This window comes from Clarias gariepinus, chromosome 21 (assembly GCF_024256425.1).
Source record: "Clarias gariepinus isolate MV-2021 ecotype Netherlands chromosome 21, CGAR_prim_01v2, whole genome shotgun sequence".
In the NCBI taxonomy this organism is placed as follows: Eukaryota; Metazoa; Chordata; class Actinopteri; order Siluriformes; family Clariidae; genus Clarias; species Clarias gariepinus.
In genome coordinates this window covers 14,540,419-14,775,116 of record NC_071120.1, presented here as the reverse complement: position 1 = coordinate 14,775,116, position 234,698 = coordinate 14,540,419, and the positions used below count along the sequence as shown (strand labels likewise).

The window sequence follows — 234,698 nt, the reverse complement described above, 5'->3', positions numbered from 1 at the left end:
GGGTTTTTTACAGCCTATGTAATAGCACGTATTTATTAATTAAAATATACTTTTTAAAAATGATAATATTAATATGACTGAGCATTTTTAATTCATGTAATATTTAATATTTTAAATTAAAGTAAAATATTCCATTAAATAAAAATGCTTATATTGCATTTTGTTATTATATTAATATTATATCTCCTCGATAAATGATAAAAATATATACTAATATATTTTAAATGTTTTACAGTTATGTGAAAAAATTAGGAAACCTTATTAAATATTGAATTCTTTATTAGGCAATGTCAACTTATTGATTTCTGATCTGGTTTTTAGTTTTACCATTAGATAAAGGGTATTGAAATACATGTGAACACCAATAAAAAAAATCACCTAGTTTTCACCTATTAAACAATAATAATAATAATAATAAATCTGTATATTTCGACTAAGGAAGCACCCTATGCCCTAATAGCTAGTGTTTCCCAATGTGGCTGAAATAACCTCAAAGACACGTCTTGTAGCCATCTAGCAGTCTCTGACACAGTGTGAAAGAAAGCTGCTTCCACTCCTCAATGCAGAATTCTTTCAGCTGTATGCTGTTCCATGGGTTTCTTGCGTGCCCTTTCCATTTTAAAATCACCCCACAGGATCTCAGTAGGATTCAGATCTGAGCTTTGACTTGGCCTCTTCACAGTTTTCCATTTTTTTTTTCTTTTCAGCAAGTCCTTGGTGGATTTACTTGTATGTTTTGGGTCATTGACATGTTAAAGGTCTAGTTCCGATTCAACTAAGTATTTTTTTTTTGACAGGTGGTTTCACATGTTCTTTAAACACGGTCTGATACAATGTACAATAGCAGATTTTATGATGGTAAGTTGGCTAGATCCTGATGCAGCAAATCATCTCCAAACCATGACACTATCTCCATGTATGATTTCTCATGTTTAATGCATGAACTCAAAATGATTTTTTCCCCCCAAAATCAGTAATTAATATTTAATGGGTTGTCCCATTTTTTCACGACTAAACATATAAAATAATAAATAAATTACTTTTTAAGGTCAATTTTTTCCCCCGCTCCAGTGAGGCACAATGGCTGATGGGAAATTTTGCTTGTCGACTCCAGCAAAGTTTCATTTGAACTGAGCAGGTTCACTCCTTGCGGTTTGGAATCATACTTAATATGGCTGAATTCTCTGTGCAGTCAATGAATCCTTGGAACATAGGTAGATGAACCCATGTTTCCTCTGGGTAGTCTGGTTCCCTCCCACAGTCTAAAGACATGCAGATTAGGGTAACTGGCATTCCCAAATTGCCCATTGTGTGTGTGCAAGTGTCTGTGTACGCACGCCATGTGATAAACTGACACCATGAACCTGACGTTACATACCCACAGTTAATCAACCATCTGAATTCAGATTTGTTAACATACTTCGCTTACCCAGATTACCAGTGTTGACTAGTGTAGTGTGTTTTTTTTAAACTTGTGTGAAGTATGCTTTTTCTCCTAATAATTGGGGGGAAATGTTTAATTGCTTCAGAACGCTTAAATTTTGTTTTATTCCTATTAATACATTTTGCCTTAGTGGTATAGTAACAGAGGCCCCATATGGGATTTACCAGTCTTATGAAAAAATGAAGTAAATCAAACGCACACAAAGATCACGTAATTATAATTATTATTATTATTAATAACTAACCATCTTTTCATAAAAAAAAAAAAAAAAGAATCCACATTCACTTAATCTCTTCATTTCAGCTCAAAAAAGAACTTTGAAATATACATAAAATGTAATGGCCTTTAAAAAGAAAAAAATCCATAGCACACATGATCTTGATCTTGAGGAACGAAGAATCTTCAGTCAGACAACCCATTTTTCAGTCCTTAGTTCTACCTTTTCGACCAGGTCCTCACCCATGATATGGAAATCCTGCACAATGGCCTCTATGTTAGGAACAGTAGTGACCTTGTCTTCAGTCATGTCCACTCGTCTGGCGTTCATCAGAGAAGTCTAACGAGAGAACAGAAAAAGGTCTAATGTAACAGAAAGAACTCATTACACATCCCTTTCAGAATGACATGCATTTCTGACTAACCTTAAACAGTCGAGGCTGAAAAGCTTTGGGCTTCCACAGGACTGCAATCACAGTTCCTCCATACGGGTCACAGAAAAATAGCGCCAGGTCCCCAAATGCATCCTAATAGAACATTGCAAAACTTTGTGGTCAGTAATAAAGGGCAGTTTCTTGATTCAGAAACAGAACCGATACTAATTTACTTTCTGAACTTGAATATACATTTTGTGCATCATTACATGGAAATAAATTAATAAATAGTAGTAGTAATAGAATAAAGTAAGGAATTTATGAATTAAGTGTTGCATTCATCTATCAACCTGTTACTTTATGCTTTATAAGGAGTAGACAAGAGCAAACTTAATACACACTTGTAAAAATAAATCCAATTGTTTTGGTTTAGCAGAACTTTAGCTATAACACTGATGCCTGATTGTCGACCAAAACTGTCATGTCACATGAAGAACTATAAAAAAAAAAAACCAACCCTGAGCTCCGACAGATATAGTTTCACAGGATCAAAGTCCACGACAGGGAAAGCCCCCCCTGAGCTTAACACGTCCTCATTCAGGATGCCACGACGAGAAATTGACTTAGGAGGATCCACAGCTCTGGAGAGCAGAGGCACCTGTTGAGGTCTGAGGTGGATCAGAACATCATAGGCCTCCAGTGGGGGTCGAAATGCCACCTAAAATACAAAAACATATTGCATTACATTTCTCAATATACTGATCCCTGATCAATCAAATAAACTCTAAATAAAGGTTATAAATAATATCACTAACCCGGATGTCTTGTTTTTGGCTGGGGTTGATAAGCTGAGCCTCCAGTACACGCAGGCTTTCTGCTGCAATCAGGACAACACGCTGGAGCATCTGCAGAGAAATGACGCACTATAGGGGGTAAATTATGTTTCATCGGAAGTAGAGAGAGAGGCTTTTATGGAGAGTCAATGCTAAAACTAATCACCCTTTAAATCTGTTTGTAGGGTTTGTACTAATTTCTGGGCCGGAAAAATCTAAATCAAAGCCCTGAATAAAGAAATAATCTGATCTAAAGGACGTAATTGGCCATTTCTACCATGATATGATAATAATGAGTTAATTAATATTAGTCTACACAGAACATATCACATATAACATACACTTCATCTTCACAGACCTGAACCGAAGGCCCCTCTTTGGTCCAAATGGAGACTTTATCATTGGGCGTAGCAATAAACATCACAGGTAAGGATTCCCTCGATGCCTGGAAGTGGTTTTTGATTTCGGTATAGTCAGCAGCTACAGCCGAAAGGAAGAAAATGAAATGAATGAACACTAAAAGGCAGAAATGAAACAAGTGAGCCTAGATTTTTATGCTTCTGACCTGTGAGTTTGCCGTTGAGATTGACCAACAGTGGATTATTCTTCCAGTCGAAAGTGGAGAGCAAGTGAAGGAAACGGAGTAGACCAACCTGAGGAGAACTGAGCGGGAAAAACAAACAAACAATCACCTTCAACCAAAACCAGAATATGAAAAAAAGAGACTGGGAGAGCGTATGAAACAAATACCTCGGAGGAGTGAAGGGAGCCGGCTGTAGGAAGAGCGAGGCTACCAGCAGATCAGCTGCCTCCTCTATTATGTCTCCACTAAAGAGCTGCGCACCCAGCCAGCGTTTGGCCAGACGACACACTGCGCCGAAACACGGATGCTGCTGCTGCAGACTGACACACAAAAGTACAAACAAGGGAGTTCTCAATCACTAGGGCATGGGAATCACGTGTAAGATTCAGGTGTGAATGACTAGAGTGTATGTCTGTGTATATACCCATGTAGGGTGCTGGTGAGGAAAGGTTTGTGCTGGGTCTCGAGCTCCAGTGCCTGTGCTTCTGCATTGTCTCTCTGAATCAGCATGCCCTCCGCGGTCACACTCTCTCTTAGCACCTGTGGCTCTCGATGGTATGCTACCTGGATGCGGAACGCCAGTCCATCCTGCATTCAAGCCAAACATTTAGGTGCAATGTTGATATCAACATCTGTGCACAGTTACTGCAATACTAGAAATAATTAATACAGGTTGTCCCTGACTTATGAACAATTTCTGTTTGTAAGTCTGATTTGTTCCTAAGTCCGACAAAGTAAATCTTAAATGCCTTTGACATAAATATATAGTACAATGTAAAGCATACCAATCCACTTGACTAAATCTGTCCCCTTTCCCCACACTGCCATCATGTGGCCAAAAACCGCAAGTCTCACTCACTCACTCATCTTCATGCACACAGAGATGGGAATCTACCCCTTTAAATCGCAGAATTTTGTTTCAGAGCCGTTTTCCGCTGTATTGAACTGTTTTGTTGAGAATTTTCCGAAATTATGATCATTCACCATCGGGACAGCTTGACAGGACAGCCATTTTCTATCATCGTGCTTTTGGATCAGTTCATTGAAACCAGTGAGGCCGACTCATTTCTCCCGCATCCCCACACGCACATACATACAATATACCCAAATCTGGACATTTGTACATTCACTTACACACTGAAAATATCGTATATAATTGTAAATATTGGTATCTGGTGCACTGCAGTGTCTATTTTTTTGTACAATACACGTGAGCTACTTCTGTGGTTGAACTAGAAGTATAAAAGCATCCGTTCGTATCTGTGGAAATTTGTAACTCAGATATTTGTAAGTCAGGGACTACCTGCGGTAGAACTTTAATATTACCTTCCACACATCCAGGTGTGTAGGAGAAACCCGGAACGTGTAGTCATGTGCTTTTTTGAGCAGCTCTCCGAGGCGGATGTGGAACGCTGCTTTGATATGGCGAATGGCCACACTGTCACTAGGCCACTTTCCACTTCCTTCCATGTGACAGATCACTAATACAATGGAAAAGAATTAGATACAAAGAGTATAAAAGCTGTAGCTCTGTAGGCACTCAGGATATTGTCTTAAGATATAAAGTATATTTACTTTTTTCTATTTGATTTGCTGGTCAAATACAGTGCTTTAGTAATGACTGGTTAGATCAAATCTGCTCGAGAAAGACCCAGTGTGTGTGTGTGTGTGTGTATATGTGTGTGTGTGTGTGTGTGTGTGTGTGTGTGTGTGTGTGTGTGTGTGTGTGTGAGTGAACATCTTTTTAATCAAGTATGGCTTCTACTTGGTTCGAACAAAAACCCACACACAAAATCTGACACCTATGGATTACATTAACACAGATTTTTTTTTTTTTTATACCACAAGTTTTTGTTATCCTGTGCTACTTTCCAGACATCTAGGTTAAACCCGTTTTGCTGTACCTATTCTGCAACAGCAACTAGAAATATCCATTAAATATAAAAAAGAACCTAAAACTGAGCCTGGATTCTTTAGTGGAAACATGTTTAACATGCCTGGAAATGTTTGTGTCTCATACCTCTAATAAGCAGCGAGGCTTAAATATTAGCATTAACTTTAACATGTGAAACAACTACCTTACCTTTTATAGGAGTTATATAATAAGAGCAAGGCTTGGAACCGTCTGGAATCAAAGCAGCCATCGTCTTCTCCCTCTGAAAAAATGAGTAGGCCAGCTTTACCGGTACAGGAGGAAACACCTACAGAGGGAAAAGATTTATTAATAACACAGAAAAAGAAAGTGAATGCATTTTGAAAACATTAGTATAAGATGCCATGCAGAGGTGTAAACATGCGGTAACCTGTGTGTATCTGAGAGCTGGGTGGGCACCCTGCACTGATGTGATGGACAGAGGCAGACCCTCCAGCTGCCACATCTTTCTGCTTAGATCATCGAAGCACTGCACCACCTTCAGACTCTCCTCTTCTCCGGTAGTGCACTCCTGATAAAGAGAAATAATAAAACATTAATCTGACACAATACGCACAAAAAAGTTTCAAATAACAGTACAATATTGTCAATATCATTACTAGTACAGTATAATTATATTACACCTTATACGATTTTCTGTTACTGTACTTAATCTTTTTATTCCCTACAGTTTGTTATTAACGTTATTTCTGCTGAACCTGCTGAATACTTTTTCCCTTCCCTTATCCTTCCATCCATAACTGACTCCTTTTCACTATAACTATGGCCAATTCCATCCATATATGCAACCACCTTCCATTCATTCCAACCCCAACCCTTTAAATGAAGCCCTCCATTCATCTATCGACTTTATAGCCAAAAGTATGAAGTTCTACAAATCCATTTATTCTACAACAAATCTATCCATTGGTCCAACGATCAACAAAAGTACCCATCCATCAGAGAATCCATCTATCCAGCAATTACTGTATGAATCAATCTATCCATGAGTGACTCCATCTATAAACCCACAGAGACATCTGTACAGGGCCATGAAAAAGCATTTTCCTTTCTTTAAATGCAGTTCTGCATAGAAGAGTGGGACAAAATTCCTCCACAGTGATGTGAAAGACTCACTTGCCGATTATTGCAAACGCTTGATTGCAAATGTTCCCACCAAGGTTGGCACAACCAGTTATTAGGTTTAGGGGGCAATTACTTTTTTTCAACACAACTTTTTTCTCCTAATAAATGAAATCGTCTTTTAAAAACTGCATTTTGTATTTACTCAGGTTATCTTTTGTTATATTAAAATTAGTTTATTAATCCGTATTATTTAAGTGTGACAGACATGCAAAAACAGAAAGGGGGCAAATACTTTATTTACAGGCTTATACATCCATCAGTGAAACATTCCATCTACTCATCCACCAGTTAATCGATCTAGTGTTCAATAAATCCACTATCACAAGTGATGCACATTTATAAAACATACCTCTTTTCCAACTTTAATGACATCATCCACTTGTCCTCCCACAAACCGGACACATGACTCGGGTATATCTGCGTGACTAAAAAAAAAGGAAACCAATTAGAACAAAAAGCACACTTCATGGGGGAAAAAAAAAAAAAAAACATCTCCTTCTCTTGTTATAGTGCCATGGTCTTACAGTTCTAGCAGATGGGTGATGATCTCAAAGAGGACATGTCTCCTCTGGCAGGTGGAGGATCCGGACCACAGCACTGCCTCTGTGATGGCTCCATCTTGAAAGCGCCTCAGCTCTGAACGAGAACCCCAGAGCTGCTGGAACTCAGCCGCCTGCACAAGAGCTAAGGGTTATCTTCTGTGAAAAACATTATAATTATTTAAGGTCAAACTGCAGGAACAGTTTGCTTGGCTTTACCTCAGGGCTGTCTGCGGCAGGTCCTCTCTCCAGAACAGAGAGAGCACGCTCATAGTTCAGTAGCAGGCCGATGGACACAGGCGGCTGGTCTTTGTGCATGGGGGGTTCACTATACACTGACCACTAGACGAAACGAACATGATACCAGTGTTTATTGATGGAAAAAAAGAAAAAAATGTTCAAAGTTCTTGGTTACGTCCTTACCTCAGGGTCGGGAGGAAGCGAGTGAGCCAGAAGACGGATCCTGTCTTCGAGTCCTCGCTGCAGAAGGGACAAGATGAAGGGAAGTGCAGTGAGAATGTAGTTTCCACTGTGGTCCATGAGACTGCTGAGGAGACAGAGCTTCTTACAGGAAGCTTGCATTTTCACCAAATCATTCAATCTGGGGGAAACACACAGATCCTTAAGCTTAAACAGAACAATGGCAACCTGAGCAAATGAGCCACCAGAAGCAAAGGTTTCACAAACAAGACTGGAAATTATGGGGCACTCACTGATAGACATTGTCGTAAGTCCTGATCATGGGTTTAGGGGTCATAAGTAGAGCCTGGAAGCCATCAAGAGTGGGATCATCCCAGAACTGGAGGGACACAGCAGCCTCATGCTGGATCTGTGGACAAATCAGAAAGGTTGAAACGGCCCAGCAAAATCAAGGTCATTTTTTTTTTGATACCGAGCATAATGAAGAATCGGACTGCGGCTGTCCAAATGCTGACCTGTTTGTAGGTGCAAGCGGTCATGTCTGCACACATGTTAAGGTGGCCAGAGGGATCCACAAACACCACTGGGAAAGCAGTGTGGAACTCAGGCAGAGAAGGCTAATGAGAGAGAGAGCGAGAGAGAGAGGCAGTTATTACAGAATGCAACGAAAAGGGAAATTAAGTGTTGTTCAATAGATTAGAGGGATAATTGCTTACTGCTTTTGAATCTGGGTTTTTAGCCAAGGTAATACCGTTCTCAGTCAGGTCTGTGGAAGCTGAAAGGAAAAAAAAAAACAGATTATACAGTATCTTACAGCAACATTTTTCAGAATATTAATATAAGGTTCCATTTTTTTGGCACCTGCATCACATTATTTGCTCTTAAGATACCTAAAGGTGGATCCTTTTAGGCTTTTGATTAAAACATCACCACAGAGGTTTACAGAGTGGTATGGAAACGTAAGGCGGAGGGCTGAATTCTTTTTATCCCAGACTGTAGATTGTCATATCAGGTAATTACACAAAGTAAACTGCCTTATTGATTTGATCTTCAACATCAGTAGCACTTTATCAGCAGTTATTAACTAGATGCATGGAAAATCCGATCTGAGGTGTAATAAATGTGAACAAAGTGGACTATTTACTCGATCAAATTTGTCCCCACCTCCAAAATGTCCCTGGAAGAGGACACATACTGTGCATTGCTCATTGAAAGACTTACATGCAGCTGCCTATCTGTCTTTAAGTGTGTATAACAGTTTGCCTCACATACAGTATTTCTTATTACACCATAAGCGAAACCTTGTGACGACCAGTACCAAGCAAAAGTTTGGACTTATTTACTACATTCATTTTTCCCCCTCAAAACACTAAAATAAAACATGGTAGACATGAGACACGAAGGTCAGCTGTTCTGGAACAGTTCTTGTAAGAACAGTACTATCAAGTGCATTTGCAAAACCCATCATGCACCATGATAAAACTGGCTCTCATAAACACCATCCCAGGAAAGCAAGAGCAAAAGCTTCCGCTGCTGCAGAGAAGTTGTTCATTTAGAGTTACCAGCCTTCATCAATTAACAAACAGCACCTCAGATTAGATTACAGCCGCTATTAAGGCCTTATAAAGCATAAATAGTAGATGCAGTGAGGTCAATAAGTATTTGATCACCCTGTGATTTTGCAAGTTCTCTTACTTAGATATGATGGAGGGTCTACAATTTTCAGTATAGGTGCATTTCCACTGTGGGAGACAGAATCTCGAAACATCTGGAAATCACATTGTATGATTTTTTAACAATTTATTTGTGGATTACTGTGTCAAATAAGTATTTGATCACCTACTTATCAGCCAAAATTATGACTCTCAAAGACCTGTTATTTTTCTTTTAAATAGTCCAGCTACACTCTGCTCATCAGCACCTGTTTAAGGTTGTTAGCTGTCATAAAGACACCTGTGCACCCCACAATCAGCCAAAGTCTAAGTAGATACATGGGGAATCAATGATGCTAAGAATGGTGAAGAATCAGCCCAGAACTACACGGGAGGAGCTGTTCAATGACGTTAAGAGAGAGCTGCCACCATCGTTTCCAAGGCTACTATCAGTAATACACTAAGACGTCATGGTCTTGCATCGCACGGAAGGTTCCCCTGCTTAAGTCAGCCCATGTCCAGGCCCGTCTGAAGTTTGCCAGAGACCATCTGGATGATCCAGACAAGTCATGGGAGAAAGACCTGTGGTCAGATGAGACCAAAGTCGAACTTTTTGTTTTAAACTCCACTGGCCGTGTTTGGAGGAAGAAGAATGATGAGTACCATCTCAATAATACCATACCTACAGTGAAGCATGGGGCTGGAAGCATCATGCTCTGGGGGTGTTTTTCTGCACAGGGGACAGGACAACTGCACTGTATTAAGGAGAGGATGAACGGGGCCATGTATTGTGACATACTGGGCAATATTGGGCATATTTAGATTCTGTCTCCCAGTGGAAATGCACCTATGCTGAAAATTGGAGACCCCACCATGATTTCTAAGTAAGAGAACTTGCAAAATCACAGGGTGATCAAATACTTATTGAAGGTCTGTCCGAACTTGTGACTAGCAGTGCATTTGTTGGACCATTAAGAGATATTAAATTTGAGTCCCTCCTATACAATATCCTGACCAGCCATAACTGAGTCTGTAAATGTTGAGTAAAAACCTGAAGAAAAACAATACATTTCTAATTTCATCTAATAATAATAATAACATCTCATTTACCTAAGAAGTGGAGTGCATTTCTGAGCAGCTGGTAGGCGTTCATGGTTTTACCCACTTTATGTGTAGAGAGCAGATAAGCCAGCAGCATGGAGGCCAAGAATCCTCCAAAACATCCAGCACCCTAAAGAAACACGCAGAACATATTTCAGAACAAAGCACTTTCAACACTCTCATCTTAAGCTGAGGTTAAAACACAGGCCTGAACACACTGGAGAGACTTTACCAACCTGATCTAGATCTCTTTGTCTGAGCCACACTTTGAGCAGAGCCACACCATCACGAAAGGCAGGACATTGATCACAGTGTGCGCTGAGGAACTGCAGGTGTGGGCGAGGGAGGTGATCCCCTACTACTGTACTGTTATACTGAGGAGTAGGAGGCTCACTGCTGTCTAAAAAACAAAAACAAATTTTTAATTGTTAAAAAAAGAAACAAAAAAAAAACAATGCGCATCCAATCTCAATTTCAAAAGTTACCTTGTTTTGCATCTTGGCCAGTAAACCAGGCAGTCCGGATGTTGTTCTTCTGAGGATGGAAGCGGCTCGGTTTGAGGAAGTCTGGTGGCGGGAGGGCGTGAATTCTCACCACGATGCTGTTGCTGTCCTTACCTACAGACACACACCGTCAGCTCGGTATGACACAGCTTAACGCTTTTACTTCAAATTCTGTGGTGCATTTAAAATCAGTAGTCCAACTTCTTGTAGTTATCAGTGCCAAGTCATCCATTCCATAAAGAAGCCTCCATGCTCCCTCACCACTTTTGGGTAGGGACCCAATGAACTCACTCTTTCATCGTCTATACTGCTTTATTCTGTTTTTAGGGTCGCAGGTAACTGAAGACTATCTCAGGAGACCTAGGGCACAAGGCAGGGTACACCCTGGATGGGGTGCCAATCCACCGCAGGGAACACACACAGACACTCACACACTATGGGCAATTTGCTAACCAGAGTACCTGGAGGAAACCCACCAACACTGGAAGAACATGCAAACTCCATACACACAAAGATGAGAATCATGCCAGGAATCAAACCCGGACCCTGGAGGTGCAAAGCGCCAGTGCTAACCACTACACCACTGTGCCGCCTTAGTACAACTTGCTATTAGACGTAAATTTGAGTGAACTCTGATTAAATGCAGCAGCATACTGTAAATATACAAAAATGTTCGCACTCCGCACTACCCCACAATTTCATTACTTTAGTGTGCTTTCGGACATTACTGCAAGTCAGCAAATTTCCAAAGAACCCTCTTTACTATGAGGAGATGAGGAATAAAGGTTCTACCTGAAGGTGTAACCAGCAGGAGTGGGCGAAGCCGGTTGCCGTGGAGGCATGAATAATGCAGTGGGCCTACTAACGGCGAGGTGGAAAGGTGCTGTGCCAGTCCTGCCAGATACAGAGCTCGCTTTCGAGAGTACCTCTGGTTTATGGCGTCCATCGGGTGCAGGATGCCCTGAAACGGGGTGGAAAAAACAACAATCAAACGCTTGATCCTGGCAGAAGTTCATCATCAGGTCTTTTTTTGTGAGCAATAAAGCAAACTAGCCTCATGATTTAAAAAATTAGATTAGATGATGTTCATATTCACTGTGTAAACTGCATGTGGTATAACTGCAGTACATATTTAGAGTTGAAATGATAATGCTAAAACCTATAAACAAAGGAAGCAATGAAGATCCTAGGAACTGTTTAACCCTTACCAAAAACAATTAATTTAATAATCTTAACAGGGGACACAACTTACAGCAGGAATTGTGACAGCCAGATCAACAGAAACTCTTGGTTTGATGCAAGTTCCCAAAGGATAGCTCCCAATCAGATCCACGGATTCAGGCGGCTTCATGTGGAACTTGCCCTTAGTCTCCTCAGGAACCAGGATAAACGGGACATCAATTCCTGACTCTGATAACCAAGACAAGTCTGACATCTGAAGGAAAAAACAAAAAGCAGCTTTAGTGAATACAAGGACAAGCTGATGACTCAAGAATACAGGACTGTAAGTCACCTCCACTACTGGAGTCTCAGGCACAGATTCCAAAAGATCAGTGATTTCCTGTATGAAGGAATCCATCTGTTTCTTCCTGCGCTCACTCAGCGCCACCTCTTTGAGCAGTTCCTCCATCTGCAGGTCGGATCAAATGAAAAAACACTGAAAAATCACACAATCACACTGATGATCTAGCAATGACCAGTAAGGTACAGTAAAAGTCAGATCGATCACAGTATGTTATAACTGCATGCAACATTACAGCAATAAGAACCTTCTCATAATAATAAAAAGTTTATAAAACAGAACAGTTCACATCAACACAACAAGCTAAAAAATACAGCACAAGTGTACTTTGTCTTAAAGTATACAGATTACCGTCGAACCTTGGATTGCGAGTAACTTGGTCTGTGAGTGTTTTGTAAGACAAAAAAAAATTGTAATGTTATTAATTTTAACTTGTTAAACGAGTGAGGTCTTGGTTCTTCTCTCTCTCGTGCTGTGGAATTGTGGGTAATCATCTCCCATGCTCAGTCTCAGTGCGTGTGCACCAAATTAATTTATTATTAATGTTGTTGTTGTTATTATTATTAATAATTATTTGATATGAATCTTTTTGTTTTGTGGAACAAATGATCAGTTTTTCCATTATTTCTTCTGGGCAAATTCATTTCGATACACGAGTGCTTGTACATATTAATTGCTTCTAAAATGAAGGGTTAACTGTATATCGAATGAGATTATTTTGATAATATATTGCAATTGAAACGTACGAGGGCGAGTCAAAAATTATCTCCCTTCAGGTTATTTTCAAACCTCTGTTGGCCTCTGTTGGTCTTATCATTGCAAAGAAGAGCATAAACAGAAGCGTTTGGATATCTGCAGATACAATTTTGACCAATACTCTAAGAGAGGTTACTTTAATAATAAAGTATTAAATAACAAAAGGTTACTAGTAATAGGATAATTTCTGGTGACGAGACATGAATTCATTACTACAAGCCTGAGAGTAAACGGCAGAGTATGGAACAGTAATATCCTCATTCACTGACCGAGAAAAAGTTACAAAGTTAACCATCAGCGTAGCTGAACATTACCCTCGTATTAATCTAGGCTAACTGGAATAATGGCACAAATTACTTCATTAAGAGGATGTTTGCCAGTATTTATTTATATTCATTTTCTTTACCACTTACCCTGTGTACAGAGTCCCTTAAATCCCAGTTAACAAATACTTAAATTAATCTCAAACACTATATAAATTCCTGACTATGTCTCTTACATGGCAATATTATGAACTTCATTTTCATGCATTTAACTGTTTACTTTTTTTTAAAGACCTAAAGGGAATTTAAGGGATCGTGACACAGCTGTTCGCTCAGTGTCAGATACTGTATTGTTCTTTTAAGTGACTGTAAAAAGGGTCCAGGTGTGGAGTCTAAAAATGCTTTTGTGCTTTCAGTAAATTGCAACATCATAAAATAAGTAAAGAAACTAGTCAACCAAGCAAAAAACTACCCAAAGGAAACTCATGACTTGAAACACAGAACATACTAGAAGCCCATGTGAAAGCTGTGCTAACCTGCATTTTGAGCAGACTGCAGTGAAACAGACTTTCTGCCTCCTTCAGCTGGTTGAGCTCCTCCACAGTAGGGGCTTTGTACAGATCCCCTTTAGAGAGTGTATTTGGGCAAAGAACTCCATCCCCTGTAACCGGTCCACTTGATTTCTTTTTGGATCCTTTGGGTTTTTTTGCACTTCCCTCCTTGTTATCAGATGGCTTTAATGCTTCCATCTATGATGCAGTTAGTACACATGGTTAGAAAAGCACAACCATCACCAAAGGATATTGTACCTATAATCCCATATATCCAATATATACATTTATATGCCTTAAGTTTATAAGATGAATAAGTTCTGTCTGAATATAAAGAGGCAGGAAAACACTTAAAGTAGGCAGACTAGTAACTAGAACTGACTAAACTAGAGCAAATCCGTACATGTACAGAAACAGAAGCATCAAACCTCATTTTCCAGATCTTCTGCTGATGGCGTGTTTTTCCTCTTCATGTTAACGTGTTAATACGGGCAATACTTTGCAATAAACTCCAAAACAACGCATTGATGGATAACTGTACCCAGGGAACCAGTGCATTTACAACTTCTCACATGGAGAACATGTGGCACTCAAACCATACACGCCTTTGTGTTGTATACTGTGATTGGTCCATTGTCCACATATTCTGTTTTCCACTGGTGGAACAATATTAGTCCCGCCTACAATCAAGGTTGTTTGAGACCGCAACTGAGAAGCGTTTTGCTTTTAAATTGAAAATTAACAGTATATATTGTATAGAATACATATTTCCAAGCAATTAAAAATAATATATCTTATTAATTGCGTTAAATTGCTGTAAAAAAATTAATTCTTGCTACTATTTTGACGTACACTCGTCGCTGGATGATGACGGAATCATGCTGTGGCGCATGCGCAGTTTGCGGTTGTGCACGGAAGCGGCTGCGTACTGTGGTGAGAAATAAATATAGACGTGTTGATATTAAGTTAATATTTTAGCTTGTCAGAATTTTTTCTTCAAAAAAAGTACATGAATATATTAATATTTATATTTGAATTGTTCTCCTTGTCAGTTAGCTGAATGATACAGCAAATATTGAATGAAGTCTTTATCTGACGTTCTTCAAAATAAGAACACAGTCAGTGGCACTGTTTATTTCCCTTGTGTCATTACAGACAAAATGTCAAGCAAAGAAGTGAAATCAGCGCTAAAGAATGCCAGGGATGCTATCAAAAACAAGGAGTTTAAAGAAGCTCTAAAACACTGCAAGGTGAGACATTTCCAACACAATTGAGCACAGTGTTGATGATGCATGAGATGATTTATTACCACAGTGATCATGATGCATGTAATGACATTTCACCAGTGCTGGTGATACATGTGATGATTAATCACCACGATATCGATAATGCATGTGATAATTTATCCCTAGTGTTAATGATGCATGTCATAATTTATCACCACACTGTTAATGATGCATGTAATGATTCATCACAATGTTGATGTTCCACCATGTACTTACAAAATTCTTCTTGCACAAAACCCATATATCTCTGTGTGTCCTTGAAGGCTGTTTTAAAGCTTGAGAAGAGTAACTACAATGCCTGGGTATTTATCGGAGTTGCAGCAAGTGAGCTGGAGCAGCCTGAGCAGGCGCAGACGGCCTACAGGAAAGCTGCAGAGCTCGAACCTGAGCAGCTGCTTGCGTGGCAGGTTGGTACTTAATACTGCCACTGGCTTCATCACATTTTCTATTACTTAGTAAAACTGAGTTTACATATATGTTTAGTCGCTTGTAAAACAAAGGTCTTCTGTTGGACGAGGTAGTAGCTTTGCAAGAAATATAATCAAATATTTATTAATAGCTTAACAATGACAGTATTAAGGGTGAGCAGTGCTTTATGTCACAGGATTGAATTGATGCTGTAGTGTGAAGGAAGCAAACTGTCACACACACTACACATCCCGGACACACTGTGTTTGGACACATCCTAAAATTCCTTTCCCAATTTGGATTTCTTTTTATATTGTAAAACAATGCTGAAGGCATCCAGTTGATATTGAGATGTGTCTGCTACTTATGCTCTATAAAGCCTTTAGATGTATAAACATGTTATTTCTACAGCTAAGTGAGGCCTCCATACACAGATTGTTCAAATCGTTGTGCATTTTTCATATTTTTATGTTTAACAATGAATTTTTTGCAGGGCCTCACAAATCTGTATGAAAAAAGCGATCAAGCAGACTTCAAAGCCGAGCTGCCCAAAATCTATCAAAAACTTATAACATTGTACGAAACGTGAGTATCATGACTAAGACATATTACTTTTTTTTTTTTTTTTACTTTTGTTTTCCTATATTACATTGATTATTTGTCTATATTTGCAGTTCAGATAAGGTCAAATGCTTTGAAGTGAGCAAGAAGTTGGTGGACATTTATCAGGCTGAAAAGAACTATTTACAGGTATGGTCATGGATTATGGATGCACAGTACGTTCATATATAAAAAAAAAAATAAGATAGAGTGGATGACTTTCAGCTTTTTGCTCTAGCAGATCTGTTCTTAATATATTTGTCATTGAGAAACCCTGATAACTTACGGCCAGTTATGTATTAATCAATGCATTACATTCAAGCATTAATTATGTCCTTTGGTAATAAATTTTTTGTGTCTTGTGGGTTGTGTGATGTGCAGGTGGCGAGAGTGTGGCGTCGCCTCATTCAGGTGAAAGAGGAAGAGGATGGAATTGAGAACTTTGAACTAATTGAATTATGGAGAGAAATGATTAGACTGCTCCTGTCCTCAGTGGAACAGCAGGACAACGAGACACAGCAACATGTAAGCTGTTGTTACTGTAAACTGCATTGGAACTGCTGTTTAATTTGAAATTCTGACAGATATTGTGGGTAGAGATTTGGTTGAAAAACACTGTGCTTTCTTGATAACATTCTCAGACCTCACAGGTTTCTCTTGTTCAATCTATTGTTTGTCATATACTACATTTTTAGCTGCTGTCTGCTTTTGAAAAAGCTCTTCAACTAACTGAAAATGTGCCGAGTGAGGACCATAAACAACTCGTCCATGATTACATTAAATGCCTGTCAAAAGTAAGTAAATTTTTTATGTTTTGAAATAATATCTTGATGATGATGTATTTTAATTTATGATATATTACTTAATGTCTTTTTGTAATGTGAGGTATTAACATGCAGTGTAGTTCATTACAATTAAAAACTTTTAATCTTTCCACCAGCTCCCTCATGAAGTGAAGAAGATGAAGGAGATGTGTGATGTCATGCTGTCTCTCTACCCAAAAGACTCTTATCCTCTGGAAGTTCTTGGGCAGCATTTTTTAATGTTAGGTAAACAAAAGTAATGATTGAAACCTTTGCATGGCAATAATCCAAATCTTAGTGGGTAAAACAATAATGAAAACATTTATTATGGTTAAAAAAAACTAATTGCTGTTAATGAACAGTACACATGTGGGATTATTCATGAGGTTGGATGTGTTGTTTTTCTGTTTGATTGTTCTGTAGATGACTGCAGTGAAGAAGCTGTCAGGTGTTTCACTCATCTTCTTGAGCTGGACCCGGTCAGTTCTCTGGGCCACTTTGGGCTGGGTAAAAAAGCTCTCCTGGAAAAGAAATATGAGGATGCTGTGAACAGCTTTGGTCTTGGTTAGTATGCAGAAGCTTACTTTGTGGTCATTGTCCTTGTTTTTCTGAATGGTTTGCTTTGGTTTAGTTCTGGCTGAATGAAAAGCAATAAAATCATTAAATGTTGACTTGCACCTTAACTAAACTCAACTTTTAAAAGTGTGAAAGTTCCTTCATGTTAAGGATAGAGAAAGGATAGAGGAAAAACAGACAGTTTTTGTATTGTACATATTTGTAGGAAGAATAGAAGAAAAACAGACAGTTTTTGTATTGAACATATTTGTGCCTTTTATCCGCAGGACTGAAACGGATGCGCTCCAGTGTTATCGGCTGGTACAGTCTCGCTCAGGCTGAGCTGAAAATGCACAGATACTCTGATAGCGTATTGTCCTCCAGCCAAGGTACAATTTCTCTCGCAGCTTCCTGCATAATCCAACAGATTTGTTCAATATTAGGCGGGTGGTCATAATGTTTTGATTGCTTGGTGTACACTATGTGGAATGATATTTATGTTCCCTCCTTGGTAAGTATTAGTCCTTGCAATTAGAGATTTAAAATGGGCGCCGTACATTTATTTCCTTCAACTGTTGATTCATTTTTATGCCGTCAAGCTGATTGCTTGGCTGAACAGGCTTCTTTCATTATGTCTATAACCCTAACTTATAATAATATGGTTGTGGAACCGAGCGAGTGTCAATCAAAATCACTGTGTGTTTTTCCACAAGGAAACAAAGCAGTTTTACTTTATCTTGTGGATCTTCTGTGTGTGTGTTTCAGGACTGAGGGTGTGTGCAGGGTTTTCTAAAGATTGGACCCAAAAACTGATGAGAGTAAAGCTGGAGGCGCTGGTCAGAGCAGAAACGGAGCAGAGTGCAGATGAAGCTCTGCAAATGCTTTCGCAGGTAATGTAGAGTAATGGCTGTAGAATTAGGCACACACTGCACTCCATGGTTGTTTTGTGCTTTTTATTAGGTGACATAATTGTAATAATTTATGACATAAACGTGTTTTTGCAGATGCCAGATGCTAGCAACGATCCTGCTCTGTTAGTGTTTAAAGGTAGAGCCTATTTACAAAAGGGGAAGCTTGAAGAAGCCTTCCAGGTACATCCTATAATTAGGTATTGTGTTTTATCAGTTTTATCACTGGGGTTGTGCTGTAATTAACAAGAAAATCTTTTTTAAAGGTGTCTTCTGAGTTGCTGAGCTCGCACCCTGGCTCTGTGGATGGTTTAACCCTTAAAGGCCTGACACACAGAGCTAAAAACGAATACCAGCAAGCAGAACAATGGTATGTTTCATTCATCCCCCCCCCCCAAAAAAAAATTTTTTTTTTCCCCAATATATGTTTATTCAGAGACTCTTTGCTGTTTTGTAGCTTTACAGAAGCTGTGTCTCAGAGGCCAGACAGCGGAGAGTTGTACTTTCTGCTTGGACAGCTTTACTGGAACATGGGGGAAGATACACGGCAGGACAAGAGCAAAGTTCACACTCATCTGCTGAAGGTGAAGTCTTATGTTTTTTGCTCTATTAAAATTATTATTATTATTATTTCTTTTAGCTCATTGACTACATTATCTCCACACCTCTAGGCTGCAAAGCTGGACCCCCACCTTGGCTCTGTGTTTCGGTACCTTGGACACTACTACAGGGAAGTGGCCAAAGACAAGGGCCGAGCTAAAGGCTGCTACAAGAAAGCCTTTGAGCTGAACTCCAGGGACGCGGAGGCTGGAGCTGCCACTGTAGACCTCAGCATGGAGCAAGGAGACATGGTTAGTGCCCTGGATGGCCCACATATTCTAGCTTTAGCCTTATTAAGGAGCTGATATTGTAATTATAATCCCTCTCCCTCATTTGTTTAGGATTCTGCTTTAGCAGTTCTTCAGGGAGTGACGGAGAGAGCAACGCCTGGTTCAGCTAAATGGGCCTGGATGAGAAGAGGCCTGTATCATCTAAAAGTGGGCGAACATGCTCAGGCAATCGCAGAGTATGGATCGTTTCTGTTAAAATCCTATTTAAGTATATCGGACAATGCTTATATTCCTGAACATAATTACAATATTCTTGGTTGCAGTCTGCAGGCAGCACTGCGGGCTGATCCTCAGGACTGGGTGTGTTGGGAGTGTTTAGGTGAGGCCTACTTGAACCGCCACAGCTTTACAGCTGCTCTTAAAGCTTTTGCTAAGGCCCACATGCTGCAGCCCAGCTCCATCTACAGCCTGTACCAGATGGCCTCCATCAAACAAATTTTGGGCAGGTACAGAGAGGCTTCAGTGGAGTACCAGCAGATAATAGAGACGGAAGAGTATGTGCCAGCTCTGAAGGGTATGTGTCCAGACTATTCCTTTTTTTATGCATGTCTTGATTGTATTCATTACGGTATAAATAAATGATCTTTACATATCCAGTACACCATGTATTGTAATACAATAGATTGAATTGAGAAAGAACACCATAGGTGGTTTTTCTTTTTTGCATTTGGGCCAGTGCATTGCAGTAAAAACTATAGTGGAGTGAAAAGAGCGTCAGGCATGACAGACAAAATGAAGACAAAGGCTTGTTTTAATAACTTTTAATAAATAATAATATAATTTGAAACAATTAAAAAAAATTGTTTATGCTCAAGACAAAACATATTCATAATTCTTAGATCATCTTTTAATTTACTAAAGCCTAAAAATATTGTTTAAAAATATTTATTAAATCACTCAGACAAACTAAGTAAGCAAGCTGTAGATGCTAAACAGATTAAATCTTTCTTTCTTTGTTCAGGACTTGGAGAATGTCTTTTGGCCCTGGCTAAAACAGCCATGGAGGACTACCTGGATGGGAGAGCAGTAGACCTGATACAGGACGCCATTAAGTATTTGTTCAGGTAATATTTTAATATTAAAAACAGTTTCAACTCACATATTGTTTGATATAGAAGAAAAAAAATTACAATCCCCCCCCTTTTTTTTTTTAAGTAAGCTTTATCTCTGTCACCTGTCATGTGTGTCCAGGGCAGTACAGAAGCGTGCAGATCTCTCATGTCTGTGGAAGTTGCTGGGAGATGCTTGTACCAAATGCAGTTCTGTTTCTCCTAACCGAGTGTGTGTGCTGGTGCCCGGTCCGCTGTGTGGAGCAGATAAGAATGTCAGACTGGACCAGAAACAGCTGCTCAGTCTCGGGGAGAGGTGGGTCACCCAGCGTGAACACACACACACATACACGCACACACACCACAATCGTAGTCATGTGGCCATTTACAACGTTATCGGCTTTAGACGTAAAACTTTTTTCACTGCTTCCTTTTTCCATGTTTCATGGTGATTTTTAATTTTAATTTAGGGTGAGTTGAGTCACTGTAGTTTCTGTTATTTATTTAGTACAAGGAAATGTTTTGAAAGTATTATCTGTTATAATGACAGACACTGTATGCATAATGATTAGATTGATGGTGAAATGCTTCTTTCATGGACTTGTGATATTCAACATAATCGTATATTTTTCTGTAACTATCATAAAAAATAAACTATTATAATTTCCATTATCTGGTACCTCCTGATTAGCTTTATAGTCTGCTGCCTTTTATAATCTGGTGCCTCCAGAATCACAACACAGGCCTAGTGGCGCATACCTAATCATGTAAAATATTAATACAGAATGAAGAAGACAATATTTAGTGTGCAATATTGCAGCATTTCCTTTTTTTAATACTCTGTAGTTTATTTAAAGCATCTCTCACATTTTCCAATCCATGTCTTCCAGATGTTATGGCCGTGCTCTCAAACTGATGGCCGAGGCCCCGAGTCTGTGGTGTGACCTCGGACTCAACTATTACCACCAGTCAAGGCTGTTCCTGTCCACATCTACAGAACAGGATATCCAGCCACTGCTTGAGAAAGCTCTGCAGGTATTCCCGCTGACCTGGGAACAGATTTTCCTGTGATGAAGTATAATATATATAAGCAATAAATCATCAGTTGAAGTGCAAGTGTTTTGTGCTTTGTTTATATAGTGTGTTAAGAAGGCAGTCATGCTGGACAGTGGGAATCACGTGTACTGGAGTGCTCTGGGGGTTGTGGCAATGACTAAAGGTATGTGAAGAAAGGTGTTATTGTACTAAAGGTGTGCTTAGGTTTTATTTAAGTACTGTAAGGATGAAAAGTGGACTTATGCAGAAACTAAATAAAAAATATTCCTAGAAAGAGAAGATAACAACAGTACAGGTAGCATTACACATTAGCACACTATAAACACAATATAAAAGTGAAGGGCTACAAGCATAATAATTGGAAATTGGGATTTATTTCACACAACTAAACATGAAAGCCAGTAGTAAATGTGATCATTAGATCCATTCAGCGATGTGTAAGTGGTTTAATTTGTTTTTCCGTTCATGCTCATTCTGAAGACTGAATATTCCTTTCATGTTTCAGGAATTGAAAACTTCGCCCTTGCACAACACAGTTTCATCAAATCAATTAGAGCAGAGCCGAATGTAAGTGGAAGATTAACAACGCAATTCTGTATTTAACATCAGGAAGTCTTTTAACATCACACTGATATATATATATATATATATATATATATATATATATATATATATATATATATATATATTTTTTTTTTATTATTTATTTATTTTTTTTTTTTTATTTCCAGAATGTTGTAGCATGGACAAACCTTGGAACTTTGTATTTAAAGAAGGCCAACATTGAGGTAAGTTGTGCCTGATTTCTCAATTTCCTTCCTTGTGTTTTATGTGTTACAGCACACGTTTTACAGTATGCATATGTACTCCTTAGCTTGCACACGAGGCCTTTAAGATTGCACAATCTTTGGAGCCGCTGTACGTGAACTGTTGGATTGGACAGGTACAGTGAACATGCAGGATGCACAGGACATCCAGAAATGGTCTTTAGTTTCTTTTAGCACGTGAAATAACCACTGCTCTCTGTTGGTTCTCCAGGCATTTATTGCTGAGACCGTGGGAAGCTATGACACCATGGATCTCTTCAGACACACTACTGAGCTCAGCACTCATGTAAGAGCTACACAATGTATTACATGTGCTGTTATCACAGCGCTGTTGAATACTCGATTTCGATTTGCCTTAAGGTGTTGATTCATTTTCTTTAGCAGCAGCCCTGACTGAAGTGCTGCTATAATTGAAGTCATGGGTTTATATTATGTCTATACTGTTGTTATTGTTATAATACATTATAACATTTAGAAACACTGGCTGATGCGTGACATAATTTTATGTTGAAAGAAGTTTATTTAGCATTTTTGGAAAGTCAAGTCTTGTAACAGTCAAGGTTTTTTTCTGAGGGCTGTGCTGTTTTTTGGTAACATTACAAAGTCAGTTTTTATTATTTATTTTTTTACATTTTATTAATATCTAAATAAATAAATAAATTGTAATGTGCATGTGATAAGAAATTTGCTTTCATTATAGATATAAAAGGTTGAAAAGTATGACAATTTTTTTTATAAATAAAACATTTTTTATTAGTTGCAGTATAAGAGGGCATAAAGCATGCATAGAAAATACTGGAAAATAATCTAATGATGGGTGATCAAACAACCTTCTCTCTTTTATAAATTACTTACATAGAACTTAATTAGTGCCTTTAGTAATGTACTGTATGTTGTCCTTATTAGACTGAAGGAGTGAAGGGTTATGCGTACTGGGTCTGTTCCACTCTACTGGACAAGAGTAACCGAGACTCAGAGCTGTACCGCTATAACATAGTCCAGATGAACGCCGTCTCGGCTGCCCAGGTGGCCTTAACCAAATATACAGGTATATACAAAACGTGTCACTTTTTCCTCTTACACAGCACTTTTGCTTCAAGAACCTCTTTGTTTTCTACTGGTTCAAGAACCAAACCATAGAGAAGTTTGGATGTTTGGCATAAAAATAATAGAGAGCACATTTTACAATTTAGCCAAATCTATCAGTGACAAAATGCAGTGGAAAGATACTGGCATATAGAACTAATCCCAAACTATGTGTTAATAAGTTTCAAGCTCTTTACACTGCCCTATGCATAGTGGTATCAGTTGTTTCCCCTGTTACCTCTCTTTGAAATATCCTCCGATTAGTCGGCGGGATCATGAGCTGATTTGGATTCTTGGATGTTTTATAAATGTAGAGCGGATTCAGACAGATGCTGAAGCGTTTGTGATGCTGGGCTTCCTGAACGAACACATGCAGCTTAGAAAGCAGGCAACTGGAGCCTATAAGAGGTGAGCGCATTGTTCTGATAAATGAATCCTAGACATGTTCATGTAAGGTACGTTAAAAGCTGTGCCCAGTTACATTCTTTCTCTCTGTACTTTTTCAAGAGCTGTGGAGTTGCTCCAAAACTGTCCACAAACAGAAGAACTCAGCTTTGCTCTCAGAGGCTACGCTCGGGCCCTCTGGTAAATCATACAGTTTTTACTTTACATCTTTTCACTTGTCGTAATATTCACACATTTTTCTATTCCGCAAATAAACCTCAAGAATCTGTTTATTAAAAACTTATAGCAGTTTGATCAAGGGCGGTTGATTCACAGCGATTAAACATGTCATATTAAAGCCCTGGCCAATAGGACGGGGGAATGAGGACATCGAAGTTTTTATCAAACAGCCTTTTTTCTGACAATCTCAAGCAGGTATAGAGTCGCATAAGGGTAGATAAGGTTAGCCCTCTCTCTCTCTGGCATCCAACTGTGAAGAAAGTTCACACAAGCACGTACAGTAGACTGCCATCAAACCACACACGCAGGTGTAAACAATCGTTTATGACCTATTTGCTCTATACAGCTTTCTCACCACTAAATACTCAGTTCTTGATCATGACCATCTTAGAAAGCTTTAACAAATTAAGCTTTAAAGTGCTATTCTTCATTTCAGCGGTAGGGCTAGGATTTCAGTGGGAATAAATTACTGTATCGGTTATAGTTTTGTTTGTTAGTGCATTAATACTATCTGATGTCTTTCCCACAGCCAATTGAGGGAGTTGTAAGATTTTTCCAAGATAAAGAAAAAAAAAAATCAGTAAAGAACAACATCTTGTCAGTGGTAATCCACAATAAATTACAGTTTCCAAGGATGGAAATTAGGTTAAAACTGCTGGAGTGCTCCTTTTATAAAAAAACAAACAAAAAAAAAACAGACAGACTATATTAAACAGTAAATATGATTTTATAATTATAAGCACGTTCTCTTGTAGTGACACAGATCAGTGGGAAGAGGCTATCCGTCATTATTCCTCCACGTCACTGGAGGAGCTGCATGATCTCACAGGAATGGCTCTAGCCTGCTTTAGGGCAGGACGCTTGCAGAAGAGTGTTACCGGTAAGTGTAGTTTTTTGTTTGTTTGTTTGTTTCAGTTCTGATGTTTAGTACTGTATTGCTGCATTTTCACTTAACTTTATTTATTTATTGTGATCCAGCCTATGAGAAAGCTCTTGCCGTGGCCTCCACTGAGAAGGAGAAAGCTTATATTCTAACAGCCCTGGCTTTACTTCAGCACAGATTAGGGAACATGGACACTGCCAAAACTTTGCTCTTTCAGTGGTAAGCCCTTTAACCCAGCAACCTCCAGAGATTAACTTTACTGATGTCAGTCTTCCTTGTATTTTCTGTCTGTGCATGTGTGTGTTTTCTTCACACAGCTCGGTGCTGAAGGAGCCAGTTCCAGAGAGTTTACTGTGTCTATGTGCATTGGGCCTGGTCAATGGAGATGCCACCCTGGCCAGCGCTGCCCTCTCAGAGCTGTTAAAGCTGGATGCAGCTATAAGGGGCACTGTGGATCAGCACTGCCTGCTCACTTGCACCCTGCTAGCTCTACAGGGCAACTACAGCTCTGTGCAGAGAGAAGCTTCAAGGGCAGTGTTCAGGTACATGCTTGATACTGAGTAATGAGTATACTCGTCTGCTCAGTTTGAGTCACAGTAGTATATCAACTTTGTTATGGCAAGACGCTTAAAGGTTACTTCTGATATCATATTGATATTCATATTGCATATTTAATTGTTGACATTTCTTATGACAGAAACCCAGGAAATCCGTCCCTCTGGGCGCTGCTGTCCAGACTGGTGCCACAGTACTGTCCCAACAAAGCTGATGTAAGAGCTGTTAAGAGAATAACAGAGCCATTTCAAAATGCAATGGGTGTTCAACTCAAACCGGGACTTTTTTATTGTGCAAGAAAAGAGAACACAGTTATGAGAGTAAAAACTCCCTTTATTTTGCTCTATAATCCCCTGATGCACTAATGCACTTATCTCAGCGCTTCACTAGTGCTTGGATACCATCATCGTACAACGTTTTCTCTGTACTCCAGAGTCATAATTAAACTGCTTGCTTCACATAGTTGGTGGGAAATGTAGCTCAGAGGGCTAAGGCACTAAGTTACTGATTGGAAGGTTGGCAGTTTGAGCCTCAGCTTCACCACGTTGCCATTGTTGGGCCCTTGAGCGAGGCCCTTAACCCTGTCTGTCCCAGGGGCGCTGTATCATGCTTGACACTGCACTCTGACCCCAGTCACACTGGGATATGCAAAGAAAGAATTTTACTGTATGGTAATGTTTATGTGACAAATAAAGGCTTAACGTAAAAAACTTATCTGAAACAATAGCCTCCCAGGAACTTTATTGGCTCAAACGTGTGAAAAAGGGCTAGGAGCGAGGCCAGGACTGTAAAGGGGATGCGGCAGTAACTCACAGATGAGTTCCTGTAACGTGCAAGTGGTGTTCATAAATGATTGTCTTTACAGTTGACACAGATAGATGCATCTCTTTCACAAGTTGGCAACAAATTATCAGATTTTCAAGGATCAGGTGTTGACCACCTCGTCCAGTATCGTCATTCACAGACGTACAGTATTCTTTAAAAAACTTTGCACTGCAGCTAAGACTCTCATCACCGCACTAAGCTCGAAGTCTTCTGTATATAAGTTAACCTTCCACCATAAGTTTTACCACCTCCATTCACAAAAAATTTTATCACAAGGCACGGTTTGACTTGAACGCACCTTTTATAAATTAAAATCTAATTAAATAAAATTTGTAAGTTTGTGAATACCCCTGATAGCAGATTTTTTATATTATTAAAATATGTAGTATAGCTATGTTGTTAGAAGCAAGAATTTGCATGAGGTTTTTGCCATGTATTTATGGAATAGTTTTATTGGTGGGACTTCTATTAGACTTTCTCTAATATAAATCCGACAGATTAGATTTCCTAGATTAAAATAAGATTTTTTTTTTGTTGTTGTTCAAGTATAAACCATATTTTAAGTAACATTATGTTTGTCTTAGGGAGGAGCTGTTGCAGGTAGTGTGGCCTGTCATGCTAGCATGACTCTAGGAAAGGTGGGTTTGACTTTGTATTACTTTATAACAGTTTTAACAGATAAAGCAGGAAAACAAGTCTTGATGTGTTAATACTGACTTCTTACCTTTTGTGGTGGCCTTTAGAGGGCACTGCTGTGCAGTGGAGTAAATCAGTTGGCCTCAGGCAGACACTCTGGGGAAGACCAGAGGAGAAATGCTCTAAAGACTATACAGAGAGCTGTGCTGCTCTGTCCAGGTAAGTTTAAGACAAACCCCGGCGGGGTTTCGTAAAGGTAGACAAGGAGTGTGTTATAAGAATACAGTGGTGTGAAAAACTATTTGCCCCCTTCCTGATTTCTTATTCTTTTGCATGTTTGTCACACTTAAATGTTTCTGCTCATCAAAAACCGTTAACTATTAGTGAAAGATAACATATTTGAACACAAAATGCAGTTTTTAAATGAAGGTTTACGTTATTAAGGGAGAAAAAAAACTCCAAATCTACATGGCCCTGTGTGAAAAAGTTATTGCCCCCCCTTGTTAAAAAATTACTTAACTGTGGTTTATTACACCTGAGTTCAATATCTGTAGTCACCCCCAGGCCTGATTACTGCCACACCTGTTTCAATCAAGAAAATACCTTAAATAAGAGCTACATGACACAGAGAAGTAGACCAAAAGCACCTCAAAAGCTAGACATCATGCCAAGATCCAAAGAAATTCAGGAACAAATGAGAACAAAAGTAATTGAGATCTATCAGTCTGGTAAAGGTTATAAAGCCATTTCTAAAGCTTTGGGACTCCAGCGAACCACAGTGAGAGCCATTATCCACAAATGGCAAAAACATGGAACAGTGGTGAACCTTCCCAGGAGTGGCCGGCCGACCAAAATTACCCCAAGAGTGCAGAGACAACTCATCCGAGAGGCCACAAAAGACCCCAGGACAACATCTAAAGAACTGCAGGCCTCACTTGCCTCAATTAAGGTCAGTGTTCACGACTCCACCATAAGAAAGAGACTGGGCAAAAACGGCCTGCATGGCAGATTTCCAAGGCGCAAACCACTTTTAAGCAAAACGAACATTAAGGCTCGTCTCAATTTTGCTAAAAAACATCTCAATGATTGCCGACGATTGTCTCAATGATTGACCGACGAGACAAAAGTTGAACTTTTTGGAAGGTGCTTTTCCCGTTACATCTGGCGTAAAAGTAACACAGCATTTCAGAAAAAGAACATCATGCCAACAGTAAAATATGGTGGTGGTAGCATGATGGTCTGGGGTTGTTTTGCTGCTTCAGGACCTGGAAGGCTTGCTGTGATAGATGGAACCATGAATTCTACTGTCTACCAAAAAATCCTGAAGGAGAATGTCCGGCCATCTGTTCGTCAACTAAAGCTGAAGCGATCTTGGGTGCTGCAGCAGGACAATGACCCAAAACACACCAGCAAATCCACCCCTAAATGGCTGAAGAAAAACAAAATTAAGACTTTGGAGTGGCCTAGTCAAAGTCCTGACCTGAATCATATTGAGATGTTGTGGCATGACCTTAAAAAGGCGGTTCATGCTAGAAAACCCTCTAATAAAGCTGAATTACAACAATTCTGCAAGGATGAGTGGGCCAAAATTCCTCCAAAGCGCTGTAAATGACTCGTTGCAAGTTATCGCAAACGCTTGATTGCAGTTATTGCTGCTAAGGGTGGCCCAACCAGTTATTAGGTTCAGGGGGCAATTACTTTTTCACACAGGGCCATGTAGGTTTGGATTTTTTTTCTCCCCAAATAATAAAAACCATCATTTAAAAACAGCATTTTGTGTTTACTTGTGTTATCTTTGACTAATAGTTAAATGTGTTTGATGATCAGAAACATTTTGTGTGACAAACATGCAAAAGAATAAAAAATCAGGAAGGGGGCAAATAGTTTTTAACACCACTGTATGTAACTATTATGAATTAATATTACTGTTATGAAAACAAAGTTTGCTTTCACATATTTCAGGTGAAGATAAGCAGAATATCAGACATTAGAAAATATATTTATATAATTGAATTATTTTCTCTTTGGTGTTTAGATGATCCTGCAGGGTGGGCGGGGCTTATGGCTGCATGTCACACAGAGAACGTTGCGTGCGCCCTGTCAGGATCCTCCCCATGCAGAGAGGGTCTGGAGAAGGTGTTTATGACACTCGTATCAGAGAAAGGTCAGTACACAATGTATTTGAGTATTTGCTAGCTTATTTTCCATTAATGTGGTACATAAAATATGATTTTAATTTATTAATCGAGTTGCATATGCATTTCAAGGCTCAGTATTTAAATGTTCACTACTGGTCACTCAACAAATTTATTATAATGCATGCTTTTTTTTTTACTCATGTCTACTGTATTTTTTAGTTTTTTATTAAAAAGGTATAATTTTCTAGTTTGTGATTATATACAGTACAAATAAAACATGTTAACTTATTTGACTGCATTGTAAAGTCTAAATATATTTTAATGAGCGGAAATTTTATGCCCTTGTTATGTAATTTGACAAAGCTAATGAAAGATGTATCAAATTTGCTCAGTTTATTCATGGGTGTGTGTGTGTGTTTGTTTTGTGTGTACGTACACTGTGTTTCAGTAAAAAGCCTGAACAGAGAGGATGGGCTTTTGGCTCAGGCCCTGGAATCCTGGGTACTGCAGCAGACTGTGACGGGACTCAAACAGAGCGGCCAGTATAAAAACGCTGAAGCCTTGTGTTCACAGGTTCTCTTATTTCCCTCTCTTCCTTTTTTTGGCTCAGTACTTATTCTGTCTCTCCTCAGCTTGTTCTGTTTGGGCCACAGGCGCAGACCGAATAACTGGCCATCGTTACCACACAGTTTTTTTGGCTTTTATACCAGAGATGAGTCATGTGTCAGAGCCAGAGTATCTTCATCTTCCTTCACTTCCTCCTCTCACTTTTTGATCTCCCGTCTTTTCACAATCGATTACAGCTCTCATCTTTTTTTTTTTTTTGCAATATTTTAATTGTTTTGACCATTTATTGCATGCATTTTGTGCAAAAAGAGGAATACTACATGATTATTAAGACAGGGGTTGTCTTAATAATTATGTAGTATCCCTCTTTTTCACCTGAAAAAATGTGTGTAGGTCTAATGATTCAGTAGTGTTCACTAAAACCTCTTAATAATAAATGTAATAAATGTGACAGCATATAGCTGTTGTTGTTTTGCTGTTTCTTATTCTCGTTTTGCGGCGGCATGGTTTAGTGGTTAGCACTGTCGCCTAGTACCTTCATATCCTGGGTTCGATTCTTGTGTTGGTCTGTGTGCATGAAGATTGCATGTTCTCCCCATGCTTGTTGCATTTCCTCCGGGTTTTCTGGTTTCCTGCCACAGTGCAAAGACACGCAGATTCGACTTATTGGCATTACCAAATCGCCCGTAGTGTGTGAATGTGCGTGTAAGTGTTGACTGGAGGTCCTACCACGGTCGTACAAATAGGAATGAATACAATCCCAACGGTCCCTATTTGGACTACAGAGGTTCCTAGAAAGAGGGATTTTCATTTTAAGTATACTTTTTTTAACATTTGTAAGTAAAGTTAAATAATATAGTTTACATAACCATTACAACATTTGTAAATAGTCTACATTTAATAGCTTTATAAAGAAATTAGTAAGGTAATTACCTATAATATGGTAGCTAATTCAACCAACTAATTCTGTCACTTTGTAAATACATGTCATGTTAAAAGGTTTGATCAGTTAGATTATTTAAATGTTATTTGCCATTGATATTCGGATCACAGATTCCATCATGCCACCACAACTAGGTCTGATGAGATGTTTCTTTTTAAAACACTCGTATTACATATATTTAGTCTTAATATACTGTAGTTACGCCTGTGTCTGAGAACTGCCTGGTGTGTGTTGCAGGTGTTGAGTGTGTCTCCTGAGCATCCTGCAGTGTTCCTATTACTCAGGCAGGTTCAGTGTGAGTGTCTTCTCCTGTCTGGTGCCAGAGACTCTATCCCCGCCACAGTGCTGGACCAGCTGAATGCTGCTGTAATGGCCAATTCAACCTCGGTGTCTGCTTGGCACGTGAGTAACACCTCATGCACACCGTGTAATCTCACTCTATACAACAGATCTTCTTTTTGGTGACCCGTTGGTGGAAATGGACCACTAAAGTGCCACAGCTGACCAGATATTATCTGAGCAGTGGTTTATATGCCTGCTGGATTTAGAAACAATATGTCAGCCAAGAACATTCAACTGCCAGCTGTTTTGTGGTCAGAAACTGACAGTAATTGGATAGAGCATTTTTCCAAAGTGTGGGCAATGGCCCCCTAGTGGCTTTGTGAGTGGGCTGTGCAGACGAGCAGCACAAGAGGTAATTTACGTTTACGTTTACAGCCTGATCCAGAGTGATTTATCTCATTCTACATGAGAGCAGTTGTGGGTTAGGGGCATGGCTCAAGGACCCAACAGTGGCAGTGCTGGTGTTTGAACCTGTGACTTTAAGATCAGAAGTGCAATGTCTTAACCTAAGCTACCCCTGTCCTTTTTCCAATAAACAGATAAAATCTTTGTTGTTTAGTTTGAAATTACCTTAAAAATATAAATGGTGTTCAAGTCAAACACAGACTTTTGAGAACAGTTATGAGAGTAAAAATTCTCTTTATTTCTCAATATAATCTCTGCCACACTAATGCACTTATCCCAGTATTTCACTATTGCTTGGATACCATCAAGGTAGAAAGTTTGCCAGAGCTATAATCAGACCACCTGCTTCATGTCTGAAACGCTGGTTTTCTTTGAAACATTTGCACCATTCAGATGTTTTACCGCAGTTTAGCATCTCGTCACTGTTGGAGATAAAGTCAGATTGAGAGAGGCCAGATTAAATAGGGTTTGGACATTGAGGACATAGAGGGGAGATTGTGAGTATATCGGTAGATGGATGCTGAGGTTGGAATTGCCAGGAGGTTTAGAGGAAGACTAAAGAGGAGATTGATAGGTGAGAGAGGACATGAAGTTAGTTGGTATGAGAGAAGAGGATGCAGATGATATGGTTAGATGGAGGCAGGTGATTTGTTGTGGCGACCCCTGAATGGGAACAGCTGAAAGACAAAGAAGAAAAAAAGAAGAAGCTTCTCATCACTGAACTGTGCTTTAAGTCTTATTTAGACGTCAATCAGTTTTACGCTTCCATTTACAAGGAATTTCATCCCAGTTTGACTTGGATACCCATTAGATTTATGATTTAGGAATATTTGCGTTTAAAAAAAGTGAAACGACGGCATGGGATTTAAATTACATGTTATTCTTAATTTATCATAGTCTCATGTGTTGAGTTGCGATTAAAGGTTTGGGTGTGCAGCAGAACATATTCATATTTCAAGTTGAGCTGCGGCTGTCTCAAGTGTTGGGATGGCTGAGCTTGAGTATAGTTAACCTAAATTGTGTATCGGAGAATGAGCTACTGTATTAGCTCTGTATGCCTAATTTACTTGATAAATCAAAATCATCCATTGCCTGTTTATCTTGGATCTCAACATTTTTGAGCAAGGATAGAAAGCATTCAGGTGGCATTGACATGGGAGCACAGTTAATCCTGGAATGTACAAGTTGTGCTCTGCAGCATCACGGTTAGTTAATCACACTCAACACGACAGAACCATGTGAGGATAGGTTCAGATAGATTCAGTAGGTGTTGATCCTGTATTTTTATTTCAAATTTCAAATGCAGAAAATTTATTTAAAAGTGGGAAAAATTATAGCCTTGAGAGCCCAATCATTAAGGCATTTGAATTAATCTTGTTTTAGAAGGATGCTGTTATACTGTTGTAAAAAACTTTTTTTTATTGTTTTTGTAACATTTTTTTTTTTAATAAATTTTTTTGTAAATTGTGATAAACCATGTTAATCACTATATGACCAAACATGAGCATATGGACATACAGCGATGCCCTATTTTAGCTAAATATTATCCAGGTAAATGCTCAGGTCAGTTGGTAAGTCGCATGCAAACAGCTTAGCCAAGAAGTTCAGTATGTTTATGCAACAACAAGCATGCTTGTTTGTTTAGAACAGGAAACACCTTAAGTGAAATGTGCAATCTGAACATAAATGTAATCATTGAATAACAGTCATTGTGTGTGTGTGTGTGTGTGTGTGTGTGTTAGTGGCTTGCGGAGGTGTACCGCTCTCAGGGATTGCTGGCACAGGCATCGGTGGCTCTGAGACAGAGCCTGCAGCTTGCCTCTCAGCTCGGTCACTACAGCGGGAAGCTCAGCAGCCTGCTGCGACTTGCCTTGCTCTCTCTCACCCCCTGCATGGTGAGTACACACTCCTGCTCTGGAAATGCCTCCATTTCATTTATGCACATTTTGAGCTTACTCTTTAACCTCATGCCCTGTGTGAAGGTGTGTGTGAAAACTTGAAGTGGTGTGGCCAGACAGGGCCAGTGGAATGTTAGTTGTCACACATCACAATCGTATCAAAGCTGAAAGTCAAAGATACTGTATACAGTTAAACCTTGAATTGCAAGCATAATTTCGTGTATCAAAACACTCGTATATCAAAGTGAATTTTCCCCATTAGAAATAATGGAGACGATTCGTTTCACAATCAAAAAATATTTATATAAAAATAATTAATAAAAATATAAAGTAAAAACTAAACAAATTAACCTGCACTTTACCTTTGAAAAAAATTATCGTGGCTTTAGAGATCGAGACCAGACACTAAACACAAAATAAAAAATTCTTTACGCGCACACACCTTGTCACAGTGTTGTAGTAAGCAGTAGACACGCGCACGGATGTTGACTGTACAAGTCTCACACGCACACCGAAATTGAGCATGGGAGATGCTTACCCACAATTCCGCAGTTCGTGAGAGAGAAGAACCATTGGCTCAGTTGTGACGCTCGGCGTCAAAACAAGAAGCATATGCATGGTACATGATATTCGATGACGTATATCACGAAAATTTATTACAATTTTACAACTACAATTACAATGCGGAACGCAAGACAAGCTTGTTTTGAATTGTCATATTAATTCAGAATTCAAAGACCTTCATTAAAACAACAGAGAATTGTAATCCATTACTCTATTTTAGCTTTCCATCTTGAAACCGCAGCTCTTTTCTAATCTTAACATGGAGAAATATAATGAGTTTAATAACGGATGTCTAAAGCAATTGCAATAAAACCCTGTGAAGCCCCTCGCAGGCATCACTTTTCTGTAATAATATCACAGGTCTGAACTTCTTTAATCGGTGAGTGGAGGGTATGCAGTGTGGTCTAAAAGATCTTGTACACAGTGTTCTGTTTTTGTGATTTTTTTTCAGTTTGCAAACAGTCTATATGGAGTAATAAATTCTTTATCGTGTTTCCTTAAAATGACTATAAATTGATGAAACAACATGATCTATTTTAATATGCAATTTGGAAATACATCTTTTTTCACAAAATGGCACACATGTAATAATAGAGAGAGGTGGAATTTCAAAATTGATTTGCCCTCTCATATTTGCAGTCATTTTATCAGTACCAAAACTTCTTAAAATACAATAATGAATGATTTGGTTCCTCAATTTTTTGGGATATTTACCATTTTATATATACAAAATGTCTAATATTTTAAACATCAATATATATTTTTTATTGTGTGACACGTATAAGACTTAAGTATTTAAAAACACATTTTTTTGGTACTATGTACCAGCTGCAACACATCTGGATCCTTATATTTTGGACCTGTACCTCTTACCTTGATTGACAGCTTAAGTGCTATCATTCAGTACTATGCAAAAGTCATGGATCAAATGTTTTACTGTGACAGGCTGCAAAGTGCCCAAAGTAAAAAAAATTTAAAATGTGTTATTTAATGTAATAACCTCAGCAGCAAACTTATTTCTCCGCTCGACTGTTTCAACCACTCAGCATTCAGCATCACCAGTATACTAATCACCAGCCTGATCATCTGTTATCATCTTCACCTGTTTCTCATGCTTAACAGACGAAAAAAAACATTGCTCTGATCCTGGTCAGGTACAGGGACTGGATTGAAAATGAGAAAAACAAAAGCCAAAAAAGTCCTTCAGGAAAGCTAAATAACTTTTCCTCAACAGCACATTTAACATACAAGGACGTTTGGCTCTTTGGACGCAAAACATGAAAACTGTATTTTATTAAACAGCTATTTTTAAGGCGGATTTTTGGACATTGAATATTTTAAACTAAATGACCTGCTTACAAATGTAACTATGTATCATTTATAGACTTCACAGTGTGATTTAAGGCCTTGTACTCGATGTGCTTTTAATCCCTTAGGGAAAAAAAAATGATCCTGATGTATTGTCATACCAGTGTATACATTTGCACCCAGACTTTGTATGGATTTTTGTGACGCACATTACGTTCAAACATGAGTAGGATGAGAGATGGACACATGCACACCGGAGAACAGAGTAAATAGTATCTGTTATCTCCTGTGGTTAGAAAGGAAAGCCCTATTCGTGTTGCTGACAGTAATGCGAAAGGAAAGTACAAATGATGCTGCATCCCGGACATCCGTAGGGATTTTCTCCACTCAATCATCAGTCTGGAGATTACAGAGGGATTGATGACGCCTGCCCACAATGTGCCAATAGCAGAGGTGCTAAAAGCACCTTTCACTTTAGTAGATATAGATGCTCTATATCTAGTGGGTGACCTTTTTAAACTGTATATAATCAGGGGTTTGATGTCTTGTCAGTTTAAATATTTAACCCCTGTATTCATAAAATGGTTTCAATTACAATATAACAATGCCATAGTGGTTTTAATCATTTTTTCTTCAACAGCAGCTCTGGCAGTAGTGCTGCCTATTATTCAACTCACAGGTTTATATTAATGTTCTGTATCGTGGTTTTTAATAAGCAAAATTGCAAACAGTAGGCGAATTGCTATGGTATAAGAGGAATAAAACGTTTTGGGACATGCCATTATTTTTTACAAATTTTGTGCTTGTTTATTTGTATATACATTACACATTTTTATGTGTAACAAATTCTCTATTCTATATGATTAATGGTGTTTAACTTCTCGGGTCAATACATCTGTGTAATGAATGTGTTCAGTAGTGTAAGGAAGAACAAACATTTACGTGCTCTGTGTCTTTCTCTCTCTCTCTCTCTCTCTCTCTCTCTCTACGTTTTTAAGACTATATTTCCAAACCAATTCTATTTAAATAAAAAAATCTCTATGGCAACTGGAAATGTATAGCTATAGATACAGTATATTTGATATATGTAACCTTTTATTTTATGCTGGAATCAAAAATATTTTGGTGCCTACAGCACTGCTGTAAGAGTCATAGCAGCAGGGTTGGCAGGTGCACTTTTACACCGAACTGAGCAGGTTTTAAAACTAGTCTTGGTTGTGTGTAATAAATACATTTAAAAAGTTGAAATTCATGATTCATGATCCGTTTCAAAATGGCCCAGTTTTTCAGCCTAAATCTTTTTGTGCCGATTTTAAGAATTAGTTGAGGTGGACATTTTCTGTAAGCCACCAAATGCATGGCCAAAGAGCTACAGTTGGATTTTTTTATGATTCATTTTGTTACATTCTTATGTATACTTGTTCTTGTGTATATATCCAGAGAGCAAGCAGACTGAATGGATCGTGCATTTTTTTTTTTTTTTTTATCAACAGAAAATGTAAATCGTTTTTTTAATTGAAAATGAATCAATCGGGACACCACCGTATCACATTCTATCGAATTAATTCATGTGTATCATTACCCGCCTAATCTTCTAAAATGGCATTCTTTGTTTATGTCCCTTTTTATGTGCTTTTACATTTTTTACAAGCTGCAGTCAGGGATATGGTGCATTTCATCAGTATGTCATGGCTTGCCACTCCCTTGAGTGTCTTTTTTTCCCCTCAGTTGCACAGTGTAGTAATTATCACTCCAGTATTGGCCCGATTTATCTTGTGTTTAAGCTGACTTCAGCTCTGTCTCTGTAATTGATTTAGAACCTAAGCAATCTCTTGATTAAAATGTCTTTGCATATTTTACTCGCAGTCATTTTTTTATTATAGAATTCGATGGAGGAAAGCCAGCAAAATGCAACTCTTACTTTACTTTTTCAGTTTGTTTGCTCAGTTAAATACTGTGGATAGTGTCCACTTATGAGCTTTGTTATAACTCGAGTTGTGTAGTAAGTACTTGAAGGTACTAGGATAACCCTGTGTACAGATTGTATTGATTAACCCCAGCTCTGTGTGTGTGACACTAGGTTGGAGTTGGAGGAGCGGAATGGAGCAGTCTTGTTCGTGAAGCCTGTACTGAAGTCCTGAAGTTGGGTCCGTGTCCTGTTGCCTCACTTTTTCAGGCCCTGCTTCAGTTCTCCATTAAGATGGGAGCCAGGTAAGAAGGACTGATTGTCTGCTGGAGAGTAGTGATCACAACAAGTGGGCAATTTATCTAAATATACAGTAGTGCGCAAAAGTCTGAAGTAACCCTTTTTTCCTCTCCATTTTGCTTCCAAAGAGCCAGACCTTATTGTATTTTATACAGTATAGTTCTCCAGGGCTCTTGCAGGACTTTTTTGCCTCTCATTTTTTGCTCTTATTACCTGAGCAGTTTCAGAGCAGTGTTTTTGTTTTTTAAGCCACACAAAGGCCTAGGGATTATTCAGTCATAAAAATCATCTAACTTAAGAAATGAACCAGTGAGAAACAGGTGCAGATAATCCGGCTGGTGATTAGTATACTGGTGATGGTTGGAACAGATGGGAGTGGAAATAAGGTTGCTTCTGAGGTTACAAACAACCAATATTAAAATTGTAACTTGAGACACTTTGCAGCCTGTTGCGATAATAAATTTGTTCATAAAATCTACACAATTTAATTAAAAGAAATGAATGGTGGCTCAGGACTTTTGCACAATGGTTTGTATGGTTGTTATTATTATATATGGGTATTATTATATTTCAAACCTTTTAGTAGTGAGAGTCTAAAGCACAGTATACTGTAGACAGTTTTATAGAAATCTGAAAATGACTACACAGTTTTCGTGACTAAAATTTCTTAGTATACTGCTCATGTCCCAAAACACAAACTCACAACAGACACACAGGTGCACTAAAGCCAGGTCATAACATTCCTGTTAGAGAGGACTAGTTTTAAGCTTACTTTATTGACTGAAAGAGCAGTTTAGTCGGCCAGTACAACTTGCAGGCAGGTTCCATAAAGGATTTGGATCTCAGTTTTGTTTTTGGTTTTATGAACATCGGTTCTTTTCCCCAGGGATACACGGCGTCTGCTGGAGAAGATTGTTTATGGATCGGGTTCAAGAGAGATGAAAACGGTGACGGCAGTGGCTCGCTGGTATCTCCTGCGCCATCTGCATGCCAAAGACGACCTGCAGCTTATAGATGTAAGGACGCACACGTTAATTCGTTTTAATCTCACAGACATGAACTATTCTCAAGAAGTGCAGTGCAAGAATTCATGTTAATCATGTAAAACTGGGAAAGGAGGAAATTAAATCATCGTATATCCTACCTATAGGTCTAGGTATTATATAAGTATCACATTTTAAGAATTCAATGTCATTTTGTTTCAGATTTTGTTAAATCTGAAACAAACCTAGCAGATAATTTGCTCCTACCATACAGGGTGTTATGCTGTATAAATAGATTATAACGCACCTTCCGCAGTATTATAGAGAAACAGCAATATTTTATCACTTCAAATGCAAAGGTATATAGATTTGTATTTTGCAATCAGGCTCAGACATTTGGTGTCTGTAGACCAACATTTTGAATGTGAAATGGAAGACCAAAAAAATAGAGAAAATGAGTAAAAGAAATTCCTGTCCATGGTGAAAAATAGCTCTTTCACAACATCTAGCTTTAACCTCCATGTATACCCTCTTGTGGAGGTGGGCATGTCTTTGTCAAAGGCTAACATTGGTGTTATGAAGTGTATTTAGGCTTCACAACCAGTTGTATGTCCCCGGTAACACTCACAATGGAATGCCAGACAGAAAATTTTGCCAGCTTTGATTCTTGGACTGATGAAGCCAAAAGTAACTTGTGATAGAATGACGGGGAGAGAAAAGTATGGAGAAGGAAAGTAACAACAAACTTGGTGTAGAGGTAGTGTCATGGCATGAGAGTGTATGGCTGACAAATCTGTTTCACTGATGTTTATGGTTATCCGATGCTGATAAAAGTGGCAGGATGAATTCTGAAGTGTGTAGGGCAATACTGTCTGCTCAGATTCAGCAAGATGCTGCAGAAAGGATTGGACGCCATTTCATACTACAGATACCCAAGGCAAAGAAATGGGATATTCTTCAATGGGTGTTAGTGACCTGCTGTCAACCTAATAGAGCAGTTTTTCCACTAACTTAAGATGAGATTGCATTTTATTTTAGGCTTTGTTTAGTTGCAAATTTAATGTGGGCGTATACAGAGGCCAGATGCCCAAAAAAATCTTTGCTTCAAATTTTATGGATCTGGCTGTATTTAAAAATAAATAAAGTTTTGGAGTCAATGTGGTGACACATAAAAGAATTGCAATATGTGCCTAAATCAATCCCCCCCATCTCTAGTAGATAAAGATGATGTTGATTACAGGTTATCCTGTAATGTATCCTAACACATTATATTGTGGAGATGTTTATTTAGTATTTTTGGAAGGAGTCTACACAAAATCATTTCACCTGAGTCAGTGCACTTACATAAATCTAATAAATTTTCCTCACACTATTATTGAACATGTCTGCTTAAGTCTCTATAAGTGGATCATTATTTAAACCATCTACTGTTCCTGCAACCAATCACGGGAAGAATCTTCTTCTCTACTTGTGGATGGTTCCCTCTCTCAGGCGTTCTAGGCAGGGCAATTGCGTGCATTGTGTTGTTGGTCATAGCTTTGGAAGAAGATTAAAGTGAGGATTCATGGTTTATACTCTCTACCTCAACACTTTTAGTGTAAAGCCTTGAGACTCCGCTCTGACCATTATCTGTTGTTTTTGTAGACCCTGATGATGGAGGCTGAAGCAGCAGGAGACTTCAGGCTGCTTGAGTTTCATAAACAGCTCTACCCCTGAGTCTCACTGCTCCAAATCTCATCTACTCCGGACCATCATCACCCTGTCATGGAAAAGCCAATATAGCAGCTACTTCCTCGATCCTGCATACATCTCATTAGACTGTCTTAACTTTTTACATGCATGCTTATAAATGCGGTTGTTCGTTATGCTTAAACATTAATACTGAGCTGATCACAGTTATAAGTGTCCATAAGTCTGGTCTAATTTGTGCCTAAATCTGTGATTAAGATGATCAGAGTTGCCATCAGTTATTAATTGGCTAAATTACAAATAAAATTTATCTGTGCAATAACAGTTTTTGCTTTAATTAAAGCAGACTCTGCCAAAGCATTAGTTGTTTTTTTTTACTCTGTAAGCTTTATGCTGCCAGTGAAATAAGAGCACAATGGGTGATAGCTGTCTGGAATGTGAGTGCACTTTCTTCTTCACAGCACCAGATTCATATAATCGATCCAGTGAACCACAGCCAAAAAACCTTCAAAGCCCCATGCCAACCCATTTCTTATTTGTTCTCTACAATTGCTTCATGGATGTTCCACTGGGATGAAAGTGGATCTTATACCAAACTTCTGAAAACTTCTTTCATCATTTACCAAAAGAAACACTAGTAGTTCTTTATGATGAACGTGTTGGATTTTTTTTTAATTATAGTGCGCTGTATGCTTTTCTTGTGTCCAATAAATCAGTGAAACAAAAGAGGAAGACAGAGAGAGTTTGATAGTGTTATGTTGTTATTGTCTGAGAGATCTGTTCAGGTAGAAAACAATACACATGGTACAGGACAGTTTATTGTTTGTTTTTAATTGAAAGAAGTAGTCACAACCTATACAGCAAGCCGTTTATACAGAAATCCTTGCGCATCTCAAAATTTGTCATACCTTAATTATCTTCTTGGGGCATAAGTGAATTGTTAGCACTTGTTAATCAGGTCAAGAATTGTACATGAGCGTAATAGATTCTCTGACTTAACACCTAACACTCAACAATGATCTAAGCAGCTCAGTGAGGATCTGAAATGAAGCTAATTGATGCGTACAAAGTAGATATAGGATATAAAAAGACATTATTGTGCTTCCAGCTCATAATTTCCACCATCTGAAATGTAATTAAAGGGTAATTGTGAAAGTAAAGACAAGGTCTGTAAGACCATTAAAACTTTCAGAGAGAACTATTCATGTTCTGGGTCGAACGTAGAGACCAATCACTTTTAAAAAAAAGGTTGAAATGTTTTGTTTTATATAATATATGATCCACATTGTAGCTAGCTAATTATTTTAAATATAAATTGAAAAACAAATTTATAAATCTACTGATCTTCTGGAAATACTTCTTTTGGTAACATGTCAAGCTATGACTTATTAACTAAAAGGATAAAAAAAAGATATGCTGTTTGTTTATAACATTTGTAACATAGCATGAATTAATATCTTACAAAGGTTCCTCTACATTAAATGCATATTAGACAAAAAGTATGTATACACTGCTCAGCCATTATGTATAGAATTTCTGTCATTGGATAGATCCTTACACTGGTTATTAGATTCCTTGGGTTGACTTACTTTAAATACCGTCAGTTAGCCCTGTTGTTTGTTTTTGTTTGTTTATTTGTTTTGGGGGGTAACTCAAATATCTAAGAAACACGTTTTAAGTCGCTGCTTAAGGAAGTCAGCTGTAAGGGCATCTATAGGAAGTTCATTCCGCCACCTAGGAGCCAGGACAGAAAACTGTCTAGATGTATGTCTTCCTCGATCCGTGAGACAGGGGACAGAAGAAACAGAGGGAACGAGCAGGGTGTGATTAGAGCTGAGACGTAAGCGGGTGCTGGGCTTTGTACATTTACATTTTCTATTGCCAAAGCTCTCATCCAGAGCGACTTACATTTTTATCTCATTATGCATCTGAGCAGTTGAGGGTTAAGGGCCTTGCTCAAGGGCCCAACAGTGGCAACTTGGTGGTCATTGGATTTGAACCTGAGACTTTGTAGGCAAGCATCAGGGTTTTGAATTTGATGTGGGCAGCTACAGGAAAGTTGAAAACATCTGTGTCTGAATTCTGGATCAGCTTCAGAGAACGAATAGTGCACAGTGGCAGATCTGCCAGGAGTAAAATGCAGTAGTCCATGCAAACATTATGCCCAGTATTTGTGTAGGTTCCCCTTGTACCACCTTGGCAGCTCTGGCCCCCTCAAAACTTACGGCTCCACAAAACCTCTGGGGGTGTCCTGTGGTGTCTGTAACCAGGACGTTAGCTGGAGGTCCTTTGTGTGCTGTGGATAATGAAGTGTGGCTTTTGTTGATTTGTATATCCGGTGCATCCCATGAATGCTTGACTGGATTGTGATCTGAGGAGGTTGGAGGCTGGGTTGGCAGCCTTTGGCTCTTTGCCTGCTAGTCCTTGTGTGCAGTGGGCTGTGGTGCACTTTGTGTTCTGATGTTATGATTTTTTGTGATTAGCATCGATACTAAGCCAGTATTTGGTCCATGTGGGTTTGGATGAGCCTTGGATGCCCATAATCCTGGCGCCACTTTACCAGTATACTATCAATAATCTATGCCAATGTTTTAATGTTATGGCTGATCGGTGTATATGCAAATGTGCAAAAAGCATGCTATCCCATTCATTAACAAATAGAAAAATGTGGTATAAATGGAATTAAACACTTCAAACCATTCTGCTATAGAAAACTAATCACTTTCTATTTTATTTCTTACTTACTTAACTGCTTTATGTTTCATCTCCATACCCCAATTATAGCAGAACTCTGAGATTACACTCACAACTGTAACACCCTCTCTAAAAAAGTAAATGAGTGTGTGACCATGCTGGTTTGAAAGCATTCTGATACTGCTCGTGTTCCCGTTCACTGTGTCTTGTCTTCTGTAGAGTTTAGACGTCTGGCTGTCCCACCACCATTCTCCGAATCTGCCTGATGTCTTTCTTCAGCTCTCCCTTATCTAGTTTGGCCTTGGTGTCACTGATCTGTCTCAGTGAAGCAATGGCATCATGGACTGATTGGAAACCTGTGTGACACAGCACACACACACACATAGTACTGAGGACCCTCCTCTAAAACACTTGTAAAACTGCTTGTGTGTCAGTATGTGTCTGGTGTCTGAAGCCTCATCTATAATGCATTACCAGCCCTGAGCGTGCTTCGGCAGTGAGATCGGGTGAGCGCCTTTTGCCTCTACAAGCTGAACGATTATTTGGCAAGCTCTTTGTGTCTGCTCACATTTACTGAAGTGGCCTGGAGTTTTTTAGGTCAAGTGTTTGGAGTTTTCCAGGGAAATACTACAGCCGTGGTTGCTTCCACTTCAAGTGAATGAGCTAGAAATTGCTAGTGAGTAGACTCTTACATGTAGTAGAGACAATCCAATAGTTGGCATGTTGGTGTAATGGAATGAAATGTATCTTGGCACCTGCTTTCCTGCCTCATGTTGTGCACAAACATTGATTAGCCATGCACTTTTAGATGAAACCCTCCGCGAGAGCTCCTGGAGGAGTAAATAATGCATTCACCCAGTGAAATTAAACACCTGTCTGACCTGGCACTGTATGCCCGGTTTAAATAGGAAATCTGAAAGTTCTTTTTTTTTAAAGATGTTTTAGGTTTTCTCTAGGAGCGGTTTATCTGTGAAACTGGAAATCTGGCAGGAACTACACTTAAAACTACACTTAATTCTAGGAAGCTCTTTCTCTAATGCCTATTTTACCACATCACATCACACATTAGGTAGAATATCAAACAGTTTCAGATAATGAGTTAATTTTGCACTGTACCAGATCACCTGACTCACCTGACTGATACTCCCTCCTTATTTGCTCCAGTTCAGCTTGGAAGCTCTTCTCCACAGCCTGGATTCTGAAATTCATTTTGCTCTCTGTTTGTTTTGCACGGTCTACAGAATGCACCTTTTCCAACTGCTTCTCCACACGGCCCAGGTGAGCAGTCAGGAGATCTACTTGTGCTCTCACCTTCTCCTCCACCTCCACCTCCACACACCCAAACACAAAATTATTAAATTAGGGAATATGATCGTATGATACGATTCCTGAAGTTGCAATCATCTTAGTTAACTACCTACCTTACAAAACAGTATGTTCCAATTTCTCATTTTTGTCTCAACTCTTCCATGTCTCTCAAGTTAGCAATATAATATTCTATGAAAAACTCTAAAATTCTAAAAAGCATAGATACTTAACCACACAGAATTTTCTCCCAACTTCACTGTCTATATACACTGATCAGCTATCACATTATGACCACCTGCCTAATATTGATTAGGTTCCCTTTTTGCCACCAAAACAGTGAATGGCTCGGACATCTTTCCTTTTCAGCAATTTGAGCTATCTTACTGGATCAGAGTACATGGGCCAGCCCTACACTTTCCATGCGCATCAGAAAGGCCTTGGCCACCGATGACCCTATCACTCGTTCACCGCTTTTCCTTCCTTGGGTTACTTTTGGTAGACCTTGACCACTGGAGACCAGAAACATCCCACAAATGATGCAGTTTTGGAGTTGTTCCTATAGCCAACACACTTTGGCCCTTGTCAAAATTACTTAAACCCTTACATTTGTTCATTGTTCCTGCTTCTAACACATCCACCTTTTAAAAATCTTGTCACTTGCTGCCTAATATATCCCACCTGTACCCACTATGACATGGCCAAATTCTGATGGGTGATGTGATGGGCCAGGGCAACTCCTCCAAAAATCCAGTTTTTGTGGAATGTTCCTGGTCTGCAGTGGTCAGAACATATCAAAAGTGGTCCAAGGGACTAAAACCGGTGAACTGGCAACAGAGTTCATTGATGCACGTGAGGAGCGAAGGCTCATCCATGTAATCCGATCCTATAGTTTTGGAGTTGTTCCTATAGCCAACACACTTTGGCCCTTGTCAAAATTACTTAAACCCTTACACTTGTTCATTGTTCCTGCTTCTAACACATCCACCTTTTAAAAATCTTGTCACTTGCTGCCTAATATATCCCACCTGTACCCACTATGACATGGCCAAATTCTGATGGGTGATGTGATGGGCCAGGGCAACTCCTCCAAAAATCCAGTTTCTGTGGAATGTTCCTGGTCTGCAGTGGTCAGAACATATCAAAAGTGGTCCAAGGGACTAAAACCGGTGAACTGGCAACAGAGTTCATTGATGCACGTGAGGAGCGAAGGCTCATCCATGTAATCCGATCCCATGGAAGGGCTAGGGATGAGGGACCTACTCAATATTAGGCAGGTGGTCATAATGTTATGGCTGATTGATGTACCTGTGTGCAATCCTCATATGGGAACTTTTTGTTTAAAGGCATTGATTGAGTTCATAGTTATCATGTGCTAATAAATGGTCCAGCCTCAAGAGGGTAAATCAAGTCTTTTTTTTTTTAGACATCCTTTCTCTTATGCGATTAATGAGACTGTGTGATATAATATATTACTCAACATTATGTTGTTCGATTTTAGTTCTCCAAGCCAGCCATCACTGCAGGCCTTATTTCATTTGATCAGAACACAAACACAAAATTTACCATTCTGTCCTGCAGCAGTTTGTGCAGCTGTTGCCTGTTTTGCATTTGCATTTGGGCTGTGCTGTTTATCTGCTCTTCTGTCCATCTCCTGATCCTGGCTGCTTCCTCTTCCAGCACCCTGATTCCACTGGATGTCCTATTCAGATAACACAGAGTTGTGCAGCACAGGCTAATTTAATAAAAGCTAAGTCTAAATCAAAGGGGCAAAAGTTCAAAAATGATAAATTGCTTCCCTCTGAGATAATTTCTAACAATTTCTCAAAATTAGTAGTTGAATTGTATCTCACTGAGCAGCAACTATGTCTTATTAGGCTTTAAATCAGTTTTTTGCCCCACAGTTCTGATGATCTCTGTACAGTAGATTTTATTATCTTAATATTTCCAGAACCCTACTTTGTGACACATCTTGCTATTTCTTTCTATCTGCCAAACCTGACAATCACCATCAGCACTAAGTCAGAATGTATTTCTGGGAGCCAAACTCATGTTGTTAAAAGGTGCTTAGATGCTTAGACTGCAATTAAGATTTAGGTCAGATGCTGTGATATCTTGTTAAATATGAAATTTATAAACAGACTTTGGTCTCACTGTATACATTAATGATATGCCACAGGTCCTGTAGATCCAGGTTATTGTCACTCAATAAAAGACGCTTAGTGACTGAGTCTAACTGTTTAAACGACTATTTCAATTTTAATTCATTTTCAAAATGTTTTAATTGTTATTTTGTTTGTTTTAAAAATTCAAAAGAAGTTCAAATTCTGAATAAAAGGAAAACTGCTGTTTCTGTTTAATATCATGTGTAAATAATGTTAATTAATAATTTAATACATTCAATTTCATAAATTGTGCATTTTTTTTATAATGTGTGAACATGTGTACAAACTATTAAGTGATTTAAAAAAAATACTTCACCTTATTTCTAGCTGCTGGATATCTCTCTGTATCTCTCCAGTCGTATTTTTTTGGGACGCATTCTGCTCTGTCTGTGATGTCTCCAACTTTCCCAAAGACTCTGAAATCTAATAATGAAGATGCCAGAAAAAAAATCTGGGATTTAAGACTGGATTATAAAAAGGTCAGCATGTGGCTCTCTTTATCGTACAACAATTCTGCTCTGAAACGAAATGTTTTTCACTTATGTGATTAGTAACGGAAAACCAGATGTGTAGCTTTCAGGACAAAGAAAAATCTTGGATGTTGATAAATAAGTATGACCCATACTAGATGACCACATAGTACTGTGTGACTGATATACAACAGTCATTCTGCTTTATCCATTTAAGTGTAACTGTGGTTTAATAAGTTATTTTATATTAGAAAAAATGGAAAATTATGCAATATCTTGAACAGATTTCTCAGTACAGAGATTTCTCTACAGGAAGGAGAGATCAGTCACCTCTAATAGGGGTCACAGAATCTATCCCTGTAAGATCTAATCAGCCTAAACACATTAAGAACATCAATCACCTTAAAACTGTACACCACATCTTGTCAGGGATGGTGTTAGTACGAACTGTACAGATTTGCTGCTTTGTCTGTTTTAACATTTTGTGTGGTTGTTTCTGCCTTTGTCTGATTTGATTCTATTTCATTTTCAATTACCTTTATGGCATTTTGGGTGTGTTTAGCTTTGATTTAATGCATTTGCTTCATAGCGGTTTCCTGTTTGTCTCTTAGCTCTGCATCTACTATAGCAACTGAGCTTTTTACAGTAAAAGAAAAATGAGGACAGATCAGTTCTCTAATTGAAATTAGCTATAGAATGGCTTAAGGCTGAGGCTGTTTAATAACTCGGGTCATCAATATGTGCCATTATGTGCATCCAGACCAATTTATAGCTAGAAGTGCAGATATAGCAGCCATACAGGGCTCTTATGAGTATTGGTGGCTCAGTGGTAGGTTTCTCATCTGACATGCAAAAGGCCTGGGTTCAATTCCCACCCAGTGCCCAAACCCCATCCACTGGAATCAGTGACAGTCCCAAGCCTGGATAAAAGTGGAGCGTTGTGTTAAGAAGGGCATCTGGTGTAAAACCTGTGCCAAGTTGCGTGCAGATAGGATAGTCCTCTGTGGTGACTCCTCGATAGGGAGCAGCCAAAAGACAAACAACAACAACAAGAGAAACTAGAATGTTTCCTTTAAAAGAACTGGAAGAGTAAGCCTAAATTTCAACTTCCATTTAATGATATTTACACCCAGATGTGTTAAAAAAATTTAGGGCATGGTACCATTTATTTAAACTGACACATTTTTAAATGATCGAAAATACAGGAACAATTTTACAGGTGATTTACAACAGCTTGTTGCCCAGATATGCCTTGATAAATTGATTGTTTAAACAATCAATAGCTCTAAATGTCTTCATGCGTTTCATCATGTTGAATCATGAAGAATTTTTAAACAAAAGGACAAACCAACAGAGAGACTATACAGGTAAAGCTAAGAAAAAAAGTAGAGCATAGCCAGTACAACAGGTTGAAATGTCATGAACAGAACAGAAACCACTGGTTTACTAACAACTAGAAGCTGAACAGGTTGGTCAGGGAAACCAACAGCTGTCGACAAAAGCTTTGTTGATTTCTGTGAAAAAAAAAAACTGTGAAAAAACAAGTTACCATGACATCACCAACAAACTTCACAGGGCAAGGCTGGGGGTATCGCAAATCTCCGTTCAAAGAAGACTATAGATACCACATGATGCAAACCAGCAGAAGAACCTGAAGGCCAGCTTTGATACCAAGATGTGGAATAAGATTGTGCTTCTGATCTAAAACATATGAGCTCACTGGTCAAGCATTCATTTTTCATGCAGTTCACTCGTACTGCTATTTTCATTCCATGGTCACATCAGTCTCTGACTCATCACCCTACAGTAGGTAAGAAATAAATCCCCCACTGCACCAGCCTCTCTGCACTCAACTGATCTCTGTTCACACAAACGTCACTGGGGAAATAGACTTCGAGACGTTTAATCAGTCTGGTTTCTTGTTGTAAATGTATTTTTGAAGGCCATTTGAAGAACATTCTAACTTCATTTATAACCTGTCACCTGTACAGACTCTGCTTCAGTGGTGATGTGAGAACGCAGGAGCTTTGCGGACATTTTGAAGGCTGGTATCAAGTCACAAGAAGGTTTTATATGATTTATATGGCTTCTTAAGGTTTTTTGGTACAACATTTAAATATACATTCAAATAATATCTCACCTTGCGTTCCAAGTCTCTAAGCCTAAGCTCAATCGTGGAATGCATCTCAGTGACTTCCTGCTGAAGCTTGAGTATTTCCTGTCCTCCAGCCCTGACATCTACAGAAAGCTTTGCTATGGTGGCATCACACCTAGTAGCACAAAAGCAGCTTTAGATTAATAGTTCCCTGGAGGCTCAGTTATCAAAGAATGTGTCAAATGATAGTTGGTTGGGAAATCCCAGTACCTTTTCCAATATCTCTTTGAAATGTACCTTTAACTAAAAGCCCTTGGTTAAATTAAAACCATGCCGGGTGAACAGAATTGACTGATGATCCACTCCATACTATTAGCATTGAGTTTCCAGAGGTGCTAAAAACACATTTCCTCTTCAAAGCCCCACTTCAAAGTATTCCTCTTCATACCCATACAAGGCATAAAAATACAGGGTTTCTGCACAAGACTATATTAATATGGTACTACTTGATTTTGATTTAGTGCAAGGTAAGTGAATGGATTTACACTGATCAGCTATAACATTAACACCACCAGTCAAATTAAATAACACTTATTAGCATATATATCCGGTAATAGTATTTTATACTGACATGATCATGATCATGATCATTTATTTACATTAAAATCAAGGTATTTGGCATTTGGCTCTTATCCAGAGCGTAGTTTCCTCATTGCATACATGTAGATCCTTACCCTGGGCTACTAGATTACTGACCAGCACCATCAATCAAACACTGTTTTTTTTTTTTTGTGAAGTGGAAGAAGACTATATATCCTCACTATTGGGAAAACATGTGGCTGGTGCTATCCCTCGTTGACAAACGTGCACATTCGAGATGCACATGTTTCAAAACTGTATATTTTAGCTCATACCGTACTTGGAAGATAGCTCAAATTTATAATATATAGCAGGCACCAAAAAGCAGACAAAATAAATGCAAATACATACATAACTCCACCAGTTTAGATTTGATGCTAAGGTCAAGATAAAGAAGAGATGGGTTTACCCTCATTATGTAAAAAAACCTTACAGTAGGTAGATTGGCTCTGAAGTGTCCCTAGTGGTAAAAGAGTGTGTGAATGTTTTTAAATGATGCCATGCGTTGGACTGGTGTGTCACCATTCTGTAGACTGGTACCCATCAATATGGGTAATGAAGACAAAGTAATAAAGCACAGATTGTTAGAAGCTTACATTTTATTAAAGTGTTTTATTAGACTATAAGGACTTCAGCAGAGAGGAAAGTATCTAATCTATACCTAGTGTGGCTCTTAGGTCCAAATGTGACAAAAACCCTTCCTATCTTTACATGGTGTTTAAATTGATTGTATTACTTAAAATGATTTTATTGATTTGAGCTTGTGCCTTTACATTTACATCCCTGACCAGGTGTCTAAGTGTTAAAGTGTTTTAAGTGTCTATTCTAGGACGTAACTGCAGCCTAAAATAATTTTTGTCCTCTACTGCAATTTAATTTCACATCTATTCTTTAGTATTATGGTCTTTTGTGCACATGCATTCTATGGAAAAAAATTTAGATGGACACCCAAATATCACACCCATATGTGGGTCTTCTCCAAACTGTTGCCACATAGTTGGTACACAATTGTGAAGGATGTGTTTGTGTGCTGAAGGTTTAAAATATGACCTCCCTTGAACCAAGGGGTCTAGCCCACACCTGTTTTAGCCTGACAGTGTCCCGATGCAAAAGGCAAGAAGAACATGAGTGGCTGAAGCCATGACCTCAACCCTGCTGAACAATTTTGGGATAAACTGGAATGCCAGCTGCAACCCTGGCCGTCTTTCTTAAAAGCCTCCAGCATCACTAATGGTCATGTTCCTGAGTAGGCATAAATCCTAAGTCATGCTCCAGAATCTACAGTAGTAGAGAACCTTTCCAGACTGGTGAAGGCTGTTGTAGAGGCAAAGTGGTAACCAACTCTGTGTTAATGGCTCCAATAGTTGGGTGTTCATATATTTTAGCCCATATAGATTATTGAAATCTAATTTATTGATACCTGGCCACTCTACCCCGTAGATCTCCAACCACAGCCAAGTTCTTGTGGTCTAGACTTTGAACTGCAAATGTTGTTCCTGATGCTATGCTGTCCCTCTGAACAATCTGAGCCTCCAGCACCTACAGTACAAGAAACAGTTGACATGTTAGTATAGACGTAATAATTAATAGACTGTACATGTTATAACAGTCCTCTTGCCTCCCTTTATAGATTTATGGAATTTATTCACTTTTATGGTATTTCCAATTTGTCTTAGCTAAATCACAATTAAAAAGTTCCCACATCCTCCCAAACCATCAGTAGATACTGGTATACCTCAATGTCCTTGCTGAGCTGTTTGACAATACTTGTGATGGTCTGTATGTGGTTTTCTAGAAGTTTCCTTGCAGATGCTTCAATTAAAACAGATCCCTGTGTGGCATGCAGACTGTTGACCACATCTTCTTTGATCCTAAAGGCCTTCTCTAGCAAAAAGGCCATGGTTTGTTCTGGTCTGCTCAGCTCCATTTATGCTGGCCTTGGTGAAGAAGCAAAATATACTTGATTAATTTACAATGAAACTTTTCATGGTTAACGTATGTGGTGGTTTATTGTCTAGATAGGTAGATAGATTGTTTGATCAATTTCAAATCATGTAAATCATCCAGTAACCTACATATGTAGTCCAATTATGGACTGTGGAGACAATGGGAAACATTGTATTTATTCCCATTTTACACCTGTGGTTGGACCTCCAGTCAACTTTCACATGCGCATTCACACACTTCGGGCAATTTCGAAGTGTGTTAGCCTGATCTGCATGTCTTTGGGAGGAGAGGAGGGAGAAGTGGGAGTACCCGGAGGAAACTTACCAAGCACGGGGTGAACATGCAAACACCATGAACACCGATCCAGCGAATTGAACCTGAGTCCTGGAGGTGCAAGGCAACGATGCTAACCACTAAGCCACTGTGCAGCCTCATCACAAACATTACCGCATTTTAAACCCATGTTGGTGTCATTCTGGCTGTTTCCAGAACTCATTAACAGCAATATCCTACGGATTTTCCCAGGCTGCCACACTTATGTTAATAGTCACAATTAGACGACCTAGCAGTCTGGTCTAAATATCTTGATAAGCTGAGGGGCACAAGGTGCTATGAGAAGTGTTCCTGTTAAGCTCAGGTAAATTTGTGAATAAGCCCAGAGGACCTTCACAAATCACATGAGTCATTGATTAGCTGCTGTTGTGGTGTCATGGTGATGATCTCAATGTGTAAGTGCTTTTTTTTTTTTTTTTTTTTTTAAATAATGGCCTAATGAAATAACTGAAAGGTCACGGATTAGACGTGGGTCACACAGCACAATCACTTTTAGAGCATTTGATTTAAAGGTTTTATTAGCACCCTGATCCTAGTTTTATTAGCACCATGATCCTGTTTACAGTGGTCTTACACGATGATTGCTAAAGAACTTATGTCTTAAACACTGTCTGGCCAGTAAAGTTGCACAATATTTTCTGCAACTTTATTGGCCAGACAGTGTTTAAGCATGAGGCATCATTTTTTGTATTCTTGTGGCCATAAATAAACCTTTAGCTTTAATTATGGCACGCAATGTATTGGCCAATTCATGTACAAAATGATTGTTTAATTATGTAAATCTTTTTTTTATTCAAGAGTTTTATTTCATTCACACATAGTGTTGTTGAGCCTAAACCTGATCAACTAAATCAACCCCATATTTTAACACAGTCTACAGTGGATACTATGCATGTTGGGTGCATCGCTTTATGCTCTTCCCTTCTTACCCTGACCCGCACATCGCTATGGAATAGCAAATTTAAGCCCTTTTCGGATTATCTTCACTAACCTAAGTGTTTTCCTTATCACTGTGCTTATGGCCATTTGGTTCAAATCATATGAGATCTTGTTGCATTTCATTTGGGGAAATGCTCTTACTTTAGGGCAATACCAATCATTTATGCAATTTCCTTAATGCTTTTTCTTTTTCTGAAATACATTTTTTGGCCATATCATTCTGAGTAATTGGCAGTTGAAAATATTATATAATCTTCATTAAAAGAAATCCTGCAGCCAAGATCTCTCAATAAAAAAAAAAAAATACATAAGCTGGTAATATCTATCTATCTATCTATCTATCTATCTATCTATCTATCTATCTATAACAAAAAAATATATAATTTTCTGTCAAATCATATATCTGAATGCATTTTTTCTTTTTGACATGAATATTCTAATAACTTTTCTGTTAACCTTTTTATATTCCTTTCACCTTTTTCAATTTCCATCCAAAAATCATGGTCAGTTAAAGTATCCCCAATCAAGTGAAACATTGTAAAATTGTGAAATGAGTTGGAGCATTTACTTACAGTTTCATGTTGTTACATGCAAATAATATACAATTATTCTTATTCTTCATACTGAACAACATGCTGTAATTATTATGATAATTAATAACTGTCATAAAAACTTAACAAAACTGTGCAGGGTAATATGTTTTTCGCAGCAGTTATCTGTGTCTGCGTTTTTTAAAACAACCTCTCAAGACAGCTCAAAAAAATATTAAATTTCTTTTCTGATGTTGGATATTCAGTTTAGCATAATAATAGGTATAATAATAATAATAATAATAATAATAATAATAATAATAATATATGATTATACTGTAACCTTTCTGTCTAAAATACTCAATTTAAAAGATTTTTCAGATAAACATCTTAATCACATATAAACCATAAATGTTTTTTTTAAAATTGTATGACATGCAATTTTAAGTGAATAATCTGTATGTTTTAAATATTTCATGCAGTAAAGGGTTTTATGTGTTGGCCTGAGTAATGCTTTTGGCTACTATACACTCTCTTATTATTATAGCTTATAAACAAGAATCAGGCCAAAAACTTTGTAAACTTAAAAAAACAAAAATCATAATAACATTTACAGAAATATTGTTTAAAATCAGTCCATTGCAGAAGTAAGGAAGCTGTATCATTGGACTGTTTTGCACTCTGTTCCCTTTTGGCATTAGGTTGTCTGTGAACACCATCCTTTCATGATCATATTGTTTGAAGTCTACAGCTACATTAGCCTGGAGTAAATTACACCCCTTTACAAAAAAAACAAAAAGGGTTTGGATAAAACTGAATTTTCTGACATTTTAAGATATGAAACATATATTTTCCCACTTGCCCGCAATTTGTTGCCGTTCTGTCCTGTGTGTGAACTCAGCTGTTGTTGATCCTGATCTTATAGCTACTGCAGTCAGAGCTCTGTGGGTGTGACTGTATACTTGACAACCATTTACACTAAATTACATTACACGCAAATTGAAAGGGAAGAGGAAAGAACATGTCAACATATTTTGATTAATGATTCAAAACTGATGTCAGGTGTCGAGAACATGAAAACAGCTTAGTGTTGAGGCAGATGTCTTCGCCATACTCACTAACTTCTCATTAGAGTGCTGATAATTCCCCTGGTGTATACCATCATCGTTTTGATTTAGGAGGGTTTTCATTTAATCACAAGGGTCTGTTTTACGCAGTTTAAAAATAAACCCAAATAATATCTTTAGGGAAATTAAACTCGTTCCCTTTTGTATTATTCCTTAACTATTGTTCCACTAGGGATATGATGTCCTGTACATTCCCAGATGGGGGAGGGATCTTTCAACTGTATTTCTTGCCGGTTTGAAAAGTAAGCTACAGTTTAATGGCATGTCATTAACATGTAATATTTACATTTAGCCATTTGAGATTAATCTAAATACTGATAAAACAGATAATATTAATAAAACAGATAGCTCTTAAGTTATCATTTAAATGTATGGACATCTAAAGTTCATTCCACCACCAAGTGCCAGAACAGAAAACAGGGTGTATCTGAGAGATTTCTGCCCTAAATTTGACTCTTTGCTTAGATCATTTGGAAATAAATTTAAATAAAGAACCGATCATTTCTAACAAACTGCAAAGTAAAATTTATGGAAATTTACTTACTTCACAGTACTTATCACAGTAAAAAACTTAAAAACTAAACGAAACTACACACTGAAACATATTGTTTACGTTTATATTAAAATAAATAGTAAATTATTAGTGATTCTGTTTTAAAAACATTATCACTCAATCAAGCAATGTTTTAGGTTCCCCTTGTGGCATCAGCACTGTTCTGGCCCCTCGGCGCATGGCTCCACAGGGCTTCTGGAGGTGTGCTGTGGTGTCTGGTACCAGGACATTGGCAGAAGACTGTCGCTGTCCATCCTGCTAAAAAAGGCTGCATGGTAGCTATTGGCTATTTACACCAACCCCACCTCCCCCCAAAAGAACAAATAGAGTAATAGTTAGGATTGGGCCTAGTAGGTATTCTGGAAGTTTTTTGTGACATGCATATACTGTATACAGAGGTTGTAGTAATAAACTAAAAACTATAGATGAGTTAAGACTTTTCCTTACTAAATAAAAGCATGCTTACCAAGTAATAGTCAAAGTAAATGCAAATGAATGCAAATTGTATTGGGGTGCGACAACACCTGGGTGTAAATAGTATGGTTGACTAGGAACACACAGATACAAAAAGCAAAGCATACATTTAGCATTTGGTAATATTATTATTAGAGTGTTTAACTTTGGTCAAACATGTTGGGTAGTTTTCTACAACCTTCTTACAATAAGTTGTTGGAAGTTTGGCCTATTCCTCCTGACAGGATTTGGTGTAACACAGTCCTCCATGCTTACACAGGTTTTTCATTTTCTATTCTTTTTAGGTCAGGTCACTCCAATGCCTTGAGTGCTTAGCCAGAACTGTGAAACTATGCTTGGGGTCATTGTTTGTTTGGAATAATGATTTGTGACCAAGCTTTAATTTCCTGTCGTGAGATGTTGCTTCAATATGTCCACATGATCTTCCTTCCTCCTGATGGCATCTATTTTGTGAAATACACCGGTTCCTCCTCGAGCAAACCTCAAGAATTCTAATGATGGGTTAACACCACACATTGCTTCATATTTAAAAGAGTTTGATATTTTCAAGAGTTTTTTCTTTGTCATACTTAGGAGTAGCTACATGTTTGGAGTGATGTTTTAAATGAACTGGGTATCAACTGAATTCGGTAATGCTTAATACATTAATACATCTTATAAGAACTGCAGGTTTGGAGTTGCTTTGATCCAGTCATCTAAAAATCACAATTTGCCCCTTGTCAAAATTGCTCAAATCCTTTCACTCGCCCTTTTTTTTCTACTTACAACACATTAATCTCAGAGACAAAGCGTTCACTTGCTACAACTTCCAGCTGCCATTGTTACAACATACTGTATTCTAACTGTAGCTACTGTGACAGCCAAATTTTGATGGCTAGAAGATTGGCTCTTGTAGAATGTTCCTTGTCTGCAGTGGTCAGGACATACAGTACCAAAAGTGATCCAAAGAACTACAACCGTTGAACTGGCGACAGGGTCATGGGTGGCCAAGGATAACTGATGCACATGGGGAGTAAAGGCAGGCCCGTGGAGTTCCGTGGAGTATTTAATCTACACTAGGAACGCTAGTGTAGATTAAATTGCTAAAAACGTTAATGCTGGTTGTGAGAGAAAGTTGTCAGAACACATTACTTAATTAAGTGTAATTACTGTTTTGGTGGCCTACCCAATATAAAGGGTGGTGGTCACAATGTTATGGCTGATCAGTATAAAGAACTGAATTAAATTTTTTGTCCCCTCCTTTAACACGTATTTAGATTTGCTTATTAGATGCACTAATAGCAGATGTAGCCCGGGAGGAGGCGTCCGCGAATCCATAACGCTGCGTCCAGGTTTAGGCTTCTCATTCACAGCCCTGTCCCTTGTGTGACTCACTTTCCTCTCGCGAGTCGTTCGAACTATTGATGTGTGATTCACCACTGCGCGCTCGCTCGTGCTCAAGAATCGACTCACTGAAAGAGTCGTTCTAAAAGAATCGCGTTTGGAATCTCTCATCTCATCCCTGGAGTCGTTTGGAAATGTGTGAGTGTACGAGGGTGATTAGAGGATGAATAACCTGCCCGCCTGGTTACTTTCTATAGCTTGATCATTCGGCTTGTATGGGGGTAAATGAAGATTAATATTTTGGACAGAATATTAGATTTTTTTTTGTTATCTCAAAATTATATAAAGAGGCATATCTTAGGGAAATCGTGTGTGCATGGTGTCAGGTATCAGGATTTGCTTGTGTAATATACAGTAGATTAGTTAAGAGTCACCTCCTGTTTAGCTTCCTCGATAAAACACACACACACACACACACACACACACACATACGAGAGGAACTATGCTTGCGCTATAGCCAGCTGATCGCTTCGTTCAGATCAGATCAGATCACGCAACGTCTAAGAAGAGTTCCTCGTGTAGACCGAGCGCTTCTCTGGGATTGGAGGATCGATCCGGTCTGTGCGCCCTCGCGCCGCACCGTGACATTGGCGACGCCGTGCGCGCTACAGACTGGCGGGCTGCTGCTCGGGCACTATGGAGGAGAAAGCAAAGAACCAGGACGGAGCCAAGGAGCACGACGCGACCTCTGCATCTTGCCAGCGGAGGATATGGAAGAATTTCCAGGACAGAACCAGACCGTTTCTCAGCCCTAAACTGGGCTCGGAAAGACGCAGCGCGGACGGCAAGAAAGAAAGCGGCTTGTGGATGTTCAAGCGGAAAAAGAAACCGGTCCTGGACCGAATCTTCTCCTCCTCTCAGCCGAACCTGAGCAGCTCGAGTCCCGCGTCTCTCCAAGGCGACAAAGCGGAACCGGGCTGCAGCGGAGGAGGACCGGGGAGGTCGCCGCTCGCTGCGCTGGAAGGAGCCGCTGCAGTGACACACATTTACACACACGAGGTTTCGGTATCGGCCCACAGCAGCCCGCGGCTCAGTGTGGCGCATTTAACCGCGTCGCAGCCCAAAAGCTCGTCCCTGGGCTCGGCGTGCTTCGAGACGCTCGTGCTGGATTCGGCGGTCGCTTCCGGTCAGGGCGAGCTGAGCAAGAACACAAGCGATTCGGTGAGTGTGGTGTGTGTGTTTGTATGTATGTATGTGTGTGTCATATCCATGTCCATGCACGAAAGAGTCCTCAAAGCACAACAAAACAAGAAAAAAAAAAAAAAATTGTTAAAAAAAAAAAAAAAAAAAGTTAGGGTGATGAAATATCATAAAATAATTTCACCACAGTTTATCAGGCCCAAAATGAACCTTAGTGAGTATGAAGGTAACAGATTATTTCTGTTGTATTAAGCAAAAGGTTAAAGCCCTTGAGTCAAACTGAGGAAGAGGAAGAGATAGATGATCATTACATGGTGCTGATGTTGCACTCACAGTTATGTGTGTGTGTGTGTGTGTGTGAAAGCGTGGTCTGGTGTCTTTGCAATAGTGCAATATTTCCACTACTGTACACCCGTTTCACTAGAACAGGTGTACAGCAAATCCCGCTCAGGTTGAAGCGTGCATTCCACAAATACAACAAACAATTTACCTTTAGTGGTGTTACACGTTTTAGACCAGTGACAGTTAAAAGTCTAAACTGTAATGTCCACTTTTCTATCTGTCCTCCCATCTTCAGTAGGTCTAATGACATTACTACTAAACTCTTCTTTTAAGAGTCAGGAAGACAGGAAGATGTTTTTCGCTCAAGTTGCCGCCAAACCCCAAGCACAGTGGTTTTCACTTTGGGGTGTTAACTGAAAACTTTCGCCTTTGTCGTTGTCAAACGACAAACTTCTGTTCCTGTGTGTGAGTGACACATGTGGCTTGTGTCATTTGAACCTAAAAGCCTGGCTGTCACACAGTGCTCTCTAATAACACACTCTAATCCACTGTAGGACCGAGTCATTAAAAAGATTTCCCTTCAGTAAATTCAGCCTTGGTTATTTAAATAAATATGAATGAATGCAGTATCTTTTTAATCAGCTGTAATGCGTTTAAACTCTAGCTGCCTCCTACTGCACTGAACACTCCTGTCATTCTATCACAGGAGACCGACGTTGTTAGAGCTCATGGAGTGAAAAAAGCTCATGTGTAAAATAGCTCAAGTGTAATGATTTTAAAAGGATAGGCAGACAAGGTTTGTGTTACTTACAAATATTACATTTTACACAAGACAAGGCCTTATTTCATCATCTCATAGAATTATATGTTTTGACAAATAAATCTAATCTATTTATGGTTCCTCCAGGTTCTTCGTAGGGATTTTAGAATACTGTACATAAATATGGCAGCAGCTATATTTTTAAATATTTTACAAATTTGGGGAATCCGTCTGTAGGGATGAAGACCAATACGCTTTAGACGCATACACACAGTAACGTGAAAAAAAAAGAAGCATGCCCAAATACCAATTGTGTGGACCTCATCAGCTTCCACAAACAAACTAATAACTTAAGTTGACAACAACAAAAAGAAAAAACACAGCAGCTTTCAATATTTAGTCATTTTTGTCTAAAACGTAAACCAACATTCGAAAACTGTCACCACATCTCGGTAGGGTTGATTTCTGGCCTTCGAATAGGTTACTTCAAGCCTTGGTTAAAAAAAAAAAGAAAAAAAAAAGGCTTTTGTTAATGTAGAAGTTGTGTTACTGGGTTGTTTTAGTTCATTCTTCTGTTGCATGACCCATTTTTGCTCAGCCTAAGCTGCTGGACAGATGGCCTCAAATTTGTCTCAAGAATATAATAGTATAAAGTGTTATTCATTGGTGTGCCAATAACGGCATGTTTCCAAGGTCCTGTAGTTGCAAAACAAGCCCAAATCATCGGCTCTCCACCACCACCATGTTTGGCAGTTTGTACTGTATGAAGTGCTTGTGATGACATGATGTGTTTGAGTTTCGATAACTATGGCATTATGCATGATTACCAGACAGCTTAAACATTGGTCCCATCCGTCCAGTGGATATTGTTCCAGAACTTTTGTGGATTGTTCAGATGCAAATCTTGACAATTGTCCATTTTTAACAACATCCATCTCACTGTTGAATGGGGAATTTGAAATTCTCTTGAGACATTATTATAACCCTTCCCTTGTTAATGTGCAAAATAGGGAATTTAAAGATGATGTTGAATTTTGGGCATCGTTTTTTATTAAGTGCCATGTTGTGAGGATCACTGCCTTTCTGATTTATGTGAGTTGGAGGCCGTGTTTTAATTTTCTGTCGTGATTCTGAAAAATGTTTCCATGGGAGGCCAGTGCTGCTGTTTTCAAGGACTCCCATAATAGGTCAGACGATCATTTAGTGAGAAAAATGGACAATCGAATCTGTTTTTACAACTTCATCCAGCATTTTTTCAAGCAAGGACCAGGGTAATACCAGTTTGTAATGAATGATGTGACTGTTCAAGCTTCTGTAAAACTTTCAAGCTTCTAAGCTGTTATAGCTTTTAAACTCATGCAAAGTGTGCACTCCAAATTTTTGATATTTTAACCTGTCTGGGTATGTGGGTGGACATCAAGTGCATCAAGGTCTATAATCCAAAAGTCTCAGACTGCCAAGTCATATGGGTATGTGTTACTTATCATCATTATTAGTTTGTCCAAAGACATTTACTTGACATTGTGATCTAATGTCTTCCAGTACAGTCCTTATTCTTTCATTTTCTTTTTTTCCATCTTTTACTTTCCCCACCATATTAGAACAATGTTTAGGCAAAAGAAAACAATAGATATGTGGGTAACCACCATAGCATGACGTGTCTTCACAGTCTTATTTGCTTATCTGATGTCATGGCTGATTCCTTTTTTTCCCCCAGCATGATGCATACACACATCTTAATGCTCCAGAACAGAGTGCCAAAAGTTCTGCACCTATAGAGGTTCTTGACGTTTAATTAATCCTGTGGATTTATTTAGTAAAACCAGTCCACTAATTACTCTAATCTCAAAGTAGACAGAATGTCCTTTTTTATGTTTTTTTTTTTTATTATTATTATTATTGTTGATGTGACTGTATTGAAGAAGATGTTACTAAGTGACTGAAACCAGAAGAAAGTTTATACAATTAGTCAGGGTAATTCAGCTTCAATCAGACATCACTTTGCTGTGAAATAATTATCACTTACCCAGTTTGCACATAAGCCAGCTATTTAAATATTAGACTAATTATCTAGATATGTACAATTACCTTTTGGCGATTTACTGTACTGTATTAACTACACATAGGTTTAAATTTTTTGTTGTTTTTTGACAAAAAACACGCTAGGTTAGAGATGGCATTATTTATAGGCCCACTAGTGTTTTAAGTCATTGAAACTTATTCATGTAATTTAATTCATGTGCCCAGCCAAATAGGCTAACTATTAAGAAATGAATCACAATATTAAGAAATCAATAACGATAAAACAAAACCTGTATTATAATAGGTTGTAATTTCCAGAAGTGTAAAACAAAATTAATTTATTAAACTCCAGAATTTGTCAGTGGGCCTGGACATGGCTTAAAAAAGTTGCACTCTAATATTTCATTAAAACTACCTTGGATAATGGCATGCATTTGCAATGGTATACTTTCAGAAACCTTATGCAATAGCTAGATAGTTATCCTATGCAAATGTTACTTTTTGACCTTATGCTAATGCCATCAAGAAAGAAAAACATTTAATGGGATAAATTTCAGGTAGTCAGACGACTTAATTTTATTGCCTCATACGTTGCGGAGAATAGACCTGAGCACCTGAAGAAACCCCAGATCATAACCCTGCCTCCTGAGCCTATGCATAATAGGTCCATCACTTCATGCGCCCTTCTTCTCTTCTTATGGCCATTCATTTCTATTCTTGTTACACTGTGCATGCAAATGCTCTTATTTTACTCTTAAACATATATTCAGTGGGGTCAGTGTTTACGATACACAAAGTAAATTTTAATAATTAGTTTGAAAGGTCTGTAGACAATTCAAATAACGGTCATTATTTTCCTTGCTTGATGCAGGCAAATCATTTTGAAACATAATACATCTTTTTCACAACCACATAATTGATCTTCTGACATGTGTGTTTAAGATTTAAAGGAATTGCTTCCAGCTGAAACATATAATAACCGAGGTAACTGTCAACAGTTGTAATCAACAACTATTTATTATTTGCCTATTTAAACCCAAAGATGACAGGCAGTGTACTGTATTTTCTTATTACTGTAGTTTACTCACTGAATACATTTTAAATACTGAATAATATGTTTTAAGATTTATGACTTAAAATATAATGCTGTTTAATAGCTGAGTAATATACATAGACTTTAGGTGCCATACATAATGAACATTCTCGCCCACGTAATGTAATATGTGTAATATACAGTACATAATGTTGCTACTGCTGTACTGACCCCTTTAAACAAACAAGTGAAAACATCATCACCTGAGACAGAGAGGACACTGTTTACTCATTGGATGAAAATAAGGTCAGATACAAATTTAGACAATGTCATTATGAAGTGGTGTTGACTGCATGAGGTCAAAAGTGTTCTCCCAGATCATGTCTGCCATTTTGCTTTCATCACATTTCTATTACAGTATATGCATTTTAGAAAAAGCCAAGTGCACAGATACATCCTTTTTTTCACTAATAAGTTATATTGCAAAAGCTCTGCCATCCGGCTTTCATCTTCGTGTCGTAATGCTGTATTTTTTTGTATTTCATCGCAGCCGGTTACATCAGAAGCAGTTTTCAGTTTCCAGTTAAAAGAGACCTTGCCTAGTAGCACAAGCGTGTGTTATGGTTTCACTTGTGGTGTATGACAGCTAATCCTCAACAGCTTCCTGTGACAGTTTTGAAGCTTGCTGTTACTAAGAGGGCCTGAGTGGTGAATCTTGCACATGTACCATTAACTGTAGGTCTGATCGTGGAGCTCATGATGTTTTCATTCAGCCACCCGGTGGCCTGATTCTGTCCTCGCCTCAGGAATCTCCTTTGAAGTTGTTTCTCTCTCTAGTGTCCTGACACACATGCTGCTCAAATGATAGACGCTTAGTTCACTCGCTCAAAGCTAGAATGCCTCTCCATTCATAAAATATATACCGTACGGCGGGGTGCAAAAAGTCTGAGACTACATTCAAATCTTTTAAAAATATAAAATATTTAAATCGTAGGAAGTATATGTTCAATATTCAATATTGGGTTATTTTTAGGTCCTTGAAGATCTCTTTTTATTGAAGCATGTGTTCAGATTACACTTCCTGATCTAAAAGGAATCTAATACAGTAGTCGTACAGTTTGTATTGAGGTATTATGTTACGAAAGAATGTAAAAGATATTCATCTTCACTCTTGATCTCAGACAACGGATTTACAGTAGATCCCAAAGAAGTCAGATGTGGCCGTGGCATGGAAAATATCTCTAAGAGGATGTGAGAAGGGTCTACATCCTCTACTGGGTGACAATAGATAGGGACGTTATAAATCTTTACAGTAATAGAAGAGTAAAAACAGACAATAATACAGTATGTGCTGAAATGATGTTCAGTATCAGCACATGTGATTTTTTGGGACAAGAACAGGACCATCTTTATGATTACAGCAGCTGTTTCTTTAAGATATAAATCTTCAGTATTCAGCTAAGATATTCATTGTGAAATAATGAGTGAATTTCTTATATGCAAATGCTAATAATTATTATTTGCTTTACCAGCCAAGCTTTTTTGCTGCTAAGTCAAGCAGCTTTCTTCTTTAATTATTTGAATTTACTGCTAAAAAACACAAAATCAACAGTCACTAACGTGTTTGTGGTTGCACTACAGGAAGATTCACGTGTGTTACATGTATGATAAAGAGCAGAGTGTTTTCTTATCGAAGAAATCAAACCCTTTCAGGAAGTTAAGATAGCTGTTATCTTTTAAGGCTTTAAAAAGTTATAAGAACAAACTTATCTCATTAGTACTTTACTGTATGTGAACATTGTGCTCATGTAAATGCCTATTCCCCCAGTAGCCAAGGTTAAACTCTGCCACCTCTATGTTTTGCATAATTTACTAATGTAGATGCTTTAGTTTGGGAGGTTAGTGCAAAAAAACAAAAAACAATCAGGATCAGGCTGAAAAATCTGTCCTTTGTTATTTGCATTTAACAGGGCTGATTATCTTCGTCACATTTCCTCTTCGTCTCAGAGCCGTAAACCACAGTGGGCCGACCACCCACCTAACTTACTCAGTCTGATGCTCGCCCGCTGAAAGAAAGCACAATGCTTTACTCACTGTGTGTCTTCACGACTTAATGATCTTCCCCAGCACCCCTGGAGGCTTGTAATGATAAGAAGAAGACACATAAAATGGAGGATGTGTTGTTTATAGGCTGCTTGGTACAGCTTGGCTCTTCTGGCTGGAGCTGAAATGTCCTTACCATGTAGATGATAAAGGAAGGAATGGATGGATGGATCAGGACGTTTAGTTGTATTGAAGCTGAAGGCGTGCTTGCCTCTGTTTTTCACTCTTGCAACTTTGGAGTCATGGGCTTCTGAAATGTTTTGTAGAAGCAACAGGTTTTTGAGGTTTTACCTAACCCACTTTTTTTGACTCAATTATTGCCTGGTTATTTGAGGTTTTGTGCTTCAGACTAGTTTTTTCTTTCTGTGTGGTTACAGATTACTCATTTCTTGAGGACTTTTCTTCTAAGGTTGCTCACACATTTGTAAGATGTCTTGTGTGAACAGCTCTCTTGGCGTCATTTCTCAGAATCTCTATGGGGTCTGAGCTCTGACTGGGACACATTTTCTTTTACATTCATGCTTAGAGTCATTGTTCTTCTGCATCATCCAACATCTACTAAGCTTCAGCTGGCGGCCAGCCACCTTGACGGTATACTGTAGGATATTTTGATAAACGTGGGAATTTGTGGTCCAAGCCCTGAGGCACTGAAGCAAGCCCAAATCATGACGCTTCCTCCACCATACTTCACCGTTGCAGACGTTTTAATGTTGGCGAGCCGTGCTATTTTTAAGCCATACATACAGTAGTGATGAGTATTCTTCTACTTTTGGTGTTCTGTCATGGTCATCCTGCCTCCTCAATGACGTACATATGGTAGACTCATGAACTGAGATACTGTATTTGCCAGTTCCAGTGATGATTTTAAGATTTATTTGTATCTCGTGGGTTATTCTTTACCTCATTAATGATTCTGCATTGTGCCTTTGGCTAGGTGCTTACTTCTAGCAACAGTAGCTACAGTACTAAACTGACTCTATTTATACAAAGTTTGTCTAACTGTCGCCTGATGGATGCCTAAACATGTTGAGATTATTCCCAGCCTTATGCAGATCAACTACTCGTCTGATCGTATGTCTTCAGAGATCTTGTTTTCACGAGGCCTGGTTCACATCAGCAGATGCTACTCACTGTATGGACAGAAAATTAAATTCATCGAGTGCCTTTTATGAATTAAAGTAGCTCAACCATTTCAAACTCATTTCGTTAATTGGACGCCAGGTGTGCAGATTACTGACTCCAATTAGCCTTTGTTGAAGTAATTAATCTTTGGGTTCACTCACATTTTTCTGCAGCACTGTGAATGCTTAAAGGGGGTGTTCACTAAATACTAACTGTATGTGTGTTATCAGCTTAACTACATTGTGTTTGTCTATTGTTGTGACTCTGATGATGATCAGATCACATGTGTTGGGAAATAAATGCAAAAAAGTTTAACAGCTAATTTGAATAGTTTCTTTCCACATGTCTCTTTGGACTGTGGGAGGAAACCAGAATACCCAGGGGAAACCCACCAAGCACGGGAAGAACATGCAAATTCCATGCACACAGAAACGAGAATCGAGCCTGGCTGGGAATCGAACCCGGACCCTGGAGGTGCAAGGCAACAGGGCCAACAACTACACCACTGCATATTCTTTATCTCTATAAAACTACCCAACTACACGCTGCATATTCTTTATCTCTATAAAACTACCCAACTACACGCTGCATATTCTTTATCTCTGTTAAATATTTTCCCATACATACAGTAGCTCTGAGTACTGTAGGTGGCATGTTGGCATAATGGTTAACATTGTGGCCTTACACCTCGGGTCTGTGTGCTCCGAGTATTCTGGTTTCCTCACTACAATCCCAAAATATGCAGATCAGGTTCATTTACATTTAGGTATTTGGCAGACGCTCTTATCCAGAGCGACTTACATTTTTTTTTTATCTCATTATACATCTGAGCAGTTGAGGGTTAAGGGCCTTGCTCAAGGGCCCAACAGTGGCAACTTGGTGGTTGTGGGGTTTGAACCTGGGATCTTCCGAACCGTAGTCCAATGCCTTAACCACTGAGCTACCCCTGACCCCTGGTTCATTTGTGTTCCTAAATAAATTGCATGTAGAGTATGTGTGTGTTCCCTGCCATGGATTGGCACCCTGTCCAGGGTTTACCCCGCCCTGTACCCTAAGTATCCTGGCATAGGCTTGAAGCCCCCTGTGAAATTTGACACATGATAAGCTGGATGTAGAAATTAATGAATAAAAGAATAGCTCTAATTATTAAAGATATAGGTCTGGTTTAAAAGAAATACTAATATGTGAAATGTATCATGTCCCCTCATTAAACTGAACTGAGGTCTACTTGGCATCTATATGTATTTTTCACTCTTTCAGGATAAAGACTCAATGTTAGATCTCTGCAGTTGAGTGTAAAGCATGACACTGTAGCTAACGCGGGTCCTCAGACATGATGAAAGGCTTGTGCTGTGCTTTTATTTTCTTTGCTTTTACATAACTGTCTTTCACATAAAAGGCAGAAGGAAAGAGATATACTGGACTTAAACCACAATTAAACATGATACAATTACAGCAGTGGTCTGATGTCCATTTTCATCTATGAATTTAGGTGCAGTACCAAAGCCTGATCTATATACAGTGTATTTGCACCAGAAAAGAATCTCTGTTAAATCTCTTTAGCATTGTAAATAAACCTGAAATTATTTGCACATCAATGAAAACTGACCTAGTGATCACTGTGCCTTTTAATACACATGCAAATAGTCCAGGGAAGCAGCATCAATAATTTTTTTTTACTCCAATAACCGAAGGTGTATCTCAGTATGTGGCACATCATGTCTGTGATTACTATTTTAAATGCAAGTGTGCGTGCGTGCGTGCGTGGGTTGGTTTTCGTGTTTGATACGTGCCAGAAAACTACCATCTTGTTGGCAGTGTCTGTCCGCTGCAGCAAGACTCCTGTAGCCTGCAATTGGAGATGTGTGGGTATGTGCATACAATATCTGTTGCTCAACACTATATTTACTGGGACACCTAGTTCACCCAGGGATGTAATTATTGTAGAAAGCCCGTGCCTCTTCAACATAATTATCTTAAAGTCTCAGCATTGATCTGGCTGTGAATAATGGGGCGGCATATCTTGGCAGTTCTCAGCAGACAGAGAGAGGACAGTTCATAATTATGTCAGTGTTAGTTACTAATCGTGATGTTGCATTTAAAGTCAGAAGCCTAACATTAGGGGTGTAACCATTCATTTAACAGTCTATGCATCTATTTAATAAGGTTTATTTTGGTATAGATATTTAGATTCCGGTGTAAATTATTTAACAGTCTAGCAGTCTAGTATTTTATAAAATTAAGTCTGATACTTTTATAATAGCCCTTCTGTATGTCATGATCATTCACTAAATAAATCACTAAATAAAATATACCAATTTGCATTCTAGCAGATAAAGCACTATCCTCAAATATTGAGTTTCTTAATAAACTGTGACACACAGCTACTCCACCCGTTCGGAGGCGTGGTCCACTCTACAAAGTGCTGTTGTAGCCAGGGGTTATACCACTGTCAGGACAGCGATCACGGAAAGGCGTGATGTCCGTCGGTGCGTAGAGGCGGGTCCAGACGCAGGTGCAGGAACGAGGCATTGTCTGGTCGAGGATGAGTGAAAGCGAGCAGAGCAGAGAAATCTGTCAGCGTGGCGTTTGTGCTGGAACGTGAAGATAAGCCGTGGTCGTGGAGGCGCGCGTTGGGTCGTGAGCCGTGAAGTCCGTCAGCGTGGTATCTGTGCCGAGACGTGAAGATAAGCCGTAGTCAAGAGAGCGCGCGTTGAGTCGGGAGCCATGTAATCCGTCAGCGTAGCAATCAAATCAGAATCGAAAGGCGAGGAGGGGAAAAACGAGAATCGGAAACAAACTTGGCAACGTGAGGGCTATCAAAGTAAACGCGAGAAAACTGGTACAATGAGACACAATAATCTGGCGAGGATCCAGTGCGCTGCGCTTCCTTATAAGCACAGATAAATCAGCGCTGAATGAGAAACCGGTGTGCAGGCGGGGCGGAGCGGGGCCGTGGAAGTGACATGACAGCGTGGAAAAACAAGGGCGCGTGATGAGGAGCTTGACAGCGTGGGAAAGGAAATGTCAATTTACAAGAGCGGTCTTAGATCAGCGCGGAGCGCTGAGAGCATGACAGTACCCCCCCTAACGAACGCCTCTGGGCGTTGCGCGGGGTGCGTCGGGACAGCGTCTGTAGAAGTCTGTGATCAGGGTTCGGTCGAGGATGAGTTTAGCCGGGATCCAGCTTCTCTCCTCAGGGCCATAGCCCTCCCAATCCACCAAAAACTGGACTCCTCTGCCCCGTCGGCGGGCCTTCAGAAGTCTTCGAACGGTGTAGGCCTCGCTGCCATCAATGATCCGGGGAGGAGAATGAGGGTGGGTGGGTGTACTTAATGGACAACTGATGAAGCGTCGCAGCTGGGATACGTGGAAAGTGGGGTGAATCCGTTGCATGGACGAGGGGAGAAGAAGTCGGACCGCGCATGGGTTGATTATCCTAGTTATCGTGAAAGGACCGACGAAACGGGGGGAGAGTTTGCGTGAGAGAGTCTTCAAGGGGATGTCCCTTGTGGCGAGCATGACTCGGTCTCGCACATGGTACTTGGGGGCTTTGATGCGGTGGCGGTCCGCCAGTTTCTTGTAAGAGGAGATGGCACGTAGTAAGGTTCGTCTGGCGCGTAGCCACGTTTGCCTGCAGCGGCGGACGAAGTGTTGGGCTGACGGGGTCTCCACCTCTATTTCTTGGACTGGGAAGAGTGGGGGTTGGTAGCCTAAGCAGCACTGGAACGGGGACAAGCCTGTCGAAGCGGAAGGCAGAGAGTTGTGGGCATATTCGACCCAAGGGAGAAACTTGCTCCAGGTGGTCGAGTCCCGGGTCGTCATGCAGCGGAGAGAGACCTCTAACGCTTGGTTCATGCGCTCAGTCTGTCTGTTGGACTGGGGATGGAAACCTGACGAGAGGCTGGGAGTAGCTCCCACGAGCCTGCAGAACGCACCCCAAAACCGCGAGGTGAACTGAGGGCCCCGATCTGACACGATGTCTGTGGGAAGGCCATGAAGCCGAAATACATGGAGGACGAGTAGTTCTGCGGTCTCCTTGGCGGATGGCAACTTCGGAAGGGGCACGAGGTGCACCGATTTGGAGAAGCGGTCCACGATGGTCATGATACAGTTGTGCCCATCGGAAGAGGGTAGGCCGGTGACAAAATCCACCGCAATGTGGGACCAAGGGCGTCGGAGAGCCGGTAGAGGTCTGAGAAGGCCAGCAGTCGGCCGATTATCCTTCTTACAGCCGGCGCAGATGTCACAGGCTGCCACGAATCTGGGCACGTCCCTCCTCAACGTGGACCACCAGAATCGTTGCTGGACGATGTAGAGAGTTCGAGCAGCGCCTGGGTGACACGATAGCTTGGATCCATGGGCCCACTCCAGAACCTGTGAGCGCAGGCGAGGGGGAACGAAGAGACGGTTGGGTGGGACATCACTAGGTCCGGGCTCCTGGGTCAGGGCCTGCCGAACCTTGCTCTCTATGTCCAGTTCCATGGCGGCGACGAGGCAGTGGGACGGGAGGATAGTATCCTTGGACGTGGGTTCCGGAGAGGGTGAAAACTGGCGTGAGAGGGCGTCTGGCTTGGAATTCCTTGAGCCTGGCCGGTAGGACAGGGTGAAATTAAACCTGGAGAAAAATAGTGACCATCTGGCTTGGCGTGCATTGAGTCTCTTGGCTGTACGTAGATACTCCAGGTTTTTATGGTCGGTCCACACTAGAAATGGGAGCTCAGTCCCCACTAGCCAGTGTCTCCACTCCTCCAGGGCTAGCTTGATGGCCAAGAGTTCTCGGTCTCCCACGTCATAGTTCTTCTCAGCTGGGGTTAGCCGACGGGAGTAGAATGCGCATGGGTGCATCTTGTTATCCTGGGTGGACCTTTGGGAGAGGATCCCACCAACCCCAGTATTGGAGGCGTCAACCTCCACCACAAACTGAAGAGAAGGGTCAGGGATAGTGAGGATGGGAGCAGAGGTGAATCTTTGCTTGAGCCTAGCAAAGGCTTGATCAGCTTCCTTATCCCAGCAGAACCGGGTCTTTGTGGAGGTTAGCGAGGTCAGGGAGCGGCGATGGTATGAAACGGCGGTAGAAGTTGGCAAACCCCAGGAACCGTATGAGGTCTCGCCGTGAGGTTGGTGTGGGCCAGCTAGTGACAGCCTGGACCTTGGCTGGCTCCATCTCCAACATGGACGGGGAGATGACGAACCCCAGGAAGGTGGTGGAGGATGTGTGGAACTCACACTTCTCCGCTTTGACATAGAGGTAATTCTCTAAGAGTCTCTGGAGGACCTGGCGAACGTGGTGACGATGTTTCTCCAATCCTTGGGAGAAAATTAAAATGTCATCCAGGTAAACAAATACAAAGGAGTTGAGGAAGTCGCGGAGAACATCATTAATGAGAGATTGGAAGACGGCGGGAGCGTTAGTGAGGCCGAAGGGGACCACCAGATATTCATAATGTCTCGTAGGGGTGTTAAAGGCTGTCTTCCACTCGTCTCCCTCACGGATACGGACAAGGTGGTAAGCATTTCTTAGGTCAAGTTTTGTAAACATGTCGGCCCCCTGGAGCAGTTCGAAGGCAGTCGCCATGAGTGGAAGTGGATAGCGGTTCCTGACGGTAATTTCGTTGAGGCCCCTGTAATCTATGCATGGACGAAGGGACCCGTCCTTTTTTTTCACGAAGAAAAAGCCTGCCCCCGCAGGAGAGGAGGATGGGCGGATGATACCGGCAGCGAGGGCCTCTGTGATGTAGGTGTTCATGGATTCTCTCTCTTGGCGAGACAAGGAGTATAGTCGGCCTTTGGGCGGAGAGGTGCCGGGGAGAAGGTCGATAGGGCAGTCGTACGGGCGATGAGGAGGATGACAACCACGGTCTTATTAACATCATTCAGAAAACCAATCTCTCTCTCACTATGAGCTGGTGCTTTGAATGCCGCAGTGAGCGACGATGTTCAGCAACTAGTGTAAATTTGTCTACATGGTGTGTAGCTGTACTGTGTGTCACACTGTGCCTTTCCCCCAGAATGATTAAGAACAATGTAATGACCAAGTCAGTCTCCAGATGAGACTCATCTGAAAGTTGAAGATTAGAGTGTTGTGGGCATTAAGGAATGCGTGGGGCAAAGCTACAGAAGAACAGAGATATTTTAAGTATAATAAAAGCGCTTAACAGAATAAAGGCTATGTTTTTATGTTTTATGTCTTCATCTTTTTTCATTCAAATAAATTACAGATGGCCTGGTTTCCTTTTTTATCTTTCAAAATCTGATAGATTTTTCTGTCTGTAGTTTTGTGTGTGTATGTGTGTTAATGAAATGATTTAATAAATCATAATTTTATCGCATCCTATGGAAACCTGATTAAGACACTGCTATTAAACATGCATCTTTGATTACAGTATAGTATAGAATAATATTTCACAGTAAAAGTATCAGTTTAACAAAAAGAGAAAAACAATCTGAAATAGTGAATACATATAACAACTTTTTTAGCTATATTAATTAAAATGTAACTTTTGTACTATTAATAATTTGTGAATTAGTTTTATTTCCTTTACACACAAAAAAACATCACAAATAATCCTAAATGACACTGTCTGGAAAAAATGACACATACTAATAGTTGGACGGCCTTTAGCTTTGATTTTGCATAGCATTCTTCATGGCATTATTTCAACAACCTTGTGCATTGTTATAACCTTTATTGATGTTTATATTATATAAATATTTATTTATATTATCATACGTTAACATTTATTTACAATTATTACAGATTTGTATTAATTTTTGGCTGAGATCTTATATTGATGATAGGAGACTCGAACCATCCCATGAAGACTTCTCTGGCACATTCTGGAGACTTTCAGTGGGGTTAAGGTCACAACCCCGTGATGGCCAATTTATGTGTGAAAGTGATACCTCAGACTCCCACAATCACTCCTTTACAATTTGAGTCCTGGATTATGGCTGTGCCATCAGGGAATAAAAACAATCCATTGATGGGATAATCCGGTCAGTCAATGCCTCCCGGTAGTCAACAGACTTCTTTTTATTGCCACATCAATCTGAACTCATCAGGCCTCGTGACCTTTTGTCATTGCCGCAAAGTCTCTATCTTTATGCTCCCTGGCAAAAACTGAAGCCATTTTCCCTGAATATTCTTACTAACAAATTATTCTTTTCTTATGGCCACACAGCTCTTCAGTCTGTGAGTTTTCATCACATTATGAGTATGGAAAGGCTCCTACTTTCACCATTAAACACAGGTACAAGTTCTATGGTTGTTGTTTTTTTCATGCAGCAACATCACCAAGTGTTTTAAGTGATCTTTGATTAAGGTAAAGCATGATTTTTCTCCAACCACATTTCTTTCATGAAGTTGACAGTTCACGACTTCTCCTTTGAGGTTTTAATGTTAGATGGTGCTTAACCCAGAGCCAGCATTATTTCAGCACTCTGCTCAGTTGTTTCCTTTGCTTAAAACATGCAGATGTCAGACCGGATGTAAAACCAAACCAAGTGAAACCAAGCTTTCAATTTTTTCCTGTGGTTTTACAATACCAGACAGTTGTTTGTATCAATTTCTCCCTGACAAAAAGAACAGAAATGGAGAGTAGTTATCAGCCATCCAGTAGTGAGACGAGGTAAATCCCGGTCAAAGATGAGCCCCTGTGAGTGATTAATAGCACGTGTGGAGTGAATATTTTATCTGAGGTAGCATAATCATGCAAATAATTGTGCTGTGAATTTAACACAGTAAATATTTAAAGTACTCAATGTACTTGTGTTACGTTCGTTAATCTAGATAATCTAATAATCTGATAAAATAGGTATAAATATGAAATTGTAGATCTGCTAGTGTTGTAGAGAACAGCTGTAGCTTGTAAAAGTAAGAAATATCCAATGACTGAAGTTTTGCCACATATTCAGTTATGTACTCTCTCGTCATGTGTTCAGTATAAACCGTGGGGCTAAATTTAGCCAGACATCCATCATTATTCTGTTTGGTGGTATTATCTGTGGCAGGCAGGATTGCCAGACAACATGGCAGATGTTTTGATTCTGGATCACAGGACTGCAGTCGCTCTATTTTTTGATCCTTTTCTAACACAGAAAGATATTTTCTCCAACCACGGGATGCGTTGTGTTCCTGATTTGTTTCTGAGCCCTGGTTTCTGTTTGTCCCCTCGATGCCTGTATGGTTTTCCTCTTTGGTTTCAGCTTCCGAATATGCGTCTCCTGTGGATGTAGTCGAATCCACATTAAACCCCAGCGTCTAACACTCTAGCCACAGTGTCTAATACAAAATCTATTATCTTTTACACACTCTTTTGGCCACAAGCTTCAGATTCTTGGTTTGGATCGGTGGTGAGTACATGTGATAATCTCTCATAATTACAGGATGGCCACAGAAAAATGCTTTGGTTGCTTGAGGAAGAAATGATTCTTGTATGGTAGAATTTATGCTCCCCCAGCCATATATTTGTCTGCAAATTGTTAAAAAACAGTTAAAAAAAAATAATTCCTAACTCTTATCCATAAACAGGAAACTGTGGAGACCGACAATCTGTCTGTGGTGGTTTAAAATGATAATTTAATTTTATTTTAATATTCATGTACAGAGGTTCCCACTGGGCTGTGAGCTGATATCAGGCAGCAGTGTGGAAGGGAGGGCAGTTACACTCCTCATAAGGCAGGGAAAAAAGACTAGTGCTTTAAAAATTTATATGTGAAGAAACATTACATAGAGACATGAAAAACATGACTGTTTTTGTACCATTATTACCATGTACAGTACTCAACTACATTTCATAGTAGTGCATTTGTCGTTTTTGCTGGAGACCAATTCCAAACTTTTTCTTGAAAGTTTTAATTTAGCAGCATGATAATTTAGCACAGCGGGCAGTAAAGCCACCTGAGAGCTTCAGCGTCCCCTATTCGATTCTGAGCTTGAGTTACTGATCATGTAGAGTTTAACATACTCTCCCTTTGGGTTTCCTGAAAATTTCTCAGCTTTCTCTCAACCCCCAAAAACATGCTTGATTGATAATGGTCTTTTTGCCACACACTGAGTTCCTGGGAAAAATAGCAATGATTGGTTCAGATCAGATGATTGGTTCAAATAAATATATAAGTAAAGCAGTTAATGGCGGTTTATACCAAAGATTTTAAAGCACTATGCTCTATGATCTTTGGTTCATATTAATGTGAAGCAAACTATAAAATGTGCTTTTCGTGTGTTGGAGTCTGCCGCAGTCTGGCTTTCCTTGCGACTCATACCATCAACTCAACAAATTAAAATATAATATACTGTATGATGGTGCATTACTATCAAACACTGCATCGTGAAAGCTTTTGTCTTGAAACTCGTGAGACTGTGTGTGTCTCTAAACCTGTAGTGGAAAAAGCTGCATGCTTGAGTTATTTTAAGATGAATCATTTTCCCTGCTGCACCGCTACACTGGGTTTTAAGGTTCCCCACCTGCCAAATCCCATTTTAACACCCTGCCTGTAATGGACTGGAATGTCCTTGGTGTAAAAACAAATAAATTAATATGTATTTTATCAAACATGGACAACATATAATCAAGATATAAGATATAGAATGGAGGGGAAAAACACAACATTTAAAGGAGTTTCTCAATGCTTTAGGTTGTATGCTGTGTCAAATATCATGTGTATGATATTGTGCCCTGCGATGGATTGGCACCCTGTCCAGGGTGTACCCTGCCTTGTGCCCTAAGCCTCCTAGGATAGGCACCAGGGCCCCACGACCCTGAATGCAGCCAAAGAATACATAAAAGACAATTAAAAGCCTTTAAACATTAGTATGATCAAAAAGAAATAAGAGTCTGGAAGAAAAGTTTGTTATAGTGCCTTTTAATGGCAGCTTGAACCAGAAGAGGACCATTTATACATTTATTGAGTTTAATTTATTTATTGAATAAAAAGTAGAAGCCTGAGTTTAATTAAGAATCCTTAAGGACTCATTGCCTGTCACTGTGTGTAATTTTATTTCTGCAGGTTACAGAATGAGAGGCAGATATAATTGGTCTTTGGGACGTCATGCAAGATGGACATTTGGCTTGTGAACGCTAATAAGATCTCAAGTGACTGAGCGGGGTGTATTTACGTTTAATTTGTGTGAAACAGCACAGTTATGGTTTAAGCTTGAAACTGAGGCATACAGTATGATGTGCTAGCGTTACCTGGTGCATTACTGTACATAGGACTGTCCTTGACAATTTTTTAACTAAATATAGACTAATCACCACTTAACCCACCAGGGAGAACTAGCACCTGGCAGTGTTTTTATTAGCATTGGTGAAGAGGCCCACTTTATGTCCTGAGCCAAGTACTTGCCAGGATTAATCAGCTCTATTACAGAGAGGTCAGCATCTGCAGATTGGACCGACTGCTCCAGTGATATCAGGAGAGTAGCTAACATATTGCTGCCGTGTTCCACAAGTGATCAATATCATAAGGCTTCACCAGGGTGGCTGCGCTCAGCATATCGGCAGCCAGCGCTGGGCAAACTGAGGAGATCTGCAGCCAAAACCAACCAGCTCCTGAGTCGTCTTATTCGCCAGAACATGCTCAAGTGTAAGTGAGTTGGAAGATCTTTCTGCATTGTGTTGTGTTGTGCAAAAGATTGCATGCGCTCGTATTTAGATACTGTAGATATCCAGCCAACTTTACTTGTATTTTTAGTCAGGCTTTCCTCGTTGCCTCTTGTAGGAAAACCAAGCAGGAGAAGGATCAGCCATCTCTCCAGATTCTTCTATTCTGCAGGTCATTATCAGCATGCAGGTGCCTACTGGATTTAAAATCGTCACGCTCCACTGATAATGATCAAGAAAATAATGATCCAAATCTCAGCTCATGGTTTTCGTCTGAATCATGTCTGCCACCAAGTAGTTGTGCTGTCTAGAGAATAATTCAAGTTATGCTGTTATTTTGTGCATTGTTGTCACTTGTCCTGGGTGTTTGTGACTAGCAAACTGTATTTGTCCCTGAGCCAGGATTCGTCTCTTCCAGCCCAGCACCCCATGTCAACACAGGCATCGCTGCTTATTCAGAACGTGGATTGTAGAACTCAAAAACAGAATCAGTGAGATGGCTACTCACTTTACATATACTGTATGACATATGCGAGTTTAAAGGAAAAATGTATGTTGTGCTGTAACATGCTGTGCTGTAATGTGTTAGCCACAAGCTTTGCTAGTGTGCTAGGTGGGAACTGATTCAGCAGGAAGAAAAGAGTTGTACATATCAGTCACAAGGCAATGCCAGGAACGGTGTGAGAAAGAAAAAAAAATTGTCCATCCAAAAACAAGTGACTACTGTAGCTAATGAAGAAAAGACAATTTCAAACAAAATGTCACTACGGACATACCATAATAAAGAACTAGCATGTAAACAGTATACGGGGAAATACATGTAGTTATGTACAATGAGTGCAATGATTTAGATCTATGCAATGAGGAAGATATTGTATACCGTAATAAATAATTTGCATATGTAAACTGTACACAAAAAGCATTATACACAGAAAGGGTTATACAGTATACACTGCGTGCAATTAAGAAGGATATATTGCTTGATAGAATAATATGCATATGTAAATATACACAGAAAAGGGTTATGTACTGTATAATGAGTGCAATGGTTATAGATCAAGGGAACATTATGTATACCATGGTTACGATATTGCGGTTAAGAAGGTTATATACTGTACATGTGTGCAATTTATTATTGAGAGTGGAATGAGGTACAGTAGGTTATTATATACTGTACAACAGTTATGAATTGTACAGTCCTGAGTGTTTAAGTTTATGTAGATCTTCAGCTTTGGAGGTCATGGTCACAAGCATTGTGTTCTTATTGTCTGACTTGCACTCTAGAACTAGAATGATTGTTGTATGATGTATGTTTGGCAAATCCTGCAACACATCATTGTGTAGCCTTGATGGAAGATCGAGTGCTGTTAAGGTGTTCCATACCACCTTTGGTATTTAGTAAGTATTAATGCAGATAAATGTGAATAGCAGATGTTTAAATCAAATACCAAATATGCATTATATTGAAATACATGGCTTCTTCACAGTATGAAACTGTGAAACCTCAGCGGTTAATATTCTGTATTTCTTACCAGAAGGTTGTGAATTTAGATCATGAGTCTAAAATAAGAGTGTGACAGGTTTGTCGGTGATTATACGGTGGTTTTATAAGTCGTGGGCCACCAGAGAGTAGTCCAGAATGCCACTACAGGGCTCCTGAGCAAAAATTAATACTTAGACTCTTGAATTTTAAACCTTACATGTTAAGATGTTAACTAAAATATTACTTTTTTTCTTGCTATGTATCTCACACAATCCCCAATCAAAGCAAATATCCCATAAACTTACTGTACAGTATTGTACTGTATTATACCGCCGAGAAGCAACGTCTAGATTATGCCCGATCAGCAGAGCCTGCTCTTTTTCACCCAAGCTGCTCAAATGCGATAACCTGTAATTAAAGCTTTTCCAGAGCTGAGGTGAAGAGGCAGCAAGACCACATCGTTATCTACTTTACACCTCTCCTGCTAGAAGCACACTGCTACGTGTTATCTTAATTAAACCCCCTTATTTCAGACAAAATCGAGCACCATTGTTTTTTTTTTGTTTTTTTGCTCTGCCAAAACCACAGAACATGAAGAACTGCTGATTTTCGCCATATTTTAGTTCCTGTATTACAGTCGAAGAAAAGATTCTGCAACTCTTTAACAGGACATCAAATTGTAAGTCTGGCAAAAAAGATGTTCTTGGCTCAGCATAGTTTTATTGAAGTCAGGTTTGAATAGAATTAAGCCATGGCTTACGCTGGAATTCATGAGAAAAGAAAGGACCCAGAGATCACTGTTTAACAAAGAGGCTAAGTGAACGGAAAAGATGTCTGTTCAGCTCCTGTAGTTGGGAAGACAGGGAATGGCAAATGGGTAATTTGGACGGGCACACGACATCACCTTTGACACTTGTAGTCAAGCCAACTCGGATTGGCCAGACTTAAGGGCAGGAAAAAGAAATTCAACATTTCTTTTGTTCAAAACAAGACTTCTTTCTTTTGTAGTCGAAGACCACAGATGCTCTAGTTAACACCCACTATAGCAGCTATTTGTGAAAATACACAAAGTGTAAATAAAGTTCTTAGCACTGTTGTATTAGACATTTCCCAGTTACACTTACTCAATCAACCAATCATAGCACAGCAGCATGAACTTATGCTGGAACTAATGCAGGTACATAAAACATCATAATGAGGGAATGTCTGACGGTTATATTTATTCTAAGTCAGATATTCATGATTTAGATAATATTCACAGCCAACATCAGCATAACTGTTGAACACAAATTGATCATGCTCAGTCAGTAATATTCCTTGTAGTCCATCATGCATGCACTGTTTAGATTCAAAATCTAACCATGTGTGTGAGTGGAGTGTTTGTGTGCATCTGTGTGTGGGTATCTAGTGCCACCTTCTGGTGCTCTTATTGCTATGCATGTCATAAAAGTAGGAAGCTATACAGATTAACTGTGGAGACTTGGTAATGGAGAACAACAGGTTAATCAGTGAATTATAAGTCAAACCATGGCTTTTAATTGTGTAGAATAACAGAATACATGTATTAGAGGAAAAACATATTTCACTATATAATCCAGTGCTAAACTAATGCACTTATCCCAGTGTTTCACCAGTGCTTGGATGCCATCAAGGTAAACATTTTTTTTAATACACTGGAGCCATGATCATGTCTTAAACGCTGGCCTCCCAGGAACTCCTTTAATTATCCAAACGTGTAGATCAAGACTGTATGAGGGACATGGCAATAATAATAATAATTATTAATATAATAATAATGTGCAAGTGCTTGTGGTAAATGATTGTGTGTACAGTTCCCACAGACAGGTGTGTCTCTTCCACAAGGTGGAGACAAATTATTCATCAATTTTCAGGGATCCGGTGTCCCACTCGGCTGGGATCGTCATTCATGAACCTATAGCCTACATTTTACTGTAACTAACAGTTTAAATACAATACTGTACTTGAACTCTTCTGTAGAGTCGCTAAAATGCTGTAATTCATAAGAAATATCTTCACCAGACTTGAAAGCTCCTCAGATATTATACTAATATTAAATATTAGCAAATCCTATTCTTTGCTATAAGAATTATCTTTAGTATCTTATTATTTTAAATGGCTTGCAATAATTAAATAATTAAAATAATTTTTATTTTAAAAAAATACAAGTAAATGTTGTAGATGAAAGATACACATGAATAAAAAATCCTCCAGCCTTGAATTCATCTGCTTTGTATCCCTTTAGTCTGTCATTGCAACGCTTCGAACACAACAATCAATCAGAGTCGCTTAAATTACATTAAAGTGTTTTGATTAAACAAACCTTGAAAAGGCCACGGCATTTGCACAAATTAACAAAGCAGCAGTGTTGTGTTTGGTTGCAGTGTAGTGACATTTTCTACATTTTAGCACGGTGTGTAGGTGATCATGCAGCAGAGATTTAGAGGCTTTGTAGTTTATACCTCTGATTCATGCAGAAGTAAACACAGTACTCCTGTCACTCAAACTTTTACCTCATAGTGGTTCGATTTGTCATTTTTAGACATTTTTCCCCGCTTTTTTTTAGGTAATAAAAAAAAATATGTGCCTAAATCAACACAACTTTGCAAGCATCCAAACCAGTAAATGTTCAGTTTCTGTATTATTAATAAAGGATGTAAATAACATAAAATGTGATACTTTTCTAAAGTTGCCTTTGTTTTAGTTGCCCATCCTGGTCATTCATTCATTCATTCATTCATCTTCTATACTGCTTATCTTGTATCAACAAGAAATCAGGAAACTTCTTGCACAAGGCAGGGTCTACACTTGACAAGGGGTCCATCTATCATAGGGCACACATGTACACACATACTCACACACTCATTTACACACTACAATCTGGCAACACCAATTAGCCTGGGGGGATTTTCACATAAAATCTGGGAGACGTTACTTTTTAAAGTAACTAATTACATTACAAAATTACTGTCTTTAAAAAGTAATCAGTTACATTACAGCATTACCTTCTGATAAAAGTAAGTAGTTAGAGTACTTTTCCATTGCAAAAAATAAAAACTCCTTTGTGATTCCTCATGCATGTTGTTTTAGTCTTCATAATTATTCTATAATCATAACTCAGCGAATTTTGACTCATAATCTGTTAACTACTAACACCCCTATCTCACCTTCTTTGTAACGTGTTACACCCAACACTGAAGATCAGTTACCTTATAAACGGCCATTCCTTCACCAGTTAGTTTTTTTCTTCCTTTGTTTGAAGTTAATGAATAATTTTAATATCCATTTACATGATTTTCACCATATTATCAATGATACTTAAAAAAAAAAAATCTATTATCATTAGCCTTGGGGCATGTGCAGCATCCGCCATGCATGTTAACGCAATACACAATTATTAATAATGATACATTAGAACACCAGAACCATAGCTGTAGAAGAACAGAATGAGCTGCGAAGAAGTAAGGACAGTGGGCCAGTTGTCATTGTTTATGTGGTTTATACTGTACACCAAGCGTTTGTACAGCTCTTGTGCAAGTCAACTAGTACACAACCTGTACTACAGTATATCAGCTCCTATACCTCTGTGCATCATTGTATTCTTTAATGAGGTAGTATCATTATATCTGTCACAGTATCATAGCTCTGTTCTGTTCAGGAAGAATTCATTAATGTTCAACTGCTTGATGAAATGTGTAGGTTGAGCTGTAGTGAAATGATTTGTATGGAATAATGAATGCAAAAGCAGGATTTTTTTTGCTTGTAATGTGTTTGTGTGTGCAGGTGTGTGTGATGCTTTGTATGTAAGTGTGAGAGTGCTGGGGCAAGTGCTGAATGAGAGTTAAAAAGGGCCATAAATCACACAGCTGCTCACTGCTGACTGATTTCACGTCTGAGTACACTCTCTTCTTTTCGCTCTCTCTCTCTCTCTCTCTCTCTCTCTCTCTCTCACACACACACACACACACACACACACACACACACTCGCTCGCTCTCTCACACATACACTCTCGTTCTCTCACGTTTTTGCTCTCTCTATGTCTGTTTTATGATCCTTGGTAAATGTGTGCTATTAAAACATCTTTAAACCACCAAGATGATATACATTGTTACAATGATACAATCAAGTTTTTTCTTATCGTTTAAATTCAGAAGGAAAAGAACGTTTTTTTTTCGCTTGCTGCATTTTGTAATCTTTTTGGTAATAATAATCCAGTGATCACTACCCCTTGCAATATAATTACCCAGAGATGTCCATGCATGTCCAGAACAGTGCCAGTTTGACCTGACTTAAACTGTCCCAAACAAAAATGAATTAGATGGATTGAAAAAATACTCATTACTACTGTGAAATAAGTTGATTGACAAATCGAGTGGTTTGTTAATCCATGCACTCAGTTCAATAAGCCATGCCCACGGTTTAGCCATCCATGTGCTCAGTTGGTCAATCCGTATTTTATTTTATTTTTTTACTTTTTTTACCACAGGGGCTTCACAGATTTTTTTTTCTAGTAACTAATTATTTGTTTTAAAAATATCAATGAATTTAATGTTAAAGAATATAATAAAAATTTTATTTATTAATTGCCTTTCTAGATAATCATTGCCCTATAGAGTTAAATATTTTTTGCCCCACAGTATTTATTTTATAGTATTGGGGCAGAATGCTCACTTATTAAGCAAGTTTTATGAGTAGTGGCGGAGCAATAAACAGTGGTGCATGGGAAAACTTGCTGTGTCAAATTAATATGAACACTGTCATCATTTCAGTTCAATTTTTTTTTTCTTTCCCTTTTTTCTTCTTGTGATTGTAAAGTTTAACATATATTGGTGTCTAGCTACACCTTTCTGTTCTCTCATTGAAAATTGGTGTACATTTAATTTTAATCAGGTTGAACCGAAAATGAAAGGCACCCATGATGCAATCAAGAAGCAATCAAGATGTGATTGAAGTGTAGACGTTTATCTTTGATTCTAGGGCTTTTAACCAAGAGGCTAACCCAAAAATACCTAAACCTGCAATTCCTTGAATGTCCACTGGGGCTAGCTTCAAAAGCAAGTCAATCCCCTTAGACCCCGAAACTTTACAGAGAAACATGTTTACAGTATGCCACAAAAATTGTTTTGGTTTCAATAAGTAGATTTTCTATTTATGAAAAATGTTTCATGTAAATCTGTATAGACCTTGCAGAGCATTCTCATTCATATTTATATATGATACTGTATAACTTCAGCAATACATGTATTAACATTTAGAATGTTAATGTTACAGAGAAGTTGTCAAAGGACAATGTCCTACACTGTATGAATGACGGAGTTCAATCAAATGCGTTAGCATATACATTAAATTAACATTAGCCACTGTAGCATTTAACAGAACTAATTTTACAATGCTAAGCTTGCTAGCTTGTGGGTGGTAATTGAGTTAGGTAGGCAGGTTCCAAATGGCCATTTATAGGTTTCCAATCATTTATAGGTTTACCAGGTTTTAGCAAGGAAGAATTCTCTGATCATTTATTTTTAAAATTCATTCTTAATATGAAGAAATAATTACTGTTCAAATTCTAAACTAGAATACTAAACTATACATAACATATTAAAGATATGTCATCTTTAACTATACAAAGCACATTATGTATTAATTAAATTTGATTTAATTTAATTTAATAATTTTAATTAAATAATGATTAAAAAAAATACTTTTAAGGATAGTGTACAGTTAGTCGTCAGATTGCATATATTATTACTACTGAACCTCTTTTTACAAAGAGACTCTCTTAAACAGACTCACAATAACAGTTATCTCCCCTGTTATAAGGCAGTGCTGAGACTCCATTTGTCATGAACACATTTCAAAGGCATTAACAACTTAACTCTCAATTATCACTTTTGGCTGTTAATTATTGTGACATGATTGGATTAGTGCGTGAATATTTTATTTTCTATAATTAGGAATGCATTCATTCAATTCCTAGTATTAGTATGAGGGTCACATATTGGATTGGTCTTATAGAGAATTGATCCTCCCAGAGTCAGTCCTCTGTCTGACCCCCTTTAATATTGGGTGAAGGTGACCGAAAGGGAGAAAGTCATGGCTGACACAGGTCACAAACGGTCTTAAAGTACTTCAGTCACATCTGTCATGTGATATTTAATACTATTAAATCACCGCCCCCGATAACCTGCCCCCCTCTGTTATTCCTGCTGTTATACCCCTATCTCACCTGTGCAGTTTGACTATGCGAGGGACGATGCGCGGAAAGTTGGAAACCTAATCACAGCACTAAATCTCGCAGTGAATCATGATGAACCGTACTTACGGCCACCGCGCAAAACCACGTAGGTGAGATGGGGGTATTAGTAGTTAACAGATTATGGGCCAAATTTCGTTGAGTGATGACGTTAGAATAATTATAAAGGTCTTGACTAAAACAACATGCATGAGGAATCACAAAGGAGTTTTCATTTTCTGCAATGGAAAAATACTCTAACTAGTTACTTTTATCAGAAAGTAACGCTGTAATGTAACTGATTACTTTTTAATGACAGTAATTTTGTGATGTAATTAGTTACTTTAAAAAGTAACGTCCCCCAACACTGTTAATGATACACTGACTAATTTAGACTGCACAGGAGTCTGGCTCATCTACATACTATATTGCAGTGTCATTAAAATAGCTAAATTGCTAAATATTGAGGAGAGCTTTAAGTCTTTGGCATGTTTGTACTCCAGGAATCTCTGATTTCAGGAGCAAGGGAGAGGGAGGGTGCAGGAAAGAAGAGAGGAGAGGTTACAGCTGGAGATGTAGGTGGCTTAAACTGTGTAGAGTTGCTGACATAGAATGGAAAAAGGAAAAAGGAAAAAGAGAGGTAAAGTGTGGATAAAAATTGATAAATAGTTCTTCCCGTGCTTGGTGGGTTTCGTCAGATTAGGATAATTGCCGTTTCCGAAACGCCTGTGGTGTGTGAAGGCGTGTGTGAATGTTGAGCGGAGGTCCTACCACGGTCGTACAAATGGGAAGAAATACAATGGTCACCATTGGCCTCCACCATCATATACTGTACTCATATACATATTACAATATGTACAGTATTTCCCTTCATGTTCCCAGCTTCATTACTGCCTCTCCAAGCCAAGTTTTGATTTGTTTGTCTGTTCCCAATCCCCATAGTTTTTACTTATCAATAAAAAGGAACAAGTTTTAGAGAAGCTTTAAATTACACAATGTTAAATTACACAAATTCATTAAGGAGTCACTATTTTTAAAATTAGCAAGTGATTATTTTAGACTAGCAGTGTCACCCTGAGATTTTAATAAATAAATCCTGACACTCAATGAGAATTATATTTAACTAAGAGCCCTTCTCTCACTCTCATTTCACTCTCCCAGCTGTAAGTCAGCCCTGCTCAAAGTAATAGAAACTTTACAGTTGGGTCATTGGACACGGTCAAGCATGGAGGAGATGAGTTTTCTTTTAGAAGTATCGCAATGAATTATTTCAAATGTGTTGCTTGAGTTGCCTATGCTGGTGCATCGTGGAGGTTAACTTGGGTTAATTCATCTATGGATGAAATTTAGAGAAAAACAAGATCTGTTCACAAAACTTTCACTGCAGCTAAATTTCAGCATTAAAGCTTGTGAAGATGCTTTTTAAAAAAAGATGTATTTATGATATGTCAGAGAAAGTATTATTAAACTGTGTTAATAAACTGAATGAAATCTAGATCTATGGTATATAAAACTGTCCAGCCCTACAGTAGGTGGCAATGTGATGATAGGAGGATGCAGAGTCGTGTCCAACACAAAAGGCATGCGTATCCATACCCATTTATACTATTTACTATTTATATATGTGGACAAAGCCATTTTAGTGTTTTTTAGATGAAGTTATTAATCTGCATATTTTTATATTAAACAGCTCAGAATCACATTAAGTTATTCCTGCTTTATGAATATTTATGTCAATTATAAATCATCTTATAGAGCCAGGGATGTCAGTTTTAATTCAATGACTTTAATTCAATAGTGATTAATCATTTTGCATTATTCTTAGCCTAACCATTAATGGAAATGTTGGGTTGTGTTCACTAGGAAGAGATTTATCTTCATTAAAACTATGAGAAAGGTGGAGATGGAGGAGGTGGTAACGGAGAGGGAGGTGCAGATTTTGTATTAATTTAAATAATATTCTGTTGCTGACACTGTGGCATAGTAATTAGCACTGTGGCCTCACACGTTCTGGGTTGTGGGTTCGATTCCTGCCATGTGTATGTGGAGTTTGGGTGTTCTCCTCATGCTTGGTGGGTTTCCTCCGGGTACTCTGGTTTCCTTCACAGTCCAAAAACATGCGGATTAGGCATTCCCAAATTGCTTGTACTGCGTGTGTGTGCGCCCTGCGATGAATTGGCAACCTGTGTACCCTGCCTCGTGACTTTCTTTCTTTTTCTTTCTTTCATTCTCCCTCCCTCTCTCCCTCTATCCCCTGCCCACCTGCGTGGCAGCACATTTAATCTGAGAGTTTTTCATAAGGGAGAGTGAAAGGAGTAGGCAGTATCACAAGGTCTTCATGAGTCAGCTCTACACAATAATTTATGTTGGTATAAGAATTTAGGTCCAGGCCGGTTCCGCTTGTTTTCTTTGAGCACTATAGAGAACTATTTAGCTAAAAGTCATAAATTGGCTAGGAGCCATATGGATTTTGATTTATTTAAGTGACATCGTACAGCTTGGCTGTACACTGTGCATAGTAGAGATTATTACACACACACACACACACACACACACACACACACACACACACACCAGGAACAACAGATGGAATAGAGCTCTCATCATCAAGTTCTGGGAAAGCTAATAAACTGCCCATTTCCCCTGTCAAATAACAATACCAGTAAATACACACACACACACACACACACACACATACACACAGTAGAATTAGTGTAGTGACAGTGAAAGACAAGGAGGAGGTGTGTGTTTGCATGTGTGTGTGAGGGAGAGAGACGGACTGCGTCAGTTTTATGTACATGCCACACTGGTGATAAAAGAGCGAAAGCACTGTGTTTGGTCACGTTCCCTGACTCAGCATGCATCCTCCATCTGTTCCTCCAGCATCATCTCCTTCTTCTGTCTCTGCCCCTAAAGTGATGAAGTTCATTGCTGAATGATTTCAGAGCGTGTCGCTGACTGCAGGGTGCCATCAGTGGAAATGAGAGGAACATGGCACGGTGTACAGTATGATTCACTCCATTGTGAACAATGTACCAGACGTAGTGATGTCACGTGGGTGGAATTTCACATTTTAAAAAGCATTTGGTGCGTGTCCATGAGGTTTTGATGATTTCAGGGGCAATTATTTTCATTCACTATATCAAATGTGGTTTTTGAATGAGTGTATAGCTTATTTGCAAAACAAAACTGATTGTTCTACAGGTAGGGCTGTGGTGGCTCACACAGGTAAGGCTGTGGGTTACTGGTTAACTGATCAGAAGGGTTCGAACATCGCCAAGTTGCCACTGTTGAGCCCTTGGGAAAGGGCTTTAACCCTATCCACTCCAGGGGCACTGTAAGCTGGCTGACCCCTGCTTTCTAACTGGGATATGCAAGAAAATAATTTCACTGTGCTGTACTGTATGTAGTGGTTAGCACTGGCGCCTTGCACCTTCAGGGTCCGGGTTCGATTCCCGGCCAGGTTCGATTCCTGTCTCTGTGTGCATGGAGTTTGCATGTTCTCCCCGTGCTTATTGGGATTCCTCCGGGTACTCCGGTTTCCTCCCACAGTCCAAAGATATGCAAGTTAGGCTATTTGGCGTTTCCAAATTGCCCATAGTGTGTGTGTGTGTGTGTGTGCGCCCTGTGATGGATTGGAACCCTGTCCCCGCGACCCTGAATACAGGATAAAGCGGTATAGAAGGTGAGTGAGAGTGTACTATGTGACAATTAATAATATATTTTTATTAATATATTTTTTTTATTTACTAGTTTTTAGGTCCTTATTATAGATCTTAAGAGTGTACCTTTATTATGGTTTCAGTAAAAAACACTTTAATAATCTTCTTTGTTGTAAACTTTTTTTAAATTGGTAAATGGCATCATAATTGGTACTGTATTGGGCCCTCTCTCCTCAGGGACTTGAGTCGTACCAAACATTGAGTGTGATCTAAGGATTCACCAGGGACCTCCTGATACAATATTATCATGATCAGTGTCATGATTTTTTTTTATAAATATCTAAATTTTATGTTTTGTTTGTTTTAGATATTGCAGTTCTAAACAGCCTTAGCAAATAATGTGCTCCTACCACCGAGGACGCTGTGCGGCCTGTCAACACGTGAATAGTTTAGAGTGCACCAACTTTAAGATTATAGCGGAATGGAAAACATGCATAAATCCCAAAAAATATTTAAAGGTTTTGTTCTCAGTGTGGTTGTACATGAATTGCATACAATACATCAATAATTAGATCATTTTTTTCCCATCTTTTGTGTGTTCTGTGATTAACTCTTTTAAAAAGAAGCAGAAAAGAAGTGTGTAGTGGTCTGGGAAACCCCACTTGATGCTGCAGTGGCTGAACCTTGGCATTTAGAAGTGGAACTAATTTAAGTTTTGACCAAAGTGTGATTCATTTTCTAAATTTTTTTTTTTTTTTTTTGAGAGATTAGATGAATATCGACCCATGTTAACACGGTGACCACACGGTGGTGTAGTGGTTAGCGCTGTCGCCTTGCACCTCCAGGGTCCGGGTTCCCAAATTGCCCGTAGTGTCTGCATGAGTGTATGTGTGTGTGCGCCCTGTGATGGATTGGCACCCTGTCCAGGGTGTACCCTGCCTCGTGGGATAGGCTCCGGGTCCCCATGACCCTAAATACAGGATAAAGCATTTTGATTTTGATTTTTAAAATGTTAACATGCATTTCAGGAAGTATATGTCAGAACTAGATTCAACATTTCACCATGTATGGTGTATACTGTGCATTACAAAAGAGGTCCATGCAATACGGCTACACCAAAGTAATTTACTCAATAAAACATGACTTTAAGAATTAAATATACAGTGTACAGTAAGTATTGGAGATATTCGCAGCATAAGAGAACAGCATCTTTTACTGAAAAGAATTCAGAATTTCCATGTGCTGTCTTGCTCAGTTAAAGCCCAAGTGAAACAGATGGCGTCTGCCATGTTTGTGTTGTGTGATTTTCCTGTCATCAGTACCACACAGGCACAAACATGTTCTGGCCATCAGGATAAACCTCAAACTTAAAAACAGTGTTATTCAGTAGGGATTGTTCTAGCGTTTCCATTCCAACCTTATAACAATTAACTATAACACTAAAGCTTGATCAGACAAAAATTTTTCCTTTAAACTTTTTGTCATGTTTCTCAAACCATTCCATTATTCTGCTGGAAGAGGAACTGTTGGCATGAAGGGAGCAACAATGTTTAAAAGGTGAGACGTGTCAAAGTAACATCCACATAACATGAAGTCCAGTACTCAAGGTTTCCCAGCAGAACGTTATGGAGATCATTACGCTGGCTGTACCCACATGCCTTCTTCCCACAGTGCATCCTGGTGCCATCTCAGCATGGGCACTCTGAGCAGTCTGCAGCTATGCAGCCCCATATGCAACAAGCTGTGATGCGCTGTGTGTTCTGACACCTTCCTACTGTATCTTAGCCAACATTACATTTTTCAGCAATTTGTACTATAGGAGCTGTTTTGTGACACAGGACCATACGGCTAGACTTTTCTCACCATGCACATAAATGATGCAATGACACTGTCATCTGTGAATCGGTTGTCCTTTGTGGGACACTTTGAGTAGGCACTAACCAGTGCATACTGAGATCAACCCCACAAGAACTGGCAGTTTGGAAATGCACTGGTCAGTCCTCCAACCATCACAATTTGGCTCTTGTCGAAGTCACTCAGATCCTTATGCTTGCCCATTTATTATGCTTCAAACTGCTTAAATTTGGAAAATGTCTGTTCACTTGCTGCCTAATGAAATTCAAATTTTATTTGTCACATACACAGTCATACACAGTTTGATATGACGTGAAATGCTTATACGAATGTTAATGACCTAAAAATAAGAAAAGTAGAGTTTTCAATAGAAACATAAAGTATGAAATAAGAGAAAATTTACAAATTAGAAATATAGAAAAATGTGGAAAAAAACTTTATCTATAAAAAGAATTTTACATTTACATTAATGTAAAAAAAAAAAGGAATATAAAAAATATAATAGAATAAAGGAGAGTAAAACTGGAATGTAGAAACCATGTCTAGTTATGGGCAAGACAATGTGCAGAGTAATGAGCAAAAGTCGATTCCTTGACAGGTGCTTTATAATGAGATAATGAGTGTAATTTACTTCAACCTTCAGAGGCTTTAATGTCACGGCTGTTCGATGTGTATTGTAGTGTAAATATTATATAAGAGAGAAGTGTTATGTTGGATTAAGATTACAGTGTGTAAATAAATACTGTTTGTAATGGATATGAGATGAAGAATATGCTGCCATGATGATTTACAACTCACACAACAGCCTCCACACACTTATACACACTTCACTGCTATGAAATAGCTGACTGGTCATGCTGAAGTGAAGTTCTCCTTTAGCACTGGCACATAATCACCTCGGGATGATTTCTGGGAGTGTTTAAAGTGTAGCGGAGGATGCTGCTTACATTAGATGCCTCGATTGAGAAATGAGCCTCATCAAGTGTACGGTGCCTCCATGTTAAGACCGTAGTAAGGACTGTCCAAATCAAAACATTTAACAATTAAATTAAAGGGATATCCCCTTCATGCCTTGTGGTCCGAATAAAACCTGAAGGTTACTTTAGAGGGAGAATACGGCGAGCTTACATTTGTAAGCTGATTCCAAATTAAGGTGCTAGAAATCAGTTACTTCTAAAGGCTCTTGCAAATGTTAAGTGTTATTGCTCTAAAAGACAAAAGGCTAATGGATTTGAGCTTAGGAGATATTTATTCATTCATTCTCAATAATTGCTTTACGTTAGTTAGGCAAACGACCAAATGCTTACAAATGCTAAGCATGAGGAGGGAATATACCAAATCCATTACTTCATCATAAAGGCCATATTTGTGTAGTTCTCCCATCCGGATCTCTGCAGCTCTCCAGTGTTACCATGGGCCTCTTGGCTGCTTCTCTGATTAATGCTCTCCATGCCTGGCCTGACAGTTTAGGTGGACGGCCATCTCTTGGTAGGTTTGCAGTTGGGCCATACTCTTTCCATTTTTGGATAATGGATGAAACAGCGTTTGAACAGCATCTGGTGTGTTCCTTGGGCTTCATGATGCTGTTTGTTCACTAATGTTCTCTAACAAACCTCAGAGGGTTTCACAGAACAGCTGTATTTATACTGAGATTACATCACACACAGATGGACTTTATTTTCTAATTAGGTGACTTCTGAAGGCAGTTGCTTCCACTGAATTTCAGTTAGGGGTATCAGAGTAAAGGGGGCTAAAAGCAAATGCACACCACACTTTTCAGATTTTTATTTGTTAAACATTTTGAAAACGAATACTTTTGCATGGCACTGTATGGTTTTAGAGTTGAAACCAAAGAAACTGCAAACTTCCCCTGCAACCCACAATTCAGTCTCTATTTTCTGTCAAGCTTCCAACATTGCAGACATCTCTCTGCCACTTGAATCAGCCATCCATACCGTTCTCCCTTAACTTTCATCCATTGACCCTCTCTGCCCTCTATCTTCTCACTCCACCGTTACACGGAGATCGGTGAGAATTAAGAGCAGCTGGGAGAAACTGGAGAAAAATCACTCGGTGTTGATTTCCTTTCTTTTCTATTGAAGTGCTGCCAAGACATCCTTCTATAGGAAAAGCCTCCTTCAGCGTCTCTCATCCAGTGATCCTAGCACCTGTTCACTGATTTCCATCCTTTTCACATTGATTTAGACTATTTCCTTCCTCACATGGGATTTTATACCAGTTGCCATAAAATTAAATTTTTTCATTTCTTAAATACCTTTAGTTCAGCTTGTCTCGCAGCATCTCATCAACTCCAAGAGACCAAATCCCAGCAGAACGGAGCTGGTGTACAGTACATACCTAGTGATGCATCCTTATCCAAGGATCTCTCTGGAGAAGTCCCGCATCACACTATATCTGTCACAGCACTCAGACTTGGCTTCCTCACATAATGCTGATCTGACTCATTCGTATGGGATTACAGCAATAACACGAATGGAAGGAAAAGCTGTTTTTTTTCCCTATTGGGGCCAGTCAGGTGATTAGTCTTTTGTTATTTTGAGATTTGACGTGTGCAGCTCACTCCTGGTCTTCCCTCGTATACACTTTGAAAATGTACAGCAGCTCCAGGGTAGCAGCATACAGTACTTACGGATGCTTATTACTGTAAATCCCATTGTGTTTGATTTTCTCTCACATTCTCTCAAGATAGGAGGAAATCAGGTGGTGGATTAAACTACCTCTTGGCTATCCAGACAGTTAAGTCACTGTCTGTCTTTAAGGTCCACTAAATCCACAAAATAACTTGGCTTATACTTATTTCTGTTTCTCTTCCTGCACTAATCTCTTGTTGTCATAACGCCGGTGTGACAGGATTTCAGCTTCATAGTGCTATTAGACCATGTGTTGGGTTTTTCTTTCGATGGAGACTGCAAACCACGTCTCTATGTCCCTCTGGACGAGGGTGTCTTGCTAGATACTGTAAATCTGACAGTAAATGTGTGTTTATTTGTATGTGTGTTCCGACAGATTAGATCTGCATAAGAGAAAGATGGATATGGTCTTCCCTTCTGTTTACTTCCTTCTGTTTCTCTGTTTCCTCCTGCTGTTTCTTTGCAGACTTTAGGTCTCGTCTGTCTTTGGCCTAATTCCCAGGTAATTATCTTTCTCAGGGGGTGATGGCATGCGCCCGGCTGGAGTGACAGAGAGCAGGAGGTCACGTGTAGTCACTGCCAGAAGAAATTGAACAGTTGTTTTTGTTCCCATTCAAAATAAAGACATGCATACACTATGTGCATATGCATTGTAGCAACTGAGTAACTCTAGACTGAGTATTTCTAGACTGAAGCATATTAGGTTTTTAAAAACAAACCACAGAGGTTAAAGTGTAGGATTTCAGCCGCATTTTGACAGTGTGTAGGACGAGCCAGTGTTGGATGCTTAATCTAAGGAATTGAGCAGCATAGCAACACGGTCTGTGTCTTCCTGTCTTGTTTGTCTGCTGCACGTACAGGCAGAGAAATTTTCTCAATAACAAGCTTCCTGTTTGTGTGACACCTTGTTAAGATTATAATGCAAAAAAAACAAAAAACAATAATGGGATAAAAGCAACCAAAATGCATTATCATTCATTTTAGACAACACTTAACTAATGAAAAGAACACCTTATTGCACCTTATTGCATTACTCTATAGTCCAGATTGTTTACTTTCTGCCTTATATATATATATATATACCACTTTTTCACAAAGTAGGAAGATAATCAGTGTTATTCACTTCACCTCTAAGTGATTTTAATCACTGCTCATTTAATCACTGCTAATCATCAGTGCTGATCAGTGTATATTTTGGTTTGTCTCTCTATTCAGTTGAGACCACGAAGGTATAGTCTATGCAAAATATATATTTCTGTCTTGCATTGATTTGGATGTATGTTTAGGGTTATAAATTGTAAATCCATTGGCAGTAATATTTAAAAGAGCCTTTGGAACAGATGCAGCTAAACAGCCTGCTTCTATCTGATCCTAAGACACAGCTCTAACCTGTTTTATCTGGACTAATTTTGTGCGTGGCTTCTAGGGACCTTTATAAACAGCTTGCTTGGTGTGTATTAGGTGAGACTGTCACCTGCCAACTGCACGAATCAACTCAACCACAATTTATTTCTAAAAATGTGATCTTTTGGTTCTCTCTCTCTTTCTCTCTTTCTTTTTTAAACCATAATTCTGCGACAGCTGGAACTACAGAGAAAAAAAAAGAAAGGCGCAGTCTGTTAAGGATTATGACATCTGTTTAGCATAACAATGTCACATTCAGGTTGGAATTGGGCTGAATTTTGTGAGCTGAATATACAGAGATGTTGTACAGTAGATTGATTTGGCTTCAGGAAACTGGAGGCAGTTGGAAAGGTTACCGAGCCATCCACCATATTCACTCACACTCTACAGTAACAACATCCATTCATCTGTATACATCTGTAGCTTCACACCGCTATGCACTCACACACACACACACACACACAAACACACACACAGAGATCATCAGCTCATATTGTAAAAGAGTGGATTACTGACGCATACACCTAGAGGGCATCTGTTCGTGTCTGTCTACTGAACTGATTAAAAATTGATTGGTTATGTTAATATAGTAAACTATTAGGGATTAAGTGTTGGGGTTGTCTGGAAGGTTTGCTGTCAGGGAAAGAAAGGAAGTCTACCTCCTACAAAATAAAGTAGGAACGCCTTCGCTGTCTTTTTATACTGCTGGGACTAAATCTAGTGAGGACAGATGGGATTTGGTCGTGGCTCACTAGCACTGTGTGGTGGCTTGGTGAAGCGGGCTAATGCTCCAGCTTTCAAGGGCTGCCTTTCCCAGATATCAGGAAACACCTTAATTTTTTAATTCTGTACTTGTCTTTGTTATGTACTTATTAACTAATTATGAGTATATTCTCAGTAGTACAAGGTTAGTGCATTATTAGTAATTTATAATTAGTAGTACATTAGTTAAATAAATTATTAGTATATTAGTATACCTGCAGCATCATTACTGCATGATTATAAGTACATTCTAAGTAGAAGATTTTTAGTACATTATTAGTAGTACATTATTTAGTATACTGGTAGAAGTACCTTGTTAGTACATGATTAGTGGTACACTGTTAGTAGTATATTGTTAAGAAGTAAATTAGTAATAGTTAATTATTTATACATTATAATTATAAGTATGTTATTAATAGTACATTGTTAGTACATTATCAATATATTATTAGTACATTTTTATTAGTTCATGATTACTGCATATAAGTACATTATAAGTACCATATATATATATAAAATTGCAATATATTTTGCAATATCATTAGAGCATTATTATTCGTTTCTTAGTAGTACATTACTACCAGTACATTATTAGCAGTACCTTATTAGTCGTACATTATTATTAGGACATTATTAGAGGACAGTTTCTTTTTTTACCTTTTTGATTGTGTAAAATTGTGTGATATTCTCTTTATTAAGGGTCAAAAAAAGATCTACCAAAAGACAGTGAAACTGAATGCCTGTTTTAGGTGAACTCCAGGCTGAAGAGTTTTATATATATAATAATAATAATAATAATATATAATAATAATATATATATTTTTAATGTTTAGAAAAAACACCTTAAAGTAAAGACTAATGGTTGTTGAATCAGTTTACAGAATTCAATTAGGATTTGCAGGCAGCATAACAAACCTATTTATTAGAAATGAGAGTTCATTACTTATCATGAATAATAATAAAGTGTTATACGCTGCCAGGAGGAGGTTCTTTGCTGATCTAAAATATCGCACTTCGTATATATGCAACACATGCAACAGGATGTAAACACATGGTTTTCAGTGATGTTTGACACCTGCATACATGTTCTGATCAAAGAAGCATTTGGCATCACTTGACTTTCGACTAAAATCTGCAATTTAATGCTAAATATTGTAGATTTTGAAATCTCCCCTCATGGGATGTGTAGGAAATGAGTTTCTTAGTGTACTGTAGCATAATAGCATTCTCTAAACAACTGCTCTTGAAATACCAATCCTTCTAGACTCTAAGCAGGAAAAACCTTTTAGGAACCTTACCGTAATTGCTAATGCACTTCACATAACACAAAGCTTGCAGGTTACAGGGCTCTGCCTCTGAGACTAGGCAAATGAGGCAGGATTATGGTGTAACGACTTATTTTTAAAAACCCAACACGTGTCCTTTTTACTGCTTGGTTGTGAAAGTGATAGCGTGTCTGGGAGTGAAATTCTATGCAATGCAATGGTCTATATGTTACTATTTGTTATCACTAATGGTGGGGTATATTTTACACACAGACAATAATAAAAGTATCAGCATGTAATCAAATAAAGGCTGTGCATTAGAATGTAACAGAATTCTGCATGGCTAAAGATGACTTTTTTTGTAAACTAACCACATATGGGTGTGATGATGAAGTGTACACAAACTTTTGTCCATCAAGTGTATGCTTACATATTAAACATGTTAATAATATTTTGAATTAGTAATGCAGTGCATGAGATGTCACAAACATGATGCTATTTGCTTTTACATGAGTCTGATTTGATTAGTCCTGGAGCTGCAGCTTTTCCGGGTTTCTATTTGATCCCTAATTCCCGTGCCTTCATCTCACTCTGAATGGCTTTTCTAAATATAAAGCTTTCAGTGATTCTGATGGCGGCGGTGAAGTTGAGGACCTTTTATCCTGCAGGAAATGGAAAGCACACACTGCATGATATCTGACCATGTACGGCTGCAGAGAAAGAAAGGAAACAGCGAGCGAGAATTAGAGCGGGTTAAATGAAAAGTGGAAAGGGAGGGATGAGGAAAGAGAGGAGCGAGTGAGATGGAAAAGGGGAGATGAGTGGAAGAAAGGGCAATGCCATTTTTGAGAAATGATGAAACGGGATGGGGAAGGTGTTAAAAAAAAGCCTGCTGAAACAGAACGAAATGAAGAGATCAGATGGAAAAAGGAAGTGAGCAGTTGTTCACTAATCTGTTAACATTTTAATGCTTTAAAGTTAAATTAATGTTTCTAAAAGTAGGTGGACTCAATATTTTAATGATTATTTTACTCCTTGAGCCAAAGCGCCATTTCCACCCATATTTATTAAGCTCCACGCCCAGGGTTTACAGTGGTCTGGTGGGGGAAGCACATTCAAACACAAACAAGCATTCTGCACAGGAAGTCAGTGTTCCAAAAGAAGCGCTTAATACACAAGTACCAGACCTGGACTGAGGGATATTTTAATAAATAGGAGTTTATAGCGTATAGTCAGAGTGTGCGGAAGAAACAATCGAAAGTGCGACAGAGCATGGCTTACTCAAAAAAAGAGGAAAGTAGACTTTGAAAACTGAAACAAGTGAAGAGCCACTATGAGATCAAATACTAGGGCATATACTGTAAAATAAACTTTTATTTGCATTTGAATTTAATTTGAATTTGATAAAATAAACTTTGAATTTGATAATAACTGAACTTAACGGCCTGTATGACAGAGCATTCATTTACAGCCCGGCAGCATGCAAATGAAGATCAATTAACAATTGATTAAAGAATTTAATTTGTTTGTATTCCATACAAAAACAAGAAAGATCAAAGATCAAACTGTCCATATGTTCAAAGTAGTTACTGAAAATTGACAATAAATATTATTTAAATGCTATTGATTATTAAATTGCATATTTTAATATACAAGCTTATAATGCATATATATTTACTGTATAAAGATCTGAATTCTAACATAAACATGAAATTCAGACCTCGGCTCAGAGAAATTCTTATTGATTAATTGTATTAATTTTTAATCCAGTAGCCCTGGTGTAAACCTTTACAAATTACAGGTTACAGAAACAAGAAATGCAAAGAATGACCATTGCATCAATAACGACATTCCAAGAATCACACGATCAAAAGGCTGTAACCAGGCTGTACGTGTCATGACTGCTATATATGACTAGGGCAAATATTCAGATCAATAAAACAGAAATGAATCAGAGCACATGCAGGTGGTTGAAACACAGGCATCAGAGCAGTAAAAACTCTTTACCACAAATTTTCATATTGTTTGTGGGAAGTTTAGCAGTGAACCTCCCTCTGTCAGCTGGTTGCTAGGTGCCTGGTGTATGTGTGTGCACGTGCATGTGCGCACGTGTGTGTGTGTGTGTGTGTGTATGTGTGTGTCTGTGAGATCCTGCTCATATAGGACAACAAGCCAGAGGTAGGCTGAGAAGCCGGAGCAGCTGCAGTCTCTCTGTGTGTTTGTGTGTGTGTGGATGTGTGAATGTGTCTATGTGTGTGTGTATGGAGTGGAGCTCCGGGGCTGGATGATCGCACTCTCGCTCTCCACCGTGGGACAAAGCCTGACTGTATGTATCTGTCTTTCACCGCTGCTTTTTCTTGTCTCTGGTATTTTAAAAGATCTCTGTGTTTGTGTGTGTGTGTGTGTGTGTAAAAAGTGCATGATGCATGGCTTAGTTAATCAAATTGGAATCTGTAATTATGTGCTATTGTAAAGAAATTGCTTTTTAACTGCTTGCCATTGTATTTGTACACGGTGAATTGGAATATAGAAAGTTTTCTCATGTGTGATCATTCTGATAGCATTGACAGTTTGAATGCACGTGTGTATGTGTGTGTGGCATTGGTGGTATTTAATCATAAGCTTGTTTCGCTCATTAAACATGTGCTCGGGATGACCGATGTTGAGGCTTACAAAACAGAAATCTTAAACAGTAATGTGGAAAAAGGGTAGACATGATCAGGGCAGAATCATTGTATAAAAGTGTACCCAAGACTGAGAATGAGTGTGACAAAACAAAGAGCAGTAGACTCCGATAATGCATGATCTTCCAGGACGTGAGCAGAATGAACACAACGTGCTCCACTGCAGAAGCACATGTACTGTACTAAGGAAGCAGATGAATGTTCATGCACAGGTCTTCGAAAACACTCACACAGTTGTGAATAGTTTTAGTATTTTTCTTCAATTGGGCATGCAAATGTATGATAATGGAAAGGACATGCAAAATGTATGAAAATATGACAAAATCATTCCAGGCAGAAATCCCAGCATTTACTGGTGTATGGAAACATAAAGTGATGAATGCAAAACATCTGAAAAATCAGGTCCTTGTATTGTGGCATTAGTTCATGTGTGTGTATATAATGCATTTGTTAGTGTTATTAAAGTTCGTCTATTGCCAGTTGCATAAAAGCACCACAGTTTCTTTGGTAATCTGTTTGTTACTGGGGCAAGATGGAAGGCGACCTGCATCACTGAATCGCTGATTGAGATGAAAAGCTTTATACAAAAATATTTCTACCCCCTCCAGTCTCATTATTCTGGGGGTTTCTTATATTCAATTAGACTTTTTTTAATCCTTAAAGCTTACTGCCAGTGCCAGTACAGAATCTCTCTCTCTCGCTCTCCCCAGTGAACATTGAACATTGGCACAATTAAATTGACTTCAGACATTTTGCCAAATCCGAATCAAATCATGTCCTCCACCTACAGTATATTCTAACCTGTTATAGAACCTGACATATTAATTGCTTTCCAAAGGCGGCAGTGAAAATACACAGAGGACACAAGAGTCCATCCTCATTATCCAACACCTCCGAAAAGGGTGCCAGGTGTACCAACGTGGGCTGTTACTGAGTCATCTTGTGACATTCCATCTACACTTTATTTTAGTTCAGAGTAAGGATATTTGTCAAAATGTGAGTTATTTGTAGTTCTGTAATGAACTGCTTATGCATCTACAAAACACGCAAAAGTTAATCTAGGAGGGAACTTTACACATAAAAAAAATCCAACTTTCATAAGAACAAAATCCAGTTTCATTCCTTAAATAAATTATAACTTGTAATTAAAAAAATACAGAAAGATTATACGTATGTGACATAAGCACAATATAAGCTTTATTATATACATTTCAGAAAGTAATTGCGCTTAAACCCAAACCAGGTAGCCATCTTCACCAATGTATCACAGGACCTAAGAGGTTATTCTTTTTAACAATTTCAATTGGGGTGTATGTATTCTTAGTTTTTATGTTGGTCAACCCCACCAGTGTGTAAGGATGGCAACTTTACATTGTACTGTATATACGTATTGGTCTATACGTCTTCTGTCTATACTTTGTAAAACACTTTGTAATGGCCAACAGGCTCTAAACTATTTGTGCCAGTTATTTCTTTCTTTATGAAGAAACATGTTGGATGCACCATTAATGACTACGACAACAAAGTGGATATTTTTTGGCACTGAAACGAAAATTACAGTATGCTCCCTTTATATTGGTGTACGGTTTAATTCAGGAGTATGAGGGAGTGACAGATCCTGATCACACAAAAGCGGCAAAGATGAGAACCTTGATTTAATGATGAAAACATGCAATGACTGCCAGTGACATGACGTCTCAAAGGCATAAATTATCTGACATAAATGATGTCTCAAAGGCATATAAATCCTGAACATTGACGCATAATTAAATGGATGTTAGACAGAGACTGACACTTCATTTAACTGAAGTAGTTACTGCTCCCCCTGGTGGAAATATGCAACATTGCAGCCACTTTTCCAACAAGGCCAATAATGAGGTGGAGCCAAATTTACAGCGTCATTACGGGGGTTATGGTCCGACTGTGGGTCGGGCGGCGACCTGTCATGGGTGATGTCACCTAAAATGGCGACATCTGTAGAGCCGAATCGTGTTTGGGGTGAACAGAATAGACTAGTGCAGTGTATAAAAAAAAATGAGTCTGGCTTTACCTGCGGAGTTTCTACAGGGACCTACAGAATAGTAGTAGCTCAGTGCGTGACTGTCTGAATCCACAGCATTACACAAGTGTGTGTGCACTGAAGGTCTGGTACAAACCTGCAGAGAGGCTCATTTCTAAAGTATTAACAACGGAAATGTTTGACAGAGAGTGCTGTGCTCCTGCTGCTCTCTCTCTCTCTCTCTCTCTCTCTCTCTCCTCCATCCAAAACCCTATTTCAGCATTTCTGCCTCTTTCTATCATTCCTTCAGTCTTTTCTTTCATCTGTCAGTCCTCCTACCTTGTAGTACATCAATTCTCATCACCCTCTTCTTGTAGCCTCTGTTCAGCATATAAAGCTCTTCCTCATGAGGATTCCTTGTTCTTCTTAGTACATTTTAATTCAATTCATTTTATGTTTCTCTCTAGTAACTGGGATTTAATAGCCGAGAATGTTTGTGTATTATTATTTTTTTGTCCAGTAATCTTTTTCTTTGATTATTTTTGCCCTGACACTGATACCTTGTTTTTCAGTACTGTAAATTCAATTGCCAAAAGAATTTATGTCCATGTCTTGTGAAGGGTCTAGTCCTTTTTTTTTTTTAGGGTTTCTGTCAGTCTGTAGAGTGAATTGTCTCCCAGAGTAATTTCTTTATTGCACTGCTGGTCACTCCAACCTTCCTTTACTTTAGCATCTCTCCAGCATGTCAACAAGTCCTGAAGACTCTCCGTTCTCTTTTATTATAAAATAAGCCACTTTTACACAGATCTAATATCAATTCATGACCAAACGATTATATAATAATGAATATTTTATTGCATAGATTAAAAGATTGCCTGGATGTTTTTTAACCAAATGGTTTTGATTTCAAAGGCAGTATAAATCCTCAAACATGCACACTTTTGACATTCAAACAGCATATTCACACTATATGAAAAAACAAAACTCTCTTAGTTAAATCTTCTAACTTTGAAATCATGTTAGAGATTCCTATTTGCTTACTTCTATTACCCTATTTGCAGTTGTCCAGTGATTTTGATCTTATTTCGTCCACTTATTGATGCCGTTTATACAGTATGAGTTTCACAGCAGCAGTCACATTGAGACTTCCTGTAGATCAGAAATGGTTGTTGTCTGCTTTTGGTCACAATAGTACTGAACTGGCCAACACCGCGTCACAAGACTGCAGATTTCTATTTCACACTTTTTAATGTAATGTTTTTTTCCCCCCATAAATGCTAAATTGTGCAGCACATTGAGTGTAAAAATAGCTCAAATGCAGCTAAACAATACAAACATTTCCCAGCAGTTCACACCTTGGTCTGTTGGAGTGTGGTGGCAAAATACAGATTATTGTGCATTAACCTACTGAGGACAAACAAAATGCTCGTCTCCTAATTTAACCTAGCCGCGTTCAATTATCTCTGTAGCTGTGTGACCTGTGAACATTGTAACATGTTCATATGAATGCTGGGACAATTTCTGTCCATTAGTGGGCCTTGGTGGTTTTGGTAATCAAAAAAAAAATATATATATATATATATATATATATACACACAAAAGAACCACATATGCTACTTAATTTAATGGTGTGATTAGAGAAACAGCTCGGTGCTCCAGTTTTTTGTAGGCAACTCCTGTCTTTCTTTTAGGGCACTCTCCCATCAAGATGACAACTACAGTACCAACCAGGGAGCGTGTCCTCTGAGACGCGTGAGCCTGCTGGTGACATCTTTTCGGATTGCTGCTCACGCAACATTGGGGAACAGCCGGAGGAAAGCATTATCCTGCCCTTCGGCCTGCCCTTGATTGGCTGGTGTCACCATAATTGATGTGAGGGTGCGGGTACGCCATCCCCTCAAACCCCTTCTGCAGGAGAGCACAGCCAATTTGCTCGCTACATTCCTGGTTATGGATGGAGATGGCTGTACCATCACTCAAACTCATGATCACAGGATTATAAGGCGAACGCGTTTCTGTCACGCCACTCTGGAGCCCTTGTGTGGGGTTTTTGTGTAGCTTCATCATGCACAAAAATCGTAGGTTTCCTTTCTCGCAAAAACATCCATGTAAGGAGGCTGGCAGTGCAATATTGCCCCAGGTTTGATTCCACCCTATTTAAACCTTGTGTTTTCTGGAATAGGTGCCAGATCCACTGTGGCCCTGACAAGGATAAAGCAATAAATATAAGCATTGCTATAGGTGTCTTAAAAAAGACATGCTTTAAGTAAAAATTTTTTTTTTTTAATTTTTTTTTTTTTTTAATTGCCACTGAAAACAAGATTATTTCTTTACAGAGGTATCCTTAAAACAGTTTCAAATGGTCAAAAAAAGTAATAAACTTGAAATTTGCTCACATACAGTATCACAAGCTGAGGTGCATAGACTGTAGACATGATTTTTTTTATATGGAACTGTAATACATTTAAAATGTAATAGACTTACATAATCACACCTTATAAGCAGCCCTTTTTGTGGCACTTCATCTGTCCACTGACAGCTGTTAGGACTCCTTCGCCAGCCCTGCTTGCTAATTTGGCTTTATGAACTCTGCTATTACCGGATTAGCCAGGGAGTCACGTTTCCATTCCAGTACCATCACCATTACCACACGGCTCTGGGTGCCTGAGGTGTCAACCAACCTCACAGCAGTTGTTTAACACAAAGAGAATGTGGATTGACCCGGGTCACAGTGTAGACTGGATTAGAGGGGGTTAACATGTGCTACAGCTGATTAAAGGTGCCCAGGCAGAGGTTAATAATAGTTTGAGTTGCCAGGGGCAGCAAAACTCATTATAGGTAGTTCCTCCCTTGTGGCAGCGTGGTGCCTCATTCCTTGAACATGGTGAAATAATGGCGGATATGTGCTAAAATTACATCCCAAGACTTTCGAAGCTCAGGCAAGAGTATAGATCTCTTCTGTGTTTTTACAGCACTCATGCTGATTTTGACACTGTGAAAGAGACTACATACAGTCTGAAGTAGAGCAAGGTTAAAATCTGGAAGTAATTCTACTGGTTTCATGAAAGCTACATAGAGTGACAGTAATGACAGAAACAGATAAAGTAAAAGTGGTAGGTTAAAAACATACAGCTGTTTAAGTATCCTGTACGCTTTCATGCGTAAAAATAAATCGTTAAGAGTCGCAGTTTGGTATTTCATATTGGCACCGAGTCTAAGTATGGGGTGAGTTACAAACGAAAACTTATATCTAAATAATATAGCGATTTTTGTAAACGGTACATGAGAAAATGTTTTGGTTGTCATCTGACATCTTCTAATAGTAGTGCTTAAGCGTAATAGAGAACTTCAGGAGTAAATGGTGAATTTGCAGTGTACTCATATACAGTACTATGCATGTGTGACAGACGGAAATATTAATTAACCTCCAGCTGGCATCTCAAGCAAAAGTAGAACACTTCAGTTTAATGATTTCTTTATATATAGAATTCTTTTTTATTCATTACTTATAATTTTTTTTCCATTTTAGGCTAATTGGCTTTCCCAAATTGCCCTTGTGTGCCCTGCGATGGATTGGCACCCTGTCGAGGGTGTACCCTGCCTCGTGCACTAAGCCTCCTGGTATAGGCTCCAGGTCCCCATGACCCTGAATACAGGATAAAGCGGAATAGAAGATGAGTAAGTGAGCATATTTAAGCTTTTGGCCAGGTGCCCTGTGTCACATACTGTACATCTCGTACATCGAAAGAACAAAAATTATTAACATGTAAGTCATATGTAGACCCGGAGGCAGACCGACAATAGGAATGGCATTACCATTTTCCATTACACAAAAGGGTTCCAGAGAGACATTTGTATGCATGTTCAACCCATCACGTGTTATAGGAAGTATTACGATATAAGGAATAAGGAAGCACAGCAAGGGGGTTGTTTTATGGACAGACATATCGGACAGGTCTAATACTATAATATCAGAATACTTTATATATAAAAAAAAAAAAAAACATGCCATAGTATGCTGTTGTAGAAAACGTATTGCTGTGGGAAGCAGAGCCTTTTTATCTCCCGGAATTTAATTGTTTTCCAATATCAGCCTGTCCTGAAGTGTTTTATTTGTCTATGAAGATAATACACTTAAGCAATAACAAGAGATGTGTCACCAAATAGGCTTTGCAAGTTCGTAGTTACATGAGATGATAGAGACATAAATAAAATGTAACATTTTTATACAGATGTATGATGGACTGGCACCCCATCCAGGCTGTTCCCCGTCTCATGCCCTATGTCACCTAGGATAGGCTTCAGGCTTCATGTGATCCTGTACAGGGTAAGCCGTAGAAAGGTTAAGACTTGAACAAACAGCTCCTTTGTGTTAATGCAAATAGCCATATGCTCTATACGCTGTTCTTTTTTTGCTACAAACTTAGTGTGTCAGTATTCGAGTTCAGGTGTAAAACACATGCTTTAATGCCTAATGTGTCAGTGTAGGGAGAGAAGTGTGGAGTTGGAAGGCTTTCCTGTTTAGACCCTACGCCAAAATCCCCTGCGTTAAATTAATACCAAGTGAATTTAAATGAACTTTTAAATTATTACAGTGAATCAACACTAGGGATTTTACCAGACAGGTGTAGACTGAAAAGAAAAATTCTTTGGAAAATCATTTTCAATTTCCAGTGGATAAAACTAGGGTCTTAAAAGAAAGTTAGAATTTTGCTTACAAGACAGTGTCAACATCTTTAGGTCCAAGTCGGAGTAAAATTTATTCTTTCAATTTATGGTAGTTATAAAAAATGTCAAACAAGTATGGACAGTTCTTTATTGATCACTAAAAGCTTGATTAATGGAATGGAGGAATTTTTGGCAGGAGGAAATAATGATTGCAGACTTAACAGTACATTATATTCTGTTACAGTATATTTCCATTCCAGATAGTTCCAAATATTTATCTTATATATCTATATTTATCTTAAACTATTTGATACAAAAACTTCATTATAATGGCTGTAAAATCCCAGTAACCTGACTGCATCTATATACTAGAATGTCTATACTGTATAATAGTTATACTGTATATAGACATTCTAGTTATATATTATTATATATTATATCTAGTTATATATTTTATATATATAACTAGATATAATATATAATAATATATATATTAGTTTTAATTTTGGAAGTTAAAAAGTTATCATTTAAACAGGGGCTTGATACTAATATGTTTAAGGCATGTAGTTATTTCTGAAGTAAGAATGAAAGAGTAAACTGAGATCACTGGATAAGCACTGGATGATTTGCGCTCTGTTTGGCTTGATGTGAATAGTTTTTTCTAATATTCTTTTTCACTTGCTGGGTTATTCTGTTAATGTTCAGAGTTAGCATTGGTTCTAGAGCTCTTAAGTATGTGAATATTCTAGGAGGTAATGCCAATGAGAAAAGCATTCTTATGGGAAAGATGACAGTTAAGCAATATCACACGAGAGGGAGTGCTGTTGTGCTGGATATCAGCATAGCTGTGATGGAATCTTGATATAAGATTATTTATAAGGTATTTTCTTGTTGAAAGTGCTTTGGTGACTGGTTTTGAATGTGCATTTTGGCAGGTAACTGCTGTTTCTCAGTACTGTAGATATATCCAGTATAGTTTAACAACCCTGTGCTGTTAAAGTCTATTATTTACATTTAGGCATTTGGCAGACGCTCTTATCCAGAGCGACTTACATTTTTATCTCATTATACATCTGAGCAATTGAGGGTTAAGGGCCTTACTCAAGGGCCCAACAGTGGCAACTTGGTGGTTGTGGGGTTTGAACCTGGGATCTTCCGAACCGTAGTCCAATGCCTTAACCACTGAGCTACCCCTGGCCCCTGTTATCATTACTATAAATTACTATAAAAAAGTATTTAGTCAGCCACTAGTTAGCCAGGGTATATACTGTAACAAAGTATTGAGATGAAATTTGGTTTTCGACCAATACTTATTTGCAAATAAATTCTTAAAAAATCCTACAATGTAATTTTCTGGATTTTTTTTTTTCTTATTTTGTCCCTCATAGTTGAGGTATACTTGTACAGGCCTCTTTCTTTTTTGTTCCACTGTATATTGTCTGTTGTTACACAACCCTGATGTGAGCAAATTTAATCCTTGGCAGTGGTGACAGTGCAGTAAATAAGATTTAGGCTTTTAATGGACTTTGGTCATGTACTATATATTACTATATAGGTAAAACTATATAGGTTTATATATATATATATATATATATATATATATATATACTTGGATTGCGAGTAACGCGGTTTGCGAGTGTTCCACAAGACGAGCAAGGATTTTGAATAAATTTTGCCTTGAAAAAAGAAGTCTTGGTTTACAAGTACTGAGTATCATGTCACGTGATCACAACTGAGCCAACGGTTTTTCTCTCTCTTGCGATGCAGAAACACTGCTCTGTCGTGATTCTTTTTAAAGGTAAATTGCAGGTTAATTTGTTCTATTTTTTACTTTATTGCAGTGATTCCGTTAGTATATCGCTCAATCGAGTTTCATTAGAGAGATTTCATGTTTATTTTTCAGATAAAACAGTGTTTCCCTTGTGTGCGTGTGCATGTGTGAAAAGAGTGGAGGAAGGGTAACTGTGTAAGATGAGAAGGGGGAGAGGGGAGCTTACTTTAGAATCACACACAAAAACACACATACACATACATATATATATATATATATATATATATATATATATATATATAGTGTTTTTTTTTTTTTTTGTACAGTGTAGTCAAAAAAAAATATTTTAATATCCAAAGCTTTCATCTTAAACATTCATCCGTTCCATGGTAAGTAGCCTGTTGTATTTTCTGTATTAGTGGAAGTATCTTAAAAAAAATGTATTACCTATCAAACTGAAAAGTGCTTTGTTTATTCTATATGAGGTTTCTGAACTTGGTTGAGAATTAAATGCAGCTGCAGCCTCAAACCGAATATCATCCCTCTTGATATGCAAAATTAAATGTGTTTTTTTTCTTTTTGTTCATCCCTTTACTTAGCTTAATTATATTAGGATTTACATAATGCTCAGCTTTTTCTACACCTGGCATTTAAATGCGTTCCGTACCGCTCTGCTTGCTTCTTGTATCTCGATTTCATTTAAAAGACGGACGCAGCTGTGATGGGGATGGAGACCGATGTTTTGCACACAACACAACACGTGCTTGATTGATTGCAGGACAGTAATGGACAAGTGAATTGTGCTCTGCTTTGATCAAAGAGCAAAGCACTGAAAGGGACTGAATGCTAGTGTTAGTTATAGGTATCTGGATTCTGTTTAGTTTAAGGCTCCTTTGAAATATTCATCCTGGCTAAGGGGTGATAAAAACAATCAGCTCCTTTGTGTTAATGCAAATAGCCATATGCTCTATACTGCTGTTCTTTTTCTGTACTTTACAGTGTTTAGCTGAGGAGAAGTCATGAATCAGTCTTAGAAGTGAAACCCATTGACTTCCATATTGATTTTATTTGTCTCAAAACATCACTCAACTTCTTAATCTAAAACCATGAGGATCGATTCCCCTTTGCTCCCGTTCATTGTGTACTCGATCGTATCTCACCCGCCCGTTTACACCTTAAAGATGCAGAGCACCATCTTCTACACTCTCCTCTTCTTCACAGAAAAAAACCTTCCAGAGTTATGGATACGACCTGAGCTCACGTTGAACTGCAGTCTCGAGGCAATGTGCGTGTCTGCTCATGTCACCTTCATAAATACAGTAAAATTTATTACATCCTCTTTTAATTCTGTGTGTTTTTGTGTAAAAGCATAACAAAAATCATCTGATCAAAGCAGGTCTCAGTATGAGGCAAATACAACCTCATACTGTATAAACAACAACATCTAACTTTTTTTTTTTTTACAAATATCCCCAAAAGAACTGAAGCAATGTTGTGAAGAAGCATGGGCCAAAATTTCTCCACAATGATGCGAGAGACTTATAAAGTCATAACACTGTGAATTTAAAATAGTACCCTTATAAAAACACCATTATGGAAAAAAAGGATGGGACCGTTCTTCACAGTTTTGAGAGACTAGATGGTGCCATTAAATGTTCTATAAAGCATCTACAAAAAGCAATTAGAAAGAAACTTTTAAGGAGTAAAGTTAAATATGAACTCAAAAAGAATTTTTTATTCTGTTATTATTATTTTCCCATTGATTTGTTCTGATCTAAGACATCAAACTGCATTGTACAGTCCATTTCATTTGTTAGAACTTTTGATTAACTAAGAGTCACTCTTGATGTATGGTCCAAGAAAGAACTATTCTTTTAACTTTTGTTTTTAATTGCTTTGATATAATTTGATATTAGGTTTTTTATTTATTGGGCATCATGCTGGTACAGTTTGCCTCACAATTCTAGCCCAGTTCGTTAAATTTTTAGCTCAGGTTATTGTCTTGTCTTAACACTCCTGGTATCTTTAAAGTTCACTGTCCATTTCACCAAAAAGCCATTTGTAAAATTACTTGACTTTAAATGTAAATTAGGTGATTGTGATATGGCAAAAATATGATCACAATAATATTTTCCCATACTGATTATTATTTTTATTTATCATAATATATAATTTGACCGTGCCACCTTATAATAACTAAAGCATGAAGGAATAGGGTTTATTAGTTAAACAAAAACAATTTAACAGGGCAAACATGCTTCATCTGCCTCAACAGAACAATAAAAGCTAGCTTTCCTTGTGACTTATTGACCCGTGAGAGCACAGATCCTTTAATTGACATTATGGGGGATATACAATACAGACCAAATTAACCACATGGAACACACTTTGAAAGAACTTACGTGGATTTTTCCATATTCAAGAAATACATCATTAATAAATCATTGTTCAAAAGGATGAAACTTACTTTCAGTAACAAAAATAAGCTTTTTATTATCGTTTGCAAGCAACAATATAACAATTGTTATATAGCAATTGTACAATAATAATCTTTTATTTAGACTTCCAAAAAGCCATGGATACTGGAAAAAAAGCATCACACTATGATGTCATTCAATGTGATGTCACTCAGGAAGTTATTCAAGGTCACATGAGAATATAAGATTATCTGTGTCTAAACAAATAGCACTACACCTCTGCCTGCTAGCACTGATCAAACTTGCAGATGACCAAACCTGAGCCTGCATTTTCATTCTCTCAGTGTGCTCCCTGGTGACGGTGATGGTGCCGTCTCAGATGATGGAATAGATTTTTTTGTATTTACACTCTTGGTTGGTACTGACTGCACTTAAGCTGCACTTTGTCGCTTTAACATTTCCAAACCACCTCCATGTTGTGGTACCTTTTAGTGGATAATTTCCTCAGCAGTGGAGGCAGTGCTTTCATCATCGCTTTCATCCTCCTCACCTTTTTCTACTAAATTTTTTCCCACCTGCACACTGATTGTCAGTTTTTGTTTGTGTCTTTCTGCTGTGTGATAGGCTGTTAGATCTACTGTATACTGTACATATAAACAAAAAGGGTCCAAAACCTACAGTATCATTGATATTAATATATTTTTTATTGGCCAGACATGATGTAAATGAGTGGTGCCCTGATGTAGGTGTACTGCCACATTCAGCACAATCCTTCATTCCTCCGGATCTCCCTTGACCAGGATAAAGTGGCTACTGCAATCAAATACTGTAACTGTATTTATGCAGAGATAGGGACTCGTGATGTCTCTTGTTTTCCTTGACATACTGCAGCCAACTTTTTGTTAAGTGCGAGTCTGAGTGTTTATTTTTTCATAGCTTTGGGCCTCCATAAATCACTGGTCCTTTTTTTCTGCAGTTGCAGCTCCAAACCCTGTATATTTTCCACTCTAACAGCGACAGTTCCAACTAATTAGCTAATTAGCAGACATTCTGGAAACCCTCCTGGGTGTGTTATAGCAGAGAAGGCATGAAATTGTGTAGAGCGAGGTCACTCCAGGCTTAGAGATGGGAACCATTTCCCTCCAGTTAGGGACTTTGGGACTATTTACTTTCGATAAGATACCCAGTGGAACCCATGTTAATTGTTTTACAATGCTTACCATTGCACAGTAGTGTATATAGTAAAATCACAGCACACTAATAAATGAGCAAAAGTGTTTTTTTTCGCTACAGCTTACAAACATTTGCTAAGAGTTTGTACTGTATATGGCATGATTAGGAGATACCATACATACAGTATAGAACTGCACGGAGGGAAGTGGTTGGTCTGAGGAATCGTTTAAGGCAGTCTTTTAAATTTGTTACTTTACCAAGGGTAGAATTAAAAAAAAAAATCTACTTTTATAAATAACAGCTCTGTGTTGCACAAATGTAAAAAAAAAAAAAAAAAAAAAAACTTGAAAGGATGTCTGTCGCTTGCCTAGGCAGCGTATTATTATTATTATTATTATTATTATAATTTTTCTTTTTTTTAGGTGACATTTTACTGTCTGTTTCTTCTTTTTATTTTAAATCTACAGTGTTTGTGCATGGGATTGAGTGTGTACGATTCAAACTGATTGTGTTTATAATGTTTATCTGATGAACTTTTAGCTGCTTTACAGACTCTAAGATGACGTAATTATCACCAAGTTCCTAGCAGTTGTCGTCTACAGAGAGTAGAGCCTCCAGCTATATTAATTGGAGGACAGGTTGGATTCTGGAGAAAAGAACCTCTCACTGTCATAAAATCTTGTAAAAGTCAGCCCACTCATATTGTGGTAATTTCTTTAGGTGCAGATCGTGCTTAGCAGACAAAGCCTTGTTAAAAAAAAAAGTTCTTTTAACTTGAAATTAGGATGCCTATGAATAGTGTGATTAAAATTCTCCAACTTCCCCTCAAATTCTCTGTCTTGTCATATGCATTTGAAGGCTGCTGTGAGAGCACTTTTATTGGAGAAGGCTTTTAGTCTTGTTAATGTTCATAGTAGGAGTGTGGTGGTACGCAAAATCACGGGTACTTATATAATCAAGGTTACTTACTGTACATACCTACTGTACAGTAGGATCCAATTAAGATAAAAATATTTCTCAGTATCCATGAACGGACTTCAAGTCAGAAATGTTGGCCTCCCAGGAACTCCTTTAATGGTTCAAATGTGGAGTGAGGTTAGGACTGGAAGGGGAATGTGGCAATAACTCCCAGCTGAGTTTCTGTAATGTGCAAGTGGTGTTGGTGAATGATCTTTCACAAGTTGGTAGTAAAAAGTTCTGTCGATGTTCAAGGATCAGGCGTTCCACCCATTGAATGTTCGTGGGAATGGCTGGTTGGGAATGACTAGTGGGTACAGATCCAATTCATCTGGGATTGCCATATATTGTCATATAGTTGGTTAACTATTTATAATTTTTCTTGTTTTCAGTTTGCACCCTGATCGGTTCATGTGTTTTAGTTGCAGTGTTTCTTTGTTCTTGAAGTACGCGTTCTGAGTCTTGTTACAATTAATTACCAAGCCATACTAATGTTCATATTTTCATGGTTCTTTTTACATTTTTCTCTTACCTTGCTCACGCTTTGTTGCTTTCTGATTAACTAACCAAGTCCGCATTTTATTTATGATTCTGTTCAACTGTATGTTTGTGGTTTAATGACTAAGATAAACATAAAAAATTATGTGCAAGAATTGCTCTTGTAGTCCAGCAGTAATTTCATTAAGAAAAAAAATTTAATAGCAGTAATGCATTTTATTATTCAAATTAACTGCATTCCTGAGCTTCCAAACTTTTCTTGAGGCTGTCCACTGTTCAGTGCATGGCCAAAGAGAGTAGGAAAGCATTGTGTTACTGTAAGAAGTCCACTAATTTATCCCCTTCAAAGATGTAGCTCCTGCTCTGCGGTCGACTGCTATTTTGATACAGCCTGTGATCACAGTGGCACCCTCCTGCCATAGGGGTTATGTCACTTTGCCTGAACACCACTGATGCATCATTTACGCTAGATGGAGTGCATCTCAGCATTTACGCTATTTCTTCCATAGGTTGGTGTATTTTCCATTTCCAATGCTAGAAAGATACAGAGGCATCAGCACTGTTGGGGGATGGAGAGTGGGTTGAACGTAGAACTTACCCCTCACTCAGCAAGCGCTCTCTGGGTGCATTCAGCTCCATGCTTCTCCTACTGTACTGTATATCACGCATATCTTTACTTGATAGAGGAACAGGCTAAACCAAATTCAGTGTGTGACTCGACCTGCCAGATATAGAAAGTGGTATTACATAAAAGGTATTAAGGGTCATAAGTATTAGGACGCCATGCATTTTTGCATTTGGTGATGAATTTAAGCAACACTGCACGTTCAAGAGTGCGGTTTTACTGAATATGAGATATTTTATAGCTACTATAAGAAATAGCTGATATTTGGTTTAAATTCTATTCCCACTCTCCTCGCACCTTCTTGTGTTTATGATTTTTGCTGCGTGGTGCTGTAAACCGTACTTTTAAATGTTTTAGACAGTATGAATTTGTTAGGGTGTATGTGTTAAACTCTGCTGCTGCAAAGATTTCCAACCCTAAACATTCTTCTGCTCCAAAAGAAAGAGGATGTAAAGCTTCATTAAAGCTGCGGAGCCCTGTAGTGGTCGCAGAGAGAGAGGCAAAAAAAAAAAAAAACATAGTGAGGCCGATCACTGCATGTGCTGAATGTCGATCACTGAAAATGCGACGAGTTATTTTCACGCTTTGGCGAACATGTTGTGCTGGTTATAATGTACAGTCTGTCTCCATATTGGATGGGTATACATATACATATACTCTATGTGTATTCATATACAGTACAGTATAGACAAGACAACACCTTTATAAAAAAAGTATTTTAATAGAGTAAGTGACTTTTGTTCTGCTAATGGAAATAGAGCCTGAAGTTACACTCACATCAGTTAGTTGGCTGAATGCTATTTACAGTCCACAGTGATTTGTACATTCCCTTTTAAGGTCTTTTCATTTTTATATGCTTTTATAAGTTAAAAAGTCAAAAGTCAATTAAGTCATTTCTTTTTCTGAAAATTATAGTGTGTCAAGTGTACTTTACTAAGTGTTTTGAAGTAAGACGTGTAATTGTTATGTGGCGACCACAGTGACACGTCCAGGTGCAGATCTAGGAAATAAACTGTAAGTAAAGTGGCACAAAATACAGCAAAGGACAAATACATAACTGAATGTGTGTGTGATGTGCCCTGAGGTGGATTGGCACCCCAAGCTCCCTGGGACAGTCTTCAGGCTCTCTATAGATGTAGACAGACAATAGATGTATGGACTCGCGTTCGTCCACTCAAATAAATGGACCAGACTTATCTGTTGTACAATAGAGAATATTGGATTTTTGACATTGAAATGGGATACAATAGTCCTGACTCATTTTGAGCCTCCTTTGTTGCATAATTGGTGTCCTTGGAATCCTCACAACGTCTGCCAGTGCCATTCTACGTGGTCTGTGGATTTTATTGCAAGTTTTATTTCAAAACCCATAAACTTGACACTGGCGCTGGCTATGCATGATAAATTGCATTATTACACGCAAGATTTGGCTGGCAGTCGAAAATACATTTTGGTCGTGCTCTGCAGTGAAATCAGCATTGCGTCATAATGTTTTTTTTTCCACTCTGATGTCGCTCCTGCTGACCCGTTGTGAAGTGATAAACACATTGTTGATTTTTTTTTTTTTAGTAAGTTTCAACAAAACTCAGCGAACAAAACTTACACCGTATTAAAATTTCTGTTTTGTACACTAAAGGCTAACATGTCACCGCCTACAGCCACCTTCAGCATAAAGGCTTTTAGAAGCTCAGCATGTGTGTCTGAATCTAAAGTCAAACTTTGTACGTACTAATCGCTTCGTAATACGGCAACGATGCCTCCAGCAAATAAAATTACAGCAGCACTAATGCCACATAAGCCACGCATTTTCCAGCGATTTGTTTTTTTTTAATGACATTCACTGGTGTTATTGTGCCTGTTAAACAAATTTGTGTCACACTCCCTGAAGATTAGTGAACACCAATCCTTCATGTTTAAGTAAATGCACGTGTTGATTATTGATGACAGTACAGATGTGTGCGGCGGTGTGTATGCACAATACAGTGCGAGTTTTACTAAATGATGGATGTGCCCCTAAGTATTGAGTTTACCTGCTGCGTATTGAGAAACCCATTCCTCTGGCGACGATGCTCTCATGTGTGTGTGTTATCATGATAATAAACTCCTTTGTTCAGTCAGTTACTACTTGTGAAGCATATATTTCACTACATGAGATTACCAATTAGCTGTACCTTCGTTTTGAATTTATTTCCTGTATGGTATGTCTCAATATATTTAACTCAGTGAAAGTTATGCATATTCAGCTCTTGCTTAAATAAATTTTCTGGGGCATCATTTAAGGAGCGACATTCTAAACTATGTTCAAGAATTTTTGTGCAATAGGCAAAATGTAATGTCTTCAAATATCAAGAATACACTGAGTACTTCATGATGTGTATGTGTGCATGCTTGTGTCATTGTATACTGTAGGTGTATTGTGTGATTGTGTGCAGGAGAGTTTAAGGCAATTGGTGTATACTGTACACCACTATACGGTAAGGGTGGCTCAGTGGTAGGTGTTTCACCTGCCATGCAAAAGGCCCGGGTTTGATTCCCAGCAACTGCCTAAACCCCAGCCACCCGGTCCCAAACCCAGATTAAATGGGAGAGTGTAAAACTGGTGCCAAGCTTGTACTGTATGTGCGGACTGGATGGTCCGCTGTGACGACCTCTTGCTGGGAGCAGTCGAAAGTCCAACAACATACTGTACATCACTATACCAGTTGATAACAAATATTTTTATTATTACTACATAAAGGTTTTGCCCACTTCTAAAAAATCCAGTTCATTTATCTCTTCTTTAGTTATGCATGTTGTGTTTAACATGTAACATACAGTAGGAGTATGCTAGGAAATAGTACTGTACATAAACCAAAATAGGAGCCTTTTAAATGCAAGACACTTTGATTCACAGTGCCAATAAGGTATACTGTTCCTTTTGGACAGTAATGAGTTCGTTGTTGTTACCTGAATATGAAAACTTCAGAAATAGAAAGCAGTTGTTTTCTATGTAAATGATCATTCGCGGATGTAACTACTGTACAAGCAAATATCAACAGCAAGGCTTTAATAGAACAGTAATTACAATTTAAACGTTTTATTGGGCAAACCCAGAATTATAGGATGTAATTAGTAGGGATGCACCGAAATGAAAATTCTGGGCCGAAAACGAAACCGAAATTTTTGGATGCACTTGGCCGAAAACCGATACCGAAACCGAAAATGGCTTCATCAAAAAACATGTTTAAAATATTTTCTTTTTGTTTGTATTAAAAAAAACTACAAATTAATTAAAATTATTGCAACTTTGCTGTCTTCATCTGAAGTACTTTGAAGTGCTTCCAAACCGCCGACATACTCCGTGTTTGATGCGTAATGACAGCGCGAACGAGACGGGAGGATGGGAGAGGCGTGGCAACAATTTCGGCTTTTATTTTCGTCGATTTCTTACGTTTCGGCCAAAACCGATAATGCTATTTCGGCCGAAATTTTTCGGCGGCCGAAATTTCGGTGCATCCCTAGTAATTAGACAAAATTAGTTTTATCATAGTTTGTTTGCATCTGACATTGTATGGCATAGTTGTAATTTAAAACCCATGGGCAGAGGTAAAACTGCTGGCCGAATTTATTTATTGAGTACTCTATGCAAATACCTTTATGACATACAGTATTTTCCTTTATGTACACTACCATCTCAGTATCACGCTTTTGAAGACGATCTGTGCAGTGTTTAATAGTTCTACATTAGTTAATTTACATTATTTAACAAAGAACATATTAGTCTTTGTTTTGCTGATATAAAATATGTAGTGTGTGCAAGATGCATGCACTGAATGCCGGAAGTGTGTTTGGAGTTCCACAGACTCATCACACACTTGGTTGGCCCACCATAACAAATCTCTAACACATTTCGTAGCACCAATGCAAATAGAATAAAACTTCTGCCACCTGCGCTAAGTGGAAATAAACAAATTCAGGCCTGATATACAAACTCAGAGGTTCTGTGTGATTTCCACTACAAACGTCGCCCTGGAAAAACTGGTGTACCATGCAAAACATTTATTAGTCGTACATGAGAGGACCAAGAAATTACCAAGTGATGTTGGATGTTCTACATTATTATTATTATTATTATTATTATTATTATTATGCGTTTTGCCTGGATTATAAAATATTTAAAATAAGATTTTTACTGATAATTAGAGTCATTTGATCAGGCTAGTTAGTGAGAAGCTGTTTTAAAATAAATGGATGTAACTCAGATTAAGCCTCATTTATTACTGACATGGTGGGATTAATGATGTTCACATGCAGGTTTTTATAAATTCGCTGTCATGATAGCGGCATAAAGTCATTGACATCCACTAAATGAAGCTTTTATATTACTAAAAAAAATGTATAATTTATTGGAGTTGTGCCTTAGAGTAATGACCTTTATATACAGTGCATCTTAAAAAAAATCTGAATATTAAAGAATCCCAAACCAAGTACTGTGTGCATAAAAGAACATGCTCTTCAGAACGTGGACATTTCTGTATTGTAAATCATTTTTTATTGATCGTATGAAATTAGGGCTGCAACTAACGAATATTTTAATAATCGATTAGTCTGTCAATTATTTTTTGATTAATCAATTAATCGGATAAACAACAGAAAACTGAGAAAATAGTTCCTTTCCAACCCTTTATTTAAAACAGAACTAAAATCTTTAGAAAGTGCACAAACATGTTGCTCCTTAAGCTGTTATAGCAATAATAAAATTAAATAAAAATGGACTAACACAAAAAAACATAGACATGTATGCTTTACATCTGCCAAATATATACAGTGAAACCTTGGATTAAGAGCATAATTCGTTCCGGTGTTATGCGCTAACATGCCCCTCTGCCATGGATTGCCCCAACTACATAATCGCTATTAAATATTATATTAGAACAAAAATTCATAGGTTTTTATCATCAAATATGATATTACTATTATAATAAACTCTAGGCACGTGACAGCTGTCAAGACCATTAATACAAATTCTTGTATAATGTTTATTTTGTGGCACATTTATACCAGTAAGAGACGCGCACTAGGACCCAGCATCCTCCGCCATGTAGCTTCCCTCTACCTCCGCTTGTATATATATATATTATTTTAGCCCCGCCCTGTCTGTGAGGCGCGAACTTATGAAGGTAAAACAGTAGCAAAACCCGAGAGCTTGCAAATTCGAATGTGAGAACTTGTAAAATGAATATTTGTATTTGTAAGTTGAAATTTGTACTCACAGCTCTGATGTGAAAAGCTGCATCTATCGATTTGCACACCTGTGTTTTGAATTCGAAGTTGCAGATTAACAGGCACAATTGTGTACAACACATTTATCTTTGCGCTTTACTTCAGTTTCGGTGTACAACCACAAGTCGGCGCTCACAACCTCTCAGATCTGGCAGTACAACCTCAAATCCCGGCGCTCTGACTTTTGCTACTCATTTTGCGATATTCCTGTAGCAAAACTGACTTGTGCACTTGTAAACGCGGGGGCGGGGCTGGGGTGGAAATTAAGTCATTTTATTGGTCAATGCCTCACCAATGAACATTTAATTGGTTGGAGCCAGCCAATGAAGTGGGACGTTTTGTGCGCGATGACGTCACAGACTACACAGAGCAGCTCGCGCCGTTTCGGTGATGGTGGTCGTCTATGCCAACCAATTAAACGACATTGCTGCGCTTTTACTGGTATATAAAATCCAGTAAAACTAATGATATTAGTTTAATTTAAAAAAAATCCAAGCGTTTAAAAACAAAATAGCTGATACATATGCATACAAATGTTTGCATTGTGGCTGGCGTTGTTTATTAGTGAGGCATTGACCAATAAAATGACTTCATTTCCACCCCAGCCCCGCCCCCGCGTTTACAAGTGCACAAGTCAGTTTTGCTATTTATATGTAATTATGAAAATAAAAAAGGCTTGACATATGATCAGTAATTTTACATGTAAGAATTTAGAGTATATGAGAGTATTTTAAATTAAAATACAATTTGTTTTCATGAGATTAAAATTTTCGCAGATGTGCTAAACATAGTTTTAAACTATTTGTGTCCATATATATATAAATTGATAATCAGATAAGAATGCTTCAGTACATACTGTATATCTACTGAGAAAATCAGAACTATTTTTTTCTGTTTCATTCCTGGTGGCACATTTAATTAGGATTTTGCCTAATTTTGCTTTTGATATTAGTATATCATGTCACATTTTTTATATAGAACATACAACTTCTTATGATTCTGCTGAAAGTTTTTTTAGCTTACTGTATAGTGGGGGCCAAAATTATTGAGACAAAAGTGAAATTCAGTGTTTTTACTTGCATTAAAATAATGACACTCAAGATAATTAGAATAATGTGTATTTTATACAATCAAATTACTATACAACAATTAATATTTAGTACAATGTCCTTTATTCTTCAAAACCTGCTGAATCCAGCCGGGTATAAAGTCAGTTGCAGAAGATGGTTTCTTGACCACTATTGCCTTCTTTCCCCTTGGTCCAACAACTTATTTCTGGGTTTAAGTCTGGAGATGTCCCAGGTAATGGCTTCAAAAGTTAAATACCATTGTCACAGCCACTTGTCACTATTTTTTCAGTAAACAAGCACAACTCTTCGGTCAGACAGGCTAGAACACTATAAGTGAAAACATTTGTTTAGTGCATACAGTAGGAAGAACTATAAGAACTCTAAGACATGGCATATGTTGTTTTAGTACTTTTAGGGCATTAATTTTGAAAATTTGTTCTCATTGTCTAGCTGATACTCAAATTATTTTGCTCAATACTAATAGTTGTGAGTTGCCCCATTTGTCATGCCATATTTACCTTTCGTATACTTTTGCTATTTACTATTCATCATAATGTTGTAAACTGTGTTGGGCTCCAGGGGGTGAAACACTATCAGAATCATGCCTTATTCATAGGAAATCAATTCTTCTCCATCAACTCTAGCCTGCTCATTATGCAAAGCCATTTTCAGGTTAGCTAATAATCCTAAAACATTTGTGACCCCTTGAGGCACTTTGAATGAAAGTAAAGGATCAGGTGCATATTGATACACTTAAGAAAAAAAGAAAAAAGCCTTCTATGAAGCATGAAATGATATATCTTGTGTATTAGTCATTGTAAATAAACATAAAGGCTTAAAAATGCCAGCAGTCTTCACAAAGTATATTAACAAGATGAAAATTATGTTTAAAAAGTATTTTACTATGTGCTGCACTAATAATCTAGTGTACAGGTTGTCAATACAATCTCTATGCTCATCGTCACAATTTCATCGTCAATTAAAGAGATGACACATGATCATGATGGTTAGGTGTCAAAAGGCTTACAGTTTATATGTAAATAGTGTATTGACCAGATGCATATCTGTAAAGGACAAGACACAATGAGGATACAGTATGATGTTCCAGTAGTCTTAATGTATTAAGCATTGTATGGAGCTTTGTCTTTTTCTTGTTAGCTGTGTAAGTTCTACAGAAGAGTTCAGAAATAAAGTTTTAGCCATTGTCATGCTGTAAATTCCTGTGGTTTATAATATTTTGAGGTCTACTGCATTTCAGGTGGGTGTAAAAAAAACACTTTCAGAAATTTTTTAACTTAAGGTTACTGTACATGTGGCAGCAATGGAAACCAATTTCTTAGTTACCTCTGTGGATAGAAAAGGTTTCTTCTACCAGATGGAACATCTGTGGTATAATGTTAAAGACATTTTACCAACCATTCAGTGCATTTTATAAAAGATGTATCATACCTTATAACTTCTTGTAACAGTGGAACAAAACAGCTTTTATATACTGTATATCTCGAAGCATCTCGAAAATTTGAAATGAAACATGATGTCATGATAAAAATTTGAGAGTCATAAAACAGATATTCTCTGAAAAATTATGTTCATCTATACACTCAGTACTTTGCCAGGGCTATTTTCGAATGAATTACTTTATCAGTGTGACATGGTAGGGAGGCGATCAGTCTGTGGTGCTACTGAGGTTTTATTGAAGGCCAGGTTGCTTTGATAGCAGCCCATCATCTCATCTGTGCTTTTGGTTCAGGTGTTTCTCATCTTTCTCGTGGCAATACCACATAGATTCTCTATGGGGTTCAAGTTGGCAGAGTTGGCCAATCAATGACAAGAAATCTCATGTTTAGCAAACCAGTTAGGGGTATTTGTGTCATTGTAGGCAGGTCCTACAGTAGAAAGTCCTGCTGAAAAATTAAATTAACATTAAGTTTGTTAGCAGACAGAAGCATGAAGTGCTCTAAAACCTCCTGGTAGATGGCTGTGTTGACTTTGGACTTGATGAAATACAATAGACCAACAGTAGACCAATACAGTTTTACGGTGCCAAGCAGATGACATGGCACCCTAAAACATCAGCGATAGTGGAAACGACTTCAAGAAACTTGGATTCTGTGCCTCTTTTTCTCCAGACTTACTCTGTGATCTTAAAATCCATGTGCAAAGTTTACTTTCTTATAAAAAAGGACCACTGAGCAGCCAGTTATTTTTTCTTCTTAGCCCAAGTAAAGCGCTTCTGGTCATTTGTTGTTTAGTGGCTTTATTCTAGGAATGCAGGAGTTTTTGCTTATTTCCTAAAGATGTTTGTGTATGGTGGCTCCTGATACACTGACTCCAGCTTTACCCCAGTCAACTCCACAACATTTCTGTGAACAGCCAGCCCTGTTAGCAATTACTTTCTGTAGCTTACCCTCCTTGTGGAGGGTGTTGTTGATCATCCTCTGGACATCTGGCAAGTCAGCAGTCCTGTCCATGCGTGCACTGAACTAGAACAAGAAAGCAGAGGAAAGTCTTTAAGTTTACAGCAGCCATTCATGGGTGTGAACCTTCCTTATCAAAGTTATGGGTCTCCACTGAAGAAAGGGTGAAACATGGGCAAAACTGCCTAATCATTTTCTTTCATCCGAAGTGGCTTACAAATGAATCAGAATCCACTATAAGCTATTAAGTTAAGGATTAAAGGCTTTACTCAATACTAGCATTGTTTCTCTGGTCAATAAGGGATGAAGCTCTTAGAAAACATGCCATGAAAAAGTCAGGATCACATTATGGCTTCAGCTGTAGCTATCTACAGTATAAAACTACACTGTACTTGATTGTACTGTATATATCCTTTTAAACATCAAATCAGCGCTTGGCTTAATTTATCTGGCTTTATCACGTCAAGTTTAAAGGCTACATTTAGTTTATCAGCTTGAATAATTTTTTTTTTATTTGAACTGACCGCAAGGTCTGATGTTTATTTGATCGGATCTGAGGTACTTTTGTTTGGGGTTGTGTATATACGTGTCATGCAACTTCAATGAGGACAGGCAGATCAGACTACATGAGGCTTTTTGACTCTGAGCATGTATAGAGTGCTGATTTCATCAATCAGCACTGGCAGCACAGGGATTTCATAACAGTGCTAGCAACAGCCGCCAAAACAGCTAAAGAAAGGCATCTGGCTTTCTTCTTTCTACTGGACCTTAACAAATACAGCCGACTAATGGCTTTCCATCCTCCATAGAAAAGTCGCATCCATTGTTTGAAATCCAAGTTAAATTTTCAGTTCAGTTTTATTTATATAGCGCTTTTAACAATAGTCATTATTGCCACACAGCTTTACATAATCAAAAAGGAAAGGGAAATGTGTGAGGAAATACAGATAAATTATTCTTATTATACTTATATTATACTTAATAATTACATTATTATGTTAATTAAACTCCATGAGATGGGAGTAGGAAGAGAAATCAGGTTCATTTGGGTGTTATCAGATATGTGTGAAATGAATTAGTAAGCAAAGACATATCAATGTAAGCATACGTAATGTTTTAGGGGACAGATGCGTCCTAATATTAGAGTCAGATACTGTAAAAGTCGTTTGTAATTATGAATGTGAACTGTCATGACATGCAAATTCAAATCATAATTAAACAATGTGGATTGATTGTAATGTAAACATGTGAGTAAGGTTAAACGTGCTTTCTGATAAAGTGTTGTTTTTTTTTTTCCATTGTGGTTGTGATTACATTTTGAGCTTCCAGGTTAATGACATCATCTCTTCCCCTCTGTTTACCCACAGGGCATCAACACCGTAGGGCCGAGTAATGCAGATCCGCCTGCCCTCATCAGCCCCGGGATGTACCAACTGGATATCGTGCTGAAGAAGGGTGTCAATCTTGCCATTAGGGACAGAGGAGGTAGGACATGGCTCGCTCATTGCTTTTTTGTTTTTCTGGAAATAATATAATATTCTATTTAAATGCAGTATCTGCTCAGAGGAAAATCCAAGCACTTAATTGGAAATTAACATCTATTTTGAATGCTGTTTTTTGGCCTGACTGTTGCACTGAGATGCCAGTTATGGTTGTTACTGCTCATTGTTTCAGAGATAAAGTTCCATACTCCTGAAATCAATGTAAAAGTAATCAAATTAAACATCATTTAGCGGTCAGTTGTTCTGCTAAAGCTCACAGCATCTTGATTGGTTTGTATCTTCATAGACAGCTGGCAAAGATCTGATGGATGGCTTTTGCATTTCTGGTCCATTATCTGGGTAGCTCTTGAGTCACTGAGAGTGGTGTGCATTTCAGGAAGCATATGTGTCAGGGGAGATGCATCTGTCTGGACTAGTAATGGGCTCATTAGAGGTTGATGGGATGCTCAGCTCAGACAGACCTGTCCAAACACCTGCTCATATGCACACTGACACATAGGAGAAGAAGTGATTATCATACCTCCTACTTGTACCAAAATGCTACACATTGCAAGCTGGCATAGGGAAAGAAATGTTTCTGGAGGAGGTGTGGGACATGAAACAAACAAAACATTGCCGGTGGATACTAGGTTGCGTATGGGAGGGCAATGACATTTCACTTCTTAAACTTTTTTTTTTTTTTTTTTTTGCTTTGTATTACTCATGAACTTCTTTCCCTCTACATTATTTCTAGCCTTCCTAGAACACCTTTTTAAAATTTATTTTATATTGAATAAATCTAAGAATGATGTCCTGCCCCCACATTACCTGTCAGGCAGGTCAAATAGGGCAACTACAGTATGAATGAACAATCGTCAACATCCTCTGCTCTCCTTCTTCCTCTCAAGCATAGCAGCCTTCCAGCCGAGCCTCTCCCGATCTGAGTCATCTCTGGTTGATCTCTTTTTCTAACCGAACATGGCTAATGCTGCCAACGTCAGTAGCTTCTATCTGGATTGAAAAGTCAAACTGTCTCTTATTTTTTTCATGTCCTGTATATAGCTGTTAGGTAAAGATGTGCTGATTTCTCGCAGGTGTGAAGGTGGGATGAGGATGTTGCCAAAGAACAATTTTAGTACACTGGATTTCAAATAGAATTAGCCATTTAAGGACAGTTAATTGCAGTGAAGGCGGTGAAGCTTATAGCAGTGCTGTGCTGTTGGGAGAGGGAGCGAGAGAGAGAGAGAGAGAGGTACTATAAAGGTTACATGAAAATCTAAAGTCCAAAAGTCTAGGGGGGACAGAAACCCAGGGACAGGTCATAAGGACCCATAAGGAACCATGTGCACCAGGTTTGTGCAGGAAGTATTATAAAAGTGTTTAGTATTGAGTGGAGAGGGGCCTCTGCTGGCAGGGAGGAAGCATAGCCAGTGCTGATGTGATGGCAGGTTCTCGAATGAGTAGGTGCATATGTGTGTGTGTGTGTGTGTGCATGACTCACACTGGGACAATTTAGCACCACAAAATGAATGCCTGTTGTCATTTACTGCTAATTTCGTCCCTCAAAACTCTTCCACTCAGTTCTTATGTGATTCATCTGGAGTTCTCGAGTCATTTCTCAGTGAGCGAGAAAACCCAGAGAACAGACTTCACGTTTGACCGAGCTAGGGGACTTGAGTCAGCCCTGGGAGGATCATAGAAAAGTATATCTAGTCTGTTATAGAAGAAGTAGTGCAAGTTCTACATTTCCTTTCAAAATGAGTAATCTGTCTGGACCCCAAGGGACTTTGAAATTGTAACTTAATTATGACTGCGTATGCATTATTCAGGAAGCTTTTTATAGCTCTCATGGCCTGCCATGAGGTTGGGGTTGGATTAATTATGAATGCTTGAGGATGGGTTTTCACAAAGATTTGTTGCATCTTTTTTTTTTCTTTGCGCTGATACCATAGTTTGAGCTTCTTCTTAATCAAGCAAAATAAATTGACTTCCGGGGTAAATCTTTGTTTTCCCCCCTTTTGCTCTGCCATGAATGTGTTTGCATCTTAAAATGAATCGAAAGGTGTGAAAGCTTCATCTGCAGGTTCAACAGAGCTAAAACAGAGCAGAGATATACTGTAGTCGGGGAGCACATGCGCAGCAGGGAGTGCTCTGTATGTGTATGTGTGTTGTATGTGTGTGGTGATGTGCTCGTTTATGTGCTGGGGGAAACAAATTGTGCATGACTGTATCCATATGGGCATCACCCAGCCTGTGTGACGCCTTCTCATAGTCAATTCACTGCTAAATGTCATACTGAAATGTTTCTCTTTTACACATATCGCAATCTTTAGGAAATTTTTTTTGCATTTTATAGTTTGAGACTCCATTTTGTCATTCTTTTTATTCTGATCAAGTGGAAAACGGTGTTGTAAAGCATAAAATAAAATAAAAAGCATGCAGACATATTGCATAAGTTTTGTTTAATGTATGCATCAGAATAGGGAAAAATGTGATCTCGGTGATGTTGACTATAGCATGAATGTTGGAGCCAGGTGGACTGTTTTGACTGTATTAAACACTACTAAGCTCTTGGGAAGTTCACCCACAAGTCCTAAGAGTTTATAGCTAATGATGTAAAAAAGAGCATCTAGTGAGAACAAAAACGTGTTACTGATAAAAAGGGCTTTATTTGAAATCTGGCATACAGTAGCTGGCAGTTTCCTGGTGGATTGACACACTTAAAGGCCAATACAATGTATTATTATTCTTATTTTATAATAATAGTTGTTATAATAATAATTGTTTCCTCCAGGTACTCTGGTTTCCTCCCACAGTCCAAAGACATGCAGGATAGGCTGATTGGCGTGTGAGTGTTTGTATGTCTGTGTGCCCTTCGATGGATTGGCACCCTGTTCAGATTGTACCCCACATTGTGCACTACGTCTCCTGCAACCCTGTATACAGGATAAAGTGATACTGTATAGAGGATGAGTGAGTGAGTGAGTGAGATATTATTATTATTGCCAAGGACCAGCTTGTCATGCAGGGACAGTGGCCCATTGGTTTATCTTCTACACAGACAGAGCAAGTCAAACCACCAAGTAGCTTATTGATAACTGGAAATTGCAGGAAGGAAAAAGAGAGGTACTGTAACTTATCCGAGTGTGTGTTTGTGTGTGTTTTAACCAGTAGTATACAGTGCATAATAAATTAAAATATCATTTTTTTTAATTATATTATTTCAAAAGGTAAAACTATTTAATTAAAATTTAATTCTAAAACCTAATTTTTTTTTCAAAACTTTATTTTAGATTTGTTACACGTAAAGTGAAATATTTCAAGGCTTTTGCTTTTTTCATTTTAATTGAAAGGATAATTGCTTGCAGGCTTATGAAAATCAAAAATCCAGTATCTCAAAATAGTATTTCCCAGGGTACAGAATCATGAAAAAGGATTTATAATACAGAAAGTATTGCATGCACACACGTTTTAGATGTCAAATATTTCTGCATTGTTTTAAAATACTGAATTTGTCAGAACCATTTGTTACAACTAACAAGAACTACAACTTCTAAAGCGACCTGAAGTCACCAGAGACTAATTACATACCCAGATAAAAGAGACTCACGTACATTTACGCATTTGGCAGACGCTCTTATCCAGAGCGACTTAAATGTTTTTATCTACGAGTTGAGCAGGTGAGGGTTAAGGGCCTTGCTCAAGGGCCCAACAGTGGCAACTTGGTGGTTGTGGGGTTTGAACCTGGTATCTTCCGAACCGTAGTCCAATGCCTTAACCACTGAGCTACCCCTGGCCCCATGTACTTACGGACTTTGATAAGTATACGCTCTCTGTGACTTTGTGGACAAATCTTGTAAAGTCTACTTCTAGCATGACAACGTGCATGGTTACAAAGTGATTTGTCTCAAGTCACAAGTCATCACAATGGACAAGTTCAGTCCTTACAAGTCATCAGATCTCAATGCAGTAGTACAGCACCCTGGAGAAAAGAAGATCAACAGTATAAATGTGCAGCTGACAAATGTGCAGCGATTATGTAATGCAAAGACATCACCAGAGATCAGAATCTTCTGTTTGTGAACAGATGCACTTTTGAGTGCACGCTCATATCCATGTCTTACGAACTATCATATTAGAGAATCTGGCAGTTTTCCTAGTTAGAGTACCAGTGCTTGTCCAATCAGCAGTCACCACAATACCATTCATTCTATTAGATATGCCATCTTTTCATTCAGATGAAGTGGTTCTGTGCCCAGGTGCCATGAAGTTTTCATTACATCTCAGAATCAAACCTCTTATAGGGTGCATTACTGGACTGGAAATATTCAAACCCCCTAAATGTAACTTTGATGTTTCTACTTTGTATTGATTTTTTTAAAACTCAACCTCTGAAAGCTTGAAGAAAGAGAACCACTTAAATTCCTGAAAAAATTTAAAATATGTGTTGAAAAAATTCCGCCAAAGTTCCTGATCATTATTATAGCTATTATAATAAAGTAATATAAACACTCATTTTTATACTACTTGGATTATTTTGCCAAGTATCAATTACTTTATTTGGTTTCGGCCAGTTATAGTGCATATTAGCATGCTTTTTTTTTCTCAAATTAGACAACAATCCCAAAGATAGACTTTTTATGCAGAATACACTGGTGAATTGCTCAAACAGTAACTGTAAAATCAGGACATTTCCTTGCCTTTAAATTCATTATTTAGAAGCCATTAGCAGGACTTTCCTACTTTAACTACTTTGCTAAGAGGGTGTGGCCCATTAGCAGTTGATTAGATTCATCATTAAGAGTGGCAGTGTGTAAAGCACAGTGGTGAGGGGAAAAAAAAACTTTCTCGGTGATGCACACATCTTGAGTAACATGAAAATACAACATAACAAGATTATTACAAATTAATACCTTATTGTCCTTTTGATTACACTAGTGTACACCTGTATTAATACATGCTTTATTTTACTATTACTATGTTCACAATACTACACAGACACACACACAAACACACACAATATATAAAAAAAACACTGCTCTGTCGGGAAACTTCTTTAACAAAGAACATCTCAAATGACACACTAACGGGACAAAGAGTCAGAGACCATGGAAACTAGATCTTTAACAAGAACATCTCTAATGACCCTTGCTTTTGCTTTATGCACGCACCCCCCCACACACACACATACACACACACACACGGTCAAAATGTTATAATAAACAGTATCCGCGAGCACGGATGTTGACTATACTCGTACTATACGAATAACTATATGACTACATGTGCACTGACGCTTGACCATCGGCTTTATTTTATTATTTTTTTTTTTATATTTCTTAAGTTTTCATGGCCACACCAATCTGCACGAATGCATTTATAAAAAGGCAGAAATAGACAAACTCAGATGTGAAAGTCGATTCATTGTCATATCCACATTTTGTGAATTAAAAGGACAAAAATAACTGGTCAGTTGGCATACCATGTACAAGCTCTGTCATATGAGATAAAGTATTTCAGGACCACAGCGGACATGCAAGAACAAAACACGCATTTAAATCCAGAGTTGAAGTCAAAACTGCTGTCTTCTGCTGAACAGAGAGCCCTCAGTGCCAAAACTGTCATTTACAGTAATTCAGAAAGGCTAAAGCAGATTATCATGTCATTTGCAAATGTGAGCGCAAAAGATTTGCACCCTTCAACTGTTTTTTTGAGAAGCTGGGGTTTTGCTCTGCAGTCCTGCACATGAAGCCAGAGACACACCACTGTGCTTTTGTACTTTGAAAAGTGAAAAGGTGGTAACACATTAAAAATGAACCATGTGTGGAAATGAGATACATGGAGAATCGATTTGTGCTCACATCCTGGCACGCCGAACCGAAATCCGAAATGAATGATGAGTGCCTGAAGAGTCCCACTGTTAGTATAGTGAGCACAATTTCCTGGAATTATTACAGTATTGAATGAGGCACATCCTGAGGTTTGACACTTGTTGATGTTACTGAGGTTCTTGAATTTGTCCATGTCTTACAGACATGATCTTAGTTTCTTATAGCACTTATATTAAACGGGAAATATTTTAGTCATTACGGTTTAGTCTGCATAAAGCACACAGGAAAACATCTAAGAGGGAAAAAAAAACATTCCCTGCTGTTTGTTCTTTTCCATTTTTGTATTGTCCAGGGCGTGAATGAGCAAATCAGACATTTCTCTCCCCGGACACAATGCCCTGCCGTTCTAGTCTAGCCTCCTTTGTTTATTTGATTATTTAAAACTACTGATACTGAAACGCACATTTGGAAAAGGAGTGAAACAATGAAAATTCTGCATTTATTTCAGCTGGAAAATGAACAGGCACGTTTTGGAGATGTCTAAGTCTTACGCAGACTCATTTAAAAGGAAGTATAATATGTGACCCTTATATTAGATGAATATACTTGAGCCAAACATGCATTGGCTTTATCACAGAGTGAGAGTTAGCACAGATAGTGGCTTGCATTTAATCAGATGTCATAAGGTTATAAAGATAGAGGGATTTGTCCTCTCACTACATTAAGCAGTAACACACTGCCTCACTGTGGCTGTACAGGGTGATGATTAGTGGTGAGACGTCACGAGTATTATTATAATTAATAATATGACAGTGAGAAATGAGCCCTGATTGCAATTCTGAACTCTTAAAAAATAAATATCGGAATGGAGCACTGGTGATTTATACGACCACTGGTATCGTTTATATCAATAATGCAGTCGTGAAAATATTAAATATTCTTACTGAAGTGCAACATTTTCAGTTGCCCTTTGAGACAGACAGACACACACACACACACACACACAATGTTCTGAGCTATACACCGAAGGCACAATATATTCTACTGTATTTGCTTCAATTTGTGAATATTAGTCTGAGTTAGAATCCCAGAGCAATCCTTCACTCTACACAATTTCTTTCTTTTCATATTTTATTCTTTGCTTCAGTATTTTAAAGAAAAATGAGTAGCTAAACAGCCTCACAAAACAGCTAGTTTTATGAAATGACTCATTTCTACTTCGCAGGCATTGTGCTGATATAAAGCCATATTAATTTATATAAGATATCATATGTTCAATATTGCAACAGATACTTGACTGATGCTGCTTCTTTCATGTTGTACAAAACGTCATATGTGTGTATGATGTAATGTGGTGCTATTGATAGCATTAAACATGTAAAATAAATGTATAACAGAGTAGCACTGGGAATATGAAGATTAATAAATACACTGTATTCCCATCGGACTGTGTAAGTCTCGTAAATTCATCTCTTACAATTAATCAATAAAATGTGATTTTATAGTTTTATTTAAAGCCAGGATATATATGGGTGTTGCGATGAACCTTTATTCATTACGCTTTACTAAACGCTTTATCCTGGTCAGGGTCATGGGGAATCCAAAGCCGTTATTGGGAACACTGGGTATGAAACAGGAAAGCACACACACATTCACTGGTCTTTGTGAAGAGGGAGGAAACCAGAGGACCTGGAAGAATCCCACCTGGACATGAAGAGAACTGTAAACTAGAGGTCGGCTGATTACCCGAGCCAATTTTTTGCAATTTTTTTTGAAAAATAATCAGCATCTGCTAAAACATGAGCATGGAGTATTTAGCCGGTTAACACTCAGGCACATCTGCATCCTACAGGTGGCGCTCATGCACCTATTAGTTTTCTTCAAACTGCCAAAAAAGTTAAAGTCTGGAATTTGTAGTGTAATGTTACCATAGTGCTAATCGCTAAATAAAATGCATTTAGCTGCTAGTGAAGGCTGGATGCACTTGTTAGTTTATATTATTCATGTGGTTTAAAACCATATTTATGTTGATTAACTGGGACACAAATTGGTAAGTTTTTTTTTTTTTTTTAGTTTTATGGTGCTTTTTTTTTTTTTTCAGTTTTATGGTTGCTAATATCCAAAATTAAGAGAGCTGCTCTGGGGTGCGTTTCCCGTACAACAATGTAGCTCTTTACTTAACCACCGTTGTACGATGCAACGTTGAAGAAAATAACTAACTAGTCACGACTGTTTCCCAACACCATAGTACCTGTGTCGCACTTCCATCGTTAGAACCATGTTGGTTTAATCTGTCGTTCTTCTTCGATACGATGGCGGAGTAGTGCCATAGGCACATATCGCCCCCTACTGTTAAGTGTTTTTTCTCTCTCTTCGGCTCGCATTCGATGCGCTTTCGCAGTGACGTTACGTAGAAGTGGTGTAATAATGTCACTCACGAACGCAACATTCATTATTTGTACAATAAAACATATATAGGCATACACAGTTTAAATGTGCTCTTTTTGAATAACAAAGTCTATAACTTTTAGTTATATTTCATTTAAACTCATTTTTATTTGGTATTGATACATAAGTACAATTAAAATAAAAATAAATTATGGGTTTTGAAAATGCTGGGATTGTGTTGTGAACACCTGTTACCTATTTTGCTCAAGAACATTTCCTATATAAGTCCCTTTACATAAAGCCATGCTTTAATGAGAGTTGATGTGAAAACATGTCACGGAAACCACAATTTACTACAAAAGAGCTTGCAGTTCTTTCGGAGGAGGTGGGAAACAATCAAATCTTGCTTTTCTCCAAATTAAAAAACACAGTTACAAATTCTGACAAAAAAAAAAAACCATGGAATGAAATCGCACAAAAAATTAATGCTTCTGGAAATGCGTATGAGAGAAGCCCAGAGGAAGTCAGAAACAAGTGGAGGGACTTTGCAAGTGTGACCAAACAAACAAGTCCAGTGATGGCCTGAAACCGAACCCCTCCGAAAGCTGCTATGTAAGTGTAGTTACTGCAATTCTCCACAACATTGCAGTCAAGGAAAATTTCCCGCCTTTTGATGAGGAAGAGGGGGTCTTTCTGGTGCTGCTGTGACACTTCTGATGAGGATATATAACCTATGAATAGTCCATATTCTACTTCTGAGAGCACAACAAAGATACTCATTTAAAAACTCACCTTTTCTTCGCACAAACGAAACGAAGGCTGGGTTCCAACCGGCATAAATAATGCTTTCGTAGGGCACTTCGAAGGGAGAATAATTGCGATGGTATCGCTGTTATATCGTTTCAAAGTGAATTTGTAATCAAAATAACCGAAAAATGAATGGCCTAATACCTGAGCACCAAAACATTAAGTTTTCCAAATCGTTTAAAGTGGTTGGGAAAATTTTGGAAACTAATAGTGCGTAGGGTCATGAACTGTGAATAGAACACACCCAGCCGCGGCAGGGAACTATGCTTCTAACCACAGGTCGAAGGCTGTAGTTCCAACCACGTAAGTTTGCGACGCTGTTTGCGAATGTTCGTTTGAACTATGGTTTCGAGAAACACCGAATTGTTGAACTATGTTGGTAACGACGGAACTTGCGACCATAGTTGGCTAACGATGCTTTTGGGAAACTCACCCCTGGCTGGTTAAGGAGACATTAGCTATCAGAATGTCCGACTCGACTCAGTCGAATTATAGAGTGAATAGCTTACAATAAAACACTAACCTTTTACGTTTTTAAATAGTTGCAGTCATAAATGTTTTTTGAAGTAAAGCAATTTTGTTTATTATTTGTTATTATTGAGCTGTTATATTTTATTAGATAGAGTGGAGAATGGTCGGCAAAAATCGGCGTCATACTGTATGACGGCTGCCCTGATTTCTAAAGATCAGAATCTGCATCAGGCAGCGAAAACCCCATATCTGTTGACCTTTACTGTAAAATTCTGCACAGACAATAACTCAATCTGCTGAGAGTTTGCATGTTCTCCTTGTGTTTGCATGCATTTTGTCCAGATTCTCTGGTATTCTTCTAACTCCCAAGTACATAATTGAAAGCTTTTAATTGATCCCAGTGTTAATGAACATGCACACTGCTCTGTGATTGGCAAGAATGGGAGTGCATGCATGTCAGGGTGTATTACTGCTCTGTGCACTGGGTAAATGGGAGTCTAAATTCTACAGAAGCTTAACCAACTTTCTAAGTGAATACATATATGAAAGAAACAAAGGCGTTTTATTGGCAGTGCTTGCTATTGCTAATTTGATTCAAGTTTTGGTTTTGTATCTGACCTCTCCTTATATTACTCATTGCTGTTTATGTCTCCATGGTCAGAGGTGCCGCCCAGTTCAGTAATACTTGAGAGCTATAGCCTTTGTGCAGGAAGTCAATTCCTGTACGCAATCGAGTGGACCTTAATTTCATGCTGTACAGCCTGCAGGATGGACCATGCCACACTGCTGGTAATAAAGGACCATAAAAAGTTCACATGTACTTCAGTCTGGGAGAAAGAAAAGAAATGGTGCCACTGTGATGAACAGTCCACTCTTCTATGCCTTGACTTGATTTTCAATAAGCTTTGTTTAGTGCTTTATGCCATCATTCAATAAGCGTTAAGAGAACTTTGTCTCATTTGATATCCTGGTGAATGCCTCCCTCACAGATCACACTCTATTCATCAGCATAACGTCAGAGCCGCGGTCTCGCAGTTCATTAACTTTTCGTAATTGTAATCTTGTGCCACTGCCTTACCATGGAGTTTTCCTGCTTATAGCTGTCAAGTATATTAAGAAATGGTATGTATCACGTCCCTGCGCCTGGCATCGACTGCTGATCCAGAGTAATGATGGCAGGTCATTAGGTAATTTTGCACTCAGGGACATTTTGCCTCCTCTCTCTGTCTCAGTATGGCTGGGTGTTAAATGTTCTGTGCTGTTAGTTTAAATCCGTGGACCTCCAGAGAATGCCTAAATTGACCCTCCAATCAATGAAAACAAGGTTTCCTATATTAAAAAAACTAATTAATGACTTGGTGCCTTAACAAAAGAATGCAAATAGGTTGGAGGTTCTCAGACTTTTGCAGGCAGGCAACTTCTTTAGGTAAGTGCACAATGCTGATATTTATTCTAACTTTTTCCACTTATAGAACAGGTGAGGGGTTTATCCCCTATTTGGTTTAGAGTTTTACAGGATTAAACCCATTTTATTCAAGAAACTGGTAAAACAAGCTATTAAAAAATCCAATAAGAAATACAGTTTAATAAATGCGGTCTGTGAATTTTTAATAGTGTGAAAAACAGAATAGGATTGTGTAAAAAAAACACAGAAATATGCCTTTATACAGAAACCGGACATGTTGGGCAAAAAACGTTGTTCAATACCATTCTTAATTCAGATCTCACAGACCTCACACAATCTACATGTGGTTTCTATAAATAAGAACAACATTCTCAGTTTTGTGCATAATTTTAGCAAGCTGGAAAAGGTTTGTGCATGTATAAATGTCATGAAGTGGCATGTATAATGAGATTGTCTTTTATAATGTGCTATGTGGAACCAGGTTTTGAACTTTCCAAACTCGAATGGCTGTGAGCATCCCACACATTTCCAGGCAAAGAGCCCCAAAGGAGCTGACCCTGCCTCCAAATTCTCAATGTCTCCATCTGATTGAGCATCCATGAGATGCACCGAACAAACACAGCAGCCCTGCAACCCACAACGTCCAAATGATCCACTGCCAACATCCCGGTGGCAGACTACATGGCATACCCTGTACACCCTGCGGAGTCATGTTCCCAGGGGCCAGATCCACCCCAGCGGCAAAAGGGAAACCTACACAATACTGGGCATAATCTTTTGCACAGTTTATAATGTCTTTTCAAAGCTGTTTTAAATATGTGCTTTGCCAAATATTCTTTTGCACAATTTGTATTATTGTCTCCTAAACACAGGTCCTCCTGTGCACTACAGTGGTAAGAACGAGAGTCAGTAATTGCTCAGCACTGCAAGGTGTGTGGTTAGACGCACTGTTTGCCGGCTGAGAGGATGTGTGGGGGGGAAGCCGTGTTAATAGATTAGGTGCTGAGTTTTAGCAGAGACACCTGGTAGTTTTATGAAGTTTATGCAAATCCTGCTGTTGTGTTTCCTACACCGAATGGCTGTCAGCGTCCCACACATTTCCATTTGTTCTCGGATAAACAGATTTGGTTTGAAATTAGGGAATTACAGTATGATATTCTTTACTGCCAGGTTCTAAACACAATAGGATCTTTTGTAGATTGATGTATACAGTACTTATTGTTATGCATATACTGTAGAAGAGCTCTTTCTGGAATTGCTTGTCTTTATTCTCAGAGTGCTCTTACTGTGACAGCACACAGCTGTTCTCTTATCGCACCACCGACTCATATACAGTGGACTGAATGTGAAGCTTAATACATGAGAAATATAACTCGTTGCCTGTGCTTAGTGTGGTGCGCTCAGCCATAGGTGAACTCTATGAGAAAAAGCACAAACATGACATTAAAGTAAGGATATATACAGAGATGGAATACGTATCACTCCCCGATATACTTGACATCTGTCAGTGGCCATGTTAAAGCTGTGGCACGAAATCTACTAGAAGGGAAGTGAGTAGAAAGTGAATAGTTTTTGCGGCCACAGCTTTGGTATTGAGCTAATCGAAGAGAGCGTAAACTGCGGTCAGGCAGTCACCAGGAAATGGGACACGGAAGGGTTGTGTCCCTTTTAAACTTATTACATGGTGGGTTGAGGCAAATGGTTTTTCTCCTCCTACCACACATGAATTAGGGTTCACAAAAACAGACCAGTGCTCTGACAAATCCATTAGCTTCTGAAGATTCATGAGTGGTTAGGACTATGTGGTGCCTGGGTAAACACTTCAAACAGTTTTTTTAAATTATTTTTATTTTGTATATATATGAAACCTACAGGCTTTTGTGAACCGAAAGCCTCCCCCATTTCCTCCTTTAGGTTAGTTTTGGATAATCCCACTCTCAGGTCATGTCTCCCGGATTATACAAGAGCTACCGATTGTAGAAAGTACTACTCAAAGTACAGTAGCAATGTACAGGGTGGCGTCACACACTAGAAGTCTACTGTAACTCACAATCTCTGGCCAAGATTATAAACTTACTCTCTAATCACAATCTGTATTGATCAGACTTACAGTGATGTGAAAAAGTTTTTTTTAATTCATATTTGTCACGCTAATTTGTCATGATGCAGATCATAAAACAAATTTTAATACTACACAGCGATAACTAGAGTAAATATAAAAAGGCCTTTCTGGAGGCCTTCAGCACTTTTCTTAAATTTGTGTAAATTTCAAATTTTACCAATATAGTAGCTACAGTAATACACTTGCCTTGTTTATGTAGAGCACAAACCGGGCTTTCATAATGTGGCTGATGGAAAAATTTTAAAGTCATATGCGGCTTTTAAACTTATGCCAAAGTACACAGACAAAAAAAATAATAAATCAAACAAAAAGCAGGGAAAATGTAAAATAAACAAACCTGGCAGATTGTTTAAACACAGAACTGAGGAACACGAATGTCCTGGGTGTGTGCCCATAGTAAAACAACTAAATTATGGGTAAAGTGCCTAACTCTTTTCAGCAGAGCCTTGTTTCACTGAATAATCCATGATTTTTCATGAATATGTACAGTAAGACCTATTCACACCTGTCTCAGGTGACACCAGGACTCCTTGATGTTTCAGCTGTTCACACCTACAGTACTGTATACACTCAAACAGGGCTTCTTTGGAGAGAAACAAAAAAAATACAAGCATGGTTTCTGAACCATTCGTTGAAATGCAATTCTAATGCACAAGAAAGAACGTTATAGTATATTATGACTTATTTAAAGAGCATATATTTGTGTTTGTTGGATTTCTGGAGGATTATGTCTGCATTTATATTAATAAATCCCATATACTGTAAATCTCTCATATAGGCGCATGTGTTCATCTGTCTTTTGATCAAAACTCTGCGAAAGTCTAAAAGTTTAAAAGCCTTATTCACAACCATATTTCATCCATTCAGGTTTCAGCCATTCATTTTCTGGGTTGCTACAATATAGTTTTTTTTATATATAAAAACACTTTTTGTAGCAAAGAGAGACAGTTAGAAAGTTATTGGCCTTGACCCCATATATGCCATTGACCCCAAAGGATTTAATGATGATTTCATGATGAAAAAAACTGCCCAAACCTCCCTGGTCCTACTGTATATGAAAAAAAAAAAAAAAAAACAGATGACAAGAAAAAAACTGACATGTATCAATCTGGAAGGAGGGCAGGGGTGGCTCTGTGGTTAAGGTGTAGGACTGCAGACCAGGAGGTCCCCGGTTTGAACCCTGATGGTGCCAGGTAGCCATTGTTGGACCCTTGAGCAAAGACCTTTACGCTTATGTGTTTAGATACAATCGGCAACCCAATCCTATAAATATCTGAAAGAAACAACAAATGTATGTTCATTGCCCGATGTGTCGGGTGGCACGTAGATAGAACAATCCATCCATCAGTCTGGAAAGGGTTACACAGTGATTTCTATGGCTTTAGGACTCCAGAGAACCACAGTGAGAGCCATTATTCACAAATGGAGAAAACTTGGAACAGTGGTGAACCTTCCCAGGAGTGGCCGGCCTACCATCCAGCAGTTCATAAAAGAAACCAGGGCAACATTTAAAGCACTGCAGGCACTTGGGTTATACAGCAAGACAAATTATTCAAAACACACCAGAAAGTCCACATCCAAATGACTCACATAAAAACAAAATTAAGGTTTTGAAATGGTCTAGTCAAACCACTTAAGACTTAAAAAAGGTTGAGATGCTTAAAACCATGCTTGAAAACTTTCCTACTGCATATGGACAGATTAAAATTCTGCAAGGAAGAGTGGGTCAAAATTTACAAAATATGCAAAAATGAAAAAACGCATGTATGGGAAATACTTTTTTGACTGCACTATTCGTATATTTTGCTATGGCTTATGGTTATGCAAAAATGTTATTAAAATATTAAAAGGAAATACCTCGTTGCAAGGATTTGGACAACTGGTGGTTCATTCATAGTTAAGGTTGAGAGGTTAAATCCCAGCAATGCCAAACTGCCAGGGTTGAGTCCTTTTGGAAAGCTGTACCAGCTGAATGATCAAATGTAAATTGTCACACAGATTAACTAAATTTCTTAAACAGGCTCCCTGCAATCCGTTCCACATCAATTCGATTAGCTTTATCTTTGGTTGTCTTTAAGTTGAGGCTAACATAGACTCATGTTAGATCAAATCCATCCGTGTCATTTTAACACATGCTTCAACAGAAGGGATAAGACTGGACACAAACTAGATTATATTTAAATAATGACTAAGAAATTATACATTTTATATTTAGAAACAAATTATATTTCTGAGTAGATGTTGCATGTTTCCTTTTTTGAAAATTGAACAGTGAGTCACACTCTCAGAAATCCCACTGTTTATCAGGATGACACATTCAAGTCTTCATCACGTCTCTCACTTACAGTTACATCCTTACAGTATACTGTACCACATCTCACTACATTTAGGTATAACGACTTTGGATACAGCGAGGATACTTACAAAAAACAGTAAAATTACAAAAATACAGTATGATGGCAGAAGTTGCATGGTGTGTATCTGTTTTATATTGTATTGAGAAGACAGGATGGTGATTTGTGTCAGACTCCTGGCTCTTTAAACCTGAGAGGTGTGTTAATGATTATAGTTGTGCTTCCTGTTACTGGTGTGATAAAACTAATGTTCAGTGAGTGGGATGAAGGGCTCGAGCACAGCGACTTATAATAAGAGCCATGGGGAGTGTGACAAGGAGTTATTCCCTGTCAGTGGTGAGGCAATTACACTGACTCAGTTACAGCTTACTTTATGTCCTCAACATCTGTCTGCACATCATTGTAAAATGACCAAGTGATTTTTGACTTTGTTGGTAATACGATTTGTTCATCCTGTGGGATTTTCAATATTTATCTTATAATACTTTGTCTTAACAATGGGATGTACCTGCTCTTTATACAGGTTACAATGAGGATTAGTTCAGTTGCAGATTTGGACCTGGAATAACAGTGCAAGGGGGGTCATGTTTGCTTGTGATGTATTTATTTATTTATTTTTACAATATTTATGGTTTTCAGGCTCAATATAAATCTGAAAAAATCTAAAAGTGAAAACTGCAGCTGAGATACTGACAAACTAACTTCTGTAGATTTTCTACATGCTTATAGGCTGCTATGGTGCAGAAGTGCCATCTAGTGGCCAATTCTAAATATTACTTTTGCTTATTTTTGACAGTAGGAGAAGTAACTGCCTGGCCAAAGGGAAAAAAAAAGTCAAAATTTGGATTTAAATAAGCAAATATTTAACAACTAAGGAAATTTCTGAAATCATTTTAATGGGGTTCAAAACGGTCCAATACATTACTAAAGTTTGGAAGGAAAGTGCATGATCGTATGATCACTTTAGTCTCTGGTGAAATTGCATTAGAAAAAGTCACCAATCATAATCACAGCTCTGTTTAATAGTCAAAGTAAGAACATTTCCATGTGCACACAATATAATGAGAACTCATAGGACTGAAACGAAACAACTATATGGGCATAAGAAAACCACATGGTAGTTACACTAATTCAGAAAAAAAAAAACATTTCTACGGAGCACAAAGATTGAAGTTTGAAGGAATGGAAAAAAGTCATATGGGCTGATGATTGCAGATTGACTCTATTTGTAGTAGGGCAATAAAGCAATGCACCCATCATAGTGCATAGTGCTCACTGTACGTCTGTAAGTGTCTGGAGGAAGTGTTATGACAATAAAGTTATGGAAATAAAATGACTGAATGTACTGAATGACCAGGGTATTTTTTAACCCAATTTGTGTTGGAAAGAGTGTTGGAAGCATGAGGAATTATTTTCACACACAAATTGACCACCATGGGCAGCACTGTGGCCCTGCACCTCCAGGGTCGAGGGTTTGATGCATGTTCTCGTGCTTGGTGCTGTCCAGTTTCCTCCCACAGTCAAAAAGATTTGCAAATAGGCTAATTGGCGTTCCATAATATTGCCCATAGTGTGGGTGTGTATGTGTGTGTGCCCTGCAATGAATAGACACCCTGTCCAGGGTGTACCCCGTTTTGTGCCCAAAGTCTTGACCTTTGGGACATGCTGGAGATGACTTTACAGAGTGGTTCAACTCTACTGTCATCAGTATTAGATGCTCGGCCAAAAATGATAAAAATAAATGTGACGTTTTATAAGGTATTCAAAACACCGCCACAGTGATTGCCCATTGCAAGTTTTTTTGGCCAGGCAATGTTTGTGTCTTCTTGCAGAACACAAATTAAAGGGAACATAAAATTTTTTATAACTTAATAATAATAATAATAATAATTTAATTGAGAGGACGTTTTCTTCTAAGAGCAGCTCACAAACCAGAGGGAAAATTATAGTTGTACTACACCATGTAATTAGATGAGAATAAAATCTAAATTTTTTTACCTACGGTACACATACCATCGACATGTTTGCCAAGTATAAGGACCCTGGCATCATCATGCCCTCTGTGCCTTAGGCTATATACTTCACCTCTTTAAGAATTGGTTGGTTGTCATATCTTGGCTATAGATGAATTTTTATAGCAAATAAACCCAAATGTGCATCACATCAAAAAAGGAAATGATGCAGGAACACAAAATCTATCTTGTAAATCAGTCTGTGGATTTACAAACCTGTGATCTCATTTGAAGGGAGAACTATAGATGTACAAACTTAAGAATATATACAGTAGGATTAACCCTACAATAGGTATACGCCAATATGGTATGTAAGTTTACTACTTGCATGTTATTAATTCTTAATATTCATTTTGTTTTTGCAGCTTTTCTTGAGTCCTTGAGAACTTAGATCAGCTTGAAACCAAAGATCCTTATATGAGATAAATTGGCAACTCCTACAGGTCATATCATTGTGTGTAGAACTGTGGGCATGTCATAATGACTCATGCTAACACACGCAGTACTGTCGTCACTGGGTTGATGAAACCGTTACTCTTCTGTGTGTTTTTGTGTTTTTTATAGGCACCAGTGACCCTTACGTGAAGTTTAAGATCACAGGGAAAGAGGTTTTCCGCAGCAAGACCATTCATAAGAACCTGAACCCGGTGTGGGATGAGAAAGTCACCCTGCTGGTGGATAATATAAGAGAACCACTCTATGTTAAGGTAAGCTATGAGACAGAGAGGAAACGAGCAGAAATATTACAGTATGTGTCAGAGAGAGTGGGCTGCTACAGCTTATTTTTCAATTACAGCACTCACTTGGTTCAGTGCCTACAAATCATTTAGGGATCAAATCTCTACACATCATATCTGTGGCATGTGTGTAATTACCAGACCCACATCATTCAATTCAATTCAGTTTTATTTGTATAAAATTATGGAAGTATGTATGAAATGGGAAAAATGTGCATGAATCCAAATGATTAGATTGTCCCTGATGAGCAAGCCAAGGGTGACGCTGGCAAGGAAAAACTCTCTGAGATGGCAACAGGAAGAAATCATGAGAGAAACCGAACTTAGCAGGGAACCCATCCTCATTTGGGTGATAACGGATAGCAGGACTTGTTTTGCACTCACACTGTGTATTAGGAGGCTAAAAGTTAATTATAACAGTCGATGTCTTTAAGTTACTATGGAGTCCAGTCCGTTATTGGCGGCTCAGGTATACTGTAGGAAATGCCAGTCCTGAACTATTCGGGTTCAGTTTCCGCCTCGGGTCCGTGAGAGAGGGGGAGAGAGAACAGGAGAGGAGGGATAACAGTGAGGTCTGGTCACAGCCACATAATGTATAAAGTGAATGTATATTTAGTGTAGAGTGCAAGCAGAGACTCCGGCAGGACTAAATATAACAGCAGAACTAAAAGGGAGAGCCAGAAGGAAACACAGACATGAGGGCTGATCAAATTGACAAAATGTACTAGACTCTTTTGCAGACATTAGTCTGGCTTGATAACATTGTGGCAAACTCCTTCTCTCTCTCTCTCTCTCTCTCAAAAAAAAGTTTTATTAACAAATACTGTACATCTGAATGAAATTACATGCTTAGGATAAACATTTGTTTACTGTCCATAGAGCTGGGATTTAGGTTCATTTCTCAGTACAGGACAATGTGCTGTAATTATTCTTTTGATGCAGCAGGAATATGGAATATCGATTTTAGTGAATTCGTATTTCCTGTTTTAAGCAGTGTCTCTGTCTCACACTGTGTCTCTTTCTCTGTCTCTCTACTGCAGGTGTTTGACTATGACTTTGGGCTGCAGGATGACTTCATGGGCTCTGCATATCTATACCTGGAGTCCCTGGAACAACATAGGTCATTTACTAGTCTTGTAATAGTCCATAGAGCTTAACACTCCTGTCCTTATAAACATTAACACATTTGACTAGGAGAGAGCGAGAGCACCCTCTAGTGTTTCTCTGTGGTAGAACAACTCTCTGGAGAATTTACAGGATTTAAATAAGGTTGTGCTTTATGACTAATAAATCAGGTGTTTGAGCCATTTGCTGCACAGTTGAAGCTGATTTATAATTTGCGCTCACATCACTGCTTCAGACACAGATTTGTTTGTTTATCGATTGTGCACTCAAAAACGTTGCTTATTTATAGACAACTTTACTGAATAAGGGTGAAATTATTTTTTTTTGCATTCACATGTAAATGATTCCAATCATCTAACAAATTTCAATAATACACAAAGATAACTTGAGTACTGTAAATACAAAATGGAGTTTTTAAATTATTTCATTTAGTACCAGAAAAAAGCCGTTCAAACCTGCCTGGCCCTGTGTGATAAGGTATTCGCCCCCCTAAACCAGATTTTTGGCAAAATCTTTTGCTTAATTGTTTTATAATTTAACCACATTGGGAGTTTTGGAGTATGATTTCACTTGTCACACCCAAAAGAAAGCACTTAAATAGAACCTTTCTGACAAAGTCAAGCACGCTTAAAGATCTCAAAAAGAAACACATCATTTTAGGAATGTAAGCAATTTAAAGAAATTTAAGAACAGATGAGAAACAAAGTAATTGTCATGTATCTCTCTAGAAAGGGTTACAAAGCCATTTTTAAAGCTTTGGGACGTCAGCGAACTATGGTGAGAGCTTTTATCGAGAATAGAGAAATATGTGAAACAGTAATTGCCCCTAAACTGATTCTTGCATATTACTGTGGAAGAATTTTGGCCAAGTTTTCTTTGCAGAATTGTTTTAATTCAACTGCTTCGGAGAGTTCCTTAAAAGAAAGCTTGTAAAAACAAAACAAAACAAAACAATTAAAACATCTAAAGAACTGTTCATCTTACATTTGCCAAAAAAACCTTAATTATTCCCAAAACTTTTGTGCAAATATTCTGTGGATGATGACACAACACTAAATTTTTGGGGAAAATGTGCATCTTCTCAAATCTGGCATAAAACTAACAGCATTTCATAAAAAGGACACCATACCAACAGTTAAACATGGTGCTGGTACTGTAGTGTCATACTGTAGTTCGGGGCTGCTTTTGGACTTGAGGATCTAAACAACTTGTCATAATTGATGAAACCATAAACTATGTGCTAAATTTCCCCAAAACGATGTAAAAGACTTAGTGCCAGTTATGATTCGGGTGATTGCGGTTGAAGCAGCACAACCAGTCATCAGATTCAGGGGCAATAACTTTTTCACATAAGACCAGGTAGGCTTGGACAGCTTTTTTACCTTAATAAATGAAATGTGTACTGTATACATATTTTTTAATGATCTAAATCATTTAAGTGTGACACATATGCAAAATAGGCCAGGCCAGGCTCAGTGGTTAAGGCATTGGACTACGGTTCGGAAGATCCCAGGTTCAAACCCCACAACCACCAAGTTGCCACTGTTGGGCCCTTGAGCAAGGCCCTTAACCCTCAACTGCTCAGATGTATAATGAGATAAAAATGTAAGTCTGGATAAGAGCGTCTGCCAAATGCCTAAATGTAAAATAAATAAAAGCCCAGACAAAAGACATTTCCATGTAGTTTAGGGGCAGTGGTGGCTCAGAGGGTTAAGGCACTGCGTTACTGATTGGAAGATCGGCGGTTTGATCACCAGGTTGCCATTGTTGGGCCCTTAACCCTAAGGCTGTATCATGACTGACCCTGTGCTCTGACCCCAGTTGCGCTGGGATATGCGAAGAAAAAAAATCTTCTGTGCTGTAATGTATATGTGACAAATAAGGGCTTAACTTAACACTGTATGCACATACTGCGTGGGTCATGTCTGACATATTTTGGTCCTTCTTCAGGCCCCTGGATGTGACCCTTGACTTGAAGGATCCCCACTATCCTGACCATGACCTGGGCTCTCTGGAACTGGTGGTCACTCTCACTCCTAAAGAAGGGGACTATAGGGAAGCTGTGAGTGTTCTCATGTACCTTCATGCCCTTGTTTTTAATTTTTTTTTCATCCTCCTGAATAGTTAAACCTTGTCTTTTTAGAGACTGTGAGGTTTTACACAATGCATCTATAGCTGTTAGTTTGGACATTTTTGAAAATTAGTTTACAGGTGGTCCCTGACTTATGATTTTTTTTTTTACTTATTACACATAAGATATCAACCATCTTTATGTGAACAACTTACAGGCTAGTCTAAGCTTTGATGTCTGGTTGTTTAGGTGTATTAAATTCATTTTTAACATACCTGGGACATTTATTCGGACGAAACCTGTCAAAAATTGGGGACTACGTTCAGCCAAATAACACAATTGCCCTTTTAGCAGGCTTTAAAGTTGCTCTCTGACTCATATGTGGTTGTGTGTCAGCATCCAAAGCTTAACATGATAGTTAGGGCTTTATTATTTTGTTGCTTCTAAATTATAATAAACTTTTTTTTTATTTCTCAGACTCTCATCAGCTCTTCTTAGTGCACGATTGGGCATCACATTTGAAAGATGATAAATAGGCTTAGTGGGCTAGCGGAAGTAAAATGGAACTTGAAAATACTATAATCCGTATTTTATTTCAAGCCAAAACATATGTTGCCCAGGAAGGAAAGGCACTCATTAAAAACAAGTGCTGGAATTTGGCTTGCAGCACTTTCTCTCTCGGGGAGACAAATGTGTTCAGCGCTGGTTGGTCTGTCCTAATTGCGTTTAGTTTTGTCTCTGGACTTGCAGAGAGTTGTGTGTAGAGGTTCATATCTGATTTTGCATGCCTAATTCTTCCACCCCTACATGTGTAATAGAGCCGAAGCATGCACACATGAGAAATATATCCTGCTTTATAATGCTGTAAATGCTATGGCTGATTGCATTGGGAGTCTCTGCATTAGGAAGAGTTAGAGATGGAGTTTCATGATCTGTGTGTGTGTGTGTGTGTGTGTGTGTGTGTGTGTGTGTGTGTGTGTGTTGAGCTGGGGATGGCCAGTTTCCCCTGCCTGCTTCTCCTCCAATTATCAATTACCAGGTTATCATTTAACACCTTTAATCCAGGGCTTGTCAAAAGAGCTTATGACATCTCTGTATCAACTTCAGTAATTAATGAATGAACATATTAAACATTTGTAAGCCATTCGCTGTTGCCAGTTTATTAGGTACTGCAGAAATTCCGATAAGGTCCAGTCCAGTGTATTACACACTCACCCTGGGCATTTAAATAGGAGCTCCTGTTAAGCAGCACAATGCATAAAATTCAGATAAATGTCGAGTGCTCAAGCATAAAAACCTATTCTTAAAGTATCACAATATTATAAATATCCTGATTCAATGATAAATTTTTGTTACAATTTTAAACCGTTAAAAAAGTTAAATGTCTAATTAAATGTAGCCTATTCCTTATTCCATTAGTCTTCTCACTTAAAAACCAAGGGCAGCATTTAAACAATACAAAAATAAACACAAATTTTTTTTTTTCCTTGATTTTCTCCCTAATTTGGTCGTATCCAATTCCTCCCCGTCACTAGGGGGCTCCCACATTAAGCTACTACTACCACTCAGTTGTTAGGGCCGAAGACTATCACGTGTTTTCTCAGAACCACATGACGTCAGCCGACAGCATCTTTTTGAACTGTTCGCCCATGCACCATTAGGAGCCGAGTAACACACAGCGATATCTGCTTCTTCTGCTTGCATGAGCTCACAGACGCCCCTGATTGGCTGGAAAGCTGGGATTATTGTGCGAGCACCAAGTACCTCTCACCCCTCTCCTCTGAGAGAGCTCGGCTAATCAACTCTCTCTAGACCTCCGGCTGCGAGAGGTTACAGCATCACCCGGGAATCAAACTTGCGATCTCCGGATGATAGGGCGAGAACTTTACCACTGCGCAGGCCATAAGAGATACATTTTTACTGAGCACTGTCTGTGTTATGTCATACCAAATAATTATTGTTTTTTACAAACTTGGCAAAGAATTCCCTCGTACCACACTGAATGTGTAAATAGTTTAGAGTGCACCAGCTGTAGGATTATACAGAAACTGCAACATTTTACTGCCTCAATCGCCTCCAATGTTTTAAAACTCAACTTGACAGTGACATTGCTAGTGCTCATGAAGCATAAATGTGAACCCGAAGCAGACAGTCTTGTGACCTGTAAGGTGCATTGGCTGATGGGGGTCGTAGTCCTGTGCCATGCTCAGTGCAACCATGAAGGATTAAAAATAATAATAATCTTACAAATACATTTGGAGAGAATTTTAAGGCATTGGACTGCTGTAGTATCTTAATAAACTGGATGTGCTTTACCTGATTTCTGTTACGAGATGTCATAAAACTCTTAAAACAAAGATTACTCAAGTCAGTTTATCCTCGAAAAGCTTAACTAATCTTACATTCTAAGCTCTAACAAGCTCATCGCACAGGGCGATAGTGGCGATGTAACTGCTTTGTCTCATTTACAGACCATGCTTTTGAGAAGGAGTTGGAAAAGATCCAGTAAGGTAATAACAGCATGACATGACCTGTACTGATGTTCTTCCCTGCCTAAGCGCTGCAGTGCTCTGCCTCAGAATGAATGCACCGTCTGTGCCTTCTTTTACCCCCGCTGGTCCATTTTAATCACTTTTGTTTTTATCTGCAACCTTTATTTTCTACAGCTTGCAATATACAGTACAGCAGAATTATTTTTTACGCCATCTGGTGGACGCAATAAGGAGTGCAGCCACGATTGGCTTTACATCCTTGTTAGCATCAAAGCGTTAGAGTGTCACGCTGTTTAGCATTCCGCTTCATTAACACTCCAGATTTATCTCATCAGTTAAAAGATGATGCAGAACCTACAGTGTGCTACGATTATTATGTTAGAAGAGGGAACGCATATCTCCAAGGATGTGTGTTTGACATTTACGTTTTAACAGCCTGGAATAAATAAAATATTAAGAGCACCTTTAGAAATAAGATGTGTTCACTGTACAGTCCACTGTGTATTGCAGCATTTAAGAAAATAAAGCTGATCTTTTTATTTATTTATTTATTTATTTATTATTATTTTTATGTTTTTCAGACTTTTTGATATCATTTTGGTTGCAAAGCTAAGCTGCTTTTTTCTTGTACATAATAGTGTGTGTCGAAATATACAAACATAATACATGATGTACTTAATGCACATTCAGATACATATGCAGTAGCCATGAGTTATTTTAATTAATTAGTCAGGATTTAAATTTGGGAATTGTTTAAAGTGTTTCTATTATTATTAAGGGTTATTATTATGTTATTGTTTACACTAGGCCTTTATGAGGTAGATTTTCCCTGCTCATAATTGTACATTTTAAAATATTGCAATTAACTATTTAACCATGTGCATCTGCCTTAAAAAGAAAAAGGAGTGTTTTCTGCATTTTAGGTGTAATAATAATTCCAGCTGTGCATACAGGATTCTGTACACCATTAAAAGCACATTACATCACACTTTGATACTTACAGAAATCAGTTGTCTAAAATTCACATGGCTTTTCTATCTTAAGCAGGACTAATCAGACTATAGTCAGACTATAAAAAAAGATAATAAACTGTATTTAATAAGTTCCTCATCATTCTCGAACTTAAAGTTGATCCGAATAAAGTAAATAAAAACCAAAATAGAGTATCAGATATGACTTTTTGTTGTAGGTCTCTAAAATTCTTTTGGGTAAAAAAAAAACCTTTTTTTTTTTTTTATCATTTTTTGTCTTTGGACTGAAAACCCAGAAACGCCTTTTTAAGGCATTTTTAAAAAATAAAATACAACTAAAACAATATTAAAGATTGAACTGATGTTAAATACATGTTTGTCTAATGTTAGCAACAGTTAGTTGAACATAGATATTTACTATGGCTACTTCATTAGGTTCACCTATTTAATTGCCCTTTACTGAAAATATCTAATCAGCCAATCCCAGTGCATTTAGGCATGTAGACATGGTCAAGGCGATCTGCTGAAGTTCAAATTGAGCATCAGAAAGAGAAAAAAAAAGTTGATTTAGGAGACTTTGAATTGTTTTTTGGTGCCAGACAGGTTGGTGTGAGTATTTCCAAAACTGCTCATCTCATGGGAATATCAATCAAGCAGGCAACTGAGGCTACGATTTAAAGGGGCTCACCAAAACTGGACAATAGAAGATTGAAAAAACATTGCCTAGTATACTGAGTCTTGATTTCTGTTTGCGACATTTGGCTGATGGGATCAGAATTTGGCATAAACAACATGAAAGCATGAATCCATCCTGCCTTGTATCAGTGGAGTGTTAGGGAGATTATTTTGGCACCATTTGGGTTCTTTTAGAGCATCGTTTAACTGCTACAGCCTACATGAGTATTGCACTATGTGACAAAACTAAAATCATCTCAAATTGGTTTCTTGCATATTATCATGAGTTCACTTAAATAGCCTCCACAGTCACCAGATCTTAAACTAATTGCGCACCTTTAGGATATGATAGAACAGAGAATTCACATCAAGAATGTGCAGCTGACAAATCTGCAGCGACTGCATGATGCGATCATGTCAATATAGACCAAAATCTCTAAGGAATGTTTGCAGCATCTTGTTTCCTCTCTATCCAAAACAATTAAGACAGTTCTGAAGGCAGAAGCAGTCCAACCCAGTACTAACAAAGTGTACCTAATGAAGTGGCCAGTAAGTGTATTGCTAGATTTTATCTCACATCAATAAGCTTAAAATACAATCTTATGCAAAAGTTTAGGCACGGCTTGATAAATAACAGATTTTGGTGTTTTTTTAATTGAAAAGATGTTAACACAGTCTCTCTTGGAAATGGAAAAAATGCACAATATTTTTAGCAACCATTGATGCATAATTACTTTTTATGTCATAAATTGAACAAAGATAAAAAATAAAAACATTATTGTGGCACTGTGCAAAAATTTGGGCACCCTTAATAATTGGCAAAGTGTTCTTTTCATGAAATGTATCTCCCTTTTTTTCCTCCAAACATGCCTTTTCTGATTGTGGCCAAGAAGTTCTATTTTAATTTCATCAGTCCACAGCACTTGTTTCTAAAATGCATCAGGCGTCTGTAAATGTTCTGTTGCATACTTCTGACATTGGATTTTATGATGGGGACGCAGGTAAGGTTTTCTTCTGCTGACTCTTCCATGAAAGTCTTGTGGAATGCTGCACCACCGCTCCTGAGTCTGCTAAATCTTCCTGCAGGTTTTTTGCAGCCAAATGGGGGTTTTGATTTGTCTTTCTGACCAGTATACTGTATGAGCTGTTCTCTCCGAGAGTTTTCTTGGTCTTCCAGATCTCATCTTTCATCACAGTTCCCCTGAACTGCCATCTCTTAATTGCATTTCTTACTGTCGAAACTGCAAGCTGACAACACTTTGCTATCTTCTTGTAGCCTTCTCCTGCATTGTGGGCATCAATAACTTTTATTTTCAGAGTCTTACACAGCTGCTTATAGGAACCTATGGTTGTTGAGTGTTCGGAAGTGTGTGCACAAGGTTTGAAAAGTCAACATATTTGTAAAGTTTGGAAATTGCCATTTACTAATGACAGCTGTTGCCACACATCAACTCTAACGAGCTGATTACAATCTAAAACCTTGTAAAAAGATTCTGAGACTCTGGAACTCTTAGGGTGCGCAAATTTTTTGCACAGTGCCATAATAATGTTTTTATTTTTGTTCAATTTACAGCATAAAAAGTAACTATCCATCAGTGTGTGCTGAAAGTATTGTGTGCTTTTGCATTTCCAAGAGAGACTCTGTTAACATCTTTTCAATACGAAAATGATTAAAATCTGTTATTTATCAAGGGGTGCCTAAACCTTTGGAAAAGACTGTTTTTTCTGTTCAACAGGACAAAATGTTAGGGAAGGGTGCGAGATGAGGAAAAAAGAGACGGGGAGAGTGATTGGGGTTGGAGACAAATGTTTAACCTGCAGATTGATACAGATTCACATGTACAGTAAGCTGGCTCATATCTAGGGTTGAGGAGGTGAAAAGGGTTGTCTTTTTTAAGTATATTGAATGATAACTTATGCATGAGTTCTCCAGTATATTGTGGAGCAACATTTTTGGCAGGTCTGGTAATAAAATACACCCAATTATAAATGTCAAAAGATATCATGTCAACATGCAGTAATATCACATATAGACGATAATATAGTTATATTGCACATGACTGGTTAACCTTCATCTGCCTAGTGTTACAGCATGTTAAATAAGTCAGATTACTGTACAGTATATAACTATATATTCTATAAAAAATAAGTGATTCCAGTCAGTTTACTGCTCAAATATTTGTTATTTCAATATGAAGTGAGAGAATGTGACAATACAGCAAATGAGCCTTTATTAACTATAGTGGGCACAAATGTATTGTAAATGTGACATGGTATAACCTTTATATATTTATACATCTTTATATTAACTTTAAACAACACTGTACGCCAGATCACTGCTCTTACATCGAGCATTTCTGTTCATCATCTACTCTTAAATATAAACGCAAGTACATGTACTGACTGATAGATGTTTGATCACAGTGATTTGCCATTCAATTTTGCATGCCATTACTTTACATAAGTCTATTCCCTACATAGTTTACATTTTAAGAGAACTGACATTTGGGAAAGACTTCATTGTTCAGGGCTGCAAAGAAATAATCAATACTGTAATAAAATGTAATAAGTAAATGATTAAGAGTATTTAGGTACAACTAACCAACTAATATTTTCACCAAATAAGAAAGTAAAGCTGATCCTTCTATTTTTTTTTTATTTTTTATTACAGCAGCATGCAGAGCATGAGTTTTTTCTTAAAAATGATTTATGCATGTGTGAACTCTTATTTCTTTTTCATTGTTAATGTTGTCTAAATGATGTGAATGGGCAAGCATGCGCTCTTTTAGGGGCTTGTCTCAGTATAACTGCATGTGGCGTCCTTGAACGCACCCTGCTTTTTGAAAAAAGAAAATGTTTCTTTCTGTTATGATGTAAGTATTTTAACATTGAAATGCAGCTTTAGACTGTAATTAATGTTTATTGAATTAGGTCTGCTTATCACCTCTGTGCTAGCTGCTTTTTTTTTTTCCTTTTACACTGCAGTTACCCACCTCCTGTTTAGGCCTCACTTAAAATAAAATGAGAAATGAGAAACGACACCCTGCTGAAACCGGTCTTTGAAGCTCCAAATTGGGCCATGTTGGGTGGGTCTCGGGAATACCGGAACATTGCTAACGCTAACTACTGTACATCCACACCTCTCCCTTCACTCCTGGGTGCCTGTGTATCTATTTATACACCCCATCTCTCTTTTATGAAGTGCAAATGCTGTAAACGGCGCACTCAGTAAATGCAAACCAAGCAAGATTTGTAATTACGATGCAGCTCCGAAATTAAGACTTTCATTCTAACCTTAATATCAGCGCCCAAGAAAGTGCAGGCTGTAACATTCTCTAAACTAACGCTAATGTTAGCACAGCCAGCTCATCTACTCATAATTTACATTAAAAAAAACAACAACTAAAAATCATGTTTAAACAAACGGTTTTGCTGACTTTTTTTTTTTTTTTGCTTGAGTGTCTACCTCAATTTAAACGACAGTTATTGCAACACAAATAGTTATAATTGCAATCTTCGTCTGTTTTTTTTTTTTTTTTTTTTTAAATGTGTAATTAGCATTTGCAGAAGATCCGCATCCTTAAGTTCGCTCTTGGCAGGATGCTTCCTTGGCTTTCTGGCTACTGGAGTGAAGCTAATACAGATTGGGAGTTTACAGTGCCTCTGCTAGAGTCAGCACGTTAAACGCTAATATCTGCAGAGAAAGGAATTAGCTGCTTGCTCCTAACATCAAAGCTGTGTGTTTTCCAGGGAAGTGTTTGTACAGTTTAATGGAATGCACTTCAAACAAATGCCATGCTAATGAGGCCTCAAAATTAGGCACAGAAACTAAGTTGTTTTATATAAATGTGTTTGATTAATAATGGCTGATTGCATACTTTCCTAGCAGAGCCGGAGACAGACGTTCAACTATAGAGCTCAGTTTGGACTTAAAAAGCTGCTTGTCTCTCTGTGGAAAAGCATGATATATTCGATACCATTGTGCTACAGAAATACATTGAAGTGCTAGTGATGGAACGGTTGTTGTTTGTGTTGTATGTGTCTGGATATTTGACATACGTCTCAGATTGGCTGTGGCAATGGCATTTTCTTTTGCATCTATTTCTTGTAAAGAACCATGGTTATATGTTCCTGAATATGAACGTGTAGGATTTGAAGGAGGAATCATACAGTATATTTATATATATATATGTGTGTGTGTGTGTGTGTTGGATTGGCAGTACCAGAGTCTGAGGTTATCAGATGTCCACAGGAAAGCCCAGCTGTGGAGAGGAATCGTCAGCATCAGTTTAATCGAGGGTCGTAACCTCCAGCCGATGGACGCTAACGGCTTAAGTGACCCGTATGTCAAATTCAGAATGGCTCACCAGAAGTACAAAAGCAAGGTATTGACTGATAAATGACTGATAAATATTTCTGAATCTTTCGCAAATGCTTAAAAAATAGGCTTAAAATAATAGCCAACATTTTTTTTTAAATCTGAGGTGCTGTTTATTAGTGATTTTGGAGGCTTGTAACATTAAAAATGAACTGTTTTGGTCTCTATAAGAGCCAGTTTCATCATGGTGCTTGAGAGGGTTTTGCAAATGCACAAGACAATACTGTCTTGCAAGAGCTTTCCCGAACTATTCCAAGTACTATTCCAGAATGTTAAATAACAACTAATTTTACTTAATTATCTAATGCCATATTTGTTATTACATAGTTTAAAAAAAAAAAAATATCAGTATTGTACTAATCTTAAAAAAAATTAAATTACATTAATCTATACAGAACATTTAATTTTTATAGCTACACTTCTAGTCAAAATGATGTGAACATCTTGTACGGACGTTTTTATTTAAATATTCTAGAGCAGGGGTCAAGCAGGCGCCCTATGGGTCAGATCCAGCTGGATACAGGTTCTAATTCAACGTACCAAAAATAAACAAAAAAACATGTTTTAAATTTAAATTACCTGGTTGACAAGAACTGAACAAGAACACATATCTATTCATTAATAAGCAAATCATTTATATCTGTAATCATGACTCAAAAAAGGACCAATTAAAGGGCTCAATGCAATGGGGACCAATATTTATGTGATCACATTTACAGTTAGAAATTCATAAATGATTTAGCTAAAATGGCCTTTTTCTGCTTGAAGAAAAGTGAAGAAATACCAGACATATCTGATTCTAATTCGTATTTAATAGTTCCTAATGTGTTCTTGGTATCTTTACTGATTTTGTGATTCGGCCCACTTGACACTGCTGCTCTAAAAATATTCTAAGTATTTCTAAGTAAGAAATAAGTGAATTCTGAAAATTTATTTTGTGGTGTTCTAGATCTAACTGGAAAGATCCATAAATGTTAAGAATTGATTAATAGGTATTTGATTTTATGCTTCTTTTGCATTCTTCGTTATTTAATTTGCAGTAGTGGATTTACTGTAAAAGGACGTAAAGAACAAGTCCATGCATTCAAAACATTTAACTGACAGTGTAGCTTTCAGATTAGCTCGATTAAGGCTAATAAATCCAATTAATCAGTGAAAAAAAAGGGTGTTCAAGTCAAACTGGGACTTTCCATTGTGCAGAACAACAGAACACTTTATATTTCTATAAACTCCCCTGATTTAAACTGCTCCCGTCAGGCAGGAGGTATGGAAGCATCCGGTCCCGAACCAGCAGGCTGAGGGACAGCTTCTATCATCAGGTCATCAGACTACTGAACACTGACCAATAGGTCTCCACTGACACTACACTGTCACTTTCACAATGTCACTTTATAGTCACTAAGCCACTTTATGCACTCCATACTGCACGTAATTGCCTTTTTGCACAACATTCATTGCGGACATTCCTTATACATTTATACACAAGTAGACACACTCCCACAATCGTGTGTGTATGGGTATATACATGTATGCATATGTGTGTATGTGCATATGTAGATATATGTATATATATGTATGTATGTGTATATATATATATATATATATATATATATATATATATATAAACGTGTATATGTGTGTATATTCTGTATGTGTATATGTGTATACTTATGCTCACTTTTTTTTATTATTATTTTTTTAATAACACTTGCACAATATTTTACTACTGTATTATCCATATGTATATTTATTCTTATAATTGTACACCACTATTGCTTGTGTAGCTTGCACATAAGAATTTCACTCACGTGTACGGTACCAGTGTACCAGTAACGTGATGTGACAATAAAAGCGACTTGACTTGACTTGACTTGATACACTAATGCATTTACAGTATAGCCGCGTTTTACTCGTGCTTGAATACCATTAAGGTAAATAGTTTTCTCAGTACGTCCAAGCCATGATCATGCCTGCTTCTTATCTGAAACACTGGCTTCCTTTAACGGCGTGAGGTCAGGACTGTATGGGTCCTGATGTGGCAATAACTCACAGCTACAGAGTTCCTGTGATGTGCAAGTGGTGTTTGTGAATGATAGTGTGTATTGACGACAAGACGACAATATTTTAAGGGCCGATATGTGAAAATGATTTACATGTAAGTACATGTACGTCTTGATTGATATATTTTTAAACAGACCTTATGTACATAAAATGTGCTTGTTTTTACAGTACATAAAAAATAGGCTTATTTCTAAATTTCAATTCATAAAAGCAAAGTTTAATGGGAATAATGGCCATATTCTATATTTTCACAACATAAGCAATTAAGGACTAACACATTCTAACGACAAACGAAGTCCGTGTTACACCGTGTAATGAAAGGGTCAATGTTGCAGTTATATGTGTTCATATGACCCAGCTGTCCTTACACACAAACAAGACATACGTCTTTTATTTTCTCACAGACAATACACAAAACATTGAACCCACAGTGGAGGGAACAGTTTGATTTCCATTTGTACGATGAGGAAGGCGGCTTTATTGACATCACAGTGTGGGACAGAGACGCCGGCAAGAAAGACGACTTCATGGGCAGGTGGGTCAGGTTTTTTTGTGTCTCTAACGCAGCACTTATTATTTACTCAATAGCATACACAGGCCAGGAGGTTAGTTATAACCTGCAGAGGTGATACAGGTGTTCATCATCTGACAGTCACTACTGTATCAGTAACTGACAAAATCATATCACGTGATCATTAAAAAACATCAAAGCAAAGATCAGGATTTTTCTTTAAGTTATCTTTTAAACAGTATATTTATCCTTTACATTAAAATCATTTTTAGGCATGGAGATTTAAGCAAATTTATTTATTTATTTGTTTGTTTGTTTGTTTGTTTGTTTTTTTGTTTGTTTGTTTATTTATTGATTAGCAAAAGGATATTGCAATTAAAAAAAAAAAAAATTCTGGAGTTAACAGTCATTTTGGTCACTTAAAATACGCCCTTAATGGTTTTAGTCGTCCCAAAATATGATGCCCTTAGAGTTTCTCCAGTTTGACTCCAGAAAAAGCTTCAGAATTTATAGATTTTATATATATATACATTTAGGAGATGCATTTTCTTGTAGATAAAACTGTCATAGCAGTTGTAAAATGTGAGCCAGGGAACATGAGGGGTGGGGTGGACAATAAAATGCAGAATTATGAATGCTATTTTCATTAACTGCATAAAAGCAGTTTTTTGATTTACAGATTGAAACAGATTAATCTTGTGTACGACTATGAGATCAGTTCAGTAAGCTGTAGACTTATAGACTCGGATAGTGTTTGCCGGTTTTAAACTGCCTTTTAAAGCACAATAATATGGTTCTACACATACTATACCTCTAACCCTGATACCCAGACACTAAGTGTGAGAGACAAGCGGGCTAATGGCTAAGGGAAATAGGGAACGAGCTAGCTGATTTTCCTGAGGAGCTTGTCGCGTTCCCACACTCCGCCCTGTGCGCGTTGCCATTCACGGACATGGCGTGTTTAAATGGGTTCGCTTGCCACAATCGTAATTGGCTGCACTTGCTCTCCTTAAATACTCATCTTCTCCAGTCCATTTGCCGGACTATCTGGTGTGTTACTGATAGTCACATTAAGTCCTCTTGCAGCTAGGTTCAACTTTTCATTACACACACTATACACACCGTGGCCTGCCAGGTCAGGTGCTTATGCAGGACTATGAGCTTGTCAATTCAACGGAGGAAGTGAGACAGAGCCGGGACATAGGGAATAAGAGTGTAATATGGTTTTCTCGTCCTTTCTCATCAGGGTTTGCTGAAGTCTTGAAGATTACATTAAAGTTTGATTTCTAAAAATTCTGATTTTATCCTCCAGTACGTTCCTTAAAGGTGGCAGCGAGGCTTATCAGTTAGCACTGTCACCTCACACGTCCAGGGCCTGGGGTTTGAATCTCGTCCCCAGTCTGTGTGCTTGGGAAAACGTGAACCCTATTATATCGTGGGTTCGTAATGTGCCTCAGGCCGCTTCTAGTATGTTTGTGCTGGAGATGATAATGCCATTAATACCAGTGTGTGTTTGTGTGTACCAGGTGTCAGGTGGATCTCTCTCTCCTGTCTAAGGAGTGCACACACAAGCTGGACCTGCCGCTGGAGGAGGGCGAGGGCATGCTGGTGCTACTGGTCACCCTGACCGCTTCGGCTGCCGTCTCCATCTCAGACCTTTCTGTCAACATGTTCGACGACCCGCATGAGAGGAGAGAGATTCTGCACAGATATGTAAGTTTAAACAAGCTCGCCTAAGAATGCAGATGTATTTGAATTGCACAGAAGTGTGTTCACAGAGGTTTGGACCTGAACTACTACTGTATAGTAGGTTAGAATAATTACGCTTATAGGAATACAGTGATATGAGATACTGTACGGAATATGGATGGTGGAAGTGTTCATTTTTTTTTTCATGTTGAAAATAAGTTGTAATAAATGGAGTTAACATGGATAAAAGATGCTCTGTTATGGAAAAATGACGTCAGGTCACCCAGGTCAGGTCGTGTGGCCCAGCGTAAAGTGGAGTTACTGTTAGCGCTCTGTAGTTGATTGTCCTATAGCAGAAGTCGACGCTGACCATTTTTAAGTTTTGTACTTTTTATCCATTTATAACTTCCACAATACAGCTGTTTCCTCACCAGCCTTTCTTTTCTGCCTTGGTAATAAAACACAATTAGGGATGTTAGAGAAACAGGAAACAAGCTTCCATAAATGTACAAATCAACCTTACTAAAGAAGGCTTTATCATTTCAACGTCGCATATTAGAAGAAGCGCATAAATAGAAACCTGTGTTTTTGGCCTGCAGTCAGCACTACTGTCAGAGCTGCTGTACCAGACAATTAATCAACACTTAACCAATCAGATTTTGGAATTCAACAGTGATATTAAAATGGAAATGAATGCCATATGTTCACATTAAATATACTGAATCATCCTCCCTGTTTAATATATATTGTTCTATGTATTCTGCTTGTGGGTTGAACTGTGTCCCTGTTGGCGCCGAGTTCTCAGACCTGGCAGCACCTCAATGATGTGACCTCCTTTTCAAAGGCGCTCAACCTCTGGGGGCCGCAGATTGGTTCAGGCCTGGAGAGCCTTGGGCCTCTTTGGTCTCTGAAGAGAGTGATGAGGAGAGCAGAGGAGTGCAAGAGAGGGAGAAGGAGAGGAGCTGATTGGGGTAGAGAGTGTTGGAGGAGAGGGGGAGAAACAGTGCTGTGACAGGCTCTTTTGATGCTGGGTTTGCTGTTGAAAGGCCCGAACTGAAAGGGCCTACTGTCCTGTGTGAGGGCCTTTGGCCCTCTGTGGCCCCAGGGCCCTGCAGCCCTCCAGCCTGTACAATAGTCTCAGCCTGTTGCTTTGTTTGTGGCCTGTTAACCCTTCGCTCGCTGCCATTTGCGGCTCTCTGCCACCTCTTTACATGCCAAAAGCAGGGGACAGAGTTGAAATAAAGAGGGGCACATCACGCTGCTAACCGCCTCTGATGCATCTGCTCTTGGGTATAATGGCACACACGAAGCTCTTGAATTTTTCAGCTTAAAGGCTCTGTCTCACAGTTGCTTTCACAGGGCAACCATAATCCTCTAGCTAGGTGTCCTAGCTACCGCCGGATGAAGAGCATGGGAAGCATTTTCTGCTCTCAATTCTGCTTTAACTCTACGTTGTTTTGTATGATGTGTTTGATCGCAAACGCGAATGTTGCGCAGGCCAAACGGCAGGTGGCTGACCCACATTACTTAATATAAAAGGCTAGCAGTTGTGCGCTAAACACATCTGCGGTGTCCTTGCGCGCCCACAGGGGGGAGCTCTTAGACCGATAATGGTGGAATAATCCAGCTCTGTTCAAGAATAGGAGAGAGACAGGCCATGGGTGAGGAGCTGGGGAGGGGTAGGTGTGCAAAATGAAAAGAAAAGCTATTTCACCTTTTCGTTTTTTCTCCCCCCTCCCAACCGGTATAGGATAGACGTTTTTACTCCCTCATTCCCATTCTTGCGCTCAGTTTTCTCCCCCTTTGTCGTCCTCCCGCCCTCTCTCGCTGCATCTACGCATTCATTAGCACCCTAGCCTGCAGTCTGATGGGGAGATATGCTGGGCTAGTGATGGGAGGGAGGACAGTGGATTTAAAATAGGGACTCTAATTTGTCCTCACTATTAACATATTCCCTTTTCTCTGCTTGTCACTCTTTCAGAGTAAGGAATTTAATAAAGATGTACCTTATCTAGTTGGGCAGATAACATGAAGTGCCAGTGTTAATGCTGCACAATGCTGCTTAAACAGATCTCTCTGTGGTTGCAGAGAAAATCCCAAGGTGTAGGGAGATCTGCGCTTCAAACACAATTCCACCTTTCTATCACATTAAAATCAGATGGCCATATGAATTAAAGTGCCTTAACGCAGCCGAACACACACCGACCGGTGATGTCTACCATGCAAAGAAAGCATTTACAGTTGGGAGGGGGGTTGGTGCGATGGAGAGACTGACGTGGATGGGGATGCTTTGAAGCCACAGATGCTCTCCGCAGAAACTGTAGCCGTCTGCAGCCGTGAAGGGGGGGGGGGGGAGATGTGGGGGGTTGGGGTGGCCGCGCCAGCTCGAAACGCAATTAAATCTCTTAATGCAGCTTCGCCGTGGCTTCACGTACATCATTAAAGTGGCAAAGGCATATCAGATGACTTTCAGCTGTTTGCATATGGGATGAGTGGGGCTGGGCGGCTGAGTGCCTCATCACCGCGTATTAATGGCCTAGAAGCAGGATGAAGATGTCTGCTGCTAAAAGGCTTTCCACCTGTCATCCTGCAGTCACGTCACACCTCAGACGCTTTCATTTAGGGTTCAGTGTGGAACAGACACAGCACACCTGAGGATTCGCCCAGAGTCTGGAGCCTCTTTATTGTTGAAAGAATTTCAATTTTGTTTTCATATGATTTTTCTTTGGCTGTTTGGAATTTTTTGAAGGCTATTACATAAAAAAAAAAATGCTATAAAATGAAGGCTTGCAACAATATGACAATGTAAGCTTTATATTATAATAAAAGCCCTTAAAAAAAGAATTTTTAAAAATATTTTTATGCATGAAATAACTTACAATTGATTTTGTTTTTTAATGCTTTAAAAGCATTAAGTAAGTACAAGATAATGAAAAAAAAAACAATTTATTATTAAACATCAGTTTTAAAAAAGCACAACATACAATATAGAATATTAAGACATTAAGGAATTGCACATATACGTAATAAAAGTACAGTTTATGTATTAGTGAGGCATGTGATCATATCAAATCTGATCTCTCTTTATATTTATTCTTCAAATATGTGACAAATATAATTTTATTAATAAATTTAATATACAGTCATGAGTACCATCAGTGCTTTTATGGCAATGATCTTTGCCAGGTATTTAAATAAGCTATCTAACTATCTGTCTAGACATCAAAATATAATCGAACGTGGGCTTTTGTATCTTAGTATTCGTTGGAGCAAACTTTTATGTTGTATTTTGTTGTATTTGTATAAAAATATGCTTATTGTACAGTAGGTCTTGTGATATTTTTGCTCTATTACTTACCCCTCCATTTTTAAAAAATCTGTTTTAAGAACAAGCTTTTACCCCTTGAGGAAATGCTCGACGAATGCATACAGTCAGGAAGTTGATCCCCGTAAAGAGCCCATATTTTCTGATATGTATTTTTGCTGATAAGAGAAGATGCAGCTTTGCTCCATGGCTGTTGTTGTAAGCAGACAGGAATTATGCATTTTAATAAGGGAAGGCGAGAGAGTGGGGGACTCGCGTTTAATGGACGTTAATGGGCGTCAGGGCCAGGGTGACCTCTGCTCAAGTGGTGGCACCCAATTCCACACTCGTCCTGTCTCGCACTTTAAAATCAGAGAGCGGACAAATGCACTGGAGTGTGGGTGTGTGGGAGAGAGAGAGAGAGAGAGAGAAAGAGAGATGGAGAAAGAGAGAGAAAAAGAGAGAGAGAGAGGAAGTAGAAGGAAAGAGCGAAGAAGGGAAAGTAGGGGTGAGGTGAAGGAGGGGGGAAGCTGTTAGCATTCCATTTTTATTATGACATTTCACAGTCATCCGATTTAATGTCCCCTGACCGGATTGTCCGGCAGGAGACGGTGGGCTTGAAATGTTATTTAGAGCATTGATAAAAGGTGAGCGGCTGCGAGATGACAGCAAGTCATAAGGCTCGGCACGGTGACATTCATTTTCTCCACAACAGAGATGGAATAAGACGTCACAGTGACAAGCTGTCAGTCAAGCCACAGCCCCGCCACCGTCCCCTCCCCCAGCTTTAGGTCCACACTTTCTAACACGCTTCTGTGTTTGTGTGTGTGTATGTGAGTATGCGTGTGTGTGTGTGTGTGTGTGTGTGTGTGTGTGTGTGTGTGTGTGTCCCACCTTCCGCCATGTCCACATAACCCCATAATCGGATTGAACCTGTGTCCTCCTATAAGAGTTTTCCCGTCTCTTCAGTGGTCTATAGAAGGATAATAAATTCCTTTGCTATGGAAATGCACCTGCCTATCTGAGTTTTTTTTTTTTTTTCCCACCATGATAATCATAAATAACAAGCAATCTGAAGAGCAATTGTGTATTAAAGTTATGTGAAAAAGCGAATTTCCCTTCACCGCAGCCTCTCCCTCATTTTCTTGTCTGCTATCAGAGAGGCTTCGGACAATAATATCGGCCATAAGAGTCTAAGCAGCTGGAGTTTATAATGAATGAAATCTGTAGTCCAGGCTTGACTTGAAAAAGTCAGATTATTATTATTCCTCTCTCTCTCTCTCTCTCTCTCTCTCTGTTTGGAGGAGGTTATTGCCTGACAGAGAAATAAATTGAAGTGAAGTACGTTTGCCCTGATTTAAAAGCCAAACCATATGATATGGCCTTTTTTGTGCACATACAAGTTGGTACGTGAATGCTCTTAACTTTTGGATCGTTAAATTGCTGTGATGGCTGTGTATAGTTTTCATTTATATATATATATATATATATATATATATAGAGAGAGAGAGAGAAAGAGAGAGAGAGAGGAGAAAAATCATTTCAACTGGATGTAAAGTTACCATGTAGCCGTGTTCCAAAGACACGCACATGTATGCACATGCACACACACACACACACACACACACACACACACACACTAGTAAGCGTTCTGACTCTCTCTAACATGCTACTTGTGCACGATTCAGCACTTATTTCATCACTACATGTCAGCCCTCTTAATGTTCCAATGGACACACAAAGGAGCAGTTAAGACGCATTATGCTGTCTGAATGAATGGCTTTTATCTGGACCAGTGCTATTAGCCCTCTCATAAATCATAAGTCTTAAAGACGCTTGGCTTTGAACAGTTTAACCCTTTCAAAGTCTGTCATTTGCAGTGGCGTCTAATGGACTAGGAGGAACAGGATGGGGTCATGATTGATAGATGGAAGGATAGATGTAGGTGGCTTCAATAGACTCGCTCTGTTACAAAACAGCCGATATTTGACAGCGCATAGATACATCGACATAGGGCTGGAATTATACCGCAAGAATTATTGGCACCCTGGTAAAAGGTGTAAAGAAATTCTGAATTTGTGTTAAACGTCTTTTAATTAGAATGAATTTTAAGACCAGTCATCTCACAGCGAACACGTGTGAGACGTGTAACATTTTATACAAGTAAATTTGACTCGGAAAATAAATAGGAATGAACAAAAACACATCAGTATTGTCATTTTTTGCAGTCTCCTTTTATTGCAGCATCTTGTCCTGCTTAATAGGAAAAAACGAGCGATAAAAGAGATCTCTCCAGATCCCAGAACGTTCTAGCTCCTCTCCTGTGGACTCTGCCTTTAAACCGTTTTGTGTGAATTTCTCAACTGAAATTTTCAGCCCTGGATCCAAACCACAACCCAGCGAAAACTTCTAGCCAGAGGCAGAAAGATTTTCATTCCAAATCTCTGGTACTTTATGGACTTCGTGATGCCAAGTTTCCCAGGGCATTTGGAGAAAGAAAAAAAAAACAAAAACAGCCCTGTACCCACACCACAGATCCTCCGCCATGCTAAGCAGTTGGGATTAGGTTGTTTTCTGTTCAACCATCGTTTGTTTCACACCAAACCCACTGCGAGTGCATGTTTCCAAAAGCGCTCTATTTTTTGCCTCATCTCAACACAGAACCCAGTCCCACACACGGATCCGGTAGCATCTAGCGAACACCAGGGCAAGTCGGTTGGCATGGAGGTGGCATCTAATTGTAGATACTGACTTGGTGACCCATAAAAAGCGCTACCATCTTTTGCAAATCTTCAACTGTGGAAACATTCTAGGATTTATTATTTTTTTGTGTGTGTGTGCCTAACCATCCTCTTCACTGTGTGTGGGAGCAAAGTGTACTTGCTTCCTCTTGCAGGCAGCTTCAATACAGTTGTTATAAACTTTTACATCATTGCTCTAACAGTGAATATGTTTTCTTTTTCAGGCATGCAGCTTTTAAAAAACTTTTCTGGGTTTATAAGGGTCGCTACACATCATCTTTGCATTCTCTAATCTTCTTGGTGTTAATGAATGGATAAAGACCTTAGAGTCACAGCGTATTTATTCTCCAACGATACAGGAAGTGATAGCTGAGAGTTCTTAAACGCTTGCTTGAACGTATGTTTAAAATGGAAACATGCATGATTTTACAAAGGTGGCGTTAATTGTAAGATGAGTTTTTGATACATTTTAAATTTTCTATTAAAGGTAAGATTAAATGTGACTGTTTCAGGTCTTTCGAGATTTATTATTATTAATTTTATTATTATTATTATTATTATTATTAATAATAATAATAATAATAATAATAATTATTATTATTATACATACTTTATATAAAAACGGATATTATTTACTTTATTATATTTATATATTTATTTATATATATATATTTTTTTCCCAGTTTTATTGAATTAATTTATTTTTCATTAAATGGCTGATTTTGTCTGTAATAAAACTTGATGAACCGCTGCGTGTGGAAGACAGTTTACGTGGGTAAAGTTTCAGGAGGAGCTCAGGCTGTCATGATTAACCAGTTGATGCCCTGTGACCCCTCCAGAGTCTGCTGAGATCCTTTCACAACATTAAAGACGTTGGTGTAGTGCAGGTGAAAGTCATCCGGGCAGAGGGACTGATGGCAGCTGATGTTACAGGTGAGGAGAGTTCCAGGAAAACACACACACACACACACACACACACACACACACACACACACACACACACACGCACAGGGATCTCAGATCTCAAGAACGAGTTCCGCTTCTCTCCGGTGACTGATATAAACAGTATTAGCTATTGCGATGGCAAGACTGTAATCTTTCCTGCTCTGTACTAATATACAGAAGGCTCGGATCTGTCTGTTATGTGTCTGACACATATTTTCCCACGCTTCTGTTCATTAATCCTTCCTTTTAATTAAGTCTACGTGGACAGGCCTAGTTTCTGGCAGTATGTATTAACAAGCTGAAAAGAGATGGCAGTCGACGCAGAGCACCGTTTTTTATTTGGAGTACAACAGACAGGGCCATTAACAAAAACACTTAGCAGCAACCATCTATTTTTTCCTCTGTACCAACAAACCAAATGTACAGCTGCATGTTTTTTTCTCTTCTTCTTCTTTCTTTTCTTAAAGACAAGGAAAAGAACATTACCAAATCCCTTGAAACTGCATGACCTCCTTGCTTAAATCATTTTTCAGTCCGAGTAGGTTATATTTAAATGAAGCTATTTCTGCAAGGTTTTTTTCTGCCCTATGTCCTGGAAGATTTTTTTTTATTGTTGTTTAAGGAATTACACGTTTTTTCTTTTTTTTTCCTCATGCTTTTTTTTTTCTTTTTTTTATATCATAAATATATTAATGTTTTAAATGTCATTTTTATATATCTGAATATATTTATATGATGTGTAAGTTTATATATTATATACGTTTACATTCTAATATTTCTTCAAAGATAAAACGAGGTGAGATTGAAAAGTGTGTTCTGTAGCTTAGTCCGGTAAAACCGCAAATTCTAAGGTTTCTCCGTGCCGTCTATCTCGACTATATCTTCTGTTTTTATTACTCCAAGTGGAAAAGGAGCGCAAGGAGACGTGCATTTCTAAACAGATAATGAAGGGAAGGAAGAAAAAGATAATAGCTGTCGTATCCTGAATGCTTTACACTCTTCACCTCTTCAGCAGTCTGTCTGTTCTGCTTCTCTAGCCATCTTTAATTAAGACATGCTCGATGGTAGGAACCCTTCCAACACACACACACACACACACACACACATGCACACACGCTGCTCTCTGTGACAGTTCAGCGATCTGGAGGTCCGGCTGTTACGTAGACCTCACAGCCCGGTCGGTTCTTCCCAGGAGAGCTTGAGGCTGCCTGAGGAGCTCTGATTTCACACTGCTTTCCCGCCATAAAGCCGCCGCACACAAGTTCCTCGAAGAGGCATGGCCCTCCCAGGGCCCCCGCTGTCTCAATCGGCCGTGGCACAGGGTTACAGGACATGGAACAGTGCCTCCTCTAATAGAGAGCTCAGAGCAAGAGAGAGAGAGAGAGAGAGAGAGAGAGGATTTGAAGGAGATCTGAACCTATTCTCATGCTCTGTTTTTACCTCACTTGCACTCCAGTGTACAACAGGCTGGTCTGCTCTTCTCACTCGGTCTGTTCTTCGGTGTAATTAATTGAGGCATTTATCTGGAGTACCTCCACTCCAAACCAGCAGGAATAAATGGGCAGAGTGTGTAAAACCAACAGTGTTTAGGCAGAAGGAGCTCCATTCAGTGATGCTCCTGCTCGTGAGCGTCGATCATACGTCCAACTCTGTTTAAAAATCACCCACCGTGTAACGACAATTATATAATACAATATATAATATATGCAAAGTGGCAGTCATAAGGACTACCATGTACGTTCCGTGGATTTCATTTGAGCCGGGAAAAATGTAATTACTCCGTCGTATATATTTGCACGTCAGATTAGAGCCAAAAACAAGCTGGAAGTCATCTCAGCTGCCGGGCCGAAATTAACCCGCACGCGGTGTGTCGCGCCGACCACACCTGGAGCGTCATAGTTTCATCCGAGGCAAAGCGTGAAATGTGCTCAGACAGCCACCTCACAAACAAGGTCAAAGTTCGTCGCCTGGGACAACCGCGTGTCATAGCAGGGACCACGCAGGATATGGAGTTTGTCTCGCCATTTTTCTGCCTATCAGTTTGCATTCGTTTAAGCATCCACACTAAACGCCGAACGATGCCGAGACGACGGCTCAGTTTAGACAGAAAAAAAAATCAGTGCGTGTGTACAAACATTTCGAAATGTCTAGAAGAGCTCGATTCACACATTTCTAATTTATTCAGGTTATTTGTAGGGCATGATCATTTCCCTTTTTTTCAGTGCAAGTATTATATCAAATACTACCCAGATGTTTAGGAAATGAAGAAATTTCACGATGTCGCATGTGTATTAATAATCTGAATAAACCTTAAACCAACAACATGCAAACAAACTAATGAGACTAATTATAGAGCTTATTTTCAGCTGCGGCACAGTATAAAGGACATCGCATCGGTTTTATTCTCTGCATTTATTACAGATATGAACTTTCTCTCCAGCGGCGGCCGATCGATGAGTTCGTGAAACCGATAGGGCTTGTGACAGCCAGGACTTTGCATTGATCACGGTGACATTTATTCTGCATGTCAACGTAAATGTCCTGCTTTCGTGGCACCGTTTTTATCAGCTCTCGCAGATCAATGGCAATCTATGAATTAATACACAACACATTCTTTCACTTTGTTGTAATATTATGATTATTAGTGATTTTTTTTTTTTTTTTAAGGAATAAAAAAATATTGTTTCGGGAATACGTCATGTCTTCTGGCTCACTGTGTTAAAGTATTGTTTGTTCACGTCTAATAAAAACGCTCTCAGATGGCTTGTTAATATTTGAGAGGTTTCACGATCAGCTGTTTTTTTAAGGGAATTATTCTTTTTCGTCATTATAAAGTGCTGCCTGTTATATCTTTCTTTATCAGACCACTGCGGATGACCAGGTGTGTCTGTGATAGGGTGTATAAAATTGTGTGTGTGTGTGTGTGAAATATCAGTTTTAAGGCCATGGGCAGCGCCGGCGCTGAGGCTCTTATCTACCTATGTGTAACTCAGTACGTCTGTGGGACACGAAGCGCTGACACTACAGACAGGCCTAAATGAATACATCAAATCAGAGCAGTGATGATAATCAAGTGTTTTTAGGCTGACGGCAGGTGTAATTCAGCCCCTCGGCCCAGCCTGCCCCAGTTTTATCAGGCAGTGAGAGTTTTGCAATGCATCAGCCAGTAGATTACGCCAGTCGGAAGTTGATAAAGTCGATGTGTGTGTGTGTGTGTGTGTCCCTGACAGGCAAGAGTGACCCCTTCTGTGTCGTGGAGCTCAGCAATGACCGTTTACAGACACACACCGTGTACAAGAACCTCAACCCAGAGTGGAACAAAGTATTCACATTGTGAGTTTCTGTAAGATACACTACAGTATATATTTTAATAAGATAAATTCAATTACAAACGAAAAGTTTTCTTCTTCTTCTCCAGTCGTGGATTAATAAATGTATTTAAACATTGCGTCTCCTAAAATATTACAGTATCACACATCATCAAAAATTTGTTCTATATTTAAAATCGAATTGTTGCATCTAAATACAAATATGACAATTAAGAGCCGAAGTAGATTTAAAGTCTCATATTAATTCCTGTTTCATGCCTGTAGCTCTACATGGAGTTGTTAGATATAAGTACATTTTTTTTCCCCCTTAAGGACAAAGATTAACCTAAGGATGAAATTAGACTCCCGTTGCAAGTGCAATTATTGTACAATACAGTAATGTGCCATACATAATTTCTCATATTAGTTTGGAATTTAGAGGTTGTTCCGTGGATGTTTTTTCATAATCTTTCAATCTGCCCGGCTGGAAATTCATTTGTGAATTCCCATAGAAAGCTGGGTAATCTAGCCTCTCCTTGGAGTGCCCGTCTCTTTAAGAATAACCTCATTTTCCTCCAGTCTTTAGCCTACTTTTCAAAGATAGCATTTCACAGGGAGAATCGCTGCATCTTTTTTTAACCCTCGCACAATGGAGCCTGTCACCATGGCTTTAAATAAATGTATTTTTTTTTTTTAATCCATGATTTCAAAGATATTCTTGAATGTTTAATATTAGTCAATGACTTCTTTTTCCATTCCCACCGCGGCTCGGCTTTCTCTTTCAATCAGCAACGTGAAAGACATCCACTCCGTGCTGGAAGTTACGGTCTATGACGAAGATCGGGACCGAAGCGCTGACTTCCTGGGCAAAGTTGCTATTCCGCTGCTAAGTGTGAGTCCTAAGTCTCTTCACTCTGCATACATTACTGAATTAATAATAATAATAATAATAATAATAATAATAAAAAGAGTACTCACTAATATGGTAGAATCTACAACAAGTCTCACTGAGATTTTTAGTCTGCTCTGAAGAGTATGATATAATACTAGCCCCTAAAAAAAAAAAAAAAAAAAAAATCATCATGAAAAAAGAATGAAAGGGAAAAAAAAAAAAAAAAAAAGCCAGAGAGCATAATGTGTGCTCCCAGGCTGATCCCCCAGGATAGTTAATTTGTGGCTGACAGTGGTCGGGGCGTAATGAACAGGTACTTGTCAGAGCCGCCACAGTTGTTTTGGGCTCTCTGTCAGATGCAGCAGCTGGGGGTCAAAGGTCACGTGGCGAGTGTATTCAGCTGGGTATTGCCAGACAGACGGCTGTCATGTCCCTCTCCCACAGATCCAAAATGGTGAACGGAAAGCTTACGCCTTGAAAAGCAAGGAGCTGACAGGGCCAACAAAAGGGGTCATCTTTCTCGAAATAGACGTGATTTATAATGCTGTAAGTCCCTCTCTCTTTTTCTTACTCATCCCCCTCCCACAATCTCTCTCTCTCTCTCTCTTTTTTTTCTGTTTGCTCGCTTCAACATGGCCATTCCTGTCGTTTGAACACTGGCTGTCCCCTTCATCCTCGTTTTCTCTTTAATTACCCAAGGCTTCTCTCTTCTTAGGCTTTTGTTTGTGGGTGTCTCTGTGAGTGTGTGTCGATGTGTGTGTGTGTGTGTGTGCGCGCCCGCGTGCGTGCGTGTGTGTGCGTGTGTGTTGTGGCGGCCATTTTAGGTGGCAAGCGAGAGAGCAGCACATGACTGTGTGGCATTGAGCGTGTGAAATGGAGGAAGAGTAGCCAATCAGCATTATTGTACTGATGGTGTATGAAACGCCATTTGAATGTGATTGTGAAGTAAAAAGGGATCTGGTTATAACCTGACGTGTGTGTGTGTAGGTTAAAGCGGGACTCAGGACGCTGATACCCATCGAGCAGAAATACATCGAAGAAGAACCTCGAGTTTCCAAACAGGTATCCAAATCGTTTCATGTCGTTAACCACAGTGATAATCAAAGAGTGATGTGTGGATGATACACATTATAGATAGCAGTGTCTCTTTCTCTCTCTTTCTCTCTCTCTCTCTTTCTCTCCCTCTCCTCTGGAGCTGGTGAATAGAAATGTCATGCTGTCAGTTGTGGGAGTGCATAAGTAGATTGGCCATCCTTTAGTTTGGCCCTCGGTGGCACCGCAGCAATGCACCTCATTGTCGGCCTGCTCAATGTGTCCCCCTCGGACAAAGGGCTGAATCGGAGGGGCTGTCCCAAATCAGACCTGTCAGTGACACACACACGCACACTCACACACAATTTTCGGCACCGTCCAAGGATCCTGAGCAGCACTGAAAAACTGCAGACTCTGCACTTTGACATGTTTCCAAAAAAAAAAAAAAAAACCCGCTCACGTTCACGTAAAAACTGTTCCAGCAAACAGCGTACAAACTTTCTTTTAACTTAACATATGAGTTGACATCTTAGTTCTCTTGCTGTTCTTTTGTATTCTCCTTCCTGTCATACAGTATAACAGTATTGCGTTATGTACCGTACTTTACTTCTCACTACTTTTGTGACTTATTTCACCTCTCATTTGCACCTGCGCGCTCAGCCGAAAAGCTCGCAAGATAAAGCCGAGTTAAAAGGTAGAGAGTCTCGGTCTGAGAGTGCGACAAAGTAAATGCAGATATTTGCAATGATCAAAGCTTTGTGGCGTCGTAGCCATTATGCGACTGCATGCGTTTCATCTTGCTAGTGACACCAGACAACAACAATTATGGAGAGTTCAGGCTAATTCGGAATTATGAATAATGCTGTATTGTTAAAAAGAAAAAGGCAGCATCGTCCTCTTTTATGTCTCTATAATATAATATAATATAATATAATATAATATAATATAATATAATATAATATAATATAATATAATATAATATATAAAATGGTATAAGCTGCCCTCTTGTTCTCTCTTGGCTGGGTTCTCGGTGTGATTGAAAAGCCATTCCGACTTGGTGCAGTTTTCTGGTAGTTTTCCTAGATGACAATACCATGGGACAATAGTGCTTTTCCAGTCTCTGAATATTTGCCAAAACTCGTCTGGGACTTCAAAGTGTGGCTCGATTGTTTCCGTTTATTTACCTCATTTTGCATGCCAGATGCCCTGATGCGAATGGCAACGTGACAATTGCCAAAATACACTTATCTTCTGCTTCGCAATTTGTTTTGCATGCCATAATGAGTTCATTAATTTGTTTTCTCCGTAACAATTCATATCAGATTTATAACTACTTAACACCGAACACTGTTTATACAGCATGTCTCAGACTGTTTGTCGATAAGCGGGGAAACGCAACGCCCATCACGTTCCTGTCTCATTCACTGCACATAAAGGTGATCGTTATGACAAAAAAATGATTAGAAAACTGGAAGTTTTTTTTTTTGATGATGTGAACTATTTGGCTATTATTATATAGATATCATGAAAAGCATTATTGCACACTATTACTTATTAACCAGTGCCTACTTGTGGTTTAAAACTGTTTAAATAGTAAGTTTATGATTGTAAAAAAAAAAAGGTTATGTTTTTTGGTGCTGCTTCTTGTAGCCACTTTTTCTGATAATCATAATCACACGGATAACCTGAGCTCCTGCTACAGAAGTATCTAAAGTTACAGTACATGATCTACAGCTGTTATATTTCCCACAAGATTATTTCTAATACTGTTTGCTTTTGAAATACTTTATACCATGGTTATCAGATTACTTTGCATTTATAAATGTGCAGGAATTCCACTTACCTATCCAGCATTTCCTTATAAAAAAGAATAGATTTTATGGTCAGGTTTAATTTGTAAGGCAAAGACAGACCAGGATGTTCTGTACATGAAATATTGATAAAGTTAGTTATATGTTAGTACATTTTAAAATAACACATGTCACAATATTTTTTTAAAAATGGTTAAAAAAACAACTGCGCTCCACTTTATGTCATGATATTAGATATTAGATATATCTCTGCTTTGCCCGGCATTTTCTTCCACACAGATCATTGCTTCAATATGGACCGGCTCTAGATTGCCTGGAAATGTTTTTGCCTTGTTTGTTTGTCTTTGTCAAAAAGGTTGGCATGTACCACATGTCTGACAGGTGTCTATCTTCCTCAGTTGCTCCTGCAGAACTTTAACCGAGTGAGGCGCTGCATCATGTTCCTCATTAACACTGGCTGCTACATCAACAGCTGCTTCGAGTGGGAGTCTCCTCAGAGGAGCATCTGTGCCTTCATTGTAAGGACCCTTATATATTTATTTATATATATATATACACACATATACACACATAGACTCTTACAAGCCTTGAGGTACTGGCCCGCCATGCGGAGTGAAATAAAGTGTGCAGGGTTTTAGAAGAGCGATCCAACAGCTTTTGTCCCCAGCTTTCACTCATATCACCATTTCCTGCTTGTTCAGATCACAACGTTTCCGAACTCACCAGTGAAACTGTGTATTTATCTGCATACAGTCAGGGTGCAGGCTGTCTCTCGAAAACTCTCCCTACACACTGTACAGGAAGCATAATTGGACAGGCTGAGCTGTCGCTTAAAGGACACCTTCTCTTAAGCGCGCCGCGTGACTGAACGCTAACAGGACAGTCGTGCTAATCCTGCTCTGTGGCATCGCATGAAATGCGTCAGGATCTGTCTATCGCAGCGTTAACGTGTATTTAAGGACTGCCTTGTCGACCGTTAACATTTGCCGCTTGACACGTTTTAATTTTGCTACAGTTTAGAAGCGGCTGTCTGCATCGATCTGTTAACATTTAGGTCCAACATTTTTCGACGACGCTTTCTCGGCTGTTGGGGGGAAAATACATGAATGAAAATGCCAAAGAGAGAAATGTCAAGAGAGTATGCTAAAAAACATGAGGTCACACCTGCTTCTTCGCTGAAGTTTAGTTGATATTTAACAAAAACGTTTGCGTGGTGAACCGAAGATTTCGTCTTCACCGCGGGTCTGCTTTTGACTAAATGTCTAAAAATTGCAAGGGGGGAGGGGGGGGGGGGTTGGGCTGTGATATGACAAAAAAATAATAATAAAAAGAAGAATTCTACAATACTTTTTAGGGATTTTCACCTTATGCATCACAACGTTCAGGAAATCAGAATAAAACTTCTAGCTTAATATTCAGACATTTACCTTAACACACTTTATACAGTTTTTACAGCTGAAATGCTGATATAGGAAACGTATTTTAATTAGGTGGGTGAGGCATAAAAATCTGAGGATTAAATTTCAGATTTTTATTGATGATTTTAATAATAATAAAAAAATCAGATCAGATCGTTTAAAAACAAAGTTGAGGCAAAAAAATCAGTGTTGATGGGTATTTAGGATTTTAATTGTCTCTAAAATCATATGGCAATCTGATTTATTCTCATATAGTCATATCCTCCAGCCTTAATGCTAAATATCATGGTTATATCACTTTCTAGTCTTAATGTTTCTGCACAAAAGATTTCATGTTTCATTTTGATGTTCCACATTTAAAAATAAAATATAAAAAAAAAAAACACTGGATTTTATAGCTGTGCCAAATTTTGATTTAAAAAGCACAAAGCGTGTTCTCCAGGTTTCGCACAATTCCTAGCATCTCCCATGTGAAAAGGTTTAGCCGCAGCAAAAAGAAACACCCGCACTACGCACATGAAAATGGCTGTGCGGTGAAACGAGCTCTGCGATCTGCTATGCTGGTGTTTCTAGGTCGGCGCCTTTGCCACGGCTGTATGATTTTATAGGTTGCCGCTTTGTTGTATCTGCTGTTTTTGTTTTGTTTCCAGCAACACTTGCAGAGTCGAGAACTTTTACTGCACATTTGCGGTGGTGTGTCAGAAACCCTTGTGCCTCTTGTCTGAGTTGGAGTACCCTCTTAGGTGGATGTACACACACACACACACGGTGATAAAGTGCCAGCCATTCATGACCACACAACCTCCAACAATTACAAAGCCTGAGTTTGTGTGTATACTTATCCAAAAGGGACACACTCTTCCTCCCCTCTCTGAACACCTGTAAGCCGAGCACGCTGACACCCATCCGTGCCGTGTGAAAGTGGCCCGTTGTGGGCAGCGGCGGTGTCGGGTTCAGAGAGGCTGCTTCATGCCAGATCTCCCCACCCTGAACCCCGCTGCTCCCTGGAGTGGCCAAGCCTCACCAACTCTTCCTCCAAACAAATTTGCTGTAACTTTAGCCGCAATTTGGCCCTGAATTGGGAGCAAATAGAGCAGGTATTGTGCATGGGGAATAGGAGCGCTGCACGGATGTGTGTGTGTGTGTGTTCTGGCTGTGGGGGCTTTATTGGAAGGAGGAGGTAAGAAAATGATACCCGGTGCTTTCATGTGGGGTAAAGTAGGGCTCTTATCAGTGGGAGAGCTAGGACAAGAGAGCTGTTGCTACAGGAAACTGGAGCAGCCCTCACCTGCTTTGCATTTAGATAAAATAAACCCATCCAAGAAAAAGAGAAAGAGAGAAAGAGAGAGAGGTTGGGAGGAACAAATGTGTCATGGTGCATGTTTGTGTGTGTGTGTGTGTGTGTGTGTGCATGTGTTAGACCTCACAGTGTTTCCTTCAGTGTCACACTTTCTCAGGTTAGGTAAGTTGTCAGTAAGCACTACAATTAACAAGGGCATGCAGGACTGACCATGACCTTCCTATGAATAATAATAATAATAATATAATAATATATATATATATATATATATATATATATATATATATATATATATGAAAAATCACTAATAAACTATTTTTTTAATCTAAATAATTATTAATAATTGACGCATTTAATAGAACTACATCATTAAATAAATGGAGAAGAGAGCCGCTCCATTTTCATAAATCTCTACAAAGGTTGAGTGCATGTTGACAAATCTCCACTTTTGATGAATACCAGAAGGTGGCAGTGCAGCATCACTCAACTCAAAAGGAGCACACATGAACCCCCCCACCCAAAAAAAAGCCCTCCAAAAAAAAAAAAAAAAAAGATTAGCCAAAAAAGCTCTGCATGAGTTATTGACGTCCGTAATCAGCCTCTCATTTGGCGTATTTCTCTCCACTGTTGGCACCATTTAAAATAATCAACACCACTATGATGACTCAATTTCTGAATTCCAAGTAGAAGAGCTGTTGCGGGGTGTGTTGGTAACACACTTTTAATGTGCTAATTCTCAAATGCATTCTCCAAAGTGGTCATACCCCACTCCATAACTGCAAGTGCCAAAACGATATTAAAATCGGCTGCCAGAACTGTTGAGTCCACCCTCTTCCCTCTAAAATAAATAAATAAAGAAAGAAAGAAAGAAGTAAATAATAATACAACAACAAAAAAAAAAAAAAAATTTTTGAGAACACTTGACTGGTTTTATATTTTTCTCTCTAAAACCAGAGAGGTAGTTTTGATAGTTCATCATGAGTTTTTATGGCTGATGTTTAAAATCAAATTAATATTTAAATCGCTCGAGCAGCGCTTCATATTGGCGACGGACATAATGACTCCAGCATACTTGTATGTGCTAAAATGAACAAGTAGAACTGTGTTAATGGAAATCAAGAACTGGTACAGAACTAATAATCACACATTACATGAAGACGCACATGTACCTCTTAACTAGATGACTGTATCATAGGACTTTATGATAAAAATTACAGTTAGAAAATTTTGAAAGGTCCTACTTTTGAATTTTTTTATTGGCATCTCACATTTTTTTTGCATTTCTATAATTTAGTAATAAAGTGGAGGGGATTTGTACTGTCTTGAGAGACCGCCCGAAAGGGGAGCTATAAAAATCTACTATAAAAAAATAAGCGGGTCTGTGGGAGGAAATGTTTTAATTTTGTGGTTGTCCTGCACATTACCTTTTCAGATGTCCCCAGTGTTGAAACTGGAACACACGATAGATTGAAAAAAAAAAGAAAAGATGATTTTCATTGCATATCGTGTTACTGAGAGGGCACCAGGAGCCTCGGTGCAGGTGTGACGGTCCGAACCGTCTGCGTGCTGGACCCGAGTTCAAACCCACACAGGGAATTGACTAAGCGAGACGCTGAACAGTCTGAGGCTATTATGACTTACCTGGATGCACTCTGACAAAGCCTGCAGTCGAACGGCCGCAGATTCGGTTTCTGTCCTCTTCCTTTCAGTATGGTTTTTGTGGGATAGGGGGGTTATGGCTCTCCTCTCTCCCCTGTGAGGGGTCTGTAGAGGCCCCTGGTCTGGGCATCAGGCGGTGTGTAAGGGAGAAGGGTCACCTCCGAGCGGTCGAGGTGTCGACTAACGTTGGCCGTCAATCAAGCTCTGGCCCTCAGCTAAAATCTGAACTCCACAGAGTGCGTCGAGCGACAGGTTAAATAACTGCCCAGACATATGAAAACAAGATGGACACGGAGGAGCTGAGACAAAGAAGTGTCCTTTGTTTTTGTAAGGGAGAAATTCGTAAATGGTTCATTAGAAGTTTGTTATTCGTGAGCTTTGCGGGATTGAAAAAAAAATATTTGAGTGACATAAAAAATGCATTAATAAAATTTCCTTTTTTATTTATTACTTGTTTATTTATTTATTACATGTTCATTTATTTATACACACATACATATGATACATTGCATCAAATATACAATACAATAATTTATAGAATGTATATCATATGTTAAAATATACACAGTAATTTATATTTATACATAATATATTTTGTGACACCACAAAAAAATATTAATAATTAAATATGAAGCGTATTTTCCCAGCGTATGTTTCTTATTCTCATTTTTAAAAAAGTACCACATTTTGACCTTGGGCTATTATTGGAAGATTTTTATTTGGAAGCTTTTGCAGGAAGGGTTTTTTTTTTGGCGGGGGGGTAACATTGTTCTCCGGAATTGAATATCATAGTATTTTCTTTTCACAGCACTCTGAGATACAAAGCACAAAAGGAATAAACATGGTTAACATCCCTCTACTGCTGCTCAGTGTAGGATGTTTCACAGAAGGTTTAAGCAATGCTGAATTCATTCAAAGAAAGAACAGAGGACTGAATGATGCAAAGGAAGAAATATAGTTTGTTGTGTATGTGTGTGTGTGTGCGTGTGTGTGTGTCTTTTCATGTAAAGCAAGCTGAATTATTGAAAATGATTCTTCTCCGCTTGCTGAATAGCTCTTTATTAAAGAAAAAAAAAAAAAACCCTGAAGAGAAGTAATATGTTTTTTTTTACTCCGTCTTTTCTATCGCATACTACATTCATGCTTAGTACAGGAATTATTTTGCTTTGAGCGTTATGCAATGCTTGTGGTACATGAAGATTCAACTTTTTGTTTTGATATGCAAATAGACATATATACTTTTGTAGATAATAATAGAACTATCTATCTGTCTATCTATCATTTTAAAATGTTCATTCTACACATACGTTCATGTTTGTTTACTTCTGCTGGTCTGTGTTCATGATAATGGATGGTGCTGGAGCAATGAATGGCTGTTCCACTGCACCACTGTGTATCTGTCTGAGTGTGTGTGTGTGTGTGTGTGTGTGTGTGTGTTGTTTTAAGAAAGAAAGGTTAGGGTCATCAGTAGGAGCCACTTAGCGCTGTAGCATCCTCACAGCTACTTACAAAGCTTCATTTTTGTAATACAAAGTGTTAAACGCTTTAAATCTGATATATAATATATATCATATATATATATATATATATATATATATATATATATATATATATATATATAATTATTATTATTATATATATTATATATATATTAGAAATATTATATTCACATTGTATTAATATTTGTTGTAGTAAACAATCATAACTCATCAGCTATTTCATTCTGCCATATTCGTCATTATCATGGGTGAATGAAATTGTCACACCCTGCTGTGCTTCATATTCAGTTGTAAATATGTTTCTACCAGAAATAATCAGTGTGTGGAAATTTTCATCTTAGGCTGGTGCTTTTTTGATGAGCAGTTACATTTTCCGTGGCATAACTGTGGGTTTTGATTAATAGCTATTACAATGAAACGCGGATGAAGTCCTAAGTTGGGGCTTGCGTATTTTTTATTGTCTTGTTGCGCTAATTAAAAAGGAGTACATCCATTCGAACGTGCTATATGGCAAGCATCAATTTCAGCTGATCGCCTGGAGTAGCCACGAATTAATATTGCAGCTTCACAAATTGCTGCATGCAGAAATTGATAAGATAATCGGCCAAGGATGAGGCTCGGACTATTCACAAGCCTATAAAGCTCGAGGTATTTACAGGAATAAGCAGCGGTGTAGTGTGTTCCTTAGCGGAGGAAGGGAGTGTAAACATTTGGTCATTCAGAACTCCGTGCGGTATCCGGCAAGCCGCTGTAGTTCACCGGAAGGCCAGCGGTCTGTCTGCGGTTTGGGTCTGAATATGAGTGTGTTTATATTGTGTCAGTGCACTACTTTAGAAGAAGGCAGCTGTTCTACAGGGTCGTCTGTTTTATTTGCCCCCTTCTCAAATAACAAACAGCCCTCATGGATATTTCTGCTCAAATATGATTTCAATTATGAATCAAAATCTAAATTTTGTGATGCCAAGCAGTGTGATGCGCTGGTTGACTTGTGCTTCAGATCCAGTGATCCTGAATTCTTCTTGAAAGGTTCTTATACTAGGACGTTCCTTATGTGTTTCTTCCGGGTTCTCCTGCTTCATTACATCTCCCAAAAACATTCCTGTAGGTAGACTGGCTATACTAAATTACCCTTAGGGGTTTTTACAGGTTTGTTTATGAATATGTCTTTCTAGGGTGTATTCATGCCTTACACACAGTGTTAATGAGACTCTCTCATAATCCAGACACGAATAAAATAAATATAATGTATTATAAATGTATAATGAAATTTAATTAAGTATATTGGATATTTCCTGAATATTGATATATTGATGTGTTATTTTAGAATATCATATATATATATATATATATATATATATATATATATCACTTAACAATATACTTGTCAGTATATATATATATATATATATATATATATACACAGTATATATAACAATTGCACATTTGTATATAATTTTTGTGAATTATAATATTTTTTCTTTGTATTGGAATTTTTTTTAAATAACATTTAAAAAAATATATTTATATATATTATTCTTTTTTATTTTGTTTCCAACAATTTCTTTTAAAAAGTAATGTTTAAAAACAAAAAAAAAGAGGAACATTTGAAGAATTTCTTCTTTTTGGTCTGTAATGTGAAAATGAAACAATGTGCAGAATTAGAGAAACGTCCAGTGTGTCCTCTCCACCATTCTGCTCTTTTGTGTCTTTTCATGTCATGTTTTTCCTCCTGTCTCCATCTCTCTGTCCATCTTGACAGCTCTTCATATTGGTGGTGTGGAACTTCGAGCTCTATATGTTGCCCTTGGCTTTGCTGCTCCTGCTGGCCTGGAACTATGTCCTCATCGCTTCAGGAAAGGACAGCAGACAGGGAGACATGGTGAGTGAACCTGCGCTCTCGCTTCAGTGGCGTCTCAGCCCTTTGTCGACACCGACTTGTTCCTTTAATTATAGTAAAAAAAAATATATATATAATAAAAAGAAAAGTACATTACAAATTGTAATGATAACCATTATAACTACTAATATTGGTTTCCAAATTATAGCTGGTTTAAATATTAAACCTTTTTAATAAAATTATAAATATTAATTTAGAAATTATTTAAATTATATGCTAGAATTAAATTAAATATCTAAAATATAGAGCAATTAAATATAAAAAATACAGTATAGTATAGCTATGTATAACATTCGAATATTAAAGTCAGTTAAATTATATAGATTAAATAAACTTATTTAAATCACCTTCAAATTTAAATATCAGACATTTTAAAACTGTCCTATAAATTGCAGCATTTGCTCAAAGTAGTATTTTCATGAAAAATTTCAAATATTTATTTACATATGTCAGATGTGCATCTATTTGATATTTTATGTAATTGTTTTAATCAAATCAAATTCTTTCCATCTCATATCTCATTTTTTTAACCACACAAAAGAAATGTTGAATAGGTTAAATATTCTATATAAATATTCAGTAGTAACATGCTGTATATTTTTTTAATTATAATTTTTGCTTACTCCAAAACCTCCTGCGATATTATTTGAGCACGGTGCAGACCTTTTCAAACAAATTAGATTAAATCATTTTGCTTTATAGAAATATGCTACATTTTCTGAGAGTCCTGCATATATTATGGTATTTCATATAAAATATGCTTCTTCTTCTTTTTTTCTTTTTTGAGTTTTCATATCATCTATGTCCATCAAAACAATAATAATAATAATGATAATAATAATAAAAAACAACAGTGCAGTGAAAAGAGAGTTTTAAATCACTTTCAACACGACTGCTCTGCTTTTTTCCTGTAGATGGCGACATTGCTTGCAAAAATTCTGAATCCAGGCCCAGAAATCTCCTTAATATCTTTGCATGGATATTCACTTGGTCTATTTATCTCCACTTGCTTTAATTTGTACTAATAAATCAAAAAAGAAAAAGGCTTGAAGTTAAAGACTGCATTTGCATAGTCAGGCGCTATGCACAGACCCCCTGCTTAATAGCTGTTTACCTGTTTTCCTCCTGCTATGCATCTGGTGTTAACAGTTAAGCGTGTCATTATTTATTCCACACGTTCGTACAAAGTGCTGGCCTGTGTTTCTGGTAACTGTAAACTAATCCAGATCAAGAGTGGAGGTTTCGAAACCAGGTGATGGGTCAAAGGTTATACCTTCAGGATCCGCGGATATAAAACGCACAAAGAATGTAAAAGCTGCGGCCTCACGAGCCCTCGGTCGCTTTTACACCCTATTGTTCAGCATTTTGACGACTGTAACCACAACAGATGAGCCACTCGTGAGGCTGGCAAGAGCGAGAAATTCCGCTCACTGACACAATAAACAAACACACACAAGCACATACACATGGGGTCTGCTTTTCATTAAACTGAAACCCACTGATGAGCTTGGCCACTTTCTCTCTCGCAGTCATTTAGGAAAGGAAGTTACTTTATTATAAACTCCAAGGGAAGGAACTGAAGTGTTTTTTTGTTTTGTTTGTTTTTTTGTTTTTTTACTCGAGGATTGTTCTTGTGTGTTATGTATATCCGCATGTGTTAATACTGTACATAGAAAGTGCATATCTATATACAGTATTAATTATGATTTCTCCTTAAGCACAACGGGGTATGCATTGTGTTATGCTTTGTGTTTTGTATTATTTTTCTATTTCAGTACAACATTTTGCAATGCTGTTAATATTCTAAGCACCAGCTTAAATAGAAATTTGACATTTTTCAATTTTAGAAATGTTTGCATGAATTTCTACATTTCTTTGTTCCACTATTACTTTAATGACTTTAATGCATTTAACAAGTTTGTGTAAAACCTGAGAATCAGTTTTAAAACATATCAGGTGAAGCATCATCTGAAAAATATGCTTCAATGTAAAAAGCATAAAATCTTAGCTTTCATACAAAGGAGTGAACAAATTTGCCTAAACTTAAAAAATAATGAATATGTAATACTGAATTTTTAAAATATTTCCTTTCTTTATTTTTTAACCTTTTTACTTCTACTTAAACTTTTTGACTTTCTGTATATACCTTTTGCTTTTTCCTGCATGCGTTCGATTACGCGACTGATTATATTATTTATAGTTGTTAAATGTTATGTAATTTATAATATTTTCTCTCGAGCATTTTACCCTACGTTGTTATTCTTCAGTGATCCAGCTGTGTAAAATTGTGTCCTTCTAGGTTTTATATATATATATATATATTTTTTTTTTTTTACAAGTTCTATTTAAAAGACCGGCTGAGTTAAGCGACAAGCTTTCGAAATATTCCCCTAGTAAAAGTTTGTCATTCATGTTTCTGTCACTTGAGTAGCGGTGCCAAGCTCCTGGTGGTTGGCAGGATATAATTTCAAATAGCACTCTGTCTAACTCTCTACTAAACCCACTGACACATAAGTGTAGGCTGCTACGGCGCAGCGGCCAGCCTGCCTCTCACTGAGAGTTAAAGAGCTGCCCAGCCTGTGAGTCCTACAGATATCCAGATATCTATCTGTATAAGCACCTGGGTGGGATATTATATCCCATAACATGAATATGAATGAGAATGCCCTCATATTGAAAGTTACACTGGGTTGGATGTGTATGTTTTGTGTGACAGTCGCATGCCGTCGGCTTGATGGCATGTTCTTATATCTGATGACTGCAGAGGCGAGAAGCGTTTTCTCACTCAAACAACTGCCATGAGACTTTCATCACTTACCCCTTTACTGCACTTTTCTACTTCTTACCACTGGGAACTCTTCATATCGTTCCAAGTTTATGGAAAACCTATTGCATCTTTGAATTAGTCAGCCTACCATATAATTCTTAATTTAGGAGGGCTGTTGATGCATGCTGTGTAAATCTTTTCCCCGGTATTTTACGACTACCCCCTGCTGTTTTGTTTGTGTGCGAGTCTATTTAGCCGATTTCAATACCACTGTAATCTGTCCATGTTGCAGTTGATATAGATTATTAAAAATGTGTCTATGAAGATGTAAGCATGCAAACACAACAGGCCATAAGTAGATAAAGGTAGATCATTTTTCTCTCTCTCTCTTTCTCTCTCCTTCATACAGTATACACACACACACAGAAATGGAGGAGCACATTCTCCATATATATGGTATATGGTATAAGTCTTATAAATGTGCCATGGAATTAACGTCTTGTTATGTGGTTTCCTCCATGCGGTTTCATGAAAGTCCTTCCGCTGAAACAATCAAAGAGAGAGTAGAAAAGACCTAGTAGCCACTGCCAGTTGTTTTAAACATCATGTAAAATTAAACCATCGCCCTTTGCCAAATGTCAACATTTGTAAAGTTAGGATTTTGCAAAAGCATGTTAAAAGCTAATTCTCTTTGGAGGACAAGAGCACTTAGTCCTAAGCCAAAGTGGAAGACGTTATGCAAAACCGTAATAGTTTTTTCAAAAAGCATATATAACAACAATATATTCAGAAAAAAACAAACTCCCACTTTCAGCTGTCATTTAATTAAAGAGGGTTGTTACCTCAAGGGTTGACACGCAAGCTCAACTCTTAACCTGTAGTCAGCTGACCCCTGACTCTCGTATTCTTTCCCTGTGCTCTCCATGCCACCCCTCCACCAATTACCTGACCTCTCTGTCAGAGCCTGTTATTGTTAAAAGCTCTTTTTAACCATCTGGGAAGGCTATGCTCTAAACACCAATGTATACTCTCAAACTGGTGTTTCCAAATGCAAGATGTTTAGCAGGTCTGAGAACTGTATAAGTAGTCTCCTTTGGTTTCTTAGAGAGGAATTTCCCAGCCACAGTGAATGCATATTATGAGGATGAATTAGGGGTTCAGAGGGGATGCCACCAACTTTGGATGCGAGTCAGACAGATCATGACTTCTGAACCAAGCCTGTCCATCATCAGAACAAAACTGGACCAGGTCTGTCAATCATCAGGAACCGTTTCAGAACAAAGGTAGACAAACCCCGTTGATCTGTAACAAACATGGTAAAAAATCTATACTCTTGTTCTTTTCTTGTGAAATTACATATAAGTTGTAAAAGAGACTCCTACTGGTGATGGTGGGAATTGCGCTCACTATACAGGTTAGAAAGCCACAACTTATCAACCCAAGCCAGTCTGACATCACCTGTCAGTGTCTGGCCCATTTTCCATATAGAACCAGTGATCCCAGTGCCTTCACTGACCTCCCCTCCACCCCCAGCTTCCAGTTCAGTATGTTTGGAGACCTGGAAGGTTTTGGTGGGGCTCCATAACGACCACTTGGGCTCAGTCAAGCGTTGGACAGCTCAGTTGGAATTGAGAGGAGCAGGGCCCGTGGCGGGGCCTGAAAGACCCACTCTGCCGAATCCACTGGCCCGGAAAACACTTTACCAGATGTTTCAAAGGTGTTAATTATAGCGAATTCTGCCAGAGCTGGAGAAACATAGTGACATCTCTTTCACCAGCCTGTATGCAATTAAGCATTTTAAGGTACTTCTCAGTAACCTTGTCAATGGTTTGAGGGCAAGGATAATGTACTCGTCATGCTTTTGTCTTTCTTTTGTGTCTTATTTCTGGCTGTTTTTCATGTCGCTGAAATGAAGCGTGGATAGGAATATGTGGTAGATGCCATCATGTTTCTCTCAGTTGTGTAAGTCATTTTAAAACAAAGGACTTGCACATTTGCATATACCTAAATGCCGTGACAAAGATATTCAAGACAAGGTCTGTCTATGCCACGAGGATTCAAAAAAAAAAAAAAAACTTCCATGTGGCATTGCTTCTGAACGCCGCAATACACAACTCGCTGCAAGTGACTGTGATGCCGACTATGGCATTGTTCATTGTTTTAAACACTGTGATGTAGACAGTCAGCTGGAAGACCTGAAGCTTCAGTGTCTCCCATGAGGCTTGATCTCAGGGAGAAGCCTGTCATTGATCCATCACTCTGTCCAACGTCCCATCTGACGTCAATGTGGAACAAGCTCCCCTCATCTCGTGTGGCCAGAAAAAAGAGCATCATGATAAAACACACCTATTGTTTTGATATCATATATATTTCATTGTTTGAGAAAAAGGTTGACAGTGTCTATAATTTAAACCATGTCCATTTTTACCGGATCCCACACTAAGGAGCTGCACTTTTGTACTTTATTACAGGTAAACAGATTCTTGAATAAAGTTTTTTTTTTCAGTTTCCCATCTCTTTCGTTTTGTCTGGTTTGAGCTGTGCTTTGTCTGTTTTTCTTTCCATTGTGTGTGTAATTTGAAAAACAAACCGCTTGGATGGAGCTTCATGAATAAAGGATAGGCTGTGTTTTTCCTTACCATCTTCTGGTACAGGTGGGTTGCTCTGGGGGGAAATGTGGAGCCTGTCAAGCCCACCTCCAGTGTCAATCACCGCACAGTAAAATATAAAGGAAAACTAAATGAGAGCATGTCTCACAATCGTGCTCCATGCTAACTCTTCTCTCAGCCTAGTGCTCTGGCTGTGGGCTGAGTCGACTGGGATGGCACAGAAAAAAAAACAAAAAAAAAACAGGGTGTGTGATGGCAGGGCCAAGAGAGGAGGAAGAGGAGGAAGAGGAGGAAAAGGAGGGGAGCGGTTTTTCAGGCCTTTAATCCACCTCAGTGCCACCACCTCTTCCAGTGATGCACTCCTGCCAGCAAGATGTCGAATCTCGTGTGCCTGGCAGACACGTCTCCGCTCCTCCGTGCCAGCCCCTGACAGGTGACAAAATCAAAAGGTCACGTCACTTTGAACTGGCAGCGTTTGTTGCCCCGCTGATTTCCCCCGTGCCAGTGTGGCTCTGAGTCGTTCACAGGCGAGGTTTGAAGCGAGGAGGGAAGCGAATTTGGCAGCTCCCTACACTTCATCCCTGTGAACTTTTGTACCTGAGATTTTGCTAACAATGTGGATGATCTACACATCTTTGTCATGGCTGCTGCTCTTGTTGTTGATGCAGCTGTGTTTCTTGCTGGCAGTGTTTTGTTTACAGAACACTGACTGTGTTTTTGAGGTATCCTCAGGGTCTATACCACGCTACAGATTAGAGTTGAATATATGCCATGGGATGAAAAAGCTATGATGAGGCTTCTTACTTACGGGACTACATGACCCGGGCATGTTCCTGAACGGAAGCACTAAACTCAGCAGCCCTCTGATCAGTGTGTTTGCCCTGTAAAGCTCAGCTCTGAGGAGACAAAGTGTCTCTGCCACACACAACAGCACTTAGTCTGACCTCCTATTGCTTCCTCTTATTTAGCTCTCTTAGCATACATAACCGCATTACGCAACCAGGTCCGATCGAGCAAAAACAGTGGTTATTGTTTCTCTAAATCGATACATTGACCAATTAGTGCTCCTCTCCTCTCAATCTGCCTCTTTTGCCAGGAGCACCAGTCTTTGACTTCAGCTTCTGCAAGGGTCAAGCCAGAGTCAGCCAACATTGGCATGAGCACAAGCCCTCCCTTTGACCAGCAGTGCTCTGACAGCCTGTGAAGAGGCTGTTTGGGCTGGAGGTGCTCCGGCGAGAGTCCTTATCAGCCTTCCAGGCCTGGGCTCTCCCGGGTCCCCCTGATCCACACGCCGCATACAAAGCAGGACCATGCCCCGAGCAGCTGGAGACGCTAGAGATGTCTTCCATTTCAAAGAGGAGCAAGAGGAGGGGAGAGGGGATAGAGGCAAAAAATAAAAGTATATATCTTCATGTCGGATGGGTTGTCTGGCTTGGGCGTCTATTCCCGGCGCACCTGTCATGGTGAAGGTTAGAATTAAAAGCACAGATAGCACAGTTCTTCCTTTGCTGATAGTGGAGGAGAGAAAAAGTGCATTAACCCGCCAAGATGGATGTCACAGAGCAGAGCTGGGGATGGTGCCAATGCTAGCTGAAAGGCCGGGCTGCAGAGGATCTTGCTCTCGGTCTCTTTCTCTCTCTCTCTCTCTCTCTCTCTCCTTCTGGGTGTCTGTCAGTAAAAGACCCACTCTGACTGATTCATGACCTTGTTTTTTTTTTCTTTCAAAAATGCTTTTTCTCCTCTTCATTGATTGCTAAATGCTCAATTTGCACAGCATGATTGATTGTCTTCTTCTCTCAAATAATCGAGACTAGCCTCTACTTAACCCTGCTATTGAAACCACATTACTCTGGTAGATTTGTACACCCTTTAGCACAAGGCATCATCAGTTCACTTCTAGCAATTCCTCCATCTCTCCTGAACCCTCCTTTTGTTTCTGCTCCCAGCAGCATTTACATAAGAGGCTTATGGCAGCATGCACTCTGCCTTTTAGCCAAGACAAAGGAACAAAAGCTATTGTTTGCTAAGTAACAATTTTTGGATGTCACAGAAAACTCATTTATGTGATGCAGAAAGTCAAAAAATATTTAAAAGAAATCGCTCTTCTTGATGGGATTGGGGAGAGGGGTATTTGGAGAAATTGCCTTATGTAAATAGTCTAGACATGACCTTGAAGCTTTTGATGTGTGATTGACAAGACGAGCCCCAAGAAGAGAAATAACGATCTGTGCATGTTCCCTCCTCCGGCAATGAAAATAAGCATGTGATATGGACTCTTTTTGGGCTCCCAGGGGCCACACATGCTTGATGGAGTGTTTTCAATTGACCGAGATAAAGTCTTTATATGTCTGCCAGCACATTGCCTGATATTTGTGCCCGCACCTCTGTATTTGCCTCTTCCAGCTTGGTAAATTATGATGAGATGTGTGTGAATAATTAATCCATCTACATTATCAGTACCGACAGTATTTTTGTTCTTTTAATGACAATAATTCATTGACATTGCATTTATCATATAAGAGGTTTTTTTTTTACCTAATACGCAGAAGTGTTTTACAGAGTTTCCTTACTTATTATAGTAAACAAAAATATTAAATTCTAATAATAATCCATAAAAACTGATGGTACCTAGGCTCTTTGTGTATCGTCTGAGCAGCATTACCATCCTTTCAGTTGTAAAATATTTCTACCCCACAAATTATCTGACATTTCTGTCATTAGCAGATTAGGACACTCATGTCAAAAGATTGGGATGGTCACGACAATTTTTTTTTCATTACTTTTCCTTTTCATCTATGAACCTATCCATTCATCTATTGTCTATAACACTTATCCTGTGTAGAGTCATGGGAAGTCTATCCCACTGAACCCTGGATGGGGTACCGAGCTATCGCTGGCCACAAGCACACTCAATCACACACATAATCGCACACACACTGCAGGCAATTTGCCAACAATGCCAATCAGCCTACAACGATGCATGGCTCTGGACTGAGGGAGGAAACTGGAGTTTTGTACCCACATCCTTGAGGTGTGAGGCAACAGTGCTAACCATTAAACCAGCGTTCAGCCTAATCAGGAAACTGTTATGGCAAATGCTAGTCTTAAGAAATCTGAAAGAGTATTTTTTTTTAGCTGCTTAATATGTCTTAAAAAGAGGCATACATTTTTTTTTCCCTAATCTGATGAACCAAACAATGTTGTTTTGGAAAAATAAAAATCAGTCCCATTATTCTGTTATTAAGAAATAAGTGGCTCTTAGTAATGAACTTGGTAATGAAAGTCCACCACACGTCCTTTTACCTCAATTAAAAAAAAAAAAATCAATATTCAATGCACACGTGCAGGCGTATTACAGACTAAAATAGGTATTTACAGGGGAACAGGATTTATTCAATGACATACTGATTTTCTCTGGAGACATGCATGCATAACTGGACAAAGCTTTATTACATTCTTAGATTAACTGAATAGTTAAGAATGAAGCCTCTATGAATAAAACTTTTTCAAGGTTGTTCAAGACCAGTTTCTTACAAGAGAATATACTGAGTGGAAAGATCTTTTGTGCTAGGGATTTGGCTGTACCACACATCTGGATGTTCTGCAGTGCTAAAAAAGAGAGTATAATTAACCTCTATAGCCTGAATAATATTGGTTCACCTTGAGTTTTCATAGTCGCCAAGCACAACTAAAATTCAGCTTAGAATCATTGTGGATGGTTAAGATGGGTCCTATTGGCATTTATGTCTATCACTTTTCTTCCTTATTGTGTGTCTTTTAAAGAAGAATTAAGTGCCCATAGGTTTGGTTAAGAGGGTTGGAGGGCACTTTACTTGTCTTGTGTTCTTGGTTCACTGAAGCGTGTATTTTACCACTGTGTCCAACCTCATGGTCAAGAGGATACAGATAATGGGCTTAGAAACTAAGGGTGATGCTCTAAAGCTTCACTTTCTTTCACACAGAATAGTCCTCTTTATGGACGTAGTAATGCCCGTTGTTGTGCACATGAAATTGATTCCCGTTTGTTTCTCTTCTATTTCATGCTCATCAGCAAGCGGTGGAGGATTTGCTGGAGGGTGAGGATGAGGACTTTGACAGAGATGACAAGGTAATTATCACTCGCGGGTACGTACAGTTTGCGGTCTGGTGCAGATTCACAGATAGATGACTGGCTAAAGAAGATATTAGTAAATGCTCCTAGATGCAGAAGGCCCTCAAGATGTCTTCGACAGTGTTTCATTTGCAAATATTTACCTTGCAATTGCGTAAAAAAAAAAAGGAAATGGAAAATAATAAAAAGAAATCTAACTTTGTTTTCAGTATGTTCTAATATCTTTTCTTATGCTTAAGAAATTTCTGAATTTTCTGTGTTCATGAAAGTTTTGTCTTGCTGAGCTTTGACATTTCAAGAACATCACAAATAGCACAAGTCGACAGCTGTGGGGTTTAAGTTTAAACTAAGAGCTCAAACGTTCCAAGGAACCACTAAGATGTTTCTTCATTCCCAGAATAAAGGTAAAATAATCAGCCATAAATAAACCTGGTTTGAAAATCACAATCTTGAGCATCTGATATGCATGGGAGGGCCGAGCTGATGCCTGTGATGGGAATTGAAGTGGAAGATTGAGGACTAACCACATTACGTGGGTGAATTAAGATATTTTGCGTTCTTCAAAATATCCAAACAGTCGAGTCCTTTGTATGTAAATGGGTAAATATAATACAGAGTCTTTTAGTGAAGGGTCATAAAACAAGTGTAATCTCTGAAATGTGGTTTGTAAAAACAGTCAAGATTATGTTTTAATTGCACACACGGCCGAAATGCTCATGCCTTACAAATCAATCTTTATCCATATATGCTTTTGTTCCCTAAGTGTGTGCAACTATGTATTTATCCAATGATCCAACTTTCCCACTGGAAGGCTATGGAAAGTCTCGAAAATACATTTTAAAAGCCTCATCGGAGCATATAGATAGATAAATAGAGCCAAGGTACTGATTATTAGCTGCTCCTGCTAGAGTTGTGTTCTGTATGATTAGGTGAACCTGGTTTGAAGTTGAAACAAATTAGGCTTAAACTTGTGCCAGCATGTGGTGATTGTTCCCACATTTTCATTTGTTTTGTCTGGACGGCTTATATCGTGTTTGTTTTACAATTACAATTACTCTAATATGGTGTCCTGGTCAGTGTTCATTTGCTTTGGCAAACCCGTAGAGCAAACACATGTTAGTCATGGGGCACTACATCACAAAAGCCATTTCACTCTTGAAGTTTTATCTGTGTTCCAACACACTGTTTAGTTTTCATATTTAGGAAAAGTCGCCGAGTTATTAAGTCGTGGATCTGCGATTATGATCATTACGTCATTAAGCACCTTTTAGATCGCTACTACAAAAACCTACAGGATATTAAAATTTGACTGCGCGCATATTTGAACTATTTCTTCTCCTTCTGACTGCCAGTGTCTCATTTCAGCTGCCTACATAGTTGAAAAGGGATATTTTTCTTCTTTATTTCTTTTCCCATTTGCCTTCCCCTCTTTCCCTCTCTTGTCTTATGTGCTCTTGATTATGACTCCTCTGACACTGTCCTGTTCCTTCAAAACCGGTTAAGTTTACTGTAGTTTCAAGGGTGAACGAAATATAAATGGAATTTCACCTCTCTCTCTCTCGCTCTCTCTCTCTCTCTCTCACACACACACACACACACAGACACACACACACACACACATACACACTGAGAGTCTGCAACCCTGCACTCTCATTACTTCTTCTGTTTGCTCAAATAGTAAAATATTAAGGTCAGGTCAGGGGAGGCCCTTTTTTACTGGAGGAAGGTTTCAGAGTAAAAAAAGGATGAATAAATGTGCCAAGGCCTCATTTTAATTGAACCTGAAGCATATGTTGCAAGTATGTGCAATACATCCCAGATGTTTTAGCCTGGCCTCGTGCTTGGCTCTTCCCCACCCTGCACCAGGCAGCTATTAGCTGCATAACCTTTGGCCCTGGGGCTAAATGGGGTATTACATGGCAAAAAAAAGTGGAGCACCTGCTTCCCATTGGACCCAGGACCTCTCACGGGCAGGGCCTGAGCTGCGGACATGTGTTTTCACTTAGCAGATTGTTGGGCGGTCGTGAAAAGTGTCTTTCTTCTGAGTTAGTGTAGATATTAGTTGCATACTCTCAATGAAAGTCCAAATTCAAGGCTAATTGATGGGGACACCTGAGTTGTTAAACTGGAGCAGACACCTGTAGGAAGGAACGGAAAATGAAAAACCAAGAATAAGCTCTTTCTAGGTCAGGAGAAAGTATCATGGAGTTGGTTTATCGGCCATATTGTATTGACTAAACACCTGCCCAGGTGAAATGAACACTTTGACCTAGAGGTTCAGATTTGTGGCGGAGCGTGACACTGAAATTTTTTTTTTTCCGGTCCACCAGATGTGGCATTGAAGTCAATGAGTCTATCAAGGCTGCTGTTAATGTTGCCTACATAATATATTGCTTTATGAACTCAGTAACTCAACAGGGGCTTTTTTTTTTTTGCTTTATACACCTACAAGATTCCCCTTAATACAAATACTATACAAGTGACAATGAAGTCATTTCTCCGTGCCAAAAGGCCATGCTCTATGCTCCAACATCACACGAGTAAGCCATGTGCTTGTTGAATTCTCCTCCTCCCTGCTGTTTGCCAGGCTCATGCCAATGTTTGCGTCTGTGTGTGTGCATATTGTGTTGAAAAAGCCTGTCTCAGGAGGACTCACTGTCTCCACCAAAGACATCATCAACCGGCATAATAACAGCCGAAACATCTTTAACACCTGCTCCGCCAAAACTAAAGTAAACACACAGACGGAACGGCAGGTAATTACCCAGGTGATAATGAGCTTCGCCTCGCGCCACAGTGTTATTGTTAAACCGCACCAAATACATACGTGCGGATTTAAATAGGAGCGCTGGGGATCAGCGCTAGGAGACCAAGGCTAATAGTCAATATGGCAGCACAGCTGTCTTGCAGTTGTGTGCATCTGCAGTTTGCCCCAAGGGTCAGTGGGTCATATTTGTTGTACATTGTAGTAAGAATATTGAACTTGGAACAGTTTTATTCATTCAATAATAGTCATAGATTATAATAGATATTATAATTACTATCACAGCTTTACTATACTAACACTATGTAATTAAAAAGGTGGTAGTATAGTAAAGCTAATTAATTACTATAGTAATTAATAATCAGGGCAGCACCATAATGGCCATGGAAATAATTATTATTTAACCCAATATTAACATAATGATTATTAGCAGTAATTATTTAGTCAATTTACTTAATTAATTAACTTTTTCAATCATTGTACATCAACTCCTTTAATCCTTTAAAGCCTTGTCTATCTATCTATCTATCTGTTCAGATTGATCCACTGTCACATGACTGTGTCTAAGATACAGTATGTGATGTCTAATCTTATCTCAGGTCACAACGCACTTGGAGTAATGCACTGTTTGTCCTCTCTCACATCCATCTGCTCACCGACATCCACAACTTGGTAATGTCTCTGTGCTTGACAACCCAACGAATGTACAGAAACAGGGTGATATATCAGGAAACAAGGTGATCCACGCAGGTTGCAGATGCAGATTGGTTGGATGTGTCCGATTTGGTCTGATCACTTTCGAATAACAGTGTGGGCAGTCGGTACTTAAGATCAGATTTTGTAAAACAGATCGGATTAGCCTGCAGTCTTAACAAGGCCTTTGAGTATCCAGTTCGAATTGTTTGATAAAGGTGGGAGAAATCCGGAGAACTAAAAATAAATAGAATGAATGGAACATGTATGCACTGAGGATAATCAATCAAATATACTGTTTAGTTATCTACTCCTAACCTCCCAGGACTTGTCACAGTTTATTTTAACATCAGTACTTAGTCTTCCTCTGCTGCTCATCACATTCCCAAACATTATCTTATAGGATATCTGATTTGAAACTGAATGCTATTTGATGGCACAGAGGCTAAAGCTATGACTTACTCCACAAGCCTGGCAGCGTGTGGATTTGTGTCCAGAGTGTGTAGAAGACTAATCAGCTCCAGGGCCTGTGTGGAAACTCTGGGCTAGATGATAGGCTTGCTATCCCAAGGGAGAGAGCAGAGAGCCGGTGGAAGAACGCTGAGATTAGGCCTACACGCATGGCTGAGCACTGGAGCGATTCTCTTCCACACACACACACACACACTCAAAGCACATACATATACTCACAAAGCCTTGGGAGGAGTTGTCCCAGATAAGATACATGCAGCAATCATGTTGAGCTCACAGGCTTACCACAGCTAGCACACGCCTCCTCACATGTCCAACAGCTGTTTGGAAGTGTGCGGATGTGTGTTTTTTTTTTTTGTTTTTTTTTTCTCCACTCATTTTGTAAATTGAATGCAGTAGTAATGTACCTGCATGGGTCTTCATGTGTGTAAACTGAGCGCACATGGCACAGACTTTACTATAACAGAGCACAAAATGAAACACAGGCACATTGTTCGCTGTGCAAATCCTGTTTATTTTTATTATCTTTCTTCTCCTTACTGTGATATATATGCAGGTTTCATCGTTGCCCTTTGAGTCAGTGAATGAAAATCAGATATTATCAGCGAATAAAAGTGAGGAAAGGGCAATTTTTTTGTGCGTTGACTTGCTTTGGAATTTACAATCAGTAATCAGACATCTAATAGGCTGATGGGAGCAGCTGGGGCTGTCTGATAGAAGCCAGGACGGTTATCGATGCCCTGGCAGGTGCATGCTGGGTAATAACTGCTGTGGTATCTTAGTCTCGGTGCCCGTGGGGTGCCATAACGACACACTCCCATTTCCATGACCTCTGGGCCTGTTGACAAGCCTAATACCCATTTTATATCCGGATCCCCCCTTTTCTATGTCTCTCTGTCACTTTTTCACTCTTCATTCCCTTCATCTCTGGCAATTCCAACAGGGCCACGTTCGCTGGGGAAAACACAAGCTCTAACCTCTTTGCACCGTGAAATGCTGAAAATCTGATCCCAATTCATGCACAATTATGTCAGTTGGAATCTAGCATTACATGCAAAGCTTATCTTTAGATAGCACATGGAGCGCTAAGCCCGGCGGATCCGAGGAACGTGGTTGATCTGGGCGATAGCTGTGTGCTAGTATGTAATTGGACTAAAGAGTGCAACGGGGATTATTTTTAATACTTTGAAAAACTGTGACTTCGAACTTGTTCTGGGGCCATTGAGCTTGTGATTTACTATGCAGATCTTCAGGTAAAGAGCTTTTCCCCCTCTTCCCCAAGTCCTGAAAAATGCAAAGGGAGGGAAGCGAAGAAAAGTTTCTGCTGCTCCGAGATCTTTTCTTTCTTTCTTCCTTATGCTTCCAGAAGATGAAAAGCTTCAGACTGTAAAAGATTATTATTTATTATTATAATTTTTTGGGGGGTTTGGTTTGCCTTTCTTGGATTTTTTTCTTTCCTTTTTATTTTTGGAAGATACTCTTAGGAACTGCATTTTAATCATGTTGGGCTATTAAAGAAACCAAAAAAAAAAACATAAGGAGGAACCTGTACAGACTCGTGGCATTGTCTTCTATACAAGAGAACCCTGTATTTTTTTTTCCTGCCAAAACCATAAGATCAATTTTTTATTCCTTCCTTTCATTCAAGGTCGCTCATTCAGTACCTTCAGTGTTGTTTTTTTTTTTTCTTGTCGTAATGCTTTTATAATCTTGCTTTTAAAAAGATCTCAATTTATTCTGGTCCACAAGCTGCCGGGCTCTGCCCCCTCCCATGATGGCCGTCTGCCCGGAAGCCATATCCTTGAGGATATTTTGGCTTCCTGGCATTTTGAATGGATTCGTGTGATGGTGGTAAGTGTAGTGAGTTTGTCCCCATATCTACCCTCTGTTTTTTGGTCTGTTCCATTGAGCAGGGTTGTGTGTTTCATAGCCGTTCATGCCGTCCTCGCACTCTGTCCCCAGTTGTCATCTTATCCCCTTCTCTTCAGAGAAACCTGTCCACTGCTGACTTGATCATGGCTGCTAAAACATTTTAAGTTTTCAGAAAACTGCTGGTAATTACAGTATAGTAGATTGACCTGATAGACAATTAAATGCTATTAGTTACAAAAGATTAATGTAAAAACGGACCTTTCCTTCATTTCATTAATATGTTTTCGAAGTCTTGCTGGAGAGAAACATTTTTTTTTTCTCCTTGTCTTTTGTTTTCTGTCTCTATGTCTTTTGCTCCTGCTTGAGTCGTTGCAACTTCTTCGGAAGTCCTGGGGGATAGCAATAGCATGCCTTGCTAGTTGTGTGTGTGTCTGAGTCTTGAAGTACACAGTGTGCACTCAGAAATTCAGCATGAGACGATTAAATAGCAGCCAGTGGTGAACTTGGCTGACTGACAGTCACTCTGTGACCCCCCCTCACAACGAAGAAGCAAATATCTAGCTTACCTCATAGCTAAAAAGGACAGTATCTGTGCCAAACAGGCAAGGAAGCCAGTTACTAGAACCCTTTTAACTGGAGTTATGAATTAATTATGAGAGTGAATCCTTGATGTTTGTCTTCAAGAGGAAGGAATGCCATTTCTGTTTCTGTCATTTTTAGCAGCGTACCTTTTAAAGAAACCTTGAACACGTAGAAATTCCACTTGTGCACCAGCTGAATTTCAGCGTGGCGCATTAATGTGTAATGAAGAAGCTGGTGACATTTCAGAAAGCATGTTAGAAGTACATAACATTTTGTTAATGTAGCAGGAAGATGTAGGCGACACTGGTTTTTCTGCCACTGAAATCCCGCCGTAATTGGAGCTTTATTTCCCAATTACTGTGCTTGTACTGGTGAGCCTGTTGGTGCCCAGCAGCATGATGCCCGTTCTGCTATGACGACCTTGTTTTTTGGAGATGGAAAGGACAGGAGCAAATCCGGGGCACTGTCGGATGAAATTAATTGCATGCCATTCATCATGAAGTGGCTCCCTGAGATCCGGAGAGGTCGCGGAAAGGAGAGCAGGCATAGTCGGGTGAAGGGGGGGTCACTACAGGGGCGAGGGGCGTCACGATGGGTCGGAGGATGACTGCAGGTGCAGATGCGTTTGGTGAGGGGTGTCAGCGGAGGCGGAAAAACAGGGGCAACATTCGGCCTGACCTTGAGGCTGATGGAGTGGCTTGCCTGCTGGGTGTGGACACCTGGGGAGTAATGGCGAAGGTGAACCCCACTCTCCGGCGGCCCCATTAGAGCCTAATGATGTTGTTTTAGTCGGGGAGTGGTGGGAAGCAGAGGTCAGGCCCAAAATAAACCTTGTCCTGGCTCGTCGTCTCTCTTCTTGACGCGTGTTTACTGTGCTATCACAGCGATAGGCTCAGCAGAAAAGGCGTATGGATGGAATGGTGCCATGGAGCTGCACAGTTTGCTACAAATTCACACACTGCAGCCATTTTGGTGGCTCTGCAGGATGAAGGAGGGAGACCGAGTGCTTCAATGTTGCATATGCAATGTTTATAGGATAAAGCCATTTATTTGTCCAACAAAAAAAAATCATATGCATTAATATTTTAGTATTATCCTTTTAGATATTGGTCCAAAACATTGTTGCACAAGTGTTATTCAGAATGTCTACCACATAAATGACAAAAACACAAAACATACAGTACTGTGCAAAAGTATTGAGTCACTCATTTTTTCATATGAATTAAAAGGATGTAAAAAATAAATTCCGAGATGGGAACAAATGCCTGCAAAGTGCCTAAAAATGACATATAAAATATGGAGGTAACAGGCTCAGCAGCAACCTCATTTCCCCTCTCATCTATTCCAACCCTCTATGGCAAGTATAGTAATTACCCATCATCACCAATCAGTAATCATCTGTGATCACCTGCACCTGTTTCTCACCGTTAGTTACTGTAGATGTTTTTATGCGTGAATGAATTATAGGTCACTGTGTGACATAACAACCAAATAACATTCGCCTGAAACTGATCAGCTACAGTGACTGGACTGAAGATGAAAAACATAAACTTGCTAAAAAAAAACAGAGGCAAAAGGGTCTTTCAGGAACTATTTCTCAAGCCTATGTTAAAAATACAAGAACGTCTGGCTCTTTGAAAACAAAATCCTAAAAAATGTGGGCTCAAGACTTTTGCACAATACTGTGCAAGTAAATTAAAGAATATTAAATTGTTTGCTATAAACTTCGAAGTAACAACATGAACAAAGTAGCAAGGTTTACAAAAGGGGACGTTGCTACACTAGAAGGTCATACCGTAGTGACACCATGGCGGTTAATTACACTATTAACTAAATTCCATTTGATTTTAAGTGTAAAGAGACCATCATAGGAAGACTGTAACCACATATTATTATCAGCTTAATATTAAGTGTTGTGGTGATATGATGGTAATTGTAGCATGATGATGATGATGATGATCCCTGTAGTCTCTCTGTATATCTAATAAGTGTCCAGTACACAGACATTCAATTTTTCAGCAACACTTCTGTGCTTTATAAAGGCATACCCGTGTAAGAATGACCCACGAACCAAATAAGATCTGGTTAGCATTGGTTCTTTAGTCGTCTGTTTACCCTAACAGGGGGGGGAGTGGCTGACAGATGTCCGAGAGTCAATTAATCACACACATAAAGTGCATCTACAGTATATGATCTACAGTATATGATAGGTGTATCTGATAAACTGCTCAGTAAGTGTAGAGACAAGGGAAGTTTACCTAAGTACCAAGTGTGCACATTCACCCTCTTCACCCAAGTATTGTTTGAGTAGGATAAATAAATTTATTTAAAACAAAAAATGCCTGCTTTAAAACGAAACATCTGCTTCATTCCTGCTGTGTTGGTGAGGTGCCAAAAGCACGCAGAGATATCTATCGGCTGTTTTTGCTTACCACTGCAGCCTAATAGCAGCTGCTATCCAGCCCAGATTCCGACCTTTGTTACTGTATCTTAACAAAAAAGAAAAAAAAAATCCACCACGAATGGCTTGCATGACAAAATAATATTTACATACTTATCGATATGTGATCTTTAGTGCTACAAAATATTTCTTTTATGAATAATTCTGAGTCTGGCTAAACTTTTTTTTGTGTGTATTTTCACATTACGATTTGCTACATTGTCCTTCCTATCTATCTAGCTGTCTATCCAGCTCCCAAAAACATCAATGTTTATGCTAATCGTCACCGTCACCAGCATCAAGCTCATAACCTCATACAGTAGATCACTCACTAGCTGAGTCTCTGCCGTAACTCTGCACTGTTCATCTTATTTAGTAGCTGTATTGCATTTTGAAGCTTTGAGCCCAACTTTGCAGTTTTCACTACTTTTCGTATGAAGTTGATATTAAACATAACTGGAAAATAGTGATTGAGAAAATGTTATTTTGTTTTTAGGAACTAATAGGGAACCTTCACATCAGTGAAACTCATCACTTTCTTTTGAGGCTGTTTTAAATTTGGTGTTTCTATAGGGTAAGCTTCCCTTTGTTTTGTCAGTTCAGCAGAATAAATGCTAACTTCTCACGCGAATGAAGAAAAAAAAACATTTAACACCACTATTGCTAAACGCATCAATAATATTTTAAAATAAATATATTTTGTGTTTAAAGTGGAGTTTTCCTTTAATGTGGGAAGAGAAATAAATGGAATTTCTACAGTATAGTATGGCATTAATTTAAGTCGTTCTGTTTGCGATCACAGTTCTTAAGGAAAAGTTATTTCATCTGTAGCTGGAAACTTTCAGTGTTTGTCACTTCTTATTGTGTTTCCCTCTAAAAGAGCACCTGCTTCATGCATTAGGTTTCTGTATATATGCAGCAAAGTACAATGTGTGCAAGACATTAGACTGACAGAAAAGTGCAATAGAGAAACGCCAACCTGCTGACAGACCGGGTCGGGAGTGAGCGCAGACTATGGCTATTATAGATAACAGAATGTTTCCTAAACTTATTAAATGTGGAAAAGGGAATAATTGCTAAGTACTTCTTTTGAACTTGAACTTATTTCCTGTTAATTGAGATTCTAAAAAAATAAAGAAAGACAGTCAATGTTAAGTGGCTGCGGTCTTGAACATTGTTGAATTTCTGTTAAGCTTTTTTTTTAAATCTGTAATTTTTGCTGTTTTACATGTATTAGAATTTATGTACGTTTTATGTAAATCATTTTGGCATAGAGTATTTAACAGTTGTTAAACATGTTACAATAGACGTTCAACCTGAATGTTAAAGTTAGGTTCTTCTGTTGAGTTTGTTTAAAGTTACTGCATATTACTAAATGTGTGAATATGAAACCTTGCATGACAAAAAGTGATTAAAAGTAAACAATATCTATTTTATATATAAGATTAAGCAAATCCAGGATTATTAGGTCTATTTCCAAAGACATTTCACTAAGTTTTTTAGCGAAAAATTTGTAAAAGTTGTCTCACAATAGGCTTAATAATCATATTTTTGGTTTGTATTAAGTTATTGTATGTTATTTGAATAGAATCAAGATATTTACAAAAGAAGGAAAGACATGTTTAAGTTATTGAGGTCTTAAGCATTGTTGAATTTCTGTCGAGCTTTTGTACTTTAATCTGTAATTTATGTTATGTTCTGCAGATGGGACGCCATGTATCATGAATTAATTTATGTATATTATTTTGGCACAGAGTATTTAGCAGTTGTAAGGTTCAAGTAAACAGCCAGGGGACTTCCCATTTACTATAAGTCTGACGCACACCTCAGATCTAATTATTCTGCAATTTTAATTAACCTCCCAAAGTGCCCCTACACAAAGATTTCATTGACAAGCATTTCCCCCTGTACATCTTTTCCCTCCATTTAATTTATAATGTATCAGTGAACCAGTTTTTGGAAAATTAATACACTCATCCAATATTAAAAGATGTTTAACTTTTTATTTTCTTTTTATGTCTGTGTAATAAGCGGCGGGACAGGAGCTCATCTTGGCTTTATTTGCTGTTGAAGGTGTGGAGCTCCACTCCTTGATCTCCTCCGGGACAAAACTCTCTACTTTCAAGCGTCTGGGTCAACGCGCCTTTGGCTCAAAATGAGAGAAGGCTTGTTTTTTTTGTTTTTTTCTCTACATGCACAAATAATAGCTACATCCTGGGAGTACCATAGCCTGGCTGAAATTATTCCGTTTTCATCTTGATCTCTTATCAGCTGCTTTGTTTCCCTTACCTTCAGTGCGGGGCAGATCAAAGTACCGTGTATTTTCTTTCTCCCCGAACAAGCAGCGTGATGGTTGTGGGTGTGGATTAGCTCCAGTTGGGGGTCCATCCTCCTGCATTGTGTCTTGAGCTTCAGTGTAAATGAAGTTTGGCACCCCTGGGACAGCATCCCCTCCTCTTTCTCTGTCACTGCTAACAAACAAGCTATGCCCCATCCAAAGTGCCCACCCAGGACCTTGCCAGTCCCATCAAGACCACCCACCTCCCCTGCTGCGGGCTCATTGTGAGGAACCTGGGGGTCTCCTGTAGCAATGAGGAGGTGTTGAATAGCCTGATGCGGGGCTCCGGCTGTGATGGATGTGCCTGTGCTTGCCATTACATGTTGCTAGTTCTGTAAGCCCTGAGGAGGTTAGTAATGGGAAATCTTTGGAGTAGTTCTGGACAGATGTGTTTGTCTTTCACACTGTTTAATTACCGTGCCATTACGCCACATTGGGCCGTTTTTTTTTCTGAGCACTATAAGGTACTACCTGACTTAATTTCATGACGGGAATGCCATATGTTTTTCTGATATTACATTCACAAATCCGTATGCATAATAAAGTTAAGGTACATTTAAACTAAGCCTCTCTTAAAGGGATTTTATGTGCATCCCGCTAATATAAAAAAAATGGACCTTCTATAGCACTTGACAGTTCACCATAATTACAATTTATCTTTAAATATGATCATTAAAATATTTCAAAAATATAATAAAAATACATTATTCACTCAATCCTATTACATGTACAGCTTTATAAAAATTATAATACACCAGAAGTTGGATGATCAACCTAAAAATTAAAGTAAGATTCTCCTACTGAGTTTATTTGTTGTTTGTGCACTATATGCTGAAATGTGACACTTTACATTGCAAAAAAGTGATATATTTAGATTTTCAAAAATATTCAAGATATTCAATAACTATAAAAGTTTCATTTGCTTTCACTTCTCGCAGAGTACTGCAGTTAAAGACAAATGAAGCCATTATGTTAGCTAAATCAAGCCTTTATGCAGTCACATAATGCGATCTAATATGGACTGTTAACAGACAGTAGCGTAGCCGAACGGTCCAGAGCTATGATTAAATGAAACCCTTAGAAAAGAATTCAAAAGTAGGTTTCAGAAGTTATGGTGTCAGGAGACACACTATTTCAACAGAAGTATGTAGACCCTTAACCTTATGCGCTTCTTTCCCAAACTGTTGACACAAAGTTGGAAGCGCACCATTACATAGGATGTCTTAGTATTCCGTAACATTATAAATTCCCGAACGTGTTTCAGATCACTTTTAGGATAAATCGGAATTCTGACAGTGTGCCAGGCCACTTCACCTGACATTGGCGCAAAAATAATAGCCCCCGCTCCTAAATCTAGTGGAGAGGCAACCCGAGAAGAGTGGAAGTTATTAGATCTAAATCTGGAACAAGATGTTTATGAAGCACTGTAGGTGTGATTGATCAGGTGTCCATATTCTTTTAGCCATATACTACAGTATATTTGTTGTTCTTATAAGTCTATCTCGTTAAATTTACCCTTAAAAAGTTGACATAGCAATAAAGCTAGCTAAGATAATAATAAAAAAAGACATAGCAATAAAGCTAGCAAGGATCAAAAGGCCACATTATTGTATGAGTTTCCTGCCATTGTCAAAACTTTAACGGGAAACAGTAATGTTAACATTACATTGAACTTGAAAAAAAAGCCATAGGCAATATACCACTGAACTGAAATAATTTATAACTTTGGATTAATTCATGGCTCCATTTCGCCTGAGGCTGTGGACTAAAGCCCATGTGAGCCCATGTACAAATCTGGCCCTGATAAGGAAATTCTCCAAAGTATTAAAAGCTACCAACAGGTTCTAAGAATAAAGTTGCTGTCGAAATAAGATTTCTGAAATGTTATTCTTAAAATGCTAAAATAAATGTTTGCTTTACAGCGCTATTATAATTATTATAACATACTGTATCGTTTGTTGCTCACACAGCAATGTCAGCATTCTAGGTGTCCACATTACACATGTGACTGTACCAGCCGGTCCGTCTCAATTTGTCCGAATGTAAAATAAAGTGGGGGAGTGTCCAGTGTAGCATTAGCAGGTTCCCACAGTTCATCCCCAACAAATGACCTGCGGGAAGAAGGTGGCGGGCGCTCTTCAGCAGGTTCCTCATGTGCGCACAAGCACACAAAGTGTTCAGGACGTCTGCGTATGTGTGTGTGAGAGTGAGTGCGAGAGAACTATGCGGAGGAGCAGTGAAAACAAGCCACTCTCCAGGCCGGTGTTATTTCAACCTCCTGCCTCGTCCAGTCCACTTTTGAAGACAGGAAATCGGAGTGAGCTCATAGTTCAAGGGCCATGTGGCAATGGTTTAGACTGGAGAGCCCCATGACCTGCACCTCTTCACGCACACACACACCACATCTCTCAAAGCTGTGTTACTAACACAGACTCCAATACAATGGTGCATATGGGCCGCTTTTGTTTCAACTGATAACACAAACCAGATGGCAACAAGGAGAAAGGAGGAAAGAAAGAAATATTGTCGAATATTTGCAAAGAAAAATAACCCCAGGATAGTGTCTAGTTATATCTATTTGTCTTGTGTTAGCTTTCGGGAGGCAGCGTGGCTTCGTGGGCCATATTTAGGGTTATTTTTCATGCTAGGATGGATGAATGAGGAAGAAGCCTCGGATGGGAAAACTGCGTGAATTCATATAAAAGCGAACATGGATCGATTTGAGTCTTTGAAACTTCATACATAGGGGCTGAATGTACTCTAATACGGTTCAGTTTTTTAGGCCTTGTATGCATAATGTAAGTGTGAAATTGATGCAAATCCATATGTCATTACACATAACAGTGCAGTTGCATTCATTTTCACTACAAAAGTCATAACAACATGGCATGACGTTCCGAACAAAAAGAACCGTCTTATGTAACAGCGCTTGTATAGAAATATCCCATGCTTTTGTCTCTGCCCTCATTTGCACAGCAGTGTTTGATCTTTAGGCTCAAGGCGCTGGCCAGCTTTGGGACGGTATTATCTACTATGACACTGACATTTCAATTGATCTTCATGAAGAGCATGAACATACTGTAGCCTCTGTAGTCGTGCCAGGCTGGAGCTGGGCATGGCTCGACACAGCCTGCATGCTCCCATGCCACACACCTAGTTCCTGGCCACAGAAAATATTAGCACACCTTAAGATGTGTATATACAAACATGGAGAGAGAGAGAGAGAGTCTGATGACTTTTAGAATCTGGTGTATGTAGAATCACATGATATAAAATGTGACAGCAGGACACTAAGTGATGTGAAAAAATATACTGTAGAGAACATGACTTTTTTTTTTATTGTATATTCCACTCACTCTGAAACCGAGTGACTTTTCTCTATCTATGCCACCCTGTAAAGTTGTGCCTGTGCTTGATTTGTAATCAGACGACTGTTTAAAAACGCTATAGAGATGAAAACACAACAAAAAATGCATTCAGATTAATACTTAATGGCAATGCCTGATATGAACTAAAATATGATGGCCACACTTACCACTTCATTTGGCACACATCCCACCATGAAATAACGGAAATGAGCTCAGCCGGACCTGACTGCCAGAAAACAATCACAACTCAAGCCTACATGAGACCGTATCTCAGAATAGAGCTTACAGCTGGGCACATTTTGGGCCAAAACTGAAATGCCACACAATGTTAGTCTGGGAAAGTTTTGGCAGAGATTTCAAATGTTATTACATTTTTTAGGTTACCATTTAAAACTGGGCTACTTTTTGCTGATAATACACTTGCCATTGCCAAAGCTGGCCATATGTCCCGAACCTTAGCCAATATTCCCCGAAAAAGAGAGAATGAGTCATGTAGCTAAATGACTGCACTAACTCTTACCTTTACTATATAAATAAAAAGCCAAGATCATTAACACAAGATTTAGGGCTGCATAATGGAAAAAAAAATCATGATCTAGATTCATCTATACTGTACATGCGATCTCATTTCTGAATATTTCCCTGCATTATTGTGTTCGCTTATTTACTTGACAACGATCCCAGATGTATAGATATATCAATCACACCCATCGGTCACACTCACACAGAGTAAGATGCTTTAATATGGAGTTCCTCTGTCGCTCCTTTAACGTGCAACAAGGAGGCAGGCTTAATCAGTCTAGTCAGTTTACTTGGTAGAGCTGAAGTAGTATGCCATTACTTTCGTGAGTGTAAAGTTATAAGTTTGATTATTATTTAATTTATTATTTAATTTGCTCCCAATTCCAGCCAATTAGAGGCTGGAGGAGGGACAATAGCAGCCAACCATGCACAAGCATTCAGCCGTTACATTTTCTTCTGTTGTTGAGTTTAGCAGCTACAGTAGTACTGTATATACTGTATGTATCATTGTATGCATTATTTTATATAATTATTATTTTATTCATTAGAATAAGAAAAATGTCTTACACACATGCACATCCCAATATGTGTGTGTCAGCAGTCTGGTGTGTACAGTTCGATCTAATTGGTACACAGCTTACTGGATTACTGTATTAAACCTGACACGACGATTTAAGCTGTTACACAGAGACTCTGAAAACTACTGAGAGAAAGCTACGCAGTCCCATCAACCGATCCCATGACAGCAGTGTAATGCATGAAATCATGCAGACCCAGGTCAAGAGCTTCAGTTACTGTTGACACTAAACATTAGAATTGGGAACAGCGTGATCTCAGTGACTTGAAACCATGGCATGGCTTTTTTGAGTATTTCAGAATGTGATTATCTCCTGGGATTTTCACAACAACAGTTTCTAGACACAAAATAGTGTTGAAATACATCCTGTGTCTGGGCGAAGACACCCGTCTGATGAGAGGAGATTCCGAGCTGACAGAAAGACTATAGTAAATTTAAAAAATCAATCTTTACAACAATCAATCAAGGGTTATGATAAAGCAAGTCCAAATGAAATCCTAAAAATACAATAGCAGATTTCGAAGTCATGGTGTCAAGATACACACTTGACTTTATCTGCTTTTTTTCCCAGACCGCTGACAAAAAAGTGGACGCACACTTGTACAGGATTTCCAAGTACGTTGCAACAATATAAATTCTCGAACCTGTTCCAGATCACTTCTGGGATGCAACTGTGGTGAGCGAAAAGTCATCTCAGAATACACGACACATGAAACCTCCAGGTGGATGAGCTACAGAGGCAGAATACCACACTGGGTTCTACCCCTTGTCAGGCAACAACAGGAATCTGAGGTCATCACGATCACAGACTCACTAAAATTGAATAACTGAAAAGAAAAATAATGCAATTTTACAGTGAGTCTACTGTTCTTGTAGCTTTTCCACCGAGGTGTGATATGTTGTTCATTCTGAGATGCTTTTCTGCTTATGAAGATTAGAAATACTTGCTGTACTGTAAATTACACACTATTTGTGTGTGTGTGTTTGAATGTCCCAGCATGTTCACGCACTACAGCAGCCTTTGTTTCTTGATCACTGCATTTTCTAAACCCTATGTTATCCCAAATGTTGCATGACCATACTTCCTCTCTGACAAAAAGCGGACATTGTTTTGGCCGGGGCATGCACGGGGTGCACAGTGGACAGTTCTTCAAGTTCTTCTCAACCATCAAATGTTGAACGGTTCCACATTTAATCCTTAAAATGGTGGTGATGTTGAGCGGAATGACATCACTATTAGTTCATGGTATAGCCTACTGTAGCTTACCCTCTCGAAGGCAAGATCAAAAGCTGAGTACAATTTACATTTGAAATGTCAGTGTAGAGACACTTCATATTTGTTCCACAAAAACATATTACTTGCCAGTTTCACATGTGCTTCATGAGGAACTCTGGGTAGGTGGAGACACGGAGCTCTCCAAGTCTTTGAAGCACTATGCTGGTTAAGAATTAAAAAAAAAATGCTCATTCCCAACCTCTCTCTCTCTCTCTCTCTCTCTTTCTCTCTCTCTTTTTCTCTTAGGACTCAGAGAGAAAAGGATTCATAGACAAGTTGTATGCCATTCAGGATGTTTGCATCAGTGTGCAAAGTGCACTGGATGAAGTGGCCTCCTACGGCGAGAGGATAAAAAAGTGAGCAGTGTGTTTGTTACGAAGTGCGAACATTTAAATACTTGGCACATATACAGTAATGCCATGTGTAACTTAGCTGTATTTTTTTCATTGTGTAGTCTAGTTCATTTGTTAGTTTTAGTGTACACCAAGGTGACAGTTCACAATCCATCAACATTACTATAATTAATGGAATAATTATTTATAATTATTTCATAAATAAATAACTTCTTATCTACAGTTCAGTTTAAAAGTATGCTTCATTTTTGTTTATAAAAATAATACGCCCGATATACTGATATGAATGTGCAATCTTGTTAACACCCCAAACTTACACAAACATTTTATATCAATAAATACAGCAAAGAACTTGAGTGTTCTTTGTCTTGTGTTCTTTTCCCAGTACTTTCAACTGGACTGTGCCTTTTCTCAGCTGGCTGGCCATAGTGGCACTGTTTGGGGCCACACTTATAGTTTACTTCATTCCTCTCCGATACATCATCCTGGCCTGGGGTGAGTCATGAGCGTCTCTCCAACCTGTATTAATAACTATTCTTATGTACTAAGTTCAATTCCCAATTCATCATGAAGTGCATGTTTAAATATAATGAACAAGTCAAAACTGCAGTTCCAGTCGAGTTGCAGATGAACTATGTCTATCGTATGTACACTGCTGGCACCAAAACAGCAGGGAGGCTGTTGAAGAGGAGAGCCGCAGACCAAACACAGCCTCATAGCTAATGGTCTGTGTGCTCCTTTGTTCACAATTCCAGACCTGAGCAGCAGCTCTCAAAGGCCAGAGAGCAGTGCTCTTGTGGGCATAATGGCAGCCGATCTTTACTTAGAAAATGGGGTTTCAGAGAGCCTTTTGATCCTGTGTTGCCAGAGTAGCAGGCAGCCTCTTTTGACACACTGCTGAAGTGCACTTGTCCTCCCTCATTGAGGTGTAATGCCGCTGTGTCTGCCCAACTTTCAGGGGTGAATAAATTCACGAAGAAGCTGCGAGACCCATACACCATTGACAACAACGAGCTGCTGGACTTCCTCTCCAGAGTGCCCTCCGATGTGCAAGTGGTAGGTGCACCTTCCATTTCTCCAACTACCCTACCATCTGCCCATCTATCCATCTTTCTTAGAGCAGGTCCAAGTGAAGCACTTTCTCCAGTCGATAATTACAGAGCACACAATTTACCGGAGTAATGGAGTGGCCAGTCACTTTTTCACCCCCATCTTTCCTTCCAACACCTGCTTTTATCTTTGCCTTGGTCTATCAAAATGCATCTTTCTTCCTGGTGCCTCACAGCATGCTATTTGTAGCTTGCACCACATAAAATATGTGCGCTTTCCTGAACCAAAGTTGCAGGGACTTGATCTATAAGTCTAACAACATGTTCTAGTGGAGATGGTGGGAAGCATCCGTACTTTTTAAACGGAGGTTTTTATCTTTTCAACCGAATTGAAAAAAGTACCGATAAATGCTATTCTATGTCATGTTCCTATCCCATAATTTTATTAAATATAACTCTCAAATAACTTCACTGGTTATTATTTTTACACATTATGCTGAGTAGTTAAAAAGATCTCTGTCTGGATCCAAATATAATATCAGCTCTTCTCTGTACACAGGCATATATATATTATATATATATAGAGAGATAGATAGATAGATATAGATTATATATATATATATATATATATATATATATATATATATATATATATATATATATATATATATAGAGAGAGAGAGAGAGAGAGAGAGAGAAGAGCTAATATTATATTTGGATCCAGACAGAGATTTATATATAAATCTAAAATATTATATATATATATATATATAAAATGTGCAAACATTAATAGAGCAGTAGACCAAATGCACTGAATAAGCTGTTGTCACTCGGTTTAGGTTACTGTAGTGTACTGTTACCATGGCCACTGGAATAATCAGATAACTGTCCATGTCAGATAGCGTTCAGATTATTACTGTCCACATATAGATTTATTACTGTACATATTTAGATCGAACCTATTCCATACACAGTGTGCACTATTATGGATAAGTTATGGATTAATGTTAAGTGTTGTTGCATGCTGGAGAATAGCCAGTAAACTGTGATACATTATTATCCACTCTGTTCTCCTGTGAGCAACTAATAACCTTAATACAGTTTGCAATTTCTTGGCAAGAGGAAGTAGGACACACTTTCGGACACAGAGAAAGTTTGAGGTCCAGGCTTCCTTCACAGTCACCCACTAGTTATTTTCTTGAATATGTTTGCCACATGCATTTCCTTTATTTCCAGGGACAATCTAATCATGATAATCTATACACATGTTTGCTTGCTCCTAAAAATGTCCATAATCTTCTTTTAATTGTGAACCTGCTTTGAGACAATGACCATTGTTAAAAGCGCTATATAAATAAATTGACTTAAATTTTTTTAATTATTTTTGTTTGAAATTCGCTAATAATCATCAACATCGTAGCAGGTTTTTTTTTTGTCAATTTATTAAGCTGTGTCCCATTAACTAGTACCACTTCTCCATTTTTCAATAACTATACTGATACTAAACCTTTCAAAAATATTATTCTTTTTATTATTTTAAACTAAAGCATACATAGCTAATACACTGTAGCATTTGAACAAAGATCACTTAATTGGCAAATAAAGTAAAAATAATGAAGTGTAAATAAAATAATTCATAAAATTTTTTCATAAATAACCATTACATAAACGAAAACTTTTCAAACACAATTTATAACATTTTTTTGGATTTTTCCCCCGATTTTTAGTCGTGTCCAATTCCTCCCCGTCACTAGGGGGCTCCCACATTAAGCTTCTACTACCACTTAGTCGGGAGGGCTGCAGACTATAACGTGTTTCCTCCAACCCACGTGATGTTACACCGTTAGGGACGACGTAACACACTCGGAGGAAAGCGCTAGCCGCTCCTTCTGCTTGGTTGAGCTCACAGACACCCTTGATTGGCTGTAAAGCCATCATTAATGTGGGAGCCCGAAGTACCTCTCATCCCTCCCCTGTGAGAGAGCTCGGCCAATCAGCTCTCTCTAGGCCTCCGGCTGCGAGAGGTTACAGCATCACCCGGTGATCGAACTCGCGATCTCCGGATGATAGGGTGAACACTTTACCACTGTGCCACTCGGAGGCCCTCAAACACAAATTCCATTCTTTTTTATTTCTTACAGGACTCATTTTATGCTGGTATCATCTCTAATAATTAACAAAGAAAGTATTACAAAGGCATTTTCAAAATGTCATTTCTTAATATTACTTAATTTAAAAAAAAAGCATTTTCTTTGCAAAAATATAGTGTTTAGAATAAAGTCCCCAAAAACATTTTTCCTCATATCAGTACTAATATCACCAGCATTAACCGCAGTATATAAGGGCTAAACTCCACTTAAACTTTACACTGTGTCACTTTCAGCCAGTTAAACTTCATGCCAATTGATTAAATGTAATTCTGTAATGCATTGTGAATTAGGCTTAATGGGCTATGTGATCTGCGAGTCTGTGCCGTTCAAATCTAATATAAATCAGTGAAATCTGCACCAGCTGCCATACACAGATTTATGGACTTCTTGCTGTGTAGTTACTCGCCATGCTTTGTTATTGTAAGCCATTAGGGTAAAGTAAAGTAATCCTTTCCCACTCTGCCTCTATATTAAGCGTGTGATCAGCGTCATGCAGCCTGCTTCATATAAACACTCATACTGTGTAAGGGAAGGTGCCACTGTTTAACTTCAATTAAAGCATGTGCTTGTAAATGCAGGCTCTGCTTGTTATCTGGCTTCCTCTGTGTTAGCAAAGCCCCAGGTGCTTACTGCCAGGGTGTCTTGTGGCTCTGGGCCAGGACCAATCGCTCGCCTTTGATGGACCCTGGGTGGCAGGCAGCCTTTGATCTTTAGAGGGTCATAATCTCTCACCCCTGCATGGCTTCTGCATGGCCCGGGCCAAACGAGCTCTGGATGAGCTCCTTAGGTTCATCTAACCACCACACCTGGAGCCCAGAAGGTTCCGGCAGGTAGGAAGGCCTGGAGGAGGCGCTGGCTAATGAGGCAGGGTCAGCGCGAACTTCGGAGGACATAACCACAGGGGTAATCTGTGCCAGGTTGCTGCACATTGGCTTCGGGCTAGTCCGTAAAAAAAAAAAAAAAGAAAAAATAAAGCGCCATGTATCATGTTGCGCTGAGAAGGTACATAATGTGAAGCGGCACGATTCGGGAACGTTCCGCTCTGCATCTCTCTCAGCCGCTTGCACAGGTCTTCTCACCTCACCTCTGTTTTCTGGGTTACATGCGCCCAAGGGGGACAGCTCTCTGCGCTGCTAAGGGACATCAATGACTTAAATTAAGCATCCCAGAATCAGGGTGTGTCCTGCGGGCAGAAGCAGGCTCGACTGTTCCATGCAGATGACAAATGAAGCCCCATTTTCGAGGCCCCATTGTGACCCAAACCTCCCGCACTATCCCCTGACAGCGACAGCCCTGCAGACACCCGGCTCTTTACAGATCATTTGGAGGAGCCTCAGAACAAACCGAACTCATGAGCTACTAATGACTCTTTATATAAAGGGCATCATAATGCACTCCATCAATATGTGGTGTTTTGGTGGGAATACAGAGTACCCTCTTTGTGTTTGTGAGTTTGTGTGTGTGTGTGTTTCACCCCCTGAAGACAAATCTTAGAATTAAACTATATGGCTCGAGCAGTTACAGTGAGCAAGCATGCTTCAAGTGTACTTTCATACGAGCTCCAGGGGTACAAATGTATTTCAGCTTAATGTAAAGCCAGTTTATGCTGTGCTGCAGGGTCTTTTTGTTGAATTTCTCCAATCCTATATATACTACCTGCTGTGCGGGAGCTACCTGTTAAATACAGCTTTTTTATCTTATGCATTTCCTTCTGATTCAGTATGCCTAGAGACAAGCTTTACCTTGTACATATTGCCCTCGGTTGAATGGGTTTGATTTCATGGCTGAGTAACCCAACGCTGTGATCCAAGGGAATCTTTTATGTCCCTTAAATGAGGCCAGCTCTTGTTGCTGACTTAAGTATGTGCAAACCTAGTATTAGAGACATGTCCTATCACTAGAATGTTTTATGATACCATTAGTCAGTGAAGACATGGAATGTAAAGTAGGACACTAGCAATTAGCACACGAGAATGCCATTATGGTGTATGCAAATGAAAAAGCAAACAGAGTGTTTCTTTATGAAGCCGATCCATCACCTGAATAAGGCATATCTGCTTTTGTAGGGAAGAAAAAAGGGACTAGCACTGTTTGTTAAAAAAAAAGTTCCAGACTATTTTAGAGGTCTCGTGTTCCGTGGCTTCAGTCTTCTCATCCGAGTACATCAGCAGTACGAGTATCTAGCAATTAGCGCACATCCCAAAACTACAGAAAACAAAAGTTTTCTCCATGCTTGCACATGTCGCTTTCTCTTGACAATACACATGCAAGCAGATCTCTCTCATCTGTGGGTGTCTGTGCCTTTTTTAGGAGAGCGTTTAATAGCCCTAATGCTAGGTTAGGTGTCACTGGAGATGAAGCAGGGAATACCCCCCCCCCCATCTTCCTGCATAAAGAGCATAGCATAGTATCATTAAAATGTTCTTCTTTCATTTACTTATTTATATTTGCCTGCCGCCACTGCGGCTTCGAATCCCGATCCCTGCACGGCGGCAGGGCGACAGCACGTTCAGCATCACCGTGTCCCGGGACGGTGCATGAGACACAGCTAAACGAAGCGCTCGTGTACATGGCGCCACCTCTGTACGCACGCACTTCAAAGCCTGCTGCTGTCAGCATGGGGGAGAGGAGTGAGGGTGGAACAGCCTTTGAGCGGCTCAAGGTCTTCTCCCGTGGATGTTTGCTTTGTGCCAACCACTTCCTCCAAATTGCTATCTCACCATACTGATTTGAATCCTCTTCATTGCAGAAATGTCTTTTCCCCCCGCAAGTCAGTTCTTGTTGTCTTCGCTCTTCTCTCAGAGAGCAGGTTCTATTCAGTGGGACAGCTCTCCATCATTAAAAGGGTGAATGCATGTTGCTCCAATTAAGATGGCAGAACTGTCACCCGTTAACTGTAATGGAACCTGTAACGTGCAGAGCATCTCTGTGCCACTCGCTTTTTCTGAAGGCCTCTTTTGATAGCACTTTTATTGTTGTTTTCATCACCCACTTCTTTTCTTCCATTAAGTTCACGAACATTGATCCATATCCTGTCACCTAGACGTGCAAACTTTTCTTTACTTAGTTCAGGAAGGTTTCCAAAGTCAGCCGCAGATACAGAAAGTGAGATGAAAATTTAATGATCCTGTAATTTTTTTTTTTTTCAATAACTCTTAAGGGCACAAAACTCTGTCCCAGCCCTTTTTGGGGCATCAGGATCTCTAGATTATTCTGTTTTAAACTGGGTCGGATGTTAGGGCAGAGGCATTTTTAAACAATTAGGTCATTAAGAGTGTATAAGGTCATATTTCCATTATGCTTCAATAAAAAAAAGAAAAAACAATACAGTAAATAATCCTGTGCGTCATAAAGGCCTCCTCGGATGTCATGGATAAGATGGAGGAATGGTCATTCTGCACGATGGATGGAGGATAGACTGGTTCTCCATCACTAACAGAGATTATCTTCAGATAGAGAAGATTATTATCTGCCAGGATCAGTGATTCATGACTACGGTATATCGAATCAGCAATATATAGACTGTACCGTATATCTCTGTGGGAGACACCACTAATGACGTCACATGCTTTGTGGACCAACACATTGCTGATGCCTTCGCAGGACCGCAACATTAAGGGCTAGGGCTATAATTGCCTGCTCGTCTACGGCCAAAGCACATTGACCTCTGTCTTGTTTCACCTCCACTGAGCACACACTGCAGTGGCTCTTTCATTAGGGCGTGTCCAGATTTTCTTGTTGATTTTTTTGAGAGAATGGAATTTAACAGCATTTTGTGTGTGTGTGTGTGTTTATTAGAAAGATGAATATGGACTTTTACTACACTGAAATAGGAACAAAACAATAATACTAATAATAATAATAATACCACCACAACAACTATTATTATTATTATTATAAAAATCCAAAGGCAGTTAATAAACATTAATGTGAAAACAAAATTTTAAATAAACAATTTTTCATTCATGAATTATATAGTCAATATTTTAAGGTATTGGTAACTTCATCTTCTAAGCTTATGTAATTTTAGAAGAAATTGCATGTATTAAGCCTCCTTAAAAAAAAAAGTCTTTGCATACATACTCTATTACTGTATTGACCCAGGGGTGGCGCCATAGCTCAGTGGCACAGATGTTAGCATTGCCACCTCTAGTAGGTAAAATGTGCTGAAGTGCCCATAGGATATGAATAATTGTGTCAGTGTTTGAGACCCGCAAGGGTGTATTCCTGCCTCTTGGGGCCAGACGATAAAAGAGGTCCACTCATAGTTCCCCGTCAGTCCCCAGGCTCCTGCTATAGCCAGGTTAAGTCAAATGTTGCCCAGTCACTGAAACCATGCCGCTTTCTCAACAAGCGACAGCCTTTTAGTTTTCCTCCCCATCTGTTTGCAGAGGATCTGTGCCTAATGAAGTAAACTATCTTTCCCACGTCCGCTGATTAAAGGGGATTTGTGTGAAAAAGGTTGCACAATATGTGGATTAAGGCCGCTTCAATGTCGCCAGCGCTGCAGGCAAAAACAGGAGATTAAACTGAAATTTCGACCATGGTAAATGTAAGCTGGCGAGGAAATCTCGAACGTGCCCTTTCGCTGACCTCTTCGATTCAGAACCTTGTATAGTAACTCCAGTGTGATTCGCTCCATCTCTCTAAATTAGTGCTGTTTGGGTCCGGTTATGTGATTACCATGTCAAACCCTTTGAAGATTTTATGGCTAAGAAACAAACACATTAATTAAACGGCATTGCTAACAATTCTCTAAATTACGGTAGGATACGAGAGGAAAGCGAGAGGAAGTAGCACTCGCATGCACTTTCCCATCACCCTGACCTCAGTGCTGTTTGCTTTTAAGAAGCTTCTCATCCACGCAGAGCCTCCATCAGTGCATTCTTAACACTGCCCACCTGATTTTGTGTGTGTGTGTGTGTGTGTGTTTTAACAGGTGCAGTACCGAGAGCTGAAACTGGATCCAAGTCACAGCCCAAATAAGAGAAAGAAAAATAACCCAGGATAGCTCTGTTCCTTCTCCCATGGACTCAGATTTAGCATGCCAAGGACCGGCACTGATTTGGACCGGCTAGGTGTACTTCCTTCCTTCCTCCCGCCCGCCCCCCACTCTCTCGCTCTCTCTCTCTTTCCCCCCCATCTCTCTCTAATCCTCTGTTTCTCGACAGAGGAGCACAAATGGTGAATGTGAAAACAGAGGAGCACTTTTAATTATTACCATGAGGGTTCCCGCCATACTTGTTTACTTTTAGTGCAGAGGAGAGTGTGAAAATCTCTTGACCCCTTTTAGAGTCGTACGGCAGGAGCAATTTGTCACTGGCTGGCATCAGGCAGATGGCTCTAAAAGCCAAGGTGTCCTTCCAGCGCAGCAGAGAGAGACCAGAGACAGGGAATGGCTTCAGCCACAAATAGCAGGATCAGCTGATAATACCGCCAGCCGCAGTGGCACATCACGTCTCTATCTTGGAGGGAAAATATGATGGTTAGGTTGCAGTTTGCACCCTGTAATTTCTACAGTGCGGTAAGGTTGTGCGCTGAAACCCGACATCCTCCAGAGCAGTTATTAGAGTTGTCAGCTAAGCCTCTTTACAGTTCGATTTATAGCTGTAACTAAAGTGTTTGGGGAGGAAAAAAAAAAAAAAAACTGCCTGGCCCAAGAGTCAGTATTTATTCATCGGGGATATTTGTTTCAGGTAATCAGGTTATTTAAAGGATATGAATGATGCATGCTTGGGTTATTTGTGGTTAAGAAAAAAGAAAAGACTGGCATGTTTACAGGAGGCATATTAGTTTTGGTGACAAAATCCATTTTGGTTACTGAACACTAGCCCACACTAAATCTTTTCCCTGCCTCTCTCAAGCCACGTTGCAGTGTGTCCAGGTTACCACGAGGTGCCACCCTGCTAATATGGATGTCACACTCTGGGTGGGCAGAATCATGGGTGTGCTAATCAATTTACAAAGGTGTCTCTTTCCACTGTTCACTGCAGATTCAGTTTCCAACAACAATAATAGAAAGCCAAACGTAGAGGAGGGCAGCTTCGTGGGTGCCTTCATTGTAGGGAATAGCTTTCTTGAAAATGTCAATAGCGTGTGACAAGCTGCTTCAGGGACTTGGCAGGGGTGCGGCGCAGGGCAGGAGTTTACCACCGTCGGTGTTGGGGGAAGACGACCAAGAGGGCATAGCATGCCCTTTTTTCTCAACCTCTTCCCATCATCCCTTTTAGAATTTGGCACGCCATGCTTTTTCCTCTCCTTCATCCACTCGGTTGAGTGAGAGGTCATGGCTCGGCCTGTAGGGAACCTCCTGAGGGATCTCTACTGAGCAAGTGTTGAAAGATCACAGCACCATCAGAGGAGGTTTGTATTCGGCTTCGGCCCCTCCATGAGGAGTTCGTGAAAAAGAAAAAAAAAACCCCCCAAAAAAACAACTCTCCTTATGGCTGCTTTTCTATAAGCACATCTGACATATGGAAAGACCATTGATTAGTTTGAAAGCGTTTCCTTACAAAGACAACACACTCCCCACTGACCAAGACACTGATAGTACCCAAGTGATCTCCATTAAAAGAAAGGACCACTTTCCTGAAGAACTGTTTCTGCCGAAAGGGATGATTTTTCTAAGCCTGGATCTGTATGTGCTGTTCAACTTTTTTTTTTAATTTATGTTTTTTTATCGTCGAGTAGATGTAGATGTGTCGTGCGGCTTTGGCATCTCCCATCCAAAAAATGTTTTTAGTTTTCATGATGTCTGCAAGAAAACCAAAGTGGAAATTTTTAACATTATCGATGTAGAATGTAATGTTTCCATAAAATGCAAAAAGGGAAAAAAAAAAAAAAAAAAAAAGGTTACGGCACTTTTTATTTGCACTGATTTTTAAATCTGTTTATTCAAGTTTTGTTTTCAATTCATGTACTGTAAATATATATAATATGCTTGTAAATGGTCAGATATTTATGATGTATAGCTCTAGATGTGTCTTTTCCCTTAAACAAAATAGTTGTGCCTATTCCATCGTCACTAAGCTCCCAGTGGTTGGATGCGGTGGGAACGAATGCAGGTAAAGATGTAATGGGAGAGCACTGCTAGATTATTTCAGTAAATGTCTCAGATTGACTGTCTTTTAATTTTAAGAAAGAGTTATAAAGATTATTAAATATTTTTATCATCTCTTGCGTTTTATTTGGTTCTTCATCACTCTGGGGGGAAAAAAATGTGTGAAAAGTCAAACTTGCATTAAAAGCGAACAAATTCAGAAATAACTTTAGGGGTACAACTCAAAAGACCACATGGTGTGCAGCAGGGTGTCGTGCTATTTAGACGGAGGAGTTACTTTCTCAGATACTTTGTGGTGGGTCCGCAGTAGAATAAAACACAGGTGCGTACGAGGCGTTACTCAACTCAAAAATGTGTGTCTAATCGGTCATCTCTGAATCCTTCAGCCACCATTAATCGTCCTGCCGCGCTGCCAGAGTTGCAGTGTGTGTGCTCTCGACTCCAGCTGGGCCTCTGCTTCCTACCAAAAGAAATCAGGCTTTGATGCAAACATGTACACGTCACCCACTCGCCGAGTGATCGAGGGGCTGCTCGTTTCATGCGAAGGGGCCAGGGGGGCCTCCCCTGTGCTCTGAGCCACCACGTTCCCCTACCCTTATCATTTATTAGTCTGGCCGTCCCTCCGCTGTCTGATCCCTGCTGTTATTCAATATGAGCACAGAACATCGCACGCTGCACCTCGCTGCAAATAACAGCACAGCCAGACGCTAATAATTACCGCTACATGAGAAAAGAGGGCAAGAACACTCTGGCTCGTTATTAATGAGGCCTACCATCGGTCTTGCGCTGTCAGGTGCATGCTATCTGTGCACGTCTAGGGTTCAGATCTGATCCTGCCATGTTCCGCCCTGCCGTACCAATCTCTCGTCACCTCTGGAACATGTTTGAAAAAGCCGGCGTCAGGAAACCAGCTATTCGTTATGGAGATCTGGGTATTTCTTAAGGGGGGGGGTTGACCTTAAGGGCTGTAATGGGATCAATAGAGTGAAAAGGTCTAAACCCGGGACCTCACCTGGAACACAGATGAGCCTGATTTGTCTCTGTCCAGCATCGGATGAGTGGGATATGACGTGTTGTCTGTGGGGTCCATTTAGCACGGGATATCACCTGGTGTAGTGTTGCACACAGGAGGAGTCTGGAAGGGGTTGAACTAAAAGGTCACAGACCTGACCTGTCGAAAAGGCTGCACGGTGAAGAAATGAGTACAGATGGAGAATGTAGAAACCATAATCCTAGTGTTGTGGGTAGAGCTTTAAGAATTAAGAAATATGAGCATTCATAAATGCAGGGTTGAACTTAAACCACTGTCACTTTCAGTATAATAACATTCGAGTGGAATAAAGAGCCTTATTGATTTTATGCTTAAATCCTCCAGCAGGTTCCTAGACAACAAAGTGTAAAGAAAAACTACGTCCATAGTGTCTTTTATAACAAATAAAAGTGTAAAACGGTGATCAAGTTACAACTTGTTGTGATGAAACAATTATATTTCCCCCTCCTGACCACCAGAGGAGGTCTAAACAACCTGGACACCTTCTTGTTCAAGCACACACGTTCTTTGAGAGTCTCAAATAAAAAAAAAAGAAAGAAAGAAAAAAAAAAGAGTCATTCCTCCTGTCTTGGCAAGTGCACTTTTCTACATTTTACACATCGCTGAATTCACAGTGCCTCAGTGCAATGACTTTATTGAGCTTTAAAGAAGGATTTAGACAGACAGCTCAACCATGTCCAAGCTCCCTGGCATGACGTGCAGGTCGGCCTGGGCCACATGCCCACTGCTCATGTCTGTCACGTTGCTGGTGGTCTTGCCAGATGTAACACTAAGTACAGGAGTGCGCTGCATGACACTGAATACACACGCCTGGACGTTACAGGGAGAGCTTAAGACGTGTCATGCACTGGCAACACCTTAGCCATTCTACTGCTTGCTGAGGAACAATGAACAACACTGGGTAATGAACAACTTCACCACTGACTGATATACCACAGGACATTACTAAGCAGTATGTTACTCCAAGTATGCAGTGTTGGTGATGCCTGGGAATTGAGATACACGTTCCCCCAAGTTCCCCATGCTTGGCGGTGCGTGTGACGGCCATCTTCGAACACTTCTCCAGTTAGTCCTTAATGCATTTTCATTCCTCGTGAGATTGTAGTGAAGGTTATAGAACTAAGATGTCCTTAACCACTTGTGTTTATTGCTGTAGGGCATTTGGAAATCTGGGCTATGAAGGTTATCGGGTTACTGGTGTTTATTCTAATCCACGTTCATTAAAAAAAGAAGTTTGGCTCTGAGAACAAGCAGGTGTTCACATATCCTCTAGTGAAATCCTGCGTTTATTGCAGCCGGTTGCCTCTAAGATAATTTACAAACTTTACAATATGTGAAGATAAACTTTGCTTGCTATTCATTTCTCATTTAGGAAAAGTGCAAAAAGTGTTTTATTTCAAACAAGTGGTGAAAAAAGTAGAAACATGTCAGTTCAAGGAGAGTAGCTTAAGTCTAATACAATGTAATAATAATAATAATTATTATTATTAGCAATATTTTATCAAGAATCAATAAAAAAGTGTGGAAATGTACTGTAGGTGCCAGTCACAGTTCAGGATTGCCACTGAGCATGGCCGCCCCCGCAGCCTGCAGGTCCGTCAGCAGCTGGATAAGCAGACTGGTGTGTGCCCCGTGGAAGTGTTTTAGTGTGGGACTCAGCTGCAGCACACACTGTTCCATACTCATCAGAGTCCTCAAGTCATGAGCAAGAGCCTGTGCTCGAGAGTCTTGCCACTGTGAGCTTAGTGTCTCTGCGGTCAGCCTGAGCAGCATCTGTGCTACGGAGGGACTGAGGTCCAGCGCTGGCTCCGTGTATTCATAAGAGGGGACGTGTTGCTCCGTTAAATAGGTGAGGAGGAGGCAGCCGAGGAGACACGAGCAGGACTCCAGAAAGGCTATGTCTCTGACCTCAGAGCTCTGAACAGCCAAAGTCGCGTCTCCTTCTTCAGCACAGCGTAGGAGCTCGTCACGCAGCCTAGCACAGGAGACCAGATCCAAAGGAGTGTGACCAGAACGATCACGCAGCTGCAACAGCATAGAACCTACAGACATAAAATAAAGAAAAGCTATCATGTGGTCATGGGAAAGTTTTAACCTAGATAACGAGCATTTAATTAGAGAACGTCATTGTGCTCTTTACTTACTAAAGGTATATCTTTAGTACTTTATTAAAAGATATGATCCCACTGTATAAACTGTAAGTGTATATTACATGTATAGAAGGACTGTACCGAAAGTAATGCATAAGTGTGCCTAACTTTTTTTTAAATAACTGACACAGGTCACATGTAAAGTAAATCTTCCTCTATACAAAAGGTACTACTTAACATAGTGTCCATCACAAGTGATGCATTTGCACCAACACTTGAATTCTCTTTGTCCCTGTTGGTCCCCCATCGCATGGTTTGTCTTTAGTGGTGGTTTCCTCTAAACCTTCCTTTAAACTATTTCATCCATCTGTGCACATTGCTCGTGTCAATGGTGTCACCTCTGAAAATATTCTGTAGCACAGTGGGAGACCATCAATTCCGACGAAGGCGATTCGATGGACTCTGATGGAGACTCCGTTGAGTAGTTTCTTTTTTGCAGACTGTCTGACATGTTTGATTTTGACATGTGTTCAATTAATCAGTGTGTCTTGTTTTACCAAATGTTGGTGCGGTTGTTACTGTGGCAAGAGGGAAAATTAGTTATGTGAAACAATAAACAACCCATATTCTATACTATACTCTACCAATGCTATTGTGCCTGTTCGGCCCCTTCATAACATGTCATATGCTATGCATCAACACGTCACTACTACGGTGCTATAGTGCGCTACTGCAGTGCTAAGAACTGCCCACTTCCTAGTTTATCCCATTTGATACACGCTGGACCAATAAACCGACAATTTCCCTACACCTACCAATCCAAGAAGTCAGGGTTTTTTTCTGTGGGGTTCTACAGCCCTAGTGGCTTTCTAGTTTTTCCAGAAGGTGTGTTAATTCCTTATGACATTGTTTCTATTACCCTGGATGTTAAATATTAAAAAGTTTTTACATGATTTAAAATTCATAAGGGGAAATATGGCAGGGTTCAGCCAGGGGACACGGTGGTGTGGATACATTCTCACACACACTCAAAATGACCTGCTTGCCACTCGTTCCTCTAGGCTACTGCTTCACACTCCATGCTTAACTAGTTGTGACAATGAAATGATGGCTAGCCTGATCAAGCTACACACTCACATTGACCTAATTGAGCAGTTTGCTACAGTGTCGTTTCACACACTGCATATCTGTCACTTCGTATAAAACAACACTGATGCACGGCGCAGCTAATACGGGCCTGAGCCGATTAGGTGCAAAGAAGTTAAAGATGAAATCTTCTAATTAAATTCATTCCAGCATCATACTGCGTGCTTTTTAATGTTGGGATTTTCATGTGCACTCAACAAATTATGATTCTCCAAGTCCGTAGTTCCATAGGTTCACATCAAATGCTACACTATGTCTGGTTGGCTATATACACACACGCGCACACATCTCACGTTCTTAGTTGCCGTGTATTCTCATCCATTGAGCTACTAATAATTAGCTTTCTCCTTTAGACAGACATTTGAGCACAAAGTAGGTCTTGATCAGCCCACATCAAGTGAAACCTCTTTTGCTGTCTTTCAATCGTTGTTTTTCTAAAGAAAACCGTGCTTGATGGCACTTGACTCCTAAACCCATTTGTGAACTTGGCAGGAGCAGCACTCCAGCATGTGAAAATGTTGATGCATAGAAGAATCGCTGCTGTCAAAAGCCGGCGTGATGGTTTTGTGCATGTGAGGGAAAAGACCAGGTTTTTAGTCAGAAATGACTGTACCGGGTGAGGATCCAGCAACCTGGTAAACAAACATCTCTTATTTCTCCTCATTTAAAAATGCAGGCGTAATGGGAGATGTTTGTCTTCAAGGTCACAGCCAGTGTGCGCGCTGACAGGTCATCCTCATGGACCGTCGTATTTAGAATGTCTGAGCAAGTTTGCAAGGATGTACCGTGAAAAAAAGAAAATATGAAAGAAGAAGAATAAAAACAACTTTAAATCTCGTCTGTAAAAAGCGTTTTTTTAAAAATGGCTATAAATGGTTAAAAGTTGAATGTCTGAATGCCTTCCTAGCGGTAAAATATAGTTTATTTATTTGCATTGGACATAAGAATAACTCAAACATATAACATAAGAAAAAAGACCAGAATTTGGCTTTGCATTTTTAACTAATGCCGATATTTACAGTATATGCTTTATGAGTTATATGCTTCCTATGATGTTATTAAACATAAAACCCCATCAAACTGCTCTCCTGAAAATAAACACATAATGAGAACACATTGCTGTATTTAAAAATAATAATAATAATAATAATAATAATAATAAAATTTTCTATAATTAACTTCTTAAACATACTGTATTATAGTTTGCTGATATGAGTTGGAACATTGATGAATGCTGGAAGCTATATCTCCATTTATTCACTAAACTTCAATTCTTTTAATTAGTTTAAAAAAGGCTTGCAATGCAGCAAAAGGATTTAAAGCCAGTTAGAATAATAAGGTGTGGAATTGTTAACTATCATCAGTGTGCGACTGAGACAGTAGGAGGCGCCGACTACGCTGCTGCTTCTTCTTGCTGTGGTGTACTGGTCATGTGAATGTGTTAATAATAATAATAATAATAATAATCGAAGGATGCCTACTGTAATGTGTCAATGCAAACAACACCTTATGGTTTCATTTATAAAAAAGAAAAAGAAAACAGGGGGAAATGACCAAATTCAGTATTTTGCACTATTTCCAAGGGTGTTTAAAGGACCAATAGGTTTGAAGTCAATTTAAAAGAGATCCGAGTTACTTATTACAAAGTAACAAGTGATGAAGCCTGTTCAGGATGACTGAAGAAGAGCATGCAGGCTGCATTCCAGTCGCATTTGTAAATCGACATCGCAATTTGAACCCGTGCAAGTATTTATTCACAAAAGGCTGTAATTCATTACAGGTAGTATACACATAGTCGCAAATTTATGTAGAGTGTCAATCATTTAACTATTTGGCCTTGTTTTTTAAAATACACTGTGTCTATAATTTTAATTTAATGAATAAACATTCTCTCAATGTGATTCTCTTAATGTGATTTTCCCCATTATTTGCTGTTATCCTAGATAAATATGTTGGAATACAAAATGGTACATTTAATAGTTAATTCACAGTAAAATTCACAATTGCAATATGTGTAAAAATAATAGCAAAGTTTTTTAAAATTTATTTTTGATATAAAACACAGCCCTACTAAACCAGTCAATAAGCAGTGTTTTTTTTTTCTGTTTCACTTTCTGAACTGATTTCTCGACAGCGTTTGTGTCACAAATGAGGGTCACGCTTACTGGCCAAGTTATCCAAAGTGCAAAATTTGGATAAAATTTAATGAGGTGAAAATAGATCCAAAAAGAGACCATATGGATTTAACATACAAAACCCCTATTTTACCACAAACCTACAGGATGTTCATCACTGAATGACGCAGCTTTTAGAAGACTTTATACACTTCAGCGTAGATAGATGTGCTTTGGGAATTGGATCCTATGGAACCCAAAAGATTTGTGGAAGCAGGTGTTTTTTACTCACATGCAGGTGGGAGCTGGAAGACAGATTTGAAGCTTGAAGAACAAAGAAAAAAATGCCACTTTCATTACCGTGCTGAACGAGCCCCGAGCGGCGCATTTTCAGTACTCTTAGTCAGGTCATGCTGGTTTCAATTTAATTAATTTAGTTCTCTGTAAATATTTAAAAATAAATGAATTTAATTTCATTGTACTGTTTTCCAAACTAAACATCTCAGGTTATAAGTTTTGAACGGCTGCAAAAAAGAAGAAAAAAAAAGGAAGAAAAAAAACCCCCACAACTCCTTATGAGCAGTCTTTTCCTTATTAGCGGTGTTTCCAGCTAAAACACCAGTGAATGCCTCGAATCAAAATAAATACGCATGTCTGCAAAACACTCAAGCAGCTCGTAATGCAGAAGCGGATGTAGTGAATGAGTTCTGCGCTGAAGCCTTGTTTAAAGCGGGAGATATAAATGAACTGACATTGAGCATTTAGGAACGTAATTAAAATCTACATCCTTGGAAATGCCGGCATGCGTGAATATGAGAAAGAAACGGCATGAGAGCTTTTCATATTTGCTGCCAGACGAGTGTCTCGTTTAAAACCGGGATGACACAACACTCGCTTCTGTTTACTTTCCCATGGTGTCCTGCATCAAAACCCATCGGCACAGAGAAAAATCCTCTCACCAACGCCGCCATGTCAAAGCATGTGACGGGACGAAACCCGGGATGTGACGAAAGCTGAGGTGCGTGCACCACCCTAAACAAGCGCACAGATACACACACACACACAAAGCAGGCGCTGATAAATGCAAGCTACGTGCAGGCCTCCCTCCCCCAGGACAATGGTATGAGCTGCTGCCTATTCTTCACTCAGGGCCATGAAATCCACATCTGTCAGCACAAACATGCACACACATACACGTGATTGGCCCGGATTTAGTAAGATATTGGCTCGTGCATCATGGAGAGTGATTGAAGTGAGCCCAGGTATTGGCTTACTGTGGCACAAACTGTGCTTGGCAGATAAATAAAACACCTGGAGGATTAGATGTGAATGCCGGTAATTAGGCTCCGTATGCATTCGCTTTCCATACACACATACAGAGAAGAACAGGAGAAGAAGAATTTATGCCCAATGTTCTTGCTTTTGCCACTTGAGGAACTTGCTTGCAAACGCAGAAGCGCACCCACCCACACACACACACACACATATATACATACATACAAAACCAGTGAGCAGCCTCTTGGCCTTTAGAGGGCAGGCAAAGACTAGAAATAGAGAAAAGTCAGAGTGGGGAGGAGGGGAGGAAAGAACAAGACCGAATGCTCGTGTGCGTCTGTGTGTGTGTGTTTGTGGAGAGAGCATACATGACTGTGAGAACAAGACAGTCAGACGTCATCGCTCTACAATCTGGATGTACTGCAGATTGTAACAAGGTAAAAGGAAGAGCAGTAATCTGGCACAGAACAACAGAACACAGACTACTTGCATCAGTGTGACATATTAAGAACATGATGCTCTGTGTGGTGTGTGTGTGTGTGTGTGTATATGCCCAGTCATGTTTTACTGAGTTGTCCACGATAACAACTTAGTCACAAACAGATAAAAAACTGGTGTTCCAGTACAAACATATCACACACAGGCACACACACACAAGCATGATTAACAATAACCCAAAAATGGACCTTCTTTAAATCCAACCCTTATTAAATCTAGCCATAACCTTAACCGTAGTAGCCGAAGCCAGCCTTTTGACGCTTTGTAGAATTTCTTTTCTTTTCTTTAAAATATGTAAAAACACTAACACAAACCTAAAACTGGTACTACACAGGCCTTTGAACTTACAAGTACAAAGTCCAAGCACCAGGACTGCCAGAGAGTCAGGTGTTGTATCCTTCAGGAAGGCGACTGATATTAATTAGTTACTCGGAGTTACTCAACTGATAGAAAGTCTCACAAGCAACATGAGTAAGATCGGTTCAATGTTTCGAATTACTGAATGTTCCCCACCTCCTGACTGCTACTGCATCGATACGACACTCAGTGTTACAGCTCTAGGGTTTCCATTTAAAGGATACGCTATGCTGCTTTATATACTGTATATATACACACACAATACATTAACTAAATTAATCTATGTAAAAGTAAGTATTCATAAAAGCTTTACAAATATCGACGAATCTTTTGATTTCAGAGAATAGGTTTGACATTTGACTTTGCTGATGCATGAAATCTGTGAAAGTGCAGAGGAAAAGTGTTTACAGGTTAATCGCTGTAATTCCACATAAATGCAGCAGAATCCACTCCAGTGGAAAAAGCTTGACAGCAGGACACGTTGATTCTGGTGAATAATGTGACTTCTATATTCGAAAGGAAACTATGTCACAATAAAAGTGCTGTTTGTAATTACTTGTGCTCAATCATTTCTTTTCTGTGCCAGTCTCATCGAAAAAAAAGGAGAAGTTATTAACCATGGAGATTATATGAAATTTGCTCAAATTAATCAGTGGTCTCCATATTATGTCTGGTCTGCCCCTTTTTCCTGTCAGTAATAGAAAAAGTATTAAGGCTGAGACTTGTGGAAATGTATCTTTTAACGAAAAGCCATTTTATTGTGTAGTGGTAGCCCGGTGGTTAAGGCATTAGACTGCTGACGGGAAGGTCATGTGTTCAAATCCCAGCACCACCAAGCCGCCCCTGTCGAGTCCGTTAACCCCGAAATGCAACGTCCTTTCACTTCTGGAGGTTTAACACAAAGATTTGTTAAATTGCATCATACAACTACAATTAGTTCTGTTTTAACACTGCCATCAATAAAGATCCCAAACTTAAACAAATTAAATCCCTACAGTGATGTGGCTCTGGCTTTCATTCTGATCAAACGGGATCGACTGCCCGCTTTCACGAGGACCTCCGCAGTCTGTTCGAAAGCTGGCCCTGAACCCACAGTACCCTGAGCCGTGCCAGGCGTCTCTCATTCAAGCCATGCATTCATAGCCGTTGCATCTCTATTAAGATGCGAGAGCCATAGCGGCGGCGTGAAGGCTCTTTCACTGGCCTCTCCTCCTCCTCCTCCTGGCTAACTCCAGCACTGTTTGGATCCGAGCTGCTACCGTGGTTGGTGTGTCACGCTCCATTCCGATCACCAAGGTGTTTCTCATTGTACAGAATTCAAAACCAAAGTCTTAAAAAGCAGACAGCTGGTTGTGCACCGTGTGTGCGTGTCTCGAACAAACCAAGGGCAAGGGCACCCTCGGTCACAGCTTGCAGCAGCCCTAGGGTTACAGAGTAAGGCAGAACCTGTAGCTGAGCCCGTGTCCTCCAGCAGGAATGATTATTTCATGGGGAGGATGCTGCAATTGAGAAAGCAGTGTTTGGGGCACTGGAACAGTTGACCTGCTTGGCCCAGATGAAAGCATCTATCGGCACGAGCAAGGTGAGAGCGTGCTGCCTGCCTGCATAACTAAGGTGTACAGAGGGGAGGGAAAGCACTGAACACAGCATGGCGGTCATGATCAAACCCACATGTAGTGCTGACAGTACATTTCAGGGGGAGTTGGGGTGGGCATACAAATACACATGTCTGGTATTAACAGACAAAACACTAAAACTTTGTTTAGAGAAGCAATTTAAATGGGACTTAAATCTTGGACTTAAATTGGAATTAGCCAACACAAGAGCAGAAAATGTACACAAACTGGTATTTCCTCCATTCCAATAAGAGCCACATTTGTAAGTGGTTTTAAATCTAACGAACATTTCCTGTAAAGATTTCTCAAACTAATCAAATGTGATTTAAGAGTTTACTTCCATTATTTGCTTTATAATGCTTCCTGATGGTAGCGCTGTGAAGACAGCATAACTTCATGGATGAGAGCTAGCATTAAGGCAGGTGGGGGAGGGAAAAAAAAAACAAATGCCTGAAGCAATGAAGCTCCTTCTTTTGTAAAAAAAAAAAAAAAAAAAAAAAAAAAGAATCATCTTTTTCTTGCTGGTAGTGAAAACTCCCACTGTATTAGCTAGTGTAAGTAACTCCTGCTTAACACACACTACTGCGGATATGTGCAAGGAAATTCAACTATAGTCTAGTAAAACAAATCAGTGTGGGAGTCATCCTCTTTTTCATACACACCCACAACATTTGTTGCATTAAAAACATGACAATACGGTTTTAAAGCTTCAGTCAACCAGGCATTTCTACAGCACTGTCCTGGAACAGAATGACAAACAGCACAAAGTCAAGCTCAGTATGCATCTGTATGCGCGTGTCATGGGTACTCAAGTAGCTGTCTGCTTCCCAGACACATCACACTTCTAATTTTCCCAAACATCCTCCTCTGACCTCTTTTCACTCGCTTCTATTGGGCCAATCTCCGCTGGCTCAGGATAAAAAAAAAAAAAAAAAAAAACACTCTCACCGGGACCAAACAATCCCAATCTAATTTACTTTTTGAGGCCAGAATATGTACATGTGTTAATGGGAGAGCAGAATCAAATTAACTATAATTAGTCAGAGCAGAGGAGAGCGGCGAGCAGTGTCGGGGCGTGTGGGATAGACAGAGCTTACTTCATCCTCCCCCTGCAAACCTTATCCTTTAACCGCCATCCTGTAATGTGTTTACATGTCACAAGTCATTCACTACTTTCACAATTCAACAGCATGGTAATATGTAAATAGTCAAACAACAAAACTTCCTGCCCTCATAAACGATGAGCAGCATTCAAGACAAACTGGGACTTTCGATTGTTAAGACACGTTTATGAGAATAAATTTTTTTTTTTTTTTTTCAGTATAATCCCCAACTACACTAATGTACTGTACTCGTCTCAGTGTTTCACTTGTGCTTGGATCCTATTAGACTGCCTGCTTTACATCTGAAACGCTGGCCTTCCAAGAATTCCTTTAATGGTGGAAATATCTTGAAGCGAGGTCAGGACTGTGCAAGGGCGTGGCAATAACACCCAGCTGAGTTCCTGTAATGTGCAAGTGGTAAACAATTTTTTACATCTTTATTCAGGAAAAATTTCATTACAAAGCCTATTTAGTTAATGTTTAAAGAAGACATAGGAATTATCCGTTATAGAATAGGATAATCTGGGGGCCAGGCATTTTAAAAGGCTGATTCAAATAATATGTATTGCTGTTTTGGTGGAAATTATTAAAGCAATGGTGCAGTAGCAAATTATTAGAGGATGTTTTGGAACCTAAGCAAAATCTGCATTTTGAGGTTTCTAGCTAGCCAACCTAGGAAGAGATATCAGTTTTGATCTACTGTGTATATATATTGATGTGTATATATATATATATATATATATATATATATATATATATATATATATATATATATACATATACACACACACATACACATACATACATACATACACACACACACATTTAAAAAAAAACAGACAAGAAAAATATTCCCCTTGCCCCTTGCTGCATTTTCTTAGGCATTTAAATGATTATATATGACTAAATATCAAGTTTAGGAGTATTATAAAAAGCTTAAAGCTAAACTGCATGGGAAAAGCCTGAAGATGCAGCATGTGAGGTGGTACTCTATAAAGCTGGTCCAGATTTAGATATCCTTATTTCATTTATTATCTTATGTAATGCACAGTCGTCCACACTGCTCCATTACGTGTAATATACTTAACCGCACTAAAAAATGTGTATTCTCTTGTATCCTTCACTAAAGCAGAGATGACACAGTTCTCCTTCCTCCACCCCCCCGCGCTACGTCCTGACTCTACAGCGCTACATGAAAAGACGCCTCCATCTTCCAATATCAATAAGCGCTGCCACGATTCTCATAGGAGTTCGAGCTAGAACGTGCACACTGAAATACAGAGTCACAGTAATATCAAATAATATTCTAATACGCCTATGTACAGAGAATAGCTCACATACATTATGCTCACAGAAAAGGAAAGAGATTGGGCAGTTAGCATATGAAAGTGTACACTTGGGGATATGAGCGAGTGCTTCTGAAATTCAGCAGACTTAGAAAGGCTTTGGATCTAAAAAGCGTGTTGGAATGTGTATGTGTATATGTAGGTTTAGCATACGAGCTAGTGATGTGCGCTATGGCAAGGTGATGTGACGATATGATATTTACAGTGTCAAATTATGGTACTTGCACAACACTGACCAAATAACATTGTTCATTTAAACTACTATACAAAACAGCCAATCATGAGGCAGGAGGAAAACCATTGGTGGGGGCTCAATCAGTAAAGGCTGCGGGTTACTGATCAAAGATCAGGGGTTCAAGCCCCTTGAACAAGGCTCTTAACCCCATCTTCTCCAGGGGCGATGTATCCTGGCTGACCTTGTGCTCTGAAACAGCTTTCTAACTGGGAAATGCAAAAAAAAAATAATAATTTCACTGTATATGTGACTAACAAAAACAATTTACGTTTAAGTTCATTCATGTTTAAGCTTAAGTTAAGTTTTAAGCATTGGAATGGGTAAAAAATATATATAATAACTGCAGCGTAGTTGTTGATGCCAGACAGGCTAGTTTTGGTATTTCAGGAATTCCTGACATCTGAGGATTATTACATAAAATAATCTATATAAGATGGGGCAAAACACATTTTGCTGAGGGGAAGATTTTGATCAGGCGAGAATGGCCCCATGACTTTTACAAGCTATCAACAAGGCTACAATGATTCTTATAACCACGCTTTACAACCATTGTGAGATAAAAAACATCACAGTATGCTAGGAACTTAAAAAGAAATCTATATCAGAGAACTATTACTTATAAATGACATCAGTAGTCACTATATATTATTTTATTAGATTTACTTTAGATTAGCTTTTCGGGTTTGTCACCTGACAAGAAGATCAGAAAGGTTTGCTGGACACAAAATCTACACTGAAGTAGTAATGCAGTCCAAATCGGGTTTCATTTCATTATAATACCTGTATAAATTTCCAGGAAGATTTAAAACTTGAAAATCTGAAAACAAAAAACATCTTCCATTGCCCAGACGAAAACATACAACGAACATAAGTTTTTAGGCCGCAGCAATGAGATATGTGGCTCTTCACAGCAGGTGGAGGTTTTTTAAATAAATAAATCAATGAGGTTTGTACAGTACAAATGATTGAAATGTGGTTTATTTTGAAGTTTGGTGATTTTTCATCTCTGTGTTTTGTATGTATCAATTAATGTGTATGTGTCAGGACAAGTGATCTGGTCCGTGTATGTGGATGTGTGTACTGACCTGCATGGCGCAGCAGCATCTTGGCGATGTGCGTGTGCTGGTTACGCAGGGCGTCATGCAGTGGACTCTCTCCTCCCACCTGGCTGTTCAGCTGCAGGCCGGGGCAGTGCTCCAGGAGGGCCTTCACACACTCTCCACTGCCATGGTTACATGCTTCGTGTAAAGGCGTCCAGCCTGCATGATCTACACAGGTGTTAAACAGCATTTCAGTTTAGAAGTTGATCATGAAAACATCCCCTCATTACTCATCACCAACACTTCGATTATGACGGATGATTCTCCGTTATTTTCAGGTTTATAGTTTAGATTGCGGTTCTGTATGTAAGCCTTCCAGGAAATCTCTCTTCATCAAGCTCAAATGATCAGTAAGGGGGTGGATACAAGTTCTTGTCTTAAACATCAGCAGCTTTGATATCATTGATTACTGACTATTCCGCAAACTGCACATCTTGGATTGATAGATTGAGCAACTGTGGGCAGAAATGTCAAAAAGCATGAACTGACATGGTCTTCTGCTGTTGCAGCCTATCCAATCATCCTGAGATGCTTTTCAGTTCACCATGGCTATATAGAGTAGTTATATAACTGTAGTTTTCTACTCTGAAATCTATCATCAACAAGGTGTTTCCACCTGAAGAACTCCCACTTTATGGATGTTTTTGGTTTGTCCACTTGACCCGGATCTGCATAATATTATGCCAAATGGTTGGATAACTTCACAAATGTACAATACTTGTTATTTAAGTAGCCATACAAAATTTCCATTAATGGCAATAAAACCTTACAGAAAACATTTTGCATAGTACACCAACATTAATAAAACTTAAAAAAAAATGTTGTCTTCTCCAATACTTGAATCTAATTCATTTTTATGAAAATCATTTTGACAAAATTAAAGAACAAGGCAGATGATCGAGTTACAGCTGTGCAAAATTTATCCTCGTTCGCTTTGTTGTTAAGGTTTGACCTGTGACGTACATCTCTCTCTCCAGTAATGAGTTGCCTGTTCTGTAGAAAAAGGGCTACGCAGGATGGGAAGGGTCTAAGGGAGGAGAGACCAGGGAGACGTACCTTTAACGTTGACATCCACTCCAGGAAGACTGAGAATCTGCAGCACCTTCTCCACCTGGTTCCTCTTGCATGCTCGATGCAGGAGTGTCTCCCCTACATTACGACCGTGAAAAGACGTAGGGGGGAAAAAAAGAAGAAAAAAAAAAAAAGACAGGAATTCATTGTTCTGAATCAGGGTCGCCCTCCTCATCAGCTCCACTGCATCCTAAATGCCAGGACTGCAACCAGAACGCGCGTCTAGCTTCCCACAATTTCTAAACGCATACAGAAAATACACGGCTGAACTAAAAATGACCTCAATTTTCCAGATGAGAAAATCTCTGATGAGGTGAACTCATCCTTTTCCTCTTTCCACTCCCCCTCACCATTGGCTCATGCGCACTACAGACTCTAGCTTGCACCCCGAAGTTCGAGTGTGGGAAAAGAGGCTTCCTTCCTCTCCATATTGTTGAGTTGATGCAGGTTATGGTACACAGCTCATGCACAAAGCCTGCAACAGGACTTTTCACACACGCTAGGTTCAGGAGCTCCTTCGGGAATCGCAAATGGACTCACGTGACATGCAGCCGGCATAGTACATTTCCGACCTCCAGAGGCTTTTTATTTACATTTTCTTTTTGGCTATTCAACCCTCCTACCATCTCTTCCTTTTCTAATACAATATGAATGAAGAATATATTAGAGGCTGTGCTGCACCCCTTTTTCATGTATGGCTGAACTTCACAAGAAAGTTAAAGGCCAAGCATGAGTGCCTCTGTGGCTGCCAGCATATTATGCCAGTGCAAAGCTGCTAATAAATGCTTTACTAGCTCTCACCAGGGCGCCTGCCTCTCTGCAGCCTTGGCCGGCTTGATAAAACCCAGCAAAGGGCGGAAAGAAAAAAAAAAAAAAAAAAAAAAGCAGACACTGCAGACATTGCCCTTTTCTTTTAGCTGGAGATAAAAAAAGGGGGGATCCTGCAACCCCTTTAACATCAAGACGTTTTTGCGTTTCAAGAGGCGTCTTTCAAGACGGATCAAACGCGGCTTTTATGGGAATGACCAAATGTGCCTATTGTTGGGGTAGAATCTATGTAGAGTGTGTGTAGACTGAATTGGTTGGAAAAAAAAAGTGGTTTGCTTGATGTGTACCGAACACCAGCTGTTAAATAAAGTGGAAGTGCCAGCACAGAGTGCAGCCTGCTTTTGCAATGGAGTCCAAAATCAGACCATAGGAAACAAAAGTCACGAATCCTGGTGGTGTTAACATTACCACCAGACATGGTTCACACTCTGTGCATGCTTCCAAAATTCAATATAACCTTTAGGCTGGTGCATTTAGTCCGACACATGCATTTGAATTTGAAAAAAAAAAAAAAAAAAAAAAAACACACGAATAATTGCAGTTGATCTCTTCGTAGAACTGTCTATTGAAGATGGCAGTTCCAGTAGAAAAGTGCAGCCAAAAGCCAACCAGCCAAATGTGTGAAAATGATTTCTCAAAAGGCTTAAAGGAAAGAAAAAAAACAAGCTAATTAGCAGTAGATCCTAAAGAAATGAAACAAACAGAAGGCAATAAAACTATGACTTAATGAGTAGCTTGGCATCTCGGCTGGTCTGGGCTTGCACTGGTCCTTTTTCTCCACCTAATAGGCTCTAAAATGCAGTGATTAAACGTTCCTTAACTCCCAGTGTGTACACATCCTCACAAATGCCAGGCCCAATCTTCGCCCAGTTAAATCATTTTAATGGCTCCAATTTGGACACAACGCCTCCATTATAAGGATAATTGCATACTCAGCATTTACAAGCATGGAAAGGATAAATCTGTCCTGTCCTTTTCTATAAATTCCCCAACTGGCCAACATTTTGCTCTTAAGTAGAGATGTCAAATGTCTGTGAGGTGCTTTTTTTTTTGTTCTTTTTTTTTCCCCCTCACGGAGCACTATTTATTTGAACGAGGTGTGACTTTGGGCATGATGGCTCAGGTAGACGTAGGTAACGATTTAAAGGAAGCCATTTCTAAGCAGAGAATTATGGTGTGTTCTTGTGCAATTAGAGTGTATTTTCAACTCGGTCACATGTCCATTCAAGCGGAGTTGTAAAATTATTAGGGAATTTGGGTCTTGTTGAAACGACAGCGGTACAGCAGTTTAGGATTACGCCTGGGGAAAATGCTGTTATGCCAAAAGTAGTTATGTTAAAATGGTTAAACTGTGTTTTATTTGAAAATGCCTTGTAAGTCTCTGCAATGAAAAACACTTCATTGCAAAGAGCAGCTTGCCAAATGCACTACAAAATGCCCAACGAGAAATAATTCTGACACATTTATTGACATTTTGCTTACTCAGGCTACAAAAATAGCATATTGAGATTACATTGATTACAATGGTAAAATACTGACCTGTGGTTAATTTGGAACATTTCTTTGGATTAAATCATGATTTATCAAAACACGCACATAAATCTTACTGGGATTGGCCTTATTCATAATGCATGGTCATACTGCTAATTTGTATATTGCATTAGCTTTTTTCGTATTGCAAATGTCAAAATGGCGATAACAATGTGTTGCGTGTCTCTACTTCCTAGTAAATCCTCCACACATGGTGCCTTAGCCAGATAAGTGCAGAGTGCATTCAGTGGGCAGACAGCTCAGGATGAAGTTAACAAGGCACCACAGACCTGCACACACTGCGAGAAGCGCACCACTGCCAGAAATACAGCACATGGCTGAGAGCCTGCGGATACATCATCAAAAATTGATGTCCTGCACATCGGTATAGGGAACACGTAGTTTAAAAAAAAAAAAAAAAAAAAAAAAAAAACAGTGCAAGGCGATGAGCAGCACAGTCTGCAGGGCTCTCTCTCTCTCTCTCTCTCTCATTCTCTCACGCTCATCTCTGTGCCCTCCCCCTGCTCCCTGTTCTGGCATGAGGCTATTTCTGATCAGGTAGAGAGATGATGAGCACTGACACCTCGGCAGGTTCACTCAGAGTGCCAGCTTCGTAATTACCAAAACTTCCAGCCACGAGCAGGCACTCACTCTCACCCTCTACTCTACCTCTCTCCATCGCTCTCGCTCCCACTTCACAGCAGAATCCTAATTGCAGTGTTTAATATTCCTAAACCGGAGATCTGACAAGTGTTGTTTGTGTGTGTGTGTGTGTGTGTGTGTGTGTGTGTGTGTGTGTGTGTGTGTTGCTTTGTACTTCCTTCTCCCCCTGTCTGTCTGCTCCTGAAGCGAAAGCACTGAAGGCACATACGCACTGCATGGAATGTAAATGCCAGTGCCGTGGGTTACAGCACAGGGCATCGGAGGGTGCTTTTGACTTCGATACCAACGTACGCTCTATTAAAACAAAAAATGCATGTGCACGCAAAGGCGGTACATAAATAATGACTGTCTGAAAGGTGTTCACTTCAAGGTCTGGATCAAGCAGTGAAACGCAAAGGTAGTGCATGACAAAGCCCAGAGGTGATCAGGGTAATGATTCATAAACTTCAAGAATAAAATGAGAAATCCAGGGTGTCTGCAAGGTAGTTTCAAGTTAAATGTCATACTTTTACAGTATAAAGGAGTTCAATGCCACTTATAAGGTAATTTCAGAAATTTGGGGTTATGTAAGAGCACATAAAAAAAAGTTAAAAATATCCTGGGCTAAACATTATGCTCAGTACTGGGTAGGTTCCCCGTGTGTCCCCTATGCAGCTCTGGCCCCTCACTGCCTGGCTACACAGGGCCAATGAGGATGTGCTGTGGTGCCTGGCACCAGGACTGGCAGTGGATCCTTTGGTACTGTCCTCCGTGGACGGGACTTGTTTATCCAGAGCATCACATGGGTGCTTGATCGGGTTAGGATCTGGGGAATTGAAGGTTTGGAAGTTGGGTTTAGGCTCCTTGCCTGCGCAAGTTATATGTGCGAGTTGGATCGAACCGGACCGGACAGGCCTGCCTTTGGTCTCCAGACATAAAAGAGCCTCGGAATCCCAGGATCCTGTCACCAGTTTACTGTATATAACACCGGTATTGTGATGTGGTGTTATTGTTATTGCTGATCAGTGTACCTGTCAGCAATGAAATGGATTATCCCCCCAACAAATCAGCTGCTTCTGTGCGACTTTCTAGAAATTTGATTTCATCTGACAGCCGAAGCCATGGTCCACAAATCTCTCTCTGGGATTAATAAAGTGATCGATCTGTCTGTCTGTCTATCAAACAGCACGTACAGCAAGGGTGTTCAGCCTTAACTGCAGGAGGCTTTCATACCAGCCGAACAGGAATTACACCTTAAAGTTGACTGAAAACAAAGACAAACTGATCACGCAAGTTGAGGCTCCTGCCTGGTTGAAATGAAAGCCTGCAGCCTTTGTTTATAGGATTAAAGACCCCTGATGCACAGGATCTCTATATTTAGTTTTACCATAAAACACCAGAAAGGTTATAAGCAACAAGTGGAGAAAATGGACCACTACAGTGATATTATATGGATCAGGACATCTTTCTAAATTTGACAAAAGAACAAGAAAAAAGAAAAAGAAATTTGAGGGAGGCTGTCAAGAGACCTACAGGAACATTAAAGCAGATGCAGAAATGTCTGGATCAATAACCACTGAAGTACTTATCGCTTCCTGTATGAGACATCTCCTGTATTTTTCACATTTTTGGTTGGGAAACTGGCTATTTCTGACAAGAAAAACATTCATGTTTAACAACATACATGGACATGGACCATGTGTCAAAATCAAGGCAGACCAAATTTTCTTTCGCACAAAAACAAGGCAGCTCATCGCCAAAAAACTGTGCTAGTTCCAACATGATGCTAAGGGATGCTACGCGCGCTTCTATTCAGCTGGAACTGGGGCTCTAGTCAAGATAGAGGAAATCATTGCTACCCAAAA

At 39.0% G+C, this 234,698-nt stretch overlaps 5 protein-coding genes across 7 annotated transcripts in view; 2 read left to right on the top strand and 3 right to left on the bottom strand.

The window, feature by feature from the left end:
* Positions 1 to 1,724: 1,724 nt before the first annotated feature.
* Positions 1,725 to 14,388, bottom strand: nol6 (nucleolar protein 6 (RNA-associated)). The gene is made up of 26 exons (XM_053480470.1): positions 14,244 to 14,388; positions 13,801 to 14,013; positions 12,237 to 12,353; positions 11,976 to 12,158; positions 11,516 to 11,684; positions 10,706 to 10,837; positions 10,457 to 10,620; positions 10,230 to 10,350; positions 8,184 to 8,242; positions 7,983 to 8,084; positions 7,761 to 7,876; positions 7,471 to 7,648; positions 7,267 to 7,389; positions 7,033 to 7,181; positions 6,858 to 6,933; positions 5,754 to 5,894; positions 5,534 to 5,651; positions 4,777 to 4,931; positions 3,875 to 4,038; positions 3,618 to 3,770; positions 3,433 to 3,530; positions 3,226 to 3,347; positions 2,850 to 2,939; positions 2,552 to 2,752; positions 2,086 to 2,187; positions 1,725 to 2,000 (listed from the first exon to the last, which is right to left on the bottom strand). Exons 1-26 carry the CDS (start codon positions 14,286 to 14,288, stop codon positions 1,851 to 1,853), a joined length of 3,441 nt encoding a protein of 1,146 aa, XP_053336445.1. The 5' UTR covers positions 14,289 to 14,388; the 3' UTR covers positions 1,725 to 1,850.
* Positions 14,389 to 14,713: 325 nt separating this feature from the next.
* skic3 (SKI3 subunit of superkiller complex) lies at positions 14,714 to 40,572 on the top strand. Its single transcript, XM_053481395.1, has 41 exons — positions 14,714 to 14,748; positions 14,971 to 15,065; positions 15,365 to 15,508; positions 16,003 to 16,094; positions 16,184 to 16,259; positions 16,491 to 16,634; positions 16,805 to 16,903; positions 17,050 to 17,158; positions 17,336 to 17,476; positions 17,755 to 17,856; positions 18,233 to 18,357; positions 18,472 to 18,558; positions 18,642 to 18,745; positions 18,833 to 18,959; positions 19,047 to 19,226; positions 19,317 to 19,441; positions 19,529 to 19,779; positions 20,227 to 20,329; positions 20,457 to 20,630; positions 21,205 to 21,349; positions 21,455 to 21,533; positions 21,876 to 21,937; positions 22,102 to 22,158; positions 22,245 to 22,313; positions 22,409 to 22,483; positions 23,104 to 23,245; positions 23,598 to 23,691; positions 23,791 to 23,868; positions 24,663 to 24,787; positions 24,886 to 25,009; positions 25,108 to 25,332; positions 25,488 to 25,560; positions 26,755 to 26,808; positions 26,914 to 27,025; positions 28,842 to 28,970; positions 29,393 to 29,517; positions 30,692 to 30,856; positions 32,944 to 33,096; positions 37,052 to 37,182; positions 38,064 to 38,193; positions 39,805 to 40,572. The coding sequence occupies exons 2-41, from the start codon at positions 14,976 to 14,978 to the stop codon at positions 39,874 to 39,876; spliced, it is 4,692 nt and encodes a 1,563-aa protein (XP_053337370.1). The 5' UTR covers positions 14,714 to 14,748; positions 14,971 to 14,975; the 3' UTR covers positions 39,877 to 40,572.
* Positions 40,573 to 42,659: 2,087 nt separating this feature from the next.
* fam81b (family with sequence similarity 81 member B) lies at positions 42,660 to 51,144 on the bottom strand. Its single transcript, XM_053480453.1, has 7 exons — positions 50,953 to 51,144; positions 50,638 to 50,756; positions 48,624 to 48,753; positions 46,330 to 46,436; positions 45,415 to 45,550; positions 43,677 to 43,872; positions 42,660 to 42,899 (listed from the first exon to the last, which is right to left on the bottom strand). Exons 1-7 carry the CDS (start codon positions 51,142 to 51,144, stop codon positions 42,766 to 42,768), a joined length of 1,014 nt encoding a protein of 337 aa, XP_053336428.1. The 3' UTR covers positions 42,660 to 42,765.
* Positions 51,145 to 56,858: 5,714 nt separating this feature from the next.
* Positions 56,859 to 214,945, top strand: mctp1a (multiple C2 domains, transmembrane 1a). Of its 3 annotated transcripts, none has more exons than XM_053480892.1 (21): positions 56,859 to 57,664; positions 121,810 to 121,927; positions 139,878 to 140,020; positions 141,091 to 141,170; positions 143,126 to 143,237; positions 145,718 to 145,756; positions 151,605 to 151,769; positions 154,228 to 154,358; positions 155,861 to 156,047; positions 162,908 to 163,001; positions 166,244 to 166,346; positions 167,111 to 167,213; positions 167,658 to 167,759; positions 168,201 to 168,275; positions 170,455 to 170,574; positions 177,692 to 177,811; positions 187,257 to 187,313; positions 204,466 to 204,575; positions 204,958 to 205,067; positions 205,531 to 205,628; positions 212,711 to 214,945. In XM_053480892.1, exons 1-21 carry the CDS (start codon positions 57,140 to 57,142, stop codon positions 212,780 to 212,782), a joined length of 2,664 nt encoding a protein of 887 aa, XP_053336867.1. In that variant the 5' UTR covers positions 56,859 to 57,139; the 3' UTR covers positions 212,783 to 214,945. The 3 variants fall into 3 exon arrangements, with proteins under 3 accessions (XP_053336867.1, XP_053336868.1, XP_053336869.1); XM_053480894.1 differs by lacking the exon at positions 56,859 to 57,664 and adding an exon at positions 97,109 to 97,227; XM_053480893.1 differs by lacking the exon at positions 145,718 to 145,756.
* A 2,176-nt stretch (positions 214,946 to 217,121) lies between these two features.
* slf1 (SMC5-SMC6 complex localization factor 1) overlaps positions 217,122 to 234,698 on the bottom strand; it is a 35,741-nt gene continuing 18,164 nt past the window's right edge. Inside the window, exons 17-19 of the mRNA XM_053481755.1 lie at positions 229,819 to 229,911; positions 228,748 to 228,930; positions 217,122 to 217,924 (exon numbers count right to left, since the gene is read on the bottom strand). Coding sequence (XP_053337730.1) covers positions 217,428 to 217,924; positions 228,748 to 228,930; positions 229,819 to 229,911 — 773 coding nt within the window. The 3' untranslated portion in view covers positions 217,122 to 217,427. The remainder of the gene's footprint in view (positions 217,925 to 228,747; positions 228,931 to 229,818; positions 229,912 to 234,698) is intronic.

Coding starts and splice junctions, on each gene's coding strand:
- nol6 (XM_053480470.1), bottom strand. CDS start 14,288: ATGAAGAGGAAAAACACGCCATCAGCAGAAGATCTGGAAAATGAG. Junction 7,877..7,982: donor CCGCTTGCACCTACAAACAG/GTCAGCATTTGG, acceptor ATTTGTCCACAG/ATCCAGCATGAGGCTGCTGT. Junction 4,039..4,776: donor CACACCTGGATGTGTGGAAG/GTAATATTAAAG, acceptor GCTTGAATGCAG/GATGGACTGGCGTTCCGCAT.
- skic3 (XM_053481395.1), top strand. CDS start 14,976: ATGTCAAGCAAAGAAGTGAAATCAGCGCTAAAGAATGCCAGGGATGCT. Junction 25,561..26,754: donor ACTGTCCCAACAAAGCTGAT/GTAAGAGCTGTT, acceptor TGTTTGTCTTAG/GGAGGAGCTGTTGCAGGTAG. Junction 30,857..32,943: donor CCTCGGTGTCTGCTTGGCAC/GTGAGTAACACC, acceptor TGTGTGTGTTAG/TGGCTTGCGGAGGTGTACCG.
- fam81b (XM_053480453.1), bottom strand. CDS start 51,144: ATGGAGCTGAGCAGACCAGAACAAACCATGGCCTTTTTGCTAGAGAAG. Junction 46,437..48,623: donor TTAGAGACTTGGAACGCAAG/GTGAGATATTAT, acceptor CTTCATTATTAG/ATTTCAGAGTCTTTGGGAAA. Junction 45,551..46,329: donor ATCCAGCAGCTAGAAATAAG/GTGAAGTATTTT, acceptor TTATCTGAATAG/GACATCCAGTGGAATCAGGG.
- mctp1a (XM_053480892.1), top strand. CDS start 57,140: ATGGAGGAGAAAGCAAAGAACCAGGACGGAGCCAAGGAGCACGACGCG. Junction 205,068..205,530: donor ATACATCATCCTGGCCTGGG/GTGAGTCATGAG, acceptor CCCAACTTTCAG/GGGTGAATAAATTCACGAAG. Junction 205,629..212,710: donor TGCCCTCCGATGTGCAAGTG/GTAGGTGCACCT, acceptor GTGTTTTAACAG/GTGCAGTACCGAGAGCTGAA.